A 288,358-nucleotide genomic window follows, 5' to 3' on the forward strand; every position below is an offset into this window, starting at 1 on the left:
GGGCTGGCTGGACAGTTAAAAGGCTGTCATCTGATTCTCTAGAAGCTGGGAAGTTAGAGATTCTGCTGGAGTTTCCTCTTTTGATTCAAAGGGTGATAGAAAGGCCATGTCTTCTGGCTGAGGGGGAGCATGAACACAGGACTGACTGCCCCTCCCCTGGAAGAGCAGCCAGTTCTTCATCTTCATCAGAGTCTTCTCCTGTATCATGAAAGAGTTGAGGGTTGGGAGGCATGTTATCCTGGCTGTGGTGTGTTTCCCTGCTCTTCAGTTCTCACTCCCTTGTTTAAGTCCTGGCTCACCTCTGAGAGCTGCCTATGCCGCAACCTTGACAAAATGCTACATGAATTGGCCTTGAATTACTTCTCTCCGTGTGGCCTTGTTTCCAGAAATGCCCCCAGCAGAAATTTCAAAACTCCAGTTCAATTCAGGGGAAATTGTGAGTGCTGAACCACATTTATTGGCTATTTTGTACCTTTTTAAAAAAATAATATATATTTTTTGGAACTTTGGCTCACTTTCCAGCTTCACAAGCAAGCCAGTTATATGAACAGAAATTCACAGTGCAAAAGTGGGCAGCCAAGGCTATTCTGTCATTTTATTCACCTGGCGTAGTACAGTTAAGCTAATGAGGAATGACAGAAGGAACGGAACATTCTTAGCTCCAAGAAGAAAAAGCTCGCTCTTGCACTTGTTGGCAGTGGCTGCCCTGTGTTGCCACTCAAAGAGGAAAGATTTGGGTTAAATAGGAGGATTTTTGTAATGCTAAGGCTAGTCCTGCGGCAAAAGGATAAACAACCATCTGTGGCACTATTTTGTAAATAAAGAGTAGATCAGTGATTCCCCAGAATGGAGAGGCTAGGGTGACCATATGGAAAAGAGGACAGGGCTCCTGCAGCTTTAACTGCTGTGACGAAGAGAGAATTTCACCAGGTGCTGCACGCATACAAATGACACCTGCTGAAATTCCCTTTTCTATGCAACTGTTAAAGATACAGAAGCCCTGTCCTCCTTTCCATATGGTCACCCTATGTCACCCCCAGCTTTTCCATATTCATATAGTGCCCAGTAGAGACTGGGAGGCTGTCTTATTTTATTTATTACATTTCTATACTGTGCCCAATAGCCGGAGCTCTCTTCACAGCACCGAGTTGGTGCTTGTCCACTGCCAAACCCCACAGTTTCGCTGTGCAGGGTGGTGACAAGTTATGCAGATGGAGGGAGGTGTTCTGGTGGCCATTAGGTCTATCCCCTTCCCCTCCCCCAGCTTCCAGTGACCAATAATGGGCCACCTTCCGCCCGGGAATGCCCCCAGAGCAGTGCCTGAGTGAGGACAGGTGGGGAAGGAAAAGCAGGGGAAAGTCCGAACTTTTCTGCTCCGCAGCTTCAGCTCTTTGCCGTGGGGTGGATCCGAATTGGCAACTGTGTCATATAACTGACACAGGGTATATTTGGAGCCACCCCAGGGCAAAGACAATGTATAGACAGCCCCTGTGATATTATCTTCCTCCATAACCAATAGTTTTCCAAACCGATGCTTTATTATAGCATCGAAGTTGGCACCCTTTGCTTTCCCCCCAACATCCTCGCATATAGCACACAGCCCTTTTCTCTTCCATCTGGAGTTATTGTGTGGCACCTCCCTCTTGAAACGCAAGATAACATTCACAACAAGACAACAGCAACGGCTTACAAACTGCCAGGTATTTATTCAAATAAAAAAATATGTATTTTTTTAAAAAAAAATCCAAACATAAAGCAAGTAGCCATTTACAAAAGAAAAATAGCACAGTTATATTGAATGCGAGTAGGAAGGATACTCCTTCTTCTTTTTTAAGTGCAACACTTCAAAAGACCACCATTTTAAGGAAGGAATGCGCATGGTCCGCATTTCTCCGTATAAAGCCGGAAAGGTGAAGGAGAGGTCCACTACGCGAAGTCTGCCTAGGAGCAGGTATACACCGTGATCGCTTGCACATGTAAAGAGGCAGCTGCTTTGCTACAGTAGTGTTTATCTTAAAAGGAGCCTAATTAAGTACAAATGTATTTCAGGACCATACGCCGTACGCTTGAGAAATGGAAGTGGTCCCTAGAGTGTGAATATTTGTCTATAGGTGCATCCAGGTATAAAATATGATAGCGGGGTGGGGGGCTAACAGAGAATACACGGTGTCTGACCTGGTAGCCCCCTTGTTACAGGGCCCATGACTGCCAAGGGGAAGGAACACACACACTTGCTTCAGCCGTCTGGATTGTTTTTACTAAATGGTCCTCTGACCCATACAGACCCTTCTAGCACCATTGAATCATGTTCTCCAGCTGTCTGCTTGCATGTTGCAATGGCTCTTGTCTATACTATTGATTGAAACCAGACTGAAACTTACATTTAAGTCATGGGTCGCATCAAGCCAAGGAACCTGGAGAATGTATATTCTGTGTGGAGGGACTCGAGGTGTGTGTGTGTGTGTAAATCTCTAATGATTTGCAGCACCCTCTCAATACAACAGCCAGGGTTGTTTGGGAGAAGCTGTGATTGTGAAAGCAGTTTCTTGTTGGCCATGGATACAGGCCCTGTAATGTGAGATGATATGGGATTATTGGGGAATGTCAAAAAAAGGGCAGCAGCTCATGTTTTGTATACAGAATATCCCAGGTCCAAGCTATGGCATCTCCAGTTCAAGATCACAAGGACCAAGTTGAGAAGGACCTTCTGCCTGAGACTCTGTAGAGGTTCTGAACAGAAGAAGGTCCTGTGCCAGGTAGACCATCGGTCTGGTTCAATATAACACGTCTACTCAGTGGAGGCTGGGGTTTCTGATGTTGGTAGGGCTGTGAATCCATTCTGGACTTCAGTCAGCACCAGACAGAATTCTAAAGGAGCTATCCAAGGTGCTGGACCTATTTTGGGGATAGTGTTCAGCTCCTTGGATAGCTCCATTAGAGTTCTGGTTGGTTCTGACTGAAACCCAGAATGGATTCACAGCCCCAATGATATCGGAACCACCAGCCTTCACTGCATTTCCTTACTATTATGTTTAATTAAAGGTAGGAAGTGTGGTTTAATATGTAGAAGGTGCACCAAATAAACCTATATACTCCTTCCACCAAGTGTAGCAGGCTTGCATGTAAGAAATAACTAAGGCCCTTTCTACACCATGGATTTTTCCTGGGGTCGTCCCTGGGTGTCCAAATGATTCACAGGGGATCCTGGGAGAGGGAAGGAGCCAGGCCAGGGGGAGTCCAGGGACATCGGGGGGGGGGGGAGCAGTGTTGTGGCTTTTTTTTACTTACTTACTTTTTGCTGGAGTGCAACTGCGCTCCGGCTCCTGCCTCTTTTTTTAAAAAAAGGCAAGTGTGCCGGGACATCGCACTTCCGTTTAGATGCCCAAGGAGGATTGGGGGAGCAGGTAAGTCTGCAATCTCCCCTCCCTCCCTCTACACCCTTAGGTGTAGAAAGGGCCTAAAAAAAAGAGGTCCCTTAGATCAACCATAGTCTGGGTTGGAAGCCTAGCTTGCCCATTCAAATTTGTCCTTTAGCATTTTGACTCCTGCTGATTCAGTTACCATGGAGCCATGGGCTGTTCAGCACATCACATCTGCTGGTCATTAATACCTCTTTTCCAAACGTATCGTGCAAAATGGTTTTGATAATACAGGCGGGGTGGGTGAGAACAAAAGATTCTGATAACAGATCAGGTGTCAGTCAGGGGCCTTTACCAGTCCTTCCTGGAGATGCTGGGGTTCGAACCTGTGATGTTTTACATGCAAAGCAGGTGCTCAGCCACTGAACAGAAGTTTGTATTCCAGATTTTTTTTTTTTTTTTTAAAAAAGCATTAGAACAAGCAAAGACCAACAGCTTACTCAACTGGCCTAAGCTGCAGAGTCGCCAATCGTAATCTGTGCCACTGCACAGATTAAAGTGTAATCGTATCCCTGTGGATTAGGGCACTGCTCACACTCAAAACCATTTTTCATAGAATTGCAGAGTTCCTAAACATGCTCAGTTGAAAGAATACCTTGAATGGAAGTATTCCTGGGCAGGAGCCACACTACTGCTTTATAAAAGTATCGAAGTGCACTGACAACCATTGAGACCCATGGCATATTCCATATACCATTTTCAAACTGCTTTCATAGTTTTATATCCTGCTTGGTGTAGATCTGGCCGAGCAGAGACTGGACAGCCATCTGTCAGGGATGCTTTCAACTGGATTCCTGCACTGATCAGGGAGTTGGACTGAATGGCCTCAATGGCTCCTTCTGTTATAAAGCAGTAGCGTAGATCCTGCCCAGGAATACTTGCATGCAAGGTATTGTTTTAACTCAGCTTGTATAGGAACATGGCTCAGTGGCTTGCATCCCTTGGCAGCCATTGGTACTGTACTGTGGTTTAAGATGGGTACCTTACTGGAGTACATGAGATGTTCATATAACAGCTTTCCAGGATTTTAAAACAACCATCCAGTTCTTAAGAGAGATTCATGCAGTTTCCCGGTTCACTAACTCTAGTAATTCCAGAGTGGTTGCTGGGTTTGTCCAACCTACCACATCAACCAACAGTGTTTCCAGATTGGGTGGGGTGGATGGGGTAGTCCTAGTGCTCTCAGTTAAAAGGCATGGTCCAGCTGTTCCCTCCTTAAGGGATTTTGTTTGAAAAGAAAAACACCCAGAAGAAATGGTGAGAAAACACAGGAGGGTTACAAATGGAAGATTATGTTGTCTGGACATCCGCCCACACCCCACTTTATTTATTTATTTATTTATTTATTTAGCACCATCAGTGTACATGGTGCTGTACAGAGTAAAACAATAAAATAGCAAAACCCTGCCGCATAGGCTTACAATCTAATAGAATCATAATAAAACAATAAGAAGGGGAAGAGAATGCACCAAACAGGCACAGGGTAGAGTAAAACTAAGGCCATAGCTAGACCTAAGGTTTATCCCTGGATCGTCCAGGGGTCAAACCTGTTCACCTAGGTGACACACAGGGGAACCAGTGCTCAGGCAGGGATGAACCCTGGATGATCCCAGGATAATTCTTAGGTCTAGCTGTGGCCTAACAGTATAAAAGTAAGATCAAAATCAAGTTCTAAAAGCTTTAGAAAAAAGAAAAGTTTTTAGCTGAGCTTTAAAAACTGTGATTGAACTTGTAGTTCGCAAATGTTCTGGAGGAGCGTTCCAGGCATAAGGGGCAGTGGAAGAAAATGGACGAAGCCAAGCAAGAGAAGTAGGGATCCTTGGGCAGGTAAGAAACATGGCATCTGAGGAGCCATTCTGTGCTTGAGGCAGCTGCAGAGCAAAAGCCCCACCTAGAAGCACCCAAAGATTCCTACTGCACCTAAAAGAATAGCAAATATATTGTCATGGGAGCTTTCACATTCCAGAACCAATTTTGTGAGATGCAACCACAGAAGGTTATGCTACAATTTACTTGTTAGTCTTTAAGGCATCACAGGATTCTTGGGTTAAAATAACCCAAGAATAACTCTGGAATAACATTTCAAGCAGCCACCATTATGCACTGAGCTATTGGCATGCAGGATCAATGTGAAAACGCAGGGTGGGTGGGGAAAGCAGCACTAGAAGATTTGGGGGAAGTTGGTTGAGATGTTTTAGAGATGAATACCATTATTTTGAGAAGCAGCGTGAACGGCTAAAGGTTTGATCACATGATTGGATTCTGAGATATTTCTTTCTGGGAGTCGCTAAGCTTTTACAACATGGAACATCAATCCTGGATAAAATGTTATGAGAAAGTGAGCTTGTGGGGAAAATTCTTCCTCAAATATCTCTGTTCTAGGGGCCTTTGTCATGATGGGGTTCCACCATCTTATCTCAATGTTCTTTGCAGAGGGCCTTTGGATGATTTTTCATGAAAAAAGTTTTGACTACCATCTACCACAAGCTGCACAGTGGTGACAGCGACAAATTATCCAATAAAAGTCCATAGGTATCTGGAAAAAACACTGGAAAAGGCCACCATCAGGTAACAATTCCCAGGGCAGAAACGCAATACATAAACCAGTCCTGAAAACTGAGACAATAAGGGAGCAATTCTAAGCACATTTAGACAGAAAAAGTCCCAACATTCCCCAGACAGCACTGCTGGTTGGAGAATGCTGGGAGTTGTAGGACTTTTTTTCTATCCCAAAATACATAGGATTATGCCTTTTAATGCCAGAAATAGTAGCATGATATATCTTCTTGTTACATTTAAAACCTGCCCTCTTTTGTGGCTTACATGAGGTCCCAAGGCAATCACCTAGGGAAGGCACAATGGTTAAGCTGGTATAAAACAGAGACGTGTTTGCAGTGCTAGATATGCCCCCAGGTAATCATCACCGTTTACAATTCACTTTGCACTTCTATGTAAACGTTGAAGACCCTTGGTAATTCAAACACAAATCCACTGGCATTCACATAACTTCAGAGCGATACAATATTCAAATGAATATCAGGCGGCTAAATCCACCAGCATAATATGAAAAGGATCAAATCCAGCGAAATCCCAACAGTAAAGACGGAATGAATGAAAACTTGGTATTCTTTGAAACTAACAGTATAAGACCTTAGCAGAAGGGGGGAAATTTCACATAATAAGTACCTCTAAACTCCCCCTGCTTCTCTGGAAAGCATTTTTCGACTTCATCTATTTTTGTTTTTAAATAAAGCTGTGCAGGAAAATGATCTGGATGTGGAATGTCACCTTTCCTTAAATAGTGCAATTATGACGTTTCCTATTATACACAGATCACAGCAATAGTTAGGCTCTGCTTACGGAGCAAAGAGACACATGGATCTGCAGTTCAATCCCAAGCCTGCAATGTTTTACTCTTATTGGAGTCGACAATAGGTATGCTTAGATTTTAGTCAGGCCCTCTTGCACGAAAAAGAAATCCTTTCTGTAACAACATTGGTACAGGAAAGCTTTTGGCACCAGGAGCAAAAGCACGGGGCAGGTAGGTGGGGCAAAACCATTTCCCCACCCCCTTGCCCTCTAGGAGTTTGCTACGTCTTTTTTTGCAACCAATTTGCATTCGTTTTGGAAGGACGTGTTGATCAAGGGTTTGCAAAAAGCTTGCTGATAAAAGCCTTGTGAGTGACTCCAGCAGCCTGCTAATAGTCACCTCTGTTCTTTCATTTTGGAAAAAAAGATCCTGCGGTACCATGATGTCTAATTACGGGGTTTTCACAAGTTCCCAGCAGCTCCTAAAGAAACGTGGACCGCAGGCTTCAAAAGACATGGCAGAGCTTATAAAGGCATGTGATGAAGTGAGTTGTATTTTAAAATGCTACCCTTCCCTTCTAATTTAACAGTAATATATAGAGAGAGATATAGAAATGGATCACTTTTCTATGTCTCTAAAGTGGGATGTCCATGTGACGATAATCTTCAGGCCTAACAAGTGGAGAGGACAGAATAGGAAAGTCTTTCTAATGATGGTAAAGATCCCATTTTTGCAGAAAACAATGAGAAGTGAGAATGACTCCCTGCCTCCTCTCCCCCAGAAACGGTCACTGTGGGAGTTACTGCATACATGTTTTCCCTGTGCCACTGGGAAACACACCCAGCACCAGGGGGCAGTACACAGGGGTTAACTTGTTCATTGGAACCGGAACCTCTGATTGACCAATGGGACATCGGTGGAAAGAAGCACGGCTAAAGCCACTTCTCTTTCACTTAAGCCAGCCTGTTAGGGGTAGAACTGGGGATTGCCTGAGCCCTCAGCCAATCCTTGGCTCTGGGGTGCCGGAAGTGGGCTTGGCCAGAGGGAAAGGAGCACAGCTGCCAAACCAACTCAAGGCTTGGCCTGCAAGAGGGATACAAAGGCTACACATTACATTTACTCGGGCAATTTCCCATCAGAACTGGTTCTGAAAGAGCCCCATCCAATGATAAGGTACTAACTGCGCCATCCTATGCATGTCTACCCAGGAGTAAGATCCATGGAGTTCAATGGGGCTTACTTCCAGGTAAATGGGCATGGGATTGCATCCTGAATTCCTAACAGTAGTTTGCTGTTAAATGAGAATTGAAAAAAACACCAGCAGTTGACCACTGTTTTCCCAAGGATGCGAGAAAGAAGTTGTATGGACCATTCTGAAGTTGAATGAAATGACTTTCAGGTCCTCCTACGAACAAGGGCTGGTTAGAGCTTTTCAAAGGCAGCATTGTCTATGTTCCCCCCAGTCAATATACAAGGGGAAAGGGAGAGCCTCTCTGTTTCTTCTCTGGAGAAACAGAAGTTCAGTCTCCATGGAGGAAACTGTGCTAACAGTTAAGGAAAGGGCACTCAAAAGGATCAAGGGGCTGGAGCAGCTCCCCTATGAGGAAAGGTTACAATGTTTGGGACTATTTGGCTGAGAACAAAGAAGAGTCATGACAGAGGTGTATGTTGCGAAGAAAGTGCCTAGGGAGAAGGATGTAATTCGAGAGGTCAATAAGAAAGACAGTCGGGCTGTATATGGCAGGGATGAGCTGAAGTTAGATTGGGATCCACTGGTAGATCTCTGGGTGATTTGCCATAGATTGGCAAGGATGTATGATCCCAATGGCTTAACACAGCAAGAGCGATTTGACTCTTGCTCCACAGTGGCCCCATTCAGAAGACACCTTAAACCATGGTTAAAGCCGTGATTTAAGGTGTCTTCTGAATGGGGCCATTGCGGCATTGATCCAAACCAAAGCTTGCTTTTTAAGAAAGAAAGAAAAAAAGGTATGTGGGGAGTTTCTATCACAGAAGGAAAAGAAATCTTGTAAAATACAGAAAAAATGTGTTTTGGGGGTCTTATTTGAAAAATCTGCAAAACCTGTTTGACAAGAGGCAGCAACAAGACAAAATTAAGTTATAGGGACACCCTAGGATATAGAGCGTCATCACACGGGGGAAACTGAGTATCCTTACTGTCGCTTCTACACTCCGCTTTCGTCCCTCATTACTTCCTCTTTCTGCCCAGAGGGGAAAGAGGAAGTAAACAAAGACCATGTGGCCCATTCAGGGGCTGTTTTTATCGTGCCGCAGGAGATCGCGGCACATTCCATTTTTTAAAAAAAAAAGTCGGATTAAAAGGGGTCCATTTTGTGATGGAAAAATGAGTGAAAGGTGTGGGAGGTGGATGCCATTGTCTAAAGGACACGCACACATCCATAAGTGGGCAGTAGAGAGCGTATGATAAAAAGCTAATCTGATGAACCTCGTACTCTGAAACCACTTTAAATCCCACTGTTCCCATTCTTAGTCCTGGCTTTTCTCTTCTCAGTGTCCCCTTTCTTGTTGCAAGTTCAGCTTCTCTAGGAGTGTGAGGATACCTAACGGCAAGCAGCCTGCAAAAACATACAACTGGTTGGCCCTTGCAACTGACAAAGTCGAGAGCGTAACAATGGGTTGCTTGTGAATCCCATGTGCAATTACTCTGGTGCCGTTTAGACTACAGGTCAGGACTAGCATTGCCAAGATAAGTCTGATCCTTCGGGGACTGCTGATAATGCTTTAGTAAACACATGCTCAAGTTTTAAACTAAACAGAACGAAGACTGGTATTCCCCCCCCTTTTTAAAAAAAGAAGAAGAGGGAGACTGAATTCTGAACTCCCACTCCCTAACAAAACAAAGACTGCAACAACAAAACTGTTTTAGAATTTTGCACAGAGGAATGGCAGAAAAGGAATGGGTTTGTGTGTATAGTTGCATTGGATAAATATACCTGACCTTTTAATTCTGCAGAACTAAAAGGAAAAAGGAAAGGGAAAGAAATCCAATGAAAGAGACAGCCAGAGCAATATTCAAAAACCACCACATCAAGTCAGCAGGGAGGGGGGGGGAATTAAAGGCTACAGCAGCTGCTAAAGTGATCATTCTTGCTGCAGACAACAAACCATCTCTTGGTCTTGAGCAGGCAGACGGCGACAGAAAAGCTGAATGGCAGAGGCAGGAGCAGCTGCTGGATTAATGCATTAAACTGGGATAGTGCTGAACAGGTTGCCGTGTTGAGCACCCAGCCGCCCTTGCCCGCTGGCCTTACAGAACCCCCCCCCCCCCGAGCTCATTGGGAGGGTCTTCTTTTTGACAGCAGATTACAGGCCTTGTAGCGGAATGCAAGTTGCAGTGCTGGGTGCAGCCGGCATTCCCTTAATCCCTCGGGAGCAGCCTTGCTAGACACAGAATTAGTGGAGACTGGTGGCTTCAATGAAAGTGGAGTGGGGAATCCACTCTGGCTTTCAGTCTAAAGGAGTGGAATCCTGATCCACTGATGCCATTGGGAGCAAATGGTGGTGTGTGTGTGTGTGTGTGTAGAAGTGACTGTGTGGGAAAGTTTAACCTCCACCTACTAGTATGTGGTGCTCCTGATTTGGATTGGGCCTCTACTCACTTACACTAAAGTTAAAAAAAAAAGTTAGGATAAGCTACACATTTAATTAATTAATGTGATTAAAGGGCCCGTTCTTCCTCCTTCAGCGCTGGCCTCCCTGCTCTAAAAATGTGATGTATGATATCTTCATCCTTAGCAGAGGGAGGTGGAGATAAATTGCACAGCTTCTAGGTGAGGTTATGGTGAGATTTGCTGAAACATGCATGGATGATGGAGGCAAAAAGCACTTTCAGGCCGAGGACCAAAGGTCATTCCAGCCTTGCTACCTCAGACCCTTTGAGCTGGAACTCAGCATGAGATCTCCTGCATGTAAAGAATATACTGTAGTGCTGAGCTACGGCCATCAACTTGGGTGGACTTCCATCTCCGAAGTAGTCTTGTGAATTGGCCCCCGTTTCATCCTAGCATGACTATGGATGCTGCACTATAGAGCAGGGGTGCAGAAGCTCATGTCTTGTGGGAGGGTAAATCTGGCTCATGTGGGGTCTCAATCTGGCACTATGGCGCTCAGCCTCCTAACCACTGGTCATTGGGTGATTTCCCAGCTTTTGTGCAGTCCCCCTCCCCATTTGAATAGGTTGAAATGCCTCCCCTGAGGCTTACTCAGAACTTTATGCTACAATATGCTGATATTTCGGGTCTGCCTGTTTCGTCTTTGGCTCCTCCCATCCCCGGAATGCAGCCCCCGAGAGCTTCCGGGCTGAAAGAAGTTCTGCACACCTGCTGTAGGAGAATCGGTGTGTTGGGTTCAAGAGCATCCTGTTACAATTCCACAACCCATTGAAATATATGCATTTCAAGGGCAGGCAGGCAGGCAGGCAGGCAGGCAATAATTTAAAACATCTGGGTGCACACCCCGAACTTGACCACCTTGGACCTGGGCTGGATTGGGATGTGAGAGGCTGAGGAGCGGAGAAAGGAGGCAGCGAGACTTTATTGAGCCTTGTGCTGGTGCCTCCCTGTGCAGGACTCGTGCTCACACAAGGACAGGTCATGGCCTTCTGCGAGTGTTTCCTTATACAAGAACACATTTTCTCCGCTGCAAATCCTGTTTTCAATAGAATTTAATAGAATTGAAATTGCTGCCTGGAACTACGGTAATTCCTATAAATAGGTATGGAGCACAGTAACGATTTTCTACTTCGTTGTGCCACGGTCAATTACATGCATTAGATCAAGGTCTTTCGAAGGCTGGGGCTGGTTTCTGCCTTGGACGGTTCATGGAGTTTGTCCATTTCAACTCGCAGGCATCTCAGCAGAGAATTTAGCCAGCCGAGATGTGGATTAAAAAAACCAAAACTCCAAAACTTTGCCTTGCAAATTTTCCCATTTTTGCATTCCTATGAGCCTCAGGCAATGCAATTCTACATGCGTAAGAGTTACAGAAGGCAGGTGCATTTGCATGCAAAGGCAAGGAGAAAATCCCTGATCTCCACTGAATACTTTGCCTGTTTGGTCTATCTCATTTATGCAAGGGTGACAGCATCCCTGCAAGCAAAAAGATTCTAGGTTGAGTGTGCAGTGAAGAGCAGCTGTGAGCATCAATATGCACTGTCTGCCCGTTGCCATACAGCTGAGACGCATCATCGAAGCTGCCTCTCCTTTGGGCTTCAGAGTTTAATTCTATATTTAAACTAGAAGCTAGAATTGCTGGATGGAACTCAGGACAAGAGAGCTCCTTTCCTTTTTGATTGCAAATCTTCAGGCTGGGCATGTGTTTTTCCTACCATATTCCACCAAAATATTATAAATGTTTGAAATAATAATAATAATAATAATAATAATAATAATAATAATAATAATAATAATAATACATTTTTCTACAGCCACGGCTGCATGCAAGGGGAAGGAATACACTCAGAGCATTTTTATTCCCCTTCGACAGCACATGCTCACAGAATATGGTCATGATGTTTAACAGGAAGCCAAGGGGGCTGTCTATACGCAGTGTTGGCTGTGGATCTGTGCTGTGTCAGTTAGACAACGCAGGTGCAGCTTCGCAGCCACTGCAGGGCTTTCCCATGAATCTGCGGTTTGAAAAAGTCGGGATTTACCTCAACTTTTTCAAACGGAGCGATGCCAATACGGCACTTCCAACATTGGACATCACTCCGGGGCCAATCTGGGGGTGGTGCCTGATGGAAGGTGACTAGTGATTAGTTGCCTTCCACCAGGAAGAGGGCAGGGGCAGCTCCGGTACCCGGATGGCTGCCCAGAAACCCCACGCTCCCTTTCGGCATCAGGATTACCTGATGCCACCTCGGGAGAGGGAAAGCGTGGGGTTTCAGAGGGAGGCCTCCAGCCACAGCGTTTCCAGCATTCTTTTCATCAGTTACTCAGGCCTAAACTACACCAAGCAGGATATTGGAACATAAAAGGCAGGAGCCACACTGCTGCTTTATAGCAGTATTGAAGTGCACTGTCAACAGTTGGAGTCCATTGATACATATTATAAACCGCTTTCATACCTCTATATCCTGCTTGGTGTGGCTCCTGCCTTTTATATACCACTTTCATAGTGCAATATCCTGCTTGGTGTAGATCTGGGTATGGGAGTGCTTTGAACCTTGTATCAACTAAAATTATACGAAGGGTACTGTTTAAAAATGGAAAATATTATTTATTGCATTTGTATACCGCCCCATAGCCGAAGCTCTCTGGGTGGTTCACATAATAGTGTGTATGTATATACCCAAACATACACACCTGCACACACATACTCACATATTACAAAATAGGGATCAGTTTAAAAAACATGGATGGAGGGGGAGGAACTGAACCCAATGGCCAGGTCCCCTTGCCTTGGCCTCACTGTCTTTCCTCTTGACCAGTCTCCTAAAAACACACCTCTTCAACCAGGCTTTCCCTGGGCTGTAAGTAAACTAAGCACACCACCCTTTTTGCTGCTCCTTCAATGGTTTTTTACTGAAGTTGTTCTAAGTTTGTGCTTTTAATGATGTATTTTTAATGTTGCATTTTAATATTGTGAAACGCTGAGAGAATGTATTATATTCAGTAGTATATACTAGGGATGTGCTCCGCTCCGATTAGAAGCGGAGAATCAGAAGCGAATTGGCCTGCTCCGCCTTGCCCAGAGGCGGAGTGGAAGCGGACCGGGGACCCGTAGAAGCACGGTGAAGAGAAGCACCCATACGCGGAGCGCTTCCCTTTTCGCGGCGCGATCCGATCGCCATTTTGAAAAATTTCGCCCATAGGACTGCATTGTGGAAAAGAATAGGGGATAACTGTGTTGTTTTTTAAGCTATCTTTCTGAAACTTCTTGTGCTTAGAGAGTTATGTCTGGAGGACATTTTGAGCCTACTCTCAGATCTCTGCATGCTGCGGTTCGCTTGCTAGAATTTTTTGAAAAATCGGTTTAAAACAGTGGGAATAGGTACCTTTTCGAAGGGCTGAGGGGCAGAGTCAACTCCCGGTCATGATCACATGATCCCAAAATTGGAGGAGGGGATAGGCAAAACGGGTAACTTGGGATTCTGGGAAACTTCTCTTTCTACTCTGAATGGACTTTTCCCAGTGTTTTTTTAAAACAGTAGCTCCACCAAATGCACAAACACAACCTGAAATCATACACTAACAGATAGGAAACACAGCACAGCTACCCACCCAAACTTTGAGGAACAACTGAATAGATGTGGTGCAAGGGGATGAGCTCCCCTAGGGCATGTGGAGGTGCCCAGTGCACTCTCCTGTCCATCAGAGCCCTCCAAAGGTTAACCCATGGAGAGAATGCCTATCATGAGTTGAAGTGAAAGTTTGCTTCTTAAAGACTGTGACAGGGACAGTCAAATTGGCACCAATGATTCCCCCTCCCCCTGGGCACGTCCACTCCCCTCTTACTGGTAAAAGACAGATATAGCCTTTTAAAAAAAAATCTTGTTGTTTATTCAGCAACACTGCTGCTTTTAATTCCACCCCTCCTTTGTTTATTTATTTATTTATTCCATTTTATATGCATTACTGGCTTTGAAACTATCCTTGGCTCACTTCCTTATGCCCCCAGAAATGTCTGCTGCCTGCCTGCCTTCCCTCCCTCCTCCCCTGCCCGCCTCGCAGGGATGGTTTTTGTGTGTCTTGCTTTGATTCAGGGGAGAAGTCCTTCCTGCACTCACTTAGACTTTTGGAAGTTCCAAATCAATTTTTCAAGTGTGGAAGAAGATTCATATTTAGGTTTATCTCTACTCCCTAATTCATGGCATGTTGGGATTTCCTTTGAAATGGCCCCATTGAGCTGTCTGCAGCTTTAAATCCCTGAGATACTGGGGTGTCCGATTTTCATAAATTCCCCAAAAATCAGGGGATGATGGGATTGGCTTGAGTCTTGGCATGCATGTGTATCCATGGATAATCTATCATGGTGCCGAGTTTGAGGTTTCTAACGTGAAAATTGACGGAGATATCAAAAGGGATGTGAATTGGGGTTATGGGTGGTGCGTTAGAGGTTAGAGCCCTGCCAAAAATCAGGGGATGATGGGATTGGCTTGAGTCTTGCCATGAATGTGGCTCTAGATGGCATCTGTGAGGGTGCCAACTTCAATTTTTTTTTATCTGTCAAAACGTCAGAGAACAGTCCATGTCTGCAAATGGGGTGTCCGATTTTCATGAATTCCCCAAAAATCAGGGGATGATGGGATTGGCTTGAAACTTGGCGTCCATGTGGACACATGGATAAGCTGTCATGGGACCGAACATGAGGTTTCTGACGTGCAAATTGACGGAGATATCAAAAGGGGTGTGAATTGGGGTGAGTTAAAAGGTTAGAGCCCTGCCAAAAATCAGGGGATGATGGGATTTGCTTGAGTCTTGCCATGAATGTGGCTCTAGATGGCATCTGTGGGGTTGCCCACTTCAAAAAAATTTATCTGTCAAAACGTCGGAGAAAAGCCCATGTTTGAAAATGGGGTGTCCGATTTTCATAAATTCCCCCAAAATCAGGGGATGATGGGATTGGCTTGAGTCTTGGCATGCATGTGTATACGTGCATGAGGTGTCATGGTGCCAAATGTCAGGTTTCTAACTGTAACAGAAAAAACGTTGTAGACTTTTTTGGATTTCAATGCAAGCCTATGGGGGGGGGAAGCAGAGCTCCGATCTGGATCCGGAGCTCCGCAGCGGAGCGGAGCGGACTATAGGCAGGGCGGGGCAGAGCAAAGCGGACCGATCCGCAAATTGCGGATCTGGAAGGGAAGCGGATCGGGGGGTCCGTGCACACCCCTAGTATATACCTACCATAAATAAATATAAATGCCCCAAATAATTAAATAGTTTGGTGGTTTCATGGGTTTTGCACAGACCCTCTCCACAGTTCTATAAGATAGCTTTAAGGTACAATATGCTGTTATTTTTGCTGTTTTGGCACTGCCCATTTGCCTTTGGCTTCACCCACCACTGGAATGCATCCTCACGAGTTTCTCTGAAATGGAACTTGGGCCTTGGGGTGAAAGAAGTTCAAGCCCCTGACTTAAAGGATCTTTTGTGTGTGGAAAACTGGCCTTGGGGATGTGTATTTGAGTAAAGTGACCATATGGAAAGGAGGACAGCATTCCTGTATCTTTAACACTTGTGTAGAAAAAGGAATTTCAGCAGGTGTCATTTGAATGCATGCAGCACCTGCTGAAATTCCCCCTTCATCACAACAGTTAAAGCTGCAGGAGCCCTGCTCCCTTTTGTATCTGGTCACTCTAGTATAGCTCCTGCAGCTTTAACAGTTGTGATGAAGGGAGAATTTCACCAGATGCTGCATGCATACAAATAACACCTGCTGAAACTCCCTTTTCTATTCAACTGTTAAAGATACAGGAGCCCTGTCCTCCTTTCCATATGGTCACCCTAGCTCAGAAGATACACACCAAAGGGGAAGGTGAGCTCCTTTCAACTGTGAACATTTTCCTGGAAGAATAGAGTCCTTTTGTACTCTGCAACACCACCCTCAACCTCTAAATTCCTCTTAAGTGCATCTACACATAGCATACTACTTTACAATGTAGAGTGGGATTATTAGCAAACCTATGCAGCATTTGAGGCACTGTTAAGGAAGGGCACAGCCATTAGCTAGTAAGGCTGGTGGGTGCTTTTCCCTTGCAGAGAGTCTGGAAGGGGGAGACCAACATGAGAATTTGCCTTTTTTCTCCATCCTATGAGCTGCTTCCTTACCACAGGGACTTTTATATCCTGCTTATTAATTACACTTGGGGGAGGGGGGAAGCAGTTTCGAGTGCTCGTCTGTTTCTTGATGTGGGGAGGCTTACAGGGCATAGTTGGAGACCCTGGATATGCTGAAACATTCAGCAGAGAATAAATTCCACGTGGAGAGGAGGGTGGTGGGAAAAGAGAGCTCCAGCTACAAAAATCTGTTTCAAATTTAGCCTCTCCCCCCTCTCTTTTTATAAATGAAAACAAAATTATGAGTGCAATGCTGAAATGTTAAAGTGACATTGCCGCTATGTTGCTCTGACCTGCACATGGAAAGAATGCCTCCTAAGATTGCCCTACGGTCTGACGTCCTCCTACAGTAATGTCTCTTGCACCAAGGTCAGTAGTGATCCTTTGCCGATTGGTGAGGAAAGCAATACAGAGGGGGAGGGTCACTGGGGAACATGGGTGGGAGGGTGCTGTTGCATTGTGTTCAGCTTTGTTGGTCCCTGGCTGACAGCTGGTTGGCCACTGTGTGAATAGAGTGCTAGACTAGATGGACCTTTGGTCTGATCCAGCAAGGCTCTTCTTATGTTCTTATGTTTCATGTTTCAGTACAGGCAAGGGAGAGAAAAAGATTACAGTACCGAGGGAGGGAGCACATGGGTTCAGAGGCCTGATGTTGGAAAGACCAGAGCACACGGACTGTAACTCAGTGGAGAAGGTCCGAGGTTCAATCTCTGGCATCCCTTGTAGGGTTAGGAAAGAATCCTGGCTGAAACCCTGGAGAGACACTGCCAGTCCGTGACCCTGTTCAGACGACACGTTAAGCCATGGTTAGGACGCTAAGTGTTTTGCAGCAGAAGGTTAGTGGGCGTGTTTAGACTGTGGTTATGTAGCAACCATGGTTAGTTATGGTTCACATGACACACTAAGCCAAGTTTAGCTCAAAATATTTAACCACTGTGGCATAGTGTGTCATCTGAACAAGGCTAGTGTCTACCTAACTGGGCTAGATGGACCAAGGGTCTGACTCATTATGAGGCAGCTTCCTATGTTCTTATGATTAAAGTATAAAATTTCCGGGTAATTCAAGAGTATTTGTTGTGGGGTGTTTTTTTTTAAAAAAATCATTATTCTTGTTCTTTTATATCATAGCAGCTATATAGAAGCTCCTGAAGAATAATCACCTGTGATCTGAATCAGGGGAGGAAGAAGTGAACGGCCTCCTAATCTCTTTAAATGGCCCCTAGGACTGAGTCACAGCTGGCATTGCCAACTGGACAGCCAGGGCTTCTGTTGTGCTTTAATCTGCCACTTGAGGCATAGAAATTAAGTTTTTCACAGCATGGAGATGAACATTATCCCCCATGCATGCCTGCAGGAGGCTGTAGCTGTTGCAAAAGCCGCAGCTACGTCGACCTGTTGAAAAGTCAGCAACCCTATTCTCAGCCAGGGTCTGTAGCGTCCATGGAAACAAAGCGACGCAAAAGTGCTTCTTTGGGTTCCTCCTGTTTACCTCCCCTGCAATTTCAACTCTCCTCCCCCTCGGTTGTCTTTCATGCCTCTTTACTTCATCTCCAGGCCGTACCAGAATATCCTAGCAGCCTTTTGTGGACTCCGAATTTGGCTGGGGGTTTCAGTCTTGCATTCCAGACAGCGTTCAACTGCCCTGTTCAGGCCAGAAGGCCACGAACAGGCCTTCAGAGGTGCTGAATAGAGGATGGAAGGAGAAGTGGGCCACAGAAAGAGTGGCAATCCTGGCTTTTAAAAGTATATGGAAACCAGGGAAACTATGTGTGAATCAGCAAAATTCAAGCTTCTCCAAAATCCATCTTGAAACTTGCCATGCTTCTCGCCTGCCCAAGGACCTCCACTTCCCTTACTCGGCTTCGTCCTTTTTCTTCTGCTGCCCCTTACGCCTGGAACGCTCTTCCAGAACACTTGAGAACTACCAACTCAATCACTGCTTTTAAAACTCAGCTAAAAACTTTTCTTTTCCCTATAGCCTTCAAATATTGAGTTTGTTCTGACTCTATACTGTTTAGCTTCACCCTACCCGGTGCCTGTTTACACTTCCCTGTGCCTGTTCGCATTCTCCTTCCCTCTTTATTGTTTACTACAACTTATTAGATTGCAAGCCTACGCGGCAGGGTCCTGCTATTTATTGTGTTATCTGTACAGCACCATGTACATTGATGGTGCTATATAAATAATAATAATAATAATAATAATAATAATAATAATAATAATAATAATAATAATAATACAAGCTTTTTCCCTCCCTGCACAACAATTTGTACAGATTTTCTGGTTCATTTCCCCAAATTTTCACATCAGTTGTGTGCATTTTTTACAAAATCTGTGCGTTCTTCTCCCATTGATTTAGGCATGTCTGTGTGCCTTGGTCAAACGTGTACTTTATCCCTCTGTTTCGCAGAGAGATGGATTTTTCAAACTCTTTTGTATGTTCTGTGAATTGCATCATAGGCTCAGAAATGTAGGGACTTTGGCCGCAGATTGTGTTCAGGTGGACATAGAGCGAACTGGGTAAATTCTGGTCAAAAACAAACTGAAACAAATGTCTCCTTCATCCCTAGTGAAAACTACCTGGATTGCAGAACAGCAACTCTGACTATGCTGTGGGAACCAAGTGGGAATGCTCTCTAGTTTTTCTTTCCTCCTCCTCTTCTTTTTCAAATAACTGCTGATCTTTTCCACCTGTAGTGGAGGCGGGGCGAAAGAAGCACATGGTTGGAAGCCTGCATGGTTAAATTAGATCTGTGTTCTGCAGCCATGGTAGGGTGACTAGGGCCATAGCTAGACCTAAGGTTTATCCTGGGATCATCCAGGGTTCGCCCCTGCCTGAGCACTGGATCCCCTGTGTGTCACCTAGATGAACAGGTTTGACCCCTGATCCAGGGATAAACCTTAGGTCTAGCTATGGCCCATATGAAAATCTGGACAGGGCTCCTGTATCTTTAACAGTTGCATAGAAAAGGGAATTTCAGCAGGTGTCATTTGTATATACAGAGAACCTGGTGAAATTCCTTCTTCATCACAACAGTTAAAGCTGCGGGAGCTATACTAGAGTGACCAGATTTAAAAGAGGGCAGGGCACCTGCAGCTTTAACTGTTGCGATGAAGAGGAAATTTCACCAGGTTCTTCATATATACAAATGACACCTGCAGAAATTCTCTTTTCAATACAACTGTTAAAGATACAGGAGCCCTTTCCAGTTAATGAACAGATATGTCCCTGTGGTTCTGGAGCAATAGAATCTGTTGAACACATCATTTTGCATGTAACGTATTAGGAATGCAGAAAAAAGTTAATCTTTCCTTTATTAACAGCCTTTTCTGGATGTAACCCCACAACGTTGGTATTAATCTGTTTAAGGGATGTGTCCTCCCATATTACTGAAAGGGTCTCTAAGGCCGTAGCTAGACCTAAGGTTTATCCCAGGATTGTTCTGGGGTCAAACCTGTTCATCTAAGTGCCACACAGGACATCGAGCGCTCAGGCAGGGACGAACCCGGGATGATCCTGGGATAAACCTTAGGTCTAGCTTTGGCCTAAGTTTCTCATGACCTCAATGCAAATTAGAAAAATAACATTACAATCTTCCTGAGAGAAGGAACTCACCAAGCTGTATTTTGTTTTTATGTCACTTTTTATCTATCCTTTGCATGTTTTGGTGTTGATTTTGCTGGTCTGCAACTGTAATAAATAACAATGAATGAATGATACAGGAGCCCTGTCCTCCTTTTCATATGGTTACCCTAAGCCATGTGGGCTGTTCACCCCCAAAATAATGATAATAGCACAGAGTTTTCCTGCTGAAGGCAAGAGCATCTATGCTGTGTATTCTAAGGCAACAACCATCCTAAAGCACTTTAGGGGAGAGAGACTGGAGAAGCAGGAGGTAACACAGAGATTTCCAAGGCTCATGGAATGTGTCGGCCATTTTTAGACATGGAAATGGTGCAGAAAGGGCCAGCCCAAATGATCAAAGGGCTGGAACAACTCCTCTATGATGAAAGGTTACAATGTTTGGGGCTTTTAAGCTTAGGGGGAAATGGTGAGTAAGTGTGGGGACGTGATGGAGGTGTATAAGGTTATGCATGGTGGGGAAAAGGGGCATAGGGAAATGTTTCTCTCACTCATAATACTAGCACCCAGGGACATCCAATGGATTCGAATAGTGTAACATCCAGAACAGATCAAAGGTGTGAGATACAGAACAGATAAAAGGATGTACTTCTTCACATAGCTCACAGTTAAACTATGGAAATCACTACCAGAAGTTATAGTGATGACCACCAGCTTGGACAGCTTTAAAAGCCCGTTGTTTATTTATTTAACATTATTTTTAGGCTGCCTTTAATGATGGAACATGCTGTAATTCATGGGCAGTATGGCTATTAGTCAGGATGGTTACATATTATATCCAGTAATCAGATGCAGTAGGCTTCTGAATACTAGTTGTTGGGGAACACCAAATGGAGAATGCTATTGCACTCATGTCCTGCTTGTGGGCTTGGCATTGGCATCTCTGGTTGGCCACTGTGGGAAGAGAATGCTGGCCTAGAGAGGCCTTTGGTCTGCTCCAGGAGGGTTCTTCTTATATTCTCATGACGACAAAGTAACAAATTGCTACAGATTTCAGCAGGTCCATAATGACCTGAAGGGCCAGACATGGTGCACTCCCCATGTGTTTTTACATTTTCAGCCAAGCATGTGACGGAGAACAAAAGATTAAGAAGACGTAAGTAAGTTTGCCTACTTAGGAATTCAGTATGGAATAGATAAAGTTGGGGCTGCCAGCAGAATTGTTTTGGGCCCAGTACAGAATGGGTACTCTGCTTCTCCCTTACACACACACACACACACACACACACACGTCATTATTTCTGGAGACTTTGCAAATCTGGTACTCAAACACAGAGTCGGGGTGGGTAGCAGTTGAGAGTTCTCCTTCCAGTCCAATTTGTAATGCACATAACTCCAGGTTCCCCATGTACCCTCTAGTCTGAAGCTCCTATCAACAACTTTGTGGGTTGTCCTAGTTGGACAATGCTGGAGAGACAAAATAATCAGGGAGATTGACCTCAATAAATAGCCATTGACTGAAAACGAATCTTTCCTACTTTTTGTTTTTGCAGTGTCCAATTGTGGCGGAGTTTATTTAAACACGATTCTATCCCATTTATTTCTACATTCTTTAAGATGTTCCAGATTACAAGATTTCCAAGATTTTGGGTGGAAATGGTCATGATGAGAAACTCATGGTTGCCACCAAAAATGGCAATCCCGTGTTGAGTTCCCCTCTTCTGTGCCTATAACATGAAATTATGAAAACATGATATCATATGATCTCACCGTCCTGCAATAGCTAATAATATGGAGCATGTTTTCAGTAGGGCTGTAGTGTTTCATGTACTAATCAGTTAGATTAATTTATTAAAAAGTTTAATCAATTAAAATACCAGGCAGCAGTTTAAAAAAATGATTTTTAATGTTGGTCTTTATAAAAATTAGAGAGCAAGCACCATCTTAAAAGACGCATTCCCTGTTTTCTCACACATGAGAGGTAAGATAATGCCTGCACCAACACACATGTGCAACCTCTAAAACAGGGGTTGGGTGCCTAGACTGTCCTACTCTAAAAACAAAGGAAGTAGGAGTTTAGTTTAGGAAGTCTAGTTTTTACTCATATGCAAACATATGCAAATTGCATAAATCAGGTAATACAATGAATCAACTAAGATTTCTTCAATAAGGTGAAAACCATAGTTTTCATAATCACACATTTATGAGTAGAGGAAGGGGAACTTGTCACATGGCTGCCATTTTTCATGGTATCTTCATGTCGGCCATCCTAGCTAGTGATGCCCTTACTTTAATTTTTGTGCTTAACAAGGAGTTAGTGGAAACTGTTATTCAACAATGAAACAAATAAAATTGTCAGGATTAAGTTGAAAACACTGACTTCAGGACACCCTTCCGCGAGACAAAATATAAAATACATATATACAGTATAAATATAGCCATATATTTAAAAATATAATTTTAGCTCTAAATATGAATACTTCATTTCTATAGCCTGAGCGTACAATGGACAATGTAGGCCAGTTGACCAAGTTTCCAGTTTACATGGGTCCCTTACTGGTTGTCCTGGATTCCAGGAGAGCCTGCAGAAGATGGGACATTCCAGGGAAAAGCTGTTCGGAGAACTTAATGTGTCACCTCAGTGCACCTGCCTGGGTGGAAGACTTAAGTTGGCGGCGGGCGCTTGTATGTCAGCATCAGGTTGAAGGAGTGTGCAAAATTGTTGGCGAGCTTGCAGCTGTGGGTCTCCTCGACTAGGGGCAGCAGAAAGGCCAGGAGCAGCAGCAGCAGGAGGAGCAGCTGGAGGGGCAAAGCTGCGCAGCACACACGACGCAGGAAAGAACACGCTCCTGCGGGGCGTCCCTGAAAGACACAAGAAATGTGAGACATGAATGAAGGCTAACCGTTATGGAAATCCAAATTCAGTCAGGCTTCCTCCAGTCTGGGGAGGTGAATGGAAAACATAAGAACATAAGAGCCATGCTGGATCAGACCAAGGGTCCATCTAGTCCAGCACTCGGTGGCCAACCAGCCATAGGCCAGGGATGAACAAGCAGGACATGGTGCAACAGCACCCTCCCACCCATGTTCCCCAGCAACTGATGCACACAGGCTCGCCGCCTCGAATACTGGAGATAGCACACAACCATCAGGGCTAGTAGCCATTGATAGCCTTTGCCTCCAGGAATTTATCCAACCCCCCTTTAAAGCCATCCAGATTGGTGGCCATCACTACATCCTGTGGTAGCGATTTCCATAATTTAACTATGTACTGCGTGAAGAAGTACTTCCTTTTATTTGTCCTGGATCTCCCACCAATCAGTTTCATGGGATGACCCCGGGTTCTAGTATTTTGAGAGAGGGAGAAAAATGTCTCCCTGTCCACATTCTCCATACCATGCATAATTTTGTACACCTCCATCATGTCTCCTCTTAGTCTCCTTTTTTCCAGGCTAAACAATCCCAGTTGATGTAACCTTCCCTTGTAGGGGTACTGACCCTCAGCTTCACGGGCCAAATCTGGCCTGACTGGGGACCAAATCCAATCCTACAAGGTTCTCCAGATGGTCATTCCCCCTTCCCTTGGCCCCATTCCTTTTCCCCAGATCACTGATAGGATAGTTTCCTGGCTCCTCCCACCCCCAGTTGTAAAAGGTTGAAATGCCTCTCCTTCATTACTGGCAGTAAGTGCTTTAAATAAAATCTGTGAATAATTTTGGTCCCACCCCTTTTTCTTTGGCTCCACCCACCAATGGAATGCGACCCTCAAAAACGTTTCCAAAATTAAATTAGTAGTAACCACTGATGGCCTTCTCCTCCAGGAATTTATCCAACCCCCCTTTAAAGCTATCCAAATTGCTGGACATCACCACATCTTGTGGTAGCAAAGTCCAGAGTTTAACTATGTGCTTGTGAAGAAGTCTGTCCTTTCATCAGTCGGGTGGGTGGACATTGAGGGTGTCTTGCCCACGAACACCCAGAAACCCTGAACTGGCAGTGATCACTTCTAGTTTGGCCCTGAGTTATTATTACATCAGTGCAATTTGATTCTTAGCGTACCTTCCAATAATTGTCAGATTATTTTTACAGTATGCAAGGCGGTGCCCACTGTTTGAACAAGCGATGCGTCCATGGAAAGAGGTGGTGAACATAAAGAAGTTGGGATTTCTGGGTGCCATAAAAAAGGCTTCCATGAGCCAAGAGACTGGAATTGACCTAGGTGTGACAATTTGCCAGACATTAAATCGCTAAGAAAACGCTCAGTGTTAAAAAGGATTTTTTTTCCAGACAATTTCCGAGCCTCGGTTTACCCGAGGGAGACCACAGTTGCTTTTAGTACAAATTTTGTGATTTCCAAGCACTGGTTACACATTTTCCAAACTGTTTGCATGCCAGACAGGAACATGGTGGCTGTTGGGGGAGAAATGACTGCGTTTGGCAGGGATTCAGTTACACCAATGTGCGCGTTTCACGCTCCCTCATGTCTGGAGCTTTGCTTCTTGTTCATATATAGCTGCTGCATTCAGGGCACCCACCATTTTGTCTTTTTCAGGCTCTGAAGTGATTCCTGGGCCTTCTCTGAGGGGCAAGAGGGCAGCAGAGAGTCGTCGTCCCCGTCCCTCCCCCCGCTACAACCACACTGCCTTCTTTTCATTATTTCCTTTACAAGTCTCATATTTTACAAGATGCCAGAGAATAAAAAAGGGAAGTGGAACAGATGGTGAAATCTGAGCTCAACGTATAGTAAGCGCCCTTTACAACAGTGTCTGCTGCTCAGCAATGGCTCATTATAATAAGGGGAAGGGGAAGAAGGGAGGCAGGAATCACATGCTGGCCTTACAAAAAAAGAAAGGGGAAAAAAGTCATGGTTTCCCTCAGAGAACACCAGAGCAGCCACAGAACAAGAGCAGCCCAACATCACAGAATAACGGTCAGTCTGTCCACAATAAGTGTCACCAAGTCACACAGCAGGTTGCCAGGTCTTATTCTGGGAACTCGTGTCTGTCTCTTTAGATCGGGGGGGGGGGGAACATACAGCCTGTAGGCCATATGTGCCCCCCATTGAATTTGGATGCTGTGAATACATACATACATATATATATATATATATATATATATATATATGTATGATCAGGGGTCTGGCTCACCTCTGGTCCCAATATGGCCATCCAGTGTTCCTCAAATGATCATGGCCTCTTCCACTAGTCCCAGCCCCTTTCCCTAACCACTGATTGTTTGGTAAAATTCATGGCATTTGTGCAGCTTTGAAAAGATTGTAATGCCTCTCCTAAGGCTTACGTTGCAGATATTAAGAGCTTTAAGCTACAATAAGCTTTATTTTATTTTTGTATTTTTTTTTGGCTCTGCCCATTTTGCTTTCAGCTCTCCACCCACCATTGGAATGCAGCCCTCAAGAGTTTTTCTGTAATTGAATTCTGCCCTTGGGTTGAAAGAGGTTGCCCAACTCTGGTCTATACTGATAGGCAGCAGCTCTCTCCAAGGCTTTAGGGTGGCCATATGGAAAAGAGGACAGGGCTCTTGTATCTACAACAGTTGTACTGAACAGGGAATTTCAACCGGTGTCATTGATTTGCAGGCAGCACCTGGTGAAATGCCCTCTCCATCACAACAATTAAAGCTGCAGGAGCCCTGCCCTCTTGATCAGTACAAAAGAGGGCAGGGCTCCTGCAGCTTTAACTGTTGTGATGAAGAGGGAATTTCACTAGGTGCTGCACACACAGAAGTCCTACTCTAAGGTCCAAGAAAGGGGTCTTTCTCAGCCTTATCTGGACATGCTGGGGATTGACTCAGAGACCTACCCCATGCCAAATATTGCTTTAAAAACATAAGAACATAAGAAGAGCCCTGCTGGATCAGACCGAGGGTCCATCTAGTACAGAACTCCGTTCACACAGTGGCCAACCAGCTGTCAACCAGGGACCAACAAAGCAGGGCATGGTGCAACAGCACCCTCCCACCTATGTTCCCCAGCAACTGGTGCACACAGGCTTACTGCCTCTGATACTGGTGGTAGCACTGATCTGTCTCTTCCCTTAAAGAAAAATTGTGAGTACAGATGATACAAAGTACATTTTTATACATACTGCCCTTTGAGGGTGCAAAATGCTTCTTATATAATCCTGGTCATTGTTACAACCTTTCTATGGAGCAAGCCGGTTATCCCCATATTGTTTGTGGCGGTGGGGGACACAGTCTGAAAATGTTGGGTTATTAGTATAGTTGGGTAAATCAGCTTAATAATCGAGCCCTCCAAAGCCTTGGGCTTTAAATAACGTCTGCCAAATTAATTGGGAAGTGACATAGCAATTTTCCCTTCAATTTTTCTCTTGTATAATAGAGGGAAAGCGGGGGTGAATGCAAAGGCGACAGTGAAAGAAGCTCGGTTTCTAACTCTCAGATGCCGGTGTTCTAAGCCACCAAAAGATTAAAAGATTATGAAGACGCAGGGATCCAAATGCCTAATCCAGGGGCAGGTGACACGGTGCCCAGAGACACCAATACACCCCTGGACACCTTTCTTGTCACCCGCTAAGGTGCCCTACCCCACACACTTTTTTTAAAAAAATCATTTTCTTAGCAGCAGCTTGGATTGCTGTGAAATAGGTTTCTGTCGGTATTGAAAACTGTGGCTTTCAGAGTAGCTGTTTAGTGTGCTAGGCTTCAGCCCACATCTCTGCCTTGTATTCACTCTTTTGGGCAGGTTACTTGTCCTTTGCCACGCCTCCTATGGCAGCCATTTTGTGGTGGTGCCCTGGACAGTTTATCAAATTGCCAAATGTGCCCGTGCTCCCCAAAAGGCCGCCTATCCCTGTACTCTCTATTTGGAATTCACCAGTCTTTCTAGGATAGTGAAAGAAGATGTGACAAGAAGAAAAAATCTGTTACCAAACCAGTTGGTTACAACTTTTGCCCTCAGGTGAAGTCCACCATAGCAGAGAACTGAAATATTCCCAGGCTCTGAGAGGATATTGTTATTTGGGGTGCTGTGCCCCTCCTATGTTTCTTTGATTCTGGATCAAATTTTGGAAAGTGGGGGTACCTAAATTAAACTATCTCTTGGGAAAATTCAACATGCATATTGAGCATTTGAATAAACAAATCAATGATGCCTTCATCTTGCCAGCATAAGATATAGTTGTTCTTACAGAGAATTAATCTTTAATATTGGACCCAATTAGATGACCAAGTAGGAATCTTTAATCTCTTATTTTCAGAAATACCCTGAACCTCATATCCCTGAGAGATGGGCACTAACCTAAGTAGGCTTTTGTGAGTAAATAATGGTTTGCCAACTTCTTTACTGGCCATGCTCCTGTGCTTTTAACAGAAACCTAAGACGTGGGCAGAGGCCTTACTGGAATGTCAGTATGGGGTGGGAATTCCTGTGTCAGGCAATATAAGTAAGGCCGCTCAAATGGGTGGGGACCCTTGTGTTTATGAGACCTCATCAAGAAACATCATTGGTTAAGTACAAGCAAGCATAAAGGTACTATGAGTTTGACACTCCCTCTTGATAGCAGGAATGTGCTTAGACATATGGTTCTGCCAGACAATCTAGATGGGTCAATAGTGTTATTCTGTAAGCTTTCTATTCAGCCTTTGGAAGACAATATTTATCACTAGCTGTACCCTGCCATGTGTTGCTGTGGCTCAGTTTAGTTAAATTGAAAAGAAAGAAAAGACAAAGTGGATGTTTCTAATATGTTTAATTTCACAATGCTTGTGGATATACAATATTTTTAGTTGTTCCATTGTCTGTGTATAGAGATTGTCTGGTTTGCCGACTCTAGAACATGCAACATGTAATTGTCCATGTGAGAAGCAATCTGTGTCTAGATCTAAACCGCACAATTCTAAAGATTGGCCCTGAGCTTTGTTGATGGTGATTGCAAATGCCAATCGAATTGGGAATTGCAATCTCTTAAATTGAAATGGCATATCTGTTGGAATCATAGGAATGCGAGGAATGAGGACATCTTCACCTTTGAAAGGTCCTGTCAAGATTGTTCCTTCTATGACGTTGCTCAGTAATTTTTTTACTGCAAGCCGCGTGCCATTGCAAAGTTTTGGCTGGTTGATATTTCGCAACATGATAATTGGCATGCCGATTTTCAATTTTTTTCAATTGATTGTTTTTCCGATGAATAACAATATCTCTAGGTTGAAATTGATCTCCGACTATAACAATTACCACTTCGTCTATAGTTGGAGCATTGAATCTTTGCACATGTTCTCCAGCAGGCGTTTTGTCAGCATGAATAACAATCTTGTGTGTATCAGATGGCATCATGTCAATTGCTGTTTTGAACAAATGTACTAAATTGTTTTTTTCGTGAAGTAGCTGTTGCAGTTTTGAAACGATGGACCTTTTTATGCCGGTATAAATTCCGCAGCGTGCATTCAATTCATCATTACCATCACCAATGAAATACATTTGTAGGAATTTATGTTGACTATGTTGAAACGGAAGGAAGGAGCCGGCTTTATGATAAATTTGTCCTTTGACTTTGAAAGTTGGCATAAATGGAGCTGTGATGATTTCTGCGCCGAACGACATCATTTGGAAGCATGAGTTGCATTTCCTGATGTTAGATAGGAAATGCTTTGATTCTGCGGTATATCTGGCAAGCAAAGTTTGTAATGGCTCTGGTGGTTCTCCAAGTTGAGGCAGTTTAATTTTTCCAGCAGCGCAACACATTCCTTTTGTTTCTCCATTAAATTTAAGAGCCTTGCAATAAGGACACACTTCAGTCATAGTGCCGATGAGAACATGCCGCCTCAAACTATAATCATCAGCTGGGTTGTACCGGAATGCAAGGAAACTGTAATCGTGTGATTGTTTACCACGGAGTTGTGTTTGACGCTGATGTGCTGTTTCTTGTTGACGTCTTTCAGCCACTCTCAGCCTGTCACGATCATTCTGTTGAGAACAAAGCAGATCTGAAGCTGCAGAACGCGATTGCCGTGCTCGCAATCGTGCATCCTCAAGTCTGGCTGAACATTGCTTGCCTGGTTCCTTGGCACGTATTTGAGGCATTCTTTTTTTTTTTCTCGTTTGCTGATGCCCGTTCTTCCTCAGTCTGATTTGCAATTTCTCGTCGCAGTGCTTCCGCTCTGCGAGTACGACAACCTAAATGTGATCTTCTGCGAGGCATTATTTGGATGAAGTAAAGCAAATTGTTTGGTTTTTTAAAAAGGATGTTTTTACGGTGAGGAGGTTAGCGGAAACTCCTGGCAGTTACCTTTCTTCAGAATGTGTAACTGTCACAGGTGTGACATCTATATTCACTCAGCCAATTGTGAGAGAACATGCAAATAAGAGAGAAGGCAGAGGCAGTGGATTGGCCTACTGGTTGGCGATGTCACAATGATCAGCAGGACTGGTTTTGAGGAGGCCTATTTCTTCGATTTTAAGACAAACTTTTGTCCCCATATAGAACATAGTTACATAACAATGCTCGCATATTCGAATGCAACGTTGTGTCAAAATTTCAAAGCAATCGGTGAAGAACTTTCGGAGATATAACGAACGATATAATGTTCGAACGAACATTTACATTTTTATTTATATAGATTGACCCTATTCAGACGACATTCTAAGCCACGGAAGTTAAGTATTTCAAGCTAAACATTAGGGCTGTGCACCACCACCCCGAACCGCTTCAGGACCCGATCTGGAACCGGAGTGAGATCCGGAGGCCCGGATCGAGATTCGGATCCCATTTTGCCCTCCCTTCCCCACTTACTTGCCTCTGTGGCAGAGGCAGGTAAGTGGGAATGGGGGCTGAATAGGTCCCCCCTCCCCCCTTACCTGGCTTCCAAATTGGTGGCCACCCTTTTAAAGCCATCCAAACTGGTGGCCATCACTACATCTTGTGGTAGTGAATTCCATAGTTTAACTTTGCGCTGCGTGAAGAAGTCCTTCCTTTTACCTGTCCTGAATCTCCCACCAATCAGCTTCACAGGATAACCCAATGGGTTCTAGTATTATGGGAGAGGGAGAAAAATGTTTCCCTATCCCCGTTCTCCATACCATGCATAATTTCGTACACTTCTATCTTGTCTCCCCTTAGCCTCATTTCCCCCCACCCCCAAACTGAATAATCCCAGCTGTTGTGACCTTCCCATATAGGGGAGATGCTCCATCTCCTTGATCATTTTAGTTGCTCTTCTCTGCCCTTTTTCCATAGCAAAGATGCTCCAGTCCCTTGATCATTTTAAGCTACCCCTTTCTGCACTTTCCCCAGCTCCACAATATCTTTTTTTTTTAGGTATGGTGACCAAAACTGTACACCGTATTCTAAGTGTGGTCGCACCATAAATTTGTATAAAGGCAGTAGGATATTGGCCGTTTTATTCTCAATTCCTTTTCTGATCATGCCTAACATGGAGTTTGCCTTCTTTACAGTGAAGCACCAAGTAGAACCAGGAGGGAATCTACACGTCGTTGTGAGGGCGCTTGCATGCGCCCCCAGTGCGCCCTCACAATGACTGTGTAGACGGAGAAAGAAGAGGCGGAGGAGGAGGCGGCTGGGGAACCGGCCGCGTCCTTGCCGCCACCGCCGCCTCCCCACCGGCCTCCTGCTGCCAGGTAAGAGCCACCCAGGTCGGAGAGCTTGGCGGAAGCGGAAGCCGAGCTCTCCGACCTGGGTGGCTCTTACCCCGGCAGCAGGAGGCCGGCGGGGAGGCGGCAGTGGCGGCAAGGACGCGGCTGGTTCCCCAGCCTCCTCCTCCTCCGCCTCTTCCTCCGTCTCTTCTTTCTCCGTCTACACAGTCGTTGTGAGGGTGCACTGGGGGCGCATGCAAGCGCCCTCACAACGATGTGTAGATTCCCTCCCCGACACAAGGAGCCCTTTTTCGGGCAGGTTCTGAAGCCTTCTCACGAAAGGCGACCTCCTTCAAAGATCACCTTGGCATATGGCGTTAACTGTGGATCTGTGTTCGAGCCCACAACTTTGACATGAACCTGTGCTGCTGTAAATGGGTGACGGGCTACTTTCAGCCTCTAGTCTCAACCTGCAAAATAGGGCGGTTATGGGGAGGAAAATAACCAAGATGGTAAAGCAGCCGGCAAATTGCAGCTGCTCAACAAAGTTCTTTTTCCACTTCAGCCCACCCCTGCTATCCCTCTGAGGCTAACAGCGACAGAAGTCATATAAATTTAGCATCCCTGCCACCCTTCGTCTCCCACCATCATCCCTTGGTTTTCCCTGATCATGTGGCGGAGGCGTGTTAATGACTCAGCCGGTTGCCATGGAAATGCCCAAGCTGTCACAACTTTGGCATTGTGATGTCTCTGCAGGATCAAGGCGTGGGAAGCACAGGACTTGAGACATGATCAAAATGCGATGCTTTTCAGTTTGGCCGAACATAGGAGCCGCGAGGAGTCTTGCTAGTAACACCCGCGAGGGCATTGCGGAATGGTGCTCAGGCAGGTTTGGCTTTTGAGCACGAAGACCAGGTATGAAGACAAACATAATATAAACTTTATATTATGTCTGTCTTCACACTTGATGTTTGTGCTTGAAGGCTATGCCTGCCTCAGAATCTTTTCCTGATGTTCCGGCTGGTGTTAGTTTATATTATAAAGCGAGATTGCCACATAGGAAGGAATATAAGAAGGTGCCTTATACTGAGTCAGTCCACTGGTCCATATAATGCTGTATTGTTTACTACACTCACTGGCAGCAGCTCTCTGGGGCCGTGTTCAGATGACATGCTTACCCATCCCAGATTGCTCAAAAATGAATCCACGGTGGGTTAGCATGTTGTATGGCAGAAGACGCCCCTCCCCATGGTGGGTCATTTACCCATGCTGGCTAACCATCTTCTGCAAGATGGTTAGCGGGCATCCACAGTGGTTCCTGTGTCATCTGGCAGGAACCCTGTGGGTATTTCGGACTGTTCTGGCAAGAAATCCAAAACAAATGGAGGTGACCATAGAGTCCGCTGGCCAGAATGACTGCCACTTCCGGCGACTTTTAGGGTCCTCTCTAAAGACTACAAGATGTGATCTGTCCCATCCAAGCAGCCGCCCATGATCTGAGAGTTAGGCCCCACTGCTTCTGCCATGCTGCAAGAGATGGAGCTATACACACAAGGAACCATCTCCCATCACTGTCTTTCAGCCTAGTCTACTTCACATGGTGTTTGTAAGGATAAAGTTGCAAGGAGGGACAAGTTTGTACACCACCCTGAGCACCTTGGGGGACGGGTGGGGCAGAAGGTGAACTTAGGATGCAATCCTATGCATGTTTAAATAGAAAAACGCCCCAAACTCCCAGCATTCCCCAGCCAGCATGGTTGTCTAAACATGTATAGGATCACACCCTTACAATAATATGAATTTCTCCAGAAGCAGATGCCGGGCCTGCCGCCCAAGTCCAGGCTGTCTTCTGTCTGTGGGGAACCTGTGTCCCTCCAGATGCTGTTGGGACTCCAACTCCCATCAGCCCCAGCCAGCAGTGATGGGACACGAAGTCAACATCTGGAGGTTGCCAAACCCTGCTTTCGTCCAACCATACCTCTCCAAGCTCTGCTACCTGAGCATCTTTTAAATGGTGACGCTACGGACTGAACGTGTGGGACCTTTTGCACGTAAAGCATGCGCTCTACCACTGAGCTATGGCCTGTCCCATGCCTCCGTTTGGAGCTGTCCTGAATATGTGACGATGGGTTAAATCCAACAAAACTTGCCCTTGCTCTCCTCCCCCTGCAGCCCCCCCATGACCTCCTCCCCCCAAACTGCTCCAAAGGTCCTCCAACCCTCCACAGCAGGTTTAGGGTGTGCAGGTTGGGGAAGGGAATCCATCTCACCAGTAGTTTCCATTCTGTTGGCAGCCAGCCAGCACCGGATCCAACCCAATGCAAGTATTTTACTCCCTACATCAGTACGACAATGGAACCAGTTACCTAGGGAGGTTGTGGGCTCTCCCACACTAGAGGCATTCAAGAGGCAGCTGGACAACCACCTGTTCAGGTATTCCTGCATTGAGCAGGGGGTTGGACTCGATGGCCTTACAGGCCCCTTCCAACTCTACTATTCTATGATTCTAGGAATGGGGAACGTGTGGCCCCCAAGATGTTGGTGGACTTCAATTCCCATCAGGCCTTGCCAGCAAGGCAATGATCAGGCATGATGGAGGTTGGAGGGCCACCTGCTTCCTAAATCTTCTTGGGAATTTTCCACATGGGGGCCTGAATTGAGTGACTCCTCATCTGGAAGGGAATGCCCTCGCATTGCCCCTGGATGGCTGGACTGATTTGGCCCGAAGATCAATAGCGGCTTCTAAATGAGATGCAATTGTACATCCTTTCCAGCCATCTGTTCAATGAGATTGCATTCCGCAGCATCTCAAAGGGAACCAATTAGGGAGCCATGAATTTAATAAATCCTAATTATTTTGTTTGTACATACAACGAGACCCAAATAATTTGCACAGCAAGGAGCTTTAATTAGGTTGAGCGCTGCAGAAAATAAATCAAACAGAACTACTGAACCCCATAAATAACCTGCTTTGATTTCCAATTGACGCTAAGTATGCTCTTGCAATACTTTCAACAACTTAGAAGTCAACCTTTGAAGACACATTTATCATCATTATTTTTTAATATTTGTTTTTACAATGCTCTGAAGTATTCTAGCAGCCAAGAAGCTATTCCATCACTGTCAACCTATGGAATTAGCTGCAGAACCCAGTGCATTAACTTTCTCATTTTAATCTTCTAGTCCCCTGTTTATGGATAAAATGATAGCAGTGTGCACTCTTAATTTGCAACCTTTCTCTCTGTACCCTATTTATTCAGGTAAGGTTTTTACGGCCAGTGATGATCAGGGAATAGTTCTTTTAGAGTTGCAGCCTATTTATACTTACCTAGGAGTAAGTCCCATTGAACTCAGTGAGACTTACATCTGAGTAAACATGTATACCATTACACTGAAGATGGCTATTAAAAAAGGTCTGATCATTTGGGAAGTAGATGTTGCTATCTTCTCTGAGTTTGCAGGGTCAGGTTTAGCTAAAAAAAATCCAAACAAGACATAAAAATGGTGAAAAATATGGCCTAGATTGGCCACCTTTAGTGTCCCTTCCAGAAGAAAACGGTATTTTTGTCTCGGTGTCTGGCGGTCTTCTCGCCAGGAATTAAATAAAGCATGTTGTTTTTCCTAGGGCTATAATACATGCTGAGGGAAACATTCCTGCCACTTGAACTCTCATACTGGGTGGCAGCAGGGATATTCAGTGACTTTCAATATCCAGTGTTTGATTTCCTCATCCTATAAATGGGTTGGATCCCAGGTACCAAAGAACGGTGCATCTAGGACACAGGGAATTGGATGGATTAAAGTTGGCTTAAGAAATGGTCCCTATTTTTGTGGGTTTATGAGACAAGGGTAGGAAAGAACAATTTTGAAGAATTTTTGGGGTGTGCATGGAAGTTTGAGGGGGGGAGGGTTGGGAGATTAAATTAATTAAGAGAGACAATCCTGGTTGCCCTCACCAGGATGATTAGGGGTCTGGAAACAAAGCCCTATGAAGAGAGACTGAAAGAACTGGGCATGTTTAGCCTGGAGAAGAGAAGATTGAGGGGAGACATGATAGCACTCTTCAAATACTTAAAAGGTTGTCACACAGAGGAGGGCCAGGATCTCTTCTCGATCCTCCCAGAGTGCAGGAACATAGGAGGCTGCTTTATACTTGGTCCATGTAGCCCAGTTTTGTTGGCTAGGATGACCATATGGAAAGGAAGACAGGGCTCCTGCATCTTTGACAGTTGTATAAAAAAGGGAATTTCAGTAGGTGTCATTGGTATGCATGCAGCACCTGGTGAAATTCCCTCTTCATCACAACAGTTTAAGGTGCAGGGACCCTGTCCTCTGGTCACTCTAATATAGACCAGATGGAAAAGAGGGCAGGGTCCTGCAGGCAGGGTTCCTGCAGCTTTAATTGTTGTGATGAAGAGTTGAAGTCCATCAGGCCGGGGAAGGCTGTTCTAAAGAGTTTGAGCCTTTTAAAAAAACAACAACAGTTATAATTTCTGTCAAAACACTGACATTCTTAACAGAAAGGAAAACTTCTGGATCTACAGACTCACGACACTTAAGGTAGTGTCCAAAGTTAGTCCTACATAAAGTAGACCCATTGAAATGAATGAGACTTAAGTTAGTCCTTACTAAGTCAAGTCCCATTAATTTCAACAGTTCTATTCTATGTAGGGCTAATATTGGATACTACCTTAGTCCGTATGGCCTTAACCTGGAGGACAATTCATAGGCTTTATACAACTCATATCTGCTTCTGCTTCTTTTTTTCCTCTTAGGGATTTTCATCTCCCAGTGTTCCAACTGCCACACTTGGTATCCATTTAACATCACAGCTACTGGTGAAGGTGGAAGCCAAAACATTTAGCACCAAATCTATTTTTAAATTACTCTGTAGTTAGTTTATCTATCTATCTATCTGTTGAAGACTGACTGCATCCATGGTGAAACCAGAGCTTTTGTGAACAAATAAAAACATGCTTCTTTTTTTTTACCTTTCTGAATGCCGTGGGCTCTTCCAAAGAACTTGTCATCTGTTTTAAAAGACAAAAGTTTTGCTTTTTAAGCATGAAACATGGGTTCCCTGTGGAACTTGTAAACCAATGTTTATTTCGCAGGGGAGAATGTTGCTTTAAAATTTCTCATCATCTGGACAAGCTAAAGCAGCAGGTGATTTTCATTTAATGAGCTTTATAGCACACACAACCAGTTTAAATTCCAAATGGATTTTGTTTCCAAACAATTTAAGTTGGATAATACAGGCTCACAATGGAAATAACTATGATTTTACTGACACCTAGTGACTAATCGTAACTTTGCAGGAAGTGCCTGGATAAAATCACGCTACAAAACAACCTTAACAATTTAATTTTCCCCGGTATCTTCTTATTAGATACCTTCACTCCAACATTTGCAATCAGGACTTTGGGTACCAAGAAGAGTTCATCCTCTCCCCATCCTAAGCACATACCCCAAATTAGTAGGACCTTCTATATATGAAACAGCAAAAAATGGAACTAGACGGTATTTATTTATTTATTGCATTTCTATACTGCCCAATAGCCGAAGCTCTCTGGGTGGTTTATGGTACTGAACACAACCTCAAATCTCCTTCTCTTCTCTTTCCAAATGACATGTACAGCCTGTTCAGACAACACACTAAGCCATGGTTAGGCCGCTAACCCTATTGCAGCAAAAGGTTAGTAAGCGTATTTAAACTGTGGTTATGTAGCCACCCTATGGAATGGTTCACACCATGTGCTAAGCCATAATGTTTAGCTCAAAGTGCTCAACCACCATGGCTTAGTGTGTCATTTGAACAAGATTGAAGAAAAGCAAAATACATGGTCTGGCATTTTTGCACCCCTATAGCCAGTGTGGCATAGTGGCTAAAGTGTTGGACTGGGAGTCGGGAGATCCAGTTTCTAGTTCCCACTCAGGCCATGGAAACCCACTGGGTGACTTTGGGCCAGTCACAGACTCTCAGCCCAGCCTACCTCACAGGGTTGTTGTTGTGAGGATAAAATTGATAAAATTGGGTTCCTTAAGAGGAAAAAAGGTGGGATATAAAGGCGGGATATAAATGCAATAAAAATAAATAAAAAATATAGGGAGCAACCAATGAAGCAGAGCAGGATAGGTTAGGAGTAAGGGTGTACAAATCCATCAGTTTTGGTTTCTCTCAATTTCTCATTTTTCCAATCTTAATTTCAGTTTGTCTTGAACTTGGGAATTTCTCCAGTCTTAACTTCAGTTCATCTTGAATTTGAGGTTTTTTTTTTAAGTCTGCATGAAAATTCATAAGCAATTTTGCATACATTTCTCCTAATGCACACATTTTTTGCTGCATATACACCTTTTCCAGCAATTATCCTAACCTAATGCGTTTAAACATTATTTCCGCTAATATACGCATTTCTGTAGGCCTTTTATTGATTGGAGAAATCCCCTGCAAAACTGAGAGGTGTGGATTTCAAATGATAACCGAATCTCTCCCTCGTCCCTGGTTAAAAGTGCAATGGAATCACATCACATTTTCGTTGCGTGGCACGTTACCAATGGAAAGAAAATGGAGAGGACACATGGGTGTTGTTTTTGACAGCAGCCATACAGCTCCAGTAATGTGCCCTTCCAGCTTAAAAAGCTCCAAACAAGAGTGGCATACTTTGGTCTTGACATGGCCCAGTTGCCAAGGAGAGCTACTTACTGTTGTAATGCCTTAAAGTGTTGATAGTTTGACATAAAGCAATATGGAATACAGTATTCTCATAGAACCATGTGCTGTTCAACATTTCCTGAAGTATTTGAATGTGGACATTGTTTGAGGCCCTTTCTGCACCTAAAGGTGTTGAGGAACGCAGGAGAGACGATCCCAGACTTATCTGATTCCAGGATCATCGCCTTGCGTCCAAATGGCCATGCGACGTCCCGGACGACGTGCCCGTTGTGGCCACAATTTTTTTTTTTTTTTAAAAAAAGAAAACTAAGGTTAAAAAAAAAAAAAAGCGGCCACCCCTGCTCCCACCCCCTAATGTCCCTTCATTCATTCCAGCCTGGCTCCTTCCCTCCACTGTCCCCAGCTACTCAAGAGGAGGAGGAGAGAAGCTGAGACGGGCGACCACACCTCATGCAGTCTCAGGACGATCCCAAGACTGCGAGAAGAATGGGGTTTTCCTAGGATTTTTATCCCTGGGAAAACCCGTGCCCATCCCCACTGCCCCCAGGAGTCCCCTTTAGATGCACAGGGACTCAGCCGTGACCAGCCAGGACGATCGGGCTTGGTGTAGACATGGCCTGAGACTGGGTGACCAGTTTTCTGACCAAGTATAGGGATGCAAATTTTCTTATTTGCGAACATGCTTACTGTGGCTCCATTGGGCAGCAGACAGGCTGCACAAGCCGTGGGTTTAGCCTGGTTGTGCTTTTTTTATACTGTATTTTGTATTTGTGTTTTTAGATTGTTGGTTGTTTTATTATGTTCATCATGGTTTAAATTTTTGTGAACCGCCCACAGAGCTTCTGCTATTGGGTGGTATAGAAATGTAATAAATAAATAAATAAATAAAAATACCCTATAGAATAACGGGAAAGATTCACCATCCCTCTGCTACTAGCCACTCTCCAAAATCACAAGGCCTACCAGTGAGCTGCTGGAGTCGTTCAGTTTAGATTTGTAGAGCATCCATCGGTAACGCAACTCCTCCAGTTCCTCAGGGTTCTTGACAATTGGCTGAAGACGCAAGAGATCCTCAAAATGATGCTGACCCTCAGGAACACGAGATTGAAGCTCCTGTAGGGCAGGGGGAGATCAATTACTGCTCTGTCACACAAACGCTGGGAGGTGGGGCAGGGCTGGGGATACATGGTGATTTTGAGCAGCTTCCTACGTTAACTCTTTACCAATACGTATATATGAGCGAGTTTCACAAATATTTGCAACCAGGAAGTCACAAAATGGTTAAATGCCCCTTTTATTATCCCTTTATTAAGCTTCCACGTGAGGGTGTCATGCCCCTAACCCTCTGTCCTTCCAGTGTGCAACAGAGGATTATGAAGAGGACGAGGCACAGGCTACATCCCCAGGGAAAGGACAATCAGGGCCTCATTCAGGGCATTTTCAGCTAGGGGACATAGCCATGCCTCTGATTCAGGAGATGAGTCCCAGTGGAAGTTCCATCTCCTCAGCCTTGCAGACGTCTCAGGCTACAAAATCAGACAAAGGCGCTTTAACAGTCCAGTCAACTCCTCCAGGAGGGGCAGAGCTGACAGTACTCACAGGTCTTTTCAGCCTTCAGTTGGCTCTAGCTCCCTGCTGAGACAACATTCTCCTATTGCCCAAGTAAATGAAAGTTCCAGCCAGCAGGGGAAACTTGAAACTATCCAAAGTCCTATTCAACTTTGATGTTGCCTACTGTGCCTGATTAGACTGTATCTGCTAAACTTTGCCTACTGTGACCTGACTCTGCTTATTGAATGGGACTTTGCCTGCTTGATCTGCCCATCATCAGATGTTACTGGCTTCTCCTGCAAGCCTCAAGTACCCACAGAATGAGATCGAAGGCCCCTTTACATGGTTTTTATTTCATGGTTTTATATTGCTTGTCTTTATGTTATATACCATTTTGAATTAATTAGAAAATAAGCTACTCTGAAAAATGCTGAAATACTTCAGACTGTTGAGGAAGGGCTGTAGTTCAAAGCTAGAGCACATGGGCTTGCATCCAATGGTTTCAAGGGATAGGAGATCTTCTATAGGAGGAAAGAGAGGGAGGGAGGCATTTTTTGATGATCAAAGAGCCTTTGGTCAGTTGAGAGATGCTTTTGGATATGATCCAGTATTTGTATACAGAAGACTCCTGGCATCTCCAAGCAGGGCTGGGAAAAAGTCCTTCTTGAAGCTTTGGAGAGCTGCTGCTTGTGAGCTAGATGAACGTCTTTGCTTTGCACCTTGGATAGCTCCTTTGGAGTTCTGAATGGTTCTGACTGAAACCCCACTGACATTGGAGCCACCAGCCTCCACTATACAAAGCACCTTCCTATGCTCCTGTCCCATTGCTACAAGCCAGACCAAGGTATCCACTTAACCAGATCGTACAGTACTGCCAAATTCATGCGGCACAATGGAGTGGAACAAACCTTTAGACTGCTGTTCCTTGCTTCAAGTCCTTCACTACTGGATAACTTCATGGCAAGAATATTTGACAGCTTGGCATTTTCTCCTTGCAACCACTGTTCAAAGTTCTGGATGAGCTGGAGATCACTAGTATCTTCGCCTTGGTCCGTGTTCTTCTGGATTACAGGGGATGAAAATTAGGAGGACATAAATGAGGAAGAAAACAAGGAGATGTACTTTCTCCAAGTTAAGATTAGATTCGTGCCTTTCCCCAAAGAGTCAACCATAAAGTGTTCCAGAGAAGTTGCTGATTTCTCTTAACCTGTGTTTATGAGGCACAGGATAGATAAAAATCAATGTTGTTAAAAATTGGCTTTTTAAAGACGTTACTTCTTTTTTTGTGAGGGCAAGGCTGGGCCAAGGCAGAGTGAAGCAGAAAGGAGCAATACTGGAAAGAAAAATAGAAGACAAAATGTCCATCTTCCTGTATTTTCATACTAAGAGCCTCATCGGAGGGGAGGAAATCGTGTTTCTCTACCGTTTCTTTGCCTCCCGCTTCTGTCCCACGATAGGGATGAATAGCTTCCTGTCTAAAGAAACAGGAAGCAAGGAACAACCACATGACCCATTCAGTGGGCGATTTTATCGCACTGCTCCTCCTGCACACAGCAGGAAATGGTGTCAGGTAGCGTTAAAGTAAAAAAAAAAAAAAGGATTTTCTGGGTCTTATTTTGTGAAGGAAAAAAGAACAGAAGGAGCGGGAGACATGCTGGAGGCAGACGTTGTCGTCAAACGGACCCGCGAAGTCCTTGAATGGCCAGTAACAAGCGTGCTATAAAGCACTCATCTGATGATGCAGTAAGGTTGCAATCCTATACCCATTTACCTGGGAGTTTGTCCCATTGAACCCAATGGAATCTATTTCTGAGGAGACATATATAGGATTGTACTCTTAACCTCAAACTGTCATGGGTGCCTGGTCTTAAGAAAGACCCTAAGTGGGAATATTTCCTCTATAGGTAAAAAAGAAAGAAAGAAAAGGAAAGCAGGAAAAATATATACAGTGAGCCAAAGAGATGCATAGACCATAACAATAAATAATTAAAAAAATATTTCTTACCCGCCTCTCCATTTTGATCGAGGCGGGGAACAACTATAAATATAAAACACTTAAAACTGAATTAAGAACATAAAATACATTGTTAAAACATTTATTAAAGGTACTTCTACAGCTGCACCCCCCCCCCCAAATTAGGGGCAATGTTAAAAAGGACTTTTAAGGCAATGGAAAAGAACACTTTCAGCATTCGAAATATTTCAGAGCCAAGAGCAGGCTTCATTCCCAAGGTGTCTGCTGTTGGATAGCATGTCAGCGTTACAACCTACACCCGCTGTGAATATGGCCCCATGTTTCCTGTTAAAAAGTTTGATAGCTAAACGAAGAGTTGTAAAACACAGAAAACACCCTTGGAACTAAAACAAGGCCCAGGTCCAAGCAGCATGGCCTTCTATAAAGAATCAAAATAAAATTAGGATCTGCTTAAAAAAAAAATCAGGATTTAATTTGAGCCAGGGCTCGTCCGGGTTCAAACCCAGCACCTGTAAACTTTGCCCTGCAACTCATTTTCAATGTCTGGGGTCAGCATTTAGTAATCATAACAAAGTAATGCGCGGCGATTGCATCTGTAAACTAGGTTTCCACCCCCCCACTGAATCCCCGTTGCTTGCCCCAGGGTGACTGGGAATAAAAGGGAACACTTCCAAATCAGAGAGCGTGCTTTTGAGACATGTTTGAGACCCAGGACTAGTGGAGGCTGGTGGCATCGATGACAGTGGGGCGGTAAACCCACTCCGGGTTTCAGTCAGAACCAGTCAGATCTCTAAAGGAGCTATGCCTTTAGAGTTTTGACTGGTTCTGACTGAAACCTGGAGTGGATTCACCGCCCCACCGACTTCGGAGCTAACAGCCTCCACTGTCTAGGACCCATGGGTTTTTTTTAGAACTAAGTTCCTCCTTAGACATTTCATTGTATCCAGTACTGTCAGGGTGAATCTTACTTTGACATCTCTGATGGGACAGTTTTCCCCTCTGCACCTGAGGGTAGCTGGTTAGTTTAGGGCAGCCTAAGCTAACCTGGCCCCCTCTAGTTGTCTTTGGACTACAACTCCCATTATCCTCAGCCAAAAGTCCCAGTTCTGAGACTTTAGTAGAGGTTCAGCCTGTTCTATTACCAGTCCCCTCAGTAAGAACTGTATGCTACAGCAAAAACAGGACTCAGACGCTTTTACTCACCCAGGAGTGGTTTAGATCTTCTATAGAGTGAATGACAAATCCCCGTGCTGGTATGTTGCCCGAAAGGGTTATTCTTTTGCCTGCATCTGTTGACGTCCTGTTTGGATGGATTTTCTGGAGGAGACTGAGATGATGAAAATCAGGAGGGGGAAAGAAGGGGATGGGTTTTGTTGTTATTAAACTAATGCACACAATGTTCATAAATGCAGACTCCATATTTCGTCCTATGGCCAGAACCCAAAACAAAGTAAAACTTCCTTAGGATTTTCATGGGCTGCGTCCAGTGCTGTTAATGGTGTGTTGGACGATGGCCTATATATTGAAAAGGTGCCAAAACATCGTTGAGCTGAGTCAATTCATCGACTGCACAAAACCCACCCACAAAAGCAATAACATTTTTGTAAACCACCCAGAAAGCTTTGGCTATTGGGCAGTATAATGAAATGAAATAATAAATAAAAATAAATAAATAAATAAATAAACAAGGAACAAGCATCATGGAATCTAATTGTCACCAGCCAAAGGGCCAAGGAAGGCCTGTGGATTTGAACAACAGAGCCATGCTGGATCTGATCAAAGGCCTATCTAAGCTCAGCATTCTGCTGCCAACCAAACACCAGTGGTTAACCCACAAGCAGGACATTTATTTATCTGATTTGTACCTGCTTCCTTTCTGCCCAGAAAATAGCACTCAAGACACCTTACACCCATAGGAACTTTATATGTATCAATTTCAATGTGATTAAAAGAGTACAACTACATTAAAGACATAATAGCAGAATAGAGGAAATACTCAGCCCAACAGAGGAGCTTTCATGCCAAAGACTTTCTCGAATAATAAAAAAAAGTCTTTTCCTGCTGGAGGAAAGACAGCAAAGAAGGCACCCACCCACCCATCCTTGGCAGGGAGTTCGCGGCCTGGGAGCAGCCACCAAGAAGGGAAGGTTACAATAGCTGGGACTGTTCAGCTTGGGGAAAAGAAGGCCAAGGAGAGACATGCTAGAGGTGTACAAAATTATGCACGGGATGGAGAATGTGGATAGGGAGACATTTTTCTCCCTCTCCCATAATACTAAAATCCAGGGACGTCCCATGAAGCTGATTGGTGGGGAGATTCAGGACAGATAAAAGGAAGTACTTCTTCACATAGTGTATAACTAGACTCTGGAATTCATTACCCCAAGACATAGTGATGGCCACCAATCTGGATGGCTTTAAAAGGGGATTAGATAAATTCCTGGAGGAGAAGGCTGTCGATGACTATCAATCCTAAAAGCTGTGTGCTATCTCCAGTAGCAGAGGCAGTAAGACTACATACACCAGTTGCTGGGGAACATGGGGGGGGGGAGGGTGTTGTCACACTCATGTTCTGCTTGTGAGTTCCTGGTCAATAGCTGGTTGGTCACCGTGTGAACAAAATGTTGAACTAGATGAACCCTTGGTCTGTTCCAACATGACACTTGCGTCTTTATGTTCTTAAGGCCCTCTCTTGAAGATTTTAAAATCTGGGTAGGCTCACATGGGAGAAGGTGGTCTTTCAGGCAGCCTGGTCTCAAGCCAGATAGGGCTTTGTAGGACATAGGTAGCACTTCTGATTGTGCCTGGAAACAGACTGGTTAACAAGGGAGTTGCATGCTCCTTATACTGGCCCCAGTCAGCAGTCTGGCTGCAGCATTCTGGGCCAGTTGAATTTTCCAAACAAGTTTTCAAAGAGAGGTCTGCCTGGCGCCTACACTGTATTCTTTTCGTCACCAGCTGAAGACCTTTTTATTTTCTCAGTATTTTAACACCTAAATTTAAACTTTGCTGTAATAATTCTGTATTTTAATCCTATATCAATTTCTGCTGTGTGGTTTTATCCTGGTTGTGCTTTTTATATTGTATTTTGTATTTGGGTTTTTAGATTGTTGGATGTTTTATTATGTTCTTAATGGTTTTAATTTTTGTGAACCGCCCAGAGAGCTTCGGCTGTTGGGCAGTATAAAAATGTAATAAATAAATAAATAAAGGCAGCCCCCATAGAGTGCGTTGCAGCAGTCCAAACAGGCTGCAACTAAGGCATGAGTTACCTGCCCTCTTCTGCTGCTGCTCTTCAGCAACTACTGCTTCTGATCCTGGACTAGTAGCCATTGATGGCCTTGTCCTCCACGAATGTGTCTAATCCCCTTTTATTTGGCAGAACTGGAAAGTCAATCCAGCAGGAAAGCTGCCCGCTGAACTCACGCCTCACCTGGAGAGAAGCTGTGAGCACGGCCAACTACTTAGGAAGCTCAGTGATGTCACGGTCCCCTATATATAGAACCTTTGCCCGTTCTTAGCAGCAAGGCAATCTGTTTAAGCTATTTATCTGAACTAGAGCTGAAACCCATGTGAACCCTGCTCCCACCCCCAAAACACCCAATTTAGATTCAAGGCCATCCCCTTCAGGCTGGCAGAAACAAATCCTGAACGTCGAAATGCCAAGTTCATATGGGAAGTCTGGGATCCCAAGCTCGAGATACCAGATTCTGGTTTGAATTCCAGCCTCAGCAGGCCCTCTTGACACAAGTGGCACTACTTTAAAGAAACCTTACCAGCTGCTTTAGGATGCTGGTGCCATTTTAGAGGCCCTCTCTCCCCCTCTCTCAACCCAGAAGAATAGGAGAGAAAAGAAGGGTAGAGGAATCTGTCACTCCCCCAGTTTTACTAACTGAGAATGGGGCCTTTGCCTCACCTCATGTTTGGGCCTGCTCCGACGGGAATTATTTGTCTTTTCCAAACAACTGAAGCACCGTATTCCAAGTTGTACCCCGTAACACCAGTTCAGCAGCAGCAGGGGACAAACCGAGCTGTAAAAGATACCGTGACAAGTTCCTGCCAGCGGATTTTCCCTGGACGTAGTCTTGCCATTTAAGGCCATTTTTAATGGCTTGTGACTGTCTGGGGGATTGTTCTAACACAGAGCTTGTAGCTGTGATTAGGAAATGGCTACAACCCGCGGCTGGTTTCTCAGCTGATGAGGAAACCTGACGGGCTCAGGAGGTGGGGATGAATTTCCCCCTCCCACCACTTGCACCTAGTGAAAGAGCTACTTAGTTCCAAAGCGGAGAAACAGTTGGGCCAAAAGAGGAAAAGATACAACTGCCAGAAAAGTTATGAATATAGGAAAGAAGGCAAAAGGTCAAATTCCCAGAACCCCTTGGTGACTCACCAAGACTTAAGCTTATTATTCTGCCACTTTCCACATAGCAGTGGCAATGGAAAGGAACTAGAAAGTATGTTTTACATATGGAGAAGTCTGGGAGCAGAAGTGAAAAAGGGCTGAGTCTGGGAAGACCATTCAAATGTATGAGAACAGAAGTCAGTCTCCACTCAGGAAGAGAGTAAAGGCCCACGGAAGAGGGCTTATTTCAGTCTGTTTCAGTCCGCCATGGATGCTCAAGGGAACAAAAGTTGATGGGCCCGTCCTAACTGGGATGGCTATAAACAGTTTTACCACACTCACAATACTGCATTGTTGTCACGTGGCTTCTTTGGAGAACTTATTTAAAACTATCGAACAACCCTGGCTTTGGACGGGTTGGAAGAGCTCTTAGCTTGATACAGCAAACTTCCACAGCTATCAGAGTTGGACACACTGTGCTGCCCTGTCGGAGTGAAGACAGGCCCACTGACACCCCTAGTCATGGCCCCTCCCACAGCGCACCGTATAAACTCTTGAGGGTGGGCTCCGTCCACTCCATTCTTCTGAAGGGTGCTGCCCCACAGCATGGCTATATGTCCCTATAACTCTCGGCCTACTAAGCTCCACTGCCTTCAGACAGTATGGAGCACAAAGCTTTGTGCTGGTTAGGGAAGTCTGCCCCTAGTGGCTGAAGACGTTGGTGCAGGCTTCAACCACATAGACACATTTAAATTAATGAATGCATTCTAAACACGAAATCACCCTGAGGTGTACACCCCTAAGGTCCCCTTAGCATGTATGTCAATTTCCAGGTGTCTAGGTTTCATGGTCTTGATGCTGACGGCACGGATAGATAGAGAGACATCCTCTATTATTAATATAGTAGGAACCCACTTGGGCTGCTACCTATGTTAGGGATAGGGTTGGCAGGCCCCAAAGAGGAAAAAATGCATGCGCCTTTGAAGCGCGTAGGAAATGGGAGATGACAATACAGTCCTGGCTTCTCCAGGCCCATTCCTCTCCAGCCCCCTTGTTGGCCTTCATCCCCAGCCAGCTGTGATGCAAAACAGGAACAATTCCTGCAAGGAAGCTATGTAAATGCTTACCTCGACATCACACCTTTAAGAGACATGAAAGATTCCTTCAGCTTCTTCACTTCAGTCTGGATATTCCCAGCCCCCTCTGAAGAAGAGTTTTCTGCAACCAACTGCCCATGGGCTTCAATGAGGTGTAATTGGATCTCTCTGTCTTGATACTCGGATTGCAGTCTCTGAAAGGCACAAGACGCAGACCCATGGACACACACACGAGCCAGTTCCAGCTTCCCTCCCTATTTGGGAACAGGCCTCATTATCATCACATACTTCTATTCAAAATCCTTATTGACAATAACAGCTAAGTGACTTGGAAGTTTCCACTATAAGGCCAACGGCAAGCAATGTTTGGGTAGAGGTGGACAAACCTATCAATTTGGGTTTCTCATTATTCCAATCTTAAGTCGAGTTCATTCCAAATGTTGAGATCCTTTTTTTTTTTTTAAAAAAAAAGGTCCACATGAAAATCTGCATGTATTTTCATGTACATTTACATTTATACATTTTTGTGTGCATTTTTAATTGGAGTTCTCCATTGCAAAATTCGTAGGAGTGCGAATTTTGAAGATCACCGAGTTTCAGTTTAGATTCAAAAGTGTAGGTTCAAAAGTGCAGCAAAATCCAGTACGTTTGCATTGTGAATGTGAACTGAACAAATTTCTCCCCATCCATATGTTTGGGAGCCATTTTCTTTTTTTGAGCCTCTTTAGTGCAGGATCAGAGAATGCTAGCAAGGCTTAAAAATAATTGAAATCGATGGGTCTTTAGACAGCTGTGACAAACGTCTCTTACTGATCTCAAAGGGGATTAAGCACACTGAACTTTATCTGGATCAAAGCCTTTGCCTTTTAACAAGAAGCCCCATCCCCTGAAATGATGTAGATACCAAAGAGTGTTTATACAATCCTATGCATAGTTAGTCTTTATGTAAATGGGGATCTTAAAACTGTACATGTAAGAACTGTAAACATAAGAATGGAAGAGCCATGTTGGATCAGGTGGAGGATCCATCTCCAAAGGTGGGAAATTTATGGGCAAGGATCCATCTCCAAAGGAGGGCAACTTATGGACCAGGATCTATCTCCAAAGGAGGGCAACTTATGGATAAGGATATATCTCCAAAGGTGGGAAATTTATGGGCAAGGATCCATCTCCAAAGGAGGGCAACTTATGGGCAAGGATCCATCTCCAAAGGAGGGCAACTTATGGACCAGGATCTATCTCCAAAGGAGGGCAACTTATGGATAAGGATATATCTCCAAAGGTGGGAAATTTATGGGCAAGGATCCATCTCCAAAGGAGGGCAACTTATGGGCAAGGATCTATCTCCAAAGGAGGGCAACTTATGGGCAAGGATCCATCTCCAAAGGAGGGCAACTTATGGGCAAGGATCCATCTCCAAAGGTGGGCAACTTATGGGCAAGGATCCATCTCCAAAGGAGGGCAACTTATGGGCAAGGATCCATCTCCAAAGGTGGGCCACCAGGGCCATCCCTAGGGTGATATGTGGCCATTGGCTTCATTTCCAAAGACTATGCATGTGATCAGTTCAGGCTTCTATCCCTACTCCAGTAGCCCACTGGACATGGGGGGAGAGAAAAGGGGGTTGTCTCAAACAGAGAGATAAAGAAAATGGGGTGCCACGGAGAGGGGGAGTGAGAAAGAGGGAAAGAGAAAGAGGGAGGAAGGGAAAGAGAGAGAGGGAACAGATTGTCCCTATCTTTTAGTTCTGGCACCACTCACAGCTGGCTTCAGCCTTGTCCACTGCCAGCATGTGGCGCTCAACAAATTACCCCCAAGGGAATGTTGCCATTAAAGTTCCCCACTCTTGATCTAATCTAATATCCTGTTTTCCTCTGTGGCCTCCTAAATGCCACCAGGGCATGAAGACAATAGCCTTCCTATGCCAAGGAACCTCAAACATTTTGGACCAGTGGGTACATTAGGGAATTTGAGAAACTGCTGTGAGCACCATCACAAAATGTCTCTGACGGAGAATGTGGCTAGTCGTATAATGGGTGCCATGGTGGTCTGGCTAGTCAAATGTGAGCTAAAGAGGTGGTGGGGGGAGAAATTCCAAAACTGGGAAGTAGGGGAAACAGCAAGGCATAGGGGTAGAGCGGGAAGAGCAAGGCTAGATGCTAGAATGGGAGAGAGAAGGCTACCCTAATATCTCCCAAGGTTTTTATTAAAAAAATATTTTTGCAGGGGGCAAGGACTGGAGAGCTATGTGGGCGCCATTGGAGATCCCCATGGGGCACTGTTGTGCCAGTGAGTGCCACTTTGGAGGCCCCTATCCTATGCTCTTGCTTCCCACCTGCCAGTAATAGGCGTTCAGTGGCATAACGTCTCTGAATCTGGCAGTTCCACTTACATATGAACACAGATACGTTGCGATTGAATTCCAGGTGTTCTTCTGACTCTTGAGAAAGAGAATAACTCAGAACATGTTTGGAGACATAAATCTTGTGTGGACCTTCTAAGAAGAGCATTTCTTTTCTTTATTATGGCACTTTGCTCCTTCCAACCTTATGATTCTGTGATCAAAATATTCTGCAAACTGCTACGCCCTGTGAAGCTTAACTTTGGCCTATACTTCGAAGTATCTACCCCACTGCACATCAAACCGATGATACCACAAAGCAAGAAATATCCCTCACCTCCAAGTCCAGAGCCCTGTTGTTCGTGTTCCATCCCCCTTTGGCATCCCAATAGGATTCCAGCTCCTGCTTGGTCACCATAAGCCACTGCTGGAGATCTGACAATTTGTCATTAAATGTCCAGTGTTCTTGAACATGCTGCTTACTCTGTGCTGTCATGACCTAAAAAGAACACCAAGCAGCATCAGAAACAGAACATCATAGGGGGCCTACAACAGGAAAGTAGCTTTCTAACTTTGGGGAACTGTTTCCACATGGATTTATCCACCAAGGTCACCTCCAGCCCTTTATACCCAGACATGCCTGCCAGAGAACTGCTCCATGTTGCAGAGAACTATGGATTGTGTTTTGGGGGCACATTGGTCATGTGCTGGGCCCCTTGTGAAATTCAACCCACCCTATCCCTTTGTGGCAGCAATGTATTGGTCAGGGCTGAGCCATAGACAGAAGTCTGAGATGATCTGGGAGCCACGAGGCATGCTGGGATATTGGAGTCAAAGGACAAATCATGATTGGAAAGCAAGCCAGGATTGAAGAGCAAACCATTCTCCATGTTGGAGAAATCCATTTGGGGGAGGCAGCTGGAATTCAGTGAGTTTTCCTAGGCTCAGACCCCCAGACTTGGTTTCGATTCCTTCTGTGCTGCCCAACTCTATCTGCAGTGAGTCAGGCCAGTTTGTGATTTTTCTGGGAATTTTTTTGGGGGGGGGGAGTTTCTGCAATTTGTGCAAATTACTGCTGAATTTGCACAAATTCAGTCATAATTTGTGCACGTTGCAGAACCTTCCCCAAAATATTTCAGGAAAACTGTTTGGGGAACAGTCTGCAGCTCAGAGATGTAAAGTGGGTCATACATGCCACAAAATTCCGTTGACCAAAAACCAAACAAAAAACACCGGATTTCACAGCACAGACATCCCTACACATGACTAGGTCTACATTTTTCCAGCCATCCTATAAACAAGCAGTAAGAGCCACAGCATTTGGGAGACATGTAGATAAGAGATTTGTGCATCTCAAACTCAGCAACTTCCTCTGGCTCCATGCTCCAAAATGCACCATGCATATCACCGGCAAAGGCTAAGTCTACAATCCATTACACACTTTGCCCCAGGGTAGGTCCAGAAAAGTTAACTTATCTCCTTCAGAATAGTTATGCACGGACAGTGCTGCAATTTGCATGAGCTCCGGGCCCATGCAATAGCCTGATTGTATTAGTAAGTCATTCACCTCAGTTTAACAAGTGGCTTAAAAACAACAACAGCTCACAGTCAAAAGTAACATCTGAATCAGCCTACTTAACATTTAAACTGCAGCCTAATCTACACCAAGCAGGATATTGCACTATGAAAGTGGTATGAAAGCAGTATATGGTACGTGTTAATGGGCCCCAACAGTTGTCAGTGCACTTCAATACCGCGATAAAGCATCAGTGTGGCTCCTGCTTCTTATATACCACTTTCATACCACTTTCTTTGTGCAATATCCTGCTTGGTGTAGATTAGGCCAGGATCATTCTTCAAGAGCACAAGAACATCAAAACCTTTGCATATCTAAATCTGGCCACATGGTGGTGCTATATGAATGAAAGTACATAATGCGAGCATGCTGCTCTATTTCTGGTGAAGCAGGATGTACCCAAGAAATATACTTTTTAAAGCTTAATAAATATTTCATTTCTTTGGTGCTCTTTTTATTGGTCCCCCCAAATGTCAGGGGATGGCTGCACTAGGGTCACATGGGGTGGAGGTGGGTCTGCCAGGGGAACCTGTTGGCCAAGGGCCACATGTTGCTCACCCCTGTGGCAGAACATGCTCAGTAGCCACTTCCAAAGAACAGCTAGGAGAGGAAAAGGTCACTGCTGCCCTGTTCCAGAAAGGCTGTGGGCCTGCTGAGTGCCAAGCCAGACTTTGCAGTGTTTGAATCCACTTAACACTGGTACTAGCAAACATGTTCCATACAATAGGCCAAGACCTCAAGTGCTGAAGAAGCAGCCCTACGGCAGAACCAGGGAGAGTTCTCAGGGAGGGCAAAACATGATCCAGCAGAGTCCATACTTTGTCTGAGACGTTATAGCCCCAAGTAGGGTGTCAGGAGCCATCAGAACTAGAACTGGAAACTCTCAGCTCTGTATACACAGTACAGTGTGGCAGCAGAGCTGCAGTCGGGGTTAATGCATAGAATCATAGAGTTGGAAGGGGCCTATAAGGCCATCGAGTCCAACCCCTGCTCAATGCAGGAATCTACCTTAAAGCATCCCTGACAGATGGTTGTCCAGCTGCCTCTTGAAGGCCTCTAGCATGGGAGAACCCACCACTCCCCTGGGTAATTGGTTCCATTGTCATACTGCTCTAACAGTCAGGAAGTTGGAAGGGTCCCTGGGTCCCCTCCTCTGTCACAGAGGCTTGGTTACCTGGCTGTGGTGGGAATGCTCCAAACATAGGGTGACCATATGAAAAGGAGGACAGGGCTCCTGTATCTTTAACAGTTGTATTGCAAAGGGGATTTCAGCAGGTGTCATTTGTATATATGGAGAACCTGGTGAAATTCCCTCTTCATCACCACAGTTAAAGCTGCAGGTGCCCTGCCCTCTTTTAAATCTGGTCACAGTATAGCTGCAGTATAGCTCCTGCAGCTTTAACTGTTGTGATAAAGAGGAAATTTCACCAGGTGCTGCATGCATACAAATGCCACCTGCTGAAATTCCCTTTTCTATGCAACTGTTAAAGATACAGGAGACCTGTCCTCCTTTTCATATGGTCACCCTACGCCAAGCAAAGATGTTGGATGTTTAGAGCGACCTTATCCCTCCCATCAAAATCCAGCCCATATTCCTGCATTTCATTTTTATCTTCTTTAGATTTGGGTTGGCCCAACAAACTAACATAATATTGCAAGCTTGTTGCTGTGCTTCTTTTGTGATTTGAGTTTATAGCCACCAACAAATCACTTGAAGTCAGATTGATTCCTGATGCAATTTCACTGTCAGCGGGACCATTTGTTTTTAGCTGCTATAATCTTCCTGCAATAAGCTGCCCTGGTGATCTAGTACTAAAATCCTCTGCACAATAATATATAAAGTCCAGATCAATGCCTGAAGCAATGAAGGAAAAGAAAATGATAGAAAACCTCCCACAAAAATGGATTTTTAGCCTTTGGGCATCAGCTGCCTTATAGCACTCAACAGAAAATTTCAGACAAAAGAAAGTAAAAGGTTTATTTTTTAAAAGGACATTTAAAAGGCTGGGATTTGTAGGACATTTTTCTGTCTAAACACGCGTAGGATTGTCCCCTTCGACTGCATTGATGCCGGTCCTTGGATTTCACTTTTTTCTACAGCTTATTGAGAGTGTATAACTATGCATGGTTGCTTTGGAATGAACCCCACTAAACTTGGACTTACTTTTGAGGAAATGTGCACAGGTTCAGGCTGCTGAGAAACTATGGATGACAGGATGAGATGATTCAGGGCAAAACGACACTCGACATTAAATGTGGTTTTGTATTTAACCTGATAGTTTATTTATTTATTTATTTATTTATTTATTTATTACATTTCTATACTGCCCAATAGCCGGATGATTTTTAGAATCATCACACCTAATGTGTGTGTGTGTAGGCTCAATTAGGACATGGTCTGCACCACCAGGGAGGGAGGAGGCAACCCTTTCTCTCCTTGCCATGGTCCCAATGAAAACCTGTTCCAAATCTGGAATTTGCATTATTGGCAACTGGAATATCAGGGAGGGGAGCATTTCATCGGGACCATAGCAGGGAGATCCCAGACTTGATTCACGTCTCCCATGGTCTGCTTATGGTTTAATAAAACAACAACCAGTCTCATTAAATGCAGGGAAACAAGAGAGAAGCACGTAACATAATGTGTAGCTTAACTCTAAGCCAGGGATGCAGAAACTCTTTTCAGTTTGAATTCCATGTCTTTTCTATTTCAATTCCCTTTTGGAGAAGCTCTTGGGGGCCGCCGCCTCCACCCCCACAACACCAGCACATTTTAGTTGAAAGCTATTAAGAATATAAGAAGAGCCATGCTGGATCAGACCAAGGCTCCATCTTGACATCGGTGCGTCGGCACCGCAAGGCCTCAGGCTCCTGCACTGGCGCGCCTTCCCGGCATCTGCACGGGAAGGAGCGCCAATGAGGAGTTGCTAACGCTGCCGGGCTGAGCACCGGGGAGGGAGGAGGAATGGGGAAGCTGGTCTCTTCCCTCTGGCTGCCCCATTCCTCGGAAGGGGAAGGGAGGAGAGCCGGTTCGGGTGCCACACGTCCCTCTCTTCCTGCCCCTTCGGCTGTCCCATTCCTTCCCCCCTTTTAAATTTGTAGATATGAAGGTTCACATCTACAGATTAAAATAACAACAACAACAACAACATATGCTAAGTTTGTTTGTTTTTTAATGGACCCCAGAATTGTTGTTGTTTAAAATGGATACTGTTTTATACTGTTGTTTTTATATTTTTTGATGGTTTTAAATTTTGTATACTTTTTTTTTAATGACCACTGTTTTTAACTTTTGTAAAACGCCCAGAGAGCTTCGGCTATGGAGAGGTATATAAATTTAATAAATAAATAAATAAACAAACAAACAACAACAATGTGAGGGGAAGCAACAGGGAGGAAGAGAGGGATACGCAGTGCCCCAACCGGCCCTCCTCCAGCCAATGGCGCCCACCTCCACATTAGCTGTGGCACACCTCCACTTAAAAAAAGTCGGGTAAGTGTCTGACTTTTTTTAAGCAGAGTTTAGGGGGTTTGCCCCTGGATGGCTTTGGGATGGCGGCTGGGTCATACAGATGACCTGCCGCCACTCCAAATCCACTCTGGGCCAAACCCCTCATCAAGACAGGCTCCTAGGATCCACCTAGTCCAGCACTCTGTTCACACAGCGGCCAATCAGGTGTCGACCAGGGACCAACAGAGTAGGACGTGGTGCAACAGCACCCTCCCACCCATGTTCCCCAGCAACTACTGCAAATAGGCTTGCAGCCTTGGATACTGGAGGTAGCACATAGCCAGCTGGGCTAGTAACCATTGATAGCCTTCTCCTCCAGGAATTTATCCAACCCCCTTTTAAAGCCATCCAAATTGGTAGCCATCGCCACATCTTGGGGTAGCGAATTCCAATCATTTAACTATGCACTCGGTGAAGAAGTCCTTCCTTTTATCTGCCCTGAATCTCTCACCTGTCAGCTTTCTGGGATGACCCCACTGGGCGTAGTATTATGAGAGAGGGAGAAAAATGTCTCCCTAGCCACATTCTCCATACCAGGCACAATTTTGTACACCTGTATTAACCTTACTTTCCTTTTCTCCGGGCTAAACAATCCCAGATGTCGTAACCTTTCCTCCTAGGGGAGCTTCTCCAGCACCTTGATCATTTTGGTTGCCCCTTTCTGCACTTTTCCCAACTGCCTAAGCTTTAGGAGAGCCATTTCCACCTTTTAGATGCTGCGCAAAAGCCAGGTAGCTGCTCAAAAATAGGTGAAAGGGGTGTGGCTTTCTGGGCAAAGATGGAGGGCCAGGCTGCAATCTCCAGAAGGACAGATGTGCCCCCTGGGCTTGATCTGCTCTCCTGGCCTAAGGGCCACAAAACTGGGGGGGAAATGAACCAGTTTTTTTAGATCTGTGAAAATGTAGAGCCGAGGTCCATGTGATTCTCAGCACGCGCACCCACGTTCCCCTCTGCTTGTTTTGGAATCCTGAGGAAGGGAGCAAAATTACTTCCTCCAGAGGTCCAGCACAAGCAGTGAGGGACACCTGTCATTTGCACGGTCTGGCTAGCGTGCATAACCACCGTCGGGGAAATTAGGTTTTTCTCCCCCTCCATCTGTTCTGAGCCAGGGCCTGTCTCACTCTTATGTAGTAGGACCCATGGACCAAAGTAAGCTTAAAGTATGAATACTGTTGTGCCAGGGGTAAAACCAAGGCAGAAAAACAAACTGTGCTTTGAGCTGGGAAACGTGATGACCTTGCACGTACCACACACACTATGACTTGCTGCGGCCATTGGAAATCTTCGGACCCCCCCCTTCTTGATATGGGGTGTGGTTGTTGTTTTTTGGATAATTTCATTGTAACCTAGCAATGAACCGTAAACTCCCTGGACTCTGTTCTAGGCGATACTGCTTTGGTAAGATAATAACTGTTAATTAATAAATTGATGATTAACGTATTACTGACGCATGTAATGTTTTTTAAATTTCTATAAAAGAAGGTTTGGTTTTTGTATAAAATTAGGTTCTCACTTGGATCTCCTTCTGAGTATTGAATCCATTTATTGCTTGCAATAAACTACTTCTCTAAAGAGCGGAGACTCCATCTTGGGAATTACTGACCCCCACTGAAAGATCCCAAGCAACCGGGGGGGGGGGGAGGAAACGCTCATTCCAGATTCCCCCCCCACACACACCACCTTGCTGTTCGATGAGGACAAGAAGAAGTTGCCCCAAGAATGGGGGTGAAAACCCCCACCATTTGGACATCATCCCCCAAACTTGAATTACCTCCAGAGACCTCTTCAGGATTTGATAGTCAGAAGAAAGCTGCTTGATTTGATGCATCTGTGCTGGGTCGGACTGCACCAGTTTCTCCAGTTCTTCCATTTGAACAGCACACTCTGCCATGTCTCCGTGGATGATCTATAGAAGAAAGTGATACATCATACAAGGTACCATAGTCAATGGTACACTAATCTACCAAAGAACACCTGGGAAACACATGACCCCTGAGGGAGTAGGGGAAGACTTGGGGATCCCAATCCAGTCCACTGGGATTCTCCACATGTAGGGATGAATGAGAAATTGATTTCAGTTCGATTTTGATCAGGGTTTTACCTGATCAGTTCACAACATCCAGACACAATCTGTGTTTGAAATCCATACATTTTTGAGTTCACAATGTGCTTCACGGACCGAAAGGAAATGTGTCCGATGGCATGCGTGCCCTTAAAAAAGCTGTACATTTCAAAATGAGTATGTCTCAAACACGTGTGCAGATACGCTTTAATCATAAGAGAAGGATGAGCGCATTTCAAAAATGCACACAGTTCAAAATGAGTACATTTCAAGTATGACATTTCCAAGATGTGCACAACTGATGTGTACGTTTGGAAAAATATGCACAAAACTACGCACAGTTTTATGCAAAGAGATAAAAAACCAAAGCTCACAATCTGATACGGATTCGAGTTGGAATGAGTTTTGAGATGGAATTTGGAGAAATTCAGCGAGCTCCAGTTGTGCTGATGCCTCCAGTGTACTTGTGGACTTCCATTGACTTCTACTGTCTTCCTTATCTTTGCTTCAGCAGCCTAGTTCCTGTCCCAAGCCACACTTCAAAGATGCCTACCCCAACCTAGTGCCTTCCAGGTGTGTTGGACTACAACTCCCATGTCCCCCTGCCAGGCTTATAGGAGTTGCAGTCCAACACGACTGGAGAGCACCAGATTGGGAATGGCTGCTTTGAACTTTAACTAGCTTAGTGCTAATTGCAAGGATAGCTCTAGAACGTGGCAAAGGGCTAAAAGAGTTCTTTAATCACACCAGATTTCTAACATGTGAGCTCATTTTGAACTTGATTAAAAGTGGATGGGATGTGCAAAAAGCGAAAGGAAGAAAACACTGAAAACACATCTGGGCAGTAGAGGCTGGAGGTTCTGATTTTGGTGGGGCTGTGAATCCACTCTGGGTTTGAGTCAGAACCAGCCAGAACTCTAAAGGAGCTATCCAAGGTGCTTAACCTATTCTGGGAATCCGGTGCAGCACCCTGGATAGCTTCTTTAGAGTTCTGGCCCATTCTGGCTCAAACCCAGAGTGGATTCACAGCCCCAACAAAATCAGAGCCTCTAGTTTCCACAGCATCTTGCTACACACGGTTTCTCTGTCCTTTTATCCTCATGACAACCCTGTGAGGTGGGGTGGGTGGAGAGAGAACTACAGAGAGAGAGAGAGAGAGAGAGAGAGAGAGAGAGAGAGAGAGAGAGAGAGAGAGAGAGAAACTGATTGTCCAGCCCGCCGGCCCACGGTCATCCAGTAAGCTATGTAGCTGAGTGGGGATTTGAACCCAGGTCTCACCGCCCTTGTCCTACCGTTTAACCATTACATCACAGTGTCTCCATTGTTCCTGAGACTCTGGCCTCAGCTAGACCTACCAGTGTAGCACGACGGAGGGGTGAAGATCTCGTGATATTTTTATCGTGAGATCTCCCCCTCTGTTTACACACAGCGCGTGACGACCTCAAAGGGAGAAGATGTCACGCCCACCATTTTTTTAAAGAGGAAAGAGCGCACAAGCGCTCATGCGCAAAATGTAAGTATTTTTATTTTAATTGTTTTTCCTGCTCCCTCCCACCCCACCCCCAATGGGCACAGAGCTCCTGCGCAGGTCCCAGCTCCTCGCGAGTAACTGCAAGGAGCCAGGACAAACCACGATGCCCGCCCACATGTTCCGCGGTCTCGGGAGCAGGCCTAAAGAGTAGGGCCATATCCCAGGGCAAGGGAGGGATCATCCCTCCCTGATCCTGGGATCCCCTGTGTGTCATGTGAATGCACAGGGACGATCCTGGGGATCGCCCCAGGATAAAGCCCTGTCTAGCTATGGCGTCTGTAAAACACCATGTACACTGATGGTGCTGTATTAATGACATTAATGTGCCTAGTGATGACACACCCAGAAGTGGAATTCTCCTAAATGCGAATGCCTGTTGCTTACCTGTAGCCTCTGCAGCCGGGCTTCTTTACCCACTAGATTGGACAACGGTTTCCTCTCAGCATCCAGCTTGGCCCTGATGGCAGACAATTTCTTCTGCAAAGGCACGAAGACCGCATCGAAGTCTTGATGCTGCGATACCAAAGCCTAAACAGAGAGAAGGAGAGGAAAAAAAGATGATGTTCACGCCAATCCCATCTGTACAATTGCTTTCTCCATCCATTCTGCCGGCCTCACAACACAGACCTCTGAGTATCTCATATATATAAAGGACTTGCAGTCTGAAAATCCAGAATCTAGTCAGATATTGGAAAGATTTGGTTGGTGCTACACTAACAAATTGGTATAATAAGGTTTGGCATGTAGCCTTAATGGATAAACTGACAAATAAATTGAGATTAGTAAGAGGAACAAGATTCAAAGATACATTTAATAAAGACTGGTATTGTTTCATAGTATACACAACCTTGTCGGAATGCGAGAATAAAATTCCAAAAGAATTCAAATCCTTTTGGTTGTCATAATGAGAGATACATCTTTTGCGATGGGTTAACTTATCTTCTTTTTGATTTTTCTGACTTACAAAAAAAGAAGAAAATGTTTAAGAGAGGAAGAATGATACATATGTGCTTGTATATTTATATATGCGTATATTGTAATAGATATAATAGTATCATTGATTTCCTATGAGGGGAGGAGGGTGGGATAATTATGACTGTTTCTATTTTTATTTCTATTTCTGTTTATTATTTCTGTATGAGATATATATCTCCAGAATCAATCCCCTGCCTGGGAAGCTGGCTTCTTAGACACACACCTGCAACCTGCTTTTCCTCTGAAGGAGACCTTTGTACAGGTGTTCCGTTTCCTTTGCGGCATCAGCTGCCTCAGCCACGAGTGACTTTGCTCTCTCCTCCTCAAAAATACTACTCAGGAAATCTTTTTTCAACTGTAACATCAGGAGCTGTTCCTTAAAGCGGCAGCTTTCAGCCAAAAATGCCTGGGGGGGGGGGGAGAACACATGAATGTTTATTTATTTCAATCATTTAGATATCCTGCTTTAAATTTTTCCCCTCCAAAGCGGCTAACAAATCAAGAGTGACTACAATAAAACAACAATTAAAGCCAATTACATCTCAAAAACCCAGTAAAATGCATCAGTTGAAATCCAAGAACGAGCATCAAGGGAGTCTAAGGGAGGAATCCTACATGTGTTTAGACAGAAAAAATGTCCTAAAACCCCCAGAATTCCCCAGCTAGCCATGCTGGCTGGAGAATGCTGGGAGTTGTAGGGCTTTTTTTTCCTATTTGAACAGGAACCCTAAATATCATTAAAAGCTTTTTGGAAAACAAACATTTTTAAAGCTGCTCTAATGAGGAAGAGAGGGGGCTTGGTAGATATCTCCAGAGAAAGAATTTAACAACTGCAGTGCTACCACTAAAAAAGGCCCTGTCCCCGGTACCTGCCAATGAAATCTTTGGTAATTATGGGTCAGAGGGCAGGACCTCAGATTTCTATCTCAGAGCTTGGGTAGATTCATACGGGTACAGATGGAGAACCTAATTTATTGCAAAATATAAACACAAGGGGCTCTTCCACACGTCGTACTGAAAGCGCTTCCATCCGCCCCCAGTGCACCCCAAAAACAATCGTGTAGCTTGCCTGTAAAAGAGACGAGGAAGAGGTGTCCTTGCTGGCGCCGCCACCCACCTCCCTCCTCGCCCGCCGGGACGGAGAGCTCGGCAGAAGAAGGCGGGGTGGAGGGAAGAGAGGGGACGGGCGAGGAAAGGGGGGCGGCAGCAGCGGCCCCTGCACGGTTCCGGGGGCGTGGGAGGCGCCCTCCCCTTTCCTCGCCCGTCCACTCTCTTCCCTCCCACGACCCAGCCCCGCTGCTGGGAGCTCTCGCAGGGCCTGCTGGCTAAAGGGAAACGGAGCCTGGAGCAGCAGTCTGTGCAGTCTGCGCTGCCGAAGGACGCCTCCTCCTCTGCCTCTTCTGGGGACGATTAAGGTACATAGTTCACGAGCGTTTTCGGGGCGCCCTCAAGTGGCTTCGGGGCGCCTTCGGAACGGTGTGTAGACTCCCCCAAGGTGAGAGCTAACAGCTGACCTTGTGAACGGAGCTACCCAGATCCTTCTAGGCCACTGAGATTTTGCACAAATTACTCCCAAGTCCCATACCTCCACTCCCATGATAAACATAGCATTTGATCTTTACTTTCTGCATCTTGCTTTAAAAAAAATCTGTGCCACAACTTGTAGGATTCTTGGGAAACTCCTCGCTGCAGTTTCTAGCCATGTAGTTTCTACTGCAGCTCCTAGGCCCTGTTCGTGCCCTTTAGAACTAAAATGTAAGGGCTGTAATGTTGCTAAATGACAAAAGGCTGAATTGTTTGCGATTGCTGTGGTTTGGTTGCCACCTGGTGGCCTTGCATCAAACAGCCACTGTAGTAAAACTACTGCTATGCCTTTCTTTCCTCTACTATGATAAGAGTGCAGTTGTACTCATTACCTAGTACAGGGGCAGGGAACCTCTTTCAGCCTGAAGGCTGAATTCAATTTCGGAGGCGCTCTTGGAGACTATATCCCTGTGGTGGGTGGGGCTAAAAGAGAAGGGGAGGAGCCAAAGTCAAAAAGGGTGGTACCATATATATATATATATATATATATATATCAGCATATCATAGCTTAAAGCTCTTACTGCCAGTGACTACACCTTGGGAGAGGCATTTCAACCTCTTAAAATGGGGGAATCATAGAATCATAGAATAGCAGAGTTGGAAGGGGCCTATAAGGCCATCAAGTCCAACCCCCTGCTCAATGCAGGAATCCACCCTAAAGCATCCCTGACAGATGGTTGTCCAGCTGCCTCTTGAAGGCATCTAGTGTGGGAGAGCCCACAACCTCACCAGGCAACTGATTCCATTGTGGTACTGCTCTAACAGTCAGGAAGTTTTTCCTGATGTCCAGCCGGAATCTGGCTTCCTATAACTTGAGCCCGTTATTCCGTGTCCTGCACTCTGGGAGGATCGAGAAGAGATCCTGGCCCTCCTCTGTGTGACAACCTTTTAAGTATTTGAAGAGTGCTACCATGTCTCCCCTCAATCTTCTCTTCTCCAGGCTAAACATGCCCAGTTCTTTCAGTCTGTCTTCAGAGGGCTTTGTTTCCAGACCCCTGATCATCCTGGTTGCCCTCCTCTGAACACGCTCCAGCTTGTCTGCGTCCTTCTTGAATTGTGGAGCCCAGAACTGGACGCAATACCCTAGATGAGGCCTAACCAGGGCCGAATAGAGAGGAACCAGTACCTCACGTGATTTGGAAGCTATACTTCTATTAATGCAGCCCAAAATAGCATTTGCCTTTCTTGCAGCCATATCGCACTGTTGGCTCATATTCAGCTTGCGATCTACAACAATTCCAAGATCCAAGAGGCATGGGGGAAGGGGCATGGCTTGTGGGGGAACCCGAGAGGGCCAGATTGGGCCCTCGAGGCCTAAAGTTATCCACCCCTGCTCTAGTGTGCCCAAGAAAAAGATACCAGGGTAGGGCTATAGAAATAGGAACAGGGGAGGCTGGTGATGGCTCCAATTTCGGTGGGGCGGAGATTCCATTCTGGATTTTAGTCACAACCTGCCAGAAGTCTAAAGGAGCTATCCAAGGGACTGGACCCATTTTGGGGACAGGGTTCGGAGGCTCGGGCAGCTCCTTCAGACAGTTGGCTGCTTGTAACTAAAGCCCAGAATGGAATGTCCACCCGACCAAAAATGGAACCACCAGTCTCCCCTGGATAGGCACTGGCTTGATCCTAAATGCCTGGGGTTACTGGGCTCCCTGCATCCAGGGAACAGGTTGGTCCTCCATCCCAGTAGTGTCTCCCTTTTCCTTCTCCCACATAAGCGACTGCTCTTCATTCCTATGCAGGACCCGGAAGTGCTTAACGTGTGGAACATTATTGTGTAGAGGCAAAGTCAGCCCTCCACTTTCATGCCATATGGCTCAGTTGTCACGGAAAAGGGACGGGGGGTGGGGCAGGAGGAGATGTGTTCCTGTGCACAGATAGGGATGTTGTGGGCTTCCGACTGGTTCTGGGAATCTGGTGGATTCCCCCACGCCTGTCGCCCCCCACCCCGGACCCAGCTGACAAAGCTGCCACCTGTCCGTGCTCCATTCACACCTTCAGTGTTGTTTAAATGGGGCCATTATGGCCACCATTTCTGCAACTCTGAAATACACAATTTCTGGAGGGCCCAATTTGAAAACGTACAATTTCCGGAGTGCCCAGTGACGAGGGCGGGCAGCTTTGTGGCTTTGTGAGGTGCTCGCTGGTTTGTGAAAACGTTCATGCAGCACCACAGGCAGGGGTGGGTGGTGGGGGCAGCTGGCTGACTGAGACAGATGCAGGTAGGTCCGTCCATCCCTATGCACAGAAGACAAAATGCATCCTCCTGCCATGATGACGGCCATTTTGCTGGTTAAACATGAAGTGTTTCCTAGAGTAGCAGAACGTAGTTCTAAACTGGGCCTGCTGGACAGCTGCAGAAAAGCGGACGTCAGCAACGTTTTCTGCGAGTGTGCGTCTGTGAATGAAGAAGTTTTAAGTCTCGTTACAGAGACTCTCTTGTCACCTCAATCTGAAGCAAGAACGCGTCTGTCAAGGAAGGGTCGGAAATATTTGCCGTGGTGTCCAGAAGCCTTTGAGCCGACGGTTTCCACAGCTGGAACTCCCTCAGGGGGGTCTGGAAGCGCTGCCTCAGTTCGGTTTCGGTCTCAGTGCTCATTTTAAATGTCTTCCCTTTCAGGCTGTTAAAAAAAAAAGAGAGGAAAAAGTAATAACCCATCCAGACAAAACTATGAAGCTTAAACCCTAGGAGGAAAATATATATATATATATATATATATATATATATATATATATATATATATATATCCCCATCTCGTTTTCACTGACAGACAAATGGTACTCTGCTGTTTTAGCACAGAAGAGCCCAGTCTTTGCTTCATATACATATATGCCTGTCTCTTCGCTTTCACCAGCTGCCTCTAGCCATCAGAGGACCAACACAATCTTTTTTTTTAGATACAAAACCCCACATTCCTTCCTAGTGCACCTGCTGTGGAGAATTACCAAAAGCTGGCCCTGTAACAGCCGGTTTCCAAACAACCCCTTGAGTGTTCTTACGAGAGCTGCACCTGTCAGCTACAACAGGGGTGAGCAACTTCTGGAAGTCAGAGGTTCCCATCACCACCTGTCCCCGGTACCCAGTGCGGGCTGCACCTCACCATGGTATTGACAAAAAGGGCATTGGTTTTGCAAGCAAAGAGGATGAATGGGTGCCCAAATCGCACTTCCCTGAGCATGGCTCTGCTTGCAAAAAGGGGGCTTCCTGCATGCTTTGTTTACTTTCAAAGTCACCACGTTTTTGCTGCTGCAGCAGCAGCAAATTCATCAGCGGGGGCAGCCCCCACCAAAAAACATTGCCATAGGGGGAGCGCATGCAGCCCACCCCTGAGCTATAAGATTAATAGTCACAGGTAGTGGACACCAGGGCAGAATCCCATCCAAAGATGCTGGACAACAACCTTTGTGACCAAGCTCCTTCCTGTTGCTTTTAGGGTGCTTCCAATCCAAGCTTTGTGTTTGGGGACCTGACCCAGAGTCTCCCCAGTCCCAGTCCATCACTCTAACCGCGACACCAACACTGTCTCTGAGTTGGACTCTCCACCCCCTGCAGCCTTAATTCACATCTGGATATCGTACTTTTTTGTGATATCTGCTTATGTAGAAATATACACACTAAATAGAGAGAGCAGACAGGCATCTAGTCACACAGAACGCAGCATCCTGAAACGAGAGCAAAATCCACTTGGAGAAACCACCTTCCCGCTCTGCCTTTTGTCCAGCTGGCTGAAAAAATACCTGTTTCTCCCTTGTGGTTTACTTCAACCTCTCTTTCTCTGTCTTTCTTTCTGGGCTGGTTTGCACGATAGGCAGATGACAGCATGGCCTAAATAGGCCACAGTGGCTTGCGGTGCATGCCGGCTGCATTGTGAATATTCACTGCAGCTTATCAAGTTGTATTACTGTCATTATAAGCCACCCAGGAACCAAACTAGTCACCCTGTCAGGGTTCACACAACCCGCTAAGCCACAGAGCTTGTCTGCCACAGCATGAATAGCCACAATGGCGGCAGGTACGTGACACAAGCCACTGTGGCTTATTTAAGCCACACTGCTGGCCATCGATCATGCAAATCTGGTCTCTCTCTCTCTTTCTCTCTCGCTCTCTGTGCCTCACAATCACCAGCAGAACCATTTTCTCAGCCTAATTCTCCAGCTAGTTGAAACCTGGCCTGCAGCAGCTGCCAATTTTAATGCCTTTTGGGGAAACCTCTTCTAGAATAACATTTTCCTGGAGGAGACATTTTTCAATTTTAGCTAAACAAGATACTAGAGAAAAGGTCATCTTACTCATCTCCATAAAACAGCATTCTCACTTCAATATCTAGTACAGAAGGAAGGCTTGCATTTTAAGCAATTTCAGAGGAACCGAAGCCTTGCCGGGGCTAACTTTGCTGTTTTTTCTTCTCTCCTTGCCGTAAGGATTTGTGAGGTTAGGTTACCACCACTTCCTACAAAGAAGCACGGGTCTTTTGAAACACGCTGGCAACCATCTGTCCTCTTTGCTGTGCGGCAAACATTCAAACTTTCCATTCCTTGCTACTCCTCCTTGGAAAGGATCCCAGATTTGCTTCCTAAAAATCTGAACTGCTGTAACGACCAATTGAATGTCAACAACATGCTCAGCACTTGGCATAAGAAAGCCAATTTTTCAAACACAGTGAAAAACGTGAACGTGCCTGCATCCGGATGATGGCGATCCGTTCTCCAAATCTCCAAAGGTGTTGGCTATGTGCACGTCACTTCCTGATTCCAGTTAGCCTGGAAGTGGAAGTATTTTGCCCAGAGCTCAGAGAGAGAGAGAGAGAGAGAGACTGGGTAGGCTGGATTTGCCATCTATCCCAGCCAAATGTAAGCAGGAAACAAGACGTTGGCTGTTAGAAGGAGAGAGAATAGGCCAACCTAAAAAACTATCAGAGGAAAAAAACCAGCCAAACGAACTCGGAGAAAAGAGCCATGCACAGAAATGTGGTCATTCATTACCACTGCTGCTGCTGCTATCTGCATAACGTTCACCTCCAAGCATGAAAAACAACTTAAGCAATAATAGAACTTTTCAAATAATGCGAGCGTTAAACGGGCAGCCCAGTTCCAGAGACTGGCTTTAGGTGCAACGGTACAAGCAGTGACCTACAGAGTGATCTGAACTAAAGGCAGGCACTAAAGGCTGCACCTAAAGGCTGTACTTCTAAGGCAGCCCGAGCTTACATTCAGAAGAGCCAGGAAAGAGAGCAAATGATCAAGCAGGACAGCTTTCCTGTCCCTACCTGCAATCCACACTCACTACCATTTGTAGTGTACTTTTGTATTGAGCGCCTGTAAGGCATGGCTGAGTGTGGAGGACTCCACTGGTTATCTCTGATCAGAGATATCCAAGGCATTCCTTTTCATGCTGCTCACCTTCCTGCTGGGTGCAACTTTTTGGAAGCAGGTACAGTTCTTCTCACCTCTGCAGTGCATACTCTGCCTGCCCAGATTCCTTCATCCACATGATTAAAGGTACAGGAGACCTCCCACAGAAAGGCTAACATCTCCTGCAGCGCACATGATTTCCAGTAATATATACAGGCGTGTGTATGCATTACAGCTGCCCTGTTGATGCCACTATACACTGCTCCAGATGGAGGCTGTCACCAGCCATTCACACAAAGTGGCTCAACACCTGAGATTGGGAGATATGGGACATGCTGCTGCAAACCTCTTCATTTTTGCCATGGCGTGGAGAAAATAACCTGACCTGCCTGGCAAGCAACTGCATCTGAGCCAGTGTGATAGAGTGGTTAGACTCTCGGACTAGGATGGGGGAGATCTGGGTTCAAATCACCACTCAACCATGAAGGTCACTGGATGATCTTAGGCCAGTTGCTACCTCTGATTAACCCTTCCCACAAGGTTGTTGTGAGGTTAAGTTGGGAGGGCAGAAGACAAAGACCATGAGGGTTTTTTTGCAGGGAAGGCAGAGTATAAATGTAATTAATAAATACCCTGTTTCCCCGAAAATAAGACAGTGTCTTATATTAATTTTTGCTCCCAAAGATGCGCTAGGTCTTATTTTCAGGGGATGTCTTATTTTTCCATGAAGAAGAATACGGTACACATTTATTGTTGAACAAAAAAAAAAGGTCTTATTTTCGGGGGGGATGCCTTATATTACAGCGAGAGGCAAAACTGGAAGTAGGTCTTATTTTCAGGGGATGTCTTACTTCCGGGGAAACAGGGGTATACAGAGAGGCACCAAGTCCTAGCGCCCCTGTAATACTATTGAAAAGGTGCTCTGCACAACAGCTGTAAGATGTTAAAAGTCATCAAACTGAACACGTGTGTCCACTTCATTTACTTGTTATTAAGGGTGGGGGGACAAGGGAGGCCCAAGATTGCCAGGATTCTCCGAACGGCGTCTCACCACTTCCCTCGTGCCCTGCTCACATTTGTGATTGTTGTTCGTTCTGCACCAATTAGGGAATTGCACAAGCCAAGCAGCAATCAAACATTAAATTTGCACAAATTTCTTGATTTGCCCAACTTCCCTCCATAGACTAAAGCAGTCTATAGAAGGAATGTGTGCAAATTAGGACATTTGTACGAATTAGGAAAGTTGCACAAAAGCGAATTGGGAAAGTTGTGCAAATCGAACACAAGCAATTTCTGAACATTTTCGGCTGATACGTGCTTGTGATTGCATTCAGAGCATAGAAAAGGCCATGCTTGCATGTTTTGTGAGCAAAAACAAAATTTCATGCATCCCTACTTGTTTTTTGTAGGTAGCAGGTCAGGCTAAACCAGCCTAGGGTTTTTTTTTTTTTGGCACTGTTTCCATATTACTAGATTAGGCTTTTGCAACCAGCCCCCCTCTAGATTTGCTGGACTACAATTCATATCATAACCCAGGAGGTAGCTGCTAGCTGTAAGGGTGATGCAGTTGGGGCTGATGACTCAGTGGGGTGGTGAATCCACTCTGAGTTTCAGTCCAAGCCAGTCAGAACTTTAAAGGAGCTAACCAAGGAAAGCTCCTTCAGAATACTGACTGGCTCTGACTAACACACGGAGCGGATTCTCCACCCCAATGGCAATGGAGCCACTAGCTTCCATTAGAGTGACGAGTTTTAGTTTAACACATCCAGAGGGCTGTACAGACTGGGAAAGGTTGTACTAGAGTCACCTAATCCCCTGGTGTGGTTAATTTTAAACTGCAGCCCACCCTTACTAGGAAAAAAATACCTTTGATATTCCCGTATTGCCCGTATCACACTCTCAGAAAGTGGCTGAATGTCTTGTGAAAACCTGAACAACTCCTTAAGTTGAGTCTTCAGTCTCTCAACCTTTGATTCCTCTGCCGTAAGAGCTGCCCTTGTTGCCTTAAACACAAAAATATGATCATTAAGTATACATATATAAAATCAATTATCCACGTGTGTGTGTCTGTGTGTGTCTGTGCTGGGTTTCATTATACCTGTTAAAATTATGTGAGCAAAATAAGATTATGAATTTGAATCAAATGTACATTTATTGGTATGGTGTTGTGATGCACTCCCCACTTCTCTGAGCAGTGAGAAGTTCTGGGGCAGTGCTACTGTGTTTAGCTTTCTCCCTTCTTTTAGTTGTTTTGGCATTTGCATCCCCTCCTTCTATGATAAAATCAAACTCAAGCTGGCATACAAATAAAAAAACCCGTAAACTGCAACATAAATGTAAAAATATACCTAGCAAAAAAAGACAAACAGCAGGGAAAACAGCATTATTAAAAAACATTTCAACCACAGTAGAAGTTTAAAAATATACCAAAGTCTCAACTAAAAAAAACCCCACCAGGATAATAGTCCTAAACACTCATTTTAAAGAACAGTACAGATGAACCTCTCCTGGGAGGCTATTTCATAATTTAGGCATCACAACTGAAAAAACCCTTCTCTCCTGCCTCCACCATCCACACACGCACAAACGTCAGGAAAAGAAAACCCTTAGGGGTGGGGAAGGGGGGAACCCAAAACAGTCCAGTGAGAACTGAGCACGTTTAATGGTTTTAGAACACCAAGTGACTGTTGGGAGAAAAATCCCAGAAAACCAGGAGAGGAGGAACAGGATGGAATAGCCTTGAAAGGGCATAGCTGGCTGGTTAGATTCCCAAACAGGAGTGTTCTACGTTGTCTTTTGGGTCCCCACTTGTATATTTTAATATAATTCCACATATGCAGGAGGACAGCTTTAATTTCCCTGGGGACTGGTTAAATAGGATAGTAGGCAGGTCACGAATAGCATAGTTCTTTATTGAGCGTCAATAGTTTCTTCTGTCCCCCATCTGTCATAGGCAAATCAACACTTACCATGTATTTTCTCCACAGAGCGATTAAGTCGTCTTCGCTTCTTGCTCTGTCCCTTGGTTCCAAGTTGCTTCCTAGCCGTTGCAGGTTCTTACGGAACTCCTGCACCTCCGCCTCCAGCAGCCTGGCTTGCGAGTGATAGGCATTTTCCGACTTCAGGCTCTTCAGCAACCTCTCCTCTTCCTCAGCGCTCGCCACCTTCAGCTTCTCCAGGGCTGTCTTCAATTCCTCCAGTTCGCTGCTCATCTTTTCTGCCCCCAGCGGGGAGGTGTTTTGCATCACCTCCGCAGACTGAGCTTCCAGGTGTCTCAGTTTCTTTTCGCCGCTCTTCACATCTTTGGCTATGTCCTGCAGGAGGGAGGAGTTCAGAGTGAGCGACTTCCCAATCCTGAAGACTAGCGCCACTACAGTGGCATAGAGATGTCAAACTTCCAGAAATTTTGAAGCCATGGGGAAAAAAACTACCCAGTTTTCCCTGTTTTTTTTTTCCAGAAAAAACAAAAATGTTCAGAAAAATTGAAAAGAAATTGCCGTATTGGTACTTTTAACAGATTGGAAGTCACTTTGTTACTTTATAAACATAAAATTTAATTATGTACAAGTTAGTTTGGCATAAAATGATCACATTTGGTATATTAAAAGTACAGTGTATTCAAGCAATTATTACGAATTGAATTTACTTTTTTTACAGTTTTACTTTTTTTGGTAACAAATGGAGCTACAAGCTCCTTAACTGTAAGGAACACCTGAACTGTAAGGAACATCTTTGGTTTTGCCAGTTTATGAGGAGCAGGCAAAAAACAATTTAAAACAACAACAGAAGAAACGATCAACGTTAGTAACAAAGAAAATTATTTATGCCTCCGCTAGTCCTCCACAGCATCAAGCGGACATAAAGCACCCATTCCCATAAAAATAACTGAGAAAAGGCGGGGACCAAGATTAAATGAATATGCATGAAATTTAATCAGGCTCATTTTCTGACCTACAGCTATCACTGCTGTCACTGAGTCTCTGCTTCAATGGCAGTGGTGCCCCCTAGAGGCAGTAATGCATCTTGTTCTTGCATTTGAGAGTTGAAGTCTTAGTTTGGAACCTAGGACTTGCTTGTCCTCAGTGCACAGAAATTGTAATAATCTGATACTGTACCTAGTTTTTTGAAATCATTTGGAAAATTAAATATATGAACACCTAACATTTTATTCATCAGGCTAAAATAAAACATCCCATAATCCATTTTTCTTCACGTTTTTCGGAAAAAAACAAAAAAAAAAGGCTCTGGAAAAAAACAGATCCCCCCACCGTTTTTTTCCAGAATTTTTCCGTTTTTTCCCCCAGGCCTTCACATCTCTAAAGTGGCATCAATGCAGAACCAACCAGGCTCTGCTGCTACATACAAAAAAACTCTAGAGTGTATTGTGTTCTAGCCAGCTCCGCTTGCCCCTCTGTTAGGGATTCCACTAATAACCTTTAGGCAAGATCATCAGCCCAGGGGGTGCCGCGGCCACTGGAGCTAGGTTGGGGCCAGGCCTGCTGTGCTTTTACTGAGACAGAACATGAAGCTTGCTGGCTTAGGTAGGCCAGACAGAGGTGGCAACTAGGGATGGGTGAAAATGCAATGTTTGACTTCCTAGGATTCTCCAAAAATGGCCTTGCCACTTGATTCGTGCATGATCCCTGTTTGCTGCTTGCTTTGTGCGAATGGGAAACTTCTGCAAATCGAGTTGGGCATAGCTTTACCTCTCGAATGTGGCTGATGCGGATGGACAAGAATTTTGTTTCAGTTTGCTTTTGGCAACACTTTACCAAACTTTGCAAAGTTCTTCATATTCAGAAGAGATGTTTATTTTTTAAAAAAAAAAATTGGGAGAAAGTTATGGAATTTGCTCCAAGACATAGTGATAGACACCAATTTGGATGCTTTAAATGGGAGTTAGACAAATTCCTGGAGGAGAATGGCTATTAGTCCTGATGGCTACATGCTACCTCCAGTATCAGAGGCAGTAAGCCTATGTACACCAGTGGCTGGGGAACATGGGCAGGAGGTTGCTGTTGCACTCATGTCCTGCTTATGGGTTTCTGGTTAACAGGTGGTTGGCCACTGTGTGAACCAAGTGCTAGACTAGAGGAACCCTTGGTCTGATCCAGCAGGGCTCTTCTTATGTTCTTATGTTTGAAGTGAAACTGACAGATAGGCCCAGCAGTTCTTGAGAGAACATGACACATACATGGAAGAACAAACCTCTCTCAAACGACAAGAGCTAATTTAGCTGCACAGACAGTTCTCTCTCTGTTCCTGAGAGGACTTGGGCCAGGAACGCACACCTTCAGATTGACACTTGTACTGATCTTACAATGCCTCAGATCGTCTCCAGCAAATCTCATGAGATCTGGACGATAAGTACATCGATACAAGGAAACATGTTTCAAAAGTTATCCTCAAACATGATCTACAATCCCCCCCTTTTACATGCATAGAGGTGTCATTTTTTTTTCATCTGATACATCCACCATTCATAAAAAAAAGCGGGGGGGGGAGTTATGCATAGATTTCAAGAAAAGCAGACCAAATATCCATGTATTTATCCACTCACAAGTTGTGTCTATATAACAACTTTTTAAATGTTGATAGCATTGTTAAGTCCTCACTCCATTGCATTATGGGGGGGGGGGGTGAACATTTATCCTTCCAATGTAATAATAAAATGATCTACAATTTAGCCTCAGGGTTTTGTTCTTCATGATAATGGGGTTGCGACTTGGGTGTCTGGGTCCTGGTAAACTGTACCCTCTTTCCCTCAGTGTTTGGGCCTTGTGCGTGAGCTTTAGGGCTGCAGAAAAAAGGGATCTCTGGCATCCAGATTTCTACTTGGTGCGGCACATTGGCTCTTTGAGTGGGCACGTCAGTTGGAATTGGGTAGTGTGGTTGAACTTCTTTCAGCTTGAGGGCTGAATTCTGTTTTGGAGATGTTTTGGGAGCTTCATTTCATTGGTTGGTAGGGCCGAAGGCAAAAGGGGGCAGGGTAAAAAAACCAAAATCCACAAATACCAAAAAAAAAAAAAAAAAATCCAGCATATTTTAACTTAAAGCTCTTACTTCCTGTAATTCAGTTTTAGGGGAGGCATTTCAACCTTTCAGAATAGGGGAAAACTTTGTAAAAGCTGGGAAACCAAAAAATGGCCGGCCGCTGGGAGAAAGGGGGTAGATCCATGGGAAAGGGAAGGGTCATCCGTGGACCTCAGGTGGGCCAGTTTTAAGAACATCAGAAGTCCCAGGCTGGATCAGACCAAGGGTCCATCTAGTCCAGCACTCTGTTCACACAGTGGCCAACCAGCTGTCGACCAGGGCCCAACAAAGCAGGACATGGTGCAACAGCACCCTCCCACCCATGTTCCCCAGTAACTGGTGCACACAGGCTTCTGCCTCAGATACTGGAGATAGCACACAACCATCAGGGCTAGTAGCCATTGCTAGACTTCTCCTCCACAGGCAGGTGGTTCAAGACCCATGAAGTAGGAAATACGAGCAAAACCTCTTAGCAAAACTTCCTGCTTACAACAACAAGCAAGCAAGCAAGTACCTGCAATGACTTAATTCTACTTTCTGCTGGCAGTTTTGCTTCTTGGCCAAGGCAGCAGTTTAATCTCTCGGTCACCTGGGTCAGCCACTGCCGGAACTGGTCGACACTGCTCTTGTACCGCTCGTGTTCTTTGGTTATCTTTTCAAGCAGCCCCACTCTTCTCTGGAACAAGAGAAACATCAGAAATAGGGAGAGTGAAAGTTATTTTTTTCTGTCATACTTCACATTTTTTAAACCCAGAACACAACGGGCCTGTTCTTGTCCCCTCCCTTCCCCAGATACTTGGCTGTTTTCAGGAATCTGAGTTTGTCTTCAGCACAAAGACAAAACAGCGTGTCCCAGGCCTGGCTGTGCTGTAATAATTTGGCATCTCAAGGGCTTGTAAGGTCACAGCCTTCATTTTGTTTTTGTTTTTATTGAGAGGGAGAGAGAAGAGGGGGAGAGAGAGAGAGAGAGAGAGAGAGAGAGAGAGAGAAAGAACAATTGTTTATTTTATTTATTTATTGAATTTTTATACTGCCCAATAGCCAAAGCTCTCCGGGCGGTTAACAAAAATTAAATCCATGAAGTAGAATTCAAAGTATAAAATGAACAACTATAAAAACACAACATAAAAGTACAATATAAAAGCACAACCAGGATAAAACCAAGCAGCAATGCAGAGATTTATACAGATTTAAAATACAGATTTAAAACAGCAAAGATCAAAGTCTAAGATGATAAACTGTTAAAATACTGGGTAAATAAAAAGGTCTTCACCTGGCGTCGAAAAAAGTATAGTGTAGGTGCCAGGTGAACCTCTTTAGGGAGCTCATTCCACAGTCAGGGTGCCACAGCAGAGAAGGCCCTCCTCCTGATAGCCACCTGCCTCACTTCCTTTGGCAGGGATTCACGGAGAAGGATCCCTGGGGATGACCTTAGGGTCTGGGCAGGTACATATGGGAGGAGGCGTTCCTTCAGATAGCCTGGCCCCAAGCCGTTTAGGGCATTAAATGTTAATACCAGCACTTTGAATCGGCCTGGAGTGGATTCAAACTATTACATCTAGGAAAAAATATGCATTTAAAAAATCCATCATTAAAGGCCGCCTAAAAATAATTTTGAATAAATAAATAAATATCTCCCAACTTTGCACTATTTATGCTTCCCCGGTATCATGCTTCCAGCAGGGGCCTCTGTAAGCAGGCCTTCCAAGTTTCTAGCCTTTTTGCTAACACAAATATTAGGAACATTTTCTACAAAATTGCTCTGGGGAAGCAATTGGTGTCGTAGATTGGGAGCTGCAAACTAGCACGGGCATATTTCCAGAGCCAGCAAACCACTTTTCTCATTGAAGCTGCGATCCTATACCTACTGACCTCGGAGTAAGCCCCATTGAACCCAATGGGACTTACAATCATAGAATAGTAGAGTTTGAAGAGGCCTATAAAACCATTGAGTCCAACCCCCTGCTCAATGCAGGAATCCACCCGAAAGCATCCCTGACAGGTGGTTGTCCAGCTGCCTCTTGAATGCCATCTACCCCAGTAGTGCAGGCACTGGCTGGGAGTAATGGCTCTCCATGGTTTCAAGCAGGAGTTTCCCTAGCTCTACCTGGAACAGGAATCTCCATCGCTGAGAATTCTAGTTCTTTTTTTACTTGATAGAGTTCCGTTGTGTGTACGACTTGATTTGCGTTTGCAAGCCGAGCTGCAGGCTTCCCTCTAAACTCCAGGAACTTTCTTGTGCATATTTTTATGTGCATTTTCTGAGCAATCTGTACACATTATGACTGAATTTGTGCAAATTCAGCCGTAATTTTTGAACATTGCTCAGAAATTCGTGCAAATTGCTCAGAAATTCGTGCAAATTGCAGACCCTTTCAAAAAATGTGCAACGTGCCCCCCCAAAATCCATGAGCTGGCCGGAATCACAGCAGACCGAGTTGGGTGCTGTGTCGGAAACTGGAACAAAATCTCGATCCTCCCAGAGTGCAGGACACAGAATAATGGGCTCAGGTTACAGGAAGCTGGATTCCAGCTGGACATCAGGAAAAACTAGGGAGGTCGTGGGCTCTCCCACACTAGAGGAATTCAAGAGGCAGCTGGACAGCCACCTGTCAGGTATGTTTTAGGGTGGATTCCTGCACTGAGCAGGGGGTTGGACTCGATGGCCTTGTAGGCCCCTTCCAACTCTACTATTCTATGATTCTAAGGGGGGCAAACCTAGGAAAACACATCTAACTCCACCCCTCAAATGGATTTCTCTGACATCCCTAACGTGGAGTGCCGGGGATTGAACCCGGAATCTTCTGCACACAAAGCAGGCGCTCTACCACGGAACTATGGCTCCTCTCTTACTAGAAAGTCACAAGCAGGGCATGAAAGCAACAGCATGAAGGGCATGAACACAAGGATACTTGTTTCTATGGATACAGTTAATAGTCTGCACTGTCAAGAACTTTAAAGTCTCATTATTATTATTATTATTATTATTAGTTCTCTGGGTGGTTTACATAAGATTAAAACACATTAAAACAATATACAAAATTTAAAACGACAAAAACATATACACGGAAACATCCATTTAAAACAACTATGAACAGCTTTAAAAACTAATCTAGGATTAGTAAAGCTCATCACATAATGCTAAATGCCTGGGAAGATTTCAATGGGAGAGTTTATTTATTTAATCAAGGCATTTCTAATCTGCCCTTCACTCAAAAGGCTCCCTCTGTGGCTTACATACGAAACTGAAAAAGCTAAGGCAGGCTTTTGAAAAGTTGTGATGTATTAACGGGCTTCAGCAGGAAAACAACAACTGGTTTTGACTCCTTTTTCTTGTTTCAAACATTTTTCACCTTCTTCCTGATGTATTTCTATAACATAAGGACTAGTTACTTACCTTTTTATTCCAAAATAAACATTGCCATATCTGTTTTTTTTTTTTTTAACAAGACCCCATTTTGAGCCAATAGGTTGTACCTTACCTAGCCTGGCTATAACTGAGAACTATTGAAAAGACACAAGACTTTTGCAAGCGTAACTACTCATTCACACCAACCAGGAAGAATCCAGGCTATGATATTTCTTGCAGGTCCAACCTGAAATAAAGGTGACCCATGCTGGAAACCAAAAGGTTACTATGAGTCACATAAATTCGAGTTTAAATGTCGTGACTGCATGATTTATGTCTAGTGCTTCAAGGGCACAATCATGTGCACAAGAACATTGTGTACAAGAGATTTGAAACAACAGTATACTGTATCTTCAAAGGTAACAATCAAGAAGACACAGGCCGTTTCTACACTTGCCTTTTTTTCCAGGGATCATCCCGGGATCATCCCTGTGCATACAAATGACACACAGGGGATCCCTGGAGCAGGCAGGGACGACCCCTCCATTTTCCTGGGATAATCCTTAGGTATAGCAAGGGCCAAAAGGAATTCCCGGTTGTAAATGGAGATTACCTTTTGAACCTTGGCTCCTTCCTTTGACATGAACTGATTTAAACCCTTAAGTAATCACTTGGATTACAGTGGTGCTTCTGTGTATTTGCTAATAAGCATTTCACGAACCAGAATCTGAAGCGGGGCAAGCAATTACTGTATACCTCTATTCTTTCCTGGTTCAGATATTCAGCCAGGCCTAAGATTCTGCACCACTGATGGAATAAGAGGCCCCTTCATTATGTTCAAAATATAAAATATAATTGGGTACTCAACATAAAGGCCCACGCAGCCAGACGGCTGAAACTTTCCCCCGTCCCTGCTCCACCCTTTCAGGGTGGAAAGAATTGCACAATTGAGGCCTCGTTGCTTACGGGTGCCTGCATGGAGTGCCTGGAACATACATTACATGATGATTATAGTCGGGAAAGGTAGTGCGTGCATACCCACTTCAGCATGAGATTTTGGCCTTGGACGACAACAGGGGGCAATTCTCACAACCATTTTTACACGACAGTCAACGTGAATTTATTTTTTGAAGTTGACTTAATGACTGAACCTGACCTGTAAATAAGCTAACATGTGTTCAGTGGTGTAGTGGTACCAGGGCTCACAGGGTGTTAAGATTAGCAGGGATCCTGACATCATCGAGGCCTCCCCCTCAACTTCCTTGTTTCCTCTGAGTTAAATGGTATCAAAGTTAATCGATATTTACTGTGATGATATATCACGCGGTAAAGAAACTGGACAAAATGGCATACCCCTTATTCAAGGATATATTGAATTCAAGAGTCCATACTTGGCACACAGACGTTTTAGAGATTGTAGAAAACAAGAGTAAACAGTACTCGGATAGATGGACAAAAGAACATAAGAAGCACCATGCTGGATCAGACCAAGGCTCCATCTAGTCCAGCACTCTGTTCACACAGCGGCCAATCAGGTGTTGACCAGGGACCAAAACAGCAGGACATGGTGCAACAGCACCCTCCCATCCGTGTTCCCTAGCAACTGGTGCATATAGGCTTACAGCCTTGGATACTGGAGGTAGCACATAGCCAGCTGAGCTAGTAGCCATTGACAGCCTTCTCCTCTAGGAATTTATCCAACCCCCTTTTAAAGCCATCCAAATGGGTGGCCATCACTACATCTTGTGGTAGTGAATTCCAGAGTTTAACTCTGCACTGTGAAAAGAAGTCCTTCCTTTTTTTGTCCCGAATGTCCCACCAATCAGCTTCATGGGATGACCCCAAGTTCTAGTATCATGGGAGGGGAGAAAAATGTCTCCCTCTCCACATTCTCTACACCATGCTTAATTTTATACACCTCTGTCATGTCTCCCTTTCACCTCCTTTTTTTCCAAGCTAAACAATCCCAGCTGTTGTAATCTTCCTTCCCTCATGGGGAAGATGCTCCAGCCCCTTGAACAGTTTAGTTGCCCTTTTCTGCACCAATCATGTGACTCAATATAAGGCAGGGATGTAGAACTTTAGGTCACATCCAGCCCACCTGTGGTTCCAATCTGGCCCTCTGAGGTTGCCCATTCACCCTTCCCCTGGCTCCACCCACTTCCCCCTGACAATAGGTCATTTGGAGGTTTCCTGGCCTCTGTGCAGTTTTTCCCTGCTCTAAAAGGTTGTGATTTCTCTCCTAAGGCTAAGGCCTTAGCTAGACCTAAGGTTTATCCCAGAATATTCCCGGGGTCGTCCCTGCCTGCTCCCCGGATCCCCTGTGTGTCAACAGGGATGACCCCGGGACAATCCCGGGATAAACCTTAGGTCTAGCTAAGGCCTTAGTTACCAGCAGTAAGAGCTTTAAGCTACCATATGCTGGCATTTTTGGCCCTACCCCTTTTCCCTCCATCCATGCCCACTAGAGGAATGTGTCCCTCAAGAGTTTCTCTGAAATGGAATTCAGCCCTCTGGCTGAAAGAGGTTCTCCACCCCTTGATATAAGGCAACTTCATATGTTCAGAAGCTTCAGTAAATTAGAAGGTTCTAAAATTTTGAGAAACACTGACTTGGACCCAAATTCCTCTACACAGCATGGCCATTGGCCATGTACAACTTTTCCCCATTTGATCAGCCCTGTCTACCTCTTTCAAGGATGTACAAGCCAATAGTCAGCTAGAAGTTTTGATCCAAATTATACAGAACAAACACTAATAATGCTTTCACTCATCTAAAATGAGTAAGTATTGAAATGTTATGTTTCTTCCTGCTAGTTCCGCAAAGACAGGATGTCTCCGGTGATTATTTACATTATTTTAAGAGTTGATTGCCAGTAAACCTTTTAGACTGCATCTGAGTCAAGACACGGAATGGAAAAGAAATTGGCAGCAAAGCTGTAAAATGTGTTATAGTTAAAACGTCTGGGGGAGAATGAAGCCAGGAAGGGCAGGAATGCTCTTTGGCCCCAAGCGGGAGCAGGCTTGTTAACTTGCTTCCCATGGTGAATGTCCTGGCTAAACTGATCTAAACAAAAATTGCTTGAGATTGACAATTGCAAGAAGCCTAAAAATGCTTCTTGAGCACAAGTGGAGGCCATGAAAAGGGAGCAGTTATAGTGGCATTGAAGTGCACTGACAACTGTTGGGGCCCATGACACATCTACACCAAGCAGGATATAACACTAGGAAAGTGGTATGAAAGCGGTATATGGTAGGCGTCAATAGGCCCCAACGGTGGCCATTGCACTTCAATACCACTATAAAGCAGTAGTGTGGCTCCTGCCTTTTATATACTGCTTTCATACCACTTTCATAGTGGAATATCCTGCTTGGTGTAGATGAGCCCTTAGTTCCTGTGAGGGATGGGAGAGCATCTCAGCTCAGTTCCATTTTCATAAGAATTTACCAAGATCTGCAAAGTGTTCTATATTCAGGACGAAAAGAACTTAAGATTACAAACATTTGAATGTGGGAGAAACCAAAATGGACAGGTTTGTCCCTCCAGGCCCAGGGCTTTGATTGCTTCACTCTTTTGAATCCCTGCATATTCAACCATGTTAGTGCTGAATAAGGGTTTCTCTCTCTCTCTCTCTCTCTCTCTCTCTCTCTCTCTCTCTCTCTCTCTCTCTCTCACTTTTCCCCTGACAGGCATCTTTAACAGCTATAGCAGGCGGGGACCTCATGGTCCTCTCCATGCTCAGAATTGCTGTACACATTGAATGTGGCTGGTGCAAATGGGCGAGAATTTCATTTCAGTTTGTTACCCCCAGTCTCAGAGTTCTTCATATTTGGGAGAGAAAGAGCTTGAGATTTTAGAAATTCGAATGGAGGAGAAAGTGAAACGGACAGATTCTCCCACACCTGAGTTGCCCTCACCTGTGCTTCTTTCTTGACATCTTCATATTCTTCCTTCATCTTTTTCTGGACGTCCTCATCTACGCTCGGGTCTCCAATCCTGTTATACAGGGAGGAGGCTTCCTCCAGTAGCCGTTCCAGCAGCCCTGACTGGTTTAACACGTCATTGAGCAGGACCTGGGCATGGCTGAGCTGCCATTGCTTCTCTTTTAAGCCGAGCTGTAGCTCAATGTCGGGCTCCAAGATCACCTTCATGTTGTGAATCCAGATGTAGAATTCATCTTGGGCCTTCAAGTATTCACTCCAGTGCAGCCACACCCATTCAATACGGCTGTTGGGGAAGGAAGGAGAGCTAGGAACTTTATGCAAAGCAGCGCTTGCTGAAGGAATCCAAACGCTGGGGAGGTCAGGAGGGAGCTCTCCCAAAGCACACTGGTGGCCATCTTCCCCCCTCTATGCTGGCATTGGAGGCGAAGCTGACAACTGTTACCCAGAGGACCTTCTCTTCTGGTGCTCCCAGACTGTGGAATGGCCTGCCGGGAGAGATCCACCAACTTAATAGTCTTTTCGAACTCAAGAAGGCTATAAAGACTGATCCCTTCCGGCAGGCCTACCCAGTTGAATTTTAAGATATTTGACCGTTATTTTAATATTGTATTAAATGTATATGTTTTAATCAGTTTTATGTATTTTATGGTATTTGCATCTAATGTTGTTTCCTGCCTAGATCCAGATGGAGAGGTGGGTAAGAAATATTATTATTATTATTATTATTATTATTATTATTATTATTATTGTGGCTCCAACTTCGGTGGGACTGTAATTCCATTCTGGCTTTCAGACAGAACCAGCCACAACTCTAAATAGGGCTCAGCACCTTGGACATCTCCTTTAAAGTTCTGGCTGGTTCTGATTAAAACCCAGAATGGAATCACAGCTCCAGCAGAATTGGAGCCACCAGCCTCCACTGCATTGGTGCTATTTGTGATTTGAAACATGAGACAAGCTGGCATGTCTAGAAGATGCACATTTAGCTTTCCAGTGACAAGATGGGAAGTTGAAGCTATGAAATAATGAGAGATTCTCAGATGGCATAACTCATCACTCTAGGAAATAATATTGACCTTGGGAAGTCACATTCAAATGCTCATGTACCTCTTGCAACAAGTAAGTACTAAGCAATGGAGGTTTTCTATGAGGGAACTAACATGCTCTGGTAATAAAGCAAGGCTGCCAAAAGTCCAGGCTCCCACAGCCTTGTCTGGTAGCCCCAAACATCTGCCACCACTGGGGGGGGGGGGAAACAAATTAAAATATGCTCTATGGTTCCTCTGCAGCCGCCTCCACCCCAGCAGATACCAAAAATTTGTGCATCCCTGTAAAGAACGCTTGCTGGATGTGGAGACCGGGGGCTTCCTTTGACCCAGAGGTGCTATAGGTATGTCCTATCCTGACTAGGAAACCAAGCAGAGTCTGAGGTGTCCCAAAGAAAAATGAGGGGGAAAGGTGGCTCAGGTTGGCCATTTTCAGGTAGGCCCACCAGCAAAGAACTGTGCCCCAGACCTGAAGGTTCCTAGCTATCAGCCCCTAGAGGGTACACTTGCCAATCTTACCTGTGACAATGAGTAATGTAAATGGCTGTTTCTTCCCACATGGCTTTAACATCCTTCAGTTTGGATAATATCTCAGGCTTTTTTCCCTCACCGATGCACTGAAGGAGAGCATCAGCCTTCATTAGAACCAAGTCCATCTTCAATCGGCCTTCGGGTTCTAACGCACAAATTTTCTATCGGGAAGATTAAACCATGAATACATTTTTAATGGGATCTTATGAGAAACGTACTTTTGAAAAATTCAGACCTGTATTTTTTTCTTAATCTGGAAAAGCGACAATGTAAAATGTAGCCATTTAATTTTTTTACTCTTTAATAATGCATTCTCTCTCATATAAAAGGATAGAGTTCATTCAGAGCTATTTTAATGGACTAATTGATTTAATATAATTTAATGCAATCTGTTTTTCACATGAAAGAACTTTTCTCATCAGGTTGCTAGCCTAAACCTAGTTAACATGTGCCCTGTCAAGGCTACATTTTAACTGAAAATTAAACTGATGGATTTACTTGAAAACCAGTTAGTGAAATACAGTTCTTTTAGGGAGCCATCGTCTGCTCCCTAGATAGTGTCTTGGGAATCAAAGGATATTTTGGATACCTTGATCTGAGGCAGGAGACAGCTCTCTGACCTCAGAGGGGGGGAATCGGTGCTCTGTCCCTTCCCCTCACCCTTGCAGCAGGAATGGAAAGAACTGCTCTCCAAGGTCGGGAGCTTGACCATTGAGAAGAGAACTTTTCAGGGGGCGAGGAGGGGAAGTGATTGGAGAATCATAGAATAGCAGAGTTGGAAGGGGCCTACAAGGCCATCGAGTCCAACCCCCTGCTCAATGCAGGAATCTACCCTAAAGCATCCCCGACAGATGCTTGTCCAGCTGCCTCTTGAAGGCCTCTAGTGTGGGAGAGACCACAACCTCACCAGGCAACTGATTCCATTGTGGTACTGCTCTAACAGTCAGGAAGTTTTTCCTGATGTCCAGCTGGAATCTGGCTTCCTTTAACTTGAGCCCGTTATTCCGTGTCCTGCACTCCGGGAGGATCGAGAAGAGATCCTGGCCCTCCTCTGTGTGATAACCTTTTAAGTATTTGAAGAGTGCTACCATGTCTCCCCTCCATCTTCTCCTCTCCAGGCTAAACATGCCCAGTTGTTTGAGTCTCTCTTCATAGGGCTTTGTTTCTAGACCCCTGATCATCCTGGTTGCCCTCCTCTGAACACGCTCCAGCTTGTCTGCATCCTTCTTGATTTGTGGAGCCCAGAACTGGACACAATACTCTAGATGAGGCCTAACCAGGGCTGAATAGAGAGGAACCAGTACCTCACGTGATTTGGAAGCTATACTTCTATTAATGCAGCCCAAAATAGCATTTGCCTTTCTTGCAGCCATATCGCACTGTTGGCTCATATTCAGCTTGCGATCTACAACAATTCCAAGATCCTTCTCGTTTGTAGTATTGCTGAGCCAAGTATCCCCCATCTTGTAACTGGGCATTTGGTTTCTATTTCCTAAATGTAGAACTTGGCATTTATCCCTATTAAATTTCATTCTGTTGTTTTCAGTCCAGCACTCCAGTCTATCAAGATCACTTTGAAGTTTGTTTCTGTCTTCCAGGGTATTAGCTATCCCACCCAATTTGGTGTCATCTGCAAATTTGATAAGCGATCCCTGCACCTCCTCGTCCAAATCATTAATAAAAATGTTGAAGAGCACTGGGCCCAGGACTGATCCCTGCGGTACCCCACTCGTTGCCTCTCCCCAATTTGAGAAGGTTCCATTGATAAGTACTCTTTGAGAAGCCAGGAGACAAGTTATCCTGAGGCCTCTCCTGCTTCCTTCCCTCTTCCTCTGAAGCGCCCCTGCTAGACAGGCAAAAACACATACCCATCTAGCAAAAAATGCAAGGTGCGAGGATAGGAAGGTAAGATTACCATGCTGCTCCTCCTGCCTGGCATTGCATGATCACAAGATTCTGAATTCAGGGCCTTAGGATCATTGAGGGCATCCCTGATCTAACTAGAGGTATAGATGGGGCAGAATCAGACCCCACTCACTGAGCAGAGGGGTAATCACGGGCCTTCTCATCAAGCTGTCCACACCTTACCAAGCTGTCATCATCAGGCATTTCTGGGAAATCATGTTGCTTAAATGGCCGCCTTCATGAGAATGTACCATGTCAGGGACAAGATGGAGAGTACAGTTTCCCACCCTGGCAATTTCCTGGCAAGAGACAGTGTGGTATAGTGGTCTGGCTGGCATAGTCCTGCGAAAAGTAACTTATATCTATCTCCTCTCTGCCCTGCTTTTTCCCTACTAAGTTATCCAATATGTAATGTTAATTTGCACTTACTGTTGTCATTATAAGCAGAAATTAGTCTAGCTAATGTCTCCTGCTCTCTTTGGCTGTTGGCTTGTTAAACAAGTTGGCTCCAAAATTACTCTTTCCAAGCCCACGGTGGCTTTCTGTGATTTATTTTCCACTTATCTATCAAGGAAAGCCTCCGCCAAGGAAAGCAGCAATTACAAACTAGCACGAGAAATGAAAATGTCATTATGGCAACAGATTTTCTCAAGGGTGTGTTTATTCACCTTCTCACTACTAGGATCATGAACGGTTTCCTAAAACCAGGGCTGCAGTTTTATTTCGATATCTTCTCCTTCTTCTTACTTCATGCAGTGTATATTTTGGGCCAGGTTCAGTGCCTGAATGTTAGTTAGTGGAATCAACTCACACCCTGGGTACTACTTCCAACTGTGTCATTCCATTAGTGCAAATGATGCTGCGCTAGTGGAAACTAGATTCTGAACTATGAGCAAGAGGAGAATCCAACTAAAGTCATATTTGTGCAAATGGTTGTGCAGTACATTTGCGCAAACGGTTGCACATAAATCTTGTTCTTATGTTCTTATTCAATGGCCTCAGCTAGACCTACCGGTCTAGTGCGACAGAGGGGTGAAGTTCTTGCAATATTTTTATTGCGAGATCTCCCCCTCCGTTTACACGTGGTGCACAATGACCTCAGAGGGAGAGAATGTCGCGCCCACCATTTTTTTTTAAAGAGGAAGGAGCGCACGAGCGCTCTTGCGCAAAAGCTAAATATTTCATTTTGTTTTCCCGCTCCCCCACCCCACCCCCAGTGGGTGCAGATCCTGGCTCCTCATGAGTAACCGCGAGGAGCCAGGTGGGCCACACTTCCTGCGGTCTCAGGATGCTCCCGAGACAGCAGAAAAAGTGGGCCTAAAGTGTAGGGCCATATACCGAGGCAAGGGAGGTATCATCCCTCCCTGATCCCGGGGTACCCTGTGCGTCATGTGAACACACAGGGACGATCCCAGGGATCGCCCTGGGATAAAGCTGCACCTAGCTATATTCAAAACTATTTGAGCATAACTCTTGTGCAACCCATTTTCAACCACTTGCACATAACTCTTGCGCAACCGCTTGCACAACTGTTTGCACAACAGAAAGATTCAGAGAAACTCCACAAGCACCATTTAAGTTTGCGGAATGGCTCCATTGGATACTGCCCTCTGATCCAAGGAACTGCAGCAGCAGAGTTGAAGCTCAAGACCTCATTCAGATATCACAGCCGTATCATGGTTTAGCCAACAGGAAAATGCTCCATGCTCATATTCTCCCTCCTTCCGTTGCATGCTCTGATTCCCTCCTATAGTTCCTAGACTGTGGTTAATCATAATTTATCATGATGTCCAAATCAGGCAAACTGTGGTTACCATTAACCATAGTTTGCCTCTGAACTAGAACGGTTTGAAGAGATATTCTGATTCGGCTTTAGAGAATTGGGCAAACATTAATCATAATTTGCCAGATTCAAACACCACAGGAAACTGTGGTTACTGAGAACCAGGAAGCCTGGGAGGAAACTAAAATGTATTATTTATTTGTTTATTTTATTTATTACATTTACGTATATCCCACCATTTTTCCTCCAAGGAACCCAAGGCAGCATACATAATCCTCCTGTCCATTTTATCTTCACAACAACAACCCTGTGAGGTAGGTTGGGCTGAGAGTCTGTGTCAGGCCCTAAGTCACTCAGTGAGCTTCCATGGTCAAGTGGGGACTAGAACCTAGGTTTCCTAACTCCCAGTCCAACACTCTAGCCACTACACCACACTGGCTCTCACTGCCCTTGGGAGGTAGAGGGGTATAGCTCTCCACACCAGGGTGCAAATCCAGATTGGGATCCACAGCTTCACTATTTAACATTATAAAACCATTTACACAACTGCCAATTGCCCTAATAGCATTTTATCCAGTTAGGTCCACAATCAGAGAGCTAAAACAATAGTGCCTCTTCCACCAGGGAGGTGCATGTTGAATGTCCTTCAGGAGATGTTCCAAAAGGTTGGGGCCATCGCTGAGAAATCTCTGTCCCAAGGAGCCGCCCACCCCGCCTCTGAGGCAGGGTTGTCTGGAAGTAGGGCCTCAGAGGTTGATCATAATGCCTGGGCAACTTCAAATGATCATCACAGTGCTGCCAATGTTACTGCAGAAAACAACTCTCCAGAGGAGTGTTTCTCTTTCTTTACCTCCGTCTCCCTCAGCCTGGCCTTCAGGGCAGACCGAGGCCCCTTGGTGTTGTCATTGATCCGAAGTCTCTCCTCGATGGCCTTCATCCATTCTACCGCCTTCTCCACACTGCTGTCAAATTCATTCTGCGGCTGCTGGGTCATCGCATGAGAAGAAACTGGAGGGGAGGAAAAAATGACAGTAAAAGAGGAGTTTAAAACTAAGTCATTTCCCACAGGCACCTCCCGAGCTGAGCACAGTTTTGGGCACTACAGGATGTGGAGTGAACTGAGAAGCAATTAGCACCTTGTATGTCCTATTCCTATACCTTCTCTGCATCATCCTATGAGAGAGCTTCGGCTATTGGGCGGTATAAAAATGCAATGAATAAATGAATAAATATTCTTATTCCTGGGTGTTCTCTGTTTCATCCTACTCCTATTCCATGCTCTTCTCTGCATCATCCTATCCTCTTCATCCTATTCCTTGCTCTTTTCTACATCATTCTATTCTCTGCATTTTCCTATTCCTTCAGTTAATCCTAATGTGTCCTATTGATTTCAATGGGGAAACTCTAACCCTGGCTAAGACTGGATCAAATCTATCAGCACCAGCGCCATCCTCACCATTGCAGAAAGCATTCAGTCATATTAGCTCTCAGCTGCAGCCTGAAGCCAGACACAAACTTACCACCTCAAGGAGAAGTAGGCCATTGTCTTTATTCTCCATTCCTGGGCTTAAACGTCTTCCCTTTGCCAGTAATCTACATGCTTAGTTCTTAAATATTCCTCATGAACACCCTGACTTAAATGTGTGGAGCTTAGCTGCCTTCAAGGCTATGTGACTCCAGCCTAGGAACACTCCACACCTTTAGAATGGAATAAGCCATAAGAACACTTCAGTGTTTCTCTTTGCCACATGGATCACACGCATGACAAAGGGAGTTTGGGATATAACATTAAAACCAGCCCACACACTCTGCAGTGATCAAGCATACACAAAAAACAACTGGTATTATCCTACCAAGCACAGCATGCAAATGAAGCTTTTGTCTCTCTGGGTGAAATGAAAATAGCACTTCCTTCTTTCAGTCTCCATCAATCAAACTTCCTTATTCAGAGACCAGATTTAGCTGCTGTTGCTGAGTAGTGATGCTGTTGTTTTTATCTTGGTTGTGCTTTTATATTGTATTTTATATTATGGTTTTATACTGTTGTTTTATACTTGAATTGTCTTAATTTTGTAAACCGCCCAGAGAGCTTCGGCTATTGGGTGGTATAGAAATGCAATAAATAAATAAATGTCCCATAAGAAGAAAAGACAGCAAGGTTTTATTTCTCAGTATCATTATGTGTCCTCAGTACATTATGTTATCTCGGTATGCTGCCCTGAGATCTTAAGGATATAGGGCAGGATATAAATGTTTTAAATAAATAAAATAATAAATAAATAATAAATATATGGAATTTGCTATTTATCTTTTCCAAAATACCTCATAGATATACCAAATATTAAAATGAGGGTATCCTTGACTTGGACAAGATTAAATGCTCTTCCATTGGCAGACTGGGTGGGCTGGCACAAGGGGGTTCCTAAGAAGGATAGAGTATGCAGTTGCAATTCTGTTTCAATTGAAGATACTATTCATGTACTGCTAGAATGCTTTATTTATAATGATCTTAGAACCAAATACATTCATCAGTTGTTAAGGTCGTTCAAGGGAAGGCCATCCCTTGTTAAGACTTTTTTCCTATAGTCTGATGCTGAGAAGTATGTATCTTTTAGAACTTCTAAATTCCTTGTCAATGCTCTACAAATATGTGCCACGAAGTCTAAGAGCTGTATGGAAAACTATTCAACTCTTAATGGTTTATTAGTAGAGTTTTAAATTGCATAGTGTTTTTTCCCCCCCTGTACTTGTGTATAATGGCAATTTGCTAAGACACAATAAATCTGTGTGTGGAATTTGCCATTAAGATGTGTCCCACTGATCCTTTTCAGATGGTTGCAGTGCTGCCATGCCCAGGACTACAGTATGAAAAGGCAGAACCCTAGAATGGATTTATATGATGTGTATGCCTGGGGTGGATCTTGGAAGCATCTATGCTGACTCTGTGATAACCTTTGGATTGTCAGCATGGTAAATACCAGACTTCAAGGAAGGATGTATGAGAAATTCAGTTCCCTTCAATTTTTGCCAGAATTTACCCAGTTAGAACCTCCTGGACCCGAAAGCAAACTGACGTCAAAGTCTATATGTTTCCAAGCCTGTGATTCCATTTGCAGGGACAGAATGCATTAAAGTGCATAAATTATAAAGATGTGCATGTAAAACAAAGTTTACTTTTGAAAAATGCACACAAACATGCTTTAATCAATGGAAGAAAAATGCCTGCTTTTCAAAGATGTGTACAATTGATGCGTACGTCTGGACAAATGCACACAAATGTCCATGTGAAAAAGATAAAAACAAAGGTTGCAATTGCATAAGGACACATTTGGAACATCCTTTGAGGCGGAATTTAGGGAATTGTGATGATCGCAAGGTTTGCTGATTCACGCAATGCATTCCCGAATCCTTTGTTACTCTTTGGTGCTGTCTTTTTTTCTTTTTCTTTCTTCGCTTCAAAATTTCAGCTTGTTGCTCCTCAGTCCCGCCTCCTCACGCTGAATATCTTTGTGCTGCTCTGAGCCAAGGTCATGTCCACTAAGTTTTCGTGTGAATTGGTTTTACTGCTATTTTGTTGCCACTCCTCAAAGCTTACCTTTGCAAGGCTTCGTAGCACAAATGTCCCCAGGCATGAACAGCTTTGAAACCTGGCACAAAGTGAAACTTCCTTTCAAGAGCAGGCAGAAGGTTCATCTAGGGACTGGGTGTGTTTCTATGTAGTGAAGAATATGGGAAATATCTTGACAGTGGAGAATGTAACCCGCCTGTAAGAAGCCTTCATGAAGGATGGCCCAGATGGGAGTTCTTGACTGTGCAACTCTGGCTACCTTTCCTCAAACTTGTGCCCTCCAGATGTGTTAGTCAGCAATTCCCAGCAGCAGTCCACCACATCTGGAAGGTGCCAGGTTGGAGAATGCTGGTCTCCACTGTTGAAAGGGTTTGTATTTGTGCATTTCAAGAGTTCCAAATCTCCTGGTATAGTTGTTTTTAAATACTGACATTAGGGGAACATATTGCTTCCCACTTTCCCAGAGGGTGGGAGAAGTCACCTTTGTTCTATATACTGCAGGATGAAGGCCAGTGTGAGGTTTGAGGTAGCCCTGGGTAGTGTCCTCTGATGGCGGCCTTCTTCCCTGTTTGTGGGCCCAGTAGGCTTATCTGACTGTTGTGGCAGTCCCACTGCTCATTTAGCTTCCCACAATGCCCCCAGAATGATGGTAGGCCAGGGGCATGGTGGGAAATTAGAAAGGTGGCTGTATGCAGCCGACTGGAGCTGCTTGGCAGGGTTGGCCCCAGACATTTTGCTGCCTGAGGCAAAGGACAAGATGGCGCTCTCCTTCATTCTATGGACAAAAGCTAACCTGACACTGCAGTTGAATTGATGGCAATGGACAGAGTTCTCTACTGCACCTGAAAGCAGCAGGGTAACTTAGGGGTATAGGGGAGGGTGCAGCCATTGCTCAGATCCGCCCTCCAACACTCACTCCTCAGCATCTGCTGCTGAGGAAGCCTCCTGACTTTGCCTTATGGTAGGGCAAGCACTGCTGCTTGGAGCCCTGGGCCGGGGGGGGGGGAATGTAAAGGGTGGGGCAGTGTCCCAGAACTGGCACAACCACAGACCTTGGCAACTGCCCAAGCACACCAGGTACTGATGCCAGTCCGGAAAGGGACATACAGAAGCTTAAAGGAATTAGTTTTGTTTGTTTCATTTCCCAGTTCCTCTACATACAATCATGTTTTAGATTAAGCAGTAGTCTGCTTGGCTGTCTATACCGCATTTTCTCTTCTTCTTTTTTCTCTTTTCTTTTCCTGGCTCAGACAGACCTATTTTTAGTGGTGTGAATACATGGTTCAGACAGATACACAGTTTTAGGCCTGTTCTACTTGTGGCTGGCTTTTCCTTTCTGAGAAACACAGAGACGGTATCAAAGCCATTCTCCCCTCCCCCACCACAATATAGCTTGAACTGTCAACTGCAGGTTTGTCATCCTCTGACACAATAACAACAACTCTTCCCATTTATTATTATTATTATTATATTTATTTATTTATTTTTAATTGTGATATTTATATACTGTGGATGGAGCATAGAACAGTTTGGTTTCCAGGCTCCGAGGTCGGAGGCAGTGTTCCGACCTTGCAGCCAGGAAACTGCACTCCCCTCCCCCTCGTAGCTGGGACAGAGAGAACCGCACCGGCTCCCTCTCTGCGCTTGGAAATCGGAGCATGGAGATGGGGGAAAGGAGGTGTTCCCAGGAATGGAGAGGGTGGGGGGAGACCAGGGCAGCTGAGATATGATGTATCCAATAACCACACCAGCCTCCTTCCTTCCTCCTTCAAGGTGCCACCCATCTAGCAGAAATGCAGGGTGGCTGGAGCACAGAGGTGAATAATGCTTCTGCTGTCCTTCCACCTTGCTTTGGATACTCAGCATAGGATTACGCCCTAAATATAATAAAATCCCTAGGTGGTTTATTTATTATAATAATACAACATCAAGGCTAAAGTTGATTGTAATACCCGATAACTCTGAAACAGCATCTTATGAAGTCCTGGCTATATAACAACAAATGCTGGACATGGGAATGCCCTATCTGTGTGGAAGGTAACAGTGCTATTTACAAAATTGGGTGTTTGGAATGTAATATTTTTTTACATTGGTGAAACTGGAAGACCTCTCCTAAGAAGATATAAGGAGCAGTTGGCAGATATTCAGCAGAATGAAACACATCCTAGTCCTTGGTCCCTTCGTATGAGGGAGAAGCATACCAACAGAGCAACCTTAGTGAAGATCTCTGTACTAGCAATTGAACAGAGCCTCCAAAGGAGGACAAATGAGGAAGCAATGTTTATTGATCAGCTGAAACCTGATATCAATGTGAGGGATGAGATGAAACAAGCCATGGTGTTTATTAATATGGATTGATTGGCCTTTGAATACAAGTGTTGATTGTTAATCCCCATTTCCTCGTTGAGGTTTGGCTTGTTCCAGTGCTGCCCATAGGCACTGCATATGTGCTCCTAAAACAGCCATGTGCACACTGGGAACCAGTGGTGTTTGCTGTCAGCAATAGGCCATCATTGCATCCTATCCTTGGTTCCCTGGGCCACTACTCCCACCTCTCCTCTCTCTATCTGTCTGACAATAGTGCAGCCTTCCCCAACATGATGCCATCCAGATGTACACCGCTTTGAGATCTTAATGATATAGGGCGGGATATAAATGTTTTAAATAAATAAATAAATAAATAAATAAATGAAGTTTTGGACTATAACTCCCAGCAGCTCAAGATAGCATGGCCAATGGCCAGGGGTGATGGGAGTTGTAGTCTGAAAACCATCTGGAGGGTATCAAGTCAGAGGATGCCACACTATTGGCTGGTAGGCAGGGAGATGAGGGAGGGAGATCCCACACCCCAAGGTTTCAAATTCAATCCTAAGCGGGTGAAGAATGCCTATGAAAAGGAAATGCAGGCCGAAGCTGAATATCACATATTGATTTGAACCAACCAGCCACTACTTTGGCTGTGGGATTTCAGTCAATGAAAACGTGTTTTATGAAAATCTGGGACCTCTTCATTTGTGGATAACCCCAACTGAAAACCTTTGAGGATCAGTCATTTATTATTTATTTATATATTAAAACATTTCTATCCTGCCCTATATCTAGGATGACCATATGAAAAGGAGGACAGGGCTCCTGTATCTTTAACAGTTGCATGGAAAAGGGAATTTCAGCAGGTGTCATTTGTATATATGGAGAACCTGGTGAATTCCCCTCTTCATCACAACAGTTAAAGCTGCAGGAGCTATACTAGAATTACCAGATTTAAAAGAGGGCAGGGCACCTGCAGCTTTAGCTGGTGTGATGAAGAGGAAATTTCACCAGGTTCCCGATATATACAAATGACACCTGCTGAAATCCCCTTTTCAATACAACTATTAAAGATACAAGAGCCCTGTCCTCCTTTTCATATGGTCACCCTAGCTATATCACAAGGATCTCAGGGCTGCATACAGATAAAATCATACATATAAAATAGTAGAATAAATATACAATTCTAAAACAAATTAAACCATTAATACATTAAAACCAGTATGAAATTTTAAAACAGTAAAATCCAATTAAAACAAGACAGTGTGCAGGCTGGTGGATTTAGCCATCAAAGGCTTTGTTAAAAAGCCATGTCTTAACCTGGCGCCAAAATGAGGCCAGTGGTGGTGCCAGTCGGGCCTCCGGGAGGGGGGCATTCCACAGCCAGGGTGCCACGACAGAGAAAGCCCTCTCCCATCTGATGATTTCTCAAGCATCTGATGACCTGATCACTTTGGCCGAAACAAATTTTGTTCACGTTCTAGTATCAACGAAATATAAGCTTTTATATTCACTTGGGAAAGGAAAGGAACCTCTCGTGCAAGCACTGAGTCATTACTGACTCTTGGAGGGCCACCAGCTTTCGCTGATGTTTTCTTGGCAGGCCTCATAGTGGGGTGGTTTGCCGTTGCCCTCCCCGGCCGTTATTACCTTTCCCCCAGCTAACTGGGTACTCATTTTACCGACCTCGGGAGGATGGAAGGCTGAGTCGACCCGAGCCAGCTGCCTGAAACCAGCTTCCACTGGGATCGAACTCAGGCCGTGGGGAGAGGTTCAGCTGCAGAAACTGCTGCTTTACCACTCTACGCCACACGAGGCTCTTTTATATTCACTTAAAATGGGTTATTTTTCACTTGCTGAGAACTTTACTTAGCATTATTTCCCCTTTGATTTTTTTCTCTCCTTTGTTTCTTAACGTTCTGTTCATTTTACTTCCTGCTTAGTTTAAGACTTTTATGAACTCAAATATGTTTTAAATTGTTTGCATAAAAAAAACCCCACCCCAAATGCACACTATGGGTGGAATCCAATAAAACCCTTCTGCTTCCATCAGCAGAACAGGGAGAGGGTGTTTCCCTCCACCCGTTGCAGCTCACAGCATGCCTTCAAAATCTGCTCTAGAAAGTTTTTTGGGGGGGGACATTCTGGAGAATTTTTTTCCCCATGGGGAGGGTTTGCAGGTGGAAGGAAAGTCAAATTGCACAAGCATTAGTCCTTTAGGCCAACTTTGGGTTTCACCCTACATTCAGAGATGTTGTTTATTATCCATGACGTTGCAAAATTCCCAGAGAATATTTAAGTATCCTATTTAATTATTTTGGCATTGCTACAACTGGTCCTTACCCAAGTGTCCCAAGGCTTTCACTGTCAATATTTGCAAAGCAATCCTGAGAGTAATCAGTTAGGTTCTGTGTATTTTCGGGGAAGTATTTTTACACCTGTGTTGTCCTCTTATGTAAGTGGAGAGGGGTTTGGAACGGCTGGCCTGGCTCATTCATTGGATGGAAAGCAGATAAAAAGCAACAACGGGCTATTTCTAAGCACTTCAAATGAAGGCACACCCACCTGTAGGAGGTAAAACTGCTTTGCCCAGTCTGAGAGCACATTTATGAATTCAAATGTGTTTGAAATTGGTTTAACTGCTATAGCTTCAGCAGGTCATCCAAGCCTGCCAAAGAATCCAAGGAAGTTGGCTGTTGATTCTCATTTATTCCACCTTTTGGCCCCAAGGTGACTTAAAACAACTTAAATCCAATAATAATCAAAATCAGAGAGCATTAAGATAAGCCAATAAAACAAATCCACAGAAAGGCAACAATGAAAATATATGGAAAATGTGGTGGAGTAAAAAAAAATTAACTGCCCGCCTAAAAAACATCAATTTAACTGCCCATGGGACAGAATTCTGAGGCTGGAATGCCACCACTGGAAAGGCCCTGTTCCTTTGAAATATCTTGGAAATTACTTGATCCAACAGAAAACTACAATTTGGACACTGTGAGAGTAAAACAGATTTGAAAACCACCAGTTGAACAAGAAGTGAGCTGCTTGCTCAATCCCCAATGTCGGGACCCACTGCTTGGAGAAGGGAATTGATGGGGCAGAAAGGAGTCAGAGGGAGTGCAAGCACTCTTAAACTACACAGCTTGGGATCCAGAGTTCCCAGGAGCAGAACTGCAGCCACAAGTTATTACCACTGGCAGAACGATGGGGCGGGGGGGGATTTTTGCCAACTCTTCCTCCCCACCTGCAATCTGAAAAAAAAACTGTTCTAAAGAACCCTCTGGAATAGCATGGGATGTGGCCCAAGGGCTTTCCTCCCACCACTTCCTCCAAGAGAGTTCCTCTGCAGGATTACATAGAATCATAGAATCATAGAATAGCAGAGTTGGAAGGGGCCTACAAGGCCATCGAGTCCAACCCCCTGCTCAGTGCAGGAATCCAGTCCCTTCTATGAATGGAAGGAGATCTTAAGAACTTAAGAAGAGCCAGGCTGGATCAGACCGAGGGCCCATCTAGTCCAGCACTCTGTTCACACAGTGGCCAACCAGCTGTAGACCAAGAACCCACAAGCAGGACACAGGTGCAAAAGCACCCTCCTGCCCATGTCCCCCAACAACTGATGTATATAGACGTACTGCCTCTGATACAGGAGGCAGAACATAGCCATCAGGAATAGTAGGCATTGATACCTTTTTCCTTCAGGAATTTATCCACCCGCATTGGATAGCCATCCAAATTGGTGGCCATCATTACATTTTCTGGTAATGAATTTCATAGTTTAACTATGTGCTATGTGAAGAAGTCCTCCCTTTTATCTGTCCTGAATCTCTCACCTATCAGTGTCATGGGGTGACCCCGGATTCTAGTATTATGAGAGAGGGCGAAAAATCTGTCCACATTCTCCACACCATGCATAGGCCAATATACCCATTACTGAACAGATGGGAGATGAAAGCAGATGAAGCATGGTTTGTTGTGTACATGGAAGGTGAAAACAAACCAATTGCTATAACCCATGGTTTGTCTGTACCAGCCTTCCCCAACCTGGTGCCCTCCAGATGTGTTGGACTGCAACTCCCATGATTCCCTTCCACTAGCCATAGGAGGAGTAGTTCAACACATCTGGAGAGCACCAGGTTGGGGAAGGCTGGTCAATACATTTCAAAGCTCTGATTTTTAAAACACACACACAAAAGAATAATCTGACTTCTGAAAGCATTCCCCACACCCTTTCTTAAATATACACTTAAACCAAACTTCTACACTGTACAAGCTGTTAAATAGCTTCAAGATGTCTAGAATTGTCCTATTTCCTGCATTTGACTACCATCCAAAAAAACCAATTCTTATGCAAATATAAAAACACTGGAAATAATCAGCGTTCCAGATTTACTTCTGGGAAATGTAGTCAAAATATGCTGGAGTGTGTCAAATTTTCTATCCAGGCAAGAGCATGGCAGTGGCTGCAGTCCAGGGGAATTGTCTAGGTCCAACAGTCTGAGCTACTTCTCCTAATTGTTAATACTACACTGGATAAAGAAACTTTGAGCTGGGAGCCAAGATAAAGAGTCCTCCTGACTAGGCCACTTGAATGACACAGGAATGCCATTTCTTCCTACTGGGGTTAAAGCTAGCCAGCACTCATAACTGAATTTGCTGATTTCTGCGTATCGGTTTGGAAGTGAATTGGCTCCACGCAAAAATAAGGAAGTGGTTTCTCCTTACTTAGGACTCCCAGGCATGCAGAAGAATTGTAAATGTTAAAAATAATAATGCATTTTTTACAAAAACCCAAGCTGGTCTTTTTTGGGTCCAGAAATCACATCATAAGCATGGAAATATATGGACTTAGACCATAGATTGTGTCTAAGACCTTAGCTAGACCTTTTATCCTGGGATCATCCCTGTTCATGTAAATGACACACAGGGGATCCTGGGAGCAGGCAAGGATGACCCCGGGATGATCCCGAGATAAACCTTAGGTCTAGCTAAGGTCTGAGTCCATGTTCAGTCTGAAAGCTATAAACTGGGTACATTTTGATCAAAAACCAACTCAAACAAATTTCTCATGCACCCCTAACCTACATTGTAGAGTTGTTATAAGGATAAAACAGGAAAAGAAAAACATGTCTGCTCCCCTGAGCTCCTTGGAGAAAGGATAGGATAAAAATGTCAAACGATACCTTCTCCAGGAGCTATCTTGGGAAGCAGAACCAATGTAAAATGTACAGAGAAGAATTGTATTCATCTGCATTCCTCTCCATCATCTTTCCCCAAGCTGGTGCCCTCCAGATGTGTTGGACTACAATCCCCATCATCTCACAGCCAGGTATGATGGGAGTCATAGTCTGACACATCTAGAGGGCACCAGCGGAGGGAAAGGTGCTCTACATACATCCAGCTCATCACAAGGATGGGGGCTTTCTAGTCCTTGAAGAACTATCAGTAAAATATCGTATGCTAACTTACCTTCAGTTTTCAAGCTGCAACCGTGATTATATGCCTGGTGAAGTCACAGGAACTTCTCGGTTTCCTAAAATAAGAATTACATTATCACTCTACCATAGGAAAAAAGAGTGCTGATATTCACAGTTGTGGGAACCAACGTTCACCTGTCCTTTGCAGTTTGCACTAGTCTGGTGCCCATTTTATCGCAGGCACCAGTCAAGATTCAAGGCACTCCATAAACTCTTACCATGAGCATCTGCTAATATTAGACAAAAATTGTATGTGTTTGCCACAAGAATCAATTACTGAGCCTACTGAAATGAGTATATTTAAGAGTCCCATCAGACGAGCATTATATCACACGCTCATTACTGGGCACTCATGGATTTTTGCAGGTCCCTCTAACAACATTGTCTGCCTCCCGCCCCTTCTAGCCTTCTTCGTGCCACAAAAAAACACCCCAGTAAGTCCAATTTATTTTAAAGACGGAAGTTGCCACTATCTCTTGTTGTGTGCAGGAGAAGCAGTGGGATCAAAACGGCCCACTGAATGGGCCATGTGCACATTGTTGACTTCCTCTTTCAAAAGAGGAAGTAATGAGGGACAAAAGTGTAGACAGAGAAGCGTTGGTAAGCAAACACAATTTTCCCACATGTGATGACGCTCCAAGACCTAGTTCTCACAGACTAGAGAGAAGTTTCTTTCTGACATGCTGGTCTTCTGGAATTTGGGAAAATGGAGGATGTTTACATTTATCCTGAAGAAGAGACTATTAAGGGAAAACATAGGCAGGCTCTACACTACTGCTTTATAATGGTTTATAATGGTATTGACAACTGTCAAAGTGTCATATCCTGCTTGGTGAAGATCTGGCCATAGTAACTGTCTTCAGATATATCAAGGTGTGTCTCACAGAAGATGGAACAAATTCTTTCTCCGTTGCTCCAGAAGGCAGGACTAGAATCAGTGGGTAGAAATGGCATGAAATCAGATTTTGGCTGATGATTTGAAGAACCTTCCTAACAGTAGGGGCTGTTTGACAGTGGAAAAGACTGTAGCGGCGATGGATGACTTTCCTTTACTGAAGGTATTTAAGCAGAAACTGGGCGGCCATCTGTCAGGGATGCTGGGGCTTCTTCACCCTGTGTTGTAGATCCAGCACTGAGCGAGGGGTCGGTCTAGCTCAGTAGAGGCTGGTGGCTCTGATGTCAGTGGGGCAGTGAATCTGCTCCAGGTTTCGGTCAGAACTAGTCAGAACCCTAAAGGAGCAAGCTGACCATCTTGGTCCCTCCCAACACGCAAATTTCAGGGACATTCAGGCCATTTGAGTCCCCATCTGTGGTCAAAGCAGTACAGGAAGGGCCGGATGTACATACAAGTTAAAGCTTAGGGCCTCACATTTATGAGGGGCCCTTCACGTTAGGAAGAAAGAAAGAAAGAAAGAAACATTTACAACATTTACAAAAGACAAAGAAAATGTGAAAAGAATAATTACTTATTGTGATTTACACCTAATTTATATATTATAACCTTATATTATATTGTTTAATTGTGCTATGTGTTTGACAAACTCCTAAATAAAGAATATGCAAACATATAATTTGCATTTTAATACCTACATTACATGACTGTCGTGTAAAAATTCCATTTAATTGTACAGCCCATATTTTGCATTAATTTTTTTTATTATTTGTTGAAGAGGGAAGGGCTACAACAAGTTTAAATCCGGTCCTGAGTACAGGTTTACCACTTAATCTGCTACTTGGGAGAACTACTGTAGTTCTAAAACGACCAACCTTCCGACCTTATGTAATTGGTCTAACAGTACCAATTACGATTAATTTTAATATTATTTTCCTAAATTTGGTAGGAAAGAAATTCAAGACGGAATGGTTTATTCAATTACGTTGATGCACAAACGTTTTAAGTGTTCGTGAATGTGATGGCTGCTATTATTATTGCTCCTCCAGCACTTGCTGAGTATTCTTTTCTGTAAAATGCCCACCAACTCTCTGGGCTCATCTACACCAAGCAGGATATTCCGCTATGAAAGTGGTATGAAATCGGTATATAAAAGGCAGGAGCCACACTACTGCTTTATAGCAGTATTGAAGTGCACTGACAACCGTTGGAGCCCACTGACACATGCCATATACCACTTTCATGGAGTTATATCCTGCTTGGTGTAGATGTGTCAATGGGCTCCAACAGTTGTCAGTGCACTTCAATACCACTATAAAGCAGTAGTGTGGCTCCTGCCTTTTATATATTGCTTTCATACCACTTTCATAGTGGAATATCCTGCTTGGTGTAGATGAGCCCTCTGTTTAAACCTTCCAGCAATGCTGATTAGTTTTGATTAGACCCCAAAGTGATGTTAGTCACATGTCTGGATAAGACAACACAAATTACTAATAATAAGGTCACTACACAAACCCCACCCTTTCCCCAAAACTGGACAATGAGAGTAAAGTTAGAAGAGCCATCATTACTGTGCATCATGGAAATTATTCAGATCTAGATTTGATGCTAAGAGTTCAAAAATCCTACAGCACTGCAATTCATCTGCGCATGATGTGAATCGCTATGGCTGCAATCCTATATGCCCGTGCCTCAGAGTAAACCCCATTAAACTTAACAGGACTTATTTTTGAGTAGACATGCATAGGATAGCACTGGTAGGCCAGCTTGGGCATGTAACCTCTACGTATCTTCTCCTTGCAACTATGTTTGTGACAAAGTGGAGAAACATTCTATGGCTGAATTCATCCTTGAGCCTTCTCCTAGGCTCCCCATCCCTTGATTTCATTTTTCTACCTCTAAAATGTTAAACATCAGTGCTACTTTCACATTCGCCTTGCAAACCTTCAAAACGGATCACGGAGCAGAGATCTATATAGTAAAGCTTAATCTTCTTTGAAGTTAGAAATTAATTATGGAGCTGCCCGATCACAAAAGAGGTTGGCAAGCAAAATCATTATCTCAATGTCTTAATAGCTGTAAGTGTAAGATCAAAGTGCGCAATCATAACTATGTTAATTATGTCCTTCTTTACACTGCGGGAACACTTATTAAAGAACACTGCCTGATCAAGATTACTCCAGGCGCTAAAACTTTGGAATGATCACAGAGCTATATAATCCAGGGAAATTAAAGTTGCTCCTAGACAATCCAGCTGTTCAACCCCTTTTCATGCCAATATTGATTGGCCCTGGGTGTTTTATGCTGCAAAACAAACTGACAACAACCAGAAAGCAAATACCAGTTATGCAAAGGCTTGCCTGATCTGAGAAGATAGCACAGCTGAAGAACCACCAACAGCTTCATCTCCACACGGGCGGCTTCTTCGGAAATCGACTGTTACAAAGCTCGCATGGCTCAGATATAGAGATTTGAATCACTGAACACATTTTTTTTTTTTTTGGAATTGAGTAGAATAGGCGGTTTTCTTGATGACTCATTTTTGCCTGCTGGACTTGAGCAGTTTTCCATAAATTAGTCACCCACCCGCCCACCAAGCATATATATGCTAGGCATTGCAGATCGGAGGCATAGCACACATCTGCTTTTAATCCCAGAGGTTATTTCTTTCCCAACGAGTTGGTACGTTCAGTTCTACAGGCGCACAGAATCTCAGGGATTCTTGTGTTCTGTCCCTCTGCAATGCGAGACCTTGGCAAACAGTCGCTACTAGCAATGCCTTCTGCCAAAGGAAGGAGCACTCATTCTGCCAGCATTTGCTTGGGCTGGCCAGCTAACAATACGTAGTACATGCACACTCTCAAAGAAGAGACTGCTCACTTTGTCATTATGCACAATGGCAGTGAGACAGAAACTATAAGGTTCCCCCACTGCCCTTTTCAGAAGCTCTCTTCCATTTCAAATGTAAATATTTATTTACACCATTGGAAAACCATCAAATGCATAAAGTATAACAAACGGGGAAAAAACCACCCGAAAGACAAACCTGAAATGGAAGAGAGTAGCTAATATCGACAAAAGCGTAGCAAGGAAACAGGCTAAAGTTCATGAAATGGCATCGAGATTGGAGGCCCACCAAACAAAGTAGTCTTAATGAGGATGGTTTAATCGGAAGACTTGGAGTTAGGGATGTGTGAGAATTTTGTTTCTGCTTGCAAAACAGGTGAGCATGATCTGTTAACAGGCCTGTTCTCCTGCGCGAGCAGGAGACTGCGTCTACCAAAAATGTTTGCAAATTCTCAAACGTGTGTTACTGTTCAATTTGTGCAAATTTCTCCATTTGATTTTGCACATGTCCTAAAAAATGCAAATTGTCAAAACACCCAGGCTTTAGTCTGTGGGGAAAATTTGTTCAACTTTGGACATTTTGGTGTGTGTGTTTTGCGCAACTTCCTTGTTGGATAGCTCTTCGTTTTGTGCAATTTCCCCATTTGTGCAAAACAAACAGCAAGCGCAAACATGACAGCAAATCGAGGAGAGATGGGCAGCCAGCTTGAACTGGTCTCATTCGCCCATCCCTAATTGGAATGTCATCAGGGAGGGCACCAGATGGATTTCCTGGGACAAAGCATTCTAATATCCTGATCAGTCCCATCTTGAGCTTCAGATACCATCAGGATATGCAACAGAGCTTCTTCAGGCGAGGTAGGAAGTAAGCCGTATGCAAGCTTTTGCAAGCACATGAGCAGGGCGAAACTGCGTAGGACACATGGGCACGCTCATAAGCCCTGCCCAATGCCCTTGCACACTTACCTTTCGTTTAAATTGTTGCCTATTCTGCCATGAGTGGCAGCTTTTGTTTATGAAATTGTAAGCTATCTCCTTTCAACATCTGAAAACACTAGCTATATGGAGGACTTTGTAATATGTAAATACCTTAAAATTAATAGATTATTGCTTAAAAGGAAAAAGATTAAATATGTGAACAGCAGTATTATCATACTGTCATCATGATTTTATCTATCTTTCGGGCTAGGTGTTGGAAATGCAAGTTCAAATCTCCAATGGAGTCAAAGGAGTAGCCCTTGGCTGCTTTTAAGAGCCAAGTTACAGGTTACAGTAATTGTGTAGTATATAGTTGAAGGTTAGCTTTTTCCAGATTGGGATCACTGCGCACTGGGAGCGGATTATTAAACCTCTCCCTTTGGGTTTCCCCCCAAAATCCACCACCATTGGTGTTAATTTTAATTTTTTAAGCCCCCTCCTGATGGAAAAAAAATGGTGTAGGGAAGGTTAAATCCTCAGTTCCTGGTGGTCCTGATCAAAATCAGGGCCAAGTGTCCTTACACTGGAGTAAACAAAAAGATAACCTCAAAATGCCGCTATGCAATTAGCAGAATTAGTGATCTTCAGGTTAACCTGCTTTGCAGGGCTGTTATAAGGCTAAAATGCTACTTTGAGCCACTTTGGTGAAGAGTGGGATGCATCTGTAACAAGCTGATAAATGAGACAGGATTTGGAGAATTCACCCATATTTTTGGAATACAGTGAGAGCCAGTGTGGTATAGTAGTCAAAGTGTTAGACTGGAAGTTGGGAGATATAGGCCGAATCTACACCAGGCAGGATATTCCACTATAAAAGCGGTATATAAGAGGCAGGAGCCACACCAAGCAGGATATAGCGATATGAAAGTGGTATATGGTCTGTGTCAATGGGCCCCAACAGTTGTCAGTGCACTTCAATACATCTACAAAGCAGTAGTGTGGCTCCTGCCTCTTATATACCACTTTCATAGTGCAATATCCTGCTTGGTGTAGTTGAGGCCCCAGATTCTAGTCCCCACTTGGCCATGGAAGCTCACTGGGTGACTTTAGGCCAGTCACAGACTCTCAGCCCAACCCATCTCACAGGGTTGTTGTGAGGATGAAAATGTAGAGGAGGGGGATTTTTTACGCTGCCTTGGGTTCCTTGGAGGAAAAAGGTGGGATATAAATGCAATAAATAAATAAAGTGACAAAGTACCTTATAAATCGAGACCTTTAATTTTCTTTTTGTGTGTTTCTGTAAGCAGTACAAGAAAGGAGGAGTAGGAGTAAGAGTAGGAGAAGCAGCAGCAGCGGGAGGAGTAGTAGTTAGGAAATTATGAATAAGGGGGAAGGGGGAAATAAATCTAGCAACATCAGTTAAAGGAACAGGGAGTCCACGTAGAAGGTTCCAGGAACAATCCCCGGTATCTCCTGTTCAAAAAAACAAAGTTGCAGAATATCCTTCATGGGACTTCGAGAAATGCTACGGACTAATGATCTGACTTGTCTAAGGCAGCGTCACATTGATGTTAACATAAGAACATAATAAGAGCCGTGCTAATAAAGACTAGTCTCTTCCGGCAGGCCTACACAGATGAATTTTAAACATTAAAATGTTAAGATGTTGTGATTGTTATTTTAATATTTTATCGGTTTTATATGCTCTTTTAACCAGTTTTATGTATTGTATTGCTGTATTTAATGTTGTTCCCTGCCTCAATCCAGATGGAGAGGTGGGTAAGAAATAATAATAATAATAATAATAATAATAATAATAATAATAATTCAGACCAAAGGCCTCTGCAGTTTTGCATTCCATTCCTACGGTGGCCAACCAGATGCCCATGAGATGCCTACAAGTAGGACATAATGAGTGCAAAAGCACCTTCCTAGTTGTGTTCGCTAGCAACTGGTTTTCAGAGGCATACTGCCTCAGATGCTGGAAGCAATATATAGCAATCATCATGAGGACTGGTAACACCTGACAGCCTTATCTACCATGAATTTGTCTAACTCCCCTTTAAAGCAGTCCACAATGGTGCATCTTGTTCAATCGTGACCGTAGCACCAATGATTCCTTTTCCAGATATCAACTCTAACGCACATTGGAACCTATTATTTTACTCCCTCTTTGAATACTGTCAACTACTACCTGTTCTACAGGCATCTGTCAGATTGAATAATTCCAAACATTAATCCTCTACACAAGTTAACCAGTCGGTTCAATCGTGACCTGAGCTCCGCGGAGTTGCCCAGGGATTAGCACTATTTAAATCTCATCCACCTTTCAACAGAGGCACCCTGCTGCATGCTGGCCTTTTGTTTCAGCGGATGATCACTTTCAAGTCAGACAGCGCCTGGTCCTCCCCCACCCTCCCCCACCTCCGTCATCAGTACAGTCCTTCTGGACTGACAAGAGAAAAATAAAACAAAACCCAGTTCTCTTCCTTGAACATATGAAACTGACTCCTCCCAGTTTCTGTCTTGGGCCGTATCTAGACCTAAGGTTTATCCCAGGATTGTCCAGGGGTCAAACCTGTTCATCTAAGTGCCACACAGGACACCCAGCACTCAGGCAGGGACGAACCCAGGATGATCCTGGGATAAACCTTAGGTCTAGCTATGGCCTTGCTCTTCCTGTTTTTAACACCTTAATGGTGTAATCCAATGCATGTTTAGACATTAAAAAGTCCCATGAGCATAGCTGGCTGTAGCATGCTGGGAACTGTAGGACTTTTTAATGTCTAAACACACATAGGATTGCACCTTAAAAGTCTGATCTAACACCAATTTCAGATGGTGGCTGTGCTGAAAATTTCTCCCATACTTCTTTTGATCATTCTCATTCAATTTAATAGAAAAGAAATTGCTTTCGAAAAGAAATTCAAAGGAGAAGACATTGTGGAGAAGTTCTCATGGGTTGGGTTGGAGGTTCTTGTGTTTACCTTACTTAGGAGGTGGCCAAGGTGTGTGTACAAGTATTCTGTTTTTCATTGTGCAATGAGCTCTGTGGCAGCCTTTAGCCTCCTCGGCTTCCCACACTTCAATTAAAGCACAGGGGGAGACATGATAAAATCATTCTCCCATCGGACTTTTCAGACCACGAAGCAGAGAAAGCCTTCACCACATCGTTATGAATAGCCAAGCTCAAAAACACCACCAAAATAAAATATAAAATGCCCTGAGAGTGATGCTACAAATCCAGTCAGCGATATTTCTGAATAACTGAGCGATCGTCCCGAGATCATCGATATAATCCCTAAATAAATGGCTGGTGTACACATGGCCCAGATCTTCTTAGATATGTTGGATGCCCACATCTGTCCATAAAGAAAACCTAGTTCATTAAACATACTGAGAGTTCCATCAGATGAGAGTTTTATTGGATGCTCATTACTGGGCACTCCCAGATTATCATGAGTTCCTCTCACAATGTAGTCTGCCTCCCATCCCTTCTAGCCTTGTTCACGTGACAAAAAAACACCCCTGTAAGTCTGACTTATTTTTAAAGACGGAAGTTGACGCTGTGTCCTGCTGTGTGCAGGAGAAGCAGCGCGATCAAAACCGGCCACTGAATGGGACACATACACGTTGTTTACTTCCTCTTTTGAAAGAGGAAGTAATGAGGGACAAACGCACGGGCGGAGAAGCAACGGTAAGCAAATGCGATTTTCCCCTGTTGATGATGCTCTGAAAGTGATAGAGTTACTTAAAAAGATTATTCCAGCCTAGCAATTAATCTATAATACTTAACGGATGCTGCTCTTAGCAGTCTTATCTGTTTGTATGTGTATGGTGGTGGCAACCTGCAATTTCCTCTGCTCACAGAAATGTTTGTGATGAAAGATATGAAAGCTTGGGAAACAAACAGAAACATGCAGAAACATCTCCCTGCTCCAACCCCCAGCAACAACAACACCAAAAAAATGCCTGGGAAAAAGCCCTTTTTTCTGATCTCCAACCCCCAGTTTTGGGGCTTCCCCCCACCCCTCCAGGCATTCACAGCTCTATTTGCGACATATAACAAGTCAGCTATTAGGCAAAGAAGAGAGCTTTGAAAACAAGCCCCACTCTATTTGAGTGGGATTACAAAAAGCCATTCACTGGGAGACTGCTGGGTAATAGTTAAGAATACTTTTTTCTTAGCATTATGTACTACTCCGGTTATGTGATGGTCCCTTCGGCAGGATCACGGGTTGGACCGAGCATCTGCCTGCCGTTGACAGAAGAGCTCTGTTCATGGAAGGTGCCTCTGCCCTCCCCACCACATAGTTCACCCATTCTGCAGGGTCCCCCAACCCCTTGTGTAGCATTTTCAGGGGGCTTGAGGGGCTGCTAGATGGGGGAGTGGGTGGCTCTGTTTGCGTCTGCCAGCCCAGCTACAGGCACCTAAATCTGGATCCAACCAAACAGATGGTAAATAGGACTTATCTTGAATTAGTTAGTGGAGGAAACCCAATATTAGGAAGATGCCTTAAGCTACGAAGGGATGCATGAGAAATTGGTTTTCAAGTCATTTTCTATCAGGATTTACCCAGCTTGCACCTTCCGGATCAAACACAGACTCAGATGCAATCTGTCCCCGCAGTCCATATATATCCAAGCTTGCAATGTATTTGCGTACACCCAAAAAATGTGTTTGACACTTAAAAATGTGCTTGAACAATGTATACATTTAAAAAATGCGCACAAGTACCCTTTAATCCATGGGGGAGGATGCGTACATTTCAAAGATGAGCGCCACTGATGCACATTTGGAAAGATATACATAAAAACTGTACAGGTTTCCCTGTGAAAAGAAAAACAACAACAAAGCTTGCAATCTGATACAGACTCGAATCAGAACAAGCTTTGAGAGGGGATTCTGAGAACTTGGCAAGATTGTTTTTTGCCGATTCGCGCATAGGGATGGGTGGACTTACTGCTGCCCAGTTTTTCAGTGCGGCTGCCAAGGCCCTGCTGCTCCACCTCCTGAACCTGCTTGCTGAGCCCGCCTGTAATGTTACATAAATGACCGCCATTTGGGCAAGCTACCATTTTTATGCAAATGGTGGCTCGCTATAGGGACAGGTGGCTGCTGGACCTGCTTGTTGTGTGTGCAGTGACTGAGTGACCAAGGTCCGGGAGGTCAGAGTCCATTGGACTCCACCCCCACAGCAGGCTCTCACAACATCCCTATTTTCTCAGCCCTAAAGCTAAGACAGACCACTGGTCCACTTATTTCTTTATTTTATTACATTTATATACCGTCCCATAGCCAAAGCTCTCTGGACGGTTTACAAAAGTTGAAAACAGTGAACATTAAAAACAAATATAGAAAAATTTAAAACCATCAAAAGCATAAAAACAACAATATCCATTAAAACAACTATTCTGGGTCAGTTAAAAACAACAGCTTAGCATATGTTGTTAACTGCCTGGGAGAAAAGTCTTGACCTGGCACTGAAAAGATAACAATGTCCCTATAGCCAGGCGAGCCTCATCGGGGAGATCATTCCACAATTGCGGGGCCACCACTGAAAAGGCCCTCTCCCTTGTTGCCATCCTCTGAGCTTCCCTCAGGGTAGGCAATTGGAGGAGGGTCTTAGATGTAGAGTGCAGTGAGCAGGTAGGTTCATGTTGGGAGAGGCGTTCTGTCAGGTATTGTGGTCCCAAGCCGTGTAAAGCTTTATAGGTTAAAACCAGCACCTTGAATTGGGCTCGGAAACATATAGGCAGCCAATGCGAGTGGGCCAGAATCCGCCTTATAAACAAAGCATCTTCATGTTAAATGAAGATCTATCTCAGTAGAGTCTTCTCTTAGAGATCCGAGCACCTCTTGGTGTCTGCCAGGTTCCCTGTCCCTCATATATAAAGCTTCATCCCAGGTACCTGTTTCTCTCAAATTATCCCCTACAGCGCTAAGCTGTCAGCATTGTTGTTGCTAAATCACACCCCGGGCAGCAGCGCTCCTAAGATCCTTTGAAAAGGGTTTAAGGGGAAAATGTAAAAAAATCATTAAAAATCAACAGATGACCCAATCCGATTCAAATTTGATATGCTTAAAGCTCTCCTTAATATCTATTACTGTGCCAATTTTGAAGTCTTTATCTTTAAAGCTTACACAGATGTAAGCATTTGTTTAATTCATATAAAATCCTGCTCCTGCGCCCCAGCGGCTGCTCGGAAAACATGCTCGGAAACTAGTAGCAAAATAAGGCGGGTCTTTTCCCTTTATAGCACAATTAAAGCAGGATGCATGGGAGTATTTCACAATAAAAGCAGATTATAAGCTGGAAAACTTCGGAGTCCTTTGCACGCAATTCGCAATGATTACACAGTATAACACTGGTGTGATAAAGCTCATAATTTCAACTGGAAGGCTGCATAGATTCACCTCTGGAGCACTTGCATTAAGAGCAGTTAATGTTGTAGCACCCATCCTCTACCAAGTAGCATCAGACAGATTAAGGGAGCAACCTAGGAATACTGTTGGTGCTAAACCATTCTGGGGTTGCAGCTGTCCAAACATAAGAATTCCCTTTAAGCAGCCTCTTTGAATCATACGCTGATGATCCCTGCTCATCTCCCTGATTGAACCAGGATTTGGCACTCTAGGCTCTGGTACCAGTCGCAGGACGTTGCCTGAGAAAGGGGGAACAGTCACAATTCATGCAGCCTTTGTAGCTATTTTGTGAGTTCCAGGTGGCTTCAGCCTCTCCCGGGCCTGATGGGAGTGATTGGTGAGTCCCATAACAAAGGCAGGTTTAAAGAGGGATTTATTTAAAAGAGGATCCGGTGGCTTTGAAGGATGTAATGAAGAGATTTAGCCTTCTGAATGTACAGTGGAAGAAAGCACAGGGGCTGTGGACCATCGGAGATTTAGTAGCGTTAGCAGCTGTTCATTATTTTAAGTGACACACCATTCCCACTGTAAATGGCTGCTTCTTACTCCATATCATGGGAGAGAATGAGAGATGCTTCTTATGTAGGGTGATCATATGAAAAGGAGGACAGGGCTCCTGTAACTTTAACAGTTGCAGAGAAAAGGGAATTTCAGCAGGTGTCATTTGAATATATGGAATCAGTTACCTAGGGAGGTCGTGGGCTCTCCCACACTAGAGGTCTTCAAGAGGCAGCTGGACAACAATCTGTCAGGGATGCTTTAGGGTGGATTCCTGCATTGAGCAGGGAGTTGGACTCGATGGCCTTGTAGGCCCCTTCCAACTCTGCTATTCTATGATTCTATGATATGGGGAACCTGGTGAAATTCCCTCTTCATCACACCAGTTAAAGCTGCAGGTGCCCTGCCCTCTTTAAAATCTGGTTACTGCTCCTGCACCTTTAACTGTTGTGATGAAGAGGGAATTTCACCAGGTTGTCCATATACACAAATGACACCTGCTGAAATTCCCTTTTCTATGCAACTGTTAAAGATACAGGAGCCCTGTCCTCCTTTTCAAAGGTCACCCTACCTTATGGAGCATGAACAGGTCTGGTAAGTAAATGTCTTTTTAAAACTGGTCAGCTTGGACATAAAAATCCGTACATCATAAACCATGTCTGTAATGGAAAACTGACTGAGAGAGCAATAGGATAATTCAGATTCCTGGACCCAAAATCAAAGACAGCCCTCCGACCTCAGACCCAAGAGGGTGAGCTCCCCACCCCATCCCCCACATAATACAGCATCCCCAGAAAAAGTCAGCTTGGAAAGGAGGAAAAGGGGGCTGTTCTGTGAGCCTCGTGTGGCGCAGAGCGGTAAAGCAGCAGTTTCTGCAGCTGAAACTCTCCCCACGGCCTTTCGATCCCAGCGGAAGCTGGTTTCAGGCAGCCGGCTCAGGTCGACTCAGCCTTCCATCCTCCCGAGGTCGGTAAAATGAGTACCCAGTTAGCTGGGGGAAAGGTAATAACGGCCGGGGAAGGCAACGGCAAACCACCCCGCTATAAGGCCTGCCAAGAAAACGTCAGTGAAAGCTGGCGTCCCTCCAAGAGTCAGTAATGACTCAGTGCTTGCACGAGAGGTTCCTTTCCTTTCCTTCTGTGAGCAAGGAGGGGCCTGGGAAGGCCGGTTTATCAAGAATCCTCCTGCCTCCCCAGCCTCCTTCCCTCCCCCTTCATAGAGTTCCAGATAGACAGGCAAAAAACCCATCTAGCAAAAATGCAGAGCGCATGGAGCATGGAGGCAAAGATTGCCACCGCTCTGCAAGGGATGCCTGTCAGCCTCTGAGTTTAGAGGCTGATGGGCATCCCAATAGGACTGAGCCTTGAATGTTGAGGTTGAGATGTAATCCTACACCAGGGGTGAGGAATCTCTTTTACCCCAAGGGCCGAATTTCATTTGGACAGAACCTTGGGGGCTTCATTTCGGTGGCAGCTGGGGCCGAACGTACAGCCCAAAGTGGGGTGGTAGTGGCAATAGTGAATCTCCCTGAATGCCAGTTAAGCTCTGACAAAAAAAAAAAAAACTTTTTCCATTAGTTTGGGGTGATCGGGACTAGGGTGCAAATTAATCAATGAATTTAATTCATTTGAGATGATTTGGATCAGAAATTATCTGGCTGGCTTTGCCTCTTGTGGCTTCAAGTCTAGCAATGGCCCTGATATCTAGGCTGCATAAAATGCCCATGCCAATTTCTTTGGGCTGAATACTGTACCATAAGCGCTATTTTTGCCTACTTGTGTAACAAAGAATGTCAAATATTTATTTATTTTATGTATTTATTAAATTTATATACTGCCCCATAGCCGAAGCTCTCTGGGCGGTTTACGAAAGTTAAAAACAGTGAACATTAACAAGTATACAAAATTTAAAACCATCAAAAATATAAAAACAACAGTATAAAACAACAGTATCTATTTAAACAACAACAGTTCTGGGGTCCATTAAAAAACAAACAGACTTAGCATATGTTGTTAAATGCTGTTAAATGCCTGGGAGAAGATAAAGGTCTTGACAATGTTGGCACCAGGCGAGCCTCATCAGGGAGATCATTCCATAATTGGGGGGCCACCACTGAAAAGGCCCTCTCCCTTGTTGCCATCCTCCGAGCTTCCCTCGGAGTAGGCACTCAGAGGAGGACCCTAGATGTTGAGCGCAGTGTACAGGTAGGTTCATCTCGGGAGAGGCATTCCATCAGGTATTGTGGTCCCAAGCCGTGTAAGGCTTTATAGGTTAAAACCAGCACCTTGAATTGGGCTCGGAAATGTATAGGCAGCCAATGCAAGTGGGCCAGAATCGGTGTTATATGTTCGAACTTTCTGGTTCCAGTTATCAATCTGGCCACTGCATTTTGCACAAGTTGCAGCTTCCGAACCATCTTCAAAGGCTGCTCCAGGTAGAAGGCACTGCAGTAATCTAATTTGGAGGTTACCAGAGCATGGACGCTATGTTATCCCTGTCCAGATAGGAGCGTAGCTTATTTATTTATTACATTTCTATACCGCCCAATAGCCGGAGCTCTCTGGGCGGTTCACAAAAATTAAAAACATTCAAAGTATAAAACAACAGTATAAAACCATAATATAAAATACAATATAAAAGCTCAACCAGATAAAAACAGCAGCAATGCAAAATTACAAATTTAAAACACCAAGTTAAAATTTATTTATAGACTATTAAAATGCTGGGAGAATAAAAAGGTCTTCACCTGGCGTCTAAAAGAATATAATGCAAACCTCCTTAGGGAGCTCATTCCACAGCCGGGGTGCCACAGCAGAGAAGGCCCTCCTCCTGGTAGCCACCTGCCTCACTTCCTTTGGCAGGGGCTCACGAAGAAGGACCCCTGAAGATGACCTTAGGGTCCGGGCAGGTACATACAGGAGGAGGCATTCCTTCAGATAGCTGGGCCACCAAACAGAGTTGGTAGAAGGCACTCCGTGCCACTGAGGCCACCTGGGCCTCAAGAGACAGAGATGCTTCTAGGAGAACCCCCAAGCTACGAACTTGCTCCTTCAGGGGGAGTGCAACCCCATCCAGAACAGGTTGAACACCCACCAGTCAAACGGGCTGTCACCTGCAACCCTTTGCCTCATTCCTCCTGAGCCTCAAGTGAAACCGTGCAGCAAAAACATGCACACGGAGTCTCCCTAGGGCCCAAGGGAAACCTAGCATGGCATGGCATAGGTACAATGTAAGCAACACGCTTCAAGTTAATCTGTCACTAATTTGGTCCTGGAGGATGGTACAGTATGAAAGGGCTATATCTCTTGAGGGCCGTGTTCTTCCACTCTGCATGGAAATTGCCAGAAAGATAGCGAAGCTGTCCGTTAGGACCTGGAAGAAGGCCAGTGCCTCTTAATCCGCCAGACACTGATGAGATAGTAATGACTTTTAGTCCACACAGACCTGATTGAGTGATGCCAGTCATCTGGACGTCACAAATCTCTTTATTAAAGCTCCGCCAGATTGGATAGTAGAGACATCCTTGGTTGCATAAAGACATTTTTGCTGTTTATGGGAGCTGTACTTACGAAATACTGCCTAGTTCTATAAAAATATGTTTGGCAGAACTGCCCCCTGGCCCTTCAGTGTTGCCAGTAATTACTGGGACTGCAAAACTTTAAATGATTTAGTCAGGAGATTATTCAACTCAAGCATTAGTTGATTAATTGGTAGGGATAGTATTAATTGATGAGGACAAATGTAGTTGCTAGGCCTAAGACGTAAGGATACAGCTGGATGTAGTTGCTTGTTTCTTGTATTGGTGTGATTTACGCTGTTAGCCACTTTGAGTACTTTAAAACAGACAAGCAGGATTAAAGTATTTTGGAATAAATACATAATGTGTATTTAGCTTCGCTTTACTAAGGGGGTAAACAGGAAAAACACACAGGGAGTGATCCTAAATGCAATTGTTTGGGAATAAATCCCATTGACCTCAGAGGGACTTACTTCAGAGTAATCAGGCACAGGTAGGGTGACCATATGAAAAGGAGGACAGGGCTCCTGTATCTTTAATGGTTGTAAAGAAAAGGGAACTTGAACAGGTGTCACTTGTATGCCAGGAGCCCTTCCCTCTTGGCCAGATACAAAAGAGGGCAGGGCTCCTGCAGCTTTAAATGTTGTGATGAAGAAGGAATTTCGCCAGGTGCTGCATGCATACAAATGACACCTGCTGAATGTCCCTTTTCTATACAACTGTTAAAGATACAGGAGCCCTGTCCTCCTTTCCATATGGTCACCCTAGGCATAGGAGTTACTTGCCCAGCTTTCTTCTAGAAAAACATGGTGTTGTTTTTTTAAAAAAACTTGAATTTTCAGTGTAAGTGCCAAGCATTGCTCATTATATTAAAAACGCTTGTAGATTTACACGCAGAGTTGAAATTAAACATACCCATATTTCATCCAAAGAACATCCTCTCTAAACCCCATTTAGAAATCACAGTTCTTATTACCAAGGAATAGAATGCATCATCCAAATTTCCAGTTTCCCCAGTGGGAATCAAACAAGCAAGACAAAAACAATTCTTGCAACATTCTCAAAGAATCCTGATTAATTTGGGGTTAAAGTTTGTTTGGCACTCTTCCCCAAAATCCACAATAAACTGTTCCTTGTGATTGCTGTAATATAATATTTGCATGCATGCAGGCCCTGGTGGAATTCCCTTTACATCACAACAGTTAAAGTTGTAGGAGCTACACAAGAGTGACTAAATATAAAAGAGGGCAGGGCTCCTGCAGCTTTAATTGTTGTGATGAAGGAATTGCACCAGGTGCAAATGACACCTGATGAAATTCCCTTTTCAATACAACTGTTAAAGATACAGGAGCCCTGTCCTCCTTTCCATATGGACACCCTAAAGGATTTGGGAATGGGAAGAGGACTGTTTCCGACACACCTTGCTTGGTGGTAGGAGACTAAACCAGACCCACACTTTCAATTAAGGTAGGGTGACCATATGAAAAGGAGGACAGGGCTCCTGTATCTTTAACAGTTGTATTGAAAAGGGAATTTCTGCAGGTGACATTTGTATATATGGAGAACCGGTGAAATTTCCTCTTCATCACAACAGTTAAAGCTGCAGGAGCTATACTAGAGTGACCATTTTAAAAGAGGGCAGGGCACCTGCAGCTCTTTTCTATGCAACTGTTAAAGATATAGGAACCCTGTCCTCCTTTTCAAATGGTCACCCTAATTAAGGTGTGTTGTTAAAATAACAAAACAGAGTCCCTGGGCATCTCTGAGAGAAAACGACTTCACTTGATGTCAGCTTGCTTAGGTAACACCCTATTTCATCAGGGTGGGGCCTATGAAAGTTTGTGCTGGAAGTAAAATAGCATAGTTGTGGCTTCACCAGTCAATTATTTCCTCCTATAAGCTTTTTATGTCACTATCTTCTGGCCCAGACACATTCTTGGGTTACCCTTTATTCAAGAGGAGAGGAGGAGGAGGCTATAGATCTTTAACTCACATGCATTCACTTGCAAGGAACAGTCACTGTCTGCCTTTGTCACCGATGGATCGACTTAGAAGGAAGTGCAATGGCGCATAATCTTAAACAGGAACCTGCAGTCCTCCTCCATGTGAACAGTTCTGATTGCAGAGAAGAGAGCAATGTTCCTGGCGCAATGCCTGTCCAGAAATTGTGAGGACCAGAGCGGGGCAAATGAGTACCTTATACTGGCTTCCTTTCAGTGGAGCCAAGTTTGCCAAGTTGCAACTCAGCAGTCAGTGTACATTTACTGTTAAAGCAGCCTTCCCCAACCTGGGGCCTGCCGTATGCTGCACTACAATTCCCATCATGCCATGCTGTCTAGGAATGATGGGAGTTGTAGCTGAACAGGGTGCCACATTAGAGGAAGTCACTTCCCTCCAGATGTGTTGAACCACATATCCCATTATTGCATACTGGCTGGGGATAATGGGTGTTGTAGTACAACACATCTGGAGGGCACCCAGTTGGGGAAGGCTGCTTTAAATGCAATGGTAGGGCAGGAAACAAGACAGCCAGCCTTCTCTGCTTACACTAAGTAGCAGGATTCCACATTGAGGAATACAGGGAGCTGCCTGATCCCAAATCAGAACTTTGGCCCATCTGGCTCAGTGATGTGCTTAGTGATGCGCACAATCCGGGGCCTCCGGAAAGTGCACAATTCCCCCGGCATGTCATCAGCATCCCAGGGGAATTGTACCCTTTCTGGAGGCACCAGAAAGTGCACTCTCTCTCCCCCCGCCCCGGCCTATCGGGGTCTGAAAGGGCCTCTTAAATAGGGTGACCATATGGAAAGGAGAACAGGGCTCCTGTATCTTTAACAGTTGTATAGAAAAGGGAATTTCAGCAGGTGTGATTTGTATGCTTGCAGCACGTGGTGCAGTTCCCTCTTCATCACAACATTTAAAGCTGCAGGAGCCCTGTCCTATTGACCAGATACAAAAGAGGGCAGGGCTCCTGCAGCTTTAACTGTTGTGATGAAGAAGGGATTTCACCAGGTGTTGCATGCATCCAACAACTTGATGTTGTGAGGACTTTATACTGTTAGTTTTACCCTACCCTGTGCCTGCTTACCCTATCCTGTGCCTGTTGGCATTCTCTTCCCCTCCTTATTGTTTTACTATGATTTTATTAGATTGTAAGCCTATGCGGCAGGGCCTTGCTATTTACTGTTTTACTCTGCACAGCACCATGTACATTGATGGTGCTATATAAATAATAATAATAATAACACCTGCTGAAATTCCCTTTTCTATACAACTGTTAAAGATACAGCAGCCCAGTCCTCCTTTCCAAATGGTCACCCTACCAGAGTCAGGGAGAGGAATGAACCTGGGGAAGAACAGGCAGAAGTAGAGACAGCCATCTTGTGTCCAGCTTTATGAGTCCAGTTAAAGGTAAACCCACAAGAGGCCTTCACAAGTGGAGTGTGTTGTGGTTAGGTTTTTACCCACAGAAGGAAAAGGACTCTAAAGAGTTAAAAAGATGTCCTTGGCCAGATTGTCTCTGCCAGGAGAAGTCCAGTATGAAGCAGATTCTTCCCTGGCCTACGTGCGGTACGAGATGTACAAGATGAAGAGACTATTGGTTAATTGGGCCAAGGAGAAAAGTGTATTTAAGAAGTCCATGTTGTATGGCTTCTTACTGCTGGAACTTACTGCTGGAACTTACTGCTGGAACTTACTGCTGGAACTTACTGCTGATGTTATACTGCTACGTTGTTGCTGTACTGTGAAAGGACTGTATATATGACCATTTATTCTGTAAGTAATTTATTTAGTGTCAGTAAAGCTTCTTACTGACCAAAGACCGTGAGTGCTTCTTTTTGTTCCTAAATTCAAGCTGAAACCATTTCCAGACTCTACGCTGCTGCTATTTCGCACTCTGCTATATTTTGGGTAAGCAATTACCCCGATAGGTTATGCGCCCAGAGAAAGTCTGGAAGGCATAATTTTTGGTTGCTGGAAAGCTTGAGAGCAAAGGAACGCTGGAGGGAAAGACGGAGTCGAGCTCAGGCAGTTCATCGAGCTCAGACGGGTCTGTATCCAGTGTGAGTCGCGCTCCAGCCCAGCCGGTGAGGATGGCCCAGGTTCAGATGGCATCCAGTATTCCGGTGGAACGGCTGAATGAGAGAAATTACTTAACGTGGTCATTGAAGATGGAAATGTTTTTGAAGCGGGACAGATGTTGGAACGTCGTGAGTGTCCCGAGGCCGGTTGGTCAGACTGCTCAAGAAGCACAAGTGTGGGAAGAGCAGAATGAAAGGGCCAAAGCAAACATTGTCTTGAGTATGGAGGACTCGCAAATTGTCCATATCAACAGAGATGAGACGGCAAGAGACAGCTGGAATGCGCTGAGACAGATTTATGTGCGTGCGTCGGCAAGCACACGGCTGAGCCTCACCAGAGAGCTGTATCGGTTAAAGTTGGAGGAGGCTGGAAGTTTGGCAAATCATCTCCAACAGGTGAGATCTCTATTTGTCCAGTTGCAGGAGGTCGGAATCGTTTTTACGGAAGAGCATAAGTGCTACCTGATTTTGGGGTCGTTGCCTCAAAGCTGGGACATTCTGACAACCAGTCTGGAAAGTATGAAGACTGATGAACTCACTCTTCATTATTTGACGGGTCGTTTGCTCCAAGAAGAGAAACGGCGTCTTTCCAGGAAGGAGGAAAACTGCCAGGAAAGGGTTAAGCAGTCAGCCCTTGGCAGCAGAGAAAGAATGCAGAGAGATAAGTGTTTCCAAGGCAACAGTGTGGAGAGAACCGCAGTTGCAGTAAGAAAGTGTTATTTTTGCAAACAGCCGGGTCATATCAAACGCTTCTGTAAAAAGAGGAAGAAGGGAGTTACACAGGCTGGAGAGGAGAAGGAATGCTCGAATGCATTTGTTTCAGCCACAGTGAGGTGTAACGAGGCCCAAGAATTTTGGCTGATTGATTCTGCGTCGTCCAGAACAATTTCTAATAATCCAGAGGCGTTTCGGAAGTTGGAACCAAGCAAGGTGAAGTCAATCACGCTTGCAGATGGACGAACGTCGAGGGTGGAAGGAATTGGCTGTTGCTACGTTCCATGTCTGCAAAAGGAGTGTGAACAGGTTCTGTATGTTCCAGATTTAGATTTTTGTCTCCTTTCTGTTAGTGCTCTAACGTCTGAAGGATACGTTGTTACGTTTCAGAAGGATGAGTGCCAAGTGATTAAGGATGGACAAAATGTGGCACTGGGACATGTTAAAAATGGACTGTTTTACATGGGTGCAGGTAAAGAAAGGGTGGCACAAACTGGTAACGTGCCAGACCATAAAAATTGTGTTCATGAGTTGCACAGGCGTTTAGGTCATGCAAGTTTTAAAGTGTTAAGTCACATGCCTCAAGTGTGTACAGGGTTAAGCTTGCGAAACTGTAAAAATTTCTTGGATTGTTCAATCTGTCATCAGACCAAATCCCGGGTGCAGAACATCTGCAGGAAAAGTGACAGGGTGTCACAAAAGCCTTTTGAATTGGTGTTTATTGACTTGGTAGGGCCATTCACGCCTACACAAGGGGGATCCAGTTACGTGCTTGTAATTCTGGATGATTACACACGCTTTAGTTGGTGTTATTTACTGAAGCGAAAATCAGAAGCTTTTGAAACTTTTAGGGATTGGAAAACTTGGGCGGAAAAGTTCTTTAACAAGCCCATTATTTCTGTGCAGTCGGACCGTGGGGGTGAGTTTGTTTCTGGAAGGTTCTGTGAGTGGTTTAGGAAAACAGGAATCACACACAGGTTAATAGATCCCCAAACTCCTTTTCAAAATGGGTCAATTGAGAGAAGAATTGGAGTACTTCAAATGAAGAAAGATTCTCTAATGGCTGATGCAAACGCTGAGCAAGATTTGTGGGGAGAAGCATTTTTAACCGCAAACTATCTGTGTAATAGAACCTGGAGCAGGGTTACAGGCAGTTCGCCTTACTGTTTACTTTTTGGTTCAAAGCCAGATTTGTCTCACTTGAGAACATGGGGGTCTTGGGCATACGTGCATATCCCAAAGTCCAAAAGATCTAAAGGTGAAACCAAGTCTGTGAAATTACGTTTTGTGGGTTATTCAGGCATGCAATCCAAATCTTGGCGTTTTTCCCTAAGTCATGGGAAGGTGGTTGTTTCTAGGTCTGCTACTTTTCAGGAGGCAGGTTGGGACAGGATTCAAGGTTCCCAAGTTCTGTTAGAAACTGTGAACAACCAGGAGAAAACAGTAACTCAGGGGTTAACTTCTCAGAGCCCTCACATCTCTGAGAAGAGTGTTTCCACTCCCAAAAGTGGAAGGGAGGAGGGAAATGAAAGGGAGGAAGAAATTTCCAGTGTACCTCGTCGTTCACAAAGAAAAAACAAAGGAATTCCACCTTTAAAGTATTCAGATGAATTCAGTGTGTGTTGTGTGAAGTCTGAACCTGAGAGTTACAGTGATGTGTTGAAATTGTCTGAACAAGAGCAAGAAAAGTGTTTTCAGGCAGCGAAAACTGAAAGGGGGTGTTTTCAAACACACGTGTCTGTATGCAAAGGGGCAAGCAAAAGAGTACATGATTGTGGAGCTAGTGGTTCGTCTACTGGTGGCAGGGAGTTCCCAAGACCACATTCAAGAAAACTCAGCCCAAAGCTGCAGGAAGGGTTGAAACTGAAGTCTCTGGGGAAAGTTAGGTGTTACCTTGGTGTAGAGGTAGAAAAGTTTCCAAAGGAAATTACCTAAAAAGCCAGAAGCAGAAAGTTTTAAAATTGCTGGAAGATTGCAAAGTAGTTCAACGCCCCAAAGCACAAAGTTTTTCAACAGTGCTTGGAAGAAGAAGAAAAGAAAAGCTTACATATAAATAAGTCTCTGGGAAATGTAACACACAGAGAAATGTACACAATGTTGGGATTGTTGTAAACATGTAAAGTTGATTTCTTACAGGTGAAATGTAATGAAATGTAAATTGTATTTTTTCTGTAGTTAAAAATGAAAGGGTGTTGTGGTTAGGTTTTTAACCACAGAAGGAAAAGGACTCTAAAGAGTTAAAAAGATGTCCTTGGCCAGATTGTCTCTGCCAGGAGAAGTCCAGTATGAAGCAGATTCTTCCCTGGCCTACGTGCGGTACGAGATGTACAAGATGAAGAGACTATTGGTTAATTGGGCCAAGGAGAAAAGTGTATTTAAGAAGTCCATGTTGTATGGCTTCTTACTGCTGGAACTTACTGCTGGAACTTACTGCTGGAACTTACTGCTGATGTTATACTGCTACGTTGTTGCTGTACTGTGAAAGGACTGTATATATGACCATTTATTCTGTAAGTAATTTATTTAGTGTCAGTAAAGCTTCTTACTGACCAAAGACCGTGAGTGCTTCTTTTTGTTCCTAAATTCAAGCTGAAACCATTTCCAGACTCTACGCTGCTGCTATTTCGCACTCTGCTATATTTTTGGGTAAGCAATTACCCCGATAGAGTGAGGGACGTTACTGCAGTGATATAAGAATTGACCAACACACCCACGTTGCTTTAGGTTGTGTTTGCTACAAACACAAGGATATTCTGCAATACAGTGTGGGACAATGGATAGATTTTGCAGCACCCTGCATGTACCCATTAAAGCATAATAATAATAATAATAATAATAATAATAATAATAATAATAATAATAATAATAATAATACACTTCATGGGGGAAAACACCCTGAGATCAAAGGTCTACGCTGCTGCTGTGTCTGCTCTAGAAAGCACAGCCCTCGTCTATGCAGAGTAATTAAGACCTACACATTAATTTATGCACAATGTGGGAAAAACCAACCCATCAAAGGCTGTACATTAGCCAGAGGCACAATGATCGGTATTGCAAAAATCCACGTCAAAAATAAGGTCTCAATCTTCCACTGAGTAGATTGGGCTAGGGCAGAAGCGCCTGTCATTAAATGGGGCTGGGCTGCTTAACATAGCAGAAGTGAAGTGCTCAAGCCCCTGTGAGTCATTGTCTTCATTGTAAGCAGGCGTCGATGTCTTCCTGGGAGGAACTCAACTGAATCCGTCGCTCACAGAATGGGTTTCGGTAAGCGTCGAGAAGAGGCCAGACCTTCACCAAAGCTCTGTTTTACTGTGCAAAGGCAATGATTCATTTCTACAAAGCACCAACTCCTTAATTAATTGCATTTGTTTTCTTTTGTCTCCGGCTTTGTAGGGTTGAAAACCAGCATCGTGGAAGAGTATTCCATTTGCAAACTTGTTTGCTCAGGACAGCAGCCCCTTGCCTGAATTGGATGCAAAGGTGTAGGAATGGGCTTGAGCAGGGGTGCAGGACCCCAGCATCAGGCATAAACTGGCCCACTGGGGCCAACCCAGCCTGTGGGGCCTCTGGAGGAATCCCGCCCCCTGGAGGGAATCCCCGTTATCTCCGACCCAAGATAAGAATTAATTGTCTTGTCCAGTGCTGAAGACAGGGCTTGAATAGAATCTGCTTGGAGTGACAGCCCAGTGCATCATTTGAGAACAAATAATAAAGAAAAATGTGCTTCTGAGCATACAGTATGCAGAATACGTTTTACTAATTTGCTCTTATAAAATTTGCTATGTTTCTCTTTACTTCTCTTCACCATCTAACAAAGAACTTGCGTTTCATTGAAGGCTCAAGACAGATCACTGCTTATCTTTTCAAAAAGGGAGACACCAGGTGTTTCTTTTAAAATCGTGTTTTCTAAATAAATCGTGTTTTCTAAACAAATGCTGGATTTGTGCAATTCAATCCGTGTGTCTGCACAGCCAGGCCTTACACTCTGCTGTTCTAAGTTTGGGGTTTAGTTATGTTGCTGATTTAACCTAATGCCTCTTGTGTGACACTCAAGACGTTGCATGAATAAGTGCAAACAGCAGCAGATAACAGGAACCAGAGTGGAGAATTGCCCCCAGTTTGTGTGTATATCAACAGCAGATTTGAGCAAAAAGAAAAGGAAACATTTTAATCAGATTAGGGGGAACTTTTAAAAAACTTGCTCTGACCGGTTTATTCAAATGAACAAGCTAAACCAAGTTTTCCTATGACTTGCTGAAATAGGAAGGTTTCCTGTTGAGATGCAAGTCACGGAGGAAATGAAAGTGTCCCTTCCACAGTCAATTAGCTTGCATATTTCAAGGCAAGGAGACGGAGCCATGAAGCATTTGGCCTGATGAGCATTCTAGCCACCCACATATTTAGGGTGACCATATGGAAAGGAGGACAGGGCTCCTGTATCTCTAACAGTTGTATAGAAAAGGGAATTTCAGCAGGAGTCATTTGTATGCAGGCAGAACCTCGTGAAATCCCTTCTTCATCACAACAGTTAAAGCTGCAGCAGCTATACTAGAGCAACCAGATACAAAACAGGACAGGGCTCCTGCAACTTATTTATTACGTTTTTATACCGCCCAATAGCTGAAGCTCTCTGGGCGGTTCACAGCTTTAACTGCTGTGAGGAAGATGAAATTTCACCAGGTGCTGCATACATACAAATGAGACCTGCTGAAATTCCCTTTTCAATATAATCGTTAAAGATACAAGAGTCCTGTCCCCCTTTTCATATAGTCAACCTACACATATTGAAAGCGCCTTTGAAAACTATTCAAAACTAACTGATGATGCAGTTTCTTTTTTCTTTCTTTCTTATTAAAATTATTTATTATTCAATCCTAGCCAAAGCTGGTATGCCTTCTCAACATGTAGGTCAATTGCACTGGAGAAGGGTTTACCATATGAAAAGGAGGACTGGGCTCCTGTATCTTTAACAGTTGTAGAGAAAAGGGGATTTCAGCAGGTGTCATTTGTATGCATGCATCACCTAGTAAAATCCATTCTTCATCACAACAAATAAAGCTGCATAAGCCCTGCCCTCTTTTGTATCTGGTCAAGAGGGCAGGGCTCCTGCAGCTTTAACTGTTGCAATGAAGAGGGAATTTCACCAGGTGCTGCATGCCTACACTTCTACCTATGCACAATGTGCACAGTTGTACATAAATACATATAGTAACAAAAAGCCAATTAGCCTCTGGTGACCTCTTTCGAAAGGGAACAAAACTTGCATAAGCACTGCACCCTTGGAACTTCTGTATACTTGGAGAATAGCGGTATATTTAAAAGATATTTATACCCCACCTTTCCTTATGAAACTTTAAGGTGGTCATCCACAATGAAAACCAACACAGTAAAAAATAAATTAAAACAAAAATCAAAACTAAACAGAAGATCAGACTAAGATACGGAAACAGTGAAGACAGCATCAATAAAATATCCTAAAAGCCCAAGAGAGCAATGTAGGCCCTTTAAAGTCAGGCCTTTCGTGTCCTCAGGCCTTTCCAAAGAGAAAGGGATTATTAACACTGTCAGGGCGAACCTCTCCACCCACCTGCGAGGGAGTTCCAAAGTCTCAGTGGGGCCAAGAGAAAAGGTCCTATTTTGGTCTATGAGAGTCATCACATAAGGGAAAATCGTGTTTGCTTACCATCGCTTCTCCACCCACAAGTTTGTCCCTTCTTACTTCTTCTTTTGAAAGAGGAAATAAACAATGTGCACGTGGGCCATTTTGATCGTGCTGCTTCTCCTGCACACAGCAGGAGATAGTAGCAACTTCCATCTTTAAAAATACAGTAAGTTGGGCTTACTGAAGGGGGTGGGGGGTTGTCATGTGAACATTTGTGTATAATGGCAATTTGCTTAGACACAATAATGAACTTCTTATCTTCTTATCTTTGTCATGTGAACAAGGCTAGAAGGGGCAGGAGGCAGACAACGTCGTGAGAGGGACCAGCGAAAATCCATGAGTGCCCAGTAACGAACATGCAATAAAACACTCGTCTCATGCAGCTCTATATCCCACACACAATCACAAAAGCAGTGAATGTACTATCTGCAGGAAGAATAACATTTTTTCCTAGGGACTGTGTACTACAGAGAGAAAAAATATTAACAATAAATGAAAAATAAATAAATAAAAAGATGGAATTTTCCATCCACCAGCTCCCAAAATGTGAAGAAGCCTATGCAAGTAGAGGCCTATGCACATAAGTTTCCCCACTGCAGCAGACATCCATGCTCAATTCCTGGATGTTTGGAAGCTGAGCAAAATCAAGGGTACAGCCAGCAGCGGGATAGGATAGTTTGGATTCCTGGATCCAAGGTCAGAGTCAGCGCTCCAACCTCACAGCCAGGATTCCGAGCTCCCCAACCCATCGCAGCCAGTGTGGAGAGAACAGCTCTGGCTGCCTCTCCAAGGTCACAAAGCGGACCTCAGAGAGGAAGCAAAGGGGCATGCTGGTGGGTTGGGAGGGGAAGACACTGGGTGTAAGAGTGCAGGGCGTGGGCAGCAAGGCCTCAGCACAGGAACACTGGGGCCAGGATGGGCGGCGGTGGAACCGGCAACATTGCCCAGGCAGGGCTGGAGGCAAAGGCAAGGTCCGGAAGCAAGCAGGGTTCAGGGTTCAGGATTCAGAGTCCAGGAGCAACAGGGTTCAAGCAGGGCCAGAGGCAAAAGTCATGGCCAGACAAAGCAGACAGTCAGACAAGGTCTAGAATCCCAGGAACAGGCTACAGCAGCCACAGAAACCCATGTTGCTGTGGCAAAGGCTAAGGTGGAAATGCTGTTATTATATAGCCCTTTCCTGGCTGCTCCCAGCTGGTCTGCATCAGTTCATCTGGGAGTGCTTGCTGATATGGGCCTGGGTCCTGCAACTACTCTGCAGCTGGCAAGGTGCACTGTAGCCACCAGGTGGTGCTGCAGGACAGATCCTGACACTGGGGAGGCCGACTGCTGTATCCACAGCCTCCTGGGCAAAAAAGCCTTTCTAGCCAAAATGCAGAGCGGGAGGAGCACAGAGGTGAAGAATGCCTCAGCAGAGCGGTTGGAAGTTTACAGCCATCCCCATAGGATTACAGCCTTAGAGATGTTATTATATTAAGCAATATCTAAGTATTACTAATAAATAAATAAATGCAATAATAAATAAATTATGTGACCAAGAGATTCATGAAAAGAAATGCACGAAGCAGCTCTCGTGATCCACAAACTTGAAAAGACAGTCTGCTTTTACCACCGGAGCAGAGATCAGGACGAGTTTGTCTTGAATACTTAGGAGCTGACCAATGCCAAAGAGTTTATTCCACCCTTCTCTTGTTTCTCTAGTCAATCAAGCGGGTCTTCCATTCCCAGCCGCTTTAGTAGATGCCCCTCCTTTTCTGGAAAGAAAGATTTGTTTATCCCACAAAGATACAGGCCTGAGTGAGTGCCAGTTAAACGATGTGGGCAGGATTCCATGCACGGGGTGTGCCAACCACACATGTCTACTCTTCAAAGGGGCGTCACGTGCCAGGCTGTAATTACACCCACGGGAACAACTCTTTTGAAAAGTAACTCTTCCGAGCCACAAGTTAAAACGAGTCCACAGTGCCGATGGGTTAATAATGAAGACATTACATGCTGGGGGGTAAGCCAGGGAGTTGCGCTAATCGAATGGATTTAATGCAACATGCTCCTTTCCTTCTAGGTCCCACATGGAGATCAGTTAATTAACAGAGATGTAGAATGAGCCAGGAAAGTGCAGGCCTCAATAGGGCTTCTGAAGCTAATTCCATTTTATATCCCAGTCTACTTCTGCTCTTCATTCATAAGAAGACAGCTTAGCGTTCATTTAGAGAATTCCAAGTGTCCAAAGTACTTTACACACATTATCTCAATAATGTTTATAACAGGGTGCAATACAGTTTACAACAGAGCGCAGGGCAAAGAAGGCAGAATAAATCAGTACAAAGCAGCATCCTGAATACAAGTAGTCAACGATGCTTAAAACTATGAATGAAATAATTTGAATAAAATGCACTTTAATTACAGTAGGCTCTGGCACTGAGCAGGGGGTCGGACTTGATGGTCTTATAGGCCCCTTCCAACTCTACTATTCTATGATTCTATGATCATAGGAGTACATCCCACTGAACACACTTGGGCCTTGCTTCATAGTGAGCCTGCATAAGATTGCATCGCGCATATTGTAAGTTCCAAATGTTTCTTAGTCACCTCCAAAACCTTTTGTTACTCACTGACCACCACACTGGAAGGCTTGAGCAGGTTCACTCCTTGTTAAGAAAGAAGATAGATTATTAAATTATTATTTATTAGATTTCTATACCGTCCCATAGCCGAAACTCTCTGGACAGTTTACCAAGATTAAAAATCATTACAGATATAGAATACAAAGTTTAAAAAACATTTACATGTACACACAGAGGCAACATATATGTAAAAACAACACAAAGCAATCAAACATAAGACAAACCCAGGACCTGATTAAAACTCATCATATACTGTCAAACACCTGGGAAAAGAAAATGGTCTTAACCCAGAGCCAAAAATATAACAATGTTGGGAGATCATTCCATAATTGGGGGGCCATCACCGATAAGGTCCTCTCCTTTGTTGCTGCCTTCCGAGCCTCCTGCAAAGGAGGCATTTGGAGGAGGACCTTAGATGCTGAATGTAGTGATTGAGTACTGCCTGCATAGTTTTCCTTCTATCTTCATAAGGGCTAGAAACATGCTTTTTGTCTTTTAAGGAGCCAGACATATATATATAACCATTGGCTTATTTCAGGCACTATTAGTGATGCTAATGTCCAACAACACGGAAAGAAAATAGAATCATAGAATAGCAGAGTTGGAAGGGGCCTACAAAGCCATCGAGTCCAACCCCCTGCTCAATGCAGGAATCCACCCTAAAGCATCCCTGACAGATGGTTGTCCAGCTGCCTCTTGAAGGCCTCTAGTGTGGGAGAGCCCACAACCTCACTAGGTAACTGATTCCACCGTCGCACTGCTCTAACAGTCAGGAAGTTTTTCCTGATGTCCAGCTGGAATCTGGCTTCCTTTAACTTGAGCCCGTTATTCCATGTCCTGTACTCTGGGAGGATCGAGAAGAGATCCTGGCCCTCCTCTGTGTGACAACCTTTTAAGTATTTGAAGAGTGCTATCATGCCTGGCCTCAGTCTTCTCTTCTCCAGGCTAAACATGCCCAGTTCTTTCAGTCTCTCTTCATAGGGCTTTGTTTCTAGACCCCTGATCATCCTGGTTGCCCTCCTCTGAACATGCTCCAGCTTGTCTGCGTCCTTCTTGAATTGTGGAGCCCAGAACTGGACACAATACTCTAGATGAGGCCTAACCAGTACTTGCAATTGGAGACACTTCTCCACTAGTACCTACTTGTTGTTATTTTTGTAGGTACTGTATTTTCTGGCGTATAAGACTACTTTTTAACCAAGGAAAATCTTCTCAAAAGTTGGGGGTCGTCTTATACGCCCAGTCGTCTTATACGCCGGAAAATACGGTATATACTTATTGTCTGGGTTATCTACTGAATTTCTTTGTGTTTTTATTTATTTGGTCCATTGGTTGATTGCCCCCTTTGGTTTATTGAGACTCCTTGACATACATTTTTTTCAAAACTCTCAATAAATATGATTTAAAAAAAAAAAAAAGAAAGAAAAAGAAAGGAAACAGCATGGGTTGTTCTTTATTCCCAATGTGTTACAACATACAATATTTTGTAAGAGACAAAAACATTCTTTCTGAATATGCAAATAATTCAAATGGCAAAATGATAAAAGACAATGCCTCCACTCCTGCGTATACTCTAAATATCTCATTGCAACTAAACCTTGTAAGCTATGTGTTCAAAAGACCAAAGTAAATAAATACAGACTGCTATAAACATAAGCGTTCAATGGGTGGAGTTGTTGACCATAGCCCAGCACGGAAATGCCATCTGCCATCAATATAATGAACCAGTAAATTCCTTCCATGACATAGATGTCGTAAACACCCAAAGGCAGGAATGAAAAACTCTCTTTGCCAGCCACTAGCTCCACATCACCTCCAAGTTCCCGGCACTCCCTTTGTGCTCACATAGGCCACACTCCTGACCACTTACACACTGAGCCTGCTTTTACTGATAGCTTTGAAACATGTGAAATAATTGTTAGAAAGACTGACACCGAGCATGTGCAGAGTACCTTTCCCTCAGGGTCAAATAGCCCTAAAACTACAAGCCTCACATTTCTGAGCCACACATCCTGGAGGTACGACACAGTCAGCATAGAGCCCCATCAGCATTTGCAGGGGCCCTGTCTATATGACAGCGGAATTGCTCCTCATTGAATATAAACCCAAATTTTCAACAATTCGAATCTACGCAAAGAGTGTCACACTGCAGCAGCAACAGCAATTTATCTCCTGATTATTATTTTTTTTTTTTGCAGTTATTAATGCACACATGCTATGGAGTAGAGACGAGCAAAGCTATAAATTTTATATGCGGAACTCCGCAGATTCATAGAAGAGGAAAACCGAGGGTGGAAAGGAACGAGGCAGCAGAGGGATGCTAGAGGGGGACTGAAGACGTCTCCTCTTTCTCGCGGCCCATTCCCCATCTTTGTTTTAATTTTAAAGCTCCATCAACATGAAAACGTCGGGAAAGAACAAGGCAGCCAGAGGATGCGATAGGAGGGAAGGCGGGAAATCGACCAATCACTTTGTCCTGCCCTGAAAGCTACGCCCACATGTCAAAATGCTATTTAACTCCCACAAGGACCCATAACTCTAATGCGGTGCAAACTCGGATGTTGATCCAGAAGTCGCAGTAAATCGCAACTACAAATATGCGCATTATCACGTTAAAAAACAGGCACTGCGGCGAATGGGCGGCTGGATCATGTATCCTGAAACACAAATCTGTGCATTTACGTCGGGGTAAAGAAGCCATATAGACAAACCCAGGGTTGGGATATTGTGCTTGGATTTCCCATTGCAAGAATAAAAAAAATGTAGAGATGCTTGTAAAATTCTTCCCATCCAAATTTCTCCCCAAATTAGGGGTTTCAGATGCAGTCCTCTTTCATTTGTAACCCTCCTATGTTTTCTCACCACTTGGGCTTTTTATCCCACCAAAGAAAATCAGTTAAAAAGAGGGGGGAAATAATAGCTGCCTGGGAGCACCCTGAATCTTTAGTCCATACTGGTGGATGAAGAAAGCAGAGGGTAATAGAGAAGGGAGCCCTTCAACGATCTTATATACAGGCCGCATGCTTAGCCAGAAAGAAGCCCTACAATTCTCAGCGTCCCCAACCAACACGGCCGGCTGGGGAACGCAGGGAGTTGTAGGACTTCTTTTTCCTGACAACACATTTACAGAATTGCACCGGAAACAATGTAACATCTGGCTCCACAGCTGCACCTGAAATTTTCCATCGGATTTGTAGGTGGCAAAATGTATTTTGCTATATACATTTTGCGGGAGGAAAGAAAATTCTCAGAAAATTGACCAGAAATGTCTTTCCTGAGAAATTCCAGCCCTAAAGTTCTAATATACTCACTAGAAACTACCAGCCAGGGCCCTGCCTCAATGAACTATAAATAAACAGCTACATTATGTACAGTACAAGGCTGCAATTGCACAATCCATCCACCCCTTTGCTCTCTTTCTCCCCCCCCCCCCCCAATATTTCCCCTGCAGTTAGACGCGTTTTCATTTGTATCTTTCACAGACCTACTTTGTGAAACCGAAATTGGCTGACACCCACCCATCGGATCGTACAAAGTCTCTCTCTGTGCCTTTTTTTTAAAATCGCTCATCGCAGGCGCCGCATTCTCACTCCGCATTGCTAACCGCACTTACTAGTGCATAAACTCCGTTCAAACAGCGCGGGGCTTACTTCCCAGTCAACACGCATCTCGGTCGCGCCGCGCACGAGGCGCTTTCGCCGTCTTCCCCGCATAGAATCAAATCGGCAGAGATCGATACCAATACTACCACAACGATTAATCGAATAAAGAAATAAAGCGTCACGTGGAACATTGTTGCAGGCAGAGGAAAGCGAAGCGCCAGGCAACTTCAAAAGTTAAGAACTACGATCTGGATACGGGATAAGATCGATCGGCAACCCGGCCGGGGTGACAGTCCCTCTTCGGTGCTTTTCGCAGGACGCGACACACGCATGCATTCACACATTACGCATACACACGCGCGCGCCCGGCGATCTTTATTCCCGAGGAGGACCGAGGGTGGGGGAAGGAGGAAAAAGTTTTGCCCATTCGTACGCAAAGAAAGAGGCGCAACGAGAACCGGATCTGGGGAAAGGGTGGGGATGGGGGGACCGAGTTGGCATCGGCCGGTGCCAGCCAGGGCGGACGGGCGGCGCCACCACCGAATACGAAAGTGACAGCTAGGCGAGCCCCGATCGTGGGAGTGCAGATGAAGCGCTCATCCCCCAAGGACCACGCCGCCGCCGCCGCCTTTCCCCGCAGCGCGCCAAGCGCTCAACTTGCCACTCACCAAAGAGAGGCGCGGATTGGAGAGGATCCCGTCCGGAAAGCTCCGGTTCAAGAAAACGCCGGCCTGTAGCGGGAGGGCTCCAGGACCCGGAGTTGCCGTGCGGCTCTGGCTGCCCGCTTCGGATCAATGGCGTTGTAGCAGACTCCTCCCTCCGGGCCTGGCTCTCTCCGCCTTCTCGGCTCGGCTTGCTGCTGCTGCTGTCGCCGCCACCGAGGACCGCCTTGACTCATTTTCTCCCTGCAGAGCGCTGCGCAGAGTTGGGGTGGAGGGGAGGCTTTGGCGCTCTCTGCGCGCCACTGGCTGGGATCCGCTAGCTTCGATGCACGGGCGAGCTGGAGGGCTGGGTGTGTGGGTGTCTCTCCCTTCCCGCCCCCCTGATCCATGGGTCCTGTATGGCGGGAGGGGGAGAGGGGAGGAGGAAGGAGACACTTGCTTGCAAGCGGTGTGTTATGTAACCTCAAGAGGGACCGCTTAGCGCGGCGGAACCGGGCTTATGCAACGGCCAAGCCCCGGGGGGAGGGGGAGAGGAGGGGGGGGCGAATTCGTGGAAACAAACATATTTATTTATTTATAGCCGAAGCTCTCTGGGCGGTTTACAAATAAGCCGGACCTCCTTCCCAAATTAAGGGGTGTTAACTGGGCCCCGGATCTGTTCCACAGGGCCCTGACGGTCCATGGATCGCAATGGAAATCCCCTCCGCCCCCGCTTAATTGCCAGATCGTAGCTGGGGAGGAAAAGGTTAACTCCCCCCCCCCCCAGCAGGTGCTGCAGCATCACCATTGCCCTCCGTCCCCCGTCCCCCGCACACACACACACACACACACATAAAACCTTCCCCTGCATGGCAATGAAGCTTAGAAAAAGAACTTTTTTCTGTTGGGATGATCTAGGGAAGGATGCAATTTAAGAGAAGCATTTATTCTGAGATGTTTGGGATAAGAATTTTGCCTCCTGTGACATTTAAACAAATATTTGAACTCGTTTCTAAATTTGCATATATATATATATATATATTAGCATTTACAGATTTTATGCAGATTTATTTATTTATTTATTTTATTACAGATTTGTGCCCTACTATTATTATTATTATTATTATTATTATTTTATTTTAGCTGAAGCTCTCTGGGCAGTTTACAACAATATGGGTCTTGGGCCCCAAGTAATTTATGCGCCTCACAGGGTTGCTGTCTATGTCAGCACCAGGATGGTCCGGGATGGTCTATTTTCATTTCCTCCCAATGGAGGCTGATGGCTCCAATGTCAGTGGGGCAGTGGAACCGCTCCGGGGTTTAGTCAGAACTCTAAAGGAGCTATCCAAGGTGCTTCTACATCACACCAGCTCCTTGGATACCTCCTTTAGAGTTCTGACTGGTTTTGACTGAAACCCGGAGTGGATTCACTGCCATACTGACATCGGAACAACCCGCCTCCACTGTTTCCTCCTCCACCCCCTCTACCCGTTAGCAGCCTCTTTCCCATTTCCGCTTCAGCCCTTGTCAAATTGTGTGATCAAAGTTAGCAGTTCAAAAGCAAGAGCTGTAGCAGGGCGCTCTCTCTTTTGCCTTTGCAGTTGGCTTTTGCATCGCTTGCTGCAATCGTCCAGACAGTGGCAGAAAACTGCTGGGGTCCTCATCCTGGTGATGGTGGGCATCATTGTGCCTGGGGACACCTCTCTTGGAGCCTCCCTCCCCCCGGTCCCAATCCCCCCTGATTTTCATTTTATGTTTTAAGATGATGATGATTAATCTTGCTTTTCTTGCTCATGGTGGTTTTTCTAGATGGACGTGACAAGCTTTGCCAAGTCATGGTGTCTTTTACTGATTCAGAAATTTCTTGACTATTGAACCTGTTTTAACTATGATTGCTTTCTGGATGTTGGTGTAGATGTATTTTGGTAAGCCCCGTTTCCGAAGGTTTTCTGTAAAAAAATAATAATAATAATGTGATGCCAGTGACTGATGTGACTAACAGAATAATTGTAACCTTTTCCTGTTGCCATAGTTAACTTCCATAGCCAGTGGTGTATATTTTCTGCCTATAACTCCCATTATCCTTCACCATTGCCTATGCTGCCTACATGGGGATTGTTGGCCAAAACATCTGCAGGGCCACAACTTGTCCACTATGTGAGTTGAGCCTTGTGCTGTTAATTAGAGGTAAATGCCTAAAACTTCAGAGCATTTATGTGTGAAGGTTCACTCTGATCAATGGAAAGATGCTAACAAACATGTCCAACGGCATGCCAGCACTACTGCCCATTTCAAGAGCATAATGCATAAACCAAGGAGAGACACATTGGGAGCTCCAAACAATGGGTGGTTGCAGGAAAGGGGCCACGGCCACGTGGAGAACCGTGGAGGGCTGGATTTGTCTCCTAGATCTGGGGTCCTGCACCCCTGCATTGTGTGCATGAAGCAGCCCCAAAGGCACTGGCAAACCAAAACTTAGCACTTCCATGACCCAATGATTTCAGTGTGTGAGAGAGAGATAAGCACATAACTCCCCACTGACACCACTGGGATCTCTATGTGCATTTTAAGTTTAGCTGGATCAAAGCCAAGCTTATGAGATACAGACTTGAAGGAGGATGTTGCAAGCAATGAGTGACAAATAACACCTGACTTTCTATGGGACCTTCCTTCTTCCTCCCCCCTCCCCCCTTCTACCATTTAATCCTATATAGCAGCTGCCTGGCCTTTAAATACTCCGATAGTCACAAATAGAATGGTGTACATAGATAAAACGTTGTGTTACTAGCCAGCATGTCATTCCACCCTCCCGTACCTTTTAAAGAAGCCAGCGGTGTCTGAGCTGCATTTGTTATATGTTGTTTACCTTGCTCTTCCTCCAAGAAGCTCAGGACAGTATAGTTGGTCCTCCCCTGCCATGTGCTACAACTACTGGATGGAAATGGCAAGGGAGCAGATTTTGGCTAAACATTAGGAGAAGCTTCCTAGCGATAAGAGCTGTGCAACAGTGGAACCTACTGCCTGAGGAGGGGATGGGATCTCCTTCACTGGAGGTATTTTTAAGCAGAGGCCAGATGGCCATCTGTCATTAAGGTTGTAATTGCATCATGCATTATTAAATCCCGTATTGTCCAGGGGGTTAGACTAGATAACCTTCATGGTTCCTTCTAATTCTACAATTCTTCCAATGTTTATCCCTGCTTCCATTGCCCCTGCCTCCCTCCCTCTCTCTCCCTCTCTCTCGTTCGTTTCTCAGACTCAAGCATTAGATATTAAGGATGCAATCCTATGCACGTTTACACAGAAAAGAAGTCCTACAGCTCCAAGCATTCCCCAGTTCTGACTACATTTATTACATCACCATCTTCTTTCTTTTAAATATACTGCATAACTTCAAGGATCACTTGTATATTCACATACCTTCTTTTCCTATTCAGAAAGTGATGGAATTTGTGAGTTCTCCCACTAATTTCCTTTTAAGTTTCTCAAAGCAAAAAGCATACATGACACCAACTCACCAAAAACCAGTGGTACATTTTGTGTGCAAGTCAACAGCAAGCACAACAAAAACCTAAGAATTCATTTTTACTTAAGTTTTCTATAGACAAATTCATGGATGAAAAGGCCTTGATTGATTGCATTTCTATACTACCTTTCAGGAACAAATCAAGGCAGTTTACAAAAATCCTTAAAGAAAAAAAGAATGATAAACAAATAAAATATTAAAAACAACCATGAAATAAGAACAACTTAAAAATCCGTTTAAAAAAGAAAAAAGCAAGCATTTAAAACTCTTCCGGAATGCAGAGAGAGCAAAGACTGGAGGGCTGTCCGTATGTGGGGAAAGCCCCATGGTGATGGTGGATCTGCACTGTGTCAGTTTTTCAAAACAGAGCAACGTCAGTACAGCACTTCCATTGTTTGACATCTCTCCGGGGCCAGTCTGGGGTCAATCTGGGGGTGGTGCCTGGTGGAAGTCAACCAGTGAGTGGTTGCCTTCCACCAGGAAGAGGAAGAGGGCAGCTCCAGTACCTGGATGGCCGCCCCCAAACCCCGTGCTCCTTCCTTGGTGTTGGGATTACCTGACGATGCCCCAGGAGAGGGAGAGTGCAGGGTTTGAGAGGGAGGCAGCACCAACCCAGCACCGTGAAGACACCCCACAGTTGTCACCACAGAGGGAGCATGTTCCAGAGTTGGGAGCAACACAGGAGAAAACCTATCCATGGCTACTAGTCGTGATGGCTATATATTACCTCCAGGACTCATTAGAATACCAGTTGTTGGAGAACACAAGCAGGATGGTGCCATTGTGTTCATGTTTGTGGGCTTCCTTCTGGGGCATCTGGTTGGCTGCTGTGGGAACACAATGGTGGGCTAGAGGGGCCTGATCCAGCAGGGCTCTTTTTATGTTGATTATTTTCCAATATTTATTTGGGTCTTTTTCAAAGTCCTCCACATGTAGAAATAGGTAGCTGTTTCTTCCTCACTCACAGAGGATTTACTATCTTGTGCTATGTCAGTATCATTGCACACTAAAGGTACTGCAGAAATAATAAGACTGTTAATCAGCTGTATCAATTTTCAGTTTCATCCCAGAATTGAGATCTGAGCACTCCACAATAAGCATTTCCTTTCCTACTTTTCCACTACATAACCTCTAGGAGGCACTGTGGTATTGAGGAAATACACAGGAGGAAATCGCACTTTCTTTTGTTTCACAATTAAATACTACATTTTCCCTACTCTAAAGAAAACTTGCTGAAAGTGCTGGATAGACACAGAAGTGAAATGGGAGGGTCCTGTCATTGTCTAAAGAGCCTATAAACAACTGTCATTAGGGAATGATGAATGATAAATGCCTCATGTAGAAAAGCTCCACAACTAGATTATATGTTCCTCTCCCTTTTTTGAAGAACAACAACAACAACAGAGTCTGAAACAGCATTGAAACGTGAAACATAGAATTGGGCTCTGAACTTGTGGACCAAATTTCATTGCCAATCAACAGAATTATTGGGTTACAAAGTGATAAAATTGAACCATGCACACTCTTGGTCATTTGTAGTCATGGGAGGAATATAAAATGCGGGTGAAAGAGCGTGACAATGTAAACAGAAGCATCAGCTCGCAGATACAGTTTCTTCTTTTGTAATATCTAACTGAGCCTGCTGCAGAATATATTATCTTCTCCCACTGGCAGGCAGGCAGGCAGGCAGGCTTCCTTGGGATGGGCGTACCATGTTCATGCATTTCCTGTGATAAAAGTGCCCAAGAGAATGGAGAAGAATGACTGAACAATAGCTGGCAAGCAAATATAGAAGCTGTTTTGGCACAATGCAATCTTTAGGTGGAACCAGGGCAGCAACTTTTTTCTTTTTTAAAAAAAGTAATGTCAATTCTGCCATTTTTACAGTAGGCTCTCCAACTTTCCACAGATTTTTGTCAGTACATGCCATACTTTTTATGCATCGTTTCTGTGATAAGAAATCTATAGCAAGTAGTGTTGGAAAATCATCCCTCCCTGACACTGCAACCTTCCATATGAGCACTTACTAGCTGAAAGAGATGTTAGGGTGCAACTCTATGCATTTTTAGACCAGCCATGGTTTGTGGGGAATGCTGGGAGTTGTAGGAGTTTGTGCCATCTACACATGCATAGGATTTCACCCTTAGAGTATTCAACATGCCATATGTACAGGATCCTTTCTGAATAGCTTTTGGCCCTCCCAGATGTTTTGATCTATAACTCCCATCAGTCCTGGCTGCCAGCATAGCCAATGGTGAGGGATCATGGGAGCTGTAGGCCAAAACCTCTGGAGGGCCAGAAGTTGCTCCTGTTTTAGATGCAGGACTCTGAATGAAGCAGATGTTACAGATAGAGAAACTGTCCTCACTGGATTTGGGCCTCTGTTGACGTTAACCAGTATCAGGAATGATTTGGGGTCGAAAGTCAGGGTTTGTGGAGGTTGAGTTTTGCTCCACCTGTGAAAGGCGGAAAATGTTTGCTTGCCTATTCAATAGGTACAATGCAGGCTGCCTGTTAATGCCCACCCATTAGGGGTATCGATAATATTAAAACGTTATATGCATTCCAACTTTACATAGCACCCTGACATGAGTGTCCACAGTATTTCCATTAGGAGGAAACAGGTGCAAGGCCACATTTGCTGGATCATGTTTCAGGCCCATGGTGTCTGAAAGAAATACTCATTTCCATTTCTTGGCACATGTACCTTAACCCTTTCACTTCTGCTGCACAGCATGATTTGCTACGAAAATTGGTGTCACACTTTTTAAAATTGGTGTTGGAAGCTAGTTTGTGAAATTGCTGCTGAGAGATCCCAGTCATATGGAGCAGGATACAAATGTAAGCAAATGAGTTAAATGCTCTTGGTTCTGTTAACTAGAATTGGCCTCTGTTTCTTTTTTGATTTTTGTTTATTTGGTTGGGGGAAGGTTGTTATGTATTAATTGTTTGATAAAAGTTAATTTTTTAAAAAAATGAGCTTGGATGTCTATGAATTTGACCTGCAGATTCTGTAACGCGCCGGCTTTTCCTGAGTCACATGGATTCTGCAGACCTGACTGCTTTTTCCTTTCTTTCTGGAATTTTATGCAAATGTAGTCATAAAAATATGTAAAATAAAAAAGTATTGGTAAAAAATGTACATTTTCCCCATAATCTAAAGTGTGAAAATGTGCAATGGGGGGGGGGATTTGTGCATTTTCATAAGTGCTTAATTTGTGCAATGCACATGAACACAAGTTCAGGAAATTGGGCCGGTGGGCGGGATCCAATTCCGTCAATGAGAGGATGACGAAATGAGAGGCGCCTGACAATCTGCAAAACACAGACAGAATGGATTTTACAAAATACATACATCCCTACTGCTCTTTAATTCATTAATCACCAGTATTAACAGTTGGGTGGTATATAAATGTAATAAAGAAAAGAAAGGAATCCCTAAATATTAGTTAGGTAGTACTTTGTATATCTAACTTCTTGACTGTTAGACAATGGAACCAATGACCTAGGGAGGTTGTGGGCTCTCCCACACTAGAGGCCTCCAAGAGGCAGCTGGACAGCCATCTGTCAGGGATGCTTTAAAGTGGATTCCTGCATTGAGGAGGGGGGTTGGACTCTATGGCCTTATAGGCCCCTTCCAACTCTACAATTCTTAGATTCTAAAGGAGTGTTTTCCAAAGTTTTCTACCCTTCGAGAACCCAGTCTTTCTGGACATGCCTGCCAAAGAATCTCTACACATTGCTGTGTTCACAGGCATATTCTAAAGTCTGCATGGGGTGCTGGTCAGACCTATCGTGTTTCCCCATTAACCTGTATGAACTGGACATTCATTCATTCATTCACTTATTACATGTCACCTTTTTTCCTCTTGGAAGGAACCCAAGGCAGCTTACAAGGTCCTCCTCCTCCTCTACATTTTATCCTCACAGCAGCCCTGTGAGGTAGATTAGGCTAAGAGACAGTAACTGGCCTAGAGTCACTCAGTGAGCTTCATGGCCAAGAGAGAACTAGAACCCAGATCTCCTGAGTTCCAGTCCAACACTTAACAACAATGCCACACTGGCTCTCAAAACACACCCCAAACTCCACCCTGGTTGCACACTTCAGGGGGAAGATAGGCAGGAACAGGCAGCATGTCACAGGGGAGCAGTCACACTATTTCTAAAACAAATAGTGAGGCACAGGTGAACTCAGTGGCAAAGAGCACCTTTTATCAGCTTAGGTTGATATACCAACTACGCCCTTATCTGGACAGAGATAGCCTAGCTACAGTTATCCATGCTCTGATAACCTCTCGTTTGGATTACTGCAATGCGTTATACGTGGGGCTGCCTTTGAAAACGGTCCGGAAGCTTCAGCTGGTACAAAACAGGGCAGCACGTTTACTAACAGGGACTGGCCGGCGAGATCACATTACACCAGTCCTTTTACAACTTCATTGGCTGCCAGTCCAGGTCCGGGCCCAATTCAAAGTGCTGGTATTGACATTTAAAGCTCTAAACGGTTTGGGGCCAGGTTATTTGAAGGAACGCCTCCTCCCATATGTACCTGCCCGGACCTTAAGATCATCTACAGGGGCCCTTCTCCGTGAGCCCCTGCCAAAGGAAGTGAGGCAGGTGGCTACCAGGAGGAGGGCCTTCTCTGCTGTGGCACCCCGGTTGTGGAATGAGCTCCCCAGAGAGGTCCACCTGGCGCCTACACTGTACTCCTTTCGTCTCCAGCTGAAGACCTTTTTATTCTCTCAGTATTTTAACACTTAATTTTAACTTAAATTTAAATTTTACTGTTTTAACTCTGTATTTTAATTTTATATCAATTTTGCTGGTTTTTATCCTGGTTGTGCTTTTTATACTGTATTTTGTATTTGTGCTTTTAACCTCTTGGTTGTTTTAATTTTTGTGAACCGCCCAGAGAGCTTCGGCTATTGGGCGGTATAAAAATGTAATAATAAATAAATAAATAAATAAATAAATAAATAAATAAAATGAAAACCCTAATAGGATCCCAAGGAACCCAAAGGCTACCCCAAAAGGTTAAGATACTACCCATTCCTTTCTCTTTCTCTTTTTGGTTCCACCTTCACTCCAGGAACTCAGTACATCAAATATGACTCCTCAGAGTTATCCACATGTGCTGGAAAATTCGGGAAGATATAGGACAGTGATGGAAACTACAAGTAATTGCTGGCTACTTAGCCCAGCCAAAATGCATACAGTCTGCTTTCACACTTAAGAGAACAATAGTGAATTTAAGCCAACAAACCCACTGAACAAAAATACCACAATTAGTGTGCAATGTACATAATGCAAGATTATGGCAAGATCGGGCAAGATTTAAAAACCAAAAGGATGAGCATGCATAATCTTAAAGGCATTCAAGCTACTAATTATAGCCGCATTTAATCCAAGTTGAATCATTATGTTGGGGAAGCACCGTTTTGGCCAACACCAATTGTTGGCCAGATTAAGTTGGCTCTTTGCAAGGAAGTACAAGAATTCGCTCAAAAGCCCAACGTTACCGTGGGATGGGGGGTATAATGTTGGGTATATCTTTGAGCACTTTGATCTGTCATCATAGTTCTTTAGAAGTCTGCTCTGTACACAGTAGTCTGCCTAATAGCACTGGATCCGTTTGTATGCCACCGCTATAGCCACTACATGTGACGTCCTGCCACCTTGCGTCATCTCAACTTCACCTGAGATGCTCACAAGCTACCTGACAGGACTATCCACACCACTAACACTCAGGACCACTTCAATCCCACCTGTCCTAATGATGTGTGTGAGGGTTTTGGCCTACTGCTGCTGCTGGTGCTCCTGCCTTGCCTTTATTCTTTAGGCTCCACGGCCCAGCAACCAGCCCTCAGTTTCCCATTCCACTGCCACCATTAATTGATCTCTCTTCAGTCACTCTCCGCAGACCACACCAGTTGTTCTTAAATATAATTTGAATTTATTAACCTAAGTGCATGTACATAAGCTTATTGATAGGGCTGTGCACGGACCCCCCCAAGCCGATCCACACATGATCCGCAAATTCCGGATCGGGCCTGCTCCGCCCCACATTGATCCGCCTATGGTCCGTTCTGCATCGGAGCTCCGCAGCAGCGGCGGCGGCACCAGGTAAGGCCCCCTCCCTCCTCCCCCCTTACCTGCATCTGTCACAGTCCGGCGGCTACTTCAACTGAGCCCGAGGACTCCTCAGGCTCAGTTGAAGCTGCTGCCAGAATGCAATGGACTCAGGTAAGACGCTTCCCCCCTGCCCCCTTACCTGGCTCCACTGCGCGCTGGCGCCAGGTAAGACACCCTCCCTCTTCCCCCCTTACCTGCATCCATCACATTCCAGCAGCAGCTTCACCTGAGACTGAGGACTCAAACAGGAAGACCAGGCTGCAATTCCGGTTTGAGCCTCAGCCTCAGTTGAAGCTGCCACCGGACGGTGACAGAGGCAGGTAAGCCCCCCTCCCTCTGTCCCCTTACCTGGCTCTGCCACCGTTGCCGCACAGACTGCAGCAGTGTCAGGTAAGCCCCCACTTACCTTTTTTCAGAGCTCCGGCGCTTGGTCTCAATCCTCTTTGCCTCAATCTGCAGCCTCCCCCAATCCGCTTCATCGCCGCCTTTGTTGGAGGCAAATCAGGCCATCTCACTACTGCTTCTACGCTCCGATGCGAAGCAGAGCACAGCCTTCTTTATTGGTTCCCCCAGTTCAAATGTGTATGGTTACAAGGTTCTAAGCATATTGGTTTCTGTCAGTTCCTTCTCTTACAAGTTCCACTATATAATAATACTGTCTATATATTCAACTATCTTCATTATTGTATAATCATCCACTTCTCTCATATATTCATAAAACTTCACTCAACTAACTTCTCCTCACAGAACCTTAAACCACACTGTCTCATATCCTACCCTTGACTTAACTATATATAGCTACAGTTCTCCAGCTCCTCCCACTCTTACTCAGCCAATCAGCACTCCCCCTCAACCATCCAATGAGCACTCAGGCATTCAACTCCCCCTTTACAAATTGTAAGTACCTTGAGGCCTACTAACTTCCTGGAACTTGAAGCATAATATAAATAATAGCCTTGTAGATATTTACATTTACAGCATGTAAGGCAGCTGAACATAGGGTGACCAAATGAAAAGGAGGACAGGGCTCCTGTATCTTTAACAGTTGCATAGAAAAGGGAATTTCAGCAGGTGTCCTTTGTATATATGGAGAACCTGGTGAAATTCCCTCTTCATCACAATTAAAGTCCAGGAGCTATACTAGAGTGACCAGATTTTAAAGAGGGCAGGGCACCTGCAGCTTTAACTGTTGTGATGAAGAGGAAATTTCACCAGGTTCTCCATATATACAAATGACACCTGCTGAAATTCCCTTTTCAATACAACTGTTAAAGATACAGGAGCCCTGTCCTCTTTTTCATATGGTCACCCTAGCTGAACATCACACACAGCATCTGGGATTTTGAGCAGAATATCACACCAGCAAAAGAGAAGGACTAAGGCTGATATTCTCAATGTACTTACACTACAATCCTATGCTCATCTCCTTGGAAGTAAGTCCAATTGGGTTCAGTGAGATTTATTCCTAGGTAAGCGTTATGAGGTTACAGCCTTATTAGAAGAAGACCCATTGAACTGACCAGGACTTCTGAGAAAAGATGCTTAGATTCATGCAGAAGGCGGTGCTCCGTAAACACATATTAGAGTTTTTGATGATAGCCAAAAATTCTTCAGAGTGAGCAGTTTCCATCACTATTTCAGAGGACCTTTTTCAGGTGATACCACCTTCCAAGGTTAGGCAGGAGGCGAATGGAGAGAGGGCCTTCTCAGTGATGGCATCTCTTCCCAGACCTATTCCTAAGGTGCTAATGCTAGCACATTTCAGGACCTGAGTTTAAACCTTCCTTATTTCCCATGTTTTTCACCACGTGTACTGCTTTCTTGTTTTACTGCTTTCTTGCTTTATCATTTTACTGCTGTTTTACCATTTAATTGAGAGTATAGACTCCTTGGTTCCACCCTATGTTGGTGAGCTATTTGCTGCAATGTTTTTATGCCTCTGACATCTTCTTACAGCTATTCGTGTTTATGGCACAATCCTATGGTGGTGACTATGAGATTTTTCACATTCCCTGCTCCTGATACTGTAGACACTGCTACGACTTTGGAAGCAATACTCCAAGCCCCAAGCTGAATCCTGAATTCTCCTCCCCACACCTTCGCAGCTGCTGCAGAAAGAAAGCAAAAACAGACTAGGGGAAACACTTGGAAGTAAAAAAAAGGGGGGGATGTTGAAGTGGGGAGAGGAAGGGAGAGGAGAATTCAGGATACGAAAAATCCTATTGCCTCTCCAGCCTTGACCCAGTGGTGCACCTCCTCTAGATGGACTCAGGGGCCCATCTAGAGGAAAACTTACAAAACTTACAAACTTATAAAAAGACGGAATGTGGATGTGGGAGAAAGTGAAACTGACAGATTCATCCAAGCCTAGGTTTTAATTTTTGTTCATTTTGTTTGTTTGTTTTTATGGTTTTAAATTTTCTCTGCACACCCTCCAAAATGCTGTTAATACATGCATATAGACCAGTCTTCGCCAGCTTGGTGCCTCCAGAAGTTTTGGCTGATGCTGATGGGAGTTGAAGTCTAAAACATCTGGAGGGCACCTGGTTGGGGAAAGCTGAAATAGGCCAAAGAGCCCTGTTCATGCTTCCCATTATTTTCTCTTTTGTAGCACCTCACACAATCCTGCTCTGCTTTCTGGAAGGGAAAGCATAAAAGCACACCACTGTATTCTGTTACTGATGCCCTGTACTACAGCAGCCCCTGGCGGCTACACAAAGCAACTACAGAAGGTCTTTTATTTATTTATTTATTTATTTATATTTTATTAAGTACATTTCTAATAGGGCTGTGCAAACAAACCCCTGATTCACCTCGGAGGCTGATCTAGAGCTTTTGAATCAGTCCTGATTTGACTCGGGCCATCTTGGAATCACCCTGGCCCACTTTGGGTTTGGTTCCAAATCTGAAGCAGATCAGCTGTTGCAGTTTCATGGGAGCCCATGGGCACCCTGGGAGTCCATAGGACTCCTCTCCCCACCCACTCGCCCCCTTCCCCTCTGAACCCAGCGCACTGCTGCCCCTCACTCTCGGGATTTACCTGAAACTTCCACTTGGACTGGCAAGGTGCCTGTCCTCCAGGACAGCCGCCATCTTGGACCTGCTATAGATCTACTACTGCAACATATGCCAGCCTGCTGCCTTAGTTTGCAACAGTAGATCTACAGCAGGCTAGAGCTGCCATTTTCCTTAGAGGTGGCGACTCTCCCGGAGGACAGATGGCTTGCCAGTCCAAGTGGAGGCTTCAGGTAAGTCCCGCAGACTGGCCATCGAGCCCAAGTGGCTTCAGGGTAAGGCGGTCCAATCTGGTCCTAAGTAGGATTTGGTTCAAGGTGGGCTGAATCGGCCCACTTTGACTCGGGTTCAGGACTGAGATAATGCAGACCCCTAATTTCTATCCCAGCTTTCTTCCATCATGGAACTCAGTGGCTTAAACGAAATTTCTAGGTCTCCCATCCAGACATTTAGTGTCTTCATATGAAAAAGAAAGAAAGAAAGAAAGAAAGAAAGAAAGAAAGAAAGAAAGAAGAAAGATTTTTGTTCCCATTGCTACATGGCAGAGTTAATTGTAAAGCTAGGCTTGTGTAATACATGAATGTATTTGTATGCATTGTTGTATGCTGTTTATGATTTCTGTTGTTAAATTTTGAAGGGGTGTCAGGGCTGGAAAATTTACCCACATAGGGTTAAGCCCTGGAAGAAAGAAAAAACTGGACTTTGGTAGGTGCTACATATCAGTGCTGGACTGTAACTGCCAAGGTTAATTGAATAATTGAGCGATGGAACTGTGTCATCATACTCTGGGTAAAATGTATATAAAGCTGTACAATTGTATAAAATGTTTGATGGGGTGATGGATGTGGTTGTCGTTGTCGTGAAATTTATTGCTGGAAGATTTTTGTACTGGAATGTAAGATTTATGCTGAAAACCTCAGTAAAACTCTTTGCTGAAGAACTCTTGTGTCTGTGAGTATTTTCTTTCCTGGAAGGCTCTCTGTGCAGAGCAGGAGGTTGTGAGCTGGACTTCTGTTGCTAAAATCTCTGTTAAAGTGCCCAACAGAATTAATGTCAGAACGGGTGTTATATGTATATAACTACAGATGATAAATGCCAAGGAGACACATGGAATTTTTGTGGTAGTAAAACAAACTGAATAAAAATTTATTTCAATGTTCACAAACTTTGTTTCATAATTAAACTTTTCAGACCCGTGTTAAAACCTCTCATCCAATCCTTTCTCTCTTCTCATACACACTTTCCTTTCTCTCACACCTTCACTCCTGAACTTTCTTTATTATCAAGATTGTTTAATATACACCAACTGACTATCTGCACACTACACTCAAAAGACAACCCTCTTTACCCTGATCCTCTAATTCTCCCCTCGAACCAAAGTACTTTAAAAACACCAGCCTATCACCTCAGTCATTCCCTTATATATCCTCTTTCCCCCCCACACACCCCGTCCTAAGATATTCAATCTCCACCCATTCAGGCCAACATTCTAAACACAATAGACTTACAAATCCTAGACATACATTAGGGAACTGACTTGTAGGGTGTAACGCGACAAGCAGTATCAAATTTAATACATAATTAAATTAAATTAAATTAAAGAGTCACCCTCTCTCTTCACAGCCCGCTAGTAAGTCCTCCTTTGATGAACTTGCTACCAGAATGAGGATAGCCATTGAACTTGCTACCAGAATGAGTGAGTCACTTGAAGTTTTGCCCCGATTAAAGCTTGTTCCGAATTGCTGAGCTTTTCCCTCTTGCAAAAACTATGCTTCCAGGGCTGTCCCTTCAGCTGCCTTTTGCTCTGGGTCAGGCTGTCAAACATGGTTTCATGCCTTGCGAGGTAATGGTGCCTTAAGTTGTAATCTTTCAGAACCACAATTGTATCATGACAGATGGGACATACATTGAGTCCTTTCCCCACGCCTTTTAATGAAGAAGTGTATTATTCTGTCCAAAGAGAATTTCCTGGATTTTCCTCATCTTCACCACAATCTTTTGAAATTAAAATAAAAATGTGAAATGAATCAGAAAATCTGGTTAATTATTGCTCACCATCAGGATAGATGGATTGATATTTAGATGGTGAACAGTCAAGGAGTTAACCATCCAAAGATATCTTGCATGAAACTGGAGGTCTGGAAAAGAGCATTTTTGAAAGTTAGTGGAACAAGTAGCAGTTTTGTGATCTATGAATATATGCAGTTTCGTTTAAGATAAAGGGCATAAATGATTAATGTAAGCATATTTTGTCTCCTTTTAATGGGTCTTGAGATTTTTTTTCTGGGCTTCAGTATGATAGTACAAGCTTTGCTTGAAAAGAGTAAGTGATGGGGACTAAAAATAAGTGTATTTTTTGTGAACCGCCCAGAGAGCTTCAGCTATTGGGCAGTATAGGAATGAATGAATAAATAAATAAAAATAGGTGTTTCAAACTGGGACTTGAGGAGTTTCTTGTAACAACCATAGCCTTCCTTTCTTTAAGCAAGACCACCAGCAATGGTGTGTGTGCTGCAATTCTGCAAGACCACAGAACATGGCCGTGGGTGCAGAGTTAATCTTCCTCAGAATCTCTGGTTCTCATTTTTAAAATAAATAAATACAAGTTTACATAAGAAGCTGCCTTATACTGAGTTGGACCATCATTCCATCTAGTCCTGTATTGTCAACACTGACTGGCAGCAACGGCTCTTCAGGATTTTAGGTAGGTTTTTCTAGGCCTACCTGGAGATGCCGGGGATCGAGCCTGGGACCTTCTGCATGCAAAACAGGTGCTGTGTCACTGAACTACGGTCAACATCACTTCTAGTTCTTCTGAATGTGAAGTTATGACTGAAATCCGGCTGTAATCTCAAAAGCTAGAAAGATGGTTGCACAAGATTTTCAGTGGTTGTGGGAGCTGCAGTTTCCTTGCCACTCCCATGATCAGCAATACCAGTTAATTTGCATTTTAGGGCTGTGGAATCCTCGGGCCCCGAATTCGGAGGCCCCAGCGACCATTTTATGACGGAACCCCCATTTTATGATGGAAACGCCATTTTACTTCACAGCCCAAGGACTCTGTAGTGTTGAAAGGGCCTACAGCTCCCAGCATGCACTGCTAGGAGGGATTGATCTACCGGCACCCAGGAAGTGAGTGGCTCTCAGGGAAATCAAGTGACTGCGGAGCACCTGTGGAATGTGTGGTGATCCCTCCAAGGACTGGCACATCCTGGATTGCTCCAATGGGTGGGCGATCTTACTGGCCAGTGGATGATTGTGTTGGCAGCGACGAGTCCACAAGTGCCCACCATTCCTGGGTCTTGATAAGGCAATACTTCCCAGCAGTGCATGCTGGGAGTTGTAGGCCCTTTCAACAAGTGCGAAACCCTTTCAACACTACAGAGTGAAGAAAAACGTATCGTTCTATCATAAAATGGTCGTCAGGGCCTCAGAACTCTGAATCCAGGCCTTGCACAGCCCTATTGCATTTATTTTGCATACAAATAGAAGAGAAACATCTCAGGTTGCAGAAACAAAGGTTTTATTTGTTAAGAAAAGTGTTTCAGCCTATTTGTATTTTTAGGCCTTCTTCAGGGGGCTGTGAAATGATACAAGACAACATATTATGACACAAGACATGAGTTGCCACTGAATTTTATGAGATGTTTATTATAAGAATTTCTGCAGATGTTTTTATAATAATGTATTGATTATTTTACAGACCCCTGAAGGAGGCCTTAAAATACAAATAGGCCCAAATGTGTTCATCTTCTATTTGTGGGTCTATTTTTGGATGCTCTTCCATTTTGCACATTTATTTTGAATAACATGGAATTCGGATTGCCCACCTTGTACCATCTCTGTTCTATGTTAGGTGCCAAGAAAAGTCCATCCTGCTCTCTTGGGCTTTTAATGGAATAGCATATGAGTTCTTTTAAATGATCTTTTCTTCTGTTTTCTTTATGCATTATCATTTTATCTGCAGATGTGCTCTTTCATCTTGTGTTTAATTAGATTTATTGTGTTTTGTTCTAATGCGGACTCCAGATACTCTGGCTGTGGGCCATTTCACTTTGATGTTTTGTACAGCACTTAACACGGCTTGTTTAAACATTAAACGGTAGTTTTAACTAATCATTCCAAGTTTTTTTTAACATGGGGAAAATCTCATTCATTGTTCTTTCAAACTAAACCAAAGAAGCTCAGTTTTCTAAAAAGAAAAGAAAACAATGCAGAATCAGCAAAAGAGTTCAGATTAAAGATGCAACACTTGTTTCACATTAATGAATAATGTCTGCAAATGAAAGGAATTTGCCTAATAGACATGTAGCTGTTCTTTTTATTGCAATCTTTCTTATGAACAATGGTTGACAGCAACCAGTAGATGGTACTGCTTAGCTGAAAAAGAATTCTTGCAATATTATGGCAACCCCCTGGAGAAGCTGTGTTCAGTCTGTGTCTGTATTTTTTAGGGATGTGCTCCGCTTCTCTTCGGTTCAGAGAAGCAGGAGCGAGGCGGCCTAATTCGCCTCCAGAAAAGGCAGAATCAGGGGGGCTGCGGATTGAGGCGAAGAGGATCGCCTCAATCCGGAGCTTCGCCTGCAGGTAAGTGGGGGGGAGGGGGACTCATCTGGTGCTGCCGGCTCTGCCATCCATGCGGTGGTGGCGGTGCCAGGTAAGGGAGCAGGGAAGAGGGACGCTTACCTGCGTCCGTCGCGGGCTTCAATTGAGGCCCCGGTTGAAGGCGGAAGTGAAGGCCGAGGCCTCTTCCGGCTTCAACCGGGGCCTCAATTGAAGCCCGTGACAGATGCAGGTAAGGGGGCGGGGGGGTGGCTTATCTTGTGCCGCCGCCGCTGCTGCCGTCCATGTAGCGACAGCGGTGAAGCTGGATCTCGCTCCACGGAGCGGAGCGGGAAACGGGCGGAGCGGCGCGAAGACTATCGGGCCCGATCCGGATTTTCCGGATCGGGCCACGAAGCGGATTGGGGGGTCCATGCACATCCCTAGTATTTTTCACATGGTATCCTTTGCATTTGTAAGGCTTTATCACTTTACTAGCCACAATAATGGCAAATCTATGAAGAGGCCAATGGCTCAGTCAACTATGAAAAAGACTTTCAAAGATGACGCAGAGAATAATAATGATAATAATAATAATAAATAATAATTTTATTTCTTACCCACCTCTCCATACTGATCAAGGCGGGGAACAACAATAACGATAAAATACATAATACTCAATTAAAACATTTATTTATTTTATTTTTATTTATTTATTTATTTATTACACTTATATATCACTCCCATAGCCAAGGCTCTCTGGGCGGTTTACAGAAATTCTAAAATTGAGGTAAAAACAAGTATACAAAATTTAAAACTGTAAAACACAGAACATACACACATAAAGCATTAAAAACCGATAAAAACTAAACATGTGGGTAATTAGGATGTGCCGCCATATGCCTGGGCAAAGAGGAAAGTCTTAACCTGGCGCCGGAAAGATAGCAGCGTTGGTGCCAGGTGAGCCTCATCAGGGAGATCATTCCACAGTCGGGGCCACCACTGAAAAGGCCCTATCCCTTGTTGCCACACTCCGAGCCTCTCTCGGAGTAGGCACCCGGAGGAGGACCTTAGATGTTGAACGTAGTGACCCCCATATTCACGTCGGGAGAAGCATAATATACATTGTTAAAAACATCCTAAAAAACATCCTAGAAACATTAAAAACATCTTAAAAACATCTTAAAATTCCACTGGATAGGCCTGCCAGAAGAGGGCTACCTTTTTGTGGGGAAGCTTTATGGGCATTTTCTCCAAGATAACCTTTCTAGGGCCCAGTTCACACAACTGCTAGAAGAAGAAGAAAAATCTTTATTTTCCACCCTGGCCCCAACATGGTCATGCAACATAGCATGATTACGAATGCATGATTCTTGTGCTCCTTCCTCATCACAAGGATAAAAGATTGTAGGAATTAAGCATACACATTGTGTCATGTGCTCATTCTGGGTAAACACCTGGTCCTGATGCCCCACTGTAGGTTGTATTAGGGCACAATCCTATATGAACCACCCTTGGAGGCTTCTGAGTATCCTATGTGCCTGCCACTCTTAATTTAGACTAGATTTGAACTTTACCTGGCATGTAAATTAATTTCAGTTTTCCCTGGCCTGTAAGGCCATAGCTAGACCTAAGGTTTATCCCTGGATCGTCCAGGGTCAAACCTGTTCATCTAGGTGACACACAGGGGATCCAGTGCTCAGGCAGGGGCGAACCCTGGATGATCCCAGGATAAACCTTAGGTCTAGCTGTGGCCTCAGTGAATTAATTAGGCCACTTCATTTCATTGCTCCTTTGTTATAGTTGGATGTTTGAATGCTGTGTTTTAGTGTTGTGTCGATTGTATTTAAATGTGAACCGCTGAAAGATTCTATTATATTCAGCGGTATATAAATGCTAAAAAATAAATATATAAATAAATAATAAATATATGGGCGATTTCGCCCATCAAGTAGAGGCCTAGGGGACAGGGAGGGAAGGAGGCAGGGACAGCCATAAGATTCCTCATATGGTCGATGCCCCAGGTTTTTTCCCCTCCCCACTCCCGGGAACACCCCATTCTCCCGTCTCTGTGCTCTGTGTCTGAATGTGGAGGCATAGCTGTGGCGTGTAGAGAACTGCGCTGGCCATAAGGAGGAGGGGGCCGGAGCGTGGTGTCTGGGCTCCACAGTTGGAGCCCTCTTTGTGACCTCGGAGCCCATAAACCAAACAAACACAGAACAGTAGAGTCGGAAGGAGCCTGCAAGGCCATTGAGTCCAACCTCCTGCTCACTGCAGGAATCTACCTTACAGCATAGCTGGCAGATGGCTGTCCAGCTGCCTCTTGAAGGCCTCTAGCGTGGGAGAGCCCACGACCTCCCTAGGTCATTGGTTCCATTGTTGTACTGCTCTAACAGTCAGGAAGTTTTTCCTGATGTCCAGCCAGAATCTGGCTTCCTGTAACTTGAGCGCATTATTCTGTGTCGTGCCCTACTCTGTGTGACAACCTTTCAAGTATTTGAAGAGTGCTATTATGTTTCTCCTCAATCTTTTTATCCAGACACACTCCAGACACTGTCTGGGCGTGCATAGGATTGCTCCCTTAATTAACCAAAGCATGTGTCTAGACTGGGCCACTTTTTTCTATTCGTCATCCTATCCCCTCTTTGTTATTTTAGCAAATGCAGTCTTTTTCTTTTAATTTTTTACATGCTGAATATGTGCACTGTGTTCACCACAATCTCTTGATATCTTCTACTAATTCCGTTTTCACAAATTCAATCTGGCTACTATCCAGTAGGGATGGATGAATCTCTCGATTTTGATGTCTCCCCATTTCTCATTTTTCCAAACTGAGATTCTTTCTTTTTTTAATTCACATAAAAATTCATAAGCATTTTTTTTGCACCTTTCTCCTAATACATCCATTTTTAATGCACTGTTGCCTAATATGCATGTTGTTGCAAGCAGTTTTCCTAATTTGGAACATTATTTCCCCTAAGATGCATTTTTCTATACTTTTTCATCCATTATAAAATTCAGACAAGCGCAAATTTCAAAGGATAACAATTTCTGTTCACATAGTGGTTTGAAAGAGCAAAAATAGGTAAATTTGCATTAAAATGCAAACTGGAAAACCCCTCTCTGTACCTACTGTCCAATCCCTTCTGAAGGACCTCCCCAGTTCTGTGTGTGTGTGAATGAATGGATACAATCACAGATTCCTAACCCATCACAACAGCTAAGAACATAAGAAGAGACCTTCTGGATCTGACCAAAGATCCCTAAAGTCTAGCTTCCTGTTTCCCAGAGTAGCCAGCTAAATGCTTCTGGAATGCCTCCTCCTGCTACTGCTCCCCAAGAGGCTGGTCAGCCAATTAAATATTATTCTTTGTTAAAGCAACTGGCTGTGTTTTATCTGAGCAATTAATTACATTTAAATACAGTAACAGATTACACAGCCTGAGTTAAAGTGCCTTCTGGAGGATCCCCACAATCCTTCCCAGCCATTTACTACAAGTTGTGATGATGAGAGGCAGAGGCTACAAGCTTCTCACAGTGATTTCTTCTGGTTGAGTGCACAGTGCTTGTGATGGGGACAGCCTTGGATTGAGTTGACAGTGTAATGTACTCACAACTTCCAGTACTCGAAATAACTGTGCCAGATACACAGGAGTTAACTTGGAGTGTACAAACCGTCCTGAAAGTGTGATTGCATTATTAATGGTGGCATACATGTGACTGTGGATTTGACCCTTTGGTCAGTGCTACATCACAATAATTGCTATCCATCCAGCTACAACAATGCCTAGTCAGTGAAGAACTTCTTTGCAAGTTAATAACACTACAATACCTGTGCTGTAGCTATCAAAGAGAATTGTGCACATGTGGTTTTATTTAAGCTTTGAGTAGTTTCATGATCCCCAGTGTATAAAGCCACGGATTAAGGTGGAGAACTTTCAGATTTTACAAAAGGATGGAGAGGACGCACAAGTGACTCACACAATTTCTTGTGTTTGCAGCAGTATACTATCTGTGAGACACATTTCCCCTGCAGAAAGATTTTTATTTATTTATTTTATCAATTCATGAGTCACCCTATAGCTGAAGCTTTCAGGGCAACATGCATAATAAAGTGCTTTATTATGCTTTAAAAAAAAGAAAAAGAAAAAAGATGCATGTTCACACTTTACACTATGGAGGGAAAGTGTCCAGTTGCATGTGCTTTTTCAAAAATGTGCATTTTCCCATTCAAAATGCACACATTTCCTATCTGAACAAAATGAAAACAGAGTGCAATCGAGCATGGGAAATGAATGGAAGGAAGGGTCAAAGTCAGGGTGACTATATGAAAAGGAGGACATGGTTCCTGTATCTTTAACAGTTGTATTGAAAAGAGAATTTCAGCAGGTGTCGTTTGTATATATGGGGAACCTGGTGAAATTTCCTCTTCATCACACCAGTTAAAGCTGCAGGTGCCCTGCCCTCTTTTAAATCTGGTCACTCTAGTATAGCTCCTGCAGCTTTAACTGTTGCGATGAAGAGGGAATTTCACCAGGTTCTCCATATAGACAAATGACACCTGCTGAAATTCCCCTTCCAATACAACTGTTAAAGATACAGGAGCTCTGTCCTCCTTTCCATATGGTCACCCTAGTCAAGGTGGTGTTTGAAGAATCTCAGCAATCACAACAATGGCTTGTTCAGTCACCCCTAGCATGTTCCCCGTTTCCCCTATTGCTAGCACAATGGGAGTCCCGGTCCCCTAGCACACCTTACCCTTCTTCTCTACTGTTCTCTAGAATGAATGACTTCTAGGCCTGGTGGTTATATCAAAGGCAATATGCTTATGTACACCAGTTGCTGGGGAATGTGGGCAGGAGAGTGCCATTGGCCACTGTGTGGACAGAATGCTGGATTAGGTGGACTCTTGGTCTGATCCAGCAGGCCTCTTCTCATGTTCTTAGATTGAGCCCCATTGCTTAACTTGGTTAATGGCATCCCAAAGCTTTAATAGATTAAACACAGTGATGAATACCATCTATTCTTAGAAGGTGATCTTCTATATGTCATTGTCCAGTCAGTATTCCAATATTTGGCCTTCTCCAAGTGGTCTCTTCAGTCATGCCCAATATCCGTTCTGATACATCCAGAAACCAAATCCTGCGGGCCCACTTGGCTGGGAAGCTCAGATTATAGTGGCAGCAGTTAGGCGGCTATAATTGGTTTCTCAGAGTTGATTTACTCCTCTTATTAGCAGACTAGAGTTGAGAGTTCCACTCTACTTACATTTAGATTGGCTCATGAGATTAAATAGCCCTTACTTGCCCCTATATATTTTAAGCGTCTCCTGTCAGTCTCCCTCTAGCAGCCAATGGAATAAATATAAGCTTGAACTTAATGTACTGCTATCTATTTACTCCACCTGCCCATGCATTAAAGTGTAGCTGAAAAACTCTAGGGTTCAATGCAACAGGAAAGAAAGGTTATTTATACTCTGGTTTGGCACAGCAGGGCTTTTTCTTAAAGAAAATAAAAGAAAATAAATCATACTACGATACAGGGTTTTGAAAAGTTCAGGAAACAAAAGGTGTGACTTAAAAAAGCCTGTAACATTGATAGTTCTTCCACCAAGATAGGTCTATCATTGGATGTTAGCCATAAAACCTCCATATACAGGCTTACTCTACCTCTGAATCAGAAATATTAAGAACAAATAACAGCTGGGGTGAAGGGACATAAATATTGCTTTAATGCCCTGCTTTTGAGATATAAGAACATAAGAAGTGCCGTGCTAGATCAGACCAAGGGTCCATCTAGTCCAGGGCAGGATCTACACTACTGCTTATAATGGTTTATAATGGTTTTGACAACTGTTCAGGCCCAGGACATATTACATATACCATTTTCAAACCGTTTTTCAAGTGTTGTATCCTGCTTGGTGTCGACCAGGAAACAACAAAGCAGGGCATGGTGCAACAGCACCTTCCCACCCATGTTCCCCAGCAACTGGTGCACATAGGCTTACTGCCTCAAATACTGGAAGTAGCACACAACCATCCGGGCTAGTAGCCATTGATAGCCTTCTCCTCCTGGAATTTATCCAACCCCCCTTTAAAGCCATCCAGATTGGTGGCCATCACTGCATCTTGTGGTAGAGAATTCCATAATTTAACTATGCGCTAGGTGAAGAAGTACTTCCTTTGGTCTGTCGTGAATCTCCCACCAATCAGCTTCATGGTATGACCCTGGGTTTGTTTATTTATTTATTTATTTATTTATTTATTTATTACATTTCTATACTGCCCAATAGCCGGAGCTCTCTGGGCGGTTCACAAAAATTAAAAACATTCGAAGTATAAAACAACAGTATAAAACCCTTCTATAAAATACAATATAAAAGCTCAACCAGATAAAAACAGCAGCAATGCAAAATTACAAATTTAAAACACCTAGTAAAATTGAGAGTGGGAGAAAAATGCCTCCCTATCCACATTCTCCACCCCATGCATAATTTTGTACACCTCTATCATGTCTCCCTTTAGCCTCCTTTCCCCCCAAAATTAGGGCTGTGTACTGCCTTAGCCCAAATCCGAGATGATGATGATGACGATGATGATGATGATGATGATGATGATGATCATCATCATATTTATACCGCCCAATAGCTGAAACTCTCTGGGCGGTTCACAAAACCAGGTCAGCCCAAAGTTGAAGCAAATTAGAACTGAAGTTTTGGGGTGCTTTGGGCTGATTCAGTGCAGTGCTGGACTGGAACAGCTGTCACAAGGCTGGCCGTGACTCCAGGTAATTTCTTTGGGTTCAATGGACTCACCTCCCTCTCCCTCCCTGCCCTCCCCAGTCACCTCCCACCTCACCCAAACCTGGAACCGCTTCTGCACCTCTGCTGGGACTTACCTTCACACACATCCTCTCCAAAGCCGAGCTGTGAGTTAAAGAAAGACTGTGGGGGCTCTCTATTTTGAATATCTCTATGGCCACAAACTACAGCAACCATAAATGGCCATTTCTGGTATTTTTCAGCCATAGAGCTATTCAAAATAGGGAGTCCCTTTGATCTTCCTTTAAATTGCGAGTTAGCTCTGGAGAAGATGCATGTGAAGGTAAGTCCCGGCAGAGGTGCAGTGGTGGTTCCAGGTTTGGGTGAGGGAGGGAAGGAGCAGAAGCAGGCAGGTAGGGAGTCCTGGATGGCCTTCCCCCTGGCTTTCCCAGATGGCCCACCATGTGGCTGCCACCCATGGACCCTGCAAAGGCTGAACCACCTCAGGGGGCCTGAATCTCACCTTGGTTTCAGTTCCAAGGTAAGACAGGCAAGTTTTGAGGCAGCCTGAGGTGAATCGGGGCTGTTTCAAAGCCCCCCAAACAGCCTCCAAGGTGAGGCAGAGGGGCTGTGCACAGCGCTAACCAAAATGCTGAATTAGATAGATCTTGGTCTGATCTAACAAGGCATTTTTTATGTTCCTGGCATTTGATGTTCTTACTCCAGTCCTGTCCCAAATACAGTATTGGAATCAGAGCAGGGATACCCTGAGCAGGAATGCCTTCTCAGCCGCAAAGCTCACTGGGTGACTAGAGGATGGTTGGGATAACAATGTAATAAATACAAAGCAAGGGCTTAGAATGGAGGATCATCCACCTTTCTTATTGGAGCACCATTACAGCTAAGTAGAAGATGGCTACTGCCCTAACCTAGCACCTCCACTACAGGTGGTCAGAGAATGGTATTGCATTTATCAGCTCAATAGGTGTTGCACCAGTCCAATAAAACTGCCAACTTAACTGTTCTCCTGCCAACCACCCTGTAAACTTCCCAGAGAGCTTTGGCTATTGGGCGGTATAGAAATGCAATAAACAAACAAACTCCACTACCAGTACGCTTCCAGCCCTGGTATTGAACACTATAGAGAATGATACTGGGAGACAACACATAAAACCTTGTTAATTAGCCAAATAAGCTCTTCAAGGATGGCCAGCTACCAGCTGCATAAGACTGCCTGGAAGTCAGGGGCCTACAGACTAGATATTGGTGATGTTACTACAAGGGTGACCATATTTTGGAAAGCAAAAAAGGAGGACAATATGCCTACACTCAGGAGGTGTGGCCACCCAAACATGTCCAGCCCCCAAGGGGGCATGGCCTCAGTCAGCTTCAATTATCAGCATCCATTATCATCATCACCATCATTAGCAGCAGCAGCATCATTATCAATATCGGCATCAGCATCCATTATCATTATCAGCATCTATTATCAGCATCAGCATCATTAGCTGTCCTTGCCGCCGCTGTCATCCCGGTACCTCCATTGCCGCCACTGTCCTCTTTCACCGGTTGGTCTGGTCTGGCGCCGCTGTCCCGGTACCTCCGCCGCCGTGTTCACTCTCTGTCCTGGGCGGCTGGGCCAGGCCCAGCTGCCTGCAACAAGGAGTGAAAACTGAGCCGCCTAGATTGGCACTGGTGGGCGGGGGCTGGGAGACACACTCCCAGAAGTCCAGAACGCGTCTTCCAGCTCCTCCCCCCAATGCCGACATAGGCTGCTCCTGTGGGCTGGCACCATCGCGCCAGTGTGCAGAAGAAGGCCTGCATCAGTGCTGGGGGGAGGAGCTGGAAGACGCATTCTGGACTTCTGGGAATGCATCTCCCAGCCCCCGCCCACCAGCGCCAATCTAGGGTGGCTGTGGGAGGGCTGCCGCATGTGTTCCCGGAAGCCTGGGAACGTGTACTACAGCAGCCCCAGCCCCCACATTTTGCCCAGACATAACGGGGAAAACGGGGATTTCCTCCCGGATCAGGTTTGCCCCCCCTCAATTCCGGACATATCCAGGCAAAACCGGACACATGGTCACCCTAGTTACTACCCAGGCTGGAAAATGCTATGCTTAAGATTTCTTATTGAGCAACCCACTCCTGGACAAATACTGCCATTCTATGCAGTTATTTTTCTGAGACAGCTCATTCTAACAACACAGGTGATTTAAGACTAAGAACAGTGCTAGTAACAAGAATATCAAAAAGGCTCATCCAGCTTATAACTCTTCACCACAGCATGAAAATAATGATGTTGATTCAATATTTGTTATTTACACAGCTCCATCGGTGTACGTGAGCCTTTGCAGTCATGATCATGGCAGCATATCTGTGAAGCAGCCTCCTGCAGAGGTTCTGGTGGTTCTCACCACACCATCACAAAGCTTGCTTCTTTTGTTCAGGTAGCAATCTCATCCCGAAAATTGCTAGACCCGCAGGGGATCCACTCGTACAGACAGCTCACCACGTCTCTGGAGCTGTGTTTCCAAGCAGCTACAATATGGCTAAGTGCATGTGCAAATCAGGCCTAAAATAGTGGCTTACCAGGATGCTGTTTTATTCCCTTGGTCATCTAACACTTTTGGCATTTTTTTTCCTGCAGTGTTGCGCTTTGTATTAAAATCTATTTTACAGCTGGGCTATATTAGACTCCTTTTTCCTTCTCAAGGCAATCATCTCTTCATTCCATCACCCTCCTGTGGCAAGATAACCTTTCCTTTCTCCCTCCACCTCTCCCACTTTTCAAGCCATTCTGGTTGTTATATTACATGCTTTCTCCGCTGTGGCACCCCGGTTGTGGAATGAGCTCCCCAGAGAGGTCCGCCTGGCGCCTACACTGTACTCCTTTCGTCGCCAGCTGAAGACCTTTTTATTCACTCAGTATTTTAACACTTAATTTTAACTTAAATTTAAATTATACTGTTTTAACTCTGTATTTTAACCTTATATCAATTTTGCTGCGTGGTTTTATCCTGGTTGTGCTTTTTATATTGTATTTTGTATTTGTATTTTTAACTTGTTGGTTGTTTTATGATGATTTTAATTTTTGTGAACCGCCCAGAGAGCTTCGGCTATTGGGCGGTATAAAAATGTAATAAATAAATAAAAAATAAATAAATAATGCTTTGTACCAGGTTGATTGTCCAATGCACACAACCTAACAAATTTGTGTCTTTCTGTTTTTCTTACTTCTTTAAAGGTGCCTTTCACAACACTGCAGAAACTTGTTGATAACTCAACTGTTTGATAACTCAAACTGGGTCACTGGAGATGCAGAACCTCCACATGTCTAGAAGTAGGAGGTGGGCAGGCATGGCTAACACACACCTCTCTCAGAAGCCCCTGTTTTCCTTTGCATTGCATTTTGGAGGGAGTAGATAGTGGCAGTCAGAGGCCTTAGCTAGATGGGGCTTTATCCCGGGGTGATCCACTTGGATTAGTAGGGTGAGCCCTGTCCTCCTTATGGCCACCCAAATGCTGGCCCTACCTGGACACTGCAACAGTTTGGTCAAATCTAAACCAAGCAGGATATTGCACTATGAAAGCAGTATATAAAAGGCAGGAGCCACACTACTGCTTTATAGTGGTACTGAAGTGCACTGACAACTGTTGGGCCTCATGGCACATACCATATACCACTTTCATAGTGCTATATCCTGCTTGGTATAGACTAAGGCCGTTGGTAGACGAGGTCTTAGCACGGTGTGAGGCCTGGTCTCCCTCCTGTGCATCCAGATGGCGAACAGGGGATTACGGGGTCAGGCTGGGCTAAGACCTCCCTTAACCCAGGATAAGCGGATTCACTTATGGCCTGGTTTTTCCACAGCCCCATCCTGAGGCCGGGGCTGCAGAAAGTCTAGCGACTTCCGTGGCTTTTCCCAGCTGCTCGCTTACTCGCGAGTAGCTGGGAGAAGCCATGGACTGGGCACAGCACTCATAGGAGCGCTGTGCCCATCGGGCCGGGGTGGGGATCATGGGGGGGGAGATAGGGGCTGGGGGAAAGGCCAGACCGGCAGGAGAGACGGGGGGAGAAGAACGGGCACGGCGGACGGGGGATGGGGGGTGGGGGGAAGAATGGGGGACAGGGCATCGGGGATGGGGGGAAGAAGGACAGGGACAGGACCTGGCGATCAGGGGGAGGACAGCCAAGCGAGCGGGCGGGGGGGCATCAGGCATTGTTGGGGGGAATCAGGGGCAGAGGGAGCGGGGGACCCTTTATTTTTTTAAAAAAACACCTACCTTTTCCGGCAGTGCGCTCCTGCGCACATGGCCCTTTAAATGCAGAAAAGCCAGAGCATGCGACGGGGCTTTCCCTTGCCCTGTCGTGTGTTGACGTCTAGAAAAGGGCGACAGCGCACACTAGATGGATTTTCTGGTAGGTCTAGCAAGGCCCTAAGCCTTTGTTGCTGGTCCCACTTATGGTAAACTATTGCTCAGAACTCTATCCTGTCATGGTTGCTATTCGTGCCTTGCTTCCTATCATTTTCAAGCTAAAGGAATATCTTGCCTCAGCACAGAATCCCAGGTACTGACCTCACTGATCAGGAGTGAGATGAATAATGGTTCTGATCAAATGGTTGAGGTTCTTTGATGTTGGTTGAAAGCTGTGACTCAAGGAAGGAAGGGTGATGAGAGGGGGTGTGTAGGGAAAGGGCCCATGAATTATGAAAAGTGAGTCAAACTAATGAGGAAATGATGGTTGTTTTTTATTTTAAAGAAAAACCTACCTGAGAGGAGAAGAGCAAGATCAAAGAGTCTAGCATTGTCTTCACAAAAAGAAACCAACTGGATACCTAACGTATGTTGAACAGTAGAATTGCAGAAGTTTCCCCAAACAGACTAAAGGAAATTTGCACAAATTAGGAAAGGTGCACAAGTCAAATTAGGGCCAGTTCTGCACCAAGTAGGATATAACACTTTGAAAATGGTTTGAAAACTGTACATGGAGTGTGTCTTGGGACTCAATTATTGTCACTACTGTTATAAACCATTTTAAAGCAGTGGTGTAGATCCTGCCTAAGAATCAGGAATGAGACGAATGCGAGGACATGTTTGACAATTTGTTAATATTTTCAGCGGATGCGTCTTTGCACTCATGTGTACAACTTCTAATGGGGCATGCTCCCATATTTTGAGAGCAGAAAAGGAATTCTCCTATGAGGAAAGGTTGAAGGAACAGGGAATATTTCACATGGAGATGAGAAAAGCGAGGGGAGACATGATAGCATGCTTCAAAAGGGTTGTCACAAAGAAGGCAAAGGCTTGTTCTCTGCTGCCACAGAGGGCAGGACTAAATCTAATGGACCTAAGTTACAGGAGGATGGATTTCGGTTGAGCAGTAAGAGAAACATCTTGATAGTAAGAACAGTTGGACCATGGATTCGTGGTTTCTCTCTCACTGGTCTTCAAGCTGGGTAGCCATTCGTTGGCTCTGGATTTCCTGCCTCAAGGAAGGGGTTGGACTAGATAGTCTGCAAGACCTCCTTTATGAAGCTGTGCATGCTGACTGCATTCTCCACTAACCACATGCTTGGTGTCTTGACAAATGTTTCTCCACATGAGGAGGAATCTTGGACCAATTAGGATGCTCCCTTTCACGGATGATCCTATTCTCTGTGCCTATACGTTAGCACATGCTGCTGAATCCATGGACAGTACGTATGCATGTGTTGTGTGTGTGCGTGGGAGATATTGACCCACATGAGAACTGGTAACTGTATGGCCAGCATGTCCCTTTCCATTCCCACATACTTTCAAGGTGTTTGGGGGTTTGTGTGTGAACCCTCTACTGCAAGGCTGTTGAACCTCTTTCAGCCTGAAAGCCAAATTCCATTTCAGAGAAGCTCTTGAAGGCCGTGTTTCAGTGGTGGGTGGGGCCAAGGGTAAAAGGGGTGTGGCCAGACACGAAGGGGTGTAGCCAAATATTATAGAATATTTTAACTTGTTGCCAGGCCCTTTCTATGTCTGCCTTTCCCCCTGGGATTGTCCCTGGATCATCCCTGTGCATCCAAATGATGCACAGGGGATCCCGGGAGCAGGGAGGGATGATCCCTCCATTTCCACAGGATTTCATGGACCGCTGTCATCCCGGTTTTACTCATAGTCCCAGGACAATCCCGAAGACCACAGGTAGTGTGAGCACCTGTCCCAGCTTCTTCCCTCCTCCCCATGATTAGCAGGGGTCAGCAGAGGGAAGGAGCTGGGCTGGGGCAAGTCGAGGGACATCGAGGTGGGGTGGGGAGCAGGGTTGGGCCTTGTTGTTGTTGTTGTTGTTGTTTTAATTTACTTTTCGCTGGAGTGCAAGTGTTGTTTTTTTTAAAAAAATGGCGGTCATAATGGGTGCGACACCCCTCTTTGCTTCTGGGATGTTGTGCAGCTGTCTGGACACAAGGTGACGATTCTAGAAGCCAGAAATCCTGGGATTGTCACCCCTGCATCCCTCTACACTCTTAGGTGTAGAAAGGGTCCAAGTAACTAGTCCTTAGGAGAGGCAGTTCAACCTTTCAGAATATGAGGTGGGGAAGCTACAGAAGAGCCAGGAAACAGCCAAAGAACTGGTAGTTTGGGGAAAGTGGATAGAACCAAGAGAAGGGGTGTGGCCATTTGGGCAATCCTGGAAGGCCAGCATTAGGGTGACCATATGGAAAGGAGGACAGGGCTCCTGTACCTTTAACAATTGTGTTGAATAGGGAATTTCAGCAGGTGTTATTTGTATGCCTGCAGCACCTGGTGCAATTCTCTCTTCATCACAACAGTTAAAGCTGCAGGAGCCCTGCCCTCTTTTGTATCTGGCCAAGAGGGCTGGGCTTCTGTCACTTTAATGGTTGTGATGAAGAGGGAATTGTACCAGGGGCTGCATGCATACAAATGACACCTGCTGAAATGCCCTGTTCAATACAACTGTTAAAGATGCAGGAGCCCTGTCCTCCTTTTTATATAGTTACCCTACTCTACTACCATGTATGTAAATAACATTTCATCCAGTCCATATCTGTGTAGCGCAAGTGTCCATGCCAGCCTTCGCCAACCTGGAGCCCTCCAGATGTGTTGGACTATAACTCCCAGCATCCTTGACCATGGGCCATCTTGGCTTGGGCTGATGGGAGATGAGGGCACGTGATTGGAGAAGACCAATCTATGCAGTCAGTTCTGCAGGCAGCATTTTCTTTTCTACCATTAGGTGGCTACAATTTCGAGGCTCACCATTGCCCAAGAGACGTTTACACTGGGGTCATCAATCCATTCTTCCTAATTTGAATTTGCTTCCACATCTCCAAACAATGGCATTGTCATTCCTGGATGTAAGAAGCATCTTATCTTTGGTAGGGAGAGAAAAAAATATGTATTGACGGGCCTATTCAAGGCATCATCTCTTTCAGCCTTTCAAAGCTCCCCTGTCCCCAATTACAAGGTGGAGGAAGACTGGAAAATCTACTTTAAAAAAGCACAATAGTTCTAACTTGAAAGATTTCTGGAGGGCAGCAAATCCATAGCGAAAAACCATCATCTGATGCAAATGACGCCTCCTCTTTTTATTGGAATTTAAAAAAGAAGAAGTAGGCATAGCAGTACATAAAAGTTCTCTTTTTCCCATATGATGACAGTTCTAAGAGACTGAGAGATGTAATCATACCCCAGAGCAAAATTTTAATTTGATTTAAACCTACTGTAGTATAAGTTCAAGGCTCTAACATTCAGATATGGGTTATGCCAAAATTGCTCTCCGGTTAAAAAAAATAAAAATTGTCTGACCGCAGCTCTATTTGCAGAGTGTTGAAGAGCGTACATCTATTCTCCTAAGCCATTTGCACATAATTGGAGTTAATGTGGGGGATATGCTTAATTAGCGGTAGGATTGATAGCAATCTCTATGGTTTGCTTCACATTACAACAGGACAATGAATACAGGAAATCTATTCAACTTGGGCAATAAAAATGTAGGCTTTTATGCTTTCTGGTTCTAGCATTTGTTCTTTTTCCAGGGCAGTTTGAAAGGGTTACAAATGCTTTCTTGCTAAGTCGAGGCAATGTATATGCCCGCTTTCCCCTGCAATGACTGCATTCAAAGTGGGTTCGTAAAAAATACAACAACGTAACAATTAAGTTTAGAAATGTGATTAAAGAGTGTAATGCCCATTCTTTGGGCTGGAGGTGGTTGGAATTAGGCGGAGGTTCCCCTATGCCAGCCTCCACTGGAGCTCCTCCTGAGGAGCTCCACCAACCTCAGGGGTAGAATCCAACTATAGTTCTACTCAAAGTAGAGCCATTGAAATGAATGGGACTTAAGTTGGATTTTACCCCAGTCGTCCTGTTCCATTCTTAGAAAGTCCCAAGATGGAAAACAGCTGCTGGTACTGCTCCTGCCATTTCAAGGATGGGAATCGAAAGCTCTGCAGATCCTCCACAGTGACCAAACCTCGGGTCCCTAAGCTATTCCAGCCTGCAGCTCCCCCCTCCCCATCTCTTGACCTAGCTACATAGGGCCAGCAGGATTCACTTCTCCTCAACCCTACTTGGGATTGTGCTGCCAGTCATAGAAACAATTTCAATGATCAATGTAATACTCAATTCATTGCCCTCAAAACCATCAACAGCACTGTAATGACAGCAATAACGAAAGAGTCATTGTTCTGCTACTCCATGCCTTGAATCTCTCTACCCAGAGAATAGCATTCTATGGTCATGATCCAGTAAGGCAGCCCTTTGCCTAAAGGGCATGGATTTTCCAGGCTAGGTAGATATTCTTTATTGATATTGACATCCTGAAACCTTGCAGCAAAAGCAAGTTGACACCAAAGAATTTTTCTTTAGAGAAAAATTTCCGTTGGTTTAAGGGGCTACTTCATCTATGACATGATCTCTTGTTGACTTCATGGTACTACCGGAACATACGATGGAGGTGACTTATTGTTAAGTATTGATTTTCATAACTAAGTCATCAAATGGGCTTCTGATAATTTGTTTATTGGCTCAATATAAATGGCTAGCTTTAGCATGCAATCCTATGCACACTTACCTTTTTGAGGAAACATGCATAGAATTAGGCTGCAAAATTTTAAACAAATGCATAAATAATCAGATTAATCCACTAAAGCTTTAGTTGATTTATCAGTGAAGGCCAATTTCATCAATAATGGCCAGCTTTAATTAGTGGTGGGTGAACGTACCCCAGGTGAATTCATTATTTCCCTGGATAATACCACTTGCCCATGTAAGCTCTGATGAGAGTTCTCTCTTAAAAAAAGAACTCTAGTTCCACCTAAAAGAGCATTTGCAGATCCACAAAACCAAAGTACACCATGGGACCTGTATTTTGGACATAGTGTGTCATCATGTTATGTACCCCCTTCCTGACTGGTTGTTTTCGTGTGGCCTCTCACGGAAACACTCCAGTGACCAACAGCACGCTTATTTTCCAAACAAAATAAAATGAAGCACTGCATGAACAATTAAGCCAAATCCAATGAGAGTAAGAGAGAGATGTGACATCACAAATTACCATAAATGAGAAAATCAAAGCAACGCAGCGCATGTGTGGAAACAGCGTTGTTTAGATATAGACTGCAAATATTCAGGTTGTTTCTACACCTGCCTTTTTTCCAGGGATCATCCCGGGATCATCCCTGTACATGCAAATGACACACAGGGGATACCGGGAGCAGGCTGGCACGATCCCTCCATATTCCTGGGATAATCCTTAGGTGTAGAAAGGGCCTCAGAAGCTCCCAAAGTTAATCACAAATTTGTAGAACGTCAACCCAGGCTTGTTAAAAAGGTGAGCTTTATGAACAGGTGGACTTAGACCAGCAAGCCAACTAATTACAAAATTTGGTTGTCGGATAATGAATTAAGGATGCACTTATTGGAAATTCCCTTTTGCTAATGAAGAACTAACTTCCTTCATCTATATTACCCCCTCCCCCAAAATGGAACCTTAGACTAGCATTGAATGTCACTTATGATAACAGTGAGCTCAATGAAAAACTATTTCATAGCTGCTTTAAGTCATGCATTGATAACAGCCATAAGATTTTTCAACATCCTTAAAAGAAGCACGACTAACCAGCCCTTTATCAAGACTTCAAGAATATTCAATTTAATTCAGTCCGAGCACCTTACTTGCTGAAATATTGATCAAAGCAATTCCCCCAGGTGCTGCTTCTCCATCCAAAATTCAGTAGATTAGTCTACAAAGTCCACTCTAGTGAGGGCATACATTGTATAATGAAATGAATCTTTTGTTGTCAAGCTTATAAAGGTATGCTGGGCATGCATTTATTATTCAGCTCAGGATCTGGGTACCGAAAGATACAACATGAGCCTGCCCAAATGCAGTGTTCATCACCTGAAGCTCTCCTCCAGGTCCTCCCACCACCTGAAATTGGATGGGTGGTGACCAGAGAGAGGTCTTTTCCAGCTGTAGCATCCCTTTTATGGAATGCCCCTGCCTCCAGGGAGACTCACCTGCACCATCCATGCTGTCTTTTTGGAACCAGAAGAAGAGGTTTTTCTTTGCTCTTCCAACACAGACTGATTATTGGCTGATTAGATATTACCTGCTCCACTGAATTTTTATGCCGAATTATGCTGAATTTTTAAACAGCATTTTTATGCTGTTCTACTTTGTGTTTTTCTGGGCCTTCATGCATCTGAGCTCTGCCATTTTACTAGCCTGGAACCATATTATTGTTGTTGTTTTCGGTATTCAAGTGTTGGCGACCATCATGTGACACCACCAGGTTCTGCTGTGTGGCATCACCAGGCCCTGCCTATGAATCGGAGCATTTGGGATGCTGGGGCATACATGGCATGCTGGGAGTTGTAGGCTTTTTGTCTAAGGGCTTTGTGCCCTTAGAAGCAATGCTTAGGTATTGTTTTTTTTGTAATAGGCAATAAAGCATTTGGTTAATAAAACATTTCAATAATTCTCCCAACCTTTCAAGTTACTCACTTGACTTAAAATTCTGCAGGCATGCTTCCTGTTATTATGATAACAGAGATTCCTCTATGATGGGTGGGGACCCTCAGGCCCGGGGTGGGGGGAAATCCAGCCCTCCTGAAGTTCTAATCAGACCCTCTGCAGTTTCTCAGAAAGCCACATACCTCCCCCCCATTAAAAGTGTGGTGGCTTCCTGGATTTTGTGCAATTTCCCCCCATTAAATGCCTCTCCTAAGGCTTAATTACTGGCAGTAAGAGCTGTAATCTAGAATATGCCAGAATTGTTCATACTTTGGCCCTGCACCTTTTGCCTTTGGTCCTTCTCACCATCAGAATGTGCTCTCTGAAAGCTTCTCCAAAATTGAATTCGGCCCGTGATCTGAAAGAGGTTCACTGCTAGGGCTGTGCTTTACCTCAGTCCCAAAACCCGAAACTGAGTTGAAGTAGGCTGATTTGGCCCTCCTTGACCCGAATCTGGTTCAGAACCAGATTGGGTTGCCTCAGCCTGAAGCAGCCAAACCGCTTCAGGCTGATTTGGCCCAATGGCCAACTGCTGCTCCCCACCTGCTTGCCTGTCCGCAGGACTTACCTGAGGCCTCTGCATGCACAGGTGAGCCAACTGGCCTCCTTTCCGGACTGCCATAGATTTAGCATTGTAAACTATGGCAGCCAGAAATAGACCATGTCTTAGGAATTAAGTGGAATAACTTGTTTGAATATAAAACACAGTTTGAGACCTAGGGCCTCTAACTACAGTCAGCCTTCTGAAACAGTAACAGCTATTAACAGCCAGGAGTTCTTCTTCCCACACTGCCTCTGGCAGGCTGATGGCCCCTCATACAGCTATAAACTCCTGATTCACCAGAGTCTGCTTCGTGCAGTTTACCACAGTTATAAGTGTGTTGCCTTCTTATTTATTTACATGATGTGTTTACTTCCAACATATCTAATGATAAGCTGTGTCGGAAACACAACTCCATCTTCTGGGCTTCTCCTGTCAAGTTGCACCTACACTAATCATTACCGTTGCTTGCAGCTGCAGCTTATTCAGCCTCATATGCCATTATTACCTCGTAAACTGGATGCACCCTCTGGTTATCCTCATAATAAATAAGAGCAGGAGTGCACTCAGACCAAATGTGTGATCGACTCCTCAAAACAGTGCTAGGTTTTTTTGTTTTGTTTTTTGCCTCAGTCAACTATTATGGGAGCACATTGGCAACACAGCTATAGCTGAGGGGAACTGGCAAAAGGTTTACTTTCTATAACTCTCATCTTTCAAGCCTTTAATAACTGCATCATGCCAGTTTGAAAAAGGGCAAAACTCACTGAATAGTGTCCCAATAGTGCAGCAACCCTTTTTTTAAAAAAAAACACAAAAAACTCAGGTTTCCATAATATTCTACTTAAAGCAGAAATTATGGCAGCAAATCACAACAGACGTTTATTTGTGGTTTAGTAGCTCCATAAAAACTTTCTTTCTAAAGCAGCAGGTCATAGGATATTGTCTGGATGTGAATGTATGTGGGTCTACTCTGTTAATATGTTTGCCGCCAAACTGTTTTCATATTATGCACAAGACTATATTTTTTATGGTTTTTAATCTTTATAAACCACTTAGAAAGCTTTGGCTATTGGACAGTATGGAAATGCAATAAATAAAAAACAAAATGAAATGACATAAAATGAAATGAAAGGCAATGTCAGGTTCCTGTCTTGTAATCTCAGCATATTTGCTTCATTCTAACCTACCTCACAGGGTTGTTCTGAAGACAAATGGGGACAAAGCCATGAATGTTGCCCTTCGAGGAAAGGCGTGATATCAGTGTTAATAATTATATTATGTTTTTATCTATTTATTTAATGTTTGAGCATTTGTTTGTTTTCTTTTACAATATTTCTATGGTGCCCACTAATAAACTCAGTCAGGGAAATGTACAGTGAGAACCAATACATAAAAGGTAAAACCCACCAAGTCATCAAACCTAAATGGCTTGGGGCCAGGTTATCTGAAGGATCGCCTCCTTCCATATGCATTTGCCCAGACCCTAAGATCATCCTCAGGGGTCCTTCTCCATGAGCCCCTGTCAAAGAAAGTGAGGTGGGTAGCAACCAGGAAGAGGGACTTTTCTGCTGTGGCACCCCAGCTGTGGAATGAACTCCCCAGAGTGGTTCACCTGCCACCTACGTTGTATTCCTTCTGGTACCTTTTTATTTTCCCATTATTTTAGCATTTTACCATCACAGTCTTTTAGCTGTTTTATATCTGTATTTTAAATCTCTGCATTGCTGCTCAGTTTTATTCTGGTTGTACTTTTATATTGTGGTTTTAAGCTTCAATATTTTATATTTTACGCTGTACCTTATAGTTTTAATTTTTGTGAACTGCCCAGAGAACTTTGGCTATTGTGAGGTAAAGAAACGAAATAAATAAATAAACCTGAAGACTGAAAAACAACAACAACAACAACAACAACAACCAAGAATATGTCAGCATTGGATCTAGACTGTGGGTGTGATCCTGGAAGCCAGGACAGACCCATGCCTGAGCACTTGCAGGGGGCTCGTGAGCATTTGTACAGGCATGCACATCTGACTGGGTCCGCAAGGGGTAGTTGTGGGTGGCCCACTGCCCTTGAGGATCCAGTCGGACGCTTGTGCCATCCCTACTCCCTAGTTTCTACCCACTTCACCTCATGTGGCAGATGCCGCTGGGGAAGCATTCTAAAAGCCTTACTCAATGTAGAGAAATACAGTGTGGTGTAGTGGCTAAAGGGTTGGACTAGGAGTCAGGAGATCCAGGTTCTAGTCCCCACTCAGCCATGGAAACCCACTGGATGGCTTTGGGCCAGTCACAGACTCTCAGCTCAACCTACCTCACAGGGTTGTTGTTGTTGTGAGGATAACATGGAGAGGAGGAGTATTATGTACACCGCCTTGGGTTCCTTGGAGGAAAAAAGGCGGGTTATAAATGCAATAATAAATAAATAAATAAATAAATAAATAAATAAATAAATAAATAAAATACCTATTCCCAGCCCGGATGGGTTTTATACCCCTTAGTGGAGGCTGGTGGCTCCGCTGTCGGTGGTGCAATGACTTCACGCCAGGTTTCAGTCAGAACCAGCCAGAAGACTGAAGGAGCTGTCCAAGGTGCAAAGCCATCCAGATAGCTGCCTTTTGACACTGTGCCTAAGGACTCAAGAGTAAAATCTTGCATAAAACTGACTGGCTGCCTCAGGTAAAGTTTTGTGTTGACAATTTATAGCTTTCAACCGAGATGAAGCTCAATGGTTGCTGTTGTCTTGCCATTCCCCTGGTTAGCTTTATGGAAACATTAACCTTGACATTTTGATGACTTCTTTCCTTTCCCTTCATTTAGTATCTCATTTAAAGTGTGTTTTCATTGTCTTCAGTTTAACAATTCCCTTGGACTGATTACACGACCAAAGTCCTTTGAAGAATGACAGTTCAGCGTACCCAGGGGTAGATCCCAAAGCACGGTTTAATGTCTAAAACAAAGCCAAGCTGCTAGGTAGCACTGGAGCGACTCAACATCAGCATTCTTGGGCAGTTTCATGGGTGGAACACGTTGCAGCTAAGCAAACACTGCTTGTTAGGAATTCAGGAGGCATTTCATGCTGCCATCACCAAGGACTTACAGTCTTCCTTGACCTGGTTCCCTCCAGATGTTTTGCTCTACAACTTCCTTCATCCCTAGCCAGCAGTACCAATGGTCAAAGCTGATGGAAAATGTAGTGCAAAACAACCAGAAGGTTGGGAAAGGCTGGGTTATTTCGTTAATGCCAGCACCCGGGCTGGACAAATCCTCAAGCGACTGGTTACCCGGGTGCTTAAAATTAGTGACTGTGTTTACACAATACACTAACACACACTCAGTGGGTTAGTGTGGTTCGTTGTTGAACTGTGGGTTGTTTGTTGAACCATGGGTTTGTATGTTGTCTGAACCCAGGAGGGCATTTTCCATAGCTGGCTTGTTAACCATGCAGTGTGGCTTATTTTAACTCAAGCAAGCCACCTTGAGAAACCAGGGTGTTGTTCAGGGTGGTTAACAAACCACTCTGCAGAAGATGTCCTGGGTTCAGACAATTCAATGAACAACTCATAATTCAACAACAACAACAGCAACAACAACCCACATTCAATCACTGAGTGTGGGTTATTTATTTATATTTATTTATTACATTTCTATACCACCCAAAAGCCAAAGGTCTCTGGGCAGTTCACACACACACACACACACAAATACAACCAGAATAAATCTAGCAGCAATGCAGAGATTCAAAATACAGTAACAGATTTAAAACAGCAAAGTTAAAAGACTACAATGCTAAAATGCTGGGAAAATTAAAAAAGTCTTCACCTAGTGCCTAAAAGATTACAACATAGGTGGTAGACGACACAACACGCGAGGCATAGTGCGTTGTGTGAACAGCCCCATTGTTGCTATTTATTATTATACAGATCGAGCTTTGCATAGGTTGGAATAGTTCTCAGTTTGATACAGAAAAGCCTTCAAGCAAAGTTACACAGCTGTCAGAGCTGGACTAGAGCCTCTCAAAATTCTCTACCTTATTTGTGGGTAGAGACATTGGTGGGATCATTTCACTGAATTTCTCCAGTGGGAGGAGAAATTCTCCAGCGATTTATCACAGGTTGGCATCACCATTAGCAAGGGTTATAGAACAGCTTCTTTCTTTTTTTCCAATTCTTTTTTTTTTTTGCACTGCGACCGCAAGTGGCAACAGCATCAACTGTGTTGTCAGCCTATCCCCCATTTTGCATCCTTCACAATGCTCCATATACTTAACATCATTCCAGGGCATTAAGGGGAGGGAATGCAGCCACCATAAAAAAATAATGAAGAAAATGTAGAGAAATTTTTGAAAAGTGTCCTTTTATTTCTAGATGGTAAAAAAAGAAAAATCTCAGGAATTTCCTAAAAGGTTACTTTCCCCATAAAAGAGGCTTCCATTTTTCTGCCTCATTTTCAGGGCAGTTTATAATTTATTTTGAATGTGTATTGGTGGTATTTTTGACCTTAACTAATCATTGTGAGGTGGCTGAAGGTACTATCTATATTTTTCTTTCTATTACACATCTCACCATTACTCTACAGTCTCCCAGGCTGCCTGCACTTCCTGATCTGAAAAGGCCCTATGGGAGAAATAAAATTCATGATGTCTTCCCCTGGGCAGGAAGTGCAGGAAGCTACAGGCTGTCAGAGAGATGAATGCACAATGGAAGACAGGACACTCACACACACTCCTCAGTCATCTCATAAGTAAGGTAAGCACAAGAACCCTGAACCAAACCCGTGAGAATTTCTCCGAAATTTCTTCTCCAAAGCAATTTCTTTTCTATCAAATTAAATGAGAATGGTTGACATTTTCATGGGAGAATTTTTCAGCACTAGGCTGGACACATTGTGCCCACCTCATCTGACTGAATCCTTGGCCTCTGGCACCCCTAGGTATGGAGCCTGCCATGGTGTGCCCTGGTAGTCCACTGAAGGAGGCCTCTCTCCACTCTATCCCCTGCAGGGAGCAGATGTATAACTGTATCCTTCAGCCTGCTAAACTCCCCTGGCTTCAAGTCTGCCCCTAGTGGTTGAAATGTTGGCACAGGCTTCAACCACATGGACACATTTAAATGAATTAAAATGAATGAATGTGTGTTGAAAACAAAATAACCCCAAGGTGTATACCTCTAGGGTCCCCTTAGTATCCATGCCAAGGTTCTGGTGTCTAGGTATCATAGTCCTGGTGCCATGGCGCTGATTGACAGACAGACAGAAAGACGTCGGATCTCCAGAGGGTGTTTGTAGGGTTCAAAACAGCTGTGTGTGAGAAAAGCCAATGTGGTGTAGAGGTTAGAGTGTTGGACTGAGACCTGGGAGGTCTGGGTTCTAGTCCCCATCCAGCCACAAAGCTCAATGGGTGATCTTAGGTCCATCACTGACTTTTGACCTAACCTACTTCACAGGATCGTTGTGAGGATAAAATGGGGAGGAGGGGAAGCCATGTGAGCCCGCTTGGGTTCTTTGCAAGAGGAAAATAGGTGGGATATAAATGCAATGATAAGTGTAATAAATAAATAGAAGAGAGTGAGGGGGTAATAAAATTAGGCTGGTGTCATGATAATGGGAGGGGGGTACGTAGGACTACACCAAGACATTTTGCTGCTATTAAGAAGCCAGTGTATGAGTAATTGCTGTGGTCTAGGTAAATTAGCATGCAATCACTAATGAAATATATGCCTCTTGGAAGAAGAAGACGAAGAAAAGGAAAAATGTTCTGAGTTTTGAGAAATGGAATTACGGGAGGACACGTCGAGGGACTAATTAACCTGTTTCAAGAAATCTATTGATTGTTTTGTATAGTGCAACAATGGTGTCCTAATCTCCAGGGGCGTGATGGGAGTCGCCATTTTGTTCTTGTTCTTTCTTTAATGTGCACATGGTAGCATCTGCAATCAACAACCTTCTCCCTCGTGGAAGCTCTGGTTGCTACATTATCATTCTTTGTGCTTCTCTGACATGTCCACTTTCCTCTCGGTTCCTATGGATTTGGGATTACTGCCTGATTATAGAGCAGGGTTTAAAATATAAAGTAAAAAAAAAGACTGTCAAGCAATGGACAATTGGCTTTGCGTTTTAGTTCTAACAGTAATCAATACTGGGAATTTTACTCTCTCTGGAACTTCCAATACTGTCTTACTAACCAGCTGCTGTAATTGGCATTTTCATCTAATCTCTGGAATATGGCATTGCACATTGTTGCTGTTATTCCTCAGTTAAATTATTTGCCATGGTTGGAGCATGCACTTATCTAGTCCCTGCTTCCCCAAGCTGGTGCCCTCCTTAGCCAATATCCACTCTGCCTGCGGCTGATGGGAGTCATGGTCCAAAACATCTGGAAGTGACCAGGTTGGGTAAAGCTGACCTAGTCTATGTGAAGGTGCAGGGCCAGCCTTCCCACGAGGTAGGGTGAATCCCATGCATCAGGCAGTGGAGCAGGAGGCGTGGTGATTTGCATGCTGGGAGGGCTTCCCGAAAGCGGGTGCTCCAAAGAGTCCTGTCAACTCCACAAACCTACAACTGCAAATGCCATAGCAAGAGAACAGCTGGAGGGGCTCCCTGGAGCAGCTTTGTTTCACTCTGAGGGGAAATCTGGCTGCTCTAGAGGAGATGCCCACCCTTTGACTTGCTCTGAGGAAAACCCCATCAGAGTGGGTTCTCCGAGAGCTGGTCAGATGCAAATGCCTGTCTGTGAGCAGATTCTTCCTCAGAGTCAGACACTGCAGATACTGGACATGTGTCCCAGGAGATCACCTGTGCCACAGGTAGTATTTCAGGAAACCTCTCCTCTGTACCAGCCAGCAGTCTTCCAGAGCAGCTGCCTATCCCCTGTTTAGCCAGAGCTAACAGGGGATGGGTGAATGCTCCAGAGAACAGGTGTCTCAGGAGATGTACACACAGCACAGGTGATGTCTTGGGACACTTCTCCAGTTTCCACAAGGCCTCCCTCTGAGGAAGGACCTCTTCAGAGCCTGGCATTTGCCCCTGGCCAGCTCTCTGAAGAGCCACACCAGCCATTTGCTCAGGCTGATGGAGCTCTCCAGACAGTGCATCCCCTTTCTGACACATTCTGAAGGGGTCCTCGGAGCGATCCAGAGGGTGGCCAGTGGCGGCAATTGAAGAGGGTGGGGATTCCATGGTGGTGACAACTGAGGGTAATGGGATGCAGTGGTGATTGGGGGCGACATGGTAGTGATGATTTGGGAGCAGCCAAATAGCGCCTGTTCTCCACCTCAGGCAGTAGGAGAGCTTTCACTGCCACTGTGAAACTCACCCACTGCTTCAAAACTTTCTCCCTTGGATGCCTCTCTGATTTCGTTTTTCAGATCAAGATCACCCTGAGCATTTTGGTCAGCAGTAGGGTGAGGAGATAATATGTAGGGCTGTGCACGGACCCCCTGATCTGCTCTGGATCCTGATCCACAACTTCCGGATCAGGTCCGCTCTGCCCTGCATTGATCCGCCTATACTCCGCTACGATCCGCTGTGGGGCTCCAGATCGGAGCTCTGTGTTCCCCCCCCCGTAGACTTGCATTGAAAATCTAACGCCTATAACTTATTTATTTTTAACGTTAGAAACCTAAAAATTGGCACTATGAGAGCTTATACATGTATCCACATTCATGCCCAGTTTGAAGCAAATCTGAGCATCCAGAGCCAGGCAAGGCCCCCTTTCCCCCTCATGACTTACCTGTCTCTGTCATGGTCCGGCGGCAGCTTCAACTGAGGCCTTGGCCTCAAACTGGAAGACCAGGCCGTGGCACAGCCTGGTCTTCCGGTTTGAGGCCTTGGCCTCAATTGAAGCCGCCACTGGACCGCGACGGAAGCAGGTAAGCCCCCCTCCTCCTGCCCCCTTACCTGGCTCTGCCGCCGTCACCACATGGACTGCGCCGCCGCCAGGTAAGCCCCCCTCCTGCCACACTTAACTTTTTTTCGGAGCTCCGGATCAAGGTGAAGGATCCGCTTCATCTCGATCCGCTTCATCTCGATCCGCAGCTCCCCTGATCCAATCCATCTCCGCCTTTGCTGGAGGTGAATCAGGCCGCTCCGCTATCGGTTCTAAGAACCGAAGCGAAGCGGAGCACAGCCCTAATAATATGCCATTCATGCTAAATTTGGGCTCTGATATTCCTAGTATCTACTAGTGAGACAGTTAAGTAGGGAGAATCACTCAGTGTGATTTAGATCTACATTTTCCACCATGAAGAGAAGCAAAATTGGTGGGAATGTGGTAGCACCCCACTTGTGAAACTCTTCCAAAGGAAGTTAGGCAGGCCCCTTTTTTATTCAGTTTTAGGTAGTGGTTTTTTGTTCCACATGGCATTTTAGAATTTTAAATGTATTAGCTCCACACTCTGTTTTAAAATTTTCTTTCCTGCTCTTAAAGTTTCTGTTTTCAAGTGTATTTTTAAAGTTTTCAAATGGTTTTAAAGCTTTTGAATTGTTTTACATTCTAAATGTAAGTCACTCTAATGGCCTTATTTTGGCCAAAAGTCAACTCATACATTGATGTATAATAATTTTAAACAAGAACAACAGCAAAATGAACCGGGAGAAGAGCCTTCAGTGTGGTGGCCCCCTTCCTCTGGAATTCCCTGCCTTTGGAGGTCAGGCAGGTGCCAACCTTGCATTCCTTCTGGCGTTGTTGTTCTAGGAAGCTTTCCCTGAATGACCAGCCATGGTTTTATTCACACTTCGTTTCTTTTTAAAACGTATTTTAATGTGTTTTTATTCTGCTTTTATTCTCATATTCTGTTTGTTCAACACTCCAAAATTCTTGGACGTGGAACAGTATATAAATATTGTCAAACAAACAAAACCAATCATTTCACTTGGAGCCAAATAGCTTCTTGGGGAAAACTACACATGGTGGGTGGAATCACATGGTAGAAGGGGGCTGTATGTGCAGAAATACTTTCCACTCATGCACAGGGCTGTTTGGATCCCAGCCACTGTTTTAAATATAATTCAGAAGTTGTCTAGGAAAAATAGCATATTTGAAATTTGATTTATAAACAGAAACAAAAAGAAGCACTGTTTATAGACTACCTGCACTTCCGTGCAGAAAATAATTATTTTGCAACAGCATATAGGAAGGTCTGAATCAAGGATATGTGTAGACTGACAAGTTATAAATTTGGCTGGTTTGACAACTTTGCCTGATTTCTAAAAAGGAGGCAAGATAATAATATGGAAAGCAATACTACAATGCATCAAACTGCTCGCAGTAATTACATCTGTCAAAGCAGCTTCAGTACATTATTGAGCAGGTAAGGAACTGCAAAGAATGTATTTCCATGTATATATGAACATAAGAAGCACCATGCTGGATCAGACCAAGGGTCCATCTAGTTCAGCACTCTGTCCACTCAGTGGCCAACCAGCTGTCGACCAGGGACCCACAAGCAGGACATGGTGAAATAGCATCCTCCCACCCATGTTCCCCAGCAACTGGTGTATACTGACTTACTGCCTCTGATACTGGAGGTAGCACATAGCAGCCATCTGGACTAGTAGCCATTGATAGCCTTCTCCTTCAGAAATTTATCCAACCACCTTTTAAAGCCATCCAAATTGTTGGCCATCACCACATCTTGTGGTAGTGAGTTTCATAGTTTAACTATGTTCTGTGTGAAGATGTCCTTCCTTATATTTGTCCTGAATCTCCCACCAATCAACTTCATGGGATGATCCCATTGGGTTCTAGTATTATGGGAGAGGGAGAAACATACCATGCATAATTTTGCACACCTCTATCATGTCTCCTCTTAGCCTCCTTTTTTCCAAGCTAAACAAACCCATCTGTTGTAAGGGGAGATGCTCCAGACCCTCAATCATTATTTTGCACTTTTTCCAGCTCTACAATATCTTTTTTTAGGTATGGTGTGGTGTGTACACACACACACACACACACACACACACACAGAGAGAGAGAGAGAGAGAGAGAGAGAGAGAGAGAGAGAGAGAGAGAGAGAGAGAGAGAGACATCATAGCCACACCTTGGTAGAAGAGCAGGCAAAAGGAATAACAGAATGACTTTCTGCACCCTTTGTTCTGAATTGTTTCTTATTATGATGAGACATCTGTTGGATTTCCTAAATTTTGTCTCTAAGTTCTCCCATTTATGTAAAAGTAGTAAAATGTCTGCCATTATGACAGGTGATCTAGGTGGAGCATAGATATTGACCTGGTTTGCATGACATAACAACCCACCGTGACTTGTCATGATGTCCAAACCTGGCACGGTTACTGTAGCCTAGCTTATTATTCACAAACAAGTCATCCTGAGAACCCATGGCTTGTTGTTGGGTTGTTCTGGGTGGCTTGTTTTCAAGGTGGCTTGTTGTGATGTCTGCACAAAGCAGAGTAGGTTCTGTGTGGCTTGTCTGAAAGGGCTACATATGCACTTGGCAAGAGCAGTGAAAATTCTGGGATTGGGGGCACTATGCATTGGGGGCAATACTCCCGGTGAAATTGCCATGGCAGCAGTGAAAAACATGGCCATTTTGAAAAGCATTGCGCTCCCGGGAGCCTTCTGGGATTACTGTTCTGAATATAAAAACATACAAAAAGAGCCATGCTGGATCAGATCAAGGGTCCATCTTGTCCAGCACTCTGTTCACACAGTGGCCAACCAGCTGTCAACCAGGGCAATGGGAAAAGGTGCAACAGCACCCTCCCACCCATGTTCCCCAGCAATTGTTGTACATAGGCTTACCATCGCTAAGCGTGTGCTCCCCGCATGCCTTCCTTTCATCAACACCATTAGGGGGATTGGAGCACATTTATGGATCCATTGGAGAACTTCTTATCCTATGATTGCTATGTTGATGTAAGACAAGGATAGGCAAGCTGGGGCCCTTGTAAGTTTTGGACTTCAATTCTTCTCATCTTTGACTATTGGCCATACTGGCTGGGGCATATGGGAGCTATAGTCCAAAACATCTGGAGGGCACCAGGCTGCCTAACCCTGATTTAGGATTTTTGGTGAGGGACATTGTCCAAAGCTTTTTGGAAGTCCAAATACATACTGCAGAACATCCAGGTAAGGATGTGAGCCTTTGAAGTCAGGACATCTCGCAGCTGAGCGTTGCAGCACTGAATTGAACCTGGACAGAAAACTCTTTCAAAAGATGCTTTTGGGCTCAACCTGCAGAAAGCTACAAAGAGTTAAGTCAAATCTGTAGCTGTAATAGATTCCATCGCTTATTATGCGCCTCACAGCACCACTAAGCTTGGCTCATTGGCAAGTCTAATTGGTGCTTTTGGGGGAGCTTCAGCCTATCAAGGTGTCTACACCCACGAATGGTGGGTTTTCATCCAGCCAGAACGTTCAAGGGGGTTGTCAGAGGAGCCAGCTCTGCTTAGTTTGCTAGCTCTGTTTCTTGAGTTGACATGAGACAAGATATTACCATATAAATGAGATAAGGTCTTAGATAATTGCTGACTGAAAGTAAAAAACTGAACTGGGATGCCTGTGTCCGGAACTATTAAATCTACCTTTCTATCTTCCACCTTCTCTCTCTCTCTTTTTCTCTAAATCTGTATAATTTTCTCTGCCTCATTCTCCATTTCTCACCTCCTCTGCCCACTAGTAAAAACTACAAGTGCTATCAAAATTTCAATCAAACAATAATTTTTATATTTGGAAGCTTTAGGACAACTTCCAATTCTCCGCCCGCCCATCTCAGCCTAAAGGAATTTGGATGTGGTTGTAGTCATACCTTCATAGAAACTGAAGGAGAGCTAAAGGAACATCAGTGAGTCTGAAGGCCAACTTGTATGATACATATACATAAAAACATAAGAAGTGGGTCTATGTAGTCCAGCACTCTGTTCACACAGTAGCCAACCAGCTGTTGACCAGGGAACAACAAAGCAAGACATGGTGCAAGAGCACCCTCCCACCCATGATCCCCAGCAACTGGTGCATATAGGTTTACTGACTCAGATACTGGAGGTAGCACATAACCATCAGGGCTAGTAGCCATTGATAGTCTTCTCCTCCAGGAATTTATCCAACCCCTTTTAATTTAAAGCCATCCAAATTGGTGGCCATTAAAAAAACCTTGTGGTAGTGAATTCCATAATTTATGCGCTGTGTGATGAAGTACGTCTTTTTATTTGTTTTGAATCTCCCACCAATCAGCTTCATGGGATGGCCCCATTGGGTTCTAATATTATGGCGGGAGAAAGAGAAAAATGTCTCCCTATCCACATACTCCACACCATGCATAATTTTGTGAAGACCTTTTTAGGGTGAAGAATAACCTTTTTAGGGTGAAGACCTTTTTATTCTCCCAACATTTTAACAATCTATAAATACATTTTAACATGGTGTTTTAAATTTGTAATTTTGCATTGCTGCTGTTTTTATCTGGTTGAGCTTTTATATTGTATTTTATATTATGGTTTTATACTGTTGTTTTATACTTTGAATGGTATTAATTTTTGTAAACCACCCAGAGAGCTCCGGCTATTGGGCGGTATAGAAATGTAATAAATAAATAAATAAAATAAATAAATATCAGGTCTCCCCTTAGCCTCCTTTTCTCCAAGCTAAACAATCCCAGCTGTTGTAACCTTCCCTCACAGGAGAGATGCTCCAGCCTCTTAATCATTTTAGTTGCTCTTTTCTGCACTTTTCCCAGCTCTATAGTATCTTTTTTTTTTTTAGGTGTTGTGACCGGAACTGTACACAGTATTCTAAGCATGGTCATGCAACGCTGTGATCTGAATTAGCTCTTTGTCTGTGATCCTAGATCATGAGTGGCCCTCCTGGTGCCCTCCAGATGTTTTGGACTACAGCTTCCAGAAGCCCCCAGCCATCGTGGTCAGGGATTATGTAAACTGAAGACCAAAACATCTGGATGTCCCCAGGTTGGATACCTCCTTCTGTGATCAAGAGTAGATATTACAAACTAATATACAAGAAGTAACAAGAGAGGAGGTGACATTCAGGGACTAGGAAAACATTTATGGTGATGGAATGCTGATGTCCAGTATATTGCATAGAATATAACATAATTATATAGAGCTTATAGAGTGCTGGACCCAGACTTGGGAGATACAAGTTTGAATCCCTGATCAGCCATGAAACTCATTGGGTTGCTTTGAGCCAGTCTTTCTCAGGCTAATGTACCTCACAGGGCAGTTGTGAGGATAATAAATGGGGAAAATACATATGCTGCTCTGAACTCATTGGAGGGAGGGGTAAAATGCAACAAAACGAATAAATGAAAACAAGCAATCCAAAAAGAAAAAAGGAGAAGAAAAGAAGAAGGCATAGCATCAATACCTGTGAATAAAACACAGAAATCTCCCCAAAGTATGAATCATTTGATATCTGAAGGATATTGGTGCACCGACAGCTGAAGAAAAGAACATCTGAGGACAGGCGAAGAAAAAGTTAAATCAGAGCCAGTGCAAAAGAATAACGGGAGAGTCCGATTAATATTTCAGCAGTTCCTATTTAAAAATGATGTTATTACAATGCTGGAGGCATTAAATTTGCCAAGCTGACTATTATGGGAAATCAGTGCAGTTTAAGTACTCTGCAATCATAGAGAATTCATGGAAATTTAAGAGACGTTATATATTATGCATTGGGATTGGGCAACTCCCCCCCCCCACAAACACGTACCCTGCACTATTCCTATAAATGGAAGGAAAGTCAGTCAAGTTGTGAGTCTGGTGCCGTGAAGCCTCCCTGGGCACATAGCTTCCAGCATTTCACACATGCAAAGAGGAATACCCTTGGGAACTTTTAACACTTTCTATTCGTACACCAAAGACCTTGCATTTATTCCACAACTAAGCAACCCTGTTCAGATGACACGCTAAGCGATGGTGGTTAAGCATTTTGAACTAAACATCATGGCTTAGTGTGTCATGTGAACCATGACTTAGCGTGTCGGGTGAATCATTCCTATCCATGGTGACTACATAACCACGGTTTAAACTTGCTCACTAACCATTTGCTGAGTAGTCCCACTGTCTTGTACTGGCCTCTGGAGCAGAAGCTGGTAGTAAAGTGACCATCACAGAGTTCTTTTCTTTTTGTTTGAATTGAGGAAATATAATCTCTCAGTGAATTTGGTTGAACTTATTGTATAGGAGGTGCAACTTTAAATGCATCCAGCACCATTTACTTTCTGGGTAGGTAGTTATATGGAGGGAAAGCCAAAGAGCAGGCAGTGGACAATGTACAGGGATGGGTGTACAGGGATAGGTGTGGAGAAGTCTGTTTGCCCTGAACACAAATCTGACCCTACTGAGCACTCCATTGAACATAAAGGGTTGTATGTTATGTTAGGCCAAATCTACACTTTGGCAGGATCTACACTACTAGGGTGACCATATGGCCAGATTTGCCCAGATCTGTCCGGGTTTTTGATGGCAAATCCGGGAGGGGGAGGGGAAATCCAGACCTTTTTCAAAGAGCAGCTCTAATGGGAATTAACAAAAATGCTTATAACTCCGTCATTTTTTAAGATAAAGACATGAAACTTGGCACAATGGTAGCTCTTAGGAAGGGCTTTAGTCATACCAAATTTGAAACAGATCCGTTCATCCATTGATTTTTTAGGATTTTTTTAAAATTGAGGTTTTAAAATTATTATTCTTTAGATCGTCATTTTTAAAGATAAAGAGATGAAACTTTGCACCATGAAAGGATTTAGCTAGAGCTTTAGCCACACCAAATTTGAAACAGATCCGGTCATCCATTGATTTTTTAGGATTTTTTTAAAAATTGAGGTTTTAAAAATATTATTTTTTAAACTGTCATTTTTAAAGATAAAGAGCTGAAAGTTTGCACCATGATAGCTTTTAGGTAGAGCTTTAGCCATACCAAATTTGAAACAGATCTGGGGCCAGTAGCAAACCCTGTTAACAACAACAGCAGCTTGCAATGAGTGAAGATACAGTCAGAAAAGATATTTGAGGGAAGGGGAGAATGTAACACACAGAGTATAGCAAAAGTTTCAAAGTACAGCAAAACCTACAAAAGTAGGTGTGAGTGAAGTTAATTTCAGATACATTGAATCTCTCACTTGTTCTTTATTTCAGTGATTTTAACATTAAGATGTTATGTAGAACAGGTTTGTCTTAAATGTGTGCTGTAAAATCAGACATGTGACCAAGGCTATGTTCGGGTGGGCACGCCCCCTTGGTATACCGGACACACACCCTTGGGGCGACCATGTTGTCCTCCTTTTTGGATTCCAAAATATGGTCACCCTATACACTACTGGTTTAAAACGGTTTTTAACAGTAGTGACAACTGTTGGGGCCCAGGACACACTCCATGTACAGTTTTCAAACTGTTTTCAAAGTGTCATATCCTGCTTGGTGTAGAGCTGGCCCTTGAGTTATATCATTACGATCCCATCATGGTAATGTTATATCCCTCTAGTGCATTTTTACCTCATGGGATACACAATGGCTAGATCTACATTACTGCTTTATAGTGGTCTTGAAGTGCACTGATAACAGTTGGGGCACCATCCACATTCCATATACTGTTTTCATGGTGTTATTTCCTGCTTTTTATTCCACATTCATAATGATCTGACACAAGGAGCATCTTCAAACAGGGGGAAATCCCATTTCCTCACCGTCTCATACCATTGCTCAAGCTTCCTGCTTTCTTCTGCATTAGGAATAGGTTGAAATTACATGGAGAAAGAAAGCAGAGACCACCGAAGGAAATACAGTCTTATTTCAAAAAAGCAGGCTTTCCTGTAGATTAATTTACAACACTAAAACTGGGATAATAGAGCAGGAGACACACAGGAGGATCACTGTGTCGTCAAAATGACCCATGAAGATCTGTGAGTGGACAGTTGTGAGCATGGGATAAAGTGCTCATCTGAAAAAGCTCAAGATGTAGAACAGGCCAATGACGTTTGTTTTTTTGGGAGGGATAATGTAGAATAAAATGCAGGAATTATTATTATTATTATTATTATTAATAATAATAATAATTCATGTAACAGGAGAATGTAAAATTCTGGCAGGAATGGAGTATACGGACAGACGCAATACAGCTGCAAAAATAAGTCATGAACAACTGGCCATCATAGTCAACGTCATCAAACAACCTACACCATACTATACATACTCACCTGAAATAATCTTGGAAAATGCAGATAATAAAATATACTGGGACAGAACAATTCATACAGAAAGGACAATAGCTTGCAACTGACCAGACATAACAGTTAAAGACAAAAAAGAAGAAGGAAAAACACACTTACCTCATTGACATAGCAATATGTACTGACAAAAATGTTGCAGAAAAGGAAGAGGAAAAGATAGAAAAATATACACCACTGGCCATGGAAGTTAAAGAACTATGGCAACAACAAAAGGTTACAGTTATTCTGTTAGTCACATCAGTCACCAGCATCACATCAAAAACATTTTACAGAAAACATGCACACCAACATCCAGAAAGCAGTCATACTGAAAACATGTTCAATAGTCAGGAAATTCCTGAATCAGTAATAGAAAAAATGCCACGAGCGAGGAAAGAGAGATAATAATAATAATAATAATAATAATAATAATAATACAAATTTATATTATATTTATATATTAACTAAAACATACAAAACACAGCAATATATAAAAAAATCAATAAATAAACATTAATAACACTATGGTAGAGGCCCAGTATTGGGCAAAAGGTGGGATACAAATAACAACAACAACAACAACAACAACAACAACAACAACAACAACAATAATGTAGAATGTGCCCCAAAAGTTACCAGTGCACTTCAATACCGCTATAGGTCTAGTGCAGATCTAGCCCATCTAGTTGCTGCGAAAATATGAGATCTGAAAGCACTGGGTTAGCAGATCTGAACTTTGGAAAGAAAGACTAGAATAAATAAATGTGCTTTTTGGTTTTCATAGAATTCCTAGAATACAGAGTTGGAAGGGGCCTACAAGGCCATCGAGTCAAACGCCCTGCTCAATGCAGGGTTTTTTGGTTTGGTCAAAGTAGCTCCGTTATGGGCCATAATACCACGTTTTGTGCAAAAGCAGTAGCTGGGAATATCAGCCCACTTGCCTAGGTGTTAGCTGGGAGTCAAGTTTGGACTTTGATCCATAGGAGGAAAAATGGTGAGTAACCACGTTGTTCCTTTAGAAAAGATCCAAAGCAACTCTAGTATAATGTGCTAAAATACATTGTCATTTAAGCAGGCTTCCACTCATGCAACAAACCTTTCCTGTCTCCCCCTCTCCCCTCCAGCCTCCTGTACACCCTCAGGGTCTGCTGCACAGAGTTGCCCCCACCCTCAAGAACAGATCTTGGAAGGGGGGCTGAAGGGGGGAAGGGAATCCACACTCAAATTTGGATTATTTGACCAGGATACCTAGCAGACCGCCTTCCCTTATATACACCCAGATGACATTTATGATCGTCAGAATGTCATCGCGAAGAATCTCGGACGGTGGGCCTTCTCTGTAGCGGCACCCACCCTCTCAAAAACTCTCCTTCGTGCAGTTTGGGAGGCAGAAAATATAACACCTTTCAAACGCCTCCTGAAAACACATCTTTTTAGACAAGCTTTCCCTGGATTATAACTTATTCTGGTTTTATATAATTTTTTTTTTTTAAAAAAATTAAGATTTAAATCTTGATTTTCGTATATTATGGTTTTAATTGTAAACTGCCCTGAGAGCCTTGGCTGTTGGGCAGTATAAGTATGTAATAAATAATAAAATACATCATCATCATTTTGGCATGCTGTTTGGTTCACTTCCTCCCCTGCCCCTCCAGATGCATTTTATGTGTACTTTCCCTTAATGTACCGTCTTCTTCCCCCACATTTTCCCTAGAGATGAGCTGCATCAGAAAGCTCACAAAACACGGATTTCATTATGCAACTCAGGTCGCTGAAAGGCTTGGGAGGTGCAAATATGGTGAATCCATGAAAAGAACATTTCGACAGACACATTTCTCACCTGTCCCTGGCAGAGCCGGATAGAGATATGATAATTTCTTGGTAAAATTAATTGAAACTAGTGAGGAAGCCTTGAAACTGGGTTGGGAAGCCTTATGAGGCCGGAAAGTTGTCACTGGAGGTTATTCTACCTTCTGGTAGGAGTGCCTGCTGTTTTTCTCCAATTTTATTTATTCATTAATAAATTTACTTAATTTCTGTACCTCCCCAAGAGCCAGAGCTCTCTGGCTGGTTACACTCTCCTTGTAACCAAATACACAAGCCCTTTTTGGACCTGTGGGTACATTTTGGAATTTGAGAAACTGCTGTGGGAACCACCACAAAATGGCTGCCATGAAGGATGTATCTAGTCACAGAATGGCTGGTGTGGGGAGCTGGCTAGTCAAGAGGCGGTGGTGGGGAAAGAAACAGTGAGACTAGAGGCTGAGAGGGAGGGGGAAATGGAAATAATTTCTTCTTGGCTTGCCAATCTTCTTCCATCCTTTCTTCTCTCTCTCTCTCTCTCTCTCTCTCTCTAGTTCCAGCCTCCAGCCTCACTATTTCTCTTTCTCTGCCTTGCTATTTCTCACCTGCACCCGTCCCTAGCCTTCTTTTTCTCCATTCCTAGCCCCTAGCCTTCTTTTTTTCTCTCCCACTCACCCTTTTATCTTGCTGTTCCTCTCCACTCCAAGGCTCTAGCCTCCCTATTTCCCTTCCCCCCAACCACCTCTTTACCTCACTATTTATGATTCTGGGCACCACATTTCCAGATGGAGTTCGATAGCTTAGAACGGGTTCAGAGGAGGGCAGCAAAGATGGTACAGTTGAGGGTTGAGGACATGCCCTATGAATACAGGCTGAAGGATTTTGGGATGTTCAGTCTGGAGAAAAGAAGACGGAGGGGAGACATGTTAGCAGTGTTCAGGTACATAAAAAGATGCCACAGGGAAGATGGCCAACAACTGTTTTCCATGGCCACCAAAACTAGGACCTTAAATAATGGGTATAAGTTACAGCTACCTAGATTCTGATTAAATATAAGGAAAAACTTCGTGATGGTAATATCTGTACAACAGTGGACCAGTCTACCTGCAGAGATTGTGGGTTCCTCTTCTCTGGAGGTTTTTATTAAGAGTCTGGATAGCCACCTCTCAAGGATGGTTTAATTGGTTTTCCTGCACATTGCAAGGGGTTGGACTAGATGATCCGTGAGGTCCCTTCCAACTCAATGATTCTATGATTCTTCCCCTCCTAGCCTCTAACCTCGCTCTTACTCTCCCATTTACTCCTTTGCTTTGTTTTCTCTCCCTGCCCACTGAACAGCTGATCAATGGCAGGGTCAGGAATAGGAAGGAGAACCTGGTACCTTGAAGTTTTGCAATTTTTATGATTTTTTTTTTTTAAAGTGGGCAGAGTAAGGAGCTATTTGACACTAATGTGTCTTCAGTGCATTCTCGTCTAAAGAAAATCAAGTGCCCATGCAACTTCTCACTGCTTGAGGTGTAATGATTATTTTTCTGTCCAGATCAATACTTACTGACTGCCATGGCTTTTAACGTTTTATATTTGACCTTTAACAATAGTACTCTACTGCATGATGCAACGCTACTAAAATGGCTCCTCCTCCTCCTCCACACCACCACCATCCCTAAGAAGATTTGATAACTGCAGAGAAATAATTTAAAAAGTTTTTCAAAAACCCCAATTATTCAATCCTATCCTTCTCTGGAAAATAAACAAATACTCCACATATGTATTTGACTAGGCTGGAGACATGGATCAATCTATCTACAAAGCTTGGCCTTGAGGTTAATTAGGCTGCTAAACTTTATTCTGAGTCAAGCCCCAAACTGGTGAGGATTCATTTTTTAAAATAAGCTTCCAGACTTCAAGGGTGCAGAAAAAGTCAAAAGTATGAAAAGAACATTTTTAAGTATTCAAAACACAACAAACAAATAAATAAATAAATAAAAATGAGCCCTGAGAGAATTTAGAATAATGATTTTAGGGTTCTATGATCACAATTTCAAGGATATTTTGGCTGGATCACTCTGCAAGAATGCAATAGAAGCTAAGAAGCTGAGTTTATAAGCAAACAGAGGGTGCTGTTTTTAAAAAACTGGTATTGAATCTAGAGCTACAATGATTGGGTTCAGACGTCACAATAACCTGTGATAGGTTAATTAAGCCACAGTGTGCTAATTTACCCATTGTGGGTTATTCTATCATCTGGTAAAAGTTTTTTTAAATCCACGATGGTATATTTGGTCAAATTAACCCGCTCTGATAACCCAGGGTCTGCTGAGTGGGTTATTTAAAGATTAAACCATTGTGTGTTAGTGTGTCACCTGGCTTATTTTGGCCAGCTAGGGAGCTGTGTGGCAAGGGGAGTCAAAACCACTGCCGCTCTGCTCCTTGCTGGCTATCAGTGTCAGGGCTCAGGGTTTTGATGATGCATTGGGTGCCTTCTGAGTAGAAGAGGTTGTGTATCAAGTTTTGTCCCAATCCTGCAACCTCCCCCTTTTTGGTGCAGTTGGGATTTTCTCTCCTTGTGAGTGGTTGTGCAGAGTGTTGATGGTGGATCAGATGCCTCCTAACTGGGCGAGGCTGCATATGAAGTTTTGTCCCAATACTGCAAAAATCCAGTTCTTCAGAAATGGAACAGCGCCACTGCTAGGGCAGAAGGACAGTAGGAGGACAGGCGGCAAGGTGTGGGTGAATCAAATTACACACAGTAAATAAGCTACACATAGGGCTCATCTACACCAAACAGGATATTCCACTATGAAAGCAATACGTAAAAGGATTGCTTTCAGGATCTACACTACTGTTTTACAGAGGTATTGAAGTGCACTACAGGATCTACACTACTGCTTTATAGTGGTACTGAAGTGCTCTGATGTTGGGGCCCTTGACACATCTGCACCAAGCAGGGTATAACACAATGAAACTGGTATGGAAGCAGTATATGGTATGTGTCAATGGGCCCCAACAGTTGTCAGTGCACTTCAATATCCCTATAAAGCAGTAGTGTGGCTTCTGCCTTTTATATGCTGCTTTCATACTGTTTTCATAGTGGAATATCCTGCTTGGTGTAGATGAGCCCATAGTAGTTTATTGACATACTCGTGTGGCAGGGCATTATGGGCTATTAAAAAAAAACCAGCTACTATGAGTAGCTTACTAACCCATTGTTGGCTATTGTGACGTCCGAACGCAGACATATGTGCTTGGCAGGTGATTAACAAGAGAAACAGCAACAAAACACACATGTCTCTAGCCACATCTCCACCAAGCAGGATATAGCACTATGAGAGTGGTATGAAAGCAGTATATAAGAGGCAGGAGCCACACTACTATTATAGCAGTATTGAAGTACACTGACAACTGTTGGGGCCCATTGGCACATACCATATACTGCTTTCATAGTGCTATATCCTACTTGGTGTGGCTCCTACCTCTTATATTCCACTTTCATAGTGCTATATCCTGCTTGGTGTAGTTCTGATCTCTATCTGCCTACGGAGATAATCAGTAGAAGTCCTGCTCCACATACTGCCTTTGTCAATAGAAACAATTTTTGTTATTTAGCATGCCTTTGGCATATATAAACTAATCTGCTGGTGAAACTTTTTTTAATTGGTTCAGTACTATTTCTTTCTTTTAGTTTTGTGTTTCTCGTTGCATTTTTAATTGATTTGTTTTTATGTAACATTTTAATTAAGATTTTGTTTTTCATCTGTACTTTACGGTTAGCCACCTTGAGCACCATGTTTGGTTGGAAAGGCTGGATATGATATAAATAAAATGGTCTTTATCGTGCACGATTGTATGAGCAAAGAGTAAACATTCTCATATTCTTAAAAGAGCATTCATGGTTTAGCAAGTATGACAGAATGTCCAGTAGATTTTAAACATTTTAGCTCAGGGGTGAGCAGAAAGCAGATCATGTGTTGCTGGTAGATCTTTGGTTGATTTGCAATAGACCTTCAAGGGGTTGACTCCCAATGGCTGGCCCTGCCATTAGATAGAGTGAGGTGGCTGCCTCAGGCAGCTGATTTTGAGTGTCATGACACTGTTATTCTATTGTTATTACTGTAATTTTATGGCCAGGTAGGGGTAGGGTGACCATATGAAAAGGAGGACAGGGCTCTTGTATCTTTAACAATTGCATAGAAAAGGGAATTTCAGCATGTGTCGTTTGTATATATGGGGAACCTGGTGAAATTCCCTCTTCATAACCACAGTTAAAGCTGCAGGAGCTATACTAGAGTGACCAGATTTAAAAGAGGGCAGGACACCTGCAGCTTTAACTGTGGTGATGAAGCGGATATTTCACCAGGTTCCCCATATATTCAAATGACACCTGCTGAAATTCCCTTTTCAATACAACTGTTAAAGATACAGGAGCCCTGTCCTCCTTTTCATATGGTCAGCCTAGGTATTATTATTATTATTATTATTTATTTATATAGCACCATCAATGTACATGGTGCTGTACAGAGTAAAACAGTAAATAGCAAGACCCTGCCGCATAGGCTTACAATCTAATAAAATCATAGTAAAACAATAGGGAGGGGAAGAGAATGCAAACAGGTACAGGGTAGGGTAAGCAGGCACAGGGTAGGGTAAAACTAACAGTAGAAAGTAACAGTAGAAGTCTGCACAACATCAAGGGACAGACTTGACCTTGGGGGAGCTAGGGGTGGCGACAGCCGACAGAAAGCTCTGGCGTGGGCTGGTCCATGAAGTCACGAAGAGTCGGAAGCGACTGAACGAATAAACAACAACAGGTAGGGGCAGATGTGCTGGTAGGATTTTATGCCTCACATGCCAAAATAACTTGACTGTCCTTGGGTACTGTGCGGCTTGACTTTGTGTGGGGTGTGTCATTTGCTGTCTTGCCTTAGGCACCAATGGCAACGTTGCAGTGGGCAGGGAATGGGGGAGATTTTAAAAGGGGGGGGGAAAGCCTGGTGAAAAAAAGGAAGCTTTGGCAGCTGCATTTAGTGAATGTTAATCAATCAGTCAAACAATCTTGGGAAAAACAAATACATATGACCGAGAATCACATCTAGATTTTTGGCCTTTCCATGGTCAAATTCATTTTTAATTATTTATTTTTTAAAAGCCACCCCTTTTCATTTGCCTGACAAATATACATTCAACACATGGTTAACATCTTCCTGGACAAGCAAGCAGGGCTTTCCAGTTCTTCGCAGGATGCTCCATTAAGTTGCGGTTCCTTTTAGCAAAATAGTTTTAGGAGGCATTAGCTGCCTTTCCCAAGTTACTCCCAAGACCTCTGGAAGAGCTGAGAGTGCAGAACACTTTACCAAATGGCTCCTCCAGGCTCCTTGGGAACGTTAGGGAATCCTAGGCTCATCTAGCGAGTCATTCGTGACAGTTTCCTTTGAAAGCTTGAAACTGTGTTGTTGATCGGAGAGCATCCTTCGCCCTTGAGATGAACGCACCCCCTTTCCGTTTAAATATAGAACAATAAATATAGAAGAGTTGGCTTTGCAGAGTTCTCCCGGAGTGATAACAGCGAGGATCAGCTCGTTGGTGTATTTTTAGCCCATGCACAGGGAGCCGTCAAACTTGTCAAGGTGGCGGGATGAAAAAGGTAATCGTCCCGTATTTGGACAGACCTCACAGGTTGAAAATTGATCTTCGCCAGAGGATCTTCAGTGGCTTGCCAGGTAAATGCAGCTCCAACGCTCAGCAGAAATCTAAGGGCCAGAGATGCTCATTTTGGAGATCACCCGTGGTGTTTCTAATGCCTTCTGTGGCATATATGGTGCGCATCTCCTGGAGTGTGAGATAATCTAACGTGGCACACCGAGTTATAAATAGAAACGATGAGATCTTGCAAAAACCTGCCTGGCAGGCAAGCTCACTGTCTCTCATCCTTTCTTCTATTTCCCCCTTTCTTCTTTGTCTGAATTGCTTTCTTAGCTGTATCCCTCCCCCTCGGGCCTGATCTTCAGGTCTTTCGAGAACCCTGGTGCCTTGGATTCCCTCCCCGTTCTGCCCAGATTCATTTTCTCCATCTTATAAAATTATGAATGGCATGGAGCGAGGCAATCTTTTCTCTCCGTCTTACATTCATGATGCTCACACAATGAAATCACTTGGCAAAAGGCAGGACTCCACACAAGGCAGAATCAACCTGCAGCTTGCTCTGCCCTGGTAATAGTGGTGACGACCTTTTGCTTTTGGTTCAAATGGATTTCACATAATGGGCCTAACCTCTCACCTGTGGACCCTAATCCAGCCCATAGAGTTGCCCAAACCGGCCTGTGGAAAGTTGGACACTCTCCACAAGCCTTTCCCTTCCCCAAGCCTCACCCCTGTCCTGGTGAGAAGCATCTCCATGGCCATAGCTAGTCAGGGTGAAATCCCGGGGTGATTCCCCAGGATTGTCCCTGTGCATTCACATGATGCATAGGGGATCCCAGGAACAGGCCTTGCCCCGGGATCTTGCCCTACCCTTTGAGCCTGTTTTTTTCCGTTGTCCCGGGCTGAGGAGCCAGGACTCACACACGGGAGTGGGGTGGCAAAGCGGGGGAAATGCTTTAAACACACACACACACAACCTTACCTTTTACACACGAGTGCTTGTGCACATCTTCCCCTTTAAGAAAAAAAACCAAAATGGCGGGCGTGATGCCTCTCCCTCTGAGGTCGTTGTGTGCTGCATGTAACAGAGGGGGGATCTTGCGATAAAAACATTGCGAGATCTTCACCCCTCCATCACGCATTACAGGTAGGTCTAGCTAAGGCTCGTGTTACCTGATCAGAGATAAATGGGTGATTCCCCGGCACACCTCTTGCCCTCACCATCAGAGGACAAGCAGTGCAAATGCAAATCCCAATCAGAGATTGACGATAACAGAGGGATTCCCCAACCATTCCCACACCATCTGCACCCTGACTGGGACATGGGCAGCATGGGAAGAAGGTGCCTGGCTGGACGGTGTCACTTTCCCTGTGCAGAGAGCACCACAGAAATCTGTGCATGGAGGGGTGGGGGAGGAAAAGGGGTGGACTGGAAGACATATGGGAGGGGTGGGGCTTGGGATGGAGCCTGCTCCAGGAGTATCATCTGCCCCCTAGGCCAAATTAGGTTGCTCACCCTTGGTCTACAGGATGGGCCTGTTAACAGTGATTGGCTGTGATATCTAGATGGAACTTCTGTGTCTACAGCAGCCTTCAACTCCATCAGCCCCAGCCAGGATGGCCAAGGGACAGGAATGCTGGGAGTTGTAGTCCAACATTTCTGGAGGGCACCAGGGTGGAGAATGCTAGTTCAGAGGCATTATGCCTCTGAATACCGAGGAACAAGGGATGGTCATATCATTGCCTTTGTGATTTGTTTGTGAGCATCCAGAGCTATCGGCAGAAGGATATATTGGAGAAGGAAAGAAGAGACATCACAAGCATAGAAACAAATGAGATGGGGCCTCAATGGTGCCCAGAGAAAATGTATATTAAGGCTCGGTACAGTTCAAATCATAGGAGGCATCTCTGATTAGGACCATTGCCCAGTGGTAAATGACATTGTCTATACATGCAGAAGGTCCCAGGTTCAACCCCTGGCATCTCCTGTTTGAAAAAAAAAGGTCAGGTAGCTGGTGATGAAAGTGATTTGCTGTTTGAGATTTGGAGAGATGTTGTCAGTCAGTGTAGGCAATGCTGGGCTACATGTAGGCGATATGGTCTGATCTGGTTATAAGGCAGCTTCTTAAGTTCATATGAGATAGTATTAAAAATGTCCTCACTATCCCTTGGAGCATCGCTACATTAAGGGAAATTGTGTTGTTTCCCTGGGGTTTTGTGCTTCTTGGTTCTTTGGTGTGATTGTCATGGGCTGCATTGTTATGGGCAATAAGGGATTTGAAAGGAATATTTCCTCTCTACTCAGTTCCATTGAGTTCTATTCAAACAGCACCATCTAGTGGCAGAAGATCTTGCTGTTTCCTGACTATTACCACTTTAAAAGTGATTCTTTTTATCCCGTGATTTCTAGAGGATTCCATAGGAAACATGCTGATTGTGCACGATGTCATGAAACAGATCTGAAAACCTCCATGAGTAGCCAATCAATAAATTGCTCATTTAGAGGAATGAAGAGAGGAAGGCCTAATCTACACCAAGCAGGATGTTGCACTATGAAAGCAGTATGAAAGTGGTAGATAAAAGGCAGGAGCCCCAGTACTGCTTTATAGCAATATTGAAGTGCACTGACAACTGTTAGGGCCCACTGACACATGCCATATACTGCTTTCATACCACTTCCATGGTGCTATATCCTGCTTGGTGTTGCTCCTGCCTTTTATATACCACTTTCATACTGCAATATCCTGCTTGGTGTAGATTAGGCTGAAGTCAGTTGCCTATGGCCGTTGCTAGATGAGGTGTTAGCCCGGTGTGAGGCCCGGTCTCCTTCCTGTGCATCCAGATGACGCACAGGGGATTCCGGGGTCAGGCCGGGCTAAGACCTCCCTTAACCCAGGATAAGCGGATTCGCTTATGGCCTGGCTTTTCTGCAGCCCCAGCCTGAGGCCGGGGCTGCGGAAAGTCTAGCGACTTCCGTGGCTTTTCCCAGCTGCTGGCTTACTCACAAGTAGCTGGGAGAAGCCAAGGACTGGGCACAGCGCTCCATAGGAGTGCTGTGCCCATCGGGCCGGGGGGGGGGGAATCACGGGGGGGGGGGAGATGGGGGCTGGGGGAAAGACCAGACCCAGCAGAATAGAGGGGGGAGAAGAACGGGGACGGGTATTGGGGACGGAGACAGAACCTGGCAAGCAGGGACAGTATTGGGGACGGGGGGGCAGGGGAAGAAGAAAGGGGATGGGGACAGCCATGGCGGATGGAGGGAGGACGGGCGAGCGAGCGGGGAGGGGGGCATCAGACATCGTGGGGGGGAAATCAGGGGGAGCGGGGAACCCTTTATTATTTTTTAAAAAGACTTACCTTCTTCGGTTTTATGCTCCTGCGCACATGGCCCTTTAAGGGGGGAAAAACCGGAGCATGCGACGGGGCTTTCCCTTGCCCCATCGCGTATTGACGTCTGGAAAAGGCCAACGGCGTGCGCTAGCTGTAGCGCGCCGTCGCCCCTCCTCCCAGATGGATTATCTGGTAGGTCTAGCAAGGCGCTATGACAAAGTGTCTTCCAAATTGAAATGCATTGGGGCCCCATACATATTGCTCTCAGTGAATTTTTCTGGTTCTTGCTGGAAAAAGAACGCTGAAAGGAACTTCTGCAAACACGAAAACAGGTCTGATGATTTAATCAATCAATCAATCAAATTTAGTATACAGTCAGAGACCCATTCCCCTGATCTTGATCTTGGGAAGACGTTTGTAGGGCTACTAAAACCAGGTGGGTGTCCTTTTCTAGACACATCCTTCCATAGCTATGAACCGCCCAGAGAGCTTCGGCTATTGGGCGGTATAAAAATGTAATAAATAAATAAATAAATATAAATAATAGCTATGATACAGTTCTAAAAGGCGGGTTTTAAATTGTTCCAGGGCTTAGTTCTGGATGCTCTAGTTAATGTGAGGAGCTCAAACTGGATCATGTGAAGTAGTAATAAAGATGGAAAAGGTTCCTCTGTATTTGCAGAGTGCCTTCCAAAAATTGAAGGCAGTCTGGAAAAACTTTGGAAGGAAGGAACTAAGAAAGTGAATTACACTAAGTCAGGGGTGGTGTGCTGTTTGTGGGTGGGAGGGTGAATGACTGAGCCCTCCATGGATTGAACGATGTCAGGGGTTGAGACCACAGACCTGATATCACTCAGACCCTGACTGAAGTGTTGGCTGGAGGAGATCAGGGATTAGGGAAAAAGCTTCCAGGTGAAAGGGTGTGGTTCCTAGCCAGCTTTGAGTCTCAGCACCTGTAGTTTGAGACATAAACCATTGGGTATGACAACTGGGAAAGGCCACCAATGCAGCTAGGAGAATGGCAAAGTAATTTTTGTTTTAATAAAGACATCATAATGAGCAAAACTAGGGAAGTATTCTGATTGCCCCCCCCAACCACTTCTGAAGATAATCAGAGGTCACTTTGTATTAGAATTGGTTTACTATAGATTTATACTTGCTGAAAGCTTGAAACTCTCCCAAAATTAGCCCAAGGCAAGCCTAAGGCATGAAAAAATTGACTTCTTACCACATGTTAATCATCAGAATTAAGTGAAGAGCAACTGGAAATATTAACAGTGGAGTTGTTGGAAGGGATTAAGAGTGGTAATATAATAGTATTGCTATCAGAGGACATCACAAGAGCCAAGAAAATGTTGTCTGTTCCCCATTTTTCTCATGGGGGGACATTTGGGGAGGCAATCTTTTCATTTCCTTGTGATGGAGAGAGTACTAGAGTGATATAATGTTTTTGTAGTAACTATTTACAAATACAGAACGAGAGCAGGATAAAGCATGCAGCATCAGTCCCCCCCCCCCCAATGCCAACAGTGTAACCTTTCAGTTTCTGAGGCTGCTCCTTATCAGGCCCTGCAAAGGTGCCTCTTGCCAGACTCATGCTGCCAAACAGTTTCCTTCAACCCCCTGTGAAACACATATTCCAGTGGCTTGGAATAATCACTTCAGGGATCAAATGCCATTAGCCAACCCCTTTGGCTATCAAGTGATCAGAAGAAGCCATCTCACATATTTAGTTATTACAGTTTTTGACTACCCAGTGACTAGAGCTCTCTGGTCAGTCTACAAGTAAATTAAAAGCATAAAATACAAAACAATAAACAAAGATAACAACAACACATCATAAAACCAAGACAGAACCAACGGCAAGGAGTTAAAATAAAAATAAAACAATGGATAATTCTAAAACCACTGAAACCAGTTCTTAAAAAGTCTTGGAGAACAAAAAGGCTGAAAAGTGCACTTTGTGCCCATAATGGATGTGCCATGTGAGCCTCTGTGGGGAGGGTATTTCACAGCTGGGTCACCACTACTGAAAAGGGCCTCTCCCTTTTAGCCTCCCACCACACCTCATTTGGTTTCAGATAATGTCCCTTCTGTCCTGCCTAGCTTGGCTCAAGGTTCCCAGGAGAGCCAATCTAAAGTGGTTGCACTTACTACAAAGGTGAGGTAGACTCGTCTGGCTATGTAGAATAGGGCCTTCAAGACCATGGCATATCTGTACCAGCTGGAACTCACTCTGGAAGAGCTGCTGTCTCAGCAACATGCAGAGGCCTCCCAAAGTTTTTGGAAGCTTGGGTGACTGAACTGGCTATTAACTCTGTCTCCTGTGAGGAACTGTCTGCTTCTTAAAAGGCCATTGTCTCATTCTTCAACTGCTGGGTGTGGAGGTGGTGAAGATTGCATCAGAGGGATGCCCTATGAGTCCAAGGAGTCAGGTAAAGCCACATTCTCTGGCCGGAAAGTCCTGGAGTAGCAGATGGCAGGGTACCAAATGAAGCCTCCTCCTCTGAGTCCTCTTCTGAACTATAGGAGAGACTGAGGCCGGAGAATATAATACCTGGAATCTGTGTAACCTGGCCACAAGCTATTTAGGGCTTTAAAGATTAAAACTGTAAATATAAAAAACCCAATTACTGGGCCTGGAAATAGAATGACCACCAGTACAGATGGCAAAGAACTGGTGTAGTCTGGACCACAGAGACTGAGGCCGAGATAATAGTGGCTAGTACAAGGCCACCTTGCGGATTCATGGCTCAAGTGAGATGGCTCAAGGCTCTTCTGGCTCACTGTTCCTCTTCTTAGCCATTTTAGTATCACAGTTCTTGGACAGAACTTCATTTTGAGTGTTAATACATGCTTCACTTCTGCCACCCTTACAGGGACTTATGGGAATCTCCAAGCTGATCCTCGTTTGACTTAGCCTGCTAGCAGGATCAGCATGGATGGTACAATGTACTAAAGTGACTGTGCCTAGCTTTGCTCCTTCATCTGCTGCTCTCCCCATTCCAATGCTGATGATCTGAGAGTGATCACAAGTGGCAAGGTTAATCCCCACCGTATCTAATTATTCGGAAAACTTCCCAGCAATGAGGCCCAGATGCTACTGAAGGTATTGTTTTCTGCTCTCTTGTTACATGCTCCCCACTTCCCATAACAATGAGAGGTTCCAGGGGCAGCCCTGTCTGATTCAGTTTTTCCTATGGATGAAAGAGGGAAAGCACAGGGGACATACGGCATCCTTGCAATCTTTGCTTTATTTACAAATATATCAGTAGAATGTAAGGAAAGCAAACAAACTCTTACAAGGAGGTAGCATATCCTCAGAGAGAAACATGTGCAGTCCCTGCCAAGACTGCTCTCCTGGTTCTAGCAAACTCTAGCCAGAAATATTCAGTTTTCCACTTATTTGCTTTTTGCAGGGCGGGTTTGCAGGATTGCTGAGTGAAAATAAGCCACAGTGTGCTAGTTGTGATTAGCATGATTACCTTCACCAAGCATGGGTTGTCATTACATCCGAACCCAGGGAAGGTGGCTGGCTGGGGTGCTTTACAAAGAACCCTGAAACTGTAGAACAAGCCATGGGTTTCACGGTGGTTTGTAAACCTCCCCAGCCAGCCAGCCTCATTGGATTCAGTCGTCATGACAACCTGTGCACAGCAAGGGTAGTTCTGCAAATTAGGTGGCTCATGACTGGCACATACAGAGAGAGAAAATTAACGATCACACCTTATTTTATTCTTTTATAATTTATTATTATTATTATTTTTCCTCAATCACTGTACACTGTACACTGCGCTCAACATCCAAGGTCCTCCTCCAGGTGCCTACCACAAGGGAAGCTCGGAGAATGGCAACCAGGGAGAAGGTCTTTTCAGTGGTGGCCTCTTCAATTGTGGAACAATCTCCCTGATGAGGCCTGCCTGGCACTGACATTGTTATCTTTTCAGCGCCAGGTCAAGACATTTAGCATCTTCTCCCAGGCATTTAGCAATATGTAATGAGCATGGGTTTGTTTTTGTATGTTTTTGTGGTTGAATGAATGAAACCTTTATTAGGGTGACCATATGAAAAGGAGGACAGGGCTCCTGTATCTTTAACAGTTGTATTGAAAAGGAAACTTCAGCAGGTGTCATCTGTATATATGGGGAACCTGGTGAAATTTCCTCTTCATCACAACAGTTAAAGCTGCAGGTGCCCTGCCCTCTTTTAAATCTGGTCACTCTAGTATAATGTAGCTCCTGCAGCTTTAACTGTGGTGATGAAGAGGGGATTTCACCAGGTTCTCTGAATATACAAATGACACTTGCTGAAATCCCCTTTTCTATGCAACTGTTAAAGATACAGGAGCCCTGTCCTCCTTTTCATATGGTCACCCTACCTTTATTGCTAAAAGCGATAAGCCATCACAATTCGACATAATAAAAACAAGTAAAAAGATAAGCTAAAATAAGTAAGTTAAATAGGTTAAAAATGGATAATATGAAATAAAATTAAAATAATGAACACGGAATATAAAGATAAAAATCACATTAACATACCTTAAGAACTCGTGAGCGGGGAACTAGATCAGTACACATATCAGAACAAAATCTCTGGTTTTAAATTGTATGTTTTTGTGATTTTAAATTTTTGTTTATAGTTTTTAAGTATTTTTTATCCTATGTAAACTGCCCAGAGAGCCTCAGCTATGGGGCAGTATGCAAATGTTAATAACAATAATATTAATAATAATAATAATAATAATAATAATAATACCACTTTCAGTGTCTTTCTGCTCAAAAATGCTACCAAACTGCTTTTTCTGTTGTCTCTTTGCTTCTTCCCCTCAAGTGGAGTGGTATCTCCTCGACAAAATTCTGAAGGGTATCTCATTCAAAATACTCAAGAGACATCCCCTGCTATGAGGAGAGTATCGCCTAACCATTAGCACCTATTGATGAAACTTCCGCTGAGTATCCTAGAATATTATTTTTCTGGTCACCAAATAAGAAACAATGTCAAAGCAGTCTCCCCCTCCCTTTTTTTTAAAACAACAACAACAACAACCTTCTGCTTTATGGCAAGGCCACCATGCTTAGCTAGCTATGTGTAGATTTCTTGAACTGCTACATGGGTATCTCTATGCACTAGGGATGTATGAGCAATGTTATTGCTGACATTGAATTGAACTGAGCAACTTCTACTAGAGCAGAGCTGATTCCCCACCCACCCCCAAGACATTTATTTATTTATTGCTTTTATCTCCTGCCTTTTTTCCTCCAAGGAACCCAAGGCAGCACACATAATCCTCCTCTTCTACATTTTATCTTACAACAACAACTTTTGCTTGGGGTCCGGACATGTTGGGGTGGCCACGCCTCCTGAGGGCAGCCATATTGTCCTCCTTTTTGGTTTCCAAAATATGGTCACCCTACTTTCAGATGCCAGGTGAAGACCTTTTTATTCTCTCAGCATTTTAACAGTCTATAAATTTAATTTTAACTTTGCTGTTTAACATTTGTATTTTAAATTTGTATTTCTGCAACTGCTGCTGAATTTATCCTGCTTTTGCTTTTATATTGTATTTTATATCATGTTTTTATACTGTTGGTTTTATACTTTGAATGGTTTTAATTTTTGTGACCCACCCAGGGAGCCTTGGCTATTGGGCAGTATAAAAATGCAATAAATAAATAATGTACTACTACTATAGGGTGACCATATTTGGGAAACCAAAAAAGAGGTCACCTAGTGTGTGTGTGGGGAAGCAGCTTTCTGAGTCCTGCAGAAAGTACATTATTCCCCCGCCATCTTAAAGAACCCGATTGGAGTGGAGGAGGGGAAAGGATTTCATTCTGCACCACCACCATCCACTCCAATTGGGGCCTTTTCTATAATGTCCACGAATGACCCACTTTCCCCTTTAAGACCTCAATTGGAGCTCGGGGTGGGGGAATGATGTGCCTCAAGAAAGCATGTCATTCCCTCCTGCCATGCTAATGGCAGCCTTAAAGAGGAAGGTGTGTCATTCCAGGACATTATTGAAAAATATAGAAAATCCCCCCTGACACCATGGAAAGAACAAAAACCAGGACAAATCCGGGGAAATCCTGACAGTTGGTCACCCTAACTACTACTACTACTACTACTACACTTTAAAGACTAGCCTTTTCCGGCAGGCCTATCCAGATCAATGTTAAATCATGAATTTTTAAGATGTATTGATTCCTGTTCTAATGTTGTTCCCCGCCTCGATCTAAAAGGAGAGGCGGGTAAGAAATACATTTATTATTATTATTATTATTATTATTATTATTACTAATAATAATAATACTGCAGGTGAGGTAAAGTCATTTTGTTCACTTGCAGGTTGCATTCAGAGTGTCTCTTTCTTTTCTTTTTTCTTTTCTCTCCCCCTGCCCCCGGTAAAATACGATGCAAAGCTTAGATGCCAGCATCATTCAAAACTGAGCTCCTAAGTTTTAATTCTAAGCGTGCTAAAGCTGTAGCATCCAGAGCACCAGAGGCCTGGAAGAGTGGCACTGTTTCTCCAGGCAGCGTTTACAAGCCTCCCTCTCATGAATGAAGGTCACCGCTATGTACACGAAATAGATGAATGGTGTAAGACGGACAAGGAATCTGGGCATATTTGGCTACAAAAATGCTGAGTGCAAGAACACGAATGGGCAAACGCTCTGCCTCCAGCAGGGAAAGCCCTTTTCAGTTTCACAGCAACGGCAGAGTGGTCGAGCGGCACGCTGGAGAAGCTTCATAGAAAATATCTCAGCATGCTTTTGAACAGGTGCCTTTACTCCCGACGTGACAAATATTAATAATGTGTGCATACCACACGGTTTGGCATGTAAAACCTCCAAGTTGTTTATGTGCCAAAGTAAGGAATTGGTTTTTAAATACTCAGTTAATAAACAATTACAGATGCAACAGACAAACAGTGAATAAGTAAACAGAAACAATTTTTAAAAAACCAATGTAAAAAACAGCAATAGAAAACAACCAGAGTGGCATCATGGAAAGTGGCACCAGGGAAAAGTCGGTATAATATGTATATTTTCAGAAGACATTTGAAACATACCACATTTTCTCCCTCGTGAGCATTCCAGAGAGTGGGTGCCACGACCTAGAAGGCCCGCCTTCAAGATGTCACATGGTGACATACCATTGGTCAAAGAATCACACACAGAGAACAATTACAAATCAATTAAGCACTGTGAGTGACAAGTTAAAATAATAGCAGGACTGTGGCCACCATTGGAGTGGAGGGGGAAAATACGTGATTTCCCCAGCCCCTCCTCATGCCAATCAGGGCTTAAAGGCCCTCTTAACCTTGCATTAAGAGGGCCTTTAAGACTCCGATTGACATGGGGAGGGGGTGCAAAGTGCACTTTCCGGGGTCTCTGGAAGTTGTGCAGTTCCCCCAGCATGCCATGAGCATGGCTGGGAGAATTGCACAGAGGCCGCAAAAAGCGAGCTTTGCCTCTCCCCTCATGCCAGTCGGGGCCTTAAAGGCCCTCTTAATGCAAGGTTAAGAGGGCATTTAAGGCCTCGATGGGTGCAGGGGGAAGACAAAGAGCAGGGGAATTGGTATTCTGGGGAATGGCACACTTTCTGGATGCCCCGGAAAGTATGCTTTGCCAAGCGCTCATCCAGCCTGGCTCCTCAGAACAGAGCTGGATGTGCAGGGCTTGGCGAACTCATGGGACAAGCCCTCCACGTATTCTCCATTCCCTAATCTACCTCTCTGGGGTTCCCCAAATGGCCAGAAACCATCCCACTAGTGCCCCCTTACTGATCACTTAGTGGTTTCTTGGCTTTTGTGCAATTCTTTCCCCATTCTAAAAGGTCAAAATGCCCACCCAAAGGCTTAGTTACTGGCAATCAGAGTTTTAAGCTAAAATATGTTGGCACTGTGGTATTTTGACCCTGCCCCTTTCACCTTCTGCCAGTGCATCCTTCAGGTTTTTGACAGCCCTTGGCCAAGACAATGGGCCCCTTCCTTCTGGATCCCTATCTTCTCACCAGCTGCTATTCCTCTTCCTTATCACGGCTACGACTTGCTTTCTTGACAGGCGGAGAGCCAGTGAGCAAGTAGATGGCGGCCTCTGCTGCTCCTTCTTCTCATCTCCATCGTTGTCTGGTCCAGAGTGAGAGGCAAGGGAATAAAACCTTTGCAATGGTGAAGAGCAGCTCCAGTGGGGCCTCATTGGTGGGCACCTGCTGGGATGTGGCCCTTGGGAGATGGCCAACCGTGCCTACCCTTGGTGTCAATTCTGCCTTCAGCTATGCCCACCACTGGAACGTGGCCCTCCAGGGCTTCTCCAAAATGGAATTTGGCCCCTGTCTTATATGTAATGGACCAGAAGTAAGTACCAAGGGGAATAACCAACTGCCATGCGTCAAAGGTGTGTTTTTAGTCTGAACGTTTGTTTTGTAGCTACGCTGAACCCCAGAATTCCTCTTTTGCCTTCAAATGATGTTCTAAAACTTTGACCTGCCTCTTCATTTGCAAGATAATTTGTGACATATCTGCCATTCTGGGGGTTCTTTTGCACCCCTACAAACATTGAGGTCCCCCAGAACCCTTTGATACCTTCTTAATGTGCATGGGGCATGCCTTTTTTACATAAGCAACAATATTCAGATCCTGAACACTGTAAATAGAATAATACCTCTTCAACGCCAACACCTTTTGCTTCTATTTCTTTCATTTTGATGTTCAGTTTACAGACATGGGACGGAAGGGGTGTCAGCATGGACTGGGATGCTAGAAGGAAAGTGTCCTCTTCAAATGGCAACCATGCCTAGTCATAAAAAGGAATGCAATCCCACAGCCATTTCAAATCTCTGCTGGGGAGGAGAGTAATTGGGTTACAGATGTAGCAGTAACATGAGCGTCTAACTTTCCTATCTTTCAGTCTGCTCTTGATTAATGAACTAAAAAACCTGGCAGTTTCACTTTCAGGAAGAAAAGGGCACCTTTGGGAACGTTCAGATATTCTATCTGCAGTACAACATGCAGCAGTTTACTGCATTAAATGAAAGGAAGCAATCAAACAGCATAGTCCCATTTTGGTGAGGGGTCTAATTGGGAGGGGGCTTCTGAGGGCATGTCTACACCATGCATATAACCCTGGGTCATCACTAGGTCATCCCTGTGCATCAAACGATGCACAGGGGATCCCAGTAGCAACCAAGGACGGGCAGAGACTTTCCCCAGAATAACTGAGACCTCAGCTATCCTGCCTCCTCTGGCTTTCAAAATGGGCATGGAGCTGTGGGGAGGGGGCTCCATGCCCTTCAGGGGGGCAGCAGTTTCACCACCCCTGGGATGGCTGGGGGGTTGGCTGTGGAGTTGTTCTTTTAAAAAAACTTATATTTTCTTCCGTGAGGCTGTGCAACCGGGCTCCTCTTAAAAAAAAAAAAAGGCACCCGTGATACCCCTCTTTTCTTCCAGGACATTGCACGGCCATATAGAAGCAAGGGGAGGATCACGGAAGCAGGTAAGTCCATGATTCTCCCCCCTCCCTCCCGCTACACCCTTAGGTATAGATGAGCCCTGAGTCTACCTTAGAGGATGGAGGGGAGCCTAGGGATGGGGCAAACAGGTGATATTCGAGAGCGCCAGGGTTCTCCAAACATCATCTCGCTGTAGGGAATATGCAGCTAGCCTGATAAATTCACAGACAAGAGTTGCAATAAACAGACTGCCAAGACTTATGGTCAAGGTAATAAAGAAAATGGTAAACACTTTATTCTAAGTAAAAACAACAACGTACAACATCACGTCAGGTCCTGGAGATAAAAAGAAACAAACCTCATGGCAGAGCGAGGAGGTAAGAGATAAGAAAAAGGGAGGAAGGGAGCCAGGTTAGAAGGGAAGTGGTCAAGATATAGGAGTGGAAGAAAAGGGCAGAACCAATTGAACCAATAAAGCCAAATAAAGGAAGGTTAACCAAGTTAACTCCTTCCAACCCACTAACAAGCAACGTTGCCCACTGCCAACACTCGCCACTCACCCTGTGCTCAGTTTCTATTTGTGAATGGGAAAGTTGCGCAAATCAAGCAGCAATCAAACGGGAGATTTGCTCAGATTCCCCCAAATTTGTGCTAATGTCTTCGATAGACTAAAGTGGGGCTGATTCAGTTTACTGAGGAAATTTGCGCAAATTTGGCAATTTGGGTGAATCAAACAAGGAATCAGGAACAAGGCAAATGTTAGCGTGTGCTTGCCAGTTTGCACATTTGATCTACCCATTACATTTGCATGTGGATAAAACAGTATTTCTGAAACAAGAGACATATTTGATTTTCATCTGTTGCCACTAGGGCCTAATCTACACCAAGTAGGATATTGCACTGTGAAAGTGGTCTGAAAGCGGTATATAAAAGGCAGGAGCCACACTATTGCATTGCACTGACAACTGTTGACACATTGGGGCCCATTGATACATACCATATACTGCTTTCTACACGCAACACGTGACGGGGTAAGGGGAAGCCCTGTCGCGTCAGCCATTTTTTTCAGTTAAAGGGGCCATGTGCACTGGAGAGCCACCAGAGCAGGTAAGGTATTTTTTTTTAAAAAAATAAAGGGCCCCCCGCTTCCCCCTGCCCCTGATCCCCCCACAATTCCTGATACCCCCCCCTGGCTGCTCGCTCGCCCGTCCTCCCCCCATGCACGATGCCTTGTCCCCCGTCCTTTCCCCCCCATCCGCCATGCCCGATGCCCGCTCTTCCCCCATCCGCCATGCCTGATGCCCGCTCTTCCCCCCATTCGCCATGCCCGATGGCCGCTCTTCCCCCCATCCGCCATCCCCGATGCCTGCTCTTCCCCCCCTCTCCTGCCAGGTCTGGCCTTCTCCCTGGCCCCTATCTCCCCCCCCATGATATCCTCCAGCCCGATGGGCACAGTGCTCCTATGAGCGCTGTGCCCAGTCCGTGGCTTCTCCCGGCTGCTCGCGAGTAAGCGAGCAGCAGGAAAAAGCCACGGATCCTGCTAGACTTTCTGCAGCCCCGGCCTCAGGCCGGGGCTGCGGAAAAACCGGGCCATAAGCGAATCCGCTTATGCCGGGTTAAGGGAGGCTTTAGCCCAGCCTGACCCCGGAATCCCCTGTGCGTCATCTGGATGCACAGGAGGGAGACCGGGCCTCACACCGGGCTAACGCCTGGTCTAGCAATGGCCTAAGAGAGAATGGCTTACCAAAGTTTTCCTTGGTTATTTCATGGCCGACGCAAGATGATGATGATGATGATGATGATGATGATGATGATGATGATGATGATATCCTGTCTTTTCCTCAAAACTGGGACTCAAGGCGGCTTTACAAATTAAAACAAATAGTTAAAACAAGTTTGTTTTACAAGTTAAAATAGAGATATAAACAAATTAAAACAATAATTAAACAAGGTACAATAATAAAACATTTAAAACATTTAAAAACATTATAGAGGTCCAGACTACTCCCCAAAGGCCAGCTGGAACAAAAAAGTTGCAGTTTGGCTCCGGAAACACACCAGGGAGAGAGCCAGTCTAGCTTCCCTGGGAAGGGGGTTCCAGAGCCCTGGGGCAGCCACCAGGAAGACTCTCTCCTGCGTTCCCACCAGGTGTGCTTGTGATGGTGGTGGGTCTGAGAGAAGGACCTCCCCTGAAGATCTCAGAGGATGGGCAGGCTCATAAGGGAGAATATGGTCTTTCAGATTCATACAGGACACTTCTTAATTGATAACTCAGATTCTTAGCTCCAGCTCAGACATGATCAACTCAAGCCAATAATAATGGTTTATCATCCAAAGAATGAGACTTGTGTCCACCACTCCTTCCATGACCTCTACCACTCCTCCTCTCCTCACATGCCTGGCTTCGGCACTGATATTGTGGGTTGTTCAAACCACAGTTTCCTCATTAACATCTGAATCAGGAAACTATGGTTTAACCCTGCTTACTGACTAGGATAAGAAACCAGGATCAAATTTTGGAATGTACCCCTTCGGACTTCAGGTAAATGGGCGAGGGGAATTCCTGGGAATAAGGCTAGTCTGGGACATTGGGAATAAGGCTAGTCTAGAACAGTTCTTCCTGACATCTAGTTTTGTATGGAGGGATTTTTTTTGGGGGGGGGGTATGGCAGAACTCTAAATCCAGTGATCTCCCACCTGCATGAAGTGGTACAGTCCAAACATAGATTTTCCACCTCAGAAAGATCTATTATGCTGCTACCACAAGGTGGTTGCAGGGAGGGTATGCAACCTTTCAACTGGGAGGGGGGTCATAAAGATCTTTTGCAAGGATGCAACCTTCAGATTGCATGCTGGAATTGGTGGCTGTAGGTGATGCATTAGCATCCTCTGCCACATTTCAGATGTGGCCTTCTCATGATGAGTACTGTTATTGCTGCTATTCCCGTTGTTGTTCTTGCTGGTTTTATAGTTGGCGTTCCTTGTTTTTAATTACTATTTTATTGTGTTTATGTTTTTGTTGCTTTTAATATTCTATTTTTATATATTTTATTGTTGTAAGCTGCCCTTGTGAGGGCTTTTGCCCTGAAAGGCGGCCCAACATGTTTTAAATAAATAAACAAACAAGCAAACAAACAAATATGTATTTCAGGGAAATCTTAGCTTATGTACAGCAGCCAACAAAATGAAGCAATGGACAATCCAGAAGGTGTATTGTCCATTGTCCAGAATCTGCTTCATCATTCTGGAGGAGAAATTCTGTTGAAACATTTGCTGAACTCAGCAAGCCCATGCACATTTTTCTGCCCACTCCCTGGATCCATTTCATAATGTCATATAATAGGCTGATCTATTAAGGCTTTATTGAAGACAAATTAGCACCTCTGTCAAATTAGATTCCAAATAATTGGGTTTCCTTGATTCCCCCACTCCACCCCCTCAGCCAAAGCCAGATTATTTGAGAGAATGACAACTTAATTACTGATGGAACCAGCAATGTCTCTCCACTTTGCAGGAGGGCGAGTCTTGCTTTCCACATTCCGGGCAGCTAAAAGTGACACTTGATTAAATGAAAAATGTATCGGCTGAACTGTCAGAAAGATCGCAAAACTGGGGGAAGCTGGTGAAGTTGAGCTGGGGGGTTGATAATCAAATTATGTTCCTACTAGGCAGTCCTGCACTACTTTAAGTCTGTCCTCTGGGAGCCACGTCAACTATGGCTGTAGCTAGACCTAAGGTTTATCCCAGGATCATTCCGGTTTCATCGCTGCCTGAGCGCTGGATGCCCTGTGTGGCACTTAGATTAACAGATTTGACCCCAGGACAATCCTAGGATAGACTTTAGGTCTAGCTACGGCCCTTGACTAACTACAGACTCAGTAGTGTAGAAGAGGCAAAAAGTCCTCCACCCCAAGAGCAATGCTGGTTCATAGAATCATAGAATAGTAGAGTTGGAAGGGGCCTATAAGGCCATCGAATCCAATCCCCTGCTCAATTCAGAATCTGAATTCACAAAGAATTCCAGAGAGCTCTGGCTATTGGGCGGTATAGAAATGTAATAAATAAATAAATAAATAAATAAATAAATAAATAAAATTCTTCAGGCATTTCTGACGAACTGGGAGGTAACTGTAGATAGACCTCAGCTTCGTTTTAGCCCTTATATTTTATCTTCATCTTTGAAGTTCTTCACAAAGCCTCTTCATAAGGTGCTGTGGTTTTTAAAATTGAATATTAAAAGTTACTTGAGGAAATTATGTCAGACTGGTTCCCATAGCTGTTGTGGGGTTTTTTTAAAGTAGCAGTAGAGGTATAAATTGAGGATGTGCAATGGATTCTGCCAAAGCTCAATGCCTGAGTGAAATCAGGTCCCCTCAGACTAGGGATGGGGAACTCACCTGCATCTGATTCTTCTGATGGCCGTCCTGCTGCCATTGCCACCCGCCCCTGCTCATTAGGCTGCACAAGCTTCTTTTGAGGCTCACTGGGGCCCGACAAGCACTTCGCAGCCATCCACCCTCATCTGGTGCCTCCATTGAGTGCCACAATGGAGGCTCCATAAATTACACATTTTCCTCATTGTGTAAATGGCGGCCATAAAGGCCCTGTTTATGCTCCATTCACGCCTTTACTCTTGCCTAAATGGGGCCTTTATGGTCGCCATTTATGCCACGGGGGAAATGCACAACTTCCAGAGCCTCCATTTTGCGCCACTATGGAGGCGCTGGAAATTTATTTATTTATTTATTTATTTAATTTATTTATTACATTTTTATACCGCCCAATAGCCGAAGCTCTCTGGGCAGTTCACAAAAATTGCATGTGAGAAGCCCCATTTACACAACATGGGGAAATGCATAATTTACAGAGCCTCATGGTGGCACACAGTGGAGGATCCAGATGAGGGCAGATGGTTGCCAAGCACTTCTCAGGCCTTGTGGCTGCTCAGAGCGTGGATCTGTGAACTCTCCAGAGGTGCCCAATTGGGTCCAGTGGGGTAGAATCGGGGGAGTCAGTCAGGCTCCCGGACCCTGTTGGACACTCACAACATCCCTACTTCAGACCATTTCTGGTGTAACTCTCCCTGCAATTTGCATTCAATTTTGCCCTGAAATAATTTCAAAAGTTATAAACACTTCAGTTTTATATATAGTCTAGAGGAATGTAGCACAAACCCCCAGCAACCTAATTTTCTGACATCATGCAACACGCACAATCCCCTCCTAAGGGGAATCCAAAATGGCTATAACCTTTTTTTCTTCCGGACAGAGCTGGAGGATAGTTACAGGCATAGGAGTCCCATAGGAGGGGATTATGCTTGCCCAATGTCAGAAAACAGTATTTACACACTTCGCCTTGGGTTTGGCAATGCATCCAAATGCCCCAACTCTGAATCGGCCTGAGCAGAAGCGGGATGTTTTCTAAAGTGCCAAATTGGAGTCACAGTCAAAGCTGGGGGGGGGGGGGGTCAGTACACACCTCTAGTAAAAGTGGATAGATTGATACAGTATGCCTGAAATTCATTTTATTTTTGAAGGCTAGTCCTCAGGGATTTCATGCATGTCTGACTGCATCATCTATATGCACATAGATAAATGTCTCATCCTTTATGCCACTGAAGAGACTACCAGTTGATTCTGATGGAAGTAAACAAACTACAATATGTGAATATGTATTATGGGGGCTTATAGTATCTTTAGTCAGTCTTTTGCTCTGCAAGCCAAAACTGAAGCTGGTATTAGTATTGTATCAACCAGAGAAGAGGAATCTTCTTTTTTTTCCTGTCAAGGGCTGCATTCCCTCAGGGTAGGGTGACCATATGAAAAGGAGGACAGGGCTCTAGTATCTTTAACAGTTGCATGGAAAAGGGAATTTCAGCAGGTGTCATTTGTATATATGGGGAACCTGGTGAAATTTCCTCTTCATCACAACAGTTAAAGCTGCAGGAGCTATACTAGAGTGACCATTTTAAAAGAAGGCAGGGCACTTGCAGCTTTAACTATTGTGATGAAGAAGGAATTTCCCCAGGTTCTCCATATATACAAATAACACCTGCAGAAATTCCCTTTTCAATACAACTGTTAAAGATACAGGATCCCTGTCCTCCTTTTCATATGGTCACCCTACCTCAGGGGTAATCTGTCTCGGGTCACATGTTGGCAATTTATGGTGCCAAAGCCAGCAGTGGGTGGGAAATGAAACATGGGTGGAAACTCCCCCCTCTCTTTCTCTCTCTGGCACCCTCTCTTTCCTTCCCTCTTCATCCAGCAGGCTCCCAATGCAGGGAGGGCTTTTGAAATTAGACTGTGAACCACAGGTGGTTGCAGGGCTATAGTTTGCCCACTCCTGGTATAAAGATTTAATAAGAATTTGTTTACATGTTGACATTGATGGTGTGGCATGCCAGCAGCACTGCACATAAGAACATAAGAAGAGCCACGCTGGATCAGACCAAGGATCCATCTAGTCCAGCACTCTGTTCACTCAGTGGCCAACCAGCTGTTGATCAGGGACCCACAAGCAGGACATGGTGCAACAGCACCCTCCCACTCAGCCATTTCCCCAGCAACTGGTGCATACAGGCTTACTGCCTCTGATATTGGAGGTTGTACTTAGCGATCAGGATTAGGGCAAGATCTACACCAAGCAGGATATAGCACTATGAAAGCTGTACATAAGAGGTAGGAACCACACCAAGCAGGATACAGCACTATGAAAGCAGCATGAAAGTGGTATGAAAGCAGTATATAGTATCTGTCATGGGCCCCAACAGTTGTCAGTGCACTTCAATACCGCCATAAAGCAGCAGTGTGGCTCCTGCCTCTTATATACTGCTTTCATACCACTTTCATAGTGCTATATTCTGCATGGTGTAGATTAGGCCAATGTGTAGGAAGCCACAAAGGTAAGGTTACGGGAGCAAATTTCAAATGTAACCAGGGAACATCATGTTCAGTTTCCTAACATTTCAGCAGCACAACTTCCTACTGAATGTAAAGAACATTGAACAAGCACAATATGTGACAAAATGGATGTGGAAGAGAAGCGGCCACAGTAAGGGAAGACAGGACACGTTGCAGTCTGCTTGTTTCCCTCTCTGCCCGTTTGCTGCCCCATCCCATCCTGCTTCCTTCAGGTAGGTAATTTGGCTTCCATCTTGTCCAAGAAATTATTTGGTTTGAATGCCTTTAACCTCAGACTATTGGCTTCTGGAGCTAATGCCAGGTTCTTATCGTACAGGCACTCCTGCCTCTGGCTTGGCTGCATACTGCCCAGTGCTGACAACCTGGCATAATGTGCTGCATTGATTTTCAAGAGCATTCTTGCATGTACCTCCAATTTCCATAGCTTTTCCCAGTGCTGCCCTTCCAACCCCAGTCTAGTCGTCAGCATCCTTGTTGTATTTTAGACGAGGGCTAGCATTACGAGAACACCTACAACTTCTGTTGAATACAACTAGTCAACTTTTAAAACCTACAGAATCTTATTCAAAGTTAGGTTTCCTCCCGTGTGGCGTTAGCACCTGCATGTAAACAATCTAATAAGCCCCAAAGGCATTCTTGTGGTATATGTCACCCTCTTAAACAGACTCCAGCAAGACTCAATTTTTTAAAAAGGCAATTGTAACTCGGAGCAAATATCAGCCTAATTATTTGTGATAGCATCTGTCATGTTTATAAGGCAAGCCTCTGGTACAAGACAATAGCTATTGTGGAGTCTCTGCCTCCCTGTTCCCTCATTCTCTTTTGCTGTTCTTTTCCTATTTTCAACCTCTTTGATCATGGAATGAATGAAGAGTCTTCATCTTGGCATTGTGGCCTGCTCCCTAGAGATGAAATTTACACTAATGTTTCCTCCGAGGCCCAGGATATTTTTACAGCCATTCTCCTCCTGTGGGCTGTGGGGAGAAGACAAAGACGCAAACTTCATGATATATCTCGTCAATACAGTCGTATTCATTCAAGCACTACTAAAGCTTCAGTCCAAAGTGAGGTTGGGAGCACAGGAACCAGTGGTGCCACTAGCCACAGACCAATGGGCAGTCATGGAATAAGTGGAGAGGTCCTCTTATGGATCAGTAACTGGTTAGAGCACAGAAAACAGAGAGCAGGAATAAATGGTCAATTCTCCTGATGGAGGGACGTAAATAGTGGGGGTCCCACAGGGATCGGTATTAGGACCGATTCTTTTCAACTTGTTCATAAATGATCTGGAATTAGGAGTGAGCAGTGAAGTGGCCAAGTTTCCCGACGACACCAAATTATTTAAGGTTGTTAAAACACAAAAGGATTGTGAAGAGCTCCAAAGGGATCTCTCCAAGCTGGAAGAGTAGGCATCCAAATGGCAGATGCGGTTCAATGTAAGCAAGTGTAAGGTGATGCATGTAAAAAAACCATCAACTTCAAGTATAACCTAATGGGCTCTGAGCTGGTGGTGACCGAACAAGAAAGAGATCTTAGGACTGTGATGGACAGCTCGATGAAAAGTCCACCCAGTGTGCGGCCGCTGTAAAGAAGGCAAACTCCATGTTAGGAAGAAACTCCATAAGAAAAGGAATTGAGAATAAAATGGCCAGTATCATACTGCCCTTATACAAATCTATGATGTGACCACACTTATAATACTGTGTACAGTTCTGGTCACCACACCTAAGAAAGGATATTATAGAACTGGGAAAAGTGCAGAAAAGGGCAACTAAAATGATTAAGGGGCTGGAGTATCTCCCCTATGAGGGAAGGTTACATCAACGGGGATTGTTTAGCTTGGAAAAAAGGAGGCTAAGGGGAGACATGATAGAGGTGTACAAAATTATGCATGGTATGGAGACTGTGGATAGGGGGACATTTTTCTCCCTCTCTCAAAATACTAGAACCCAGTGGGGTCATCCCATGAAACTGATTGGTGCAGCAGCAGGAGAATTCCCAGCCATGTCCTTATCCACGTTCAGCAATGACTGTCCTGCTGACCCAACTGCAGATGGCAGAGGCATCATCACAGCATCCTCAGCATAACCACACCTCTCAGTTCTGCCCACATAAAAGAACATGGAAACAATAAAGGGGCTGGCAATCGTGGTATGATGGTGTGAGCAGGAAAAATACTGCATATTCCCTGGCTTGAAACAACAGGAATTAGGCAAGCGGAAATCACAGGAAAGAAACTGTAGGTTGACGGCGTCATGTAAAGCACCCAGGAAATTCCATGAATGAGGCATGTCAATTGCACCACAAAACCATCATGCAATGCAGCGGTGGCAGCCATCCATCATTTTAAATTAAAACATTTCTCCAGAGTGACAATGGCATTAAAATGCCTTGTGGCAGCATCCTCCGAACTGGTGCTACACTTTGCTTTCTAGTTATTATTATTTATTTATTTATTTATTTATTTATAAAGCGCCATCAATTTTCATGGCTCTGTACATGAATAAAACAAAACAAGACAATCTGCCACATGGCTTACAATCTGAAATCACCGTAACAGACAGGGGAGGGAGGGGAAAAACCAATAGGGGTAGGGGACATTAAAACTAAATATAGACTAGCATGACCACGCTACGATTGAAAAGCTTTCGAGAAAAGAAATGTTTTCAAGCGAGATTTAAAAACAGAAATTGACGTCGTGGTCCGCAAATGCACTGGAAGAGAATTCCAGGCATAGGGGGCAGCGAGCGAGAATGGGCGAAGACGAGCGAGAGATGTAGAAACTCTTGGGCATGTGGAAACTCTTAGTGCATGCTTACCAGCTGCAACCATTCCCCTTTTGTCAGCCAGGGGGTGGGGAGCAGAGCCCAGACCCCGCCCCACAAAGAGCCAAGCCTAGCTAAGCTAGGTTTAAAAAAGATGAAGTAAAGAGAAAAGCTGGACATCAGCAAGAGGGAGGGAGGGAGCCCTGCCCCCATTGGACCTTCACACATTCATGGCGTCCAGTATTTCTTGTCTGATTCCTTTAAGGTGCCCAGCCATTTTCTTTAAGTGGTTGTTATATGAATTCTCTCCCTCTGGGTTTGAAAGAATTTTGGCTGTCATAGAGACAACTTGTTTTATTGTTGTGGTTGTAACAGCCTTTGTGCCATAGACAAATAAAATGTATCCCAATATATGGCTCAAGTGGTTGTTTTCTCCAGATGTACAGAGCTAACGAGTTACTTCCCTGTCCGTTTTGTGTCTGTTAAGATTTAAGAGATAAATCATAACAAGTCTAAGGGTAAAATCTTGGTTGTGTGTTTTGCGTCTCTGTTTGCATGGGGAAAAAAACCTTTAATGCCCTTGTAAAATTCTTCCAGAACAGCTTTTCTCCGTGTTTTTTTCATTCCACCAAAGTAAGGTGCTCTTCAGTTTTTGCTGAGAGTTAATTAAAGAAAATTGGTAATTAATTAGCATCTTGGTCATGGGTGCTGCATTTGTGTGGAGTTTTGGGGTTCAGTGATAATGAACAGATGTGAATCCCTCTGAATTTGGAACGCTAATTGTGGGGACCAAAACAGACATTACATTAAGGACTCAGCAAGCTGCTACATCTTTTGTTTTTGACTCTAATGTAAGCACATAGGAGCCAATCTGGATCAGGCTCACAGACCTTGTGTGAATACAGACGACCAGTTACCAACTGGAAACTTACACTTGAGTGCATGTTCCATCAGCCGGGATCAGATTGCTTTTCATTACCTTCTAGGTTCCCAGTGCTATGTTCATACGATCTATTATATGCACTTTTGAGCAAAATAGATCATGCTGCAGAAAAACTCGGTAGCTGAAGTTCCCTCTGGTTTATCCCTCATACAAAAGCACCAACCCCTCCTCCCATACTTCCTGAATTCTCCTGTAAGTTAATGTGTCCTGCTTGGGAAAACCTTGTTTGTAAAGTAAGAATATTCACAAAGGAATATTCCTTGCTTGTTTTGAAATTTTGGAGGAGATTATTTTTATAGAGTATATCATGCCTTTTTGACTGCATTTTTATGAGTTGAAGATGGGGTAGGATGCAAGTTTCACTACAGCACGTCGGTGATAGAATGAATAACAATACCAGAATAATCCCTTCTGTGCAGAAGGCAAGGATTTCTCATTTCATACACCAGTAGAATTTGCTGCAGTACGTCTCAAAATCCATCTAGCCATAGCAAGGCTTTAATGTTCATTATCAGAAAGAATAAAATGTTTGTCTTCAACCCCCGCCCCCCAATTCCCACTTTTTTAAAAAAAGTCTTCTTGAGTTCTAACATAACCTTCTATTAAGGTTGGCCTCTTTATGTATTTGGCCTTTCCAAAGGAGATCTGCTAGCAATGCTACAGGAGTGATCTTTGCAAATTTCGATACGAATGGACCTCTTTCATACCTCTCTGTCTAATGTGTGGATGGGAACCTACCTAGTCATCAAATTTTGCACTTCTCCAGATGTGGTGACTGGGGGCTCATCTACACCAAGCAGGATATTCCACTATGAAAGCAGTATGAAAGTGGTATATAAAAGGCAGGAGCCACACTACTGCTTTATACTGCTATTGAAGTGCACTGACAACTTTTGGGACCCATGACACATGCCATATATCTCTTTCATACCACTTTCATAGTGTTATAGCCCGCTCGGTGTAGATTTGTCATGGGCCCCAACAGTTGTCAGTGCACTTCAGTACCACTATAAAGCAGTCGTGTAGATCCTGCAGTGCACTTCAATACCGCTGTAAAGCAGTAGTGTGGCTCCTGCCTTTTATGTACTGCTTTCATAGTGAAATATCCTGTTTGGTGTAGATGAGCCCATAGTTCTTTGGCCAAAAAAATGTATCAAAATGTGCTTTGGAGAAATAGGTTTAGATGTGTGTATTTTGAGAACAAATGCACTAAAATGCCTTTAAATAGTATTTAAATACATTTCGGTGTGAATGCTTGTTTTGTTTTCAATACAGATTAATGGGATGGAATGGATTTATCGATAAATGCAGGCAAAAGTGGCACGGTCTGAATACACAGTGATCTATCCATCTCTGCCTCTGGCTAATCCCCCCATCGATTTCTTTGGATTACTCCCCAAAACCTTTATCCGTCAAATCTAGTTGACATGAACGGCACAAATCCAAAAATAAAACATGGGAGTTTGTAAACTTTCAAAGCCAAGTTAGATGCACACATTTCCAAAATAAATATGAAGGTACATAACTACATTCTAGTAAGTCAGACAGTGGTCACTCTAGTCCAGTACAGACTATGTATATGAGTTAAAATATTTCTGGGCCACCTTTCAGGGCAGAAGCCCTCCCAAAGTGTCTTACAGCATACAATTAAAACGTAAAAAGCAGTAGAAACATGAATAGAGTAAAATGGCTACTATTCCAAGCGGCAGAAGCTCCCCGATGTTTCAAAGAGAAACTAGATATGAAGTTGGGAGATCTATGATTAGAGCTCACCTTCCCCTGTCCCCACCCTCCAAAGCTGAGAGTACCTGTAAAGTTCCTGTCCTGAATCATATTGGGTACCTGACCCTTGGGAAGGACTTTTAACCCTCTCCCTTCCATCATCGTCCCAATATAAGCATTACCCAGTAGCAGCTCGGCTGTTGTCTGGAACTGCCCCTTTTCAGCATGCAACTTCCTTGCTGAGGGAACTGCACTGGTTGCCTATTCACTACTGGGTGAGGTTTAACGTTCTAGTTCTAATGTACAAAGCCATAAACAACATGAGACCAGAATACCTGAGAGGGCACCTTCTCCCTTACCAACCTGCATGGATACTGAGGTCGTTCCTGGTGGTTCCACATGCACCTATGATGGTATTGTATCGAAATTCTGACTGGGCCCGCAAAGGCAGCAGACGCTTCTGTGTCCGGCCCTCATGGGCCCAGTTGAACCTACCCAGTGCTAGGACAGGTCTGCACCTGACTGCTCTCAAGCCTTCAAGAATGATCAGGTGCTGGTCTACCATGACCCACACCCTTTTTGACCCACCCCTACTCTGGAGTCCTAATATTTCCACAATCTTCCTTTATGGGAAGGAAGTAAATTGGTAGAGTTTGAAGTCCCAAGAGATACACAGAACCTACAATGACTGCTTGATCTTGAGGCTCTTTCTGTTTCAAAGCACCTTATAAACATTCCTGTGCATCTGTCTGAGTGGTGTGCTTTTTATTTGATTACCAACTGGAGGGAGTCTAAAGTAATAGAAATGGATGCTTTTAACTGAATTCACTTTGCATAAAGATATTGGAGTACTTTTTGGAGAGGCCTTTTATTGTATTTGTGCCTCAAATACAAAGCCTCTCTGTGTGTGTGTGTGTGTGTGTGTGTGTGTGTGTGTGTGTGTATACACACACATGTAATTTGCTCTATTTTAGTTGAACTTGTTATTTCTAGAATAGTTTGTATGCCATCCTTGGAAACTGTGGTCATTGTTGTTTTTCATGGTTGTTGAATGTAATGCCAATAAGTCACAAGTTCCTGATTTATATGCAGGTTCCAAAATGGGAAACATTCCAGAAGATGTGAGAGCTGAATTGGTGTGTGTAACATTAATCCTTTGTGTGCGCACACAGACACACACACACTCACCTGATCAGACTTGCCTTCCCCCCATCTATCCCAATAAGAGCTTTTCTCCTATTGTGAATAGCAGGCATGTCTCCAAGATTCCACTCAGGACTGCAGTGAAAGCAAAGTGTCAAAGCTCCTTCCCAGCACAGACCCAACCTGGCTAGTCCTCTGTACTTGGAGACATTTCCATGTTGGAACAGTTTTGCAAATGATGCTGTTAACTTCCTAGTTTCTTCCAGGATGAAGTAAGTGGCCAACATAATAATAATAATAATAATAATAATAATAATAATAATAATAATAAAACCATGGTGGTTTTCAATGGGGATTTTGGAGACTATTCCAATTCACAACTCACATTCTGGTTTTGGCCATTTTCAGTGGCAGCTCTAGCTTTCCTTAACAGAAACTCCTTGGATCTGTCAATGAAGGTGGCATTCCTTAAGGTTCATAGTGGGAAATCATAGAATCATAGAATAGCAGAGTTGGAAGGGGCCTACAAAGCCATCAAGTCCAACCCCCTGCTCAATATAACCAGGGCTCTTCCTCTACCTAAGTTCTTGTACAGCAAGATAGATTAGCCTTCCCCACCAAAGATAAACCAGCCTTCTCTAACCTGGTGCCGTTGAGATATGTTGACCATATTGGCTGGGAATTATGGGAGTTGCAGTCAACATATCTCGAGGGCACCCAGTTGGGAAAACCAGAGATTGACATTGCAGCTTTCTGTGTTCTTCCAGGTCCAACTACACACAGCAGTAAAAAGCTAGATGCTTCAAGTCCTGATTTCACGCTGGCCATGGTGACTTTGAGCCTTACTGGCCAGAATGCTTTAAAAATAAAACTGCCAAATGGAGAGAGAAGTCCTGGTTTGATCAAGTACATCCAGGTATTTTTAGAAGACGAATTTAAGGGTATTTTTAGATGTCTCTTTTGCACAAAGCCGTCCTTTTGAGCCGTTTATTTACAAGAGTTACAACTGAAGGCTTATGTGCTGTATATGCAAATAGAGCTGATCCATGAGATTTCGGCATATGCGAGCGCATTTCATCTGGGAGCAGGTGCTTCTAAAAGCTTTCCTGTTGGGGAATGAACATTTTCTGCTTGGTTTTTGGAAGCTGTTTGCATGCAGCTGCTGACACGTTACAAGCATTTCCCTCAGCAGCTGAGCTTTTGCTGGCTTAGGCTTCTGTCCTCTAGCTCAAGGTTCCACTTTCCACCATGGTAAGCTTTGCTTGGCAGCAGGTAGAATTGCTAAACACACAATATGTCTGATGCGAACTCGCCAAAGAAGGGATTGAAAAATGAGGCACTTTGATGTTCTCATTCCTCTGCATCCCTAAGTGTTATGATTCCTCGGTTCTGGATCAGGCATTCAAGAAGATCTCAGTCAGAGAAACAAGATCAGATGCAACATCCCCTGAATCAGGCACTCAGGGCTTTGCCACACCAGGCTAAAATCCCACTTCCTTGCTGGGGCATCTGCTTCCAGCTTCTTTGCGGCATTAAGAGCAGCTCCTTTACATGGTTGGACATGGACTTTGAATCTAGGACACCTTTTATCAGTAAATTCAATATGTTTTCTACATGTTTCACTAGATGGCGCTGCTGATGTATCGAATTAACCTTGCTTATGGTTATCTCCAATCTTTTTGAAAGTGGGATAAAGGAGGGAAAGCTTGGGAGGCATCCTGGAGGTTGAAGACATCATGTAAAAAACCCACAAACGTCCATGAAATAAATCTCTGGTGTAAAAATGCTCTCATTCATTTCAAGCTACATATTATGTACATAATATCCACAATTTGGCCTCACTTTACTTTTTTACCTAGTGCACCACCTAAAATTAATTTCTGACTTTGCTAATATGAGGCCTATCCAGCTTCTCTGCATTTTTGTTCTATGCCTCCTCAGGAGCCTGTGTGTTTTGTCCAAGGCAAGAGGCAAATCAGATTTCCAGCCAGTTTTCCTAAATAGAGATCAGTCATTGTTTCTCTATCCCAAAATGCCCTGCTTGTAGGTGCCCTGCCCTCTTTTGTATATGGTCACTTTAGTCTAGCTCCTGCAGCTTTAACTGTTGTGATGAAGAGGGAGTTTCACCAGGTGCTGCATGCCTACAAATGACACTTGCTGAAATTCCCTTTTCTATACAACTGTTAAAGTTACAGGAGCCCTGTCCTGCTTTCCATAGGGTCACCCTACTCTCTGTGCATTCAAATTATACAAAAGAGACCTATTCCTCTTTCCAGGACTGAATTCTGCAATTTAGGTTTGCAGCAGAAATAAGCTGAATAGAATCATAGAATAGTAGGCTGGAAGGGGCCTATAAGGCCATCGAGTTTGACTCCCTGCTCAATGCGGGAATCCACCTTAAAGCTTAGAATCATAGTTAGTCACCAAGGAACTGCCTCCATAATCCCTAGAACAGTTTTGCATATTTAAAAATTGCTTTAAAACTATGTCATAGAGTGATGGATTAATGTATATATGCATGAGACCCAGTTTTAGAGGATTTGGCCCATTACGTGCTTGAGTGTAGGTTATACTCTGACATTAGAGAAAATTATTTCGATTCTTTCCTAAAGAAGATGAAATACTGGGGTATATCATAGAAACTGGACTTTCTTCTACAATTGGAAAATGAATTTGTTGTTCAAAGGGTTGCAGCAATTGCAATTAAAGCCACAAGGTGCAGGGGAAAGTTCCTCTATTCACCTGATACTCTTTCTGTAAAGGGCCATAGTAACTCGGAGACCTGAATGTTTTAAAATTGCACCTTCATATGATTTTATCTTTGGCCTTTTAATTGCAATGTTTTATAGCTGTATAAGCTAAATTGTTTAATTTTATTCATTTTCTTAATGTTTTATGTACTGATTTTAAATTGTGACCTTTTGCCAAGATATGTAAGCCTTTTACTGTTTTAATGATTGGTATTTAGTTTTTATCTTGCAATGGTCCTTGGACCCAAACAATAAAGTATAGTATTGGGCATGAGCCTTGAAGTGGAGCTTTTAAAAAAAAACCAACTACAACAACCAGGTAATCCGCAGGAAGCATGGGCGGAGTGGTAAGACTGACAGCTGAGCCAGCACTCGGTTTCCTGGTATGCACATCTGTCATTCAGTTGTAAACCTGGTTTCAGCTGGTGGTGAGTAAGAAATATACTGTGAGCTCTCTTCTGTTATTGCTTTTGTCACCGTTTAATCCTAATTTCTCTTCAGTTGTTTCTGCAGCAGCTCCCAGGACCAACACAGACATCATGTTAAAGATGTAAGAAGAAGCTACATCATTTTTTTTTACTTTTAGTTTACTCCGGAGTCTAGTGTAACTGCAGGGGCCTGATCCAGATCAGCTCCTATGTGCTTATACTAGAGTTGAAAACAAAAAGATGTAGTGGCTTGCTAAGTCTTAATGTCTGTTTTGATCCCCAGTGTTAGGCCTTAGCTAGATGGGGCAAAATCCCGGGGCGATCCCTGGGATCGTCCCTGTGTGTTTACATGATACACAGGGGATCCCGGAATCAGGGAGGGATGATCCCTCTCTTGCTCCAGTATCTTGCCCCACCCTTTGAGCCTGGTTTTTCCATGGTCCCGGGCTGAGCCCGAGACCGTGGAATGTGTTGCCGGGCATTGCGGTTCGTCCAGGTTCCTCGTGAGTAGCCGGGACCCTCACATGGGGTGCAGAGCTCCTCAGGAGCACTGCACCCATTGGGGGTGGGGTGGGGTGAGCAGGGAAAATACTTTTTTAAAAAAGAAAAAACAACCCTTACCTTTTGCGGACGAGTGCTCGTGCACATCTTCTGCTTTAAGGGGGAAAAAATGGTGGCCACGCCTCTCCCTCTGACGTCATTGCGTGCCACGTGTAAACAGAGGGGGGATCTCTCAATAAAAACAATGTGTGATCTTCACCCCTCCGTCGTGCCACGTGTAAACAGAGGGGGGATCTCTCAATAAAAACAATGTGTGATCTTCACCCCTCCGTCATGCAATAACAGGTAGGTCTAGCTAAGGCCTTAGTTTTCCCAGTTCAGAGATATTCACATCTGTTCATTACCACTGAACCCCTCAACTTCACACAAATGCAGCACCTATAACCAAGGCCAGATTTACACCAACAGGATAGAACACTTTCAAAGCAATTTGAAAATGGTATATGGAGAGCGTCATCCCACGGAGGGGAAATCATGTTTCCTTACCGTCACTTCTCCGCCAGTGCTTTTGTCCCCCATTACTTCCTCTTTCAAAAGAGGAAGGAAACAATGTGCACGTGGCCCATTCAGTGGGCTGTTTTGATCCCACTGCTCCTATACATAGCATGAACCCACCCGTACACTGCGCTCTACATCTAAGGTCTTCCTTCGAGTGCCTACTCCGAGTGAAGCTCGGAGGATGGCAACAAGGGAGAGGGCCCTTTCAGTGGTGGCCCCCCGACTGTGGAATGATCTCCCTGATGAGGCTTGCCCGACACCAACACTGTTATCTTTCAGGCACCAGGTCAAGACTTTTCTCTTCTCCCAGGCATTTAATAGCATTTATCATTGCTAAATTTGTTTTCTAACGGACCCCAGAACTGTTGTTTTTAAATGGATGCCGTTGTTTTTATACTGTTGTTTTTATGTTTCTGATGGTTTTTAAATTTTGTATACTTTTTTTTAATGTTTACTGTTTTTAACTTTTGTAAACCGCCCAGAGAGCTTCGGCTATGGGGTGGTATATAAATGTAATAAATAAATAAATAAATCTCAAAAAATAAGTCTGACTTACTGGGGTGTTTTTTTGTCAAGTGAAGAAGGCTAGAAGGGGCGGGAGGCTGTGAGATGCTGTTGATGTTGTGAGAGGGACCCGCGAAAATCTGTGAATGCCCAACAATGAGCATGCAATAAAACACACATCTGATGATGCCTGGAACGTGTCACAGGCCCCAACAGTTGTCAATACCGTTATAAACTGTTATAAAGCAGTAGCGTAGATCCTGTCCAAGATGCTAATTAATTGCCTAGTTTCTTTCATTAACTCTTGCCAAAATCTGGAGAGCCTTACTTCTGTGGAATAATAAATATGGAGGAAAGCTGTTTTGGAAGCATTTTGCCAGTGCTTTGATGTTTTTCTCAGTGCAAACAGCCAATGCAAAACACAGAACCAGTGTTTTGTCTCTACACTTTCCTTTTGTTATGATTTATCTCTTAATCCAGACAGGGAAGTAATTTGTTTGCTCTGTATGTCTAGAGAAAACAAGCACTTGAAGAAAATGGCTAGGCACCTTAAAGGAATCAGACAAGAAATATTGGACACAGTGAATGCAAGAAGGTCTAATGGGGGTTGAGACATTGCAGAGATTATTGACAATACTGCCACAGCTTGGTTTGAAAGATGGCAGCTTGGCTGAAAGTCAACTTAAGCAAGTGTATGTCTTGCTTTGATAGCATTGTCAGCAAGCAGGCACAACCTGGAAGTACTTGAAATGCCGTCTCTCGTGTGTTTGTGCTTTCTTCCAATGACAGAAACCTGATGGCCGTATGGAAAATTGACATGATAGAAAACAGCAGAAAAAGTTCACAAATGTGGCTCAGCTAAAGCTACCTGCTAAAGCTACCTGCCCCCAAAGTCTCTTTTAACTACAACAACAACAACAACAACAACAGATTAGATTTACCTCAAAATTGATTCTGGTGTTTCTCAGGTTTGGTACTTCACATAGGTTTTTTCTCTGGCTCCAACAGGGTTGGTATCCTCACTGTGGATGAAGTTAAGCCCCAGGGGCAGGAATTCTCCCCTTTGATAGGGTGAACTGTTAAGCACTGGGATGTTTATGGTCTTAGCTAGACTGGGCTTTATCCCAGGGCGAACCTCAGGATCGTCCCTGTGCATCCACAAGACACACAGGGGATCCTGGATCAGGGAGGGATGATCCCTCCCTTGCCCCGGAATAGAGCCCTCGCCTTTGGGCCCAGTTTCTCCGCGATCCTGGGTTTAGCCTGAGACCGTGGAACATGTGGGCCATTGTCGTGGAGCCGAGAGCTGCTGCACCTATCGGGGGTAGGGTGGGGGGAGTAGGAAAATTAATATTTTTTTTAAAAAAAACTTACCTTTAGTGCACGAGCGTTCATGCGCTCCTTCCTCTTTAAGAAAAAAAATGGCAGATGCGACACCTGTGCTCCTGAGGTTGTCGTGCCTCACGTGTAAACGGAGGAGGGATCTCGCGTTAATCACAACACGAGATCTTTCCTCCTCCATCGCAGACTGTGAGGTAGGTCTAGCTAAGGCCTATGTGTTGCTTAAGAATGACCATGAAGCTGGATACTCTCTAGCATGTGGAAATTAAGTAGCAAGCAGGGCATTATCACAATGGGCACCATCTTGAATCTAATTATCTCTCAACAACAAAACCTTTATGTCAACAAACTTAGAAAAGAGATTCATAAAAGAAGCAGGGAAACATTTCTTTCTTGTTTCCTTCTCAAAGGCACAAGCCTTATTTATCTAGCAAGTAGCCTTTATGTATTCTATCTGTTTTATAGGCCAAACCTGGAAAAGTGAGAGCTCCCTGGTTATCTAGTTGAATAAACCAGGAGGTTCACCTGGCACCTACACTACATTCTTTCAGACGCCAGATGAAGGCCTTTTTATTATCTCAGGATTTTAACAGTCTATAAATTAATTTTACCTTTGCTGTTTTAAATTTGTATTTCTGTACTGCTGCTGATTTTATCCTGGTTGTGCTTTTATATTGTACTTTATATCATGTTTTTATACTGTTGTTTTATACTTTGAAGGGATTCAATTTTTGTGAACTGCCCAGAGAGCTTCAGCTATTGGGCGGTATAAAAATGCAATAAATAAATAAATATCAACTATTTGCTATGAAACCCATCCTTCTTGCCCTAAGACCCTCCGATGACCAGACGAACCACAACACTGCAAGCAACTTTTGATCAATCGCCTGTAGCTGCTAGTGTCATGTATCAAGGTAGTATATAAGCTCTACTTAGAATCAGACAGCTTTTCATAGTCTGAAATTTTAATATACAGTGGATTTATCCCAGGAGAATCTAAATAACATGCTAGCCATTCCAGGAAACAAACTCAAGATAGAAGGTTATCACAAGCAATAAGACAAATTTCTTGAAGTACGCATTTTGCTTTATGACAATGGTTTTCAATTCATTTCTGAGAATTTTCTTTGGCTTTAAATCAGCCTGGTGTGTTGTGTCTAGGGATGCTTGAGGATTTCACCCTATCCTCATTTTTAAATAAACTGACCAGATTCACATTTCCCAGACCAACCTGGACTGGAACTAGAGATAGGAGAGAAATTTGTACATTTCACATTTTAATGCAAACTCTCCTAATTTTCCACTTTTGAACCAGTATGTGAGTGAAAAGTCAGTTATCCTTCAAAGTTTGCACTTACCCAAATTTTGCTGTGGTGCTCTCCAGTCAAAGCATGTGTATAAAAACATGTATATTAGGGGAAATAACATTCAATAATATATTGGGTGAATCTACACTACTCTTATGATGTTGTTCATGTCCATTTGCAGCGTTGTTATCTGTTTCGCTTTTGAACGTCACGGGGCACCCTTAGGGAATGTAGCGTTACTTACCTTCAGCTTTGTCGTTATTTATTCATTATAGCAGGGCACACTGTTTCTTCTATCGTTGTAGCTTTTCTGCCTCTGCTCTGGGATTAGCTGCGCTGCGCTGTTTGCTCCGCCTACTTCCTGTTCTTTTTCCTTCACCTCCCCGCCTTTCCTATCTTATCTGCGCTGCTAGAGCAGTTGCTAAAGGTGGGGAACGGAAGTTGAAACGCCCGCAGGGAAGCTATTGGCTGTTCAACTCACTTTGAAATTTCCAGAGAACAACTAATGACGATAGAACGGGGCACATACAATCAATATAAGCGCTACCTCTGCGCAACAATGAAAGGGGACAACAAAATAAAATTGGTAAGTACAACTCATTTACAGGATTAGATACACAGGGTCATGTGACCCTGTGCGTCACAGTAACCACTTCATAACATTAGAAAACCACTAGTGTAGAATCCCACATTATATTAGGAAGATTGATTGCAAAGATGTGTATATTAAGAAATAATTCATTCAAAATGCATGTATTAGGAGAAATGCGCACACAAATGCGTATGAATTTTTATGTGAACTCTTTTTTAAAAAATAATAAAAAAACACCCTCAAGTTTGTGATCAACCAAATTTAGGACTGGAGACATCCTCAAATTTCAAGACAAACTGGACTTAAGATCTGAAAAATGAGAAAAAGAAAGCAACTGAATTTAGAGATCTGCCTATCTCAGAATGCAACTAGCCTTCAGTTCACACACTTCTCTGAATTTTGCAATATTGTTATCAGCTGAGAAAGGGGGGAACCATACTAAAATGTGTACAAAAAATTATATTTTAGGATAACATTTAACTAAGTATTTAAATGATTTTTCTCCATGTGTTTCTTAAATAAGAAAGTTCAGAGAAACAGCAACAGAATGGACCCGTGAATGCTCACTTGTGAAACTGACATGGACCAATATTAGAATCATCCATCCATCTACAGCTGTGTCCCAGCTGTTTTCTTGGTTATGAATAAAGGTGTTATACGTGGTCCAGAATGCGACACAGTAATAAATGTGCCAGTACTGTATCATTTGCAGCTTGGGTAATCATGCTACACAGCTTCTGAAGAGCCCCCCTGTGGGGCAGCTCCCAGCAATATTAATTTTAATCATTTAGTTCCTGGTTATCTCCATGCAATATGATTTGTGAGTTTTATCTATTGTGCCTGTTCACATTACACACAAGCTTCCCTTCCTATAATTACTGGGCTGTACTTCTCAGGGTCTGGGTTTAGTTCTTTTTCATCATACCAAAATGTGCACAAAAACTGGCTTGAACATGTGCATGAATGCGGGTTGGGGTGGGTGGAGGAGATGAACATTTTGAGAATATATGCTTGTAAAGGTGGTACAACATTGAGGCCATGGACAAGGTTAAATCAAATTAAGGTTATCATTTTTCATCAAGAATGGGAAGATGTGTATACTTGTCAAACAAAACAAAACAAAAGTAATGTTGAACATATCCAGCTACAAGTACAAGATAAATAGCAGGACAAGGGCAGGATATGAAACATAGTGCCTAGCATCTGTCCAACTAGTAATTGATAGTATTAAACCATAGCAGCCTTCCCAATCTAGTGCCCTCCAGATGTGTTGGACCATGAGCGTCTCTACATTAAAGGGGAATTGTGTTGCTTAACCGGGGCTTTGTGTTTCCTGGATCTTTGGCGAGATTGTTATGGGCTGCATTACATGGGAGGAGAGGGGCGGACACAAGCTTTGAAGCAGCAGTTTCTGCAGCTGAAACTCTCCCCACGGCCTGAGTTCAATCCCAGCGGAAGCTGGTTCTCAGGCAGCTGGCTCGGGTCGACTCAGCCTTCCATCCTCCCGAGGTCGGTAAAATGAGTACCCAGTTAGCTGGGGGAAAGGTAATAACGGCCGGGGAAGGCAACGGCAAACCACCCCGGTATAAGGCCTGCCAAGAAAACATCAGCAAAAAGCTGGCGTCTCTCCAAGAGTCAGTAATGACTCAGTGCTTGCACAAGAGGTTCCTTTCCTTTCCTTCACTTCTATTGAGATACCACCATCTAGCAGTGAAAGATTCCACTTTCCCCTGGATATTACAACATTAAGAAGTGTTTCTTTTCATAGCAGGATTACAGGGGATCACATAGGAGAAGTCTTGGTCATTCATGACATAATGCAATGGACCCCAAAATTTCTGTCAGTGGCCAATCATGGCAGTGCAATAAATCACTTGGTTACAGGAGGCTCATATCTCCCAGAATTCTCCAGCCAACTATGCTATGCTGGGAGCTATGCTGGCTGCAAGGATTAAGTAAGAACATAACAAAGTAAGAAGAGTCATGCAGGATCAGACCAAGGGCCCATCTAGTCCAGCACTCTGTTCACACAGGGACCAACAAGCTGTCGACCAGGGGCCACAAACAGGACATGGTGCAACAGCACCCTCCCACCCATGTTCCCCAGCAACTGGTGTATACAGGCTTACTGCCTCAGATACTGGAGGTAGCACTTCGACATCAGGACTAATAGCCACTGATAGCCTTTTCCCCCCAGGAATTGAGGAGCTTGCCAAACTTCTCTGAATTCCATCTTGAAGCTCGTTGCAGCTCATGTCCACATAAGTCTGCGAGGTTTGTTTTCTTTCTTTTCAATCTGTGCCTATTTTTGTGCATATTTTTCCAAATGTACATATCAGTTGTCGACATCTTTGAAACGTACATGTTTTTCTCCCATTGATTACTCAACATTCATAAGAACATAAGAGGAGCCCTGCTGGTTAAGACCAAGGGTCCATCTAGTCCAGGACTCTGTTCACACAGGAGCCAACCAGGTGTCAACCAGGGACCAACAGAGCAGGACATGGTGCAACAGCACCCTCTCACCCATGTTCCCCAGCAACTGGTGCATATAGGCTTACAGCCTTGGATACAGGAATTTATTCAACCCGTTTTAAAAGCTATCCACATTGGTGACCATCACTACATCTTGTGGTAATGAATTCCATAGTTTAACTATGTGCTGTGTGATGAAGTCCTTCCTTTTATTTGTCCTGAATCTCCCACCAATCAGCTTCATGGGATGACCTTGGGTTCTATTATTATGGGAGAGGGAGAAAAATGTCTCCCTCTCCACATTCTCCACACCATGCATAAAATTTGTGCATTTCTATCATATCTCCCCTTAGCCTCCTTTTTCCCCAGCAGAACAATCCCAGCTGTTGTACCCTTCCTCATAGGAGAGATGCTCCAGCCCCTTAATCAGTTTAATTGCCATTTTCTGCACTATTTCCAGCTCTATAATATCTTTTTTTAGGTGTGGTGACCGGAAATATACACAGTATTCTATGGCCTTAGCTAGACCTAATGTTTATCCTGGGATTGTCCCGGGGTCATCCCTGCCTGCTCCCGGGATCCCCTGTGTGTCATTTACATGAACAGGGATGATCCCAGGATAAACCTTAGGTCTAGCTAAGGCCTAAGTGTGGTCACACTATAGAGTTGTATAAGGGCAGTATGATACTGGCAGTTTTATTCTCAATTCCTTTTTCTAATAATGCCTTACATGGAGTTTGCCTTCTTTACAGCTGCTGCACACTGGGTGGACATTTCCATCGAACTCTCCACCACAATCCCAAGATCTCTTTCTTGGTTGGCACATGCCAGCTCAGATCCCATCAGGTTATACTCGAGGTTGGGGTTTTGGGAATTGTGGTCCAATCCAAAGCATGAAGTATAGAATGGTGTGGTTGTATCCATTCAAAATATCTGGAAGGAGAACAGAACAGGGCTTGTGATTGTATGCAGATTCTGTAAGCTATCCAGAAAGCTTTAGCTATTGTGCTGTATAGAAATGTGATTGATTGATTAATTAATTAATTCACATGAGAAATGGTTTGCACATAGCCTTAATCAGTGCTAGCAGAAGACATTTTGCTGTCTCAACCAGAGCCCAAATGAGCCTCACTCTCCTGCTAGGCGACATCTTGCTGCATCATACTAGCACCAATACCTGTCTTTATCTGTCCTCCTTTCACTGTAGAGTCTGATGCAATTTGTCTCACCTTGCTACATGGAATTGCTGGCCCTGTCCTGCCCTGCCCTGAATATCTCCATAACTTAGTTCTTTGTCACAGAGACTGCACAGTCTTCTGCCAGTCTCTTCCTCCCTTCTCAGAGCTTCCTGCAGACCCAAGAATTGGTCCACATTGCATGCCAATTTCCTCCAGAGCATTGTTTTCTCTCCAAAGAGTTGGACTCAGCCTTGGCTAAAAAATTTGGAGTCTCCTTAAATAAAACCTACCAGTGGGACTACTTTGACTGTGAGAGAAAAGATGGGGGTGCTCTCAATTTGTAACTTGGCTCCCTTTCAAAACAGCTTGAGCATGACCAAGGCCGTTGCTAGATGAGGCGTTAGCGCGGTGTGAGGCCCGGTCTCCCTCCTGTGGATCCAGATGACGCACAGGGGATTCCGGGGTCAGGCCGGGCTAACGCCTCCCTTAAGCCGGGATAATGCGGATTCCTTAAGCGGATTCGTGGCTAGCAGGGTCCATGGCTTTTTCTGGCTGATTGCTTACTTGCGAGTAAGGAGCACTGTGCCCATCGGGCCGGGAGGCTGAATCACAGAGGGGAGATAGGGGCCGGGGGAAAGGCCAGACCTGGCAGGAGAGAGGGAGGGAGAAGGACAGGCACGGGCACCGGGGAGGGGGAGGGGAAAAGAAGGACGGGGGACAGGGCATCGGGGAGGGGGAGGACGGGTGAGCGAGCGGGCAGGGGGGCATCAGGCATTGTGGGGGGGGAATCAGGGGCAGGGGGAGCAGGGACCCTATATTTATTTTTAAAAACACATACCTTATCCGGCGGTGCGCTCCTGCGCACATGGCCCTTTAAGATCAAAACAAAATGGCGGACACGACAGGGCTTCCCCTTGCCCCGTCGTGTCTTATGTGTGGAAAAGGCTGATGGCGCGTGCTAGCTGTAGTGCGTCGTCGCCCCGACTCCCGGCCGGATTATCAGGTAGGTCTAGCAAGGCCCCAGAATGGCTGGGCGGTTGGCTTAGTTAGCCATTTAGGAGCCTCTGATGTCCTGGGTGACCTCTGTCATCAGCCATGGTTGGCCAGACCCGCTGACGACCTCTTTTAGTCTGGGGTTGATGCTGGCGACAGCACATTGCATCAGTGGAGCTAGGACCGCATAGTGTGACCCACCAGGCAACTCATATCCTTTAGGTTTGAATCTCTGATAGTCTGCTAGAAATAGTCTCTTTTGCCTTCTTTTTGTATTTTTCACAAAGGCACCCCTTTGCCCAAGGTCCAATCATTAAGACAGGAAGCTGAGAGAAAGTGATATGAAGAAACCTTCAAAACTGGAGTCTGAATTTGACAACAGCTGCACCAGACAGCCAACATAAAGCAGTTCTCTTTCTTCTCTTTGTGAAGCAGCTTCCAAGGACTAGAGGGCTTGAATTTCCTCAGAATGCCATTACTCTTAGAGGTCAACAGCAAGTGTCCAGTTGATTGCCTTAAAAAAAAAGAACCTACACTTTACAATTTAGGGCTTTAACTTACGCAAGGAATAGATAATATTGCATTAAATGATATGCAACTGGAACTCGCCCAGATTGAACTTATTTTTTTCAGTGTCAACTTTAGAACGTTCTTGTGAATGTGTGTGTGTGTAACTGTTTTAGAATTGCATCATCAGTAGGTACCCTAAAATGGCCTTGCAAAACCTGGTGCCCTCCAGATGTTTTGGACTACAACTCCCATCATCCCTGAACAATTGTCATGCTGCTGAGCCTGGTGGGAGTTACACAAGAACATAAGAAGCAATGCTGGATCAGACCAAGGGACCATCTAGTTCAGTACTCTGTTCACAAGGGGGCCAACCAACTGTTGACCAGGAATCAGCACTGGAAGCCCGATCCAGATTGAGATTCTAGCATGGGCGAAGGGAGCTTTAGCCTTCCCCTCCCCTACAGTACCAATCCAGATCTGGGCCGCCATGCCTATACGAGACCTTTTTTGCCATGCAAATTGCAGCGGGCAAAGCTTTAAAGCCCCTCTGCCATAATGCTCAGGTCCAAACCTGGATCTCACACACTGTGATGGCAATTTGGGGGGCAAAACACCACCCGGCATTTAAGAATTATACAGTTGAAATCATGTATAGCTTGGCCCAAAGTTATCAAGGTTACTGCTGGCAAAGTCTGCTGAGTCTTCCTATTGCCAACATGTGCCATAAAATGTGCTCAATGCTCACCTGTGGTTGTGCATTGCAAGGGAAGATGACTCTTGGTGTACAGGTTTGTTCAAGAAAATTTTGACTGCTGTGCTTGATTTTCTAAATGAAGAATCCCCGATTTGAGGAAACCCAGGTTCCCTTGGATTTGTAGGGACACAGTTTGGAAGCACTTCTAAATCATATTCATGTTGCAGTGAGGGTTAAGTACATTCTTAATTCTCTCTTATTAAAATTGATTCTATGTAAAAAGGCTCAAAAGGTTTTAAATTAAAAGTATTGTCTCAGTGGATACATTGATGCTTATAGCACAGCATAAACTAGACCACTAATTTCCCATTCTATTCTGTCCCATTTCCACATACATTTGTGATTAAACAACAACCACACTGTATGGAAACCAATGTTTTTGGGGCACATTTTTCCTAGTAATTATATTTCTCAATGGATATAGTGTTTAAGCTACTTTCCATTCTTCCAATGCAATTTTGTGTGCAAGTTTCTCAAATGCGCACATTTTGTGTGCATTTTCTTTTAATACATGCATTTGATGTGTACATTGTGTCCAAAACGCATCACAAAGCTCACTAAAATTCTGATTTTGGAATGCAGCTCTCTCTTGGCTCATTTATAAACTTCATAGAATCATAGAATAGCAGAGTTGGAAGGGGCCTACAAGGCCATTGAGTCCAACCCCCTGCTCAATGCAGGAATCCACCCTAAAGCATCCCTGACAGATGGTTGTCCAGCTGCCTCTTGAAGGCCTCTAGTGTGGGAGAGGCCAAAACCTCACCAGGCAACTGATTTCATTGTCGTACTGCTCTAACAGTCAGGAAGTTTTTCCTGATGTCCAGCTGGAATCTGGCTTCCTTTAACTTGAGCCCGTTATTCCGTGTCCTGCACTCTGGGAGGATCAAGAAGAGATCCTGGCCCTCCTCTGTGTGACAACCTTTTAAGTATTTAAAGAGTGCTATCATGTCTCCCCTCAATCTTCTCTTCTCTAGGCTAAACAGGCCCAGTTCTTTCAGTCTCTCTTCAGAGGGCTTTGTTTCCAGACCCCTGATCATCCTGGTTGCCCTCCTCTGAACATGCTCCAGCTTGTCTGCATCCTTCTTGAATTGTGGAGCCCAGAACTGGACGCAATACTCTAGATGAGGCCTAACCAGGGCCGAATAGAGAGGAACCAGTACCTCACGTGATTTGGAAGCTATACTTCTATTAATGCAGCCCAAAATAGCATTGGCCTTTCTTGCAGCCATATCGCACTGTTGGCTCATATTCAGCTTGTGATCTACAACAATTCCAAGATCTTTCTCGTTTGTAGTATTGCTGAGCCAAGTATCCCCCATCTTGTAACTTTGGTTTCTATTTCCTAAATGTAGAACTTGGCATTTATCCCTATTAAATTTCATCCTGTTGTTTTCAGCCCAGCACTCCAGCCTATCAAGATCATTTTGAAGTTTGTTTCTGTCTTCCAGGGTAAGCTATCCCACCCAATTTGGTGTCATCTGCAAATTTGATAAGCGTTCCCTACACCTCCTCATCAAAATCATTAATAAAAATGTTGAAGAGCAGTGGGCCCAGGACTGATCCCTGCGGTACCCCACTCGTTGCCTCTCCCCCAGTTTGAGAAGTTTCCATTGATAAGTACTCTTTGAGTCTGATTCTGTAGCCAACTGTGAATCCACCTAATAGCTGTTCCATCTAGCCCACTTTTACCTAGTTTGTTAATCAGAATATTATGGGGCACTTTGTCAAAAGCTTTGCTGAAGTCAAGATATATGTCATCCACAGCATTCCCACAGTCCACAAGGGAGCTTACTCAGTCAAAAAATGAGATCAAATTAGTCTGAAAGGACTTGTTCCTGACAGGACTTGTTCCTGACAGGACTTGTTCCTGACAGGACTTCGGAGGTACGAATTGGATAAATCTGTAAAATACAAACCATGTTGGAACAAATTTCACACCTGTCTCTATACCCCAGTCATGTTATAAATTTATCCAGGGCTTCAACGCAGAGAAAGTTACTTATGAGAAGTCCCATTGAAATCAACAGGATACAAAATGGTGAAAAAAATCATTGTTGCCACATTCACATGGAAGAGAATTCAAATATTTCTGGCTAGCGTTTTGTAACATTTGCCAGAGTTTCCTAGAAGAAAAAGGAAGATATCTACAAAAGGTTTCAACTTGAAGATTGGTGGCCATCACTATGTCTTGTGGTAGAAAATTTGGTGGTTTACCTTTGGCCTGTGTGAAGTACTTCTTTTTATCTGTCCTGAATCTCCTTTCAGTCAGCTTCATGGGATGACCCTGGGTGTTGTTGTTGTTATTCCTATCCACTTTCTCCCACAATGCATAATTTTGTATACCTCTATCATGTCTCCCCTCACTTGCCTTTTGTCTAAGGTAAAAAGTCTCAGACATTGCAATCTTTCCTCATAGGGGAGATGCTACAGCCCCTTGATCCTTTTGAGTGCCCTTTTTTGCACCTTTTCAAACTCAATATTTATTTATTTATTTATTTATTTATTTATTTATTTATTTATTTATTTTTAGGAGTAGCAATCAGTACAGTACACATATGGGCCTAGGACAGAGGAGGGCAACCAGAATGATCAGGGGTCTGGAAACTAAGCCCTATGAGGAGAGACTGAAACAACTGGGCCTGTTTAACCTGGAGAAAAGAAGACTGAGGGTATTGCTAGACCAGCCTATATCCTGGGCTGATACCTGGGATCACCTCTGTGTGTCCAGATGATGCACAGGGGATCCCGGGCTCAGGGAGGGATCAACCCTCCCTGGCCCCGGGATATAGCCTGCCCCTTTCAGCCTGATTTTCCCAACAGTCTCTGGCTGAGCCCAAAACCGTGAGCATGTAGCCCATTCCGCGACTTTCCCCGATTCTGTGCAATTACTTGCGCTTAGCCCATCAGGGACAGGGTGGGGGGAGTGGGGAAATGAATTTAATTTTTATAAAACCCTTACCTGAGTGCACGAGCGTTCGTGCACATCGCCCTTTTAACTATGAAAAAAATGGTGGACGCAACGGGTCTTTCCTTAAGCTCGTCGCATCTGGCATCTAGACTAGCGCGACAGCCTGCGAAAGTTGCATCACGGGCTCTCCCCTCCTCCATCACGGATTTTAAGGTAGGTCTAGCAAAGGCCTGAGGGGAGACAGGATAGCACTCTTCAAATACTTGAAAGGTTGTCACACAGATCTCTTCTCAATTATCCCAGAGTGCAGGACAAGGAAAAATGGGCTCAAATTACGGGAAGCCAGTTTCCAGCTGGACATCAGGAAAAACTTCCTCACTGTTAGAGCAGTACGACAATGGAACCAGTTACCTAGGGAGGTTGTGGGCTCTCCCACACTAGAGGCATTCAAGAGGGAGCTGGACAACTACCTGTTCAGGTATGCTTTAGGGTGGATTCCTGCATTGAGCAGGGGGTTGGACTCGATGGCCTTCCAACTACTATTCTTTGATTCTATTAAGGCAGTATGAATATATATATATGTATGTAAAAAGTTATTGGTACTTTCTTCCCCTCATCATAGAGGGATGTGTTTTGTCCTTACCCTTTGTTTATTCTAATAGGAACGGAAAGCCGGATGGGGGTGGAACACCCTTGCAGAAGGGCAATGAGTGACAAGGATCATCACCATTCTGTTGCTATTGGCCAAAAGGAATTGAAAGGAAAGGAAAGGGATCACTGATGTCAGCAAGAGGAGATGATTAATTTGGAAGGCCTCCTTTTCTCTCCTCCCCACCCCTGAGTCACCAAGTTTCCTTCATCGCTTCCTATCCTGCTAGTTTTTAAGTCTTAAAAAAAATGCTTGTACTGCCACTCAGATTTCTCTTGACAAGGCTTCTGTTCCAATAAGAGTCACCATGAGAAGTCTGGCAACAAAAGGAGACAGTTTGAGCGATGCCTTCTCACTGACAACCCATGGGATGATGATTACCCCTCATCATGCATTTCGAGCTGCCACAAGATCACCCACACTCAATTTCTCCAAGAGTTACATGTATGTGAAGCTGTGAGGAGGTGGCACATCAATTAGTTTTACCACAGAGTTGTTCCTTAAAATGGTCATCTCATAGAAATGGATTCTTCCCCTCTTCATACCATGGATGGCAAGGCTATCAAGAGCTGCTATATGCTAGGGTGACCATATGGAAAGGAGGACAGGGCTCCTGTATCTTTAATAGTTCCATAGGAAAGGGAATTACAGCAGGTGTCATTTGTATGCATGCAGCAGCTGGTGAAATTCCCTCTTCATCACAATAGTATCTGGTCACTCTAGTATAGCTCCTGCAGCTTTAATTGTTGTAATGAAGAGGGAATTTCACAAGGTGCTGCATGCATACAAATGACATCTGCTGAAATTCCCTTTTCTATGCAACTACAGGAGATACAGGAGCCCTGTCCTCCTTTCTATATGGCCACCCTACATGCAATCTGTAGTTTCAGAAGCAATATGCCTAAGTACACCAGTTGCTGGCAAACATGGGCAGGAGGTTACTCTTGCAGCTGTACACTGACTCTTGAGGGAAAGCCTTGGAAGAGGAAGGCCTAATATACTTAAGCTGACCATATTTTGGAAACCAAAACGGAGGACGACATGGCCGCCCCCTAAGGGGGTGTGCCCACCAACATGTCCAGCCCCCAAGTGGGTATGATTTCCAACATGTCCAGCCCCCAAGGGGGCATGACCTCCCAAACATGGCCTTGGTCCCATGTCTGATTTCAAAGCACATAATTAAGTAAACCTGTTCTACAAAAATCTTAATGTTAAAATCACTGAAATAAAGAACAAGTGAGACATTCAATGTATCTGAAATTAACTTTACTCCTACTTTTATAGCTTTTGCTGTACTTTGAAGCTTTTGCCATACCCTGTGTGATACAGTCTCTCCATCACTCAAATATCTTTTCTGACTGCAAATTCTTCACTGGATGACCATAGTCTCACCTTTCCTAACATTTAACACTCTTTCCCCATCACCTTTCTCATATTCATACTCACTGATTCAGCATACCGCTAACACTTAACAAGTGCAGAAAAATCTAGTACAACAAGCTAGCATTCCGAAAGAGTATAAACTACTATTACCCTGCAAACATTAGTCATGTGTCATTATATCTCTGGTTCATTAGCCATGTAAACAAGACCATGGTCAGTAACAATACAAAGAAAGGCCAGAACAGATGCCCATTATCACAATGCTAGACAAGGATCTTTACCTCCTTTTAGCCAAATATCTTGTGAATTTACACTACCTCAGTGTGCAGAGAGCAGAAATCCCCATCAGACTGGAGCAAGTCACGAATGTTGCCGCCAGCCACCACCTCCTCCTCACCTTCCTTCTTCGCCCGACGTGGGCTGTGGTGCTCTTGCTGCTGCCACTACCACTTCTCCTCTGCTGCCGCCACCACTGTACCTGGCCTGGCCCGCTGGTGCTGCAGCTGCTCTGCCAGTCTGCTCCTCTGCTACTGCTGGTGGGTGATGCTTCCTTCACAACCGTTGTGCCAGTGCTACTGTTGCTTCTGCTTCTCCTCTTCCTTTAGCTTCTCCTCCTCCTCCTTCTTCTCCATCATGCTTCTGGCCCCGCTCAGAGCTTCTTCTGCCACTGCTGCTCCTGCTGATAGCTGGGGTCTTTCTGTTTGGAATACACACACCTTTCCCAGGAGTCTCAAATCTCATGAGACCCCCAGGAAGTTTGGCCACCGGAAGTCTCGCAAGAGTTGAGACTTCACTTCTGGGGTTTTTGATGCTGCATCCCAGGCTGTCATCTGAGCCAGCTCAGGAGATAGCGAGATATGGGAGCCAGCTCAACTTCCATAGACATTTACTGTATTGAGTAAATCTCCCTCCAGAGCCCTGGTTCTGGGCTCCCATTCTGGATGAACTGGATTTTCCCAGGTGGATTGGTCAGCCTAAATATACTGTGAAAGCTGTGTAGGCCTACTGATTCACTGGCAAATTGTTACACTTTGGGTCCAGTTCTTTTTTCTGTGGCACCCTCTAATTGGCTGAATGCCATCCCTGTTTACCTACCCTATAACATTACCTGTGGTTTGTATGTTTGTGTGAGAGTATGGTTTCTGGATAGGGATGGGAGAATGAGCAAGTTTCCACCTCGAAGCCAAGCCTGCCTCATTCCCACCCTCAGTGCAAGCTCTTCTTGTTGTGGTTCAAACAGGAAATGTGTTCTCTGTAGGGATGGGCAAATCTGTCAATGTGAACACAGGAGCAAGTGAAAATGACATGTTTTTGACTACAACTCTCATTATCCCTGTCAATTAGGTATGCTAGTTGGGACTGATGGGAGTTGTAGTCCAAAACATCTGGATGGCATCATTTCAGGGAAGGCTGGAACAATCCATTATGTCTAGCTCACTTAACATTAACAGGGTGACATTAACTCTTTCCACTGAGCGATGGTTGAACTCCATTGCATGGACTTTTCAGTCACATTGCTGGCAGAATCTACCAGAGGGAGAAAAGCTCTCACAGAATGAGATTAATCACCATATTACTGAGGGCCAGATTCACATTGGACACGGCTACTGAGAACACAGCGGCTATTTGCCCTTTCCTGTAATTTGGATTGTTGGTTCTCTTGTTGAATGAATCATGGAAAGCTTTGCTCTGAACTACTGGTGCCCCTTGCATGACCCCATGGTTCACTTTGAATGATCAGTGTTTGAGACTGTGAAACAAGGGAACAAAATGGCCAAACCCGTCCCTTTGTGAATGGGCCCCCGAGTTATTTACCTGGTTGTGTGAACTGGGCTAATAAGTTATCTGCCGCTGGATGTGATAGGTAGGAAGCAATCATTGGTGATGACTCACTACATGGTGACTTATGCAAGCAATTTCACATATTCAAGCAATTACTTGCAATTACCATGTGATTAACGTAATGTGCAAACTCGCTCTGCCTGGTATGAAAGGCAATTTCCTGGCCCTGCTGGGTGCATGTGCTTACCCAGCAATTAACAGTTTGTAAGCTCAGAACTCATTTTCTTTGCATCATAGAAATGTCTTCTTTTCTCAGGAGTGGATTAATACACCTGGGGCCCCTGAGCTGAACTGCATTTCAGGGAGATCCACATCTCTGACCTAGAAAACATGTTTCTTCCCCACCCAACATTCAAAAGACAGAGGAAGACTCATGCAAAGAAAGAGCAGTTCTCACACACCTCCCATCCTCCCTGCCCAGGTGATCCTGGCCCTGATATTTTCCTGCAGTACAGTGAGCCATGCGCCAAGCGATGCTTCTCCAGTACGGCCCAGCAACCAATGTCCCAGGCATGAGATGTTTCGCTGTCCCAAGCAGCTGCGATGTTTGAGTTAAGCGGTGTAATCCAGGATCTCTCAAAACGTTGCAGGTAATGCTGAGTATGGAGGTATGAGAAATTTGTTTCAATTCATTAACTTTTTTCAGAATTCACTGTTTGCACTGTCCGGATTGATCACATAATCAGATGCAATCTGTGGTTGAAGTCCTCATTTTTCAAATGAGTCCATTTGAAAAATGCACCAGAAAAAATGTGTACTTTTGAAAAAGGCACATAGGTACACTCTAATCAACGGAAGAAGAATGTGAACGGTTGATGCGCGTGCTTGGAAAAGATACAAATGAAAATATGCATGGATTTTCACGCAAGAAGAGAAAAAAGCAATGCTTGTAATCTGACATTGAGCATTTTCAGCTGGGGATGGGGGGGTTGGTCTCATTTCCTTGCAGTTGCTTTGCTTCCTGCTTCTCTTCCACAATAGGGACAGGCAAAATCACACAGGGAAGAGGAAGGAAGCAGCAACCACGTGAGCCATTCAGTGGGCGCTTTTTATAGCGCAAACTCTCTTTATAAAAATGTGGCTTGACACATAGGCCTACTCTACACCAAGCAGATATTGCATTATGAAAACGGTATATAAAAGGCAGGAGCCACACTACTGTTTTGTAGCAGTATTGAAGTGCACTGACAACTGTTGGGGCCCATTGACACATACCATATACTGCGCTCATACCGCTATATGCTGCTTGGTGTGGCTCCTGCCTTTTATATACCATTTTCATACTGCTTTCAAAGTGCAATATCCTGCTTGGTGTAGATTAAGCCATAGGCCTTAGCTAGACCAGGCTATATCCCAGGGTGATATCCGGGATCGTCCCTGTCTGTGTGTCCAGATAACGCACAGGGGATCCCGGGCTCAGGCAGGGATCAACCCTCCCTGGCCCCGGGATATAGCCTAACCCTTCAAGCCTGCTATTTCCTGCAGTCTCGGGCTGAGCCTGAGATTGTGAATGTGTGGCCCGTTTTCGCAGCTTTTTCGCAGCATTTCCGGGAGCCGGGAGCCACACATGGGGTTCAGGGTGGGGGGAGCTGGGAAACCCATTTTAAAAACAAAAACAAAAAAAACCAAGCAAACACCATTTACCTTTGCACATGTTCATTCATGTGCATCGTCCCCTTAAAAGTAAAAAAAAAAAAAATGGCGGGCACAACAGCTCTCTTCGTGAGGTCGCCTCGCCTTACGTGTAAACGAGGGCGACATCCCGCGATACTTGCATTGCGGGATCTCCCCTTGTCCGTCACAGATTTAGCTGTAAGTCTAGCTAAGGCCTCTGTCTGCTTCTGTGCTCAGACATTTGAATGATCAGACCTTGAGGTGTTGCTTTGTGCTTGTGACATAGTTGTAATCAGGATTAGTTTAGGTTGATCTATGTGATACCATGTGCTGTTATTGTTTTATGTGCAATCACAACAGAGTGTTTAGGCTATTGGGCAGCATAGAAATGTAGATGATGAAAATGATGACAATGTAACATAAAAAAGTATGAAGAGATATGCTGGATCAGACCCAGGGTCCATTTAGTACAGCATTCCCATTGTTACCTTTCATGAATTAATTGGATGAACAATATCGTATACACTTCGTTATTGTTGACGTTATCTTTATTGAGCAGTGCTGTTATTTTTTATGCATTAGTAGTGTGGATAATATTGCTTACATAATTGTTGTTATCTTCAATTTAGGATTAATAGAGTGCCTAAAGTCCATTCAGATAAGAATTATGTTTGTTGCTATGAGGTTTATCAGACGAGTGTTTTATTGCATGCTCGCTACTGCACATTGTCCTTTAAATGATGATGTCCATCTCCCATGCACCTCCTGCTCTTCCTCTCATTTTTCTTTCACAAAATAGACCCCCAAAGATCTGACTTTTTTTTTTAAAAAAAACATACTCACACACACCAGAATATGCCGCTATCTCCTGCTGTGTGCAGGAGAAGCAGCGCAATCAAAACAGCCCACTGAATGGGCCATGTGCACATTGTTTACTTCCTCTTTCAAAAAAGGAAGTAATCAGGGACAAAAGCAATGGTAAGGAAACGTGATTTCCCCCTGTGTGATGATGCACTATATATGATGTATTGAGTTGTAAAGCCAAGTGGGTGTTTTATCCATACTACATGATATATGCATTTCAGCATTAATAGTGTGATTATATAACTTTATTAAACATTAAATCTATAAAGAATTACATCTGCTTTGTCTTCCACTTTTTTGTGATCCTTTCCTTGTTGTTGTTGTTTATTCGTTCAGTCGCTTCCGACTCTTCGTGACTTCATGGACCAGCCTATGCCAGAGATTTCTGTCGGCTGTTGCCACCCCTAGCTCCCCCAAGGTCAAGTCTGTCACCTCCAGAATATCATCCATCCATCTTGCCCTTGGTCGGCCCCTCTTCCTTTTGCCTTCCACTTTCCCTAGCATCAGTCTCTTCTCCAGGGTGTCCTGTCTTCTCATTATGTGGCCAAAGTACTTCAGTTTTGCCTTTAATACCATTCCCTCAAGTGAGCAGTCTGGCTTTATTTCCTGGAGTATGGACTGCTTTGATCTTCTTGCAGTCCAAGGCACTCTCAGAATTTTCCTCCAACACCACAGTTCAAAAACATCTATCTTCCTTCGCTCAGCTTTCCTTATGGTCCAGCTCGCGCAGCCATAGGTTACTACGGGGAATACCATTGCTTTAACTATGCGGACCTTTGTTGTCAGTGTGGTGTCTCTGCTCTTAACTATTTTATCAAGATTTGTCATTGCTCTCCTCCCAAGAAGTAAACGTCTTCTAATTTCCTCTCTGCAGTCAGCGTCTGCAGTAATCTTTGCGCCCAGAAATACAAAGTCTGTCACTGCCTCCACGTTTTCTCCCTCTATTTGCCAGTTATCAATCAAGCTGGTTGCCATAATCTTGGTTTTTTTGAGGTTTAACTGCAACCCAGCTTTTGCACTTTCTTCTTTCACCTTTGTCATAAGGCTCCTCAGCTTCTCCTCGTTTTCAGCCATCAAAGTGGTGTCATCTGCATATCTGAGATTTTTAAAGTTCCTTCTTGTGATTTTAACTCCAGCCTTGGATTTGTCAAGCCCAGCACGTCGCATGATGTGTTCTGCATACAAGTTGAATAGGTAAGGTGAGAGTATACAACCCTGCCGTACTCCTTTCCCAATCTTAAACCAGTCCGTTGTTCCGTGGTCTGTTCTTACCGTTGCTACTTGTTCGTTATACAGATTCCTCAGGAGGCAGACAAGATGACTTGGTATCCCCATACCACCAAGAACTTGCCACAGTTTGTTATGATCCACACAGTCAAAGGCTTTAGAATAGTCAATAAAACAGAAATAGATGTTTTTCTGGAACTCCCTGGCTTTCTCCATTATCCAGTGGATATTGGCAATTTGGTCTTTAGTTCCTCTGCCTTTTCTAAACCCAGCTTGTACATCTGGCAATTCTTGCTCCATGAATTGCTGGAGTCTACCTTGCAGGATCTTGAGCATGACCTTGCTGGCATGTGAAATAAGTGCCACTGTCCGATAGTTTGAACATTCTTTAGTGTTTCCCTTTTTTGGTATGAGGATATAAGTTGATTTTTTCCAGTCTGATGGCCATTCTTGTGATTTCCAAATTTGCTGGCATATGGCATGCATCACCTTGACAGCATCATCTTGCAATATTTTAAACAGTTCAGCTGGGATACCGTTGTCTCCTGCTGCCTTGTTATTAGCAATGCTTCTTAAGGCCCATTCAACCTCACTCTTCAGGATGTCTGGCTCTAACTCACTGACCACACTGTCTGAGCTATCCCCAATATTATTATCCTTCCTATACAGGTCTTCCATATATTCTTGCCACCTTTTCTTGATCTCCTCTGTTTCTGTTAGGTCCTTGCCATCTTTGTTTTTGATCATACCCATTTTTGCCTGGAATTTACCTCTGATGTTTCTAATTTTCTGGAAGAGGTCTCTTGTCCTTCCTATTCTATTGTCTTCTTCCACTTCCGCACATTGCTTGTTTAAAAATAATTCCTTATCTCTTCTGGCTAACCTCTGGAATTTTGCATTTAATTGGGCATATCTCCCCCTATCACTGTTGCCTTTTGCTTTCCTTCTTTCTTGGGCTACTTCCAGTGTCTCAGCAGACAACCATCTTGCCTTCTTGGTTATATATAATACAGTTGAGAGTTCCTCTTTCATTTTCCCTAAAAACTATGATGACCAGGTACAAAGAAGGTTCCTGGCCTTGATTAATTGCGCAGAAGACAAGATTTTTGGAAGTCTCGTTGTTCTGACAGAATCCCCCTGTGCATACTGTTAAATGTACAGTCAACTGGTCTTCCTTTGCATCTGGTCACGCTACTGAAAACCCTACCTCTGCTTTTTCTTTTCCCCTTTTCCATCAGGGATGGATACAGAGAGGCTGCTGACGTTCGGAAAACCAATCCAGGGCTTGGCCAGATGCTGCAGCTCTTTATGATGGTTGTGGAACTTAAGGAACAACAGAGCAGATTTCTTTCCAGAGACAGGCTTGTAAAACCTACTCCAGAAGTTTGGCATGGGAGGTGGCAGCAACCCCACGAAACCATTTGGCAGTCAAGCCTGCGCCTCGGTTCTTCTGCATCTGAGAAAAAAAGAGAAAAAGCTTGAAGGAGTAAAAATGTGGTTTTTTCAGAAAGAAAAAAAGGAAATACCCTGCCATGGTTTGCATCTTCTCGAACCCACCAGCGTGACAAATGGGGGGGGGGATTCCTGCCCCTTTACGTTCATGGTGGAGGAGTTCAGTAAAACCACCAGGCGTGCTTTGAAATGTTACAGTAAGCACAAAGGCCCAGCAAAGCAAAGCAGTAAACGTGATGACTCCCGCTTTATTGCAGGGCTTCTTCGGGAACTAATTTGAAGTGGTTGCATTCCCAGAGCAACAGAGGCGCGGCAAGACCTTAGCTAGCATGTTTTAAATTAGGCCTTTCCGTTTGTGATAGTCCCCACGTTGCGCTGAACTGTCGGATGATTGACGGTACGGGCCTCGTTAACTTGCATGGAGCTCAGGCAGCGGAGGGAAAAGAGGGAAAAGAAACCCTCAGTGTAATAAATAGTGTAGGAGGTAATGACCCTATTCCAGATTTTGCACAGTTTTTAGGCCTTATATAGGATTCAGGTGATCCCAAGTGGATTTGATAGGCTGTTTTTGGCTGGGCGGTGGGGGAAGAAAACACAATTCCCAAAACACAATGAGTTCCTAGTTTAGGGTTTCATTTCTGCACAGAAAGATTGGGGTTTGTACATGAACAAATGGAGTTGAAGAGTTACTATCCATACACATACCCCCTCCCCCCAGGAATTAACTCCCCCTCTTGCCTCCTCTATAGCTATTTACAGGATAAACCAGATGGGAATTCTTCTGAACTTGCAGTACAGTTGATTGGGGAATGCAAACAACAAACATCAACGAACAACAACAAGAACAACACAACAACTATGTTCTTCTAAATGGGTCCCAAGGCACTTGCAACAGTGTGTGGAAAGCCGTAAGAAGTGCCAGGCTGGATCAGACTAAGGGTCCATCTAGTCCAGTACTCTGTTCACACAGTGGCCAACCAGCTGTCAAACAGGGACCAACAATCCCAGTGTGGTGTAGTGGGTAGTGTTGGACTGGGAGTTGAGAGTTCTGGGTTCTAGTCCCTACTCAGTCCTGAAGCTCATTGGGTAACTTTGGGTCAGTCACAGACTCTCAACCCAACCTACCTCACAGGCTTGTTGTGAGGATAAAATGGAGAGGAGGAGGATTATGTAAACTGCCTTCGATTCCTTGGAGGAAAAAGGCAGGATAAAAATGTAATAAAAATAATAAATAAAAATCTTTCTTTGGGTTTTCTTTTCGGGGGGAGGAGGTGCTGCATTATCGCTTCCTTGAATAGTACACAAGGTGGTGATTCCCAACAGAAATGGAACCAAAAGAGAAGCACTGAGAAAGAAGAGAGAACAAGATCTCCGTAGACCTGCAGTCCATTTGGAGTTCTCTCAGATCAGAACTTTCAGTGTATTGAGTCGCTCCCTGTGGAACTCCCTGCTTCTTGATGTCAGTTTGGTTTCCGCTGTTTGCTGGAGGCAATTTTGTTTCAACTCAAGTATTCCCTGACTGACCACCGTTCCCCATTGAAAATTTTGGAGCGGTGTACAAGATAAATTTATTGGCCTAATTCGATTTTAAATATTTTAATTCTGTATCTTTGCTCTTTGCTCTTTATTTTGGATTGTTCACTGCTCAGAAATCTTGTTAGATATGGAGAAGTACACATATTCTTCAAATAAATATATATCAGCATCCTTAGGGGAAACCCAAAATTTGTAGTATAATTTTAAAAAATCTAAAGCGGCATCCACCCACAAACAAACATTAAACCGCTCCATGATGACTGTATATGGTCAGTGACTATGGGCTACTGTTCTTGTTATTAAATCTTTTCTTAATCATCTTTCAAGACCATAATTTCCCTAAGTTAGATTATAGCATAAAACAATAACAAACATTAATAAAACCATATTACAATTTTAACTTAAACCAGTAACAATAAAATACCATTCCAAAATGTCCATTAGCTCTGAACGAATACAATATCAATTTGTCAATTAAAGTCAGGGAGAACAGTTGACATTTTAAAACTCCCTTTAAAAGCAGCCACAGATATTATTATTATCATCATCATCATCATCATCATCATCATTTTGATACTATCCACCAGCTGAAGCTGTCTGGGTAGTTTACAAAATAATACAAGATCATATAAAGATAATATAAAATCTCTAACATCTCTAGCAATATTTAAAACAATTTAAAAAGATAACAACAGTTATAATAAGATACTGGACCTGATAAAAACAATTGACATAATTGGTCCATCATATGCCATCAAATGCCATCAAATGCCTGGAAGTAGAGGACATTCTTAATCAGGTGCCGAAAAGATGACAGTGTTGGTGTCAGGCAGACCTCAGTAGAGAGAGCATTCCATAATCAGGGGACAACCACTGAAAAGGCCCTCTACCTTGTTGCTACTCTCTGAGCATCCCTTGGAGAAGGCACTCAGAGGAAGGCCTCAGCTGCTGATCAGAGTGTCTGGGTAGGTTCAATGGAAAAGAAAAGATGTTGAATGTCAGATGGAAAAGTGGGGAGTCCAATGCCCTGCTTGAGCTACTTACCGCTTATAGCAGGGGTAGGTAATATCTCAGGGCCCTTGGGCACATTTGACCATTTGAGAAACTCTCCTGGGCACCACCATAAAATGGCTGCCATGGGAGGCGTAGTTAATCACAAAGGACATGTAAACTGTCCAGAAGACTGACTCCAAAACAGAAGTGGGGAATTAGCCCCAACCCAATAAACAATGCTTTGAATCCAGTTTTCATTTAATTAGGGTGACCATATGAAAAGGAGGACAGGGCTCTTGTATCTTTAACTGTTGCATAGAAAAGGGAATTTCAGCAGGTGTCATTTGTATATATGAAGAACCTGGTGAAATTTCCTCTTCATCACAACAATTAAAGCTGCAGGTGCCCTGCCCTCTTTTAAATCTGGTCACTCTAGTATAAATCCTGCAGCTTTAACTGTTGTGATGAAGAGGAAATTTCACCAGGTTCACCATATATACAAATGACACCTGCTGAAATTCCCTTTTCTATGCAACTGTTAAAGATACAGGAGCCCTGTCCTCCTTTTCATATGGTCAGCCTAATTTAATTTAAAAGAACAAGAAGTCGGAGGAGTAGGAGACCTCAAGAAAGGAGGAAATGGTATTTCTTACCTCTGGTTTAAGTATCTAGGACCACAGCATGGCCAGCTGGCAGGAACCCTAAAAAGGAGCCCTCCTGGTGGGCGGTATAGGTATACAGTAACATTTTGTTGTACATCCCACTTGTTATCTAACAATCCCTAAAGTAGTAATATGTGGCTTCATTATATGAGCTGCTACCGATACAAACCAGTTTAATGATGTAGCTGCACCAATCTATGCAGATCCTAATGCTATCTTTCAGTTTCTAACTCACCTTGTTTGTTACCTTCTGTGAGATGGAGTTAATTCAAGAAAAATGGTTGTGCACCTGTACTGACAACAAAAACTGGGTGGAAACATGCAAAGCCAAGGTGGGGGATCAGAATGTTTTGGGATGTCTCAATGGGATTGCAACAGTAAGTTGGGTCAGGCCAGGCCAAGCCCTCCCATGAAGCAGGGTGAGACACCCGCATCAGGTGGCAGAGTGAGAGGAGTGGCAAATTGCACTGCTCTCCTCCACCCTGCCAGGAGGGCCCATAGCTACTGCCTCATCAACTCCAGCGGGTGCTCTGAAGAGACCTCCCAGCTGTTTTCTTCCGTAGGGTTCTCTGGAGCAACCACCCACCCTCTGTTTCCCTCATTGAATGGCTCCTTTCTTTTGCCAATGCCACGTCAGCTCTATGGAAAGCTACGGAGCCAGACGTAAGAGCCACAGGGCTTTTGTGAGAGCCCAACAGCTGCTTCTCTCCAAAGAGCTGAGATAGAAGTGGCAAAAGTAAGGGGGGTGGGATGGGATGTGGCAGCAGCACATGCGCCCTCATGCTTCGAATGCAGAGAGAACTTCCGCTAGGGCTGCCTTGTGATATGCAAGAATCAGAAACAAAAGGGAAGTGTGGGCTGTTGAATAGCCAAGTAGGCATCCAATCAGACCTGATGGGGGTCGTAAGCAAGGCAAAGAGGGCCTGGCAAAACATTTGTTCAAACAACTGTATGAGGGGTTGAGATCAGGGTTGTGTGCTATAGAGTTGAAATGAGTTTCTGTGCCTAAAATAATAGGGATGTGCAAGAATTTTATTTCAGTTCACAAATCATGGGAATGTGTCCCATTTGCAATTTTGTGTGCTTCTTTTCTTTTTTTCTTTTCTGTTTTTTGGCCAGGTGACTTAGTTCTGAGTGTTAGCACTTTGTCATCTAGGAAATGGGTGTTGGAGCAGAATGCTGTGAGTTCAAAAGAGTTGTGTTTTGTAGCTCAGAACCCACCTCTGCCTTATACTTAGGTTTTTGGGCAAGTGACTTTTCTTTTGGTCTCACCGGTTTGACTTCTGGCTACCATGAATTCTGGCTATTCATTTTGTGAATAGGCAAGACTTTTTATGTCAGCCATTTTGTGAGAATTTCTAGGGTGACCATATGGAAAGGAGGACAGGGCTCCTGTATCCTTAACAGTTGTATAGAGAAAGGAATTTCAGCAGGTGTCATTTGTATGCTTGCAGCACCTGGTGAAATGCCCTCTTCATCACAAAAGTATATGCAGGAGCTATACTAGAGTAACCAAATACAAAAGAGGACAGGACTCCTGCCGCTTTAACTGCTGTGATGAAGAGGGAATTTCACCAGGTGCTGCCTGTATACAAATGACACCTGCAGAAATTCCCTTTTCAATACAACTGTTAAAGATACAGGAGCCCTGTCCTCCTTTTCTTATGGTCACCCTAGCCACTGCCATTTGCAGTGGCATCAGGGCCGGTGACAGAATATTTTGCACCCTGGGCAGGTGAGCTGCTTTCACCCACCCACTCCCACCCAGCATACCTGGGTGCGGGGCACCATCTCGCCCACCCAGCTGAAGCAAAGCCAGGACGCTGGGGTGGGTGGGGTGGCTTCGGAACAGCATGCCCGGTCAGAAGCCACTCTGGGAGAGCGACTTCCAGGTGCACCGTTCCGAAGCCGCTCGCCTGCCCCCCTACCCCAGTGTTCTGCCTTTGCTTCGGCACCCACCCAGCCGAAGCGAAGTCAGGACTCTGGAGTGGGGGAGCGGGCATGGCTTCACTTCGGCTGGGTGGGCGCCCAGCCGAAGCGAAGCCAAGATGGTGGCTTTGGAACGGCACACCCGGCAGCCGCCCTCTCAGAGCTGCTGTGAGAGACCCCTTCCAGGTGAGGCGTTCGGCGCCCCCCTTACCTTGGTGTTCTAGGCGGCCCCCTGAGTGGCCTCTATGGTAGCACCGGCCCTGAGTGGCATAAAAAAAAAGTAGGAACAAAGAAAGAAGTTGTGCTATTGCCATTGCTAATGTAAATGGGAGGCTCACCACTGCTAATGGTGAGTCACACCCAGAAGAAACTGTTGAGACTTTCTCCTCCCTCTGGCTAAAATATGGTGACCAGATGGAAAGGCGGACAGGGCTCCTGTATCTTTAACAGTTGTATTGAAAAGGGAATTTCAGCAGGTGTCTTTTGTTTGCATGCAGCACCTGGTGAAATTCTCTCTTCTTCACAACAGTTAAAGCTGTAGGAGCCCTGCCATCTGGACCAGATATAAAAGAGGGCAGGGCTCCTGCAGCTTTAAATGTTGTGAACACGGAATTTCACCAGATGCTGTATGCATGCAAATAACACCTGCTGAAAGTCCTTTTCGATATAACTGTTGAAGATACAGGACCCCTGTCCTCCTTTCCCTATGGTCACCCTATGCCCATGACACCTTCTCAAAATGCCAAATATTCCCACCAACCCCAAAAGGTTGGGGGATGCTGACTTTTCCTAGCACTATCATGCGATGTCAGCGATTGAACGTGGGACTTTCTGCATGTAACTCTCTACCACTTACCTACAGCCCCATTCTCCCCCGAAGCTGTCTTACTCTGCCTGATGGACTGTCCCAAGTTCAGGGAGGAACATTTCAGAAAATGTAAATATTTGCATGAAACATTTCAGTCCCAGAGATGAGATTTGGAATGTCATGCCAATGTAACAGAATTTGGTTCTTAATGACAATGGAGTCTGTTTAGCAGGCTTGACCATAGTGAATGAGTTCCCCCCCCCAAAAAAAAAATTAACTTAAAAATTCCAGAGCTACTTGGCTGATTTGATGTACTTTGCTAAACTAACTAACTAAATAAAATGTTTTTTAAAAATAAAAAAATAAATCCCACATTGCTTTGACTTTCAATTCCAATAAAATCAGCACAAACAGACTCTTCTTTCTCCGAAAGAGACTTTTTGCATGATTGGTTTCAACGTCATGGTGAATTAGAGAGAGAGAGAGATCAAATTCAGAAAATATGTAATACATCAGAAGGTCACTACTTTAAGCTAACACACTAAACATACTTGGTGCTACCATTTCATTACTGCAAACTATAATAAGATCAGGTATTTATTTATTTATTTACAAAATTTACATAACAGATGTGGAAGAGATTCCAGAATGGGGTTTACACAAGTTCTTATTTATAGTCATTTTCATACCCGCATTGATTGTCCATAATAGGGAAAATAGCAGCTTCAACACGGGCAATTTTAATCTGAAAAATGGCATGGGGAAAAGCTATGACCTCCCCCCTTTCCTCAGCACTGTGGTCTTCCTCTGGAATCCCCCCTCTGCTGCTATTGGCTGAAACTGAAAGAGATCTCCGTGTTTTCTAGTATGAGCATAAGCAAAATGAGAGATGGACAGATCACTCTAATTACAGACTGGGTTGCTTTTGCATGTTTTTACCCATAAGTCTTTTCCAAGCCATTTCTACAATAATCTGTGATAGGGATGGACAAATTGGTTAATTTCAGTTTCTCTCAGTTTTTCATATTTCCAACCCTAAATTTTGTTCAGCTTGAACTTTGAGATTTTTATATATATATATATTTTAAAAAAGCAACCACCATTCACAATCCATGTTGCTAGGCCAACCAAAAGATCAGAATAAAGAAGTTTGTGCAAGCTTTTGGGTTTCCAAGATCTGTTCCTCAGGCAAAGTGTTTTAAACACAGGTGTGGGAGCGGGGGAAATGAAGAGGTGGAAAAGGTGACCAAGGCCCTTTCTACACCTAAGGATTATCCCAGGAGAATGGAGGGGTCATCCCTGCCTGCTCCCAGGAACCCCTGTGTGTCATTTGGACGTACAGGGATGAGCCCAGGAAAAAAGGCACATGTAGAAATGGCCTAAATGATGAAGACACATTCCCTGCAAGTTTCAGCTCTGGTTGTACAATGGCTAAGAGTGTCATCAGACAAGCGTTTTATTGCACACTCGCTACTGCTCATTTACAGATGTTTACACATCGTTTAGATGATGACATCCACCTCCTGTGTGCCTCCCGCTCCTTCTAGCCTGTTTTCTGTCACAAAATGGTCCCCTTTTAATCTGATTTTTTAAAAATAAAATAAATGGAATGTGCTGCCATTTCCTGCTGTATGCAGGAAAAGCAACATGATAAAAATGGCCCCTGAATTGGCAACGTGGTCTCTGTTTACTTCCTCTTTCTTCTCCCAGTAGAAAGAGGAAGTATCATGGGACAGGAGCAGGGGCGGAGAAGTGACAGTAAGGAAACACAATCCAAATGTGGTGTTCTCCAAGTCTCACCTCTCTCTCCAAGAGCAAAGGTAGCCATGTTGACCATAAGAAAAATGCTAAAATCTATAATTCTTCAATAGCTTTATTAGGCCAAGCAAAAGATCCCCACCCCCACTACCCCTAAAAATTGTGCATGCTTTCAAGATCGCCAAATCTCTTCTTCAGGCCAGATGTTGGTGTGTTGGTGTGTCTGTGTAATGAGAAAGGAAAGAGGTGACCCGTGGGTGCCAAAAACAGGGGGAATATTTTTTAAACAAAATAAATCCCGCCCCCCCCCCCAAAAAAAAAGAAAAAAGAAAAGAAAAAAAGCATCCAGAGCTTCTATGGAGCATCAAAAGGGCCAAAAAAAATGCAAGGTTTTTTTTTACCCTTTGGGGGACTCTATACTCCTTCTCTCTCTCTCTCTCTCTCTCTGACATGTACAAAATAAATTACAGTGTATTCAAAAATCCAGCTGCTTCCATTTGGGTGGAATATATCATGATTTAATGAAGAAAACCATCTGCTCTTGTGTAAAATCCTAATTAAGAAATATATGAATCAGAACAAAATTAACTCTAAAGCAATTAGTATTTTATAACTTTTGCAAGGAATGTATAGCAATTACTATGCAAAAAGCTTTCTTAAGCATGTTGTAGCTATCATCACATCTTTAATGTGCTGAGGCGGATATCAGAGCTTCGATTGCCCATAGCAAATATCACCACAAAGTTGCTCCGTCATGGAATATCAGGTTTGAAAACAACCACTTTAGAGGTTGGCACATCTATCATGTTTTTAAAACTCCATGTTTGGTCTCTCGTTGCTACTGGGTAACAAATTAATGAATGAAAATGCAATCTCACTAATTAAGTAAATGTACAGAAAAAGATATTCAGCGTAAGCATTAACATCTTTAGTCACTTGAATAATGGCCTTACTGGATCAAAGAGCTGGTAGCCATGTAAACAGAACAGAAGAACAACATCTCTCTCTCTCTCTCTCTCTCTCTCTCTCTCTCTCTCACACACACACACACACAGAGAGAGAGAGAGAGAGCAATACAGGATGGGAAGGGTGATCATTTTTCTTTGGCCGTAGCTAGACCAGGCCTTTATCCCAGGATCATCCCAGGATCATCTCTGTGTATCCAAATGACACACAGGGGATCCTGGGTGCAGGCAAGGACGGCCCCTCCATTTGCCTGGGATAATCCTTAGGTCTAGCTAAGGCCTTTGACTCAATAATGTTCACAATGGTTGAGAAGTTCTGTATAATGAGAAACTCCTTTCTTCTGTTCAGTTTGAGCATTGGGGTTGAAACAGACATTACTTTAGATTTGCGTCTGGTGGCTATGTCTGCCCTCACCTCCCAACACACGCATACTCTTCTATACTCTAGAATACAGGTGGTGTGTATGTGATCTAGACTAGGGCCATAGCATGGGGGTAGGGGGGCTTTTAAGTTCTGAATTAGGGCCCCAGCACCCATTCTAGGGGGCAAATCCTTCTCCCTGTCTTCCCCACCACCACCACCCCAAAGCCATCCGCAGCATGCAAAAATCTTCTTCGGAGGGTTTTCCCTAGAAAAAACTCTTGTGCCAGCTAACACTACAGGCATTGCATGAAAGGCCACTTATATTAGCACAACTAGTGTATGTTAGTGCTTGTGACAACTTAGATACTGCCAATCATCATCATCATCATCATCATCATCATCTTAGCCACCTCTCTCTCTGGATCGAGCTGGGGAACAGCATTAAATACGATATAATACATAAAACTAGTTAAAAGAGCATATAAAACTGGAGCATCTCCCCTATGAGGGAAGGTTACATCAACTGGGATTGTTTAGTGTGGAAAAAAGGAGGCTAAGGGGAGACACGACAGAGGTGTACAAAATTATGCACAGTGTGGAGAATGTGGAGAGGGAGACATTTTTCTTCCTCTCTTAAAGAACCAGGAGACATCCCATGAAGCTGATTGGTGGGAGATCCTGGACAAATAAAAGGAAGTACTTCTTCACACTGAGCATAGTGAAATTATGGAACTCACTACCACAAGATGTAGTGACGGCCACCAATTTGGGTGTCTTTAAAAGAGGGTTGGATGAATTCCTGGAGGAGAAGGCTATCAACAATTATGTGCTACCTCCAGTAGCAGAAGCATTAAGCCTATATACACCAGTTGCTGGGAAACATGTCCTGCTTGTTGGTGGCAGGTTGGCCACAGTATGAACAGACTGTTGGACTAGATGGACCCTTGGCCTGATCCAACGTGGCACTTCTTATGTTCTTAAAACCAATACAACATTAAAATACAATCACAACATCTTAGAATTCTTAGGTTTAAAATTCATCTGGGTAGGCCTGCCGGAATAGGCTTTTATTTATTTATTTATTTATTTATTTATTTATTTATTACATTTCTATACCGCCCAATAGCCGAAGCTCTCTGGGCGGTTCACAAAAATTAAAATCATAGTAAGACAACCAACAGGTTAAAAGCACAAATACACAATACAATATAAAAAGCACAACCAGAATAAAAACCACGCAGCAAAATTGATATAAAGTTAAAATACAGAGTTAAAACAGTAAAATTTAAATTTCAGTTAAAATTAAGTGTTAAAATACTGGAAGAATAAAAAGGTCTTCAGCTGGCGATGAAAGGAGTACAGTGTAGGCACCAGGCGGACGTCTCTGGGGAGCTCATTCCACAACTGGGGTGCCACAGCGGAGAAAGCCCTCCTCCTAGTAGCCACCTGCCTCACTTCCTTTGGCAGGGGCTCACGGAGAAGGGCCCCTGTGGATGATCTTAAGGTCTGGACAGGTACATATGGGAGGAGGAGTTCCTTCAAATAACCTGGCCCCAAGCCGTTTAGGGCTTTGAATGTTAGGATCAGCACTTTGAATCGGGCCCGGACCTGGACTGGCAGCCAATGAAGTTGTAAAAGGACTGGTGTAATGTGATCTCGCCGGCCAGTCCCTGTTAGTAAACGGGCTGCCCTGTTTTGTACCAGTTGAAGTTTCCAGACCATTTTCAAAGGCAGCCCCACGTATAACGCATTGCAGTAATCCAAACGAGAGGTTATCAGAGCAGGGATAACTGTAGCTAGGCTATCTCTGTCCAGATAAGGGCGTAGTTGGTATGTCAACCTAAGCTGATAAAAGGTGCTCTTTTTGAAGTTATGACTGTTCTTTTTCACGTTATTCCAAACGATAAGCCAGAAAGCCAGGCCATGTTCAGAAGTCACCTTAAACCATGGCTTTAACCACGGCAAATAATTTATTTATTATTTATTTATTATTATTTATTAATTTATTCATTAAAGGGCGCTCCCTTCTGCTTCTCTGATGCTGATGCTCCTCACCGATGCTGCTCCTCACCAAGAGCTGGAGGCTCTCAGGGGACGCTGGCAGCTGTGGGGTGCTCGGGGACCCTGTGACAACCCAAGCAGGGTTTTGCGTGACTGCAATCACTTGGCTGGGTGAGCGATCCTCCGGGATCCGTGGCGGTGAGGCCATGAGTGCCCCGTCACTCTTGGGCAAAACCCAGATTGAGAAAAAACCCAATTCCAGCCATGACCGGACAATGGAACAAAAGGTGCTGACAATCCATGGCATGTAGATGGAATGGATTTAACAAAATCCATACATCCTAATGCCACCACACTTTTAAAGAAGCAGCATAGTCAGGGCCATCCCAAGACATTTTGCTGCCTGAGGCAAAGGACAAGATGGCAGCCCCTTCAGTATATATACATATACAGACTCTGACCAGAAGTTGGTAATGGAAACTTACTTCAACACTGGCAATGGGCTGCAGTCTTCCCTTGCATCTGGGGGCAGCAGGCTAGTTTATGTGGTGCAGGCCAGGCCACGTGGTGCACCTGCCCTCCTACTGCCCCTCCCCACCTCCCAGCACCTGCTGCCTGAGGCGCCCGTCTCACTCTGTCTAATGGTAGGGTTGGCCATTAGCATAGCACCGTTATGGCCTGCAGGGCTGGCCCTGCCATGCAAGTGAGTGAATCAGGTAGCATCATAGAATAGGTGGGCGGGGAACAGATGAGGGTGAGAATCAGTGTCTGAATGGTACAGCGAATCTTTTAAAGTCTTAGTTTTAGCCAGGAGAGTGTTTAGTCTCCACTTTAAGCAGCAAAAATGTCTTGGGCTGACACTGTTGGCCTATATTAATAATTTTCCTAAATTTGGGCAAGTTCCCTCTTTCTTTTAAATCCAGCCGCTGCATTTGCAGATACCCTAAGAATTCTGTGGGATCAGAAGCTCACACTTGCCCATCCCCAAAAAGCACATCACACTGTCATATCCTTGTTTCTGATGCATCCCTACTGCTTCCAAATGAGCAAGGCTGAATGACAAAGTAATTATGAGTTTGGCCCGTTAATTGTGAGTTTAACAGAGAAGTGGTTGGATATGATGGGTGTATGTGGGAAAGGGTTGGGTGCCCTCTGTTGGCTAGCTCTGGAATTGCATAAAACCCAGCTTTTGGGGGGTGGGGGGGTCAGAAAACTTTTAGCAATTTTTCCAGGAGTGAGAGAGCGCGAGAGAGAGCGCATTGTTTTGTCTCAGAATGCTTCTGTATAATCTGAGACATTCACACATGGTTACATACTAACCCTATAAAGTATACAAGAACTTTCCCCATTATAGTGGTTAGATTCAAATGATTCACACACCCCCAAAGCACTTCATATCCCAATCCAGACCCCCCCCAACCCGCTCCAGAACCGGATCTGGAGCGAGATCCGGAGGTCCGGGGAGAGATCCGGATGTCCGGATCGATATTCAGATACCATTTTGCCCACCTTCCCCACTTACCTGCCTCCGCAGCGACGGTGGAGGCAGGTAAGTGGGGAAGGGGGACAAAATGGTGTCCAAATAAGTCCCCCCCTTCCCCACTTACCTGGCTCTGCTGTCCACCACCGCACGGACCGCGACGGTGGATGGCGGAGCCAGGTAAGCCCTCCTCTCCCCTCCCCCACTTACCTGGCTCTGCCACCATCACCACGTGGACCGCGGAGGTGGTGGATGGCGGAGGCAGGTAAGTAGGGAGGGGAGCTTACTTGGCTCCACCATCTGCCGCCACCGCGGTCCATGCGGCGGCTTCAACTGCTGCCGATGCCTAAGGCCAGAAGTAGGCTAAGGCCTACTTCCGGGTTTAGGTGTCCGGCAGCAGTCGAAGCTGCCGGACACAAGCACAGTGGTGGCGGTGGTGGGCGGCGGATGCAGGTAAGTCCCCTCCCCCTTCCCCACTTACCTGTCTCCGAAGCTTCAGAACAGTCCAAATCAATTTGGACCGTTCTGAACTGCTTCAGGTCGATCCAGACCTCCCCCAACCCACTTTGGAACCGGGTTTAGGAGGTCCGGATTGGCCCACTCCGCTTCAGATTCGGGGATCTGAAATGGAGCGGAGCACACCCCTAATTCACAGCAAAGAACTTAACAATAGGTGAAGTTTTAGTTTGTGCTGTGCTGTCATTTCACTGTTGTTTTAAGCAGGCCCAGACCAAGGCAGGCCGCCTCCCTCCTGATCTGCCCACCCAAACTTATTTTTCTTGGTGCACATATGTGAGCCCATCTCACCAGCCCTCCTGCCCGCCATATGTGTGCCTTCTTTGCCACAGCATTGCCCTTAAGGTGTTTCTGCTTTCTAGAACTGTGTGGTGCCTGCATATAGGGCAAAGTATTGTGAGAGGTCCAGAACATCCTATGTCCCCTGCATGGCTTCTAGGGGATGTAGGATTGTTTGGTTTCTGGGATCTGGGTTTGGAACCAGGGCTCTGACCTTGGAGCCCAGAAACTGCAATCCCCATGCTCTTGTAGCCAGCATGGTTCTCTACATGCCAGCTATATTGCCACACTTGGGAAAAGAGTGCAGAGATAGGAGAAAAGGGGGCAGTCATGGGGTGGAGAGAGAAGGAGCCATGCAGAAGCTGTCTTATGCAACTTCCTATCGGGTCTCCAGACTCCTTTCCTTCCCCTCTTGAAATTGCCTGTCTAGGCAAAATGCAAGATGACTGTAACACAGAGGAGAGGATGTGGTCAAGCCTCTCTGCATTGGATAGTTGGCAGTCTCCAATTTCAGAGGCTGGTGACTATCCAGATAGGATTGCGCACAAAATATCCTAAAGCACAGGTTTTTATGCCCATTAGGGGTTGTTTCTTTAATCAAGAACTGCATTGCAAAGACAGCTTCTGCTCAAAATCCAAAGGATAACTGCATTCCAATCCACACATTTGTCAGGGTGGCGTGGATCAGGTCAGGTTGCTTTGAAATGTGAACCAACAAAATCCTACACGTAACTACTATAACGAACCAATGCCTGATGTTACCTGAATGAATACTTCCGGGTGACTTAGCATTACTTTGCCATGAAGAAAACATGATGTTTGAAAGCAGCCTTCCTTAATAATATATAGACTAAAGACCTTTAAACAGCTGAAACCGATTGTCGGGGGCTTGATGTCTTGCGCTGTGTATCAGGAGCTGTGCGCTTCCCAAACGAGGAGTAATTTTGATGAAATACTGCTTACCATGGCAAGGCATTTATCATTATCCCCACAAGATGGTGATGGGAAGAGGTGGAGGCATCTGGCCTACCAATCTAAGCAGGCCTTTATTAAGTCGCAAGACACCGTTGCGTTCCGAGCCTGAAGGTTAGCCCACTTATCAGTTCAGACACCACAATAAAGGGATTACGCTAATAGAAGGGAATAGACTCGATAATATGAAGTAATGGCCATTGCTGTATTCTTAGATAAATTATCATGGGAGAACACTTAACATTTGAATCAAAAGAGGTGGGGTTTTTTTTAGTTCTACATGGAGAGAACCATCTATCAACCTTTTATCAGTCAGTCAGATAAAAGCTGCCTGAGGTACTAAGAAGCTCAAGATTAAGTCAAGGAGGCTTAAAGAATGCATTAGATTTATCAGACTAATAAAGAAAAAGATGGTATGCAAAGAAGCTGGGTAGGTGGGAAAGAGTTTAGGCGATGAGACAAATAGCAACTTCATACAATTAAAAGCTCCAGCCTGGAGAATGCCTGTCATCTTAAGTTCCATTGAAAACCCACAAGGCTGAGACTGGGTGTGAGCTCCAAAACTCAAGGCCACTCTTTCGAACACTCCATTTTACAGAAAGCAAACTGATAAGGCTGAGAGAAACAAACTCACATACCCATATACATAGGGTGCACTCACCACCACAAAACAAGTATACACACACAAGCGCAAACACACACAGAGATGAAAAATGCCATCCCCTCATGCCCCAGGATGCTGTCATGTCCCCCAACCCTCAATCTTCCTATTGTACAGCAGAGGATTCTGATGAGGATGAGGAACAGGCTGCTTCAGAGCTTTATTCAGGGTCTTCCTGTCCAGAGATCCCAGCCCTGACTGCAGAAACACCATTTCCCCATCTTGCAGAAGTCTCAGGCTACAAAATCAGGTGAGGGGGCCTTTAACAGTTCAGTCAGCTCCTCCAAATGGGGTAGAGCTGACTACACTTCAGGACTTGTCAGCGATGAGAAATTACAGATAAGCAAGGCTTTTGCTACCTGCTGTGACAACATCTTCCTATTGTTATAACATGAGAGAGACCCAGCCAGCAGTACCCACTTGGAGCTAGCCAAGATCCTGTTTTCTTCTTGCCTTGTTCTGATTGCCATCAGATGCTACCAGCATCCTCTGCAAGCCTCAAAGGACCACAAAACAGAACAGTTGCTCCCTACATTGTTTGTTTGTTTGTTTTTGGGTGGCTGGCCACACTTCAAAATGAAGCACTGGGCTGCAGCTACCTACCATTTATATTTTCTAAGAATGCCTCTTTGGAAAATCTTTAAGAATGTCTCTTGGAAATAAAGATGGTGCTGGTGGTTTGCTTCACCTCCCAGTTCTTTTTAAAAATAAGTAAATAAATAAATAAATAAATTGGGAGGGGCAGGGGTCTTGCACACCATCCACATGAATGGGTCATATAGGAGGGATTTCCTTAATGAATGTGGGAGGAATCAAAACCGGCGGATTCATCATCCATTGAGAACTACAAGTTCAACCGCAGCTTTTAAAGCTCAGCTAAAAACTTTTCTTTTTCCTAAAGCTTTTAAAACTTGATTTTGTTCTGACTTTATACTGTTAGTTTTACCCTACCCAGTGCCTGTTTACCCTACCCTGTGCCTGTTTGCATTCTCTTCCCCTCCTTATTGTTTTATTATGATTTTATTAGAATGTAAGCCTATGCGGCAGGGTCTTGCTATTTACTGTTTTACTCTGTACAGCACCATGTACATTGATGGTGCTATATAAATAAATAAATAAATAATAATAATAATACAGTTCCAGGGCTTTGAATGCTTGGCTCTGAATAGTTTGGCTTTGAATCCTTGTTTGTTGGGACTGAATTAAGGTTGCCACCTCTGTTTTTTGATCCTCCCCATGCTGGGAATAATAATACCAACTGGATGTGGTTGGTGGAGATAGATGAGAATTTTGTTTCAGTTTGTTTGTTTTTATGAGAATTTACCAAAATTCACAAAGATCTTCATTTTCTGGACAGAGAAAACTTGAGTTAAAACAAAAAAACTCCCCACACAAATCTGACTGTAAGAGAAAGTGAAAATCACAGATTCCTCCAGCCTTACTGCCTGCTCCAAATGCTGCCTAGGTAATGGCTGTTGAAGGGAATTTTCAATTCCTTGGCTCTCCATTCTTATTGTTCTTTATTTTTAAACTGGGCTTGGACTGGATGACCATTCCAATAGAGGATGCTTTCAAACAGATGGCTGTTTCGCAGAGCCAGGGACACAGTGCTGGCACTTTTTGATTTGTAGGGATGCTGGCATCAACTGCCACCTTGCTCAGAATTCCCTGTTCCCTCTGAGTTTAGTTGTAGTCCGCAGAGTAGCTATGTAAACTTCCCAGAGAGCTTCAGCTATGGGGCGATATACAAACATTAATAATAATAATAATAATAATAATAATAATAATAATAATAATAATAATAGAAAAAAACACATATCTCATCAACATAGCAATACCGAATGACAAAAATGTTGTTGAAAAGGAAGAGGAAAAGAGAGGAAAATATACAAAAGTCAAAAAAAACTATGGCAACAGAAAAAGGTCACAATTACTCCATTAGCCACATCAGTCACCAGCATCACATCAAAAAACTATACAGAAAACCTTCAGAAACTGGGCCTACCAAAATACATCTCCACACCAACATCTAGAAAGCAGTCATAATTAAAACATGCTCAATTGTCAGGAAATTCCTGAATCTGTAAAAGACAGCATGACTTGGCAAAGCCTGTCATGTCCGTCTAGAAAAACGGCCACGAGCAAGAAAGATTAATAATAATAATAATAATAATAATAATAATAATAATAATAATAATAATAATAGGAAATTAATTTCCCCAGTAGCAATACATTTTCCCATGTTGCAATGGAACAATTTTGGGGTGACCTAGTCTTATATGGCCAATTAAGACTTGATAGCTTTATAAAAGACCTGTTCCTGGTGGAGATGAAAGCTGTTCGAACTGGATCAATGCAGTCACCTTCAGTTTTTGCCTTTCTTTGGGGGTGTGGCTACGGGGACAGGACTAAAAATAGAGATCTGTTCTCTGACAGTCTTTGAAATAGTGGTCGGCCCTCTGTAAAGGACAGATGGTCACCCTAACACACACACACTTCTAAAAGTGGTTGTGAATGGCAGGGAAACCCCTTCCATATCCTACAACCACCACCACCAGTGGAGGCTGTTGGTGGCTCCAATTTCAGTGGGTCAGTGAATCTGCTTCGGGTTTCAGTCAGAACCAGCCAGAACTCTAAAGGAGCTATCCAGGTTGCTGAAACCTAGCCCCAAAATGTTTTCAGCACTTTGGTTAGCTCCTTAAGAGTTCTGGCTGGTTTTGACTGATACATGAAATAAATTCACAGCCCCACTGAACTTGGAGCCACCAGCCTCCATTGACCACCACCACTACCACCACAGATAGGGGAAGTAAATCAATGGATTCATTGCAGTGCTTTACTTTTAATTTAAACTTGCCTCTGAAGCCCTTGCGTTTTCTCTCTAGATTGTACTACGCAAAAATCTTATTGGAACCCAATTCACGTTCTTGTTAATTAACACCGGAGCACGCTGAAGATTGAAATGCAAAATACTCATATCATTTACTTGCATTCTTCTACTTGAGTTATCAAGTTAAAAGAGTATGATGTGAAATGGGGGTAAGATACGAGCTAGCAGTGCATTTGCCAGCTATTATGTAGGGAATAGACACAACAGAAGGTTCACCACTTACTGGCCAGTATATGCGCCTTAATTTTGGAGCGGTGGGGGCGGGGGGAGGGGGATATTTTTAGTTTGACAGCAATATTCTTTGCATTTTGGGAATCAGTCACTATAGTCAATGTTTTCAGCTGGATCACAACATTCCTTGCTGTTTGGGATTTAGCAGCACAATCCTATACATAAGAAAACCCCATTGAATACAACAGTGTTTACTTCCTGGGAGTCCAACGTAAGCATATATAGGATTGGAAACTAACTCCTGTATGGATTAGAAAGTGTTGCTACATCATAAAAAGAGTTTCCCCTGTTACAGTGGTCCTCTACTTTTCTGATAAATTTGCCACTTACCAGTATTTACCTATGGAATTCTGATAGCTTTTTATGGTGTGCACGTTTTGGCGCTTTACCCAATACATCTACAATATTTTGATGGGTTATATTTTTAAAATGTTACCTTTTTGGTCAAACCAAATGTTCTGGTGCGTGATGATCTCTGGACCAGTTGGGTTCACTCTCCCCCTTGGGGTGTTAAGGCGTGATGATTTCACAAAAACACGACACTGATCCACCCAATGGATTGTGCCCACCTATCAGCATTATCCCACGTAGCACCCAAGGGAGCCTCCTTGCACAAAGAGGTCAGAGCAGCTTAGTTGATACTCCACGAGGAACTAGAAACTCTGTTCTTCCTGGCTGAAGAACACACCTCAACTGCCATGCCTTGTCCTGCCCTCAATTGCCCGGGAGCCAGAGCAAAACCACATCACGGCTTTCCCGGCATTTTAATTTTTACTGAAAAGCAGCAGGGGAAAGGATGGATAGAGGTTTAAAACTGTATTGGAGCAGTGGGTGTTGAACCATCCCCTCCTGCCACACAGTTTTTTGTAATGTAAATAATCTCTGCCCACAGCTATGGTGAGCCTACTCCTCAGGTAAACCTGGGAATAGGATTGCCCCATAAGTAGCGCTGGTTATAAATGGCTACGGATATAAGTTGAACCTGCTGTGGAATGCATTTTTCTAAACCAGGTGATGGCTGCTTGATCCCAGGCAGCCAGGTGCCCAAGGTACATAGTTTTAATTTCAGCAGTAAGGTGAGTCTAGAGGGTGATATTTTACGGATTGCCACTTGAACGGAGATGCACAAATGTATTAAACCTGACAAAGACTCTGCGTGTGATTTAGGTTGTAATAAGCTACTAATTAAGATAGAGCCAACAGGCACTCTCCTAATTTGCCCGTCAATAATTGCAGACAAAAGCCACTAACATTTTATTAACTAGAACAAAATGTAATGGAGTGAAATGTTGAGGCTGAGTCTCAGTCTCTCTCTCTCTCTCTCTTTGTGTGTGTGTGTGTTTCTGTTTCTTTTAAAACGAAGGGTGCAATCCTTTGCACAATTACTTGGAAGCAAGTGTCCATTGGATTCAATGGGATTTACTCCTAAGCAAATAGGCAGAGGATTGTGCTGAAATAAAAGTGTCCTTCAGGCCTCCAAAGTCTTCCTAATACTTAGCATATATATCAAAATAAGACATTTTACCAAAACACGTATACTTCAATCCTACAAACAATTACAGATCTCTGTTAGAACTGAAACCATAGTGTGTACATGAACAATATTTACTCAATATTACAATAGTTACTCAAGTTATTTTTGTGTGATCACCTCTTCATGAATGATGGGTGAACATAACCTGTCATAAAGCATAATTAGTTTGCCAGTTTACAAATCCAGCATTACAAATTCAGACCAAAGTTTTCCATTACTTTGAGAATTTGAAGTATCCCTGAATTTTTGTGCATGTGCAGCATGACCAAAGTGCATCTTGGGAATGTGGCATAGGTGAAATGGTGTCATGCTTCAGACCTGTATCATGTCATGTATCATGATATAACCTGTTATCATTTGAAGCAACACAGAGGAGGAATTTCTATGTGGGGGGTGGGGGGAGGAGGCTCGCAGTCAGTCTTTCCCCAGAACTTGGTTGGTCTTTATGGATCTGCGCCTACCACATAAAGTTGCATAGGGAGACAGGCAATAGGTGAAGTCAGTAGTGTGTGCACAAGGATTAATCCATCATGCTGGGCTGAAGCATGATTATCCATTAGGCACAATAGGCACAGTACCTAGGGCCTACGAAACTTCCCAGGGCCTGTGAAAACATTTGGGGCCTACAAAAGGATTCAATTCAATTAAAGCAAAATATTGTTTGGTTTAGCAGTTTGCTCATACTGGTATAATTATAATATGTCTTAAGTAAAAGAAAATTAAACATTAACTTTGTGGCTCTTTTTGTTAGCAAATTCACAGATAACATCTTTAAATTTCATTTCTTTGTGGGGAGGGGGGAGGGGGAGTGTAAGCTCATTTTCAACTTGGAGTGACTGAAAAGACTTCTCCCCTTTACAGCTTGTTCCAGCAATGGCAAGCTACATCCTAAAAGCAATGTTGACATTTTGAAAACTTGTCACCTAGCTGTCTGTTATTTGTGTGCAGCGGTCATTCTGCTCCATATTTCCTGTCTGCATACATACATACATACATGAGAACAATAGAAATTCATCTGTTACAGTATGTTTGAGAGTGGATGGATAGGTGTTTCTAAATGCCATTGCTTTATTTGCCACTTCTTCACTGGCCATAGATCTAATCTACAAGCAAACTAAACCTTTCACTGAGTGTGGTGTATGCTGCTTGTCATCTGACCATCTCAACGATAAGTTTATCCATTATAGGATAGAAGGGCTGTGTGTGAGATTTGCCACTGGGATTCAAAACCAAGTCAATATTATCCATGCTGACTTCATTAAAGTTCTTAGTTGTTTCTGTCATTTATGGCTAGATCTAGGAGCAGTACTGAAGTGCACTGGTAACTGTTGGGGCACCATCTACCTTCCATATACTACTTTCATGGAGTTTGTAATGGCTATAAGCATATCTTGACATAAGAGAAGCCATGTTTGATCAATCTGATTAATAACGGTCAGACGTTGGGCATTGTTAAATAGCTGAGCAACAGCTTTTAGAAACCGCCTGTGCTTCACAAGATCCCACACACACACATCCACCTGTATCTCACTTATACAAACCGAGAGAGTCTTTGGTAAGGCAGACTTCTTTTTTCCCTAGTCGCCTTAGTAACAGGTCAGCTAGAATTTTAGTTTTGGTAAAGAAGCTTTCTGCTCATGCTCTAGTTGCTTCTGCTGAACTGGCTAATAAAACAGCTGACAAACACAGCAAGAGAAGAGTATTCCTTGGCAGAGGTACATCTTCTCTCCATTGCAATGTGAATTCCTTTCTATCAATAAAAGTGTGTTGGACCATAAGAAGAGTCTTCGTAACGTTTGGGCCACAGGAGTGTTATTTCCTGCTTTTCATTCCAAATTTGTAATGATTTGACAGGAAGTGCAGATCTGGCCTTGTCTCCCAATTGAGATGCCCTTTGCATAGTCTAAGCCTCGACTCTGAGCCATACTGCAGGCAGGCAAGGTTGGTGGAACCCTCTGGACAGGCACATTTGTAATGGGAGTTCTTCTTCAGCAGCATTCTCATTGGCTGATGGCTAGGCAAGGCTTTCAGAGCTTAGCCTTGCCAAATGTTGTTAAGGTGGGTGCAAAAAAGACAGAGGCAAAGGGGTGAAAAAGGAAACGTGGGTCCATAAGAGAATTGATATCTCACTTTTATTCGAACTACCCTGAGGGAGAACCTTAGAGTCCAAAACATGTTGGTAATTATTTTCAATAAACCACTCCTCCATTTTCACCCCTTTGCCTGTGACATCCCGCCCACATGTGGCACCTGCTTTAAATGGGCCTCCCTTTTGATTTAACCCTGGCTTGTGTTCTCAGCATCGGCTGGATGACAACACAGCTGATAAAGCGATGATGCTTCAGTGCCATTCGAAGTCCAGCTGCATTTTGCCATGCCAAGTGAACCCACTTCGACGTGTAAACAGTCCTTGCTTGTGCACTGTGAAACTAATTCTCCACAGGCTGTATATCACTCACTGCAGCAGAATGCGGTGATAAAACTAAGAGCCTAATAAGTGGGAAGAATGATGTGCAGCTATGCCAATTAGGAGGTCGTTTTATAAGGGCCATGTCAATTTAGGGATGTGTAGGGGGAGAAAGTGAAGGAGCTGACAGCTAATAAATATTCACAAGGGCAGGTCAGCTAGCAGCATGGCTGTGTTTCTATATCAATGAGCTCCATGGGATGTTAAGACAAGGGTGCTGCAGTAAATTCACCTGATGAGATTGATTTGTATGTGTGTGCGTGTGCGTTAGCACTGGTGGGGAGAGGTTATTTAAAGACTTGCTATTTTTGCAAGGTTTGAGGTTCCAAACCAAGCACTTTAAAAAGGAGAAAACTTAAATGCTATGTCGCACCTATATAAATGGAGCATACATTAAAATTGTTGTTGAACTTGGGAAGAAATTAATTTGGGCCCATTCCTATGTCACAAAGGTGAACCCAGAACATCATCAGATGAGCATTTTGTCACACGCTTGTTACTGCCCATTCACGGTTTTTCGTGGGTCCTTTTGACAACAACGTCCACCTCCTGCATGTCTCCCGCTCCTTCTGGTCTTCTTTCCGCCACAAATAAGATCCCGGTAAATGCGATTTGAGGAGGGGGAAGCGAAATGTGTCATCATTTCCTGCTGTGTGCTGGAAAAGCGGCACAATAAAATGCCCACTGAATGGACGATGTGGTCATTGTTTACTTCCTCTTTCTTCACCTGTGTGAAGAAAGAGGAAGTATCGTGGGATAGAAGTGGGGGGAAAGCGACAGTAAGGAAATGCGATCCCCCTCCCGTCTGATGACGCTCCCAGTTAAATTTGGGGCATGGATGCTGGATTATGTTTCTCTAATCCCAAATGCCACTCCCAGCTGCAGTGATATGCCACCTTTTTCCTGTGGTTGCTGTCTTGCCTTGCATGCAAACTCCTGCACAGGGAACCACAGAATCATAGCATCAGGGGCATGAGGGAAGAAGTTGCAGCCAAAACAGACAGCTTCTGGTAGAGGATGGGTAAATCTGCCAGGTTCGCTTGATCTCACATCCAAACCTTTTGAATCAAAAATTCTCTCTCTTCCAAATGTGAAGCATTTGGCAAATCCCAGGGAATTCTTTTCAAAAGCAAAACAAAATCAAATTCTCACCAAACTCAGTAGGTACAGGTATTTGTACCTGCTGTTAAAGATGAGAAGCTGATCATAAAAACAAGATGGCAACCCAAATGGAACATTAAGGCCTCAGCTTGACCTATGGGTCTAGCACGACGGAGGGGTGAGGATCTCGCAATATTTTTATCGTGAGATGTCCCCTTCTGTTTACACACAGCGCGCCACAACCTCAGAGGGAGAGGACTTCGCGCCCACCATTTTCTTTTTTCTTTTTCTTTTTAAACAATTTCCCAGTTCACCCCACCCCACCCATGGTGGAGCTCCTCAGGAGCCCTGCGCCCCGTGTGCAGTTCCTGGCTCCTCGCGAGTAACCACGAGAAGCCAGACAAAGCATGACAGTGGGCAACACTTTCCGCAGTCTCAGGATCATCCTGAGACCGCGGAAGAACCACGCCTAAAGGGTAGGGTGATATCCTGGGGAAATGGTGAAGAAAACTTGTAGAGAATTCGGTAAAGTAGCCTTTTATTTCTAGGGGCGAAAGAAAAGAAAAAAGCTCTCGGAACTTTTCTGAGAAAAATGTCTTCTGAGACATTTTGACTCACTTCTATTTGTCAGTCTTCACCTTTCAATGCCTTCCCCAGGGTCTTCCAAATCATACATTTATGACGGGTGATTGTGAATACAACTTGCTCTAGTGAGGTACTGATATTACCATCCTTGCAAACCCCATAGCAGGCTTGAGGGGGGCAGTGAGGTTTCCTCCTCTAGGGAAAAGGTGGAGGTAGTGTTGTGTCAAAATCTGTCCTCCAATTTCCTGAAAGTTTACTTCCTGCATGAAAGAGGTTTCCATTCTTCTGCCTCATTTGCAGGGCATTTTATAATTTATCTTGAATTTCTGACCTTACCTAACCACTGTGATGGGTGTTTTTTTTCTTCTATTACATATTCCTCCATTGCTCTGGAGTCTCCCAGACTGCTTGCACTTCCTGACCTTCAAAAGCTCGATGGGAGGAATTACCTCATGGAGTTTTTCCCCTGGGCTTTAAAGTGCAGGAAGTGAAGGAGGCTACAGGCTGTCAGAGAGATGACTGTACAATGAAAGACAGGACACTCACATATACTTCTCCACCACTTCACAAGTAAGGTAAGTACAAGAACCCTGAACCAAATCCATGAGAATTTCTCTGAAATTTCTTCTCCTTTGAATTTATTTTTGAAAGCAATTTCTTTTCAATCAAACTGAAGGAGAATGGTCAAAAAATATATTCTGCAAAGCACTAATGCAAATCCAGACAGCTAAGCACTCAAAGATGGATGAATCTGTCAGTGTCAGTTTCATGAGAGAAGTAACTTGAGATTTAAAACATTCTGATGTGGGAGAAAACAAAATTGACAGGTTTGCTTATCCCTATCTTCCAAGTGACCTTCCCAGCCCAACTGATACTTTTCTGCTGTTCCTCTAACCAGATGGTACCAATGGCCCCCAGGATTTAGATGTCTCTGGTGGCAATGGCTGTTGGAGACATGGGGGGAGAGTCCTGTCTCCAGCCTTCGTGCTGGTGCTGGTGGTAGCAGAGAATGGTCCTGGTGGGCAGATGTTATTCAGAATGCTGTGACTAATCAACAGATGTTCTGGTTGCCATTGCTACTGCTATTCTTGGCAGATGGTATCAACAATGAAAAATGGTAACAAAATATTCTCAGTAAAATTGGCATTTGTATAAGAGTATGGGATGGTAAACAAGGTGACACCAATTTTCAACCGGGTGGGGTTAGGGGAGGAGTGGGAAATTATAGAACCATCAGTTTGTGTCCCAGGTAAATTGGTGGGAAACATTATTAAAGCTAAAAGACTTAAATACACAGAAGAACAAGACTTGTTGAGGAAGAGACAGCATAGCTTCTTCAAAGGGACGTATGACCTAACTAAGACACTACTCATGAATTGGGGAAATTAACGTTAGTGGGAGTCCATACGTTTTGGTTAGCTGGGTTAACCAATCAAAATCTATGTTCTCCACCAGTCCTGAACATAGCTCAATAGTAGAGCATATGCTTTGTATGCAAGAAATTCCAGGTTCCGTCCTCAGCATCTCCAGTGAGAAGACCCTCAGGTAGTAGAGCTGGAGAAGAACTCTCTGTCTCAGAATTTGACAAGGTACAATGAAGACAGCACTATCTAGGTAGATTAATGATTTGATCCTTTATGGCAGTTTCCTATGTTCTATCTTCCCAAAAGGTCAGGGTTCCTGACTGTGATGTCATGCTGAGCTTTGGAGGAGTTCTTAGCATATTCAAGGTCGAAAATGGTGTGTGGAGCAAAATCCCACCCATCTCCCCAGCCCTGGGGTGGTGTGGATGGGTGGGGGATCTGTTCCAGCTAGAGAGAGCCTCTGGTCTGCAAGATCACCCATCCTTCTTCTGAGCTTGGAGAAGGACACGGGTATCTGTGGCGTTACACCCCACAAGTCAGTTCCCAAATGTATGTCTGCAGTTTGTAAGTCTGTGGGTTTTAGAATGTTGGCCTGAGTGGGTGGAGTTAGAATAACTTGGGAGGGGGAGGAGTGATATATAAGGGAATGACTGAGGGGATTGTGGGAGACTTGTTAGGTACTCTTAGAGTCTTTAGTGCTCTCTGTGTTTAGAGTACTTAAGTTCTGGGAAATTTGAGGTTCAGTGTAGAGAGTGGTGTCTTTAGAGTGTGGTGTGCACATAGTTGATGTATATTAATCAATACTGATAATAAAGAAAGTTCAAGATAGATTGTGTGAGAAAAAGGAAAGTGCGTATGTGAATGAGTGAAAGGATTGGATGAAAGGTTTCAAAAAGGTTTTTAAATGTTTTATTTGAAACAAAACTTGTGAATGTTTAGAAAATAAATTTTAATTACTTTGTTTTTAACTACCACAAAAATCCCACGTGTCTGTTTGGCATTTATCATCTGAAGTTTATACATTTAACACCCACTCTGACAATAATTCACCTCAGCACATATAACTCACAGTGTATTATTTTATATATTGAAATCCTTCTCCATTTAATCCCCTTTCTCCACATAGTTTGGAGGAAGGTGGTTTTTATCCCTTGCCTCAGGCGTATCAAGCAGTGGTGCTTGGCTTGAGCAGGGAATAGCCGCGGCCGGGTCTGTTGTTCAGAGCCTGTGTCATGGCAGTATCTCCCAGACATTACATGGAGTGTCAAAGATATTGGAAGTAACTTGCTTCCCAAAGACCACATGAGGTCCTCTCCTTTCCAAAGACCACACAAGGTCCTCTCCTTTCCAAAGACCACACGAGGTCCTCTCCTTTCCAAAGACCACACAAAGTCTTCAAGATTCCTCCTTCCTACTGCACATCAGGAGACAAATGGGTTGGGGGGGGAAATCTTGCCAAAATAAAATGAAAGTGCTCCTGATAGTGAGCAGGTGAGTAACTGAAGCCAGTTCTTGGGGAGAGAACATAGCTCCATGGTACTCCATTTGTTTTGCATATAGAAGGTTCCAGGATTCAATCCCCAGCAACTTCAGTTCAAAGGATCACGTAGCAAGTGATGAATAAAGCCTCTGTCTGAAACTCCAGAGAAATGCTACCAGCTCAAGTAGGCAATGCTGAGCATAGGAAGGTTCTTTCCAGCTTTTTAATGAGTAGAACAGGGATCGGCAACACATGACCTGCAAGCCACATGCTTGGGGGGTGGGGGCAATCCCATGCAACCCCCCAATTGCCCCCTATTTTATTTTTAAATGAAGAAAAATGGTGTCCGTACACCCAAATGGCCAAATTTAGCTTGTTTGCAAGCTGAATTCGACTCATTGGGTGCTCTGTAGCTGTTACAAAGCACCCTAGCTTGCAAACAAGCTAGTGAACCGCCCAGAGAGCTCCGGCTATTGGGCGGTATAGAAATGTAATAAGTAAATAAATAAATAAACAAGTGAAATGTAACAATTGCAGCACACTGTGGCCGTTGCTAGACCTACCGGGTGTTCCGTCGTTGAGGAGCGGTGAAAGCGGATTTTCCCGTTCAGCCGTGACGCCTCATGATCCACACCTGCCTTCGATTTGTGGCGGAAGTTTGCGCCGGTTGTGCTGCTGCCGCCGCGAGCACGGTTGCACAGCCACACCGGCCTGATTGCCGCGGCTTTTTTTTTCGCTCGCTGCACGGTTTGCGCACGTCCGAAAGACCGCAAACTTGCGCAGCCGTCAGCGATGCCGCCGCCGGCCCTGGTGGCGGCAGCGGTGGCAGTGCCAGTGCCAGCTGAAGTGCTGCTGGTGCTGTTGAGGGTCAACATTGATGCGCTCACTTCCTGATGGGGTCGTGGCGGGTGTCATATGACCCGAGGTCAATCGTCTGCATGGCCACTCTGTGCCTACATCTCCCATCATGCCTCTGAGGTGTCGGCGGCGATGACCGCCTCTGTGCCCTGTGCCCCATCCCAAGGAGCCAACCCACATCTGGCCATAGCCATGGCAGCAGCCCACAAACAGCTCTGCCCTCTGCCAGCCTGGTACCCACACTAACAGGCAGCGTACAGCACCGCCATTATGCGGCCACGGTAGCTGCCCACCGCAAGGAGTCACCAGCCACTTTTCCGGTCCTCCGGTCCTGCGCAAACTGTCACTGGGGAAATAAAAAAAAAACACTAGAACAGGCGCACATCCCCCACCCATCCCCCACACACCCCAGCAGCACACTAGCCACTTTTCCGTTCCTCCGTTCCTGCGCAAACTGTCACTGGGGGAGTAAAAAAAAAAAGCCGCTCCGCCGCGCTGCCCCAGCTGGCGGACTGCGCGCAAATGGCGGAGGCGGCTTGACCGAAGCCGCTGACCACTCCCCCTTAGCACGCCTTTTCCTGCCCAGTGCGGACCGCAGTGACCTCACATCCTCCCACACGTACTCCGAATTACCGCGGGACGGCAGGAAAAGGCGCCCTAAAACTCACTTTTTTAAAGTCGGGAGAAAGAGGCTTCACCGCAGGATAACGGCGGATCCTCGTGAACGTCATCTGGAAGCCTCGACGTGACTGCGGAAGGTAACGCGCGCTAGAGCCTCGTCTAGTAACGCCCTGTATTGCTATGGAGTGGTTTGCAGTGGAATTTTGGCAGCAAACTGGCTATTTCGGGGGGGGGGGTAGGATGACCAGTACCCTGTGGCTCCCCATAGACTGCAGCCCATGCTGGGAGGCAAGGGGTGAAAATGGCCCCTGAACCTCTGGAAATTGCCTACCCCTGGACTAGAAGAATTGGTTGGGAAAGACTCATACATTGCTTGCCTCTATGTGGTTCCAGTATTCCCATCACATGCACAACCCAGCCATGAAGGAATGTGTACCACAGGGAACCGTCATCTTTCTCATGGCCATGTTTATGAAAGGGGGGGGCATTCTTGGCCTTAAGGTAGAACATCTCATCATGAACCACAATAATGCTTCAACTTGCCCCGCCCACAACTTCTTCTATACTGCATTGTGAAACAGTGGGCATTAAGGGGAGTTCTGAGCACTTTCTCTCTCGCACCCGCTTTCCCTTTTCCCGTTGTCCCTCCTTGTCCAAATTGCATCCGTTACGCCTTGCATTCATCGCTTTCCATTTTCTGGATTTAGAGTCTTTGCTTCATGTGGACCCAGCAAAGTCACAGCTCATTAACTAAGATGTTGATCAATACGATGTGACCTGTTAAAAATGTAATGCTGCCAGTTAAATCAGTTCTAAAACATATTTCAACTGACAGCTAAGAGCTTTAGGTTTCAGGGCTCATAATGGAGAACTATAATGATACGTTGTGGTCTGCCTGGGATCTTGGAAGCCAAGAGCATTATCCAAATAATCAGCAGATGGAATGAAATAAACAAGTTACTGAGAAATTGCTACAGGAAAAAAAATAAAGCATCTTGGTGGAGTTTCATTGCGTACTGGGTGTACCATAAAGCAGAAATATTGTCACGGGGACACCCTGGGTGGTTGATCTGGCTTTGAAATGAAAATTCAGGAGCAATTGATTAAGGGAAAACATGAAGATGTTTTCCTTCTTTTTCTCTCCTCCTCTGGCTAGATATGGGGAAGTACTTCTGGTAGGCAGACTCAAAATTGTGCTTCAGTTTATGCCAAGATTCTCTGTGGCTTTAACTGGCAGTGGCAGCTCCCTGACTGCACGGGGCTGGGTTGCTTTTTCCTTTCATTTTGATAGTGCCAACCCTTTTTGAAAACAAGTATGATTTGGGGGAAATAGCTGCCAAGGATGTGCAAGGGATTAGTGCATTGCTGACACTTCTGTGTACATCTGTGCATAACAAGCATACGAATCCACTTCCAAGCCATGCGCAAATATGTCCGTAAGTCGCATTTAGTAGCTTTTATTTGGTCCCGAAAATGCTAAATGGGATGGGATGATGAAGACAGATATAGACTCCTCTGCTGTGATTGCTGCTAGGGAATGAGACTGGGTGACATTTGCTTTCCCCTTGGGCATGGATGGCTCTTAACTGCTGGTGCTGCTGCTCTCCGAGCTGGTGGGGTTCTCCGCCTTTCAGAATGGTGTGACACCAAACATTGATTGGGTGAATGAATAAGCAAAACAAAGAATGGTTTGTTCTTTTTGAGGGAATTGTGGAGATGGACAGGAGGGAGAAAGGGACCAGATGAAGATTGGACTCTTTAATTTTGCTCCACATACAATACGAGGATGTTCTGAGGGCAAAGCTCAGTGGCAGCATCAGATACTAAAAGGAAGAAGCTGGACAGTGTGACAGATGAGACAGATGTTGCCCAGAGCTTTTGGATTGTATTCAGTAAAGCTGAATGGTGTTGTTTGCTCTTGATGGTGGATTAGAGTTTCCCATGGAGAAGACCCTCAAAGGCTGTACCTGGGAGAAATTCTGTTATAGGGATGTAGAGGCTCTGCTCTTGGGAGGAACTATTCCCTTTTCCTATTCTCTCATTCTCCTGTGTTGGTGAATTCACAATTATATGAAGCTGCTGGTGCTGCGTCAGACTATATTGATCCATCTAGCACAGTATTTTTTCATTATAACTGCCAGCATTTTTTCACAGCATATGGGTGTGTGAAGGAACGGAACTGCCCTCCATTTTTGTAGTTTGGTTTTTTGATAGCCTTAAATATCTTTTGTGCCTGCTAGTCAGTTTCAGCCAAAAGGTTAATGGTTTAGAGGTTAAAAGTTTGGTTAGAGTGTAGTGGTCAGGAAATTTTACTAAGGGAACAGGAGGTTCAACCCAAGGTCAGAGGGAGGAAAAATGTATTAGCCCAGGAGGGCAGGCAATTGTAAAATCTAATAGAAAGTTAGAGGAAGAAAGAAAAAGTTTTAAACTCAGGAAATAGAAACTCAGGCCATGTCTACACCAGCCAGTTAGCCTGGGGCTCGGCTCAAGATCGTCCCTGTGCATCCAAATGATGTACAGGTGATCCCGGAAAGTGCCTTATATCATACATTTTTCCATCTAGCTCAGACTGGCAAATGCTCTTCCAGGTTTCAAGCAGAGGCCTTTCACATCACCTGCAACCTAGTCAATTTTTGCTGGAGACACCGGAGAATGAACTGGGACCTTCTCCGTAAGAAGAGCCATACTGGATCAGATCAAGGGTCCATCTTGTCCAGCACTCTGTTCACACAGTGGCCAACCAGCTGTCGACCAGGGACCAACAAAGCAGGACATGATGCCAACAGCACCCTCTTGCCCATGTTCCCCAGCAACTGGTGCACACAGGCTTACTGCCTTGGATACAGGAGGTAGCTTTTAGCTACCGCCCCTCTATAGGTGTCTTCACAGCAATAGTCATGTTGTGAGAATTTAAGAGCAAGTTGCCAAAAGCCTATTCAACACACGGAGATAATGACCCCACTGCTGCTTAGGAGAAGCTCACTGCCCAGTATGATGGCTTGTTTTCCTTCCTTGTATCCATTTGCTGTTAAAATATTCATATACAGTCTCATCCTGCAAGTGAGAAGTGATTTCCCAGTGATACCATGTTCCTTCCATTCCCATAGGAGCTGTCAGAGCAGCATCACACTCAGCACATTGTGAGATTGAGCCTTCAGACTACTTTTACACTGTTTTGTTCTTATGCAGAGATAAAAATGGCCATGAATACAGCATTGGTTTAAGATCCAATTAGCCAAGACGCTTTGGAGATGTATCTTATTAAGTGCCCGAGGCTTTGCCTTCGGGCTGGGCCATATTCAGGCAGCTGAAAGACACAAACAAAGTCACTCATACCGTGCTTGTCTTCGACCCTCTTATCTCTTAGAAAATATTTTGGGAAATTTGATGATAAGAATAACGATTCGGTGACGCAAAGGCTCCAGTCATTCATTATCATTCTAATACAACGGGAGGGAGCAAGCTTTGAGTACAAAGTTTGTGTGTGTGTCTCTGCGCGCACGCATACGTGCACATGGATGCACACTTTCTTTAAGTATGGACAGGCGCACGTGACTGCTGGCAATCCTTGATGCATCGTATAAATAGGTGTAAATAGATTCTACTTTTTTGGACAGGCACCAGTGATAGTGAATGATGACAGTGAATGATGATGATCACTGCTTCCGGTCCCCAGGCACACACGTAATAGTGGTTTTTTTGTGGGGGGCGGGGGGGACTAGCAGGGAGTCTCAAGGTGTGATCATCTTCTCCACAATAGTTGATGCTGTGGGTAGGAAAATGATCCAACTAAATGCAAGTCTTGCATACAGAGGCCCTGTGACTCTGAATAGCAGGCACTAGGGCAGGGCTGTTGAACAGCTTTCGGCCCAAGAGGTGAAATACATTTTTGAGAAGTTTGAGGGGGGGATGCATTCCAGTATTGGGTGAGGAGGACGGCAAAAGGGGGGATGAAAATACCCCCCCCAAGTACCAGCCTATTTTAGCTTAAAGCTCTTACTGCCAGTAACTACGCCAGAGGAGAGGTACTTCGACCTTTTACAATGGGAGGAAAACTGCACAATAGCTGGGAGACCACCAGATGATCAATGGTCAAGGAAAAGGTGTGCGGCCAGAGAAAGAGGAAACCCACGTCTACATGGGGCGATATCCTGGGGAGCATCCTGGGAGTGTCCCTGTATGTCCACATAACGCACAGGGCATCCCGGGAGCAGGGAGGGATGATCCTTCCCTTTCCCCAGGATATCACCCTACCCTTTAATTCTGATTTTTCCCACGGTCTCAGGATGATCCCAAGACCGTGGGACATGTGGCCCGCCATCGCGGTTTTGTCCCGGCTCCTTGTGAGTAACCGGAGGTGGGATGGAGGGAGCAGGAGATTTTTTTAAAAAAATGCCAGCAGCAACAACTGTGAAGGCATCTGGGCCACCATTTTGCATCCTACACATGTATTCAGCTGAATACCAATTGTTTGGTAACATGGGAGGGTGCTATGATTGTGTTCATGTCTTGCTTGTGGCCTTCCAGTAGGCAAGCCAGTTGGCCACTATGGTGGCAGAATGCTGGACTAGATAGGCTTTTGGTCTAATCCATCATAGCTTTTCTTGTGTTCCTGTGTTCCAGGAAATTCTGGATATTGTGTAGTGTGTGTGTGTGTGTGAGAGAGAGAGAGAGAGAGAGAGAGTTTGTATATGTGTGTAAATGGCAACCACCACACAAAAATGTGGAGAACATTGGGAGAAAATTCTGGAAATAGCCTTCTTCAAAGCAGAGGTATGGACCAGAGGCTTGTAGGCCAAATGTGTCCTGCCAAGATCCCAAAATGGCCACCTGAGGTTTCCTAGAAGTCCTTTGCATTTCTCTCCCTCTCCTGCCCCCATTATCATTTGGTGGTTTCCCAGCTTCTAGATGGTTTCCCCTCCTTCCCGCTTCTAAAAGGTTGACATGCCTCTCCTAAGGCTTAATTACTTAGGGTGACCATACAGAAAGGAGGACAGGGCTCCTGTATCTGTAACAGTTGTAGAGAAGAGAGAATTCCAGCAGATGTCATTTGTAGGCGTGCAGCACCAGGTGGAATTCCCTCTTCCATCATAACAGTTCAAGCTGCAGGAGACCTGACCCCTTGACCAGATACAAAAGAGGGCAGGGCTCCTGCAGCTTGGACTGTTGTGATGAAGAGGGAATTTCACCAGGTGCTGCATGCCTACAAATGACACCTGCCGAAATTCCCTTTACTATACAACTGTTAAAGATACAGCAGCCCTGTCCTCCTTTCCATAGGGTCAGCCTAAATTACTGGCAGTAAGAGCTTGAAGCTAAAATATGCTTGGGGGGGGAGGGTTAGTGTTTCTGATTGTTTGCCCCCGCTCCTTTTGCCTTTGGCCCCACCAGCTATGGATTGCACCCCCCCCCCCAAGAGCTTCTTTGAAATTAAATCCAGCCCTCAGGCTGAAAGAAGTTCAACATCCCTCATCTAAAAGGCTGAGAAAAAGAAAAGTGCAGAAAAATCATCTGGTACAATTTGGCTGTGCTCTAATTCATTCATATCTTTTACATCCCTGGCTCCAGTTGCTTGATGTAGGTAACAACATTGAAAAACAATTAAAATATAGGTTTTAAATATTTATTAATTAAAAACTAAACTACCAATGCCTGCCCTAAAGTACTCCCGTTTTTAAATTTTTCAGATGCTTGCAGAGTAGCTATGAGGAACATGTCTTTTCAGTCTATTACAGTTCAAGCAGGCCACACAGAGGGCACCATCAAGGGGTCGTTCTCCATTGATGATAAAAATGATGATGGGGCATAACAGATGCCCTCCATGGCCAACAATCACACATATAAAAAATGGACAGAGAGGGAAGCAGGGTCATGCTGTCCCCACCCAGTATTGATGCATTCAGCTGAAAGTAGAAACAGAGGCAAGGCATGTAATTTATTTATTTATTTATTTATTTATTACATTTTAATACCGCCCAATAGCCAAAGCTCTCTGGGCGGTTCACAAAAATTAAAACCATAATAAACAGCCAACAGGTTAAAAGCACAATTACGAAATACAGTATAAAAAGCGCAACCAGGATAAAACCATGCAGCAAAATTGATATAAGATTAAAATACAGACTTAGAACAGTAAAATTTAAATTTAAGTTAAAATTAAGTGTTAAAATACTGAGAGAATAAAAAGGTCTTCAGCTGGTGATGAAAAGAGTACAGTGTAGGTGCCAGACAGACCACTCTGGGGAGATCATTCCACAGCCAGGGTGCCACAGCGGAGAAAGCCCTCCTCCTAGTAGCCACCTGCCTCACTTCCTTTCTTTCTTTCTTTCTTTATTTATTTATTTATTACATTTCTATACCGCCCAATAGCCGGAGCACTCTGGGCGGTTCACTTTCTTTGGCAGGGGCTCACGGAGGAGGGCCCCTGTAGATGATCTCAAGGTCCGGGCAGGTACATATAGGAGGAGGTGTTCCTTCAAATAACCTGGCCCCAAACCGTTTAGGGCTTTAAATGTCAATACCAGCACTTTGAATCGAGCCCGGACCTGGACTGGCAGCTAATGAAGTTGTAAAAGGACTGGCGTAATGTGAACTCGCCGTCCAGTCCCTCTTAGTAAACGGGCTGCCCTGTTTTGTACCAGCTGAAGCTTCTGGACCGTTTTCAAAGGCAGCCCCACGTATAACGCATTGCAGTAATCCAAACGAGAGGTTATCAGAGCATGGATAACTGTAGCTAGGCTATCTCTGTCCAGATAAGGGTGTAGTTGATATATCAACCTAAGCTGATAAAAGGTGCTCTTTGCCACTGAGTTCACCTGTGCCTCAAGTGACAGTTCTGGATCCAAGAGCACCTCCAAACTATGGACCCGATCCTTTAGGGAGAGTGCAACCCCGTCCAGGACAGGACAAACATCACCTCACCAGACAGATGAACCACCCACTAACAGTACCTCTATCTTGTCTGGATTGAGTCTCAGTTTATTAGCTCTCATCCAGTCCATTACCGTGCCCAGGCACTGGTTCAGAACAGCCACTGCCTCACCTGGGTTTGATGAAAAGGAAAGGTAGAGCTGGGTATCATCCGCATATTGATGACACCTCAGTCCACATCTCCAGATAACCTCTTCCAGCGGCTTCATGTATATGTTAAACAGCATAGGGGATAAGATAGAGTCCTGTGGAACCCCATGGCTTAGGAGCCACGGCACAGAGCAATAATCCCCCAGCACCACCTTCTGGAATCAGCCATCCAAGTAGGAGCGGAACCACTGCAACGCAGTACCTCCAACTCCCAGCTCAGACAACCTATCCAGAAGGATACCATGGTCGATGGTATCAAAGGCCGCTGAGAGGTCCAGGAGAGCCAACAGGGTTGCACTCCCCCTGTCTCTCTCCCGGCAAAGGTCATCCCACAGGGCGACCAAGGAAGTTTCCATTCCAAAACCAGGCCTGAAACCCAATTGATATGGATCTAGATAATCCGTTTCATTCAAGAGTGCCTGGAGTAACTGTAAGTGCATGAGTACAATTAGTTAATCTGCCTTTTTGCAAGGTTCCTGATTATTGTGCAGAGAATAGGGCTGTGCAGAGACACCCCAACCTGCTTCAGAGGCCAATTCAGCCACCATCGTGCACAACATTAGATCTATATAAATATAAGGCCCCCATCATCCTTAAAAATGGCCACTCACATGGAAGATGGGTGGCTGTTGGGCATGAGCGAACGGGTCAGGTAAGTCACAGCTGCTTGCGTGGCTCGGCAAATAAGGGCAGCAGATCACCATTTTCCGGATCAGTCCGAAGTGGTCTGAAATGCTTCAGACCTATCCGGACTGATCTAGATCAGGATTCAGATCTAGAACTGAATCAGTGCACAATCCTAGCAGAGTGCATGCAATGTGTACATTGGTTTTTAAGGGGTGTAGACCCTGAGCCATGTTAGCCTCTTGGACTATTTTAAAACCTGCTTGAAAAGTAGAACTCTTATGAGACCAAGCAACCCATCAGGATGCTAAAAACATTAAGCAACAATTTGGAAAGTCTGCATCAACCACACAGCATGTTGTCTTGTTTCTCGTTTTTAACAAAAGCTGATGGATCTAATAAGCAAGAGTTTTCATTTCAAGGGCAATTTAATTTAAACAAACCCAACCTGGCAGTAACCTCTCATTGTTATTGGTAGTATTCTAAGCAATTAGCTATCTTTAGCACTAATTGACAAGCTCTTACAGCAAACTACTTCTGAGACTGTGGTGTGCTTCTTGGCAACTCTGGGTGGCTTGGGAGGCAAAAAGGCAGTCCTTGGATGGGTTATTTAAGTTCAGTTTGATGCCAAATAAGCTCGCTTTATTGTTATTTTAAGAAGTTGTTTGCAGCTTGCGATGTTCCATTTCCACCCAGAAACCGACTCAGAGATATTCAAAAAGGGTGATGCTAAACCGTGTACCAAGAATAGAGTCCTCAGCCATGCTGCTCTGCCTTCTTTTCAGGCATCATCAATTGGTACTCAAAATAACTGCAGGTTCCATTGACATGTAAGTGGGTTGGTTTATCTTCCCCCCCACCCCAACAGGACCGGATCCCTTCCGTACTTTATGCAGATGCTTCTGCTACAATCCTTTCTCATGCATAATTGTTGATGGTGTGTTTACATCCTCAATTCTTTCCCCCACTTCGAAGGATGCAGAGTACCATTCTATTCATCCCCCTACTGTGAGAGAGGGGGTGACACAGGCACCACCATCAAGATATACATTATGCTTGCATGCTGTCCAGCACGGACTGGAGCATCTCTAGGCTAAATAAGCAGTAAGCCTATCTACATCTAAAGCGAGAACCAAAGATCCATATATAAAAGATTTTTAATCTGGCAGTGCCCTGCCAGATGCCCTTGAAAAGTGCGTAAATAAGGAGTGAAGGCAATGGTTGCATTTCCAACATTTTGTTCTCAGCACGGTCATCTTTCCAGAAGCTCTAGGAATCATGGGAGGAGGTATCTCTCTATGATTTTGCCTTCCTAAATTGCTGACACCAGTTTGCTTTTTTTAATTTTTGAAGTGTGAAAGAGGCAGTAATAACATACATATTCTTTTTTAGCGCCTGTAATTTTCACAAAGCTTGGATCTCCCCCCCCCCCAAAAAAAAGTGGGTTGTAACACAGGCAAGAAGTAAGAGAATTGCTCAAAGGAGAATTCATTTTGGTTCACTAACAATTAAGTATTGTTCTACCCTTACGAGTTTAAATCTCTTCCAACAGGAATCTTTCATGTCCAGCAGTGTAAGTTGTAATACTTGGATAATTAATATAATGAAGCCATATTTTAATTAGATCTATGGAAGATTAAGAATTCCTGAGCATACAACACTGTTTCCTTGTGCCTCTTCTTCCCTTTGTGCCTTCCTCCTAGCAAAGCTTCCTGAAAATTGTAGCTTGCTGTTTTCTCAAGGTGTTTCAGAAGGCCAACTTCCACATTGAGTATATGTTGTGCGCAAATTCAAGAGACCAGGCAGTCATCTAGCAGGCCTTAAATGCTATCAGACATTATTAGAAGAACCTAACAGTCTGGAACCTATTGCCTAGTAACAGGTGCCCAGCCAATCAGCCGCAGGAGCTCATCTGCTCCAGACAGCACTGACTTAAACCACTGCACCCTAAACCATTGATGATATAAACCATGCTTCTTAAATCTAACTGTTCCCTCATGGAGGTAACTTCAGCCCTGTTTGTATGTTACTAGATCGGTGAGGTTACTCCTTCGTTCCTTGTGGCTGCAAACCATTCCGCTCCAGTAACTTCTGGTTGATTGAAGTCAGCTATGAATAGAGATGGGCAGTGCAGTCCATTTTCCGGTCCATGCATTTAAATTTGCATTTAAATATGTATTTCAATACATATTTCTAAATGTGTTTCCTCTTTAAACATGCATTTTTTAAAAATATATATTTTGGGTTTTGGGGGAGTTCTGAACTGTATCAGAACATTTAGGGAGTGTGAAAGCTGGTGGATAACTGAAGTACAATCTCAACATCAATCTGGAAGGTGCAGATTTCATTTTGAAATCAGTTCATTTTGTTTCATTGTACTTCATCAATCCTTGGGTTTTCCCTGAATCTGATGTCTTAGGGGAAAGCACATTCTACTAATATATACCCTTTTGGGGAGGGATGGTATTTCCCTTAATATATGCATTTTTTTTTATCAGAGAACTGAATCACAATATTCAAAGAAGTGTGAAAACCAAAGGATAATTGCATTCCAGTTCCCATATTAGTTCAGAAAAATGTGAATTAAGTAGGGTGACCATATGAAAAGGAGGACAGGGCTCCTGTATCTTTAACAGTCGTATTGAAAAGGGAATTTCTGCAGCTGTCATTTGTATATATGGATAACCTGGTGAAATTTCCTCTTCATCACAGCAGTTAAAGCTGCAGGTGCCTGCCCTCTTTTAAATCTGGTCACTCTCGTATAGCTCCTGCAGCTTTAACTGTTGTGATAAAGAGCGAATTTCACCAGGTGCTGCATGCATACAAATGACACCTGCTGAAATTCCCTTTTCTATACAACTGTTAAAGATACATCAGAAATGCCATGCTGGATCAGACCGAGGATCCATCTAGTCCAGCACTCTGTTCATACAGTGGCCAAGCAGCTGTCGACCAGGGACCAACCAAAAAAGGACATGGCGCAACAGCACCCAGAAGCCCTGTCATCTTTTCCATGTGGTCACCATAAGTTTGGTTTTAGCAAGCTCCTCTGTGAGAGCTTCTATTCAAGGTCCTTTTCCCAGCCGGTCCCCACTCTGGAATTTGAATCTATTCTCTGAGGACCAACCTACAAACACCAATGGCAATGGGGGAATGTTTTTGTAAGAACTGTAGCTGCACAGGTAGGTGGGAAGAAGGAAAGGATCACTGGTGAAATAGCTTCTGGGGAGGGAAGTATTAAGTAGACCCTCTCTACATTCAGGCAGTAGGGAGTGTCCAAATAAAAACTGGACCCTATCGAAACAGTTAAAAAGAACAATACCCCCTCAAAAAGGACTAAATCTATTACTGCTCAAGTTGCTTGCATGTGGTGATCATATTGTGGGAAGTAGATCATAGAGTAGATCATAGCAATGTCCTATGGTTGCCAGATAATGTACCATTTCCTGTGACTCCATTCAGCTGGGTGTGGGCCATACCTGGTGGCACTGTGGGTTCAGATGCTTATTGAGCTATGAAAAATCTTGCACATGGTGTATGCTGGAAAATTATGTCCCAGGTGCTATGCATTATGAACGTGCATTCTCCCACCACGAGATTATTTAGAGCAAGACAAAAACTGTTCTGTCCCACCGTTGGGTTGGTCCAGCAGCAAACACATTGCATGGCGTCTTTGTGTACCTTTTGCCAGATGTTCTGGTGGGCCAGAGAGAGCCGTCTATTACACAAACAGCTGTGCCAAAGGCTGTTCTGCAGCTGAATAATTAAGAGGGCAGTCTCAATTGTTCTGAGAGACCATCACGGAATAAAAATGAGGAAGGGGAGGCCATTTATTAGCTAAGTGGAGGTCAAGTTGTTGAGGGCCTTAGATCTCAGAAACCTAATTTGTGGATGGATACAATATAGAAGGAACTCTTGACAGAACACAGATTATGTTGTAAGTGGATACCGTGTGAGTGTTATGGAGACTTCATAAGTCATGGCTAAATATAAACTCTTTCACTTTTACTAGCTGAGCAGGAAAATGATAAAATCTACTGCTCGCCTTATTATTCAGAACAAGGTATCCCACAGTGCAAAGCGGCAACCAACCAAGCAGCAGCAGCACCATGGCAAGCAAATAAATGGCTGCAGCAGGGAGGAAAGACGAGGAGGATGGACAGGAAGTGGTCCATAGCGGAATATGCATTGTAGTGTGTAGAATTGATCAGAATTTATTGTATCCTGTAGGTGTGACTAGTTCTGTATGTATGCGTTGTGAGATAAGTGTGAGTAATGGAATATATTCGTGGAAATGGAGGGAGGCTTCCACGAACGCGTCGGTGAAGTGCTGGAAGCAGCACGTTGCTTAACTTAGCAGGGATACCTCTATCTGAGTGTTACTGATATCAGTGGCGGACCTGACTATATTGCGAAAAATGAGAATGGTGGTCTGATCAGGTCCAAAACTAAGGAGGAAGTCATTGGCATCATGAGGCCAGGGTTTCATCAGCTTGTGAGCTCCATCCGATGAGGGAAATCATGCTTCCCTACCATCACTTCTCCACCCCTCCTCCACCCACTAGGAGGAGGGCTTTCTCCGCTGTGGCACCCCGGTTGTGGAATGAGCTCCCCAGAGAGGTCTGCCTGGTGCCTACACTGTACTGCTTTCGTCGCCAGCTGATGACCTTTTTATTCTCTCAGTATTTTAACACTTAATTTTAACTTAAATTTAAATTTTACTGTTTTAACTCTGTATTTTAATCTTATATCAATTTTGCTGCGTGGTTTTATCCTGGTTGTGCTTTTTATACTGTATTTTGTAATTGTGCTTTTAACCTGTTGGTTGTTTTATTATGGTTTTAATTTTTGTGAACCGCCCAGAGAGCTTTGGCTATTGGGCGGTATGAAAATGTAATAAATAAATAAATAAATTTTCGTTCCTCTTTGCTTCCTCTTTTGAAAGAGGAAGTAAGCAATGTGCACGAGGCCCATTCAGTCGGCTGTTCTAATTGCACTGCTTCTCCTGCACACAGCAGGAGATAGTGGAAACTTCCATCTTTAAAAATATATTGGCAATATATATATATTGTCACATGAGGAAGGCCAGAAGGGGCAGGAGGCACACAGAAGGCAGACATCATCGTGAGAGAGATCTGCAAAAATCCATGAGTTCCCAGCAACGAGTGTGCAATAAAACGCTCATCTGATGGAGCTTTGTGAGAGAGATCCCGGGAGAACGAGAAACCTGCTGAATGTGTTTAGGCTGGCTTCTCCCACCATGCCCTCCATTTAGGTAAATATGAACTTTTGATATTGATTGTTAGATAGAGAGAAAACTAGTCTTACTATGTTTGGAGTATGGCTCATCTACACCAAGCAGGATATTCCACTATGAAAGCAGTATGGAAGCGGTATATAAAAGGCAGGAGCCACACTCCTGCTATATAGTGGTACTGAAGTGCACTGACAACTGACACGTACCATATACTGCTTTCATACCACTTTCATAGTGTTATATCCTGCTTGGTGAAGATGTGTTAATGGGCCCCAACAGTTGTCAGAGCACTTCAGTACCACTATAAAGCAGGAGTGTGGCTCCTGCCTTTTATATACCACTTTCATAGTGGAATATCCTGCTTGGTGTAGATGGGCCCTAGGTTTTATTATCTCATCAATATGCTTGCTACTGTCTTCATACTGTCTTCATTGTACTTCTCATGATTATAACTTTAGTGTATTTAGGAATGCTTGTGATCTGCCTCATCTTAGCTAAAGCTTGTTATTCCCTTAGACTGACCGAGTAATAAAAATGTATCTTTGATACCATATTTATGTTGTCTGGCTTGAGGGAGTTTCAGGGACCACTTCCCATATACTTTAATTCTTGAAGCCCCAAGCACTTCGTAAAGTGTGCAAATCTATCACCGAGTGGGGCCTGTCCTTTAAAGCCATTGTATTCTCTCTTGATCTGGTGAATCTCAGATACACCCATTCAAGTTTGGGAAATGAGCTAGTCAGATAGAGTGAGAAGCAGTTAGTTGTCTCCGTGGGGGAAGCCACAATCCAACACTCCTTCCAGTCTTTCCTCCTGAATTGTTTGCCTCAGTTGGCCTAATGGGAAGGCCAGCCGGAAGTCAGTTCTGTCCTTGTCTGTTACATCTTCTTACAATGTGTCTTTAGCATTTGTGTTAACAGTGGAGGAAACTCATAGAATCATCTTATAGCCTTATTTTTCCCTGCCAAGGGCTGTTCCTTGGGAGGAAACTCAAATCAAGCACCATCCTAAATTGTACTACAGATAACTGGGGAGAGGGGAAAGCAGAACCATACCTATTTTTTTCAAGAAGAGGTTGATGGGTTAACATTTCGCTAGTAAGGCACATCAAAAAAAGGCAATTCTTTAGGACAAGGTAAACTCCAGACAAATTAAAAGCTGCTGCTTCAATGAATCACATGATAAAGCCATCAAATTACACCTAGCAGATTGAGACCAGGTTTTCTGCCAACTTCATCCCCCCCCCCAGCTGATAGATTGACTATTGAAACATGTTCCTCGTCACAAAAAGAAGAGCTGTTTGAAAAGGTAATAGAAAATCCCTAAGGATTTTCCAATAGGAAAAGTGAATAGTAGATTAAATTTGGTTGCCACAAAAGGGGGATTTGCACACTGTGGCTTCCTTTCTGCATCACATTCTTTTACTCCAAACACAGCAGACCAAACAATTCGTTTCCATGCAATTTTGTGAAGGCTTCAGCCATCTGAAATCTCTGATAATTTCCCCATGCTTTGTTATTATGATGAATCACTGTGTATTTTTTCTGCTGCACTTCTTAATCTCACTCTGCAGTCCGGGGCTTCTAGGTGCCTTGAGAGATAAATTGGACAGTGACCCCCCGCATAGCAATGTCACAGCCAACTGTCTCAGGACGTACTTGAAATATATTGCTTTAAAGTCATCTGGTTCCTTGCTTTGTGGGATGTTGCATTCGCCATTGGGTAAGTGAGGCTTAATGATAATTCAGCTCCAGGTGAATTAAAAATCAAATCATAAACCTGTGAAGAAATGGGACAAGCATATAATGCATCCATCTACATTTTGATGGCTACTTGGAGAAACATGGAGGCCCATCTTGAAACAAAAGCCTGATTTTGGATAATGGAAGACAATAAAGAAGTCAAGAAGTATGTGCTGATATATAAACCCTACTTAGCTGAAGACAATCATGAATAAGTAAGATAATGATGAAGCAGTAGCATCTATAGTGAGTAGTTCCAACATTTTATTTCAGTCAGCGAGTTGTTTACCACTCAAAAGAGCAGCCACTGCAGCCAAACATGAAAATGAATGCACTCAAGCATTTTGTTCCTCTCTCTCCATGGAAATGACAACCTTTGTCAGGAATAAGACCAGTTATGACAGGAAGAACAGAAGCCAGCTCAATGCCCTTCCCCTCATTGTGTTGATAAGAGGACACTGATTTGTAGCCAATGATAGTCTTGCTTAAAGTAGACATTTTAAAATGAATGAGACTTCTGCTAGATTAATATTGGATTCATGTAAGAACCCAACATCCTGGACAAACATATGACATGTGCATGGAATGATACCAGCTACTCACTGATGTATCAGGCCTTTGTCCTCAACATTTTCCTATATGACAGTGCACTTATTATCAAGACTCAAGAGAAGAACCCTCAGTGTTGGACCACTGGATGAAAATGTCAACTCAGTGTGCGGCCGCTGTTAAGAAGGGGAAAAAAACAAAAGGAGGAGAGCATCCAGGTGGATTATCAAAGGAAACCATCACTTTGCTAAGAGTATTTCTGCAGACAACTCTTATCAACCCCCAGAGGAAGGCCTTTGAGAGAACACAGGCCAAAGCACATCGGGCTTTGAAATAAAGTATTTTAAGCATCCTGAGAACCTGTTTCTCCCCTTTTTTCTGTTGCTGAAAAGAAAGCAAACTCCATGTTAGGCATTATTAGAAAAAGAATCAAGAATAAAACTAACGGTATTGTACTGCCTTTATACAAATCTATGGTGCGACCATAGGTCACCAAACCTAAAAAAAAAAGATATTGTAGAGCTGGAAAAAGTGCAGAAAAGGGCAACTAAAATGATCAAGGGACTAGAGCATTTACAATAGCTGGGATTGTTTTGCCTGGGAAAAAGGAGACTAAGGGGGAACCTGACAGAGGTGTACAAAATTATGCATAGTGTGAAGAATGTGGATAGGGAGACGTTTTTCTCCCTCTCCCGTAATACTAGAACCTGGGGTCATCCCGTGAAGCTGATTACAGGGAGATTGATCACAGATAAAAGGAAATTCTTCATACAGCACATAATTGAACTATGGAATTCACTACCACAAGATGTGTTGATGGCCATCAGTGTGGATGGCATTTATGTTCTTACGTTCTTAACTTCCATCTTCACTGATAATGGTGCATCCTGTGCATTTCCTGGCAAGACAGTAGATATCCAGTGTAGATATGCTTGCCAAGGGCCATCTGCGATGCATCCAAGATAGTGGTGTTGACTTTGGTATTTGCATCAGATGCAAAATGGTGACATATCAGGACATATTCTATGGCAGGTATGTTGAACCTTCTTCAGCCCAAGGACCAAATTCAATTTCGGAGAACCTTGTGGAGGCCACATTACAGGTAAGCAGGGCAAATGTGGGTGGGACCAAAACTCCAAAATTTTCCAAATTTAGCTTGTTTTAGCTTAGAGCACTTACTGCTCTAGTGTAAGAATGCTGGTAAACATGCTCAAAGAGACTCCGGTCCTCTTATTTCATGTCTCAGAACACAATAACTCATGGTTGTTGTTGAACCATGAGTTAATGTGTTGTCAGAACCCAGTCATTGGGCATGTCTACACCATGCCTATATCCCTGGATTGTCCATGTGAATTCAAATGATGCACAAGGGATCCCAGGGGCAAACCGGAATGACCAGGGACTTTCCCTGGGATATTGGGAACTGCAGAAAACCTGATTTTTCCATGCTCTCAGGAGCATCCTGAGGAGCGTGGGCTGTGTGCCGCTGCTCCTGGGTTGTCCCTTCCTCCCCGCGAGTAGCAGAGCTCTTAAAATGGGCATGGAGCTGCACGGAGGCAGTCCGTGCCCATCGGGTGTGTGGAGCAGGGTCTGATTTTTGTTTGTTTTTTACTCAGTATTGCAGAGGAGCGCAATTGCACTCTTCTCCCTTGCTTGAAAAAAAAAGGTGGCCGCCATGCTCCTCTTTCCTTCCAGGATGTTGTGCAGCCGTCAAGATGCTGGGGGAGGATCGCGGAAACAGGTAAGTCCGCGATCCTCCCTCTTCCCTCCCTCTACACTCTTATGGTGTAGACATGCCCTTTGAGAATGAGTGGAGCATTTTGTATGTAATAGAAACACTTTCTGCTATTCTGGGCTCACACCCAAAACTGTGACATGAGATGGTTGCTAGGGATCCATATGAAGTGTAGACATAAGTGTAGACATGCTGGGGGCAACCCGGGATGACCAGGGACTTTCCCCAGGATATGGGGAACTGCAGAAAACCTGATTGTTATTGGGCAATATAGAAATTAAATAAATAAATAAATATCAATAGGTAGAGTGCCAGTTATGATTTACTCACTGTATTTTACAAACATAGTATTCATTCCAAGTCAACCAGGAGACTGTCATTTTATGAAGATAGAAAGTTGCCAACAAATGAGCTAGTAACCATTTACGATGATGAGAGGCACATAGATGTATATAAATATTAGGCATCACCTCCTTACATGTTGGCTATCCATAATGTTTTATAAACTGGAAAGGCAATGGGGATGACAATCCCTTTGGCAGGCCTCAGGTCCTCCTGGTTCATGTCTCCTAATGCCCTTTCTACATATTGGCTGCTCCAAGAGGCACTACATTTATGTATAACTTATATGACATTTCAATTCATTGCCTTCTGTTGCAACAACGTATTTGTGCAATTTAGTTGTTGGATCCCTTGTTGAAACATATCGGCTACTAGCCTTTAAGTATTTGGATTTATTGTAAGATATATGGGAATTTAGTGCCTCTAATTTTCAATATCATATGTGTTCAATGTAATTAAGAACATAAGAAGCACCATGCTGAATCAGATCAAGGGTCCATCTAGCCCAGCACTCTGTTCACACAGTGGCCAACCAGGTGTTGACCAGGGACCAACAGAGCAGGATGTGGTGCAACAGCATCCTCCCACCCATGTTCCCCAGCAACTGGTGCATATAGGCTTACAGCCTTGGATACTGGAAGTAGCACATAGCCATCTGGGCTAATAGCCATTGATAGCCTTCTCCTCTAGGAATTTATCCAACCCCCTTTAAAAGCCATCCAAATTGGTGGCCATCACTACATCTTGTGGTAGTGAATTCCATAGTTTAACTATGCACTGTGTGAAGAAGTACTTCCTTTTCTCTGTCGTGAATCCACCATTAATCAGCTTCATGGGATGGCCACAAGTTCTAGTATTATGGAAGAGGGAGAATCTGTTGGCTCTCTAGAGGGGTATAATGTACATTAGCTTTCAAGCATTGTAGGCATTGTATGTTTGGATCTCATGTGGGATGCAGAGGATTGTACTTTGTAATGAAACATATATGTGATTCTTTTGCATACAAATTAGAATGGAGTAATACACTATTTGTATGCTTTTTAGTGTGTTTTCTGGGTTGTTTCTATGTGCATACTTTACCATATTTTTAAAAATTAACAAAAACTTGGGTTCTACTAGGTCACATTTCTCATATTGACACACTGAAGTCAGAGACGTAACAATGCATGCACAAAATGTTCTTGTGCAGCTGCATCAAAGACCTCTCTCTCTCTCTCTCTCTCTCTCTCTCCTGCTTTTATTCTAAGCAGTGGGTAAGCTCATCAGTTCTTTGAGTAAACAGGAATGAATTTGCCCTACAAAGCAATTTGTTCATCCCATATGCATGACAGTTAACAGTTACTTTACCTCTATACATATTTTCATTTTGAAATGATATATAACCTATCTGATACATTTCACCACTCAGCCTTGGACTATTTACAGCTGCAAATTAAGGAATAATAGGTTTCAGCGCCTGTATATCCTAGATTGCATTCTGCTGCCCAAATAGCCAAGACATTTTTTAAAAAAAATAATAATAAAAATAGTACATGGAAATTGCCATTTGGTATAAGTCAGAAGCGGTCTTTTAGGGAGGTGGAAAATGAAGAAGCAGATAATGGGCAAAAAAGCCAAACAAAAGCTCTACAAAATCAGTCAAAGAATGGGAACTCCATGTATTTCTTACAAACTCCTGAATGACTAAGAGCACAATCCTATGCATGTTTAGACAGAAAAAAGTCCTACAGCCTAGGAAATGCTGGGAATTGTAGGAGTTTTTTTCTTTTTCTTTTTAACTTACTTTTTAGGTGGAGCGCAGGTGCACTCCAGCTCCATTTATTTATTTATTTATTGCACTTATATACCGCTCCCATAACCAGGGCTGTCTGGGCGGTTTACAGAAATTCTAAAATTAAAATTAAAACAAGTATTTTATTTATTTATTTATTTATTACATTTCTATACTGCCCAATAGCCGGAGCTCTCTGGGCAGTTCACAAAAATTAAAAACATTCAAAGTATAAAACAACAGTATAAAACCATAATATAAAATACAATATAAAAGATCAACCAGATAAAAACAGCAGCAATGCAAAATTACAAATTTAAAACACCAAGTTAAAATTTATTTATAGACTGTTAAAATGCTGGGAGAATAAAAAGGTCTTCACCTGGCATCTAAAAGCATATAATGTAGGTGCCAAGCGAACCTCCTTAGGGAGCTCATTCCACAGCCAGGGTGCCACAGCAGAGAAGGCCCTCCTCCTGGTAGCCACCTGCCTCACTTCCTTTGGCAGGGGCTCGCGGAGAAGGGCCCCTGAGGATGACCTTAGGGTCCGGGCAGGTACATATGGGAGGGGGCGTTCCTTCAGATAGCCTGGCCCCAAGCCGTTTAGGGCTTTAAATGTTAATGCCAGCACTTGGAATCGGGCCCGGACCTGGACTGGCAGCCAATGAAGCTGGAAGAGGACTGGCGTGATATGGTCTCGTCGGCCAGTCCCTGTTAGTAACCGTGCTGCCCTGTTTTGTACCAGTTGAAGTTTCCGGACTGTTTTCAAAGGCAGCCCCACGTATAACGCATTGCAGTAATCCAAACGAGAGGTTATCAGAGCATGGATAACTGTAGCTAGGCTTTCTCTGTCCAGATAAGGGCGTAGTTGGTATATCAACCTAAGCTGATAAAAGGTGCTCTTTGCCACTGAGTTTACCTGTGCCTCAAGTGACAGTTCTGGATCCAAGAGCACCCCCAAACTATGGACCCGATCCTTCAGGGGGAGTGCAACCCCGTCCAGGACAGGGCAAACATCACCTCGCTGGACAGATGAACCACCCGCTAACAATACCTTCATCTTGTCTGGACTGAGTTTCAGTTTATTAGCCCTCATCCAGTCCATTACCGTGCCCAGGTAATTTTTTTAAAAATGGCGGGCGCAACATCCGCCTTCCTCCCTGGACATCGCATGCTGTGTGTGAACACAGGGGGAGGATCTCGCAATCAGCATATCGCGAGATCCTCCCCCCTCTGCGGGAGGTGTAGACATGCCCTTGCAAGGAAGCACATGCAACTCTTGAAAGAGGTCTTAAGTTTATTTAGAAAGAGAGAAAAGTAAAAGACATACAAGAACTAGAGTAACATTTGGAAACACTACCTCAGGAAGAAAATAGCAAAAGTTACTTACATCTGTCTCTACATAGCAAAGCACAGGTCTTCAATAGGACAGGGCCTCCGAAGGAGAAGCTAAAAATCAAATGCCAAAAGTAAGAAGAATGATGAAAACAATGGGCAACTACAGTGTCTCTCTTTTTATACTCAAGCCCTTGACAACACCAAGGTGATCTTTGTTAGCCAATCACAAGCTTCCTGGAACAGTGTTCCCGAATCCATAGGTATTGTGGGTGTGGGTGTGTAAAAGTTTCCTCAGGAACATAATTGAGTTCATTCAATCCAATTAAGTGAAATTTCCCTAAACTTCCTTACAAACAGGAACAGCTGTTGTACACCAGTCTTCTGCCTCCAGTTCTTCCAGTTTCTCCTGGCTCCTAGGATGATTCAGATTGTACTTAACAATTGTACTTAACAAAAGATAAGAGATTGCACTACGCATGCCATAAATTGGCCAAAGCATGGTATTTTGTTTTAATCAATGCAGGGAAATCATTGCTACCAAAGCAACTAGCATAGATGACTTTATAAAGAATTGAATAGATTAATCTGGTTCATCCAATATTGACCAAAACAAGGACAGCAAATGAGAGTTTAAAACAGACTTGTCCTTTCCTTCCATGGAGAAGAAACCATTCAATGTTATACTGAAATAGTCTTATATCTAATGATGCCACCAATTTTATAATTGGTTGTCTGTTTGTCTGTTTGTAAGGCTGGATTGATGTATTAAGAATTTGTTATTAAGTTCGGAATTGATTGGGAGCTTCAGAGCTCTTTATTTTCCAAAGAGCGCCATTTCTATGAATGCACTGAATTGGTTGGTTTAATCCTTGAATGATGTGATATATCCATCACTGCTTCCTTCATCATTATCACAGACTCTAGCTCCACACAGAGGAGGAATTGATGAGTCCAACCATATCTACACCAAGCAGGAT

The 288,358-nt window shown here is 44.1% G+C and overlaps 1 protein-coding gene across 4 annotated transcripts; it reads right to left on the minus strand.

Moving 5' to 3' along the window:
* Nucleotides 1-21,153: 21,153 nt before the first annotated feature.
* Nucleotides 21,154-128,015, minus strand: SYNE3 (spectrin repeat containing nuclear envelope family member 3). Of its 4 annotated transcripts, none has more exons than XM_063118012.1 (19): nucleotides 127,668-128,015; nucleotides 95,212-95,275; nucleotides 84,715-84,872; nucleotides 80,165-80,337; nucleotides 78,573-78,882; nucleotides 71,821-71,982; nucleotides 68,243-68,587; nucleotides 67,140-67,276; nucleotides 62,368-62,542; nucleotides 58,561-58,743; nucleotides 57,747-57,890; nucleotides 55,541-55,675; nucleotides 49,020-49,181; nucleotides 46,372-46,535; nucleotides 42,103-42,226; nucleotides 39,833-39,982; nucleotides 38,337-38,486; nucleotides 35,692-35,730; nucleotides 21,154-22,995 (listed from the first exon to the last, which is right to left on the minus strand). In XM_063118012.1, exons 3-19 carry the CDS (start codon nucleotides 84,856-84,858, stop codon nucleotides 22,798-22,800), a joined length of 2,895 nt encoding a protein of 964 aa, XP_062974082.1. In that variant the 5' UTR covers nucleotides 84,859-84,872; nucleotides 95,212-95,275; nucleotides 127,668-128,015; the 3' UTR covers nucleotides 21,154-22,797. The 4 variants fall into 4 exon arrangements, with proteins under 4 accessions (XP_062974082.1, XP_062974078.1, XP_062974079.1 ...); XM_063118008.1 differs by having other exon boundaries at nucleotides 21,155-22,995; nucleotides 39,833-39,985; XM_063118009.1 differs by lacking the exon at nucleotides 95,212-95,275 and having other exon boundaries at nucleotides 21,155-22,995; nucleotides 39,833-39,985.
* Between the last annotated feature and the right edge of the window lie 160,343 nt (nucleotides 128,016-288,358).

This window comes from Elgaria multicarinata, chromosome 2 (assembly GCF_023053635.1).
Source record: "Elgaria multicarinata webbii isolate HBS135686 ecotype San Diego chromosome 2, rElgMul1.1.pri, whole genome shotgun sequence".
NCBI classification, from domain to species: Eukaryota; Metazoa; Chordata; class Lepidosauria; order Squamata; family Anguidae; genus Elgaria; species Elgaria multicarinata.

What these genes read in the sequence shown, in the direction of transcription:
- SYNE3 (XM_063118009.1), bottom strand. Translation starts at nt 84,858, where the DNA reads ATGACCCAGCAGCCGCAGAATGAATTTGACAGCAGTGTGGAGAAGGCG. An exon ending in CTTAAAGGTGTGATGTCGAG is followed by an intron (nt 42,227 to 46,371) that starts GTAAGCATTTAC and finishes TCATCATCTCAG; the next exon opens with TCTCCTCCAGAAAATCCATC. An exon ending in ACGACTCCAGCAGCTCACTG is followed by an intron (nt 35,731 to 38,336) that starts GTAGGCCTTGTG and finishes CTTTTAAAACAG; the next exon opens with ATGACAAGTTCTTTGGAAGA.